The following is a 277,987-nucleotide window of genomic DNA, read 5'->3' as shown; positions in this document are numbered from 1 at the left end:
CATTTCTGGGATGCTCACATTATGGCGTTTGGGAACAGTATATTGAGAGCAATACTCCCACATAGCAGGCATGGCACAGGACAGTCAGATTTGAGTTGTAAGGTTCAATCATTCCACACAGTTGTTTCCACAAGTGGGCCCATGTTCAAATGGCAACTGATCACAGTTGTATATGGCACTGCAAGGCCCACCAACAATCCCTTTATAACAAGTACACTGGCTTTATGCAACTTCAATTTCCCAAAGCCATACAAGCAGTATAATGAGCAGTATATTCAGGGATGCCTATATGCAAATTTTGTTCACTAATGTACCATGGGAACTGTGGTGGTTATGGGGAAGTGGTGTTTGGGAGTTGGAGAATTTACTGAAGCATCTCTATGGAACTAGAACCTATCATGAAGACAGCTGTGAATATAATGGAATTAAATGGACTATAATGGGTGCCAGAATCATACCAGAACTTCAAGACAGTCAGGGAGGAGAGGTGAATGTAGTGGTCATCACTAAGGAGAAGGTGCTGGGAAGCTGAAAGGTCTATAGGTAGATAAGTCACCAGGACCAAAGGCATTTGGCACTCTTGCCTTCACTGGTCAGAGCACTGAGTGCAAGAGTTGGGATGTCATGTTGCGGCTGTACAGGCCACTTTTAGATTACTGCATAAAATTCTGCGTACTCTTCTTTCGGAAGGATGTGTTAAATTTGAGAGGGTGCAGAAGAAAAGTACAAGAATGTTGGCAGGACTGAAGGGTTTAGGCTGGAGGGAGATGCTGTCATAGGCTGGGGCTTTTTTCCCTCGAGCTTCAGAGGCTGAGGGGGTGACCTTATAGTGGTTTATAAAATCATGAGGGACGTGGATAGGGTGAATAGTCAAGAGCTTTTCCCTAGGGTGGGGGAGTCCAAAACTAGAGGGCATAGGTTTAAGGTGAGAGGGGAAAGATGTATAAAGGAGCTGAGGGGTCACTTTTTCACACAGAGGATAGTGTGATGTATGGAACAAACTGCAAGATTATATTTAAAAGGCATCTGGATGGGTATATGAATTGAAAGGGTTTAGTGAAATATGAACGAAAAGCTGGCAAATGGGACTAGGTCAGATTGGAATGCCTGGTCAATGCAGATGAGTTGGGCTGAAGGGTCTGTTTCTTTGCTGTATGACTCTGACTGCACCCCAGAGTTCTGAAGGAGATAGCTGAAGAGATTGTAGAGACGTTGGTGGGGATCTTTCAGGAATCACTGGAGTCGGGGATGACGCCAGAGGACTGGAAAATGGTTAATGTAACGCCCTTGTTTGAGAAGGGAGGGAGACAGAAGCCAGGAAACTATAACCTGGTTAGCCTCGCCTCAGTTATTGGTAAGAACTTAGAGTCTATTATTAAGGATGAGATTGCAGAGAACTTAGAAGTGCATGGTAAAATAAGGCTAAGACCACATGGCTTTGTGAAGGGGAGGTCATACCTGACAATCTTTTAGAATTGTTTGAGGAGGTAATGAACAAGTTAGACTCAAGATCGGAATTTGGACAGACTCTAACCTCAAACCTTTAATACATTGTCTGAGCTGAGATATCATTTTTTTACATAAAACCTTAAGTTATCTCAGGAATGTGACTTGAAAGATGTTCTGGGATTTACATTTAATAAATTGAAACCTGCAACTCATTCTAAGTGATTAAGACTAAACAGCAATCTAGGTTTGTCCTATATGTTGCATCAGTTGTATGACACTTTGAGTTTTTACTATAAATTCTGTGTTCTATGATCTTGCCCCACGAGCTACCTGATGAAGGAGCAGCGCTCCGAGAGCTTGTATTTCCAAATAAACCTGTTGGACTATAACCTGATGTTTTGTCATTTTTAACTTTAAATTAGACAAAGGAGAGCCAGTGGACATGATCTATTTGAATTTCCAGAAGTCCTGTGATAAGGTGCCACACAGAAAGCTGATGAATAAAACAAGAGCCCATGGGTGTTAGGGGTAAGGTATTGACATGGATAGTGGATTGAGTGACTGACAGAAGGCAGAGAATAGGGATAAAGGGATCTTTTTCAGGGTGGTAGCCAGTGACGAGTGGAGCTCTGCAAGAGTCTGCATTAGGACCATAACTATTCATATTCATTAATGATCCGGATGAAGGAATAAATTGCTAGGTTTGCAGATAACACAAAGATAGGTGGAGGGGCAGGTCATATTGAGGAAATGGGGAGGATGCAAAAGAACTCGGACAGCCTAGGAGTGCAAGGTAGAGTCATAGAGTCACAGAGATGTAAAGCATGGAAACAGACCCTTCGGTCCAACCCATCCATGCCGACCAGAAATTCCAACCCAATCTAGTCCCATCTGCCTGCACACGGCCCATATCCCTCCAAACCCTTCCTATTCATATACCCAGCCAAATACCTTTTAAATGTTACAATTGTACCGGCCTCCACCACTTCCTCTGGCAGCTCATTCCATACACGTACACCATCTGCGTGAAAAAGTTGCCCCCTAGGTCTCTTTAATATCTTTCCCTCTCATCCTAAACCTATGCCCTCTATCTCTGGACTCCCCGACCCCACCGAAAAGACTTTATCTCTTTACCTTATCCATGCCCCTCATAATTTTGTAAACCTCTATAAGGTCTCTCCTCAGCCTCCGACGCTCCAGGGAAAACAGCCCCAGCCTGTTCAGCCTCTCCCTATAGCTCAAATCCTCCAACCCTGGCAACATCCTTGTAAATCTTTTCTGAATCTTTTCAAGTTTCATAATGTCTTTCCGATAGGCAGGAGACCAAAATTGCTTGCCATATTCCAACAGTGGCCTAACCAATGTCTGCACAGCTGCAACATGTCTTCCCAACTCCTGTACTCAATACTCTGACCAGTAAAGGAAAGAACACCAAACACCTTCTTCACTATCCTATCTACCTGCGACTCCACTTTCAAGGAGCGATGAACCTGCACTCCAAGGTCTCTTTGTACAGCAACACTCCCTAGAACATAGAACATAGAACATAGAAGAATACAGCGCAGTACAGGCCCTTCGGCCCTCGATGTTGCGCTGATCCAAGCCCACCTAATCTACACTAGCCCACTATCCTCCATATGCCTATCCAATGCCCGTTTAAATGCCCATAAAGAGGGAGAGTCCACCACTGCTACTGGCAGGGCATTCCATGAACTCACGACTTGCTGAGTAAAGAATCTACCCCTAACATCTGTCCTATACCTACCACCCCTTAATTTAAAGCTATGCCCCCTCGTAATAGCTGACTCCATACGTGGAAAAAGGTTCTCATGGTCAACCCTATCTAAACCCCTAATCATCTTGTACACCTCTATCAAGTCACCCCTAAACCTTCTTTTCTCCAATGAAAACAGCCTTTCCTCATACGATCTTCCTACAATACCAGGCAACATCCTGGTAAACCTCCTCTGCACCCGTTCCAGTGCCTCCACATCCTTCCTATAGTATGGCGACCAAAAGGACCCTAGGACCTTACCATAAAGTGTATAAGTCCTGCTAAGATTTGCTTTCCCAATATGCAGCACCCCGCATTTATCTGAATTAAACTCTATCTACCACTTCTCAGCCCTTTGGCCTATCTGATCAAGATCCTGTTATAATCTGAGGTAACCTTCATCGATGTCCACCACACCTCCAATTTTAGTGTCATCTGCAAACTTACTAAGTATACCTCTTAGGCTCACATCCAAATCATTTATATAAATGACGAAAAGCAGAGGACCCAGCACCGATCCTTGTGGCATTCCACTGGTGACATGGAATACAATGTAAGAGAGTGTGATGTTATGCACTTAGTAGGAATAATAGAGGCATAGACTGTTTTCTTTACACCCAATGGTAAATATCTCAGGTGGTATCATTCTTATATTCTGTGATATATTTTACTATGTAAAGTATGTGCTATATTTAATATTATTTAGCTTTGAATTTTGAATTTTGAATTTTGAACTAGTGACATATGGGTTCTCTGTATGTCTGAAGGGTTTAATAAGTAGCTCTGTTAGCCATGGTAATTTCCTTTAAAACACAGTGTGAGAGAAGAGTTCCTGGAGGCTAATAGAGTGGTTTTATTTACATTAGGAGAGTTTTATGAGTAAACAAGCTAAACAGTGTACTGCATATGCTTTCAGATAGAAGATCCTAGAATTTTCTTTTCAGCATAATGACAACACACAGAGCTTAGAAATCAGCTTTTTTATTTTCAGTTTGAGTAATTCTTCAGGGTACGTGGCTGAAGATGAACATGTAAAGTAATTGCGGCTGAGAAATGGAGAATACAGTTCAATAATTGTTTAGGTTAACTCAATGGAAGGAGTTTAAAGTATGAAGTTCAGGACAGAAATGTTTGGTTAAAGAAGAGGTTATTTGAAACTGAGAAAATTTAAGCTCAGTTATATGATGAATCAAGGAAGAGTCTTTCAAATTTTTATGACCAGGAATTTAAACCACAGTTGTAACAGAGGCAATGTGAGATAGCAAAGGGAATTCTACCTGGTATTGTGGGATTCAGTTGGGAGTAATGTGATTGTATTTTTATCACATTTCATATATAAATAGTTTGTTGTATGCTATTCTAAAATTTGTTTTATATAAGAAACTTCTGTTTCATTGTTAAAACCAAATCTGCAATGTTGTGTGCTTATATTTCATCAAGACACTACCTCATTAAACCAAAAAGATAATCTATCAAACAGGACTTCAGTCTGCATTTCACTTATTCAGTAATAACATCAGCCAGGATCATATCATTTTACAAAATAAAAGTATTCATATGTACAGCATGGAATCCAATGTAATAAAGTGAAAGTTTAATCCAGTTTATATGATGTGCATATGAACACAAAGTTGATAAAAGTGGTCTATTAGATATTTAATGCTCCTTGTGAACTTGTGTCCTTCCATCAAACTGTGCAGAACTATTGGAACTCCAAAAGTATTCCTAGCTTCACCATTTTACAGCAAGAAAAACCATTTATAGAAAGTCTATTTTTAAAAGCCATATTGTGAAAAAAAACACATCCTTCAAAGCAAACAAAATACATGGAAGAAGAAAAATACAGCTGAACATCAAGTTAAGTTTAGTGCTGGTATGCTCCCCAAAGAAATATTCTGAGAATCTGAATTCATCATATGTCCCTTTTACATTGTCAAAGTGAACCTTGGGTTTAGAGCTCTCTGCAACACAATAACATTTGCTCAGGTTTAATTGATATTATTTATTGTTGAAGCTATAATGGAGATTCTATTGGGTGCCAATACAGTCTTTTGGCAACTGGCTAGCTTCTTCACTCCAAAAGGCAATATGTTATTAACTCACAATCCTGAGATTTCCCTTGTGATATTGTACATCACCAGCAAATCCACACAACTTTAGGGCTTAGAAATGTGTCCACAACTGAAGAATTAAGAATAGAGGAATTAAGGGCTACGGGGAGAACGCTGGCAAGTGGAGCTGAAATGCGCATCAGCCATGATTGAATGGCGGAGTGGACTCGATGGGCCGAATGGCCTTACTTCCACTCCTATGTCTTATGGTCTTATGAAGAACCAACTTATCATCTCTTGTCTTAATTACTTATTTATTAAACAATTACTAACCTATAGCCTTTGCTTTAATTCTCTTTTCCAATTTTATTCCAACTTATTTCAGTGTTCTGAGATTATACATCATCTGGTCCTAGCAAATTTTCTATTCAGCACAGATTTACAAAGTTGTAAGTTGCAGTGACTTACCTTCTAATTTTCCTTTCTTCCCTTTATGGGTTTATTCTCCAAATCAGTGGTTAAGATCATGAAAATTTCCCAAGTTTTAATGCAAACTCACATCCTACATTTGTTATGTCAGCGAACTACTGCAGGATAAGGTCTGGTCACCTAAAATTGAGTTGAGGAAATATTTCTCTTGAAGGTTGATGAACCTTTGGAATTTCCTACCCCAGAGACTAATGGATGCTCAGTCTTTGGGTACATTGGCTGAGATCAATGGTGGGTGGCACAGTGGCACAGTAGTTAGCACTGCTGTCTCACAGCGCCAGAGACCCGGGTTCAATTCCCACCTCAGGTGACTGACTGTGTGGAGTTTGCACATTCTCCCCGTGTCTGCGTGGGTTTCCTCCGGGTGCTCCGGTTTCCTCCCACAGTCCAAAGATGTGCAGGTCAGGTGAAATGGCCATGCTAAATTGCCCGTAGTGTTAGATTAGGGGTATGGGTGGGTTGCGCTTCGGCGGGTCGGTGTGGACTTGTTGGGCCGAAGGGCCTGTTTCCACACTGTATGGAATCTAATCTAATCTAGACATTGAAATTCAATGTGAATCAAGGAGTCTGGAGATTGGTGGGCAAATGAATTTGAGAATGAAAGGTAATCTGTGATCCTATTATAGGTGGAACAGGGTCAAGGTGTCATGTAGCTTTTATCTGCTCATATTTCTTAAGTTTCTTCTAACTATACTGATGGACAGTCATTTCCGTATAGCAGAGTAGAGGACTTTTAAGTTTTGTCTCACAATCTTAAATTATATTTGAAATTGTTATCCTCATTAAATGAATTCCCCAGGAGAGTATAATATGACAGCAGCGTACTTGGTGGAGTTTGATGACGCAGTTTTCCTTACCCACAATGGACTAATCTGAATTGATTTTAAAGAACATTAAGACAGTCTCTGGAGAAATAGATGAATCATCCTTGCTTTCATGTGAGAATAGAAAATATGAGTGCACAGTCACAGCAGCACCTGATACAGGGAAAACGTAATTTTTAAAAGTATTATAATTCCACAAGTGGAATTTTTATACCATCATGTTGTACAGATTAAAAGCAATAAAGGAAGGGAGGGAAAAAATGAAAAGCAAATTATAAAGCTGCAATTTGAGATGCATTGAGCAATTCGCCAATACTCCTTCAACAGTAATCCCAAATTCTGACTGCTACCATTTCAAAGAACAAGAGTAGCTGATGCTTCTTTATTTTTTCTGGATCAAAGTCCTGGAATTGCATCCATGAAGAATGATTTGGATTGCATTGCTGATGACTCACTTCCACGTTGTTGGCTATGGGAGATAGGGTATAAATGTCTCATGAACAAAACCTGCTCAATGAGAGAAAGAGTATGTTTATTTTTTTTTAGAAAAATGATACTGTATATATTTTAACTACAGCATCTGGTTAAAAACCAACATTTATTTTAATTAATGTAACTGTGCCCTAATATAAAACAGTATAGGACAATTAGCAAGGATCTAACTTTGCACACAATCATTAAACCAAATATTACTGTGAAAATAGGAGCTGAAAATTGCAATTTTCTGCAATCCCTTCCTGACAATGGCACTCACAGATTTTCAGTAGCAGTGGATAGAATCTTACAGGAGACTGAGCAACATGGTTATGGCAAGTTTTGTGGTAGATTCAGGTATAAGTCCAGCAAGACCTATATCAATGTCTAGACCATCTTGCTCCATCTTTTATCCATTTACTGAGCTAAGCGGTGATGATTTTCTAATTATGGGGATTATAATTTGTTAAAGTCTTGTTAATGTCTCAACTCATGACTTTACTATTCAGCTTGTTATCTTACTAAATTGGCCATATAAGCTCAATAACAAGAATTCTCAACATGTAAGAGTGGCTTATTACTTGCTTTGAAGAACCTCTATGTTGAACTCTGGCCACCAACATCTCAAAGCATGCTCCATGAGCACCAGCCAGATACAGGCGACATCCAAGAGGTTTTGGAGACAAGATGGTCTCACTTATTCTAGCGGTGTGAGGCAGGTCATTGACCTTCTTCCCACATTACTGGACATTGCTCCAGGTGGCTGAGACTGCTCTGACGTGGGTGACAACCTCAGGCCAGGTTGGCATTGATTTGCATCATGACCTCCAGAGCTGATCCTGGAGATAGTTGGCATTCTGCCTCTGCACAACTCCATCCAGAGGACTTCCAGGCTCCTGCCTTCATAGCAGTGCACCAATTGCTCCCTGTCTGCCATTCCCAGGGCAGGTATCAGGAACTGTGCAGGGATGTTCTGGACTGGCAGGACTTGCCTGGGTGTACAACCATCTTTTAAAGGTGACGTAGGCACAAGGGATGCTGGTCTTGGGGTAATTAACCAGTGAGTCGTTCTGGGAATAGAAAAGGACATGAGGGACAATGTAATGGTAGAGTAGCGAGTTGCGCATATTTGGTAAGATATTGTGAGATCTCTTGATAGGCCTCAAGGCATGAATCCCTCCAAATGACTTGACACAACTTTTATTTAACTGAAAAAAATGGAAGGTTCAGCTGAGAATTTCCTGCTTAAGTTATCTCAGGGGGATTCAAATTCAAATTCTTCAATTATATGAAGCCTTGTCATGCTCTACCTGAAATATTGAGTTCAGTTTTGGACATTTAATTGTAGGAAAGATAGATTAAGCAGAATGGCATCAGGCCATAATTGGTTAAATTATGACAGTTTGTATAAAATTGGTTTGCAATGCCTGGCTCTGGGAGACTGACAGTGATGTAAACAAGGTACTTTATTTGATTAAGGGAAGTGATGGGAGACATGACTTCCTCTGGTAGGGAAATCCAGAATTGGAGAATATGATCTTAAAATTGGAGCTAGGCAATATTCAAGTGAAACGAGAAAGCATTTTATCACATACATAGAATGCAAAGAACTGTGGATGCTGGAAATCTGAAATGAAAACAGAAATTGCTGGAGAAACTCAGCCGGTCTGGCAACATCTGCAGAGAGCAAGCAGAGTTAACGTTTCGAGTCCAGAGACCCTTTGTAGTGTTCGGCTCAAAAATGGTATCTCCACACCAGATCATTAAGGTTGAATTGGAGCTGGCAGTAAGCAATTGGAGGAAAATACATGACAAACAGGCTGAGTGTAAAAACAGTCTACTTTGGCTGGAAGGTAACTGCAATGACCTTGCCTTGATTTGGGAACAGGCTATTTTGCAGCAATGAATCAAGGGTGTGTTACTGGAAAAGCACAGCAGGCCAGGCAGCATCGGAGGAGCAGGAGAATTGACGTTTTGGGCATAAGCCCTTCAGTCAGGCTGTTTTGCAGCAACACCTGGATTTGTTTGTGTCCATAGAGTACAGAGCTTGTGATATCAGATTCAGAATTGTATTAATTTGGGCACCTTTCATCATCGGACCCGGATTCATGTAACCATTGCCACAGAAACTGAGATAGAGCTCCATGTGCCAGCTGTCACCAGGGAGTCCCTGATGGATAGAGGCAGTGACTCTTATTTGTTGAATATGTCTAACATAGCTTCAGTTAATAGATTCACTCATTAGCTTGCATACATCTAAATGAGATAAAGCTAATCAATTTTGCTTTATATCAAAGTGCGTGTGTGTTCTTGCATTCATTTTGATCAGACCTTAAAGAACCTGTTCAGCATTTTCAGCTTAACAATACACCATCTTCAGAATGATCCAGTTCAGTTAACCAGACAATTGCTGAGTTTCAGGTTAGTGCCAATGGCATAGGGTTTAATTTCCATGGGAGAGATCATGGTGCTATGGTTAGAAATGGGATCTTAAGAAGCAGAGATGAGCAGAGAGAAAAATAAACAAATTCAACATTTAAAAAAAAATCTTACAGTTTTTAAAATATAATTTGTTCATGGGTGTCAAACTTTGGGCCAGCATTTATTACTCATCCTTAATTGCCTTAGATCTGATTAGTTGGTTAGCAACTTCAGAAAGTGCTCAAACATATTGATATGGGTGTGGAGTCATGAGTAGGCCACACCAGTTAAGGACAGCAGATTCCCTTCCCTAAAAGACATCAGTGAACCAAATGTGTTTAGTTTTAACGTGACAGTTGACTTTGTTTACATAGAATATAGAATCGCTGCCGTGTGGAAGGACGCCATTGAGCCCATCGAGGTTACACCAACCCTCTAAAGAGCATCCCAACCAGATCCACCCCCCCCTAGTTAATCCCTGTAGCCCCACATATCCCTGTAACCTGCACACTTTTGGACTGGGGGAGGAAACTGGAGCATTCAGAGGAAACCCACATAGATTGGGGTGGGGGGGGAGGAGGGGGGGTGGCATATAACTTCACATAGAGACTCACCTGAGTGTGGAAGCCAGCCCACAATGCTGGCACTGTGAGGCAGCAGTTCTAACCACTGAGCCACCATACCGTCATCATCCAGCATTTGGAAGTTTTTTACTATCTTGCTATCTGCCATGCTGGATGGGAACCCACATCCCTAGAACATTCGGGCTTTACATTACTGCCTAAGTGACATTATCACAATGTCATCATCTGCCCTCCCAAAATATAACATCTACCAGAGTCCATACACTCGAGCTAGAAACTGGCCTATTTCTTATTCTCCAACAGTTTCCTGAATTTTTTTTCCAAAATACCACAAAATAAATTGAAGTCAGCACCTCACTGAGAATTACAAAATCACCCAACTTGGCCCAGATTTTTCTGTTTGCTGTAATTCTAACACCTGGATTAAAAATTCCACGGACTAAAAAACAATGAGGTTATGCCTGTTTTATTCCCTTATGAGTTGTCATTCCATCTGAATTCCAAACTTGAAATAGTTTGAAAGTTCTGTTGAAGGCTGCTTCTAAAATAAAACTTCATTAGAGCAGCTTAGTTTTTAGTTTTCTTTTTCAACTTTTTTGATACTTCAGTATATCCCCAATTAGACTGAGTGGGTGCAGATGGTATGGTGGCTTAGTGGTAAGCACTGCTGCCTCATCACGAGGGACCTGGGTTCAATTCTACCCTTTGATGACTGTGTATGGAGTTTGCACATTCTTCCTGTATCTATGTAGGTTTTCTCTCACAGCTTAAAGATATGCAGGTTAGTTGGATTGGCCATTGGTGATGGGGTGTGGCAGTGTGGAATGCTCTTTGAAGGGTCAGTGTGGACTTGATGAGCTGAATGGTCTTCTTCCACACTGTAGAGTTTCTACAATCCTGTTTTTTTTTAAATCTACCTGGTCTGATAACTGCATCAGGCTAAAAGGTTGCACAAGGAGTTTGGTGTATGGATGTTAACTTAAATTTTTAAATAGCAATGGCTTGTAAAGTCCTAAAGCCTTTTTAAGACTACACCAGAATCTTTTGCCACCTTGGGGCTACCTCAGCCCCTCACATCCCCCAACTCCCATGCCCAAAGCCCCCGACATTGAGGTGTTAGAATGGTGGTAAAAGCAATATTTTGCAGATGCTGGAAATCTGAAACAAAAGGCACTGGAGAATTTCAGCAGGTCTGGCAGCATCTACAGAGAAAGAAACACAGTTAACACTTTGAGTCTGGTATAGCTTTACTTCAGAACTGGTTTCCAATGAATTGTGGTTTACGTTTCACAAGAATTCTGGATTTTATAAACTGTTCACAACGTAGGTGACAAGGTCATCCAACCTTGTTCCGCCACTGAATTACACTGTGATTGATCTGTACTTTAATTCCAATTACACAACTTGATTTCATTTCCCTTAAATCCCCTGGAGTATTGTTAGTTTCATATCAGCAAAATTAGAATTGCCCTGTATAATCCCATTACCTTGCAAATTCAAAAACAAGTCAGCTGCCATGTTAAAGGGGTTACATTTAGCGGTGCAAAGGTCAGCAAATGCCTCAGGGCAATTTTACCAGAAGGAAAGGTCATGGATGCCCAAAGATTTCAGGTGATCAGATTTTCTTTTTGAATACCCCCTTGCAAATAGGGTCAGCAGGATGGTTCTGAATTTTCCTGGAGGACACCCAACAGACCCCACTGATAATTAACTTTCTACCACAGTAAATATTAACTTTAATGACGAAGTACCCAAATTGTATCTGGGATAATGCCTTGCACATAAAGGACCTCCCCACCCTTTTTCCCAGCACCACAAACATTGGCTGAGATCATGAGCTATAAAGCCCAATAATGTTTGAAGAGTCCAAACGTTGTATTTTATAAAGTGTTTTGTTACCAAAGATTACACCTACCCCTACTTCCTTCAAACTGTGAATCAGGTAATTTTTGACCACTGTTTAAAATACTTTTTTATCGTAGCATTAGCTTTACTTCCATTTTTTACTTCATTTGTGCATGACTTAATTTAAGAATTCTTCATATATCCAGACTTGCTGAAGGGTTGTCACTTTTGTATGCACATCTTCCAATGGACACAGCACAAGATACAGGTTGAATTAAATCTTGCTGTATTTTTGTACGCAAATCTCCTAACATCATGAAATACGATTTCAATCCAAACTATGCATAAAATCAAATAATTGATCTCTGTTAACTAATGAGGTCCACCCTCAGGAGAGCATTACAATGGTTTTTATCTCTTCATTTATTTATTCATTCATGGGACGTGTGTATAGCTGGCTGGACAGCATTTATTGTCCGTCTCTACTTGTCTTTAAGAAGATGGTGGTGAGCAGCCTTCTTGAACCGCTGCAGTCCATTAACTGTAGGTTCACCTACAGTGCTATTATGCAGGTAGTTTTAACCAAGATTTATAAATGTACTCTCAATAATTTTTAAATCATAGCATTATAAAGATTCATAAGAATCTGTAGTGTACTATAAAGTAATTCTCAAAAAGTCCATACTGTCACAAAGCTAGTCCTTTATTTTCTAAAAGCTGCTCCTTGGCTCAAGGATACCTTGTCCTTGATGTTTTTCAGAGAGGCAATAAAGCAGGCTGGGCTCCAATCAGTCTGGTTTGATACAGAGGTAAAAAAGATTTTGAGAGGACTTTTGTTTATATGTAAACATATGAGACATCAAGCCAGAGGGAGTTGAAGTGAAATGCTCCATGATTTGGTGTCCTGTCTCCCCGATGTGAAGGAGATCACATCTGTTAAGCAAGTTCTTGGTCCAATAGATCCTGTCATTGTTCGTGCTTTTTCACTTTTCTCATTTCTTCATGCAAACTGCCTGACAACATTTTCAATAAATGGACCCTGTTCTTTATAATCTGAAACACACACTTTGGTCTAGTCTCATGCTGAAACAGTGCAGCCTAGGTTCGAGAATGGCCAACTGCGCATTGCAACTAAAACAAGATTCAGCTGTCAATCCAAATGCTTGAAAATATAAAGAGCAAGATCGCCTTCATAGGTAAGCTCATTTGAACTGAGATGGTTTGCAAAAGCAATGAGGGTATCAAACAGAAGGCAGCATCAACAATGAAACATAATGCCAGAAAATGCTTTTCGTGGAAGGAACTATTCTCTTGAAATGCAATGGTCATGAAATTCTTGTGATTCATTTTACCAAGGAAAGTTGTGTCAGTCCGTGCTACAAGCCGTTGATCCTGCCGCAAGTTGCAGTGATGGTTACTTATTTGGCCATGATGGATGTTTCATGCCTGAACAGGGTGCGTCAGCATCTCAAGCCCCATTACACACGTGCTCTGGGGCCTTTCTGGCCCAAAGTCAGAAATGAAAAACAAATTTTTCAGCTCCAATTCATTAGTTCTGAAAATCCTGGAGCTGCATAGGACCACAATAAGGGATGAACCCATGCTGTGATTTATTTGGCTTGACTTTGAACTCTAGTCAGGTGTGGAGGAGAAGCAATGCGCTATCAATCCCTCTCATCATCAAAAATGTCTTGTCATTATGTCTGTCAATTTTATTTTGAATAAAAGGCAATACACAGTTTTAAAAACAGTCTTTCAGTCTTCAAGTTCAAGCAGTACTACAGGCTGCCTTCATTCACTGTCAAAGTAATTATGGATAGTCAGCCCATGGATTGCTTCTCAACATTTTACTGGATTTGATTCTAATCCGGACTATTGCACAAATATTTCCAAGAAATGTTGTTTCAGGTCTTGTTTCAAGGCTATAATATATTTGGCAGATTCCAATTCTAACAAGCTGTGAGATTATAAATATCATATAGGTTAGGACATTTTTTCATTGGAACTTAGGAGGTTGAGGGGTGACCTTATGGAGGCTTATAAAATCATGAGGGATGTAGATAGGGTGAATAGCAAATGTCTTTTTCCTAGGGTGGAGGATTTCAAGACTAGTGAGAAGAGAAAGAATTAACAAAGATATGAGGGACAATTTTCTTATACAGACAGTGATTCATGTATGGAATGAACTTCCAGAGGAAGTGATGGGTGCTGATACAGTTACTACATTTAAAATCCATTTAGATAAAGTGGGACTAGTTTAGTTTTGGGATTATGGTTGGCATGGACTGTTTGGACCAAAGGGTGTGTTTCCATGTTGTATGACTCTATGATTCCATCTAAATCTCAAAAGTCTATTCCCAAATTTAGCACAGTGTCAGACCTTCTTTCTTCTCTATAATAAATATCATAGATGTTTACAAACAAGTTTAACAAGCAATCATTTACCATTTTTAATGTACCTGTAATTGTACGTAAGCAATAAGTCAATTGCTCATGTTAATGTTCCCAGCTGATGTTACTTCTGGAAAAATCAGATCACAGAGTGAAATATGGCCTGATAGGTGTTTACTTTTATATAATTTAACATGCTAGTCTTTCACTGAAACACAAAAGCAAAAGCCTACAAATTTGGTTTTAACAATAAGACAGAAGTTTATTGCACAAAATAAATAAAAATATAATAAAACATACCAAGCTATTATATCAACGCTTTTAAAACACAAAGTTTCAACAACTCCCAACTCCAAGGCACACTTTTGACTAAGTACAGATAAATCACCAGTGTACCCTGGCCAATATTTATCCTTCAAACAACTTCATCTTGTCATTATCACATTGCTGTGATTGGGAGTTTGCTGCATGTACATTGACTGGTGCTGTTCCTACATTGCAATATAGTAATGGCTACTTTTCGAAATTATTCATTAGTTACAGAGTCCTTTAGGATATCTTGTGCTTGTGAAAGGCACTATTTGGATGCAAGCTTTTCTTTCTATGTTCCCATATTTTAGGACTTGATAGAAACATTATCCCCTGTTTCTCAAACCTTTATCACCCATTCTTTCTGAGTGTCATCTCATGCTAATGTATAGTTCAACATTACAAGTAGGCATTCAGCATCCAGTCTGTGAAGAGATTCTTCGTGTGCAAGTTTAGGCAGTGAATGTTAAAGGTCATAAAACCCTGGAGGCACCCTCAGGACAGTGTGCAAACATCTCTCCAACATTGCTCTCATTGCAGTTCAAAGAAATCCTTTCTTGTAATGTTGCCTGCAACTGTTTTTGACCTATTTATCAAGGATTTTCAGATAAAACCAACTTGACCTACTCCCACTAGATTATCATATGTTATTCGCGTAGTGCAGCCCTCCCAACTCCCTGTGGGATATACCTGATGAAGCCATGTATATAAAACACTCTGACTCCTGTCACTGACCAGAAGTGTGTCAGAGACAGTTGTCATCGGCAGTGTAATGGAATTTTTCCGTATCAGAATTACAACAGAGGTATCAAACACACCCACACAAAACACCAATTAACTCGACACAATCTGCAAAAAATCAGACCGTGAAAATAAACACAGTAAGTGAGTTTATTTAAATACCATTCTTCCCCCGCATGTTAAATCTTGGTGCAGGAAACCAAATTCTCAAAGCACAGATAGCTTAGCTAGATGATAGACATAAACTTTAATTGACTCAAAACATACCTGAGAAAACAAACTTCTTGAGTTTTCTGCTCCAAAAACATTTTATTGATTTTTACCAAGAGCTATTACAATCAATTCTGCATGATTCATGGTTTTACTACCCATCCCTGGGCCAGTTCCCAGTGCAGTTGGGTCAGGTGGTTAATTCACTGCCTCCCTGCCCAGCCCAACCCAATCTCTGTAAGATGCCAGGCATGGGGTGCTACAATGGGCAATCTGTCTCCATTTTTTAAAATAAAAATATCAAATAATGTACTTATTAAAAAGCAAATTGATACAAATGTAGCACTGGCCTTTGCATAACACATGGGATTTGGAAGGTCAATGCTTTAGACACAACTGGTTAAAAGGCAGGAAGGACAGGGTAGATAAATCCTTTTAGGAGGGGTGTCCTGTGTGCTTCATTAGCATCTCTGCCCCAAGATATGTTGCGCCCACTACATTATCACTTCCTGCTTGGCCATTAACACTTGTCAAACCTCCCATCTCTCTTGCAAACCTGAATAGGCTCCTCCAAACCCCTCACCCCCGACATTGTACAGGACATCACTTACCGATCTCATGAGGCTTCCATGGAGACCTCACGGTGCCCACTACTGTGGTCTGTGTGCTGGAGCTATTGGCAAATCAAATTACCCCGCTGCTTTCAAGAGCAGAACTTCCACTCACAGATGGGTGAACTCCGGTGTTCGTATCTTTATGACAACTCAGTGTGAATTATGGGTGTAGCATGGCCTTGTTTAATGTCAGTCCTTTTGTTTCTTCCAGGAAGGTGAATGGTATGCACCTTCTCTGCACCTCCATCTTCATAAAATTCAGCCCTATGAGTTAATTGGCATTTGGGAATCTCATTTACTAAACTTTCCTAAATATATTTCTTGCAATTGGTTAAAACCTGTACAATGTTAATTAATCTATGTTACAATAAGATGATCACTTCCACCTTTTTAATCCCCTCTTGGTTGGTTGCACCAAATATTTTAATTTACATCATTTAAAATGTATTAACAAGATGAAAATGAAACAACCAATTCCAAGGTTTCCTTGCATGCAAAAAATAGGAATTTTATTACTTACTATCCCAAGTTAATAATAAAAAGTCAACCTCAAACATGCGCACAAACACAGGTAATAAGAAAAATGGCAATGGCAAAAGATGTCAGTACTGACAGGAAGAAAAGAAATTTCGTCGAGGTCTGAAGCTGTGAGAGTGACCAGAGTCCTGACTGTTTGACAATTCACCAATGGCAAGTTTTATGGATATCTTAGAGCTTTTACTGAACAGTTGTTGCTTCAAGTTGCTTTTGGAGAACTGAATTCTGAGATTGATGAGAGAGATACATGAATATCTTCCAGTATCTACTTTCCTACAAATCCATTTTACCTTGTCTGTCCTTTGTGGCTCAAGCAGTTGTTGACATAACCCATTCATGCATTCCTGCGTGTGCTCATTGATTTTCTACCTGGTGAGCTGGGTGATGAGCCTCTCTTCATATTTGACATGGAGACTGACACTGCTTTTGAAGGAAGCTCCCTTACTGTTCCAGCACACAAACCCACAGCCTAAGTAAAATAACAATCATCCATTTCTTTTGGCCTTCAGTAACATAGTAATTTTCATCAGTTACATATTTATTGATTTTCACATTTTAATTCATACAATTTAAATTTATTCACCAATCTTTACTCCATTTTTTGATTTAATTTATTATTGATTTGATTTATTATTATCACAAGTACCTAGGTACAGTGCAAAGCTTTGTTTTGCGTGCAGTATAGGTAGATCATACCATATAAGGGTATGGTATGGTATACCATACACTTTAGGGTAATAGAACAGAGCAAGGAATACAATGTTACAGCTGCAGAGAAAATATACAAAGAGCAAGGTCAACATTAAATTTGAAATTTGAGAGGTCCATTCAGAAGTTTAATAACGGCAGGGAAGAAGCTGTTCTTGAATCTGTTAGTACACGTGTTTAAGCTTTTGTATCTTCTGCCTGGTGGAAAAAGTCACAGTCAAACAATCTGTTCCAGCACCAACATATCTTCTTCCTACCTTCCAACCAATTCATTCACAATTGCATTGCACAAGTTCCAAAGAAATGTTTTTCACTGTATAGTTAGATGTCTAATTTTAGATGTCTAATCCTATTACCTAGTCACTGCTTATTTGAAAGTCTGTATAACAAATTCAACTTGTTCTCCTTGTCTAACCACATTCTAAAAGCAACTATTTCAGTGAACATAAAACTGTTAAATGTCAACAGTAGTAAAACTCCTAAATATCTTCATATTTAAATTTCTACATTGAGTTGTCTGTTCTAAGCTCTTTACAACTCTTTTTGGGACATCCACTTGTATTGTGTGATCAAAGTTTATAATAAATTCTTATCATTGGGGGATTTGGTTTTAAAGTAGAAGTAAGGTAGATTTTTAGATTAGATTCAATTAGATTACTTAGAGTGTGGAAATAGGCCCTTCGGCCCAATAATCCACACCAACTCGCTGAAGCGTACCCACCCAGACCCATTCCCCTACGTTCACCCCTGCACTTAATACTACGGGCAATTTAGCGTGGCCAATTCACCTAACCTGCGCATTTTTGGATTGTGGGAGGAAACCAGAACACCCGGTGTTAGTATCAGTTCTGTGAAAGTGATTTTTTTACTTTGTACTTTGTACAGAAGTCTGAAAATCATTTGGAACAGTGAACTAAAAACATCATTTCCAAGAGAGCATGTGATTTAAGTTAAATGCCTCAAACAGATATCTGATGGGCTCGATTCTGAATGTTTACAATGTTGAGTTGTATTACTTACATAGAAAGACTAGAATCAGGTTTCAGTTCAGATAAAAAGTTTCACATCAGCAGAAGGGCAGGTTTGTTTATAGAAATTTCTGAGTTTTTTGGTTGGTAAAAACGTCTAGATTGTGGGGAATTTTGTACAAACCACCAGGTTGTGAGAATGGAAAATAAATTTAGACTGTCACCACTGGAAAGTAATCTCTAAACCATTAAAACTGGCAAGAACCATTGATCAAGAAATCTTAATGTTAAGGTAGGGGTGATACCAAATTGGGATTGAGTACTTGTAAAGGATATTCATGGGAAAGGGTTGAAATCATATTTATTTTGTAGTTTATGTTATGATCATTTTAAACTGTTTTGTATGTAAGAGAGGTTTCTTATTTAATAAAACTACACTATTTTGCTAAAAGAACAAGGGTAGCCTCACATAAATATGTCGAATGCCTAACTACCATAACAAACAAACTGCAAAAGTAAAACATTGGATCGATTAAGCCAGGTTTTATTCTGTGTTTGGCCTTGTCCAGTATTCCAAGCATCTGAGATTATAAAACTTGCCTATCACCAAAATAATTTAACTTAACTTGGAAGCCTACCTCAACTGTCTTTCAAACTCTAAAATATATGCATATTCCTGATGAAGGGCTTTTGCCCGAAACATCGATTTTCCTGCTCCTCAGATGCTGTCTGACCTGCTGTGTTTTCCAGCACCACCTTGACCTAGTCTCTGACTTCCAGCATCTGCAGTCCTCACTTTTGCCTACAAAATGCATATAATTTACCTTGCATCCAATACGGACCCTTCTGCGTGGTAGCTATGGAAATCTAGCGATATTTTAGAACAGATTTGAGGAGAATCTTTCCTTAAGAGATAATGAATTTGTGGAATTCTTTAGTACACAGAATTGTCGAGCTTGGGTCATTTTCAAGGATGAGGGAGACAATTTTTTAATCAGCAAGAGAATTGAGGTTAAAAAGTCAGGAAAGTGGAGTTGAGGATTATCAGATCTGTCATGATTTCATTGTGCAAACTCAATGGGCTGAATGGCCTACTGTTGCTGCTTCATCTTGAAGCTTACTACAATTAGGCGATTAATTAGATCCAAAATAACCAGTCAGCATGCCTGATAGAGTCTGCAACCCAGCTGAGAAACTTGAAGAACAATGCGAGATCTGAACAGCACACTATCCATATGAAGTCATTTCTCCCCACATTATATTAGTTATTTTTTCATCAGTAAAGTCTCTTCCTTGAATTTCCTTCTAGCCTACTCTGCCATAGAATATGATCATTACTGATCATTCTACCCTGTTTCTGCTTTCTCCTCAAATCTTTTGATCCCTCTGGTACCAAGAGTTACATCTAACTCCTTAAATATATTCACATGTTTTAGCCTCAACTGCTTTCCATGCCAGAGAATTCCACAGTCTCACCACTTACTGGGAGAAGAAATTTCTTCCCATCACAAACCTAAGCGGCTCTACATCCTTAGACTGTGACCTTTTAATTGCTTTTAAATAACCCAATTTTGAACATGACATGTGCAGCACATATTTCAACCTCAAATACCTTAGTTTAAGCATTAATAGTTGCAATTAATCTTCACTCCTAAAAATTGTATTTGCACCATTTAACATAGCATCTTCGTAACATAGTGACAAAAACATGGAATAACAAAAGTCCATTAAAAAAAATCAGAATTCTTCTAACTCTTTCAGATGGATTCAATCAGATCTTTCAAATAAATAAAAGAAATATATTGAAATTCCTATGGTGGATCAACCACTGCTGTCCTCTATAGCTCATAGTAGTTCTATTAGGTATTCAACCAGAAATGGCAACTCCTGAATCCTCCTTGCTTCAGTAAACCCTTTGGGAAAGCAGAACCCTTTCCAGTCAATTGCACCAGCTACACAAGGTCACCTCTTCTACAAGCATATTTTTGATGATGGTCTCTGATTTCTTTGAAAAATTTCAAATTTTTCCAATATCATATCTGCCCGACTAATAACAGCAGTCTTGGTGGCATGAGCTTGGTTCATGTAATTCGATATGGGTTCCAATAGCATAGCAGCTATTCATTTGAACAAGGGTTGAATTTGACCAAAAGTGACTATCAATTGCAGGGAATTTGATGAAGCTTTTCTCTCTGTGAGTTCTATCATACAATTCTCTGCTCACCTCATTATGAATGCATCACTTCTCAATGGCAATGTACATACATTATCTTGTGTTCACTAGCAATGGAAGTATTTGCCAAAGCCAGGCCTTTCTAAAATTTCAGACACCATCGCCATAATTAAAGCCCAGTTGTGCAAGAGGTTAATTGTTGTCAGTTATCAATAGCCTTTCACAGTGCAGTGAAATGAAAAGGGAAATGATAAAAGACAGCCGCGGTGCACACAGAGGTGACACCTCATTGGAAATCAAAGCTCATATTCTTCAATATTTTACAGCATCACTTGTCTGTCATTTTAACTGCAGCTGCAAGGATCAAGCTACACAGGTTACCTGTCCTTAGTGCTTTCCCATGTTAAAACCCAATCAATGTTGTGTCAGATTATTTTCCCTAATGTCCAGCATAACATTATGTCTTGTCATTGTTTAATGAGGGAATATTGCACGTGAAATGTTAACTTTTATGCCTTTCAAGCAACCAACAAATTTACCGTCAATGAATAATTATTTCACACAATTCATATCTATTGGAACTGGATGTTAATTAAATCCTGGATTGTTGCACCCTCGATGCACCACACTATCCTGGTGATAGAGTAATCTTCCTCCTGCTCAATGTCTTTATCTTCCTCTTCAGAAGACTGTTGCTGCTTTCCCAGCTCTTCAAGGTCCATCACATGCACACTTTGCCAGCTCTAATTGTGCAGGGCGTGGCATGCTAGGAAGATGTGGGACACTCTGTATGGACTGTACCACAAGATCCCTTCCAGATTGATCCAGCATTGAAACTTCATTTTCAGGGCACCTATCATCTGCTCTATCATGGCTCTCGATGAAGAACGGACAGCATCATATTTAGTCAAGGGGTTGCATAACAGACTCATCGGTCATGATTGCAGAGGCTAGCCCTTGCCTCCCAATAGTGATTCTTCTGAGGCATCTGGTCCTTGAAGTGAAGCAGGAACATGAGCATTCCAGAGATGAGGACGAATTTCTTCTCTTAGAGGATAGAGTATGCTTTTGGTACTCCTTGCCACAGAAAGCTGTGGGGCAGAGCTCTTGTGTATATTCAAGGCAGAGATAAATAGAGTTTTGATCAGTAGGGGGATCAAGGGTTATAATCAACGAGGTAAAAACAATGACTGCAGATGCTGGAAACCAGATTCTGGATTAGTGGTGCTGGAAGAGCACAGCAGTTCAGGCAACATCCAAGGAGCTTCGAAATCGACGTTTCGGGCAAAAGCCCTTCATCAGGAATAAAGGCAGTGAGCCTGAAGCGTGGAGAGATAAGCTAGAGGAGGGTGGGGTGGGGAGAAAGTAGCATAGAGTCCAATGGATGAGTGGGGGAGGGGATGAAGGTGATAGGTCAGGGAGGAGAGGGTGGAGTGGATAGGTGGAAAAGGAGATAGGCAGGTCGGACAAGTCTGGACAAGTCATGGGGACAGTGCTGAGCTGGAAGTTTAGAACTAGCGTGAGGTGGGGGAAGGGGAAATGAGGAAACTGTTGAAGTCCACATTGATGCCCTGGGGTTGAAGTGTTCCGAGGCGGAAGATGAGGCGTTCTTCCTCCAGGCGTCTGGTGGTGAGGGAGCGGCGGTGAAGGAGGTCCAGGACCTCCATGCCCTCGGCAGAGTGGGAAGGGGAGTTGAAATGTTGGGCCACGGGACGGTGTGGTTGATCGGTGCAGGTGTCCTGGAGATGTTCCCTAAAGCGCTCTGCTAGGAGGTGCCCAGTTTCCCCAATGTAGAGGAGACCGCATCGGGAGCAACGGATACAATAAATGAATGCACATCCACTAATATCATTTATTGTATCCGTTGCTCCCGATGCGGTCTCCTCTACATTGGGGAGACTGGGCGCCTCCTAGCAGAATGCATTAGGGAACATCTCCGGGACACCCGCAACAATTAACCACACTGCTCCGTGGCCCAACATTTCAACTCCCCCTCCCATTCTGCCGAGGACATGGAGGTCCTGGGCCTCCTTCACCGCCACTCCCTCACCACCAGACACCTGGAGGAAGAACGCCTAATCTTCCACCTCGGAACACTTCAACCCCAGGGCATCAATGTGGACTTCAACAGTTTCCTCATTTCCCCTTCACCCACCTCACCCTAGTTCTAAACTTCCAGCTCAGTAACTGTCCCCATGACTTGTCCAGACTTGTCCTACCTGCCTATCTCCTTTTCCACCTATCCACTCCACCCTCTCCTCCCTGACCTATCACCTTCATCCCCTCCCCCACTCACCCATTGTACTCTACACTACTTTCTCCCCACCCCCACCCTCCTCTAGCTTATCTCTCCACGCTTCAGGCTCACTGCCTTTATTCCTGATGAAGGGCTTTTGCCCGAAACGTCGATTTCGAAGCTCCTTGGATGCTGCCTGAACTGCTGTGCTCTTCCAGCACCACTAATCCAGGATCAAGGGTTATGGCAAAAGGGTGGGAATGTAGATATGAGGGTCAGATCTACAATGATCCTATTGAATGGCAGAGCAGGCTCATTGATCTAAACGGCCTACTCTTGTTCATATTTCTTATGTTCTTATGGAATACACATGGATCTTTAATATAGTGGTCCTTATTCATATGAATATAGGAGATAGAGATTATTAAAATGCCCCTCCATCCCCATATCCAATACACCCACATCACCTAAGAAAGGCAGCATTGCATATAAGAGCATGTTGGTGAGTCCTTACAGTGCAAGGTAAGACAAAATTAACATCATGCCATTGTTCTGTCAATAAGATTTTGGGTTGTCTTTGTGAATTGCAGCTCACAGGTGACAATTTTAAAGTCGCCTGTGGTTAGTTCTGCTTCATGGAGATCACAATGATCAATTTGTAACAAATAAGGATATTGTTTGTATCTGACACGGTTGGTCATTGCATGCATTTCACAAGCAGAGTACAATGATTAAAGATGCCTTTAACCTCTTCAGTGTAAGTGCCTAATTAATGCAATTGCCATTTGAAGGGCTTCTCATCAATCACAAATACAACTCACATTTTCAGACAGAAGCAAAACATGCCACCCACTCCAGGTGTGCAGTCATTTTTCATTTTCATCACTCACCTGTGATTTGGATGTGAGAGGAAGGTAACATAAGGCGAGGCAGGATCAATCAGGTAGTCTGGATCCTCTGAACCTTTATGTTTCTTTGTTCCTTGCACTCCCTGTCAACCCCATCAGTTTCCACATATTCCTACACAAAGTTTTGATTTACACCCTCATCTCCTAGCATTACCACCTGACCCCAACCCTGAAGCGTAGCCATGTGGACAATCATGATGCATTGTCCCCCTGTCAATGCCATGGTGTTGGTGACTGTTGATGATCTCCTCACTACCCCTGTAGCCAATGTCCTTGAATGCACTATCATCTCCCATGTTGAGTTGCCCCTTGTCACAATTATTGTCCCCTCCGTCGCCCAGACTCCAACTCCTATAATAGTGGTCCCTAATAACCTGCTTTGATTTTCACCTATAGGCCAACAGGACTGACAGTGGCACACTCTCCTAATCATCTCAGACATTCTGCCCCAAAAGATGAATGACCAGACCCCTGACAGATCTCTGTGCAATTCCCTGACTGACCTGCTGCTAATAAACAGACAGATTGCATTGGAGCTGCAGGACTGATCATGGCCTACTCTTCAGTCTGTAATAATATTCAAAGTTTGTGTGAAGATTTGTAGCTCGGGTGCTCGTTGTGGTTCTGTTCGCTGAGCTGGGAATTTGTGTTGCAGACATTTCGTCCCCTGTCTAGGTGACATCCTCAGTGCTTGGGAGCCTCCTGTGAAGCGCTTCTGTGATGTTTCCTCCGGCATTTATAGTGGTTTGAATCTGACGCTTCCGGTTGTCAGTTCCAGCTGTCCGTTGCAGTGGTCGGCATATTGGGTCCAGGTCGATGAGCTTATTGATTGAATCTGTGGATGAGTGCCATGCCTCTAGGAACTCCCTGGCTGTTCTCGGTTTGGCTTGTCCTATAATAGTAGTGTTGGGTAATACTATGTAATAATATGGAACTATGCCTAGGGGTGGCACAGTGGCTCAGTGATTAGCATTGCTGCCTCACAGCACCAGGAACCCGAGTTCAATTCCAGCCTCGGGTAACTGTCTGTGTGGAATTCGCATGTTCTCCCCATGTCTGCGTGGGTTTCCTTTGGGTGTTCTGGTTTCCTCCCACAGTCCAAAGATATGCAGGTTAGGTGAATTGGCCATGTTAAATTGCCCATTGTGTTCAGGGGTGTGTAGGATCGGTCTATTAGTCAGCGGTAAATTTAGGACAATAGAGTATGGGATTGGGCCTGACTCGGTTGCTCTTCAGGGGTCAGTGTGGACTTGTTGGGCCCAAAGGCCTGTTTCCACACTATAGGGATTCTATGATTCATGATAAACCCTTGGACTGAGACTGACTGTGATAGGACCCCATGACTCATGAAATCAATATCTTGGTAATAAAGGACAGGTAAAGAGTACAAAATGGCTGCAGGAAGCTGCACGTTACACTGATGCTTAAACTTAAAAATTTGATTACCTGTGCCTACAAGCATTAGATGGGATCTTACGTCCTATTGAGTGAAATTAACATGTGTAAACCATTTGGGTTAGACTGTTTATTTGTGATTTTCCAGTACTACATTTGTCTATTTCATAATTACTGAAGACTGTAGCCACTGAGGATATAATAAAGGAAATAGCTAACCAGTTTAATTATTATGTATATCATAGTTTCACTAATTACATAAACAAGATAGCTTGATTGGAATGATAAATTCAACAATGTTTTCAATTATGGAAGATTACTACATAATTGTAAGGAAGTGACTTAACGGTCTCAGATTACTGCATTTTGCTAGGGCCTAATACATACAAATCAACTCCCCAGTAAAAGATTTAAACATGCCCTTAGATAGCTTTTGAGACATAGTTGGTCCTGAAGGCTTTAGCAGAACAAGAATTATTTTTATATAATGCTCTTAATGTCGCAAAAGTTGGCACTGAACAGAAAAAGAAGACATTAGGACAGGTAACAAAAAGCTTGGTCAAACAACTTGGTTTTAAGTGTCTCAGAGGAGATGGGATATAGTAGCCTCAGAATTAAGAACAGATTATAGCATTGAGACCAGAAGGATTAAGTACAGCAATATTTTCATAAATGCAACATCACAAGCCAGCAAAGCAATTAAAATGCTAATAAGGGACTATGATTCACTTCTGGGGTATAAAATGAAGTCACATGGGATCTGCAGTGACCCGATAAGATGGATACAGAACTGTCTTTGTAATTCCTGATGAAGGGCTTATGCCCAAAACATCAATTCTCCTGCTTCTCGGCTGCTCCCCCACCTGCTGTGCTTTTCCAGCACCACACTCTCTGACTCTGATCTCCAGCATCTGCAATCCTCACTTTCTCCTAATCACAGAATTGTCTTAGTCATAGAAGTGGAGGTGCCAGTGTTGAACTGGGGTGGACAAAGTTAAAAATCACACAACACCAGGTTATAATCCAACAGCTTTATTTGGAAGCATGAGCATTTGGAGCTTTGCTCCTTCATTGGGTAGCTATGGAAGAGGATCATGAGATACATTGCTATTGTACGTGTATCCACCAACTCCTCTGGCACTTACCACCCTCTGTGTAAAAAAACTGCTTCTCACATGTCTTTTAAAATTACCCCCTTTTATGTTAAACCTATGTTTCCTAGTAATTGACATTTCTATGCTAGGGAAAAGACTCAGACCATCCATTCTATTTGTGCCTATCATAATTTTGTAAACTTATATCAGGTCACCCCTCATTCTTCAACATTTAAGTGAAAACATCAAGTTTACCCAATCTCTTGGCTAATACCCTCCAAACCTTAGTCATAGAAAACAGAATATCAGTGGGCAGGTGTTTTTCTGAATGGAGATGTGAGACCAGTGGTATTCTGCAGGAATCAGTGTTGGGACCCCTGTTGTTCCTTTGGAGGGGAAATTAGTAAATGGCTCATTAGTAAGTTTGTCAACAGCACATCGATTAGGGAGCTGAAGAGAGTGAGGAAGTTTGGCAGAGTTTACAGTAGGATATAGAATAAATGGCATAAACATACAGAGGGATCTAGGTATAGAGGTCCACAGTTCCATGAAAGTGGCAACAAAAGTGGTCAAAGAAGGCATCTCTTGCCTACATCTGTCAGGACAGAGATTATAAAAATTGACAAGTCGTGCTGTAGCTGTATAGAATTGTTACGACACAGCAGTGAACCCTTCTGTTAATTAAACCAAACACCCAGAAAAGCTCACCTTGCCTCATAATCTGTTAAAATATGAGTGACAGAGAACTCCCAAATTCCACTATTTAAAGAAAATAACATAAATTTATTCTTTAACTCTAAAAGTGAACATTAAACAATAATTATTCACAACTTTAAGTCCCCCTTTCTCTTAACTGCTTATTATCTGCCTCCAACACTATAACAGTATACTCTTCCAATAAAACACTTATTAAAATTACACCAATTTAATTTCAAAACCATACAGCGGCTGTCGTCTCCGGTGTCTGCCTTCTTCTTGCTGAAGATCTCCCTGGGTCATCTTCTTTCTTTTTACTGTGAAGATGTTTCATATGAAAAGGTACCTTTGATAGAGAATGTTTCAATATTTTGGGTCTCTCTCTCTCAATGGCAGTTACTCTGTCAATAGCAGTTACTCATCTTTCTAAACTTTCTTGACAAACTTGGGAATCATCTTCAAATCCCAGAGCCTCTTTAGCAATTTTAAGAGACATTTCTCTTACTTTTAATTTAACCAACGAAAGTAACCGAAATTAAACAAACTGCCTCACCTACCTTTTATTTAAAGGTCTAGGACACTAATTGGCAAGTCTTTAAACTTGCTGGGATCTTTCCTACCTCAAATCTGGTTAAATTTGTCCAAATCTCAGACAGGATTTGTATAAACCTGTCCAAATCATGGACCCGAGCCGCCATATTTGGAATATAGTTTACAGTTCCATATGACGAGAAGGCTTGGAGGCTTTGAAGACAGTACAAAAACAGGATGTTGCCTGGTTTGGAGGGTATTAGCCAAGAAGAGGTGGTGGATGCAGGTACAATAACAACACTTAAGAAGCTTTTTGACATATGTATGAATTGGTAGGGAATAGAGGGATACAGAGCATGTAGAGATGAAAGATTTTTAGCATCATGTGTGGGCACAGTCTTGGTGGGCTGAGGGGTGTTCCTGTGTTGTATTGGCCCTTGTTCTTAAATGTGTAAAAGGCTCTAATAGTTTGTTGTGGTTAAGAATTCATAGCCTTCAACATCATCGTCTGCCAGGTTTATGTCGCTATTACACAGATTTAACAATAAGATCTGACATATCCAAAACATTGCTGCTCATATTCCACCTCGCAATGTATACATGTGCATACTGGTTTCAAATTGTTTCTTCTTCCTCAATGTTGCCTTGAAAATGTTTCCAATGAAATTTCTCTACCGGCTTCTCTGTATTTCTAATTTTGGTACTGAGTACACAATCAATAGTATTGGAGTGTTTGACTATCATCGAGGGTAGGTGAAAGTGCGGACTGCAGATGCTGGAGATGAGAGTCAAGTGTGTGGTGCCGGAAAAGCACTGCAGGTCAGGCAGCATTCCAGGAGCAGGAAAATTGACATTTCGGGCATAAGCCTTTCATCAGGAATGAGGTTGGGAGCCTTGGGATAGCTGAGAGTGCAATAGGTGGATGGAGGTGGGGGTAAAGGTGATAGGTTGGAGGGGAAGGTGGATTGGATAGGTGGGAAGGAAGATTGACAGATGAGACAGGGCTTTAGGGTGGTGCTGAGCTGGAAGGTTGGAACTGGGGTAAGGTGTGGTGAGGGTAAATGAGGAAACTGGTGAAATCCACATTGTGGCCATGGGGTTGGAGGGTCCTGAGGCAGAAGGGGAGGGTATCCTAGAGGGTATTTTGGAATGCTCTCCCTAAACCACTGTGCCCAATTACAATAATCTGCATTTATACAGTGCCTTCAATGACATTTATTGCAAAGCCAGACAAATCTCTATTTGAGAAGGTGGCCAAAAGCTTAGTCAAAAATCATAGGTTTTAAGGAGCATCCTCAATGAGGAATGATGTGGAGTTGCTAGTGTTGGACTGGGGTGGACAAAGTTAAAGAGCACACAACACTAGGTTATAGTCCAACAGGTTTATTTGGAAGTACAAACTTTTGGTGCGCTGCTCCTCCATCAAGAAGTTAGCTGACATGTCTACAAAGGAAATTCCAGAGGTTCAAGCCCAGCCACTGGAAGGTACTCTCTCTGAGCAACTAACATTGAGATGGTTCAGAATTGGAGAAATGCAGAGACTTTAAAAAGTTATATGGCTGAAGGAAGTTATAAAGATGCACAGGGATGAGATCATTGAGTGAGTTGAAAACAAGCACAGATATTTTCATATTTTATTTTATTTTCAACTTCAGTTATTATTTTGAAAGTGTTTTTGGAGATCTCCACAAATCCTTCAGGAATCCTAAATTTCATCTGGATGTTTTATTTCAGGAATGGTATGATAAAGTGAAATCTGTTATTGATTAAGCTTGTGAAATCAGAACTGCATTACATTCTTGTAACAAATCAATTGACAATTAAACTGTTATTTTACAATTATTCCTGGAATTGGGACATCACTGGCAAGTTCACTATTTAATTCCCATTGAATTGTTTTTCAGAAGGTGGTGGTGAGCTGTCTTTTTGAACTGCTGTCCATTGTTGGCACACTCACTCTGCTGTGGGGAAGGGTGTTCCAAGATATTGAGCCCAACAGTGATGCAATAATGATATAGTTCCAGGTCAGATGGTTTCTGGTTTGGAGTGGAAATCACAAGTGGTGGTGCACCCACATTCCTGTCTTCCTGCTTGACTTGCTACAACTTGAAAGAGACATGACAAGCTCCTGCACTGTATCTTGTAGAAGGTACATATTTCTGCTCCAGTGCATAAGAGGGAGTGAATAACTAAGAGGGAGGTTGGGGACAATCAAGCAAATGTGATGAAGCAATTCCCACAATACTGTTCAAGAGGTCACGGGTCTGGGTGGTACCGTTAAAGAACTATACGCGAAAAGGATTTGTGGTTTTATTAAGTTTTATTTCTGAGAAAATGGGAGGTATGTAGTCTATTACTGGGAAGTATTGGACATTTTGTTTGATCATATCCCCATCTACTTTACAAGGTGGTTGCCTTACTAGTTATAAATGCTGACTAGGAAGCTTGGCTACATACCAAAGCTGCACATGAATAATATTAAGGAGTGTGAATTTGCGACAATGTTGCTCATTCAGGGGTAATATGCAATATGGCAAGTTATTCATTGATAAAGTATTTTGGCAAAGGTGTTAAATTGAAAGCGTACAGTGCTTAACCTCCTTTAATATTGACAAATGGAGGCTCTTCTGCATGCATTCAGCAGAAGTAGGATGCAAGAGGCAGACTTGATAAAAGTATAGTTCTGATGAGTGCAAGATGAAAGGTTTCGACTTCCAGTTTGCTTTTAGCAGTGTTGAAGTTCTGTTCTATCACATTAGTGTATATACCTGAGACAAAGGTACAAAAAAAAACAAACGGGTCATCAGCAATACAGTTGGTTAATGTTGTATAAAATGTGTCTCTTTTTCAAGTTTGCTTTTTGCATCCTTGTCCTGATGGATGCAAGGCAAAAACATTTTCCAAAGGCACAATGAAATAACTCAGGAAGCCTGACTGAAAAGGCACATAATTTATTGTTAAAGATCATAAGAGTGTCACTGCTCATGGTGACATAGGCTAGTCCCAGCACAGGACAGACAGTTCAACAGACCCATCCTGGGGTGGGACTTGAGCCTGGGTCCTCCTGCCACAAAGGTGGTACTATCACTGTACCAAAAAAACATAGAACATAGAACATAGAAGAATACAGCGCAGTACAGGCCCTTCGGCCCTTGATGTTGCGCCGATCAAAGCCCACCTAACCTACACTAACCCACTATCCTCCATATACCTATCCAATGCCCGCTTAAATACCCATAAAGAGGGAGAGTCCACCACTGCTACTGGCAGGGCATTCCATGAACTTACGACTCGCTGAGTGAAGAACCTACCCCTAACATCAGTCCTATATCTACCCCCCCCCCCTTAATTTAAAGCTATGCCCCCTTGTAATAGTTGACTCCATACGTGGAAAAAGGTTCTCACTGTCAACCCTATCTAACCCCCTAATCATCTTGTACACCTCTATCAAGTCACCCCTAAACCTTCTTTTCTCCAATGAAAACAACCCCAAGTGCCTCAGCCTTTCCTCATACGATCTTCCTACCATACCAGGCAACATCCTGGTAAACTTCCTCTGCACCCATTCCAGTGCCTCCACATCCTTCCTATAGTATGGCGACCAAAACTGCACACAATATTCCAGATGCGGCCGCACCAGAGTCTTATACAACTGCAGCATGACCTCAGGACTCCGGAACTCAATTCCTCTACCAATAAAAGCCAGTACGCCATATGCCTTCTTCACTGCACTATTTACCTGGGTGGCAACTTTCAGAGATCTGTGTACATGGACACCAAGATCCCTCTGCTCTTCCACACTACCAAGTATCCGACCATTAGCCCAGTACCCCATCTTTTTGTTACTCTTACCAAAGTGAATCACCTCACACTTAGCTACATTGAACTCCATTTGCCACCTTTCTGCCCAGCTCTGCAGCTTCTCTATATCCCACTGTAACCTGCCACATCCTTCCTCACTGTCTACAACTCCTCCGACTTTCGTATCATCCGCAAACTTGCTCACCCAACCTTCTAACCCTTCCTCCAGGTCATTTATAAAAATGACAAACAGCAATGGTCCCAAAACAGATCCTTGCGGAATACCGCTAGTGACGGCACTCCAAGATGAACCTTTGCCAACAACTACTACCCTCTGTCTTCTTCCAGCCAGCCAATTCCTAATCCAAACCTCCAACTCACCCTCAATGCCATATTTTCTGCAGTAGCCTACCATGGGGGACCTTATCAAACGCCTTACTAAAATCCATATATACCACATCTACTTTCCCCTCATCTACCTCCTTAGTCACCTTCTCAAAGAATTCAATAAGGTTTGTGAGGCACGACCTGCCCTTCACAAAACCATGCTGACTATCCTTGATCACATTATTCTTATCCAGATGTGCATAAATCCTATCCCTTACAATTCTCTCTAAGACTTTGCCCACAACAGAAGTGAGACTCACTGGCCTATAGTTACTAGGATTATCCCTACTCCCCTTCTTGAACAAGAGAACCACGTTTGCTAGCCTCCAGTCCTCTGGCACTACTCCTGTAGACAAAGAGGACACAAAAATCAAGGCCAATGGCTCTGCAATCTCCTCCCTTGCTTCACAGAGAATCCTAGGATAAATGCCATCAGGCCCAGGTGACTTATCTATTTTCACCCTTGCCAGAATTTCCAACACCTCTTCTCTACATATCTCAAAGCCATCCATTCTACTTATTCGTGCCTCAGTATTCATATCGACAACAATGTCCTGTTCCTGAGTGAATACTGACGAAAAGTATTCATTCAGTGCCTCCCCAATCTCTTCAGCCTCCACACGCAACTTCCCATTACTATCCTTGATTGGACCTATTCCTACCCTAGTCATTCTTTTATTCCTAACATACCTATAGAAAGCCTTAGAGTTTTCCCTAATCCTACCAACTAAGGACCTTTCATGTCCCCTCCTTGCTGCTCTTAGCTCTCTCTTCAGGTCCTTCCGGGCTACCTTATAACTCTCAATCGCCCCTATTGAACCTTCACGCCTCATCTTTACAAAGGCCGCCCTCTTCCATTTAACAAGGGATTCCAACTCCTTATTAAACCACAGCTCCCTCACACGACCCTTTCCTCCCTACCTGATAGGTACGTACTTATCAAGGACACTCAATAGTTGCTCCTTGAACAAGTTCCACATATCAATTACGCTCTTGCCTTGGAATCTACTTTTCCAATCCACACATCCTAAGTCATGCCTCACCGCATCATAATTTCCCTGCCCCCAGCTATAACTCTTGCCCTGTAGTACACACTTATCCCTCTCCATCACTAGACTAAAAATCACCGAATTGTGGTCACTGTCCCCAAAGTGCTCACCTACCTCTAGTTCTAATACCTGGCCTGGTTCGTTACCCAGAACCAAATCCAGTATGGCCTCACCTCTTGTTGGCTTATCTACATATTGTGTCAGGAAACTCTCCTGCACACATTGGACAAACACTGACCCATCTAACGAACTTGAGCTATAGCTTTCCCAATCAATATCAGGAAAGTTAAAGTTCCCTATAACAACCACCCTATTACTGTCACTCTTCTCCTGAATCATCTTCGCAATCCTTTCTTCAACGATTCTAGGACTATTAGGAGGCCTGTAAAAGACTCCTAACAGGGTGACCTCACCTCTCCTATTCCTAACCTCAACCCAAACTACCTCAGATGGCAAATCTTCGTCCATCTTCCTTTCCACCGCTGTAATACTATCTTTGACAAGCAAAGCCACCCCCCCCCCCCTCTTTTACCCCCACCTCTGACCCTACTAAAACATTTAAACCCTGGAACCTGCAACAGCCAATCCTGTCCCTGATCTAGCCATGTCTCCGTAATAGCCACAACATCGAAGTCCCAGATACCAACCCACGCTGCAAGTTCACCTACCTTATTTCATATACTTCTGGCATTAAAGTATACACACTTCAAGCCACTCTTCTGTTTACAGGCACCCTCCTTTAAGATTGATGCCATATTCCTAACCTCCCTATACTCCAGGTCCTGCACCCTAAAGCTACAGTCTGGGTTCCCATGCCCCTGCAGAGTTAGTTTAAACCCCCCCCCAAATTCAGCTCAGAAGTGCTATCACCCACAATGAATGGCCTTCCCACCACCAAAATCACCATGGCCTTTTTTGCTTTTTTAAAACTATTATCCACCAGCAGTAAGAACACCCATGCAACCACTTTAATATTTACATACAAAGCCTATTATAGTTAATGCAAACCATTAAAAGTCTGCGTCTATTTTATAATTTTTATTCAATTAATTTTTCACATCAACCTGTTCAAAGGTTATATCAAATACCTCCAAAGCTTGCATGTAGGCCCCGCTGGTGCAGTTATAGTGTCCCAATTCCTGGACCAGGAATTGGGACACCATAACTGCACCAGAAGGGCCTATGTGCAGGCATTGCTGGGATGCAAACCCAGGCTGTCCTGTTTATTAGGCAGGCACTTTACACAAACAGCTCAAGGGATGAGGTCCAACTGGGCATGCCATGGCTGATTGCCAAGGGAAATCACACTTATCAAGCTTCACAGGGAGATTAAACAATGATTCCCCATAGGCTTTGTAGGGATGGTCACACACAGAATACCACCCAACATCCGTGAACCTCGTGAAAATAAATGACAACCAAAACAGAAGCTTGACTCAAAATGAATTATAGTCAAAAAAAAACTACAAGACGTAAAGAAAAGACGAACACATCAAGTTTAATTCTGAGAATGTTATATGAGAAAGGAAGGATTAAGATTAGGTTCTTTTCGGATGCAAAATAATAAAATCGCGTGTATTTTTGATCAAAATTTATGTAAAGGATTTAGTAAATTTTTAATATTCACCGATGCATTATTAAGTAATCCATGGAATAGAGTAAAATGAGTGGTGTTATTTTAATTGAAAATGAGTGTGTTTGATAGAGGATGAATAAATGTTGAAGATTCAAGTTACAAAATTACTTCACGTAAATAAAGACTTAGTGCTGGACCTTCACTATGACAGAAAGTGGAGAAAACAGCAGACAAGCACAGAAACAAGAACTCATAGCCCTGAATGTGGGATTTCCCACTCTGTGCTGAAGTGGGAAGGAGACAGTTCATGTTTTGCACATTGCTTTTCACTGAGGCAGGTGGACATTTATATCATCAGTTAAATCAAGTCTTATTTGGTAGCCTGGGAGTGTGAAACCTGAAATGTGTAGGGTAGACCCTGGTAAGAGCAGGTTTGAACTTTCCGCTTTGAGTAGCCATGATGCCTGCGTGGAAAGGAAGGTACTCCTTTGGTTATAGTCGCTAGACACCTGTGGGACAGGTATGATGCCATTTGGAAAATGCAGCATGATGTTGGAATTACAAAAATTAGACATGAATGTGTTTAAGAAAAGCATAAACTCACTGATTATCAAGTCAATTGGAATTGTGAACAAACCTGTCAAAAAGAACTGTCAGACCTTCCATAATTACCAAGAGGGCCTGTCGAAGTGTTACATGGAATTATCAAAAGCAACTGTCAAAGGGATCTATTAAATTGCCAAGATATTTAAAAGTCTAGCCCCTTAAATCTTGAAAAAATGTATGGCATGTTTACAAAAATTTTTTTCTCTGTAACTCTTTCTGTTGACATAAACCTGCTGACTTCCTTAATGGGATCAGTGCTGCATAACTGGTTTCACAAACACTTATTATCACAGTAGGGTGCCTGCCAATTCACACAGTGATCAACAACTTCATGTACTCATAGACTCTTTGATGTAGCACACGTAATTCCAATGCCTGTTATTAAAAATGATTATGTACTTGAAGGAAATGTTTGTTTTTATAAGGCAATACTTAATTGAAGGAAATATAGTAACTGGGCTTTTAAGAATGGAAGTACTTTTCTCAATATATCAAAATCCGCAGAGATATATAGGGTAGCATTTAAAATGGTATTTCTAGTGGCATCTGAGATCTTAACCTATTGGCTGGAGAGCTGCTCCTTTTCAGGAATGCCTGTCAAACCATGGTGGGGGTGGTACGTTTGTGGGTATGAAGTACAGTACCATCTGCATAATTAAATGTCTCCTTGTCTCTACGTTCACCTGCACCGAAAACAGAAGGTTTTACCCCATAAATTTTATTTTTGTCCATCTCAACTCATGTTCTGAAGTCTAGGAGAAAGTGAGGACTGCAGATGCTGGAGATCAGAGCTGAAAAATGTGTTGCTGGAAAAGCGCAGTAGGTCAGGCAGCATCAAAGGAGGAGAATCGATGTTTTGGGCATAAGCCCTTCTTCAGGAATGAGGAGGGTGTGCCAAGCAGGCTAAGATAAAAGGTAGGGAGGAGGGACTTGGGGGAGGGGTGTTGGGAATGCGATAGGTAGAAGGAGGTTAAGGTGAGGGTGATAGGCCGGACAGGGGGTGGGGGGTGGAGAGGTCGGGAAGAAGATTGCAGGTCAAGAAGGCGATGCTGAGTCCGAGGGTTGGGACTGAGATAAGGTGGGGGGAGGGGAAATGAGAAAGCTGGAGAAATCTGCATTCATCCCTTGTGATTGGAGGGTTCCTAGGTGGAAGATGAGGCGCTCTTCCTCCAGGCGTCGTCTTGACATGGTCTGGCGATGGAGGAGACCAAGGGCTTAGCCTCCTCCATCGCCAGACCATGGCAACACGACGCCTGGAGGAAGAGCGCCTCATCTTCCACCTAGGAACCCTCCAACCACAAGCGATGAATGCAGATTTCTCCAACTTTCTCATTTCCCCTCCCCCCACCTTATCTCAGTCTCAACCCTCAGACTCAGCACCGCCTTCTTGACCTGCAATCTTCTTCCTGACCTCTCCGCCCCCGCCCCCTGTCCGGCCTATCACCCTCACCTTAACCACCTCCTACCTATCGCATTCCCAACACCCCTCCCCCAAGTCCCTCCTCCCTACCTTTTACCTTAGCCTGCTTGGCACACCCTCCTCATTCCTGAAGAAGGGCTTATGCCCGAAACGTCGATTCTCCTGCTCCTTTGATGCTGCCTAACCTACTGCGCTTTTCCAGCAATACATTTTTCATGTTCTGAAGTCTGTCCATGGTGAATACTGGATGAATTTGTATCATAAGAAAAAAGAATGGTAGGTGGGTGATTTGGTTGTCATGGCACTACATTTGCATTGGACTGTAAAGGACTATGAGGGTGTGGGTACAGAGATATAGATGGCATAGTGGGTATGGGGTTTATGGAGTTGGAAATAGGATCAGAGGTTCATATGGAAGTCATGAGCAGTTTTGGGTTAAATACAGGGCATAAGGTAACATGGGTTGGTATGGATTGGGCATGGGGATCTCTCCCTCAATGTCAGCAAAATGAAGGAGATGGTCATTGACTTCAGGCAGCAAAGTAAAGGACACACCCCTATCTATATCTATGGTGGAGGTGGTCAAGAACTTCCAGTTCCTAGGAGTCAATGTCACAAACAATCTCTCCTGGTTCACCCACAGTGACGATACAATCAAGGAAATACACCAGAGCCTCTACTTCCTCAGAAGGCTAAGGAAATTTGGTATGTCCGCAATAACTCATACCAGGATTTATAGATGTAACTTGGAAAGCATCCTATGTGGTTACTTCACAGCTTGGTATGGCAACTGCTTTGCCGGTCACTGTAAGAAATCACAGAGCGTTGTGAATGCAGCCCAGTCCATCACAAAAACCATCCATTGACTCCAGTTACACTTCACACTGCCTCAGGAAAGCAGCCAACATAATCAAAGACTCCTCCCATCACAGTTATACACTCTTACATCCTCTTCTGTCGGGAAGATACAAATGTTCAAACTCACATATCAACAGATTCAAGAACAGCTTCTTCGCCACTGTTACCAGAGTTTTGAACATATCTCTCATATATTAGAGTTAATCTTTCACTGCACCTTCTCTGTAGTAGTAACACTATGTTCTGCATTTTGTTCTGCCTGGTTAGCACGCAAAATAGTACTTTTCACTGTATCTCGGTACATGTGATGAAAATAAATCAAATCAAATCAAAGAGAGTATTGAAAGGGATGAGGGTTGGGGGATATTTTATTTTTCTTTCTCTTAAAAATTTGGACAGAGTATCAGAAGCCCCTGCCCATTCCCATCCAGCATTCTGCAGTCATCTGTTGCAACTTTTAATATAATCTATATCCCCAGACTGAAAGTCTGATCATTACCTTATTTTTAAAAGGTCAGATTCACAGATCCAGGAATTCTTCAAATTCTGCACGTGGAACTCTTGGATGAAATTTCAGGCCTTGGAACCTGGGGAGACTTCTTCCCCACAGAGACGGTGACAGTTTGACCTTAACTATAACCTGCTTAATGCACCCATTCTGAATCAGACCATTTAAAAATTGGCATTGCAATCCATTCCTCCAGCACAATCCATTACACACATGCTGTTGTCACTTTTAAGGTGTTGCACCATCTGGTGTTGTGAATTGAACAGCCCATATCTTACAAATGTTGTTACAGCTATAAGCAATATTTTTTAAAAAACCAGAAAGTAAGTCAATTACTGGAGACACTGGGGACAATTGCTGTTCTGCAAGTAGATGGGGGTTGTGGTGTCCACATTGTTAGCTTATACTTGTTTAACACAAATTTATTAATTTCACACCAGGACTGGCAAACTAAACACAGACACAAGTTATTTCAAGATATACTAAAGGATTGCAAGCAGATTGAGAACAAAGACTCAGCAGTTATTGTTAACAGAACAGCACAGCTGTGACTCCCTCACACTACAATGTTGCAGACTGGACTATATAACGGCTACTGGTCACATGCTCTACACCTTGATTACTTGATTATTAACATATTCTCTCTTAAAGTGATTTCATGATCCAAAACATGACAGCATGAAGGTTTCCTTAAGGGTGACAAAGAAGGATAGTTTAATTCATTTCGATGACATAGGAATGTTCAGAGATATTGTGTTGCAATTGTTTTTGTTCTAAAAAGTTCTGACCATTGATAGTTATTATAGATGATTAAACATCTAGATTTTGGAAATGCAAATAATCAAATTACAAATGTTCAATTGTTTGAAATATCATAATCAACAGCAGAATATACAATCTCAACTGTAATATGCAGTGAATGAATTCAAATTCAATTTTTACTTTATTGGAATAGGTTATCCTGGTTCAGAACTGATTTGGAGATGCTGGTGTTGGACCAGAGGCTGATAGCTAAGTTTGGTACCCATAGTGAGAGCCTCAACTGGGACCTTGGGTTCATGTCACACTACAGGTGACCACTATATATATATATATATATATATATATATATATATATATATATATATATATACACACACACACACACACACACACACACACACACCTATATACACTCACACACACACTTCTACAGACATACACACTCCCACACGCATACATGCACCCTCTCACAGACTTACACCCCTTTACACTCACTCTGTCTCTCTCTCTCACACACACACACACACACACTCTCTCTCACTGGCACTGACAACTCCCACCCCAGGCACACACACACACACACACACTCCTACAGACACACACACTCCTGCACTCACACATGCACCCTCTCCCTTTACAGTCTCACACACGCACATATACACTCTCTCACAGACACAAGCCCCATCTCAGACACACACACACACACACACACACACACACACAAACCACATACACATATATGTTTGTGGGGTGAATTTGTACTTGCAGAGTTACATTGTACTTTGCTCAAAAACTGCATGAATCCATGTAAGACTCTGTTAACTCATTTTTTAGATTAGAATCAGTCTAAACATTATGGCACAGACAACAGAACACAGGGGGCTAATGCCTTCGACATCTTATCTGGGCTGACACCAATTGTTACAGTTAAGCTGAGAATGTAAATTTTTAAAAAAGTTTTGTGATTTACATATGAAAAAAGTGAAACTATCATGGTCATTCTAACAGATGAGAGACAATCAAGGTATTTTTCAATGTATAATTTCAGTTACATCACACTCTAAACTTTTGCTATAAATTCTGTGTCTTACAATTGTGTCCTCCACAACCACCTGATGAAGGAGCAGCGCTCCAAAAGCTAGTGCTTCCGATAAAACCATTGGACGAGAACATGGTGGTGTGTGATTTTTTTTAAACCTGGTTCAGAACAATTATTTTTGTGGCTTTATGTGATTTGCAGTCATATCAGGCTCTAGTTATTTTAGAATATTTCTTAATATTATACATTCTGTACAATGTTCCATTCTCATTTTCATGTTGATCTCTTTCTGTGAATTGTCCTGCTGAACAGCTTATGAAAATATTCTTAGAGCAAGATTTAAATAAGCATTCAGATAGTGACACTAGCTTGACAGCTATTCCTGTGGTAAATGTATTTCTATATATTCAAGACTGGCAAACTGGAGAGACTTTTATTGAAGATTGTGAAACATCAATCACACCAGTTAAAAATTATTCTTGGTGGCCTTCACACATAAAATGGAATAAAATCAAGCTGACTCATACTGGCTAATTCACAGCTGCTAAAAAGCATTATCCACTGAAAGCCTTCTGTAGGAAACCTTTAAAATATTTACAATGCTAACCATGATGTGCACTATCAAATGTATTTCCAACAGCAAAAAGCCATTTCAACATAGATTTCTCATAACTGCAAAGGACACTTTGTCACAAGACCTTTTTACAAGGAAGCCTCATGGTCTCAGATGGAAGTAATGTCACCATCTTTACATCATCTGTTTTATTTTCCTTTATCCAACAATCACTTGTCAATGCTTGGCCAACTGAAGCCTAAAAATCATTAGAATGGTTCCTTTCTGTATTCATATGTAACAAAGTTGCGCATTTAATTCTGGAAAACATAATGCACATATTGATGAACATATACACCCTACTGTTTTATAGAAAAAAATCTTCCCTTCATAGTACAACTTATTTTCATCCTTTCTAGCAATGGAAGGATCAACAAATAAATTAGGTTGGCTGCTCTGTGAATTGAATTGCAAATGTGCTTTGGTGAGCAGATGGTAAGTTTAATTCCAGGATAATAAAAATCATTATGGATACTTGATCTATGATTTGCTAAACCTTTGACTTTGAGATGGTGATGGGTGCAGATTGCTTGGACTCAGTGCCCACAATGTTTTCTGGACTTTTTTCAAATGTTGTAGCATTCGCATTAGTGATAAAGAGGGCAGATTTCAGTATTGAGGCAGTAGGTTTGAATCAGGAAATTTTCAGGCTGGATTCAGGCCTCCACATCTGCTGGCGGTTTGGAGGTTGACAAGGATTGAGTGTAGTGGGTAGAAGGTTTTCTGAAACTTTGGCCCAGTTTTAAAATCATTTTTAAAGGACTGAGGATTTAAATAATTTCAGATTTTAACACTTAAGGTCAGATCAGATCAGATTCTCTACAGTGTGGAAGCAGGCCCTTAGGCCCAACCAGTCCATACCGACTCTCCGAAGAGTAACCTACCCAGACCCACTTCCCTCTGACTAACGTACCTGTCACTATGGGCAATTTAGCATGGCCAATTCACCTGACCTGCACATCTTTGGACTGTGGGAGGAAACCGGAGCATCTTGAGGAAGCCCACACAGACACGGGGAGAAAGTGCAAACTCCACACAGACAGTCGCCCGAATTGAACCTGGGACCTGGTGCTGTGAGGCAGCAGTGCTAACCACTGAGCCCTGTGCTACCCCTTTAAGCAAAGTTATTTATCATTCAGGATTGTTGACACATCCCCCAATCCATGACTTCCGCACTCTGGGTTAAAGCTATTGGAACAGAAAAAATGGTGTCTATGAGTCTAGTATTAATATCAATTAGCCCAGCTGAGTTCAGGTTTTCTGTCTGTGTGATCTAAGCTGCCACCCCACCCACACTTTACCCCACCTTCAAATGTTGCATTTGCTGGAAAGGACTGCGGGACTTCCACAGGTTCTGAAAAAATCCTGAATTAAGTAGAGTGAGGTACCATTAAGCATGCCATCATAAACTCCCTATCCCATTTTGGAAAATAACAACAGTTAGCCAACTGAGGGAAAATTTGGATGGCAAAAGGGCCAATGTAAGTTATTCAGTAAGAGATTAAATCCCTGGAGATTAGGCTTAATTGTGAGGAAGAGAAAAAGAGAACCAATAGCTTTTCCTTCATTTTGTTTTATCCATTCTTTAGAGGAATTTGGCTGCATCAAGAATTACCTTGGGTGAACTCTTTCCATCATGGCTCCTGAGGTGATTTGATGTTCAGAATGGAAGGTCAAAAGGGTGGTGAGGTTAATTGCCTAGAATTGACATGATGTTAGCATGCAGGTTAAAAGTGGTCATGGAAGCAATTATGGTCACTCTGTCCAATTGTAATGTTGAAAATAAAAATTGCATTTTTAATCGCATGTGCATTTATATTCTCTAAATTGTTAATGAGTTCTACCTTAATCTTGTTTCACTGGTGGCATGGTGGTTCAGTGGTTAGCACTGCTGCCTCACAGCACCAGGGTTTCATTCCTGCCTTGGGGTGACTATCTGTGCAGAGTTTGCACATTGTCTGCATGGGTTTCCTGTGGGTGCTCTGATTTCCTCCCACAGTTCAAAGACGTACAGGTTAGGTGCATTGGCCATGGGAAATGCAGGGATACAGAGATATGTGGGGCTGGGGGTGGGATGCTTTTCAGAGGGTCAGTATGAACTTGATGCATTGAATGACCTGCTTCCACACTGTAAAGATTCTATCAATTCCATGGAAACTACAGACCCTGGTTCTTAATGAGCCACCTTATTGTCATATGCTAATAGTTTGATTGTTTCAATTATTCTAATGATGGTGTAGCACTTTGGGTTGAGAGTGTGGTGCTGGAAAAGCACAGCAGGTCAGGCAGCTTCCAAGGAACAGGAGAATTGATGTTTTGGGCAAGTGCCCTTTATTAGGAGCCCTCCATTCCTGATGAAAGTTCTTGCCCAAAACATCGATTCTCCTGCTCCTTGGATGCTGCCTGACCTGCTGTGCTTTTCCAGCACCACATTCTCGACTCTGGATTTCCAGAATCTGCAGTCTTCACTTTCTCCTAGCATTTTGGGTTGTCCTGAAAGTATAAAAGGGCATCATATAAATGCAATCAACACAGGCAATGCTAGAGAAACTCAGCAGATCTGCCAGCAATGACTTATCCCATTATTGTAAATGCAAGCTCAATTAGATTTATGGACCCAAAGACATTTCAGCATATTTCAATTAATCATGCCTGTGACAATGCTAGGGACAATCAGCACAATCTACTCTAATTTAATTGCACTGGTCTCTCCCAGTATTCTATAATATTTTCCCTCTTCAGGTTAAATTCTCTTTTAATCATCATAAATGACTCAGCTTTATGACTCATTTACAGAATGCACTTTATAAGTGTCCCAAACTGTATTTTGACTCATTCTTTTGTGATATAATCAGAAAGGAAATTGGTGTAATAGCTCCTTTGTAGTTTATCATTTTCTAATAACTAGTCAGTGTTTAAAGATGGTAAGCAGAGAGAGACTATATTTACAACCTAATTGGAAAAGAAATATTCCCATATTCATTAAGCTTGGATGCAATTTGAAAATTCTGAATTATAGAGGTTAATTTCCATAAATTCTCCCAAATCTCAATATCCTGTCAACTGAGGAGTCATTGAATCCCAGGAATAAGGTTGGGATGCCCAATTTTGTTTAAGATGCTCAGAATTGTACTTCAGGATGCCAGCATTAGAAATGTTCCAGATAACATCTGCATGCAATAGACTTCTTATGCGTATTTTAATTATTTCCATACGAACAGCTTCTGACACTTGGAGTTGGATTTAATGCAGGCCATTGCAGAAGGAACCATGGCAGCTGGGTCCACTTAATCACTAGAGAGACCCTGCATCAGTCTCCCAATGTTGGTAAAAATGTTCCCCAATTGGGTTTGAAAACACATGAGGTTTGCAGCTACCATTGGCAATCTGCGTTCTACATCCTACACCATTCTCCTGTCCCACCTTCACCTTTGCTTGGGACCTCATGATGTTGAGATTCCATTGGGTGTCTTGCTGCCAGCTGCCGCTCCCTTTTTGGCACTGGCAATGATATGTTGCTGCCTGGCCTCTGCTCTTGCCACTGGGACCTCAATCATGGGGTGGCCTGCTTTTGGCCACTTATGGTCCTAACGGCCACTAAATTGGATTGGCCTTCCTCATAGAAGTGATTTGAGATTTCCCCCCCACCTCACTTAGGTTTTCCATGCAACCCCATTAACCCCATAAAATTCAGTTTCTGGTGTTAACACACACAGTCAAAGATTATTGAAGGATGTACCAAATTTATTGTACCTGATAATATAGTGCCTCATAACAAACAGGGGCTGTAATGATTGGAACAAGAATGACCAGATGAATCTCATTGTATTACCTGTTTGGGGCTGTTGACCTGGCCAATCAGGGAGCCCAGGCTGATTGGAAAAAACTGGAATCTCAAGGATTCTCCTCACTCTTAGGAATGGCTCTGAACCAGTTGGCCAGATTCCATACCCTGTGCACATGTAAATCAAGGGTGATGACTTGGTGATGGGATACTAGCCTCCGTGGAATTATTCCAAGAACTTTACAGTCATATTGTGTATTTCACATTATCAGGATATTTAGACTGCTTCAAAGCTGATGATTCCCTTCTTTAGTCCCTGATGTTATATAGAGTAATATGGACAGAGTTGGTAGCCAATTTGATCATAATAAATTTTCACAAGCTGTACATTTAGTAATGTTTTGGGAGTGACAATTCATGGACTGGGGGGCACGGTGGTACAGTGGTTAGCACTGCTGCCTCACAGCGCCAGACACCCGGGTTCAATTCCCGTCTCAGGCGACTGACTGTGTGGAGTTTGCATGTTCTCCCAGTGTCTGCGTGGGTTTCTTCCGGGTGCTCCGGTTTCCTCCCACAGTCCAAAAATGTGCAGGTTAGGTGAAGAGGTAATTGTATGGGAATGGGTCTGGGTGGGTTGCGCTTCGGCAGGTCGGTGTGGACTTGTTGGGCCAAAGGGCCTGTTTCCACACTGTAAGTAATCTAATCTAATCTAATCAAAAAAATTAGCTAGGGCACCAGGAAAATTCCCAGTTTTAAAATGCATCCAATTTACACACACATGGATGGGCAAAAATAGTATCAGATAATTATCTCATCCAATAAGCAGCAAGTCTGCCCTGGCTAATATTCATTTCTTGAGCAATATCTCAAACTGTTGATTCGTTATGTTCGCATTGCTTGCTTTGTGAAATTGGTTAGAGAACAAAAAAACTGCAGATGCTGGAATCCAAAATAGACAGGCAAGAGGCTGGAAGAACACAGCAAGCCAGGCAGCATCAGGAGGTGTAGAAGTCAACATGTTGGGTCTAACCCTTCTTCAGCTCTAGGGATGGGTGTGGGGGCAGCTGCAGATAAAGGGGTGGTGGGTCAGGGTGGTGAAGTTGGGATAGGTGAAGACAGGTAGAGTGTATGACTTGGGTCAATGGGAGGAATGAATCCAGCTGGTGGCTGGGAGGAAAGGAAGGGGAGGGGCTGGGAAGGGAGTCAGGGGATGGGAAGGGGGGGGTTATTTGAAATTGTAGAACTCAAATGTTGAATCCTCTGGGCTGAAGGCTGCTCAGACAGAAGAATGAGGTGTTGTTCTTCCAATTTGTGGTTCTGGCCATGTTGCCTCATTACAACAGCAACTACATGTCAAAGGTACTCCATTGGTGCAATGGGATGACTTTGGACTAATTAGGAATGGCATTAGATTTAATTCTGGTAACACTATTTACTCGACCTCCGCAACTCAAGTAGCACTGAAATGCCAATTTGCAGTGGGATTTCATGGCATTTTAAAGGAAAAGTGCAATTGCTGTGCCAAGCTGACAGTATTGAAAAGTATGCATTTACTTTTAAAAAGACAACGTAAATGTTTTCATTCTGGAGCATTGATAACTCCACATTCTGCAAAAAGATGAACAGCCATTATCACTTAACAGGTAAAACCATTGAAATACCTGATACATCATTAAAATGCAGTCAGTGAACACATTCAAATTATCACAATCAACAGGTACCTATTGTGAACATTGTTAAATGTTTTTTGAACGCCAACTTCTAAAGTGAAAGTGGTAACATATTAACAAGCTCTTCATTCATTTAAGTAATTTTGTTAGTTCCAACTTTGACACCCCAGTTAATTATTGACTTTCAGTTCTCCTAATTCATTTTAACTTTAATATAGCAACTGGATTTCGGGGGGAATGGCTATGCACAGTTTATCTAACATTATCCTTCAGGTACCTTGTGAGCACTTTTCAATATGAGTGAATTGTACACAAGGGCAATCCTTTGTAATATAATTTTAACTGTTAAATTTTATTCTCTAATAAGCTGTCCAAAGCATCTTTAATGTGTGTAAAATAACTATTGCAACTGTCTAAATGACAAGATGACATTAACAGTCCATCATAATCCATCTGAGAGATACGATAAAGTTATATCAGTTCATATATGTATCCAATAGGATACGGAGGTAACGAATGGCTCACTCTAGTACATAAATTAAATTAGATATTAATTTAACAAATAACATATGCTTTAATGTTTGAATTATTCCTCTAAATTAAATCCTTCTTTAGTAGGTTACCCTGTAGATAACCTATGATTCTTAGACATCTTCTTGAGTCTCTGTAAATGTCCATATATACCTACTCCTTTCCAACATATAGCCCTAGATCAACACCACCAAAACATATTTATTTCATTTTTCAAAAGGAGGAATCTTAAATTAATTGATTGTTTTAGGGAAAAAAAACACAAGATAATGTTTCAAAAAGTGGTTCATTGACAGTGAAGCTCTTTAGGACATCCTGACGTAATGTGAGCAGACAAATGAATGTTTGTTTGTTAGTTTTTGAATTGAATTTCAGAATGTTATTTCTATTTGATTTTTACAAAGAAGGGTTAATCAGCTGTTTGGATGGTTCAACCTGTCCCCTCAGAGTATTGGTATTGACCCTCAGATTAAAGCACCATCAGCCATCTCTACCTAATGAGAGAGAAACTTTATGGCCACTAAAACTATGGCAACTACTTTTACTCTCAAATTCTAAGTCCAAGCAGTACCCAGGTTGTGACTGGATTCTGTTCTGAAGGCGATTCCCAAGTCAATTTGTATGCAAGTTGGAACATAACGCAAGATAACAAAGGAGCAGTAAAGAAAATATCTGTATTGCAGCTTTTTGAAATTACACCCCTGTGTGAGATTGTGTTCGAAGGACAAATGTCCATAAGTCGCACATTTATAAATGGGGGGGGCCTCCTGTTTACAATTACAAAGAAGATGCAATTATTAAATCGTTTAAATAATATGCTATCATTAGGAAATGATATTGGTGAGTTTTACTTAATTTACAGGATCCTTGGGTAATATAACATTATTTATGTTGCATTACAGAACACTAGAAATTCACTGTACTAAAGGTGGTCATTTGGACCACTAAATGTGTACCAGCTCCTTGCTAGAAAAAAAATCAGAATTTATTTCATTCTCTTTCCTTAGATTTACCTCTGCATCAAAGTATCATATCTTTTCCTCAAAAGATAGCAAAGCACCCTACACTCATGCAGCTACAAGTTCTCCGAAACTCTCTGCATTTTCTCAGTGACACTTATAAATTGATGATTCCTGTTAATTACTGATACTCTCCTATTAAGTTTGCTGTTAGCGCCAGTGGAAACACTAACTGCCTTATGTACCTCAGTCAATGGCGTCATTCTAAAGAGGCAGTATTCTATATTTTCTCTACAATGGGTCACCCAAAACAGTGGACAGAGTTCCAACTCTGAGATAAACATTAATTTATACACATTTATCACGATTTCTTTGCTCTTGTACACTTTGCTGAAATTTATAAAATTCCAAATGCTGTTGGTCTTCCCTGTCAATTCAATTTCCTGTATTGGCACATTCAAGAAATCAAGTATGATCTCCCTGTTCCTCCCCATCTTTCAGTGTCTTTTCAATAAGGATATCCTCCAATTCTATTTCTCATATATCTTTAAGCATTCAAGCCAGACCATTTCAGTTTCTGAAACAGCTCCATAGACTCATTGATAAGTTCCTGCAGATAAATCAGCAATTCTGTTTTCCTGAGAAAATCGGCAGGAAGTGCCTATTAGAAGATTGGGATCTGACACTCAAAGCCACAGTTTTATCACATTTGACCTTAATATAAAATCCTTGAGTCCAACTTTTGTCCTTAGTTCTAATTTGGTTGAAGCAACTTTCAAGGAACTATGTACCTGCAACTCCTAGGTCTCTCAATTTGGCAGCACTCCCCAGTGCTTACCATTAACTGTGTAAGGCCTGCCCTGGTTTACCTTGCATTTTCCAAATTAAAATCGATCTGCCACTCCTTGGCTTATTGGCCCAAATGATAAAGCTCCTATTGTACTCTTAGGTAATCTTCTTCACTGTAAACTATACTACCAATTCTAGTATCACCTTACTAACCGTGCTTTCTACATTGTCATTTATGTAAGCGATTTGAATGAGAAACAGCAATGGATCCAGTACCGGTCACTGTGGAACACCACTGGTTAGAGGCCTCCAGTCCAAATAACAACCCTGCACCATCACACTCTCTCCTACCATCAATCCAATTTTGTATCCAATTTGCAAGCTCTCCCTGGATCCCATGTAACCTAACTTTACTAACCAGTCTACCATGCAGAACTTCAAATCTGATATCTCTCCACAGATGTTGCCAGAGCTGCTGAACTTTTCTAGCAATTCCTGTGCTTGTTTCTGATTTATAGCATCCATAGTTCTTTTGGTTTCTGTACTCTGTTATCTCTGTTCAAGTCTAAATCCTACATTTACTTAAAGTGCAAGTGAACCCTGCACTGACTAAATCTACATTAAAGTCCCAAATGTTTCTGGTGGGCACAATGTCAACGTGAATCACCTCAAATAGGCAGCAGTCAGTGTAACCAAGCACTAAGGGAATCTTCATCCTCCACACTCTGCTCCAGTACCATTACCCAAAGTGGGGAGTTGGTTAGCCTAGTTGGCAGGATGGTTAGTTTGTGGTGCAGAGTAACACCAATAATATGGATTCAATTCCTACACTAAGAACGTCCTCCTGCCTTCTCAACTTCACTCCTCGTCTGAATTATGATTGTTAGGTTAAACTTAACAGCTGTCATCTCTCTTGTATAAGAGAAAGAGCCTCTCAGGCAATAGCAACTACCACTACCCAGACCAGGCAATAGTTTCAATGTGGGCTATCAACCATTATCATAATACAGGGAGAAAAATGTCAGAAAGAAGCAAGCAGTCCAACTCTGGAGTGTTGGATGGGGCTGGAGTATATTGCGACTTTTTTGGTTTCATCTCTGGTTTATGAATGAAATGATTGCAATCATAGGAGACTTAGAAAATCATGAAGGAAGAAAGATGATGATGGATCTGCCTGTAACTACAGATAGCAAGAGCTGCTTCAACTGCCCCAAAATAGTTGGCATCATTGTAGACCATAGAGTCATAGAGCTGTACAGCATGGAAACACACCCTTTGGTCCAACTTGTCCATGCTGACCACATATCCTAACCTAATTTAGTCCCATTTGCCAGCTTTTGGCCCATAACCCTCTAAATCCTTCCTATTCATGCACTCATCCAGATACCTTTTAAGTGTTACAATTTTACTAGTCTCCACCACTTCCTCTGGCAGCTCATTCCATGCATACACCATCCTCTGCAAAAAAAGTTGCCCTTTTGGTCATTTTTAAATCTTCCCCTCTCACCTTAAACCAATGCTCTCTAGATTTGGAATCCCCAACCCTGGGGAAAAGACCTTGTCTATTTACACTATCTATACCCCTCATGATTTTGTAAACCTCTATAAGGTCACCCCTCAACTTCTGACACACTCAGGAAAACAGTCCCAGCCTATTCAGCTTCTCCCTATAACTCAAACCCTCCAACCCTGGCAGCACCCTTGTAAATCTTTTCTGAACCTTTTCAAGTTTCACAATATCCATCCTATGGAAACTAGAACTGATCATAGTCCTCTAAAAGTGGCCTAACCATTCATTATGTAGTTTCCATCTAAAATATTGGCAAATGGTTAGCAATAGTTGCCTAATCAATTAACTATGCAAGACAAGCAAAGACAGCTTAAGCCATGATACTGTGTTTCCAAGCTTTCCCAAATCAAATTTATTTTTGACCAACACTCTTTGTTTCTAGTCCATCACCCAATCCTTTAGCCAAGTGTGTAGTTTGGGGTCACGTTGCCTCATCTCTCTTTTTGATTTGCTTTTCTCTGGAGCCATTCACGATTATTGACTAGATTTGGAGCCTCATACTGTTATCTACACCATGTTATAGTAATGAAATCTGGTTTGAATGGGCCTCAAGGAAGATATTCAGAATAGTCCACTTCCAATAGATTGTCTCTGAATGCTCTGGGAATGCCTCTCCCCTTTAAAATGAGGCTATAAAATTTTTTAAATTTGCAGAAACATAAGAAGCAAAATGATCTGCATAATACTCCCCAGGACTTTACCATTAAGTGTATAAGCACTTGCCTGATTAACATTTCCAAAATGCAGCACTTCAAATTTATCTAAATTAAACTCCATCTGCCACTGCTCGGTCCATCTGAACAAGGTCCCGCTGTATTCGGAGGTAACCTTCTTGGCTATCCACATAACCAACTTTGAGGTCACCAGTAAACTTGCTAACTATACTTGCTATTATTCATGTCCAATTCATTTATATAAATGACAAGAAGCAGTGGACCCAACAATGATCATTGCAACACACCAATTTCATGATTTTGGTTATGTTATAAGTTCATTGTAGTAATTGGAGTCTATGCAACATTTTATGTTGCTGTTTAGCATGTTTTATGAACTTTACCTTCAAATTGTATACGATGTTAAAAATTGAGAAGACCTGAATCATTTATCAGATTCTAAATAGACCTCCTTTCCTTGTAGTGGAGCAAGACCAATTCCAACAGAACAAGAAAGGTTGAGAAACAAAATGAAACAAACACTTTTTTTCTGTTCACCCAATTCCTCTCTCACCAAGCTCCCAGATTCTTTAACTGTACTGGTTAAAAACTATTGGAATTCTGAGGAAAATAAGGTAGCGCAATAGATGTAGAACAATTTAAATGTTGTTATTTGACAAAATTTCTCTTTAGACGAATAAGAAGAGTTATTCTCAAAGTGGGTGACGTTATTTTGATATGAATTGTGGTAAATTTTCATCAACATTGTCTGGACATTAATCAGGTAAGGAGAACATGCCTTAAATCAATAGCATGAAAGTCAAGTGGGTTCTGTAAAGAGTGAATGATCCACCCCACCAGAGTGCATTCAGATGGCAAGGAAGAAAATTTGTTGTGGTATCTTTGGGCTTGTGACCAGTTTTACAGCTGGGCTGAAATGTCAGTGAATCTAAAGACACAGCTAACATTATGGCACAGTGGCTCAGTGGTTAGCAGTGCTGCCTCACAGCACCAGGGACCCTGATTCGATTCCTGCCACAGGTGACTGTGTGAGTGTAGTTTGCACATTCTCCCCATGTCTGCGTGGGTTGCCTCCCATAATCCAAAGATGTACAGAGCGAGTGAGTTGGCCATGTTAAATTGCCTATAGCGATAGGTACATTAGTCAGAGGCAAATATAGGGTAGGGGAATGGGTCTGGGTGGATTACTCTTTGGAGGGCGAGTGTGGACTTGTTGAGCCGAAGGACCTGTTTTCATACTGTAGGGAATCTAATTTTTTAAAATTACATTTTAATAGGCAGGAACTACATATTATAGTGGATGCAAAATTCAGTTCTACTAGAGTCAAATTATGGTTTGAACTCAGGACGTTTTGTTTATGAGATGCAACAGAAATGCTTACTCCAAAATTTGAATATGTATTGTGATTCTCTGATAAATTTCAGTTATAAGATTACCAAGTGTATTTGCAGCAGTTTCAATTATAAGAGTGTCATGGTTATTTGCAGCAATTCAATGAACTGTAAAGTAACCCCCCATTAATATAAATATTTTATATAAAATATGTAACAGCCATCATCTTCTGACACAACTTTTTCACGTGGTGGTGTGTGTATGGGATGAGCTGCTAGGGGATGTGGTGCAGGCTGGTACAATTGCAACATTTGGGAGGCATTCGGATGGGTATATGAATAGGAAGGGTTTGGAGAGATATGGGCCGGGTGCTGGCAGGTGGGACTAGTTTGGGTTGGGATATCTGGTCGGCATGGACAGGTTGGACCAAAGGGTCTGTTTCCATGCTGTACATCTCTATGACTCTATGACATGTCCTTTCATGACCAGTCTAACCTTTCAACGTGCAACTACATTAATATTTCAGATTTGAAGGCAGGAGTAGCAGTGAAGCTACAAGCTCTCTTCATTAATCTGACAGCAACTTCCAGCAGCCACAGAAAAACCCAGAAATCAGCAAGGTGCTGACCAATTTCCCCCACTTCTCCCAAAGCATCTCACTCAGCGATTTTGCATTGGAATACATGCAAAGTCATGAAGATATGATATTTACCCCTGAGATACCCAGTAAGCTTAGAAGGTTAGGTAATCTCCATTTCAGGGTAAATACATTTTTCATGGCATAACCAGTTTTAATCACTTCCACACAACCTCTTAGACCTTGAATGCTAACAATTTTGAATGTGGAGTCTCATTCCTTTAGCTTTCAATGATAGAAAGAAAAGGTTTTTTTTCATTCTTTTTCAATCACACTCAATACTATTTTATTTCCCCTTTTCACTTTTGAACATGAGTTGACATTGAATTAAATATTCTGACTTACTGTCCCTGTTTGAGACTCTGCATGTCTCAGTGAGGATTCTTCACTCTGACTGAGATGTATTGTTGCTTACCTGCATCAAATCTCCAATAGAGGGCACGATGCTGTTTCAGATGCACATTCAGTGTAGGTTGCGATGTGAAAGTTCACTAAATACCTTTTGGCAGCTGCAAGTGTGATGAACTGTGAACACCATTAGTTTGTCATGGATTGCAAAATCTGGGCCATCATGAAAACCAAGCTCAAATATTGTTTTACTTTCAGGATAATATGTACAGCGTAGTTATCAATGTGTGAATAGGTTGTGTTGCAGCACTGACCATTTTATGTCATTTCACTTACAATGTCCCACCCTTGCTGCTGAAAGTGATGCAATGTACCAATTCCAAGTACCATTCCTAGCCCCTTTCTCTTATCTAAACTGATCTGAGATTCTGCTCAGAATGCTGCCGAACAACACAGCCTATTGAGGCTAAAACCCTTCTCCACACTTTTGTTACCTCATGAGCAGATATTGCTAGTCTTAGAAGCTGTTTTTGTAGCTGTACCATAAAAGGAAATTGGAAGCTGTATCAAAATATGGTACAATGCCTATGTACTGCTTTGGAGTGTTTTGGAATATTATTGAGAGATTTTAATAACATGTCTGATTTTTGAGAAATTTCTTAACCATCTGGTGTTAACCTATTAAAAAAATACTAGACTGCATAATTTCAACCTGAGTTGAGATGTTTCAATGCAAACTGGCTGATTTGTCAGGAAAACACATTTGTATTTTCTCATGTCTCTATTAATCAGAACAAGAACTAAACTCTTGGCTTTGTTCTCTTATATCCACATTCAAATTTGGGTAACAACAGATCTAAACATAAACCAAGATTATGTCAGATACCTGCGCTGAAAATGTGTTGCTGGAAAAGCGCAGCAGGTCAGGCAACATCCAAGGAACAGGAGAATCGACGTTTCGGGCATCAGCCCTTCTTCAGGAATCAGATACCTACAGATAACAATTTTTTTTAAAACCCTAATTATTCAGTACCAATTCATTCTGGTCCAGTACTGGATTTAATAAACGATTGTACCAGCTGAATTTATTCTATCAGGTAGATTTATCAAACTGTTGCATTGTTTGATTTACTGACTCCAGGTGTGAGAAGGAAACACAAGTACCTATTGTCTATTTCCACTACAAAGAAATAAGATACAGGGTAAAGAATTCCACAGAGCCTTACTGTGATAATAATAATGGCAGCTACTTTAGTACAACAAGTAATGCTTTGGTTCCACTACAGTGTTTTGATAATTCACAAAAACAGCCAGTCTGCAATGTGTGCACTGGCTTCATCAAGAAATAACATGAAAAACAGCAGCTGCAAATGTATACAAGATGCATTCGTAAACCAGTGTGGGACAGCAGGCCATCCTGTTAGAGAGGATGCTAATAAGATATCCTGTCTTATCATCAACACAAAAAAAAATTGAATGCATTACTCTCCTCTTATCAGTATTTTACCATACAAATTATCAATCCAATATTGCAGCAGAAGGTCCATCTTACAATGCTGGCTGTAGAATCTTTTCTGGTTATCATGCGTCAAGTCTTCTATCTGTGACCCATGGAAATACATTTGCATCTACCGCATAAACATAACAATTATCCTTGAAACTGTAGCATCCACTTATATCTGTTTGTGAACAAGACCAGGTCTGTGTGTATAGTATTTTCATTTTTGTCTCTTAAAGCTCTTTTGGTATAGAATACTGTGGACAAAAAAATAAAACTGTGTCAAAAAGTTCATTGGCATACCATTAATGAAAGGAATGCATGTGTTGGTACGCCCAACAGGTGGGAACCTATCTGCAGATTGATTTGCTAAATGTAAATCATTTCTAACAGTGATGTGACTGTGGCTGTCAGAAAACAGTACCAGGAGGTAATACTTTTCATAATAGGCCTCTCAATAAGTTGGGGTGTTTCCTGCAGCTTATCTACCAATTCAAAACCTTGTCAAATAGTGAATAATACAATACTTAAACTGATCTTTTCATTGCTCCCAAAAACGGTAGCAAGACATTTTCATTTGACGTGTTGATTTTTCTTAATGAACCAGCTGCAGAGCAATACAGATTAACCCAGACAAAAGTACTAAACCTTTTGCCCTTTATAAATGTATATTCCCTTTCTCCAAGCCCTTTACAGCATGCATTTACACATCACAATGTGTACTATACTGTAGGTATAAACAGGAAACAAAGTAGTCTAAAACATAAAGTGCATCTAAATGGCTTTGCACAAAGTTCTAAACATCCATGGTTATACTTCTGTCAAACTCAGGATTGTTGTTATAAACTGTTGTCATTGGGTGGTAGGCTGGACAAACATGCTGTCTTCATTCTATAGAAGGCAGGAATTATTTTCTACTTATTCACCGCTTCTTTCTTCTTTTCTCCGTCGCTTGCCTCCAGTGCTGGTCCACACAGGCACAGAGGCAGCAGCAACACCATAATCCTCCAACTTCAGTTTGAGCTGCAACAAATTGTGAGAAATAAGCATTAATTAAAATCTGCACACCAGTAAAGGAGTGACATCGAAGAAGTTGTGCAATGAGCCATCGCAACTGGGTTCAAAGGGTTGTCGAAGAAAACAACATTCCTGAAAAAGATACTCAAACAAAGGAGCTAAAAAGTTCAAGAATATCAGCCATCTGCAGTCTTAAGTTTATCACATGCTATATTATTACAAAGCCATTTGAATTAACCAGACAGTATCATAGAACCAGAAAATTGTTAGAGGAGGCCAATTGGCATATTGCTGATTACAAGAGCAGATTGGATAAGTCTTATTCCCTACAGGTCCTGCATGATTTTCTTCTCTTTAGGTGCTTATCCAATTCATAGAGTCATAGAGATGTACAGCATGGAAACAGACCCTTCGTGCAACTTTGTGCAACTACTGACCAAATATCCCAATCCAACCTAGTCCCACCTGCCAGCACCCGGCCCATATCCCTCCAAACCCTTCCTATTCATATACCCATCCGGATGCCTTTTAAATGTTGCAAGTGTACCAGCCTCCACCACTTCCTCTGGCAGCTCAATCCATACATTTATCACTCTCTCGTGAAAAAGTTGCCTCTTAGGCCTCTTTCATATCTTTCCCCTCTCACTCTAAACCTATGCCCTCTAGTTCTGGACTCCCACACCCCAGGGAAAAGACTATGTCTATTTATCCTATCCAGGCCCCTCATGACTTTATAAACCTCTAAGGTCACCCCTCAGCCTCCGACGTTCCAGGGAAAACAGCCCTAGCCTATTCAGCACAGTGGCGCAGTGGTTAGCACTGCTGCCTCACAGCACCAGGGTCCCAGGTTCGATTCCAGCCTTGGGCAACTGTCTGTGTGGAGTTTGCACATCCTCCCAGTGTCTGTATGGGTTTCCTCCGGGTGCTCTGGTTTCCTCCCACAATCCAAAGATGTGCAGGCCAGGTAAACTGGCCATGCAAAATTGCCTCGTAGGTTACGTGCGGTAGTCAGAGGGAAATGAGTCTGGGTGGGTTACGCTTCGGAGAGTCGGTGTGGACTTGTTGGGCCGAAGGGCCTGTTTCCACACTGTAGGGAACATAATCTAAGGAGAAAGTGAGGACTGCAGATCAGAGCTGAAAAATGTGTTGCTGGAAAAGCGCAGCAGGTCAGGCAGCATCCAAGGAGCAGGAGAATCAATCTTTCGGAAGGGCTTATGCCCGAAACGTCGAAACTCCTGCTCCTTGGAATCTAATCTAATCTATTCAACTCAAATCCTCCAACCCTGGCAACATCCTCGTAAATCTTTTCTGAACCCTTTCAAGTTTCACAACATCTTTCAGATAGGAAGGAGACCAGAATTGCACGCAATATTCCAAAAGTGGCCGATCCAATGTCCAGTACAGCCGCAACATGACCTCCCAATTCCTGTACTCCGTACTCTGACCAATAAAAGAAATAAATGCCTTCTTCACTATCCTTTCAAGGAGCTATGAACCTGCACTCCAAGATCTCTTTGGTCAGCAACACTCCCTAGGACCTTACCATCAAGTGTATAAGTCCTGCTAAGACTTTCTTTCCGAAAATGCAGCACAGCACATTTATCTACATTAAACTCCATCTGCCACTTCTCAGCCCGTTGGCCCATCTGATCAAGATCCCGTTGTAACCTGAGGTAACCTTCTTCGCTGTCCACTTCACCTCCAATTTTGGTGTCATCAGCAAACTTACTAACTACACTTCTTATGCTCACATCCAAATGTATCTGCCTCCATCACTCTCTCAGAAAAGACATTCTAGCTCACAACTGCTGAGTGAATAGAAAAGCGTTTGCCTCTAAAAATCTGATCAAATCTCTAAAATTGTTAAGATCTGTTTGAAGTGCACCAATTTGAAATATTGTTTCTCCTTCCACAGATGCTATTATACCTGCTGAAGTTTTCCCAGAACTTATGTTTTTTTTTAAAATAGGCAGGTATTTGTGGCAATGTAATTTAATGCATGAGAGATCCGCCCTCATTTTCCAAAGCAAAATTAAGATCTAAATGAATGCTTGTGTAGATACAGTTTTGAAAGAGATTAATCTTTGAGTTCACTGTTATTTCAGGAAACTATGTTTTACCCATATTTATAGATGTCGTACTAATTTAATTTTGAGTTGATCTTCCTTATTATAGTTAAATAATTGTCTCAGGCATTGGAAGTTTTAACTTTACCATTCTTGTCTGTGTAAAATCAGCCAACTAATTAAAACCATTTAATCTTTTTTCCAAAATTCCATTAACATCTCCACTTCTCTTCCTTCTACAGTTGGGAATTACCAGCAACCTATTTCAGAGTTCATAATTTCAAATTAATAAGAATTAGAGTTGGGTTTGCCTTCCACATCATCTTAACTTGAGAACATCTTTTACAAATTCATGCATATAGTTTAAAATAAAAATTCATACTTTCCACACAGATTTAGATCAATTTCCTGGTTTTTCAACTTTCTGATACACTTTGACTGTTTCATTCTTCCCCACCACAAATACAGGCATCCTGCGAGGTGGGAAATTGGTACCAACAGAACAACCTGTATTTGTATAGTACTTCTAAGAGAGTACAACATCCCCAAGGTGCTTACCAGCATGACAAATCATAACTTGATAGTAAATCACATGAGAAAATACTAGGTCAGAGGACCAAAAAACTGGTCAGATAGGTTTTAAGGAACGTTTTAGAGGAGGAAAGAGGGGTTTTTAAAAGGAAGATATTCCAGAGCTTAGCATCCACCAGTTGAAGCAATAGCCAGCAATGGTGGAGTGATTATAACCAGGATGGCAAATGGCCAAAATGGGAGTGCAGATGTCCTGGAGGATTCTAGGGCTGGAGGAGAATACAGAAATAAGGGAAGCACTAGATCATGGAGGAATTTGAATAAAAGGATGATTATTTTAAAGCTGCTTAACTGAGACCTAATCAAGTCAGCAGGCACAGAGATGCTGTATGAACAGGACTTGGTTCAAGTTAAGACATGAACGCAGAGTTTTGGACAACCTCCAGTCTACAGAACGTAGAATGCGGGATGCTCAACAGCATGTACTGGAACAGTCAAGTCTAAAAATGACAAAACAGTTGAAGGCTTCAGTACCAGATGACATGAGGCAGAGCGTTGTTGGAGAAGTCGATATATAGGTGACCTTAGTGATGATATGCAGCTAGAAGCTCCTTTCTGGGTTAAATATGATACAGCGTGACAAACAACTTGATCCTGCCACAGCCTTCTGACAGAATGAGGTGGTGCTTGGCAGCTAGGGACCAGCAAAGCTCCCCCTGAGATGTGCTGCTCTGAGGGTTCAGGCATAACGAAGAGGGATCTACACAAGAAACATAATGAACGGGAACACAGGGGGACTAGAATTTGAGATCAGAAACAATGTTCTCTCTAAGCTTACTGAGAGTCGCACAGGTGCTTGATGTAAATACATGATCCCTTTTAATATTTTCTTGTGTAGCTTTGTAAGCACTGTTAACTTAAGCAACCAGACTGATTCTTTGGGAACTTTCTGGTTGCTATGTGGCCACTCAGCATGGAGAGATCTGAATGCCATCATTTTGGTCTTCCCAATATTTAGCTGGTGAAAATCTTTTGTCAATCATTCTGGCAAGTTAGTGAAAAAGTCAAAAGGGGTGATGGTTGGAAACAGCCTAGTGTTGTGAGAGTACATGTGTAAACAGAGGCTGCGTTTTCAGATGATGTAGGTTAGACTCTCAGAGAAAGTAAATAAGAGTTGCAGTGTGGGAGCAGCAGAGAAGTCACTGCCTGCCCCTTTTGCCCAGGGTGGGGGAGTCCAGAACAAGGGGGTATATGTGAGAGGGGAAAGATTTAAAAGGGACCTAAGGGCCAACTTTTTCCACACAGAAGGTGGCACATGTATGACATGAGCTGCCAGATGAAGTGGTGGAGGCTGGTACAATTACAAAATTTAAAAGGCATTTGGATGGGTATATGAATAGGAAGGGTTTAGACAGATATGGGGCAAATACTGGCCAATGGAACTAGTTTAATTTAGATTATCTGGTTGTCATGGATAAGTTGGACTGAAGGGTATGTTTCGGAGATGTATATTTCTATGATTATAAACAGAGTGGAACCAGGTGAAGGCACTCTCACCCAACTGGATATCAGGGATAAGGTGATTGAGGAGGATGGTGCAGTCAACAGTGTCAAAGCCTGAGGACAAATCAAGGCGGCTGAGGAGGGATAGCTTATTTTCATCATTGTCACAAAGGATGTCATCTGTGACTTTGATACAGAGCAGTTTGTGAAGTGTATTAGGAGAGGAGTCTCAGGAACACATTTGGCAGGTGACAGTACGTCACCCAGGAGGATGTTATAGAACCCGTCTCTTGTGTGACTTCAGAGTGGGAAATTTTCACAGAAAGCTACAAAAACCATTACAAATTCTGCAATTAGGCATAACTTTGAGAGTATAAAAAACAAGCTTGCCATGGAGAGATACTGAGAATTGAAACTTCTCTGCCTTAGCAAACCTAACCACATTTAAACTGGGAATAACAATATAATGTCACTGAGTTATGTCAATAATTACGTTTCCCTATAATGATGGACTTTAACATGAGCAGTCAGCAAGCTCTCCTTAGCATGGTGACAAATCCCATAAGTGTAAAAGCAAAGTGAAAAGACAGAACATGACACAACAAAACTGTTCATGTCACCCACATTTCAATATTTAACTGTGTTTTTAAGAAACTAAAACTAATCACCATTTTATTTGGAAAGACTGAAAATCAAGATAATATAAGAATCCACTTAATGTCAGTCAGTCCATTCATACTAGGGATATCTTCCTTCAACAAACTCCAACACAATCTACAAAAAAAGTGTTTAAACACACTTTTAAAACATGGCTATCACTGACTGGGCAAGCATTAATACCCACCCCATAATCATCATCAAGAAGGTGGTGATGAGTTGCCTTTTCAAGCCACTACAGTCCATGTAGTGCAAGTTCACCCACAATGTTGTTGGGGAGGGAGGTCCAGGAGTTTGACCCAGTGACACTAAAGGAACAGCGACATATTTTCACTTCTGTATGGTATGTGGCTTGGAAGGGAACTTGCAGGATGTCGTGTTCCCATGTATGCCTCTATGGAAGAGGGTATGGGTTTAGAGAGTGCAATCTAAGGCAATTTAGTGAGTAGTTAAAGTTCATTTTGCAGATGGTAAACACTGGTACCACGGTGCATCAATGGTGGAGGGATTGAATAATGAAGGTTTTAGATGAGTGCCAATCTAGTGTGCAGCTTTGTTCTGAATGAGCGATGTTGGGGCTACACATATCCATACTTGTGTGGTGTGCATATTACGTGCCATTTATCAGTTCAAACCCAAATATTATCTAGGTCTTGATGCATATGAACACAAATTGCTTTAATATCTGGAGAATCATGAATGCATCATGTTCCAAACTAATCATCAGTGAACATCCTGACCTCCTACCTTATGATCGAGGGAATGTAACTGATGAAGCTGCTGAAGATGACACTGCACATTACCTGAGTAATATAGCAATGTCCTAGTACTGAATTGATTGATTTATAACAAAAACAACCAGCATCCTTTGTGCTTGGTATGATTCCAAATGGTAGCCAGATTCTCCCTTGATCCCACAGGCTCCAGCTTTGAGGATTCCTTGATGACACACTCAAATAATGTCAAAGGTAGTCACCCACACTTCCCCTTGAGTTCAGTTATTTTGTCCACGCTTGGACCATGTCTGTAATGTGATTAGGGGCTGAGTGGGCCTGGTGGAAGCCAAATGAGCAACAGTTGGCAGGATACTGTTGAATTAATGCCACTTGATAGCACTGTCGATGATACCTTACAGCACTTTACTGATGTCTGCGAAGAGACGAATCAGGTTGAACTTGTCCTGCTTTTTGTGGACAGCACATACCTTGTCAATTTTCCACATTATTGGATTCCAATATTGTAATTGCAGCACAAAGCTTGGCTAAGGGCATGCGTAGTTCTGGATTCTCTTTAGCAGATTCTTGCTATCAAACCAGGTGTATGGAATTGCCAATAGACTGGTACCTGTGATGCTGGGGACCTCTAGAGGAGACAGAGTTGGATCATCCAGCTCCTTTTGTTTTTACATTTCTTTCTATTCTGTTTTGTTTAGTTCATAATCATGGAGGAGACCATAATCCAGAGGCCCAGGTTAATACCTTGGGAACACAAATTTAAATGCCACCTTTGCATCTGGTGGAATTTGAAATAAATTGATAAAGTCAGAATTTTTAAAAATACCCATCTCACCAATGGTAAACAAGAAACAACTATCGATTGCTGTTAACAAAAACCTACAGAGTTCATTAATACCCTTTACGGAAGAAAGGAAGTCTACCATACTTACCTGGACAAAGTGGCTGGTTCTTAAACACTGTTTCAACTGTTCCAGCAAGCTACTCAGTTCAGAGGCAATTAGGGACAGGTGTCAAATGATGGCCTTGCTAGTGACACACACCCATGAAAGAATAAACAAAAGGTTGGTATCAAAAACCTTGGTTCAAGAATGCATCTCCTGATATTGATGATTTGGAGGAGCTGGTGTTGAACTGGGGTGTACAAATTAAATCACACAACACCGGGTTATAGTCCAACAGGTTTATTTGGAAGCACTAACTTTCAGGGTACTGCTCCTTCAACTGGTAGCACAACCACCTAATGAAGGAGTAGTGCTCCGAAAGTTAGTGCTTCCAAATAAACCTGTTAGAATATAACCTGGTGTAATTTTTAACCTTCTCCTGAGTTTACATACAATTAAAAATAGAAAACCTACTTCAATAAGTGATTATTGATATTTATTACAGAACTTTGAATAGGGTATTCATGCTCACCTCAATTAATTGCTGTTGGCTAAACAAGGCTCATCCCTATATTTAGGGCCCATTCTTCTGACCCTGCTCAACAGGAAATTGATGATTTGGAAAAAAACATTGTCTAAAGATAATAAGACTGCAATTTTATTGCGAGTCTTTAATATATAAGGTTGCATTCTGGTGTGTAACGAACTGTCTGGATAACTCAGTTTAACTGTAATATTTATCTCTGGTCATGATTATAGGTCAACACCAATCATCATCCTATTACATGTGGAGATATTCATTATATAACACATTGCCATGCCAGCTGCACTCGAGAAAGATGAGAAATCATTGCCACTGCACAACATTATGCAGACAGTATTGGAGACAGAGCAATTGAAGATGAATGTGTACTTTACATATATTAATAGGTCTGACCCATATGATTGGCAGTGGCAGCTATAGCGCACAATGTGAACACATGGATACTGGCATTTCTTAAGTCTGTTAAGTGACAGTGAATTGTCAGTCATTATATAGGTTTCAGGAACAGAACAAATTCAGATAGAATAGAAACTCTGATCAATTTAGCTAGATCAAGACAAATAAAGGCAACAGTTATTTGGAACACAAGGGTGTTTATGTACATTATAATGAGGGTAGCAGTCAGCACTTATGGAAGATGACAAGAAACAGGAAGATTGGGTCACAATGTCAATCAGCAAAGGTGTTATCCTCAGCATGTGCTATTCTGAACTTCAAACTAATTACTTATTGTAAAACTGGACACAAAAATGTTGGGAAAGATGGCTGAAGGGTTACCTGACTTCTTTTCTGAATTAGAAAATGTCCCTCTCTTAAAAGGGAATAAAAGAATATTCCAAACTAATATGATTCAGTTCCTGAACCTATGGCTTCCTCAGCATGCGATTTTAAACAATTTCTAGTCCTTTTCCCAAGTAAGGTAGAGTGCTTATGTTGATTACACATTCTGAATTGTAGCTGAACACCTCTGAAGATTTGAGACAGTCAGTATCTTTGTTTTGGAATGACGCATTTAAATCAGATAACAACTTAAGAGTTCTGAGGAGGTGTCTCTGGACCCAAAACATTAATTCTGATTTGTCTCCACAGATGCTGCTAGACCTGTTGAGCTTTTCCAGCAATTTCTGTTTTTGTTAAAACCTTTTTGATTGGTTTCAGAGACAAGTTTGAATCACATCAGTCTGGAAAATTCTTTTGATTCAGAGTCTTTGTTGCCTTCATTGGTTTTCAAGATAAAAATCAGCCAACAATTGTTTGCAGGCAGTCCCACCAAAAGACATCAAACCATTAGGTCAGCCAGTCTGCAAACTCTGAATTTGCAAACAAATTCAGAAAAAGCAAAAAGACATCAGGTTGCCAGAGTATATAACTTATTTCAGTTTGAAGTTCACATGATAACCAACCTACCAGCTAGTCAATTGAATAAACCTAGTTACCGGTTACTTTCCAACTTACAAAACCTTTACTTCAACTTTAAGTTCTCAAAAAATCATCCAAGAAACCACAGGTTGCCACATGGGAGGCAGGACATTGTAAATCGGAGATGAAATAACTACAACCTGTAGCCGTATACCTTTGTCTTTATCTGCAACCAAACTTTAGGTATATGTGTATACGTACGAGACTGAGTGGGTAACATTGTGTTAATACAGGTTAAATGTGAGACAATAAATAACCTTCTTCATTTCAAAAACCACAAAGGCTTATAGCTGTAATAATCTGATTAGAATCTACACTTCAGAAGATAAGAAAACATACACTTCTTACCAGAAGAACAGGCAGTAGGAGAGGAAATGACACTGTTGTTCAAACCCCTATTAATGTACTTAGCCACTGGGTGTATCATGCTAGTAGTCTGGGATTGAATGAAAACCAAGTTGGTAGGAGTCTACATTATAGCAGAATTAGAATGGTAAATTCCAAAGTAGTTCTACTGGCTACAATACAGCTCCTTGCCAACACTGGAAATTTGAGGCAACTTCCAGTGGCTGCCACAGTCTCAACATACCTCAAATTTTAAGCATCAAGCTTCCACCTACATAACCAGCAAGACAGGACGGAAGGAGCATGAAGTGCCACAAAGTTTGCTGCTTTCAAATGTTGGTGGTTACTGGTGTTTTATTTAGAATCATTGAGTTGATCACTTTCACCATTAACAATGACAGCACAATATATTACACTCTGTCTTCTTTATTTGCTACCTGTGGGTCCAGGTACTCTCAAGATTGGACCCAGGCCCTCAGCTGATTTGAAATGTCTCCAAAAGAGCAGGAATGCATATATGGTAATCCTCAGTGTGCAAGTGGGTGTAGGAATACACCCATTATCTCTTAGGACATCTGGGTGCAAGCATCTGCATCTCATGGTCTAGTCTAGTTCCACAAGTGGTCTGTCTTGGTAATCTCTGCACAGGAGAGGGTATTAGTGGTCTCCACATTGTTACCTGCTGTTCACCTGTACCTCTATTCCTAGCAAATATCGAGGAGCGAGTGAACATTCTATCCCACTGCTGACTCTGAAGGATTATTATGAAGGATTGCGCACATTAACCAGTCAAGATAATACTGAGTCGTCACAGAATGAAAAAGATAGCTGCAGACTGGTGGGAAGGGGCATAGGAGATACTCTGGATGTTCAGATGATGGGAAGCTACTAGAACAGAGTGACACTGACTACGTAGCTTCCAACCATAAAACCGTAAGGAATAAGAACAATGGGCCATTCGGCCCTTCGAACCTACTGTGCCATTCAATAGGATAACAGCTGATCCAACATTCCTCATGTCCACTTTTCTGCCTTTTCCAGTAACCCTCGTTCCCTTACTGATCAGGAATCTATTTATCGCAGCTGTAAATATATACAAGGACTCTGCCTTCATAGGTCTTTGTGACACGGAGTTCCAACGACTCTTAACAGTCTGAGGGAAGAAATTCCTCCTCTTCGCAGTCTTAAACTGGTGTCCTTTTATGCTGAGTCTATATCCTCTGGTCCCACACTCTCCCAAGGGACGAAATATCCTGCGAGCATTTACCCTGTCATGCCCCATAAGAATCCTTTATGTTTCAGTGAGACCACCTCTCAGTCTTCTAAATTCCAATGAGCACAGTTCCAACCTGTTTAGCCTTTGCTCATAAGACAATTTTTCCTTACCAGAGACCATCCTAGTGAACTGTCTCTGAACTGCCTCCAATGAAACAATGCCCTTCCAAACGTGCACCTGTACTCCAGAAGTGATCTCACTAGCACCTCATACAGTTGCAGTCAGACTTCCTTACTCTTAGACCCTTGAAATAAGGGCCAAGATTCCATTAGCCTTCCTGATTATCTGCTGCAGCTGTATTCTAGCTTTCTGTGTTTAATGCACAAGTACATCCAAGTCCCTTTGATTCACAGCTTTCTTCTTATTTTTTTCTCAATAAAATAATATTATGTTCTTTTGTTCTTCCTTTCAAAATAATCAACGTTGCATTTTCCCACAATGAGGGCCTCTCCCAGTTTGCACTTAAACTCTTGAGTCTAATCACAAAAATTTACAGACAGGGGTGGAATAAAACTATAACATCTGTACAGAAAATCAGCTTGAAGCCTGCTCAACAGTCATAACACACTGTGGTGGGATAAACTGTCTAACTGTGCAATTCCAACCCTCACTGAGTAAGAATTCCTGCCCTCAGGAGCTACAGTGCCACAAGCTCTATAGTGGGCATCACACGTATTGCAGGCAGACCATGCTGGTGATCCCATAAAACCCCGCGTTTTGTTAATCAGGGTATTGAATCAGGGAAGGTTTGGAAAGCTTTGCACACACTAAATGTATTTGAGCATTGACAGTCTATTATCAGACTCAATCTGAGCCTTTTAACAATCTCAATAGCCCCAGAATTATTTATTTACAAATGGTGGTGGAAGAGGCATCGACTTTGCACACAGCTTCACTCTATAATTTGACTGAGGCGAGGGGTGGGTGTGTAGGTCGCTGGCTGGGCACTGTACCACTAAAAACACACACATATTATCTACGTTCAAGTATTGCTCCTGGCAGACATGTCTAGTGGCATCCAGATGCTAGCCTTCATCTGTCCATTGTGCAGAAGACAACATCCAATGTCCAAAGCTAATCTGTTCTATGCATAACCGGCAGAATCAAGTTCGCTCAGCAGTCACTGGCAATCCAGTATATGAGGCACATCAACTTCAATTTCCAGGGTTTTTAATAGTCCACAGACAATCGCAGCTAAATAGTTTTTAAAAACGCATTCATAAAAAATGGCAAGATTAGAAGCAATGGTAAAACTTCAATCGAAGGGTTGAACTGGATAGGGATAACAATGAACCTCAAATTTCCGCTTTGTTAACTTTTTACAATGAGGTATTTGTAATGCTACATGCAGGCAGTTTACAGTAAATACTTAACTAAAACAAAATAGTTTTAGTACAAATATTTGTTCGGATCCTATTGCTGTTTTGTGAGGTTTCCAACAGATATACACCTAATATCAATACAGCTTAATACATGCTGATTTGAAAGTAATTGATTATTGTTTAAATAAGCAGAGTTGTGTGATATGGAGTGACCCTGTACATGGCTCAGGAAACAAATTCAATCTTTATATACCACCACATTTTCTATTGGACCTTGGAATGATTAACATTGAAATAAACATTGAAAGCAAAAAGGTTGTTAACAGTTACGTGAAGATTTTAAGTCCAGATGAGTCCATTAGGTTAATTCTATGTAGTTGATTAAGCAGGCAAATCTTAAAAGGAAATAATGATGTGATCAATGATGTGGGCGGCACAGTGGTTAGCACTGCTGCCTCGCAGCGCCAGAGACCCGGGTTCAATTCCCGCCTCAGGCGACTGACTGTGTGGAGTTTGCACGTTCTCCCTGTGTCTGCGTGGGTTTCCTCCGGGTGCTCCGGTTTCCTCCCACAGTCCAAAGATGTGCAGGTCAGGTGAATTGGCCATGCTAAATTGCCCGTAGTGTTAGGTAAGGGGTAGATGTAGATGTAGGGGTATGGGTGGGTTGCGCTTTGGCGGGGCGGTGTGGACTTGTTGGGCCGAAGGGCCTGTTTCCACACTGTAAGTAATCTAATCTAAAAAGTAATCTAATCTAATCAATTGAAAGGGGAAGATTGAATTTTAAAGTTATTTCATAAGATCGGGGCATCACTGATAGGGCCAGTATTTGTTGCTCCTTTCCTAATTTGTCTTGAACTGAGTGGCTTCCCAGTTCATTACATATAGCAGTTTTGAGTCAAATGCAGGCCAGACGAAAGAAGAATGGCAGATCTCTTTCCTCAGATGTTAACAAACCAGATGGATTTTTACAACAATTGATGATAGTTTCATAGTTACCCTTACTGAGATTAGCTTTATACTCCAGATTGTATCATACCAATTTAAAGTTTACCAGCTGCCATGGAGAGATTTGTATCTATGCTTTTGAAGCATAAACCTGGGCCCCTGGATTACTAGTCCAATGATATTACTGCTATGCTATTGTCCACTTAGTTTTTTCCCCAATGCCATGGTCTGTCTGGGCCCTCTAGTCAAGTAATGCCAGTAAATTTCCACTAAAGTCAACAGCTAACAATGCTCACAAGCTTGGACCACTGATAGCTTTTCATCCAGCTTTCATTGCTACATGTTGAGAACCATCTGGACTTTTATAAAGCAGCAGGGCTGAAATCAAAAATTCAAAAGGCATAAGAGTGATCCAGTGCCCTCCCACTATTATAGTATCAAGTCTCCATAATTTTAAATAGGAAATGAATATTATTATTGAGATTCCCTGGTGTTCTTAGTCATGTTCCCCAGTCCAGCACTTGACAGAAGGCAAATTAGTGAAAACATCTTCAGGCACAAAGCCCATGCCTAAAAACCATTACATTGACATAGTGACGGTGCAGTGATATGAACAGCTTTTATATTGAACATTACCTTCTGAGGAAAGGCAATAAAGAACCTTGACATGAAATAGTGTTCAGGTCATTTCTCTCACTTTTCTCCCTATATCTGTTCATGAAATATTTTCCTCTGAAGAAAATCCATTTCTAACCAGAGTTTGAGGGATTTTACCCTCAACTGGAAACAGACAAATACACTAATCTCATATGTTTGTACTGTGCATATTGACTTTTATATACTTTAGAATGATATAAGGACATAAAACAGAGGAGCAGAAGGCAATTCAGCCCATCAAATTTGTTCTGCTAGTCAATGTCACCTGGGCTGATCTGATAATCCTAAACACTTCCCTGCCTTGTCCCATAAACCATCATTTCCTTCCCGATTAAAAATTTGTATGGCTTAGTCTCTACAATTGTCTGCAGTGAAGAATTGCACAAATTCATAACTCCATGGGAGAAGAAATTCCTCCTCATACCTGACTCAAATGGGCAACACTTTAATCTGAGATTACGCTCTCTGGTGTTAGGCTCTTCCACAAGGGAAAAACAAACGTTCCACATCTATCATGTCAAGTTTCCTAAGAACCTTATTTATTACAGGAAGGTCTCCTCCCGCACTTTTCTTAGAATTCGTTTCGAAGGACTGACAATATCACTGACATATCTTTCAATATAAGATTGCCTAGCCATACATTTTTTCAGTTTCTTTTGACATATAATATTGCTTTCATGAATGAAATTTTGGAATCACAATTATTTTGTGGAAAGGAAATATTAAAATATCTGGTGAGCACTGCAATTAAAAGGTACCTAGATTTCAAACTTAGGAAGTTACTGCAGTAACTGGCCTTCCACCCTTCAAGCCTGCAATAAAACAAAAGAGCTAAAGGGATAGCACGATTGTCACAAAATATCCTCAGTGTTCTACTAACCTGATAATAAATTCTCAAGTCATGTGACTTGAGCCAAAAGCTAACTCCACAGCCATTTGCGCCAAGTTCCATCAATAGATGAAGAATGTGCTGGAAGTGATTTCTTGGTGACAAAATAGTTTTACTTAACTTGATTCTTCTCCATCCTCCAAAATTCATAAGGTAGTTTGGTACTGTAAACTTCAAAACTTTTATAACTGTTCATGGATTGAAAGAATCAGCAATAATTTTGTCTAGAATAAACTTTTAAAGGGTATCGGGCAGCATAATGGCTCAGTGGTTAGCATGGATGCTTCACTGTGGGTTCGGTTCCACCCTCAGGTGACTGTATGTGTGGAGTTTGCACAATCACCCTGTGTCCGTGTGGGTTTTCTCTGAGTGCTTGGATTTCCACCCACAGTACAAAGATGTGCAGATTAGGTGTGTTAGCCATAGGAATTGCAGAGTTACAGGGATAAGGTGGATCGGGGTGAACTCGATGGGCTGGCCTAATTCCACACTGTAGGCATTCTATTGTACTTTGACAAGGACAAACCTATATACAAACTGAAAGCAATTAGCCATATCTGGGGGAAAGAGTCATCGAAGCTACATTAACTGTTTTGATTTCGGGCTAATAACTGGCTGCTTTACGCCATAAGGACAAATGATTGCCCTGAAGAATTTAAGGAATTAATCACAGGGAAGTTGCAACTTCAAACAGACCGTTAAGGCTGACTGTAACAAGGAACAAAGAAGTTACTTCTGAAAAGGAAGCTGCTGCCGACTCAAGGACTGCAAAAGAGTAATCAATATTTTGGATGAGATGATAGTACTATTTATGCGAATAAGATTCGAGCATAAACATCTGAGGTTTTCGTATATTTAACCTAAACTTTCAAGACTGCTCAAGTTAGAAATTGATGGTGATTCTTTATTACCTTTATCTGCTGTTGTAGGTAAATCACCGCAAGTTACCTCTAATTTGGTAAAATTAAGAAATCTCGCAATCAAGTACTAAAACAATGGTTTAAACTTTATTGTATGTAGCAGCCAAAATAAGACCCCTCATGTAAGCAAGTTAAGTCTCACAACCCAACCAGGCTATTAACCGATTAATGGTGGAATTCAGCTATGATTCCAAAGTGTCTGTCTCTGGAAATGTCTAGTGTTTGATCCTTGTACAGCGTTGCTCTTCAAAGTTCTGCTAATAAAAAGTTCTGGAGATGAATTCTTATACAGATTTTTTTTGTCACTTAGATTTCTTAATTTTGCCAAATTAGAGGTAACTTGCGGTGATTTACCTACAACAGTAGATAAAGGTAATAAAGAATCACCATCAATTTCTAACTTGAGCAGTCTTGAAAGTTTAGGTTAAATATACGAAAACCTCAGATGTTTATGCTCGAATCTTATTCGCATAAATAGTACTATTGGCTTAGTCTGAGCACTAGTTGCTTCCTCTTTCGTATGTACAAAAATTTCTTTATTTCTTAAAGACTGGGATAGCTCCATTTTGCAATCGCTTTAAATATTAAACCATAACCCATTAACCAGAAGTCTTTCTGGTATTTTTAGCTTTCCCCAAAGAAACTGACTTTAAACTTGTACATGCTAATTTCCAAGGAATGAAAAATTTCACCCATATAGGTACAATTATTTTCTTCCTTTTCAATATAGAAGTTCTTTTGCAAATCCCAATGCAGGAAGAGGAGGAAAAGGGAGACTGACTCATGGAATTTTATTAATATTGATTGCTGAAAAAAAAACACTAGGATGAGTCATTCCAACTGAACTAGTACCATGACATGAATGAACAAAGCCAGAGGAAAGTTCAAAGTAAAATTGCAATGTACAGCTTTTCACCCTCCTCCAGAATCCTACCCATATCCTCTAACGATCTTAAGGCTATAGAAGGCCCACATATTAACCCATAAAAGAGGTTTAGCAATATAACACAAACAGGTGCAACAAACTTCACTTGTATCAAAATTTGGCATGCTCCTGTGCAGTGCTGTAGTTCCACTTGGCTGGTGCAACGCAGAGATGTGAGCAAGAGCTGAGAATAACAGCATCACCTTGGTAGTAATGTTTCAGTCACTAAATTGCTTGGTGTGTTGCTGCCAGGTTTTCAGAGGATTCTTTGGGAATTTACTTGTTACGCTACCACTAATGTGCAGCCAATTGGAGGTCAATCTTCTCCTTCACAAGTACTTCTGCAGTCATATGATCATCAGAAGGCCATTGCAGTAATTTTCATCAATTTTTAAACTTAAACAAAAAACAACCAAGATGCTCATCTAATTCTCAGTCCTTTTGGTTTTATATTGATCCATTTTTCTCTCTGGCATGTGAATACACAGGATTGACTTGACAACTTAGGCGCTGCCGAGAAGTAACCTACTGTTTTCCTTTGTTAATAACTGGTGCCTCTCTCTCTCTTTCATTAGTTCCTGGCCCAACAGTAACAGCAGCAGATCCACAGAGTTGTCCAGAAAATCTCTTCCTCCTCACACTAAGACTTGCAATGCCCCCAGTTGGCAAAGTTAAGTATTACTCAAAGTTAGTGTTTCAGACTTTTCATTAGTCTTTGTCACAGGCTGTCTGTAACTCCTTTGTCACCGAACCAAATGGCTAAATTTCAACCGAAAACAACAAATGCTGGATATCACAGCGAGTCAAACAGCATCCACGGAGAGACAGCGAGCTAACGTTGAGTCTAGCTGACTCAATTCCAATCTGTGTCATTGTTAGCTGTATGTATTTTCATGCATTTGCAATCAAAAACTTATTTCTGTTCACTATGCTGTTATAGGAGTGACACACCCAAAATTGGGACTTACATTGAGGTGTCATCATCTTCTGCAGCTCTCAAAATAATATTCACATCCCTTGGCTACAATTTCAATACCATTGGTCATATAAAATTCACCCTTTCGTGCGAACTTGCTTGTCTAACATTGTGTGCTGAACACCTTCACTCAGTAAGTCACACAACAGACATTTTCCTTGGTTTCCATCGAAGCTAGCCTTTACGCTGCAAGAAATATGCAGTTACTTAACTCCATCAGAAACTGAAAGATTGTCTCATCCTCTGACTGCTTTTGTCAAAGTTTGAATCTGTAAATGATGACTTCTTGTCATGGTCTGAAGCAGCAGTGCAAGTTCTAAAGCTTTTACAAACAGTTTATCTGCATGCTGTTCTGGGGCCAAGAGATTTCTCAAAGGCTGATTTCTTTTAATTCCAATTGCAGTGCAGTGAACACACAGCATTATATTCCCTGCCTTGATCCCAGGAGACCAAAAAAAGACTCAGTATAAGCTGCAAGTTAAATTATAGAGGTTGCAGGGCACCAGAAAACCAAAGAAATAAAATCTCTTCCTTGCTCCCACCTGCAGTATTAAATTAAAAGAATTAAAAGACTGATGCAGGTCTTCAAAGGCTGTAAAGCAGACTCCTGAAATCACGAAAGGCATTAGCCAAATGTAAGCATTTATTTCCTTTCCAATATTTAATTCATAGTGCATATTTAATAAAATTCAATTTGGCCGTGGGATTTTATTGTGATATTGGCCAGTGATCATTTTAGGATAGCTTTCTTCAAGATTTTGATAGTTTATCACCATATGTCAAAATCACTAAAAGCGAAAAACTGGGGGCGATGTCTTGAGAGTTTCTTAAAATCATGCAAGAAGGCAAATTTTACAAAGAAATTTGGCAGGATATAATCACCAAACAAGTATGTGCAGTTCTGAGAATCAAACTGAATCATTATTAATGGATAGCAAAACTCTACAGTTTTTCAAACAATTTAACTGATGTTGGCATCAAAATTGTTCTGTAAGTACAATTGTTCTGTAACTGCAATGCATCAAACTCAGGCGAAGCTTAACTGCTATACTTTCACTAACTCTCCCTACAGATGCTGTCTGACCTGCCAAATTTCTCCAACACTTTGTTTTTATATTGTTACTTCATATAATATCACGTAGTGGAAACTTGCTCCACTTCCTTTTTCAGAAGTATTTCTCTCGGGCCTCATTCAGGATGAGGGGCTTTTGCTCGAAACGGCGACTCTCCTTCTTCGGATGCTGCCTGACCTGCTGTGCTTTTCGAGCACTACACTCTTGACTCTAATCTCCAGTATCTGCAGTCCTCACTTTAGCCCAGGATAGAAATACAGCTTGACCTTAATGGGAAAGCAATGAAGGAATTTAGAAATGGTCTAGAGGATTACTTCACTTGCTATATTTCTAACTGCTGCTGATTTTGTCAGAAGAAAGTCTAGAGGCAACAGTTTACAGCAGATATAAGATGTGAAAAGTTCTTTTCCTAAAAAAAAATCAAGCTGCCAATAACTACTCAACTGTAACTACAAGGTCTTTATGGTGAATGCTAGGAGGCCTCGAGACCCCAATAGCACAGAGAGCACGTCAGAATATAAATACCATCAGACTCATTATTGAATTCTGTTCTTCGCAAAATATTATGCAGAGTTGTTGAGGCATTCTTCAGAATAATTAAGGGTAGAATTAACTGGCTAGGAGGATAAAACAAAGTAATTGCCTGAATGCAGGATGCTTCTTGGTATTAGTCATTTACTAACAGAAGGAAGCCATTCAGTCATCAAATCAGTCTTATTTCCCCTGCTCTACCACTGAAGCTCTGCAAGTTTATTTCCTTCATATGTCCATCTTATTTCCTTTTGAAATAACTGATCACCTCCACTTCCACAACCCTTTGGAGAGAGTCACTACCATCCACTGTATTGAAAGCTTAACCCACCTCCCCCACACCGCTCATCTGTTGCCCAAAACCTTACAATTTTGCTCCCTAGCCCTTTTACTATCAGCTATTAGGAACAGATATTCCTAGTTTATCTTATCCATATTTGTTAGAATTGCACATTTCTAGCAAATCCTCTCTCAAACCTTGCCTCCAAAAAGAAACAATTTCAAGTTCTTGAAGTTAGCTTTGTAGGTAACGTCCTTCATTTCTCTGGAACTATTCTAGTTAATCTTGTCATCATCCTCTCGACATAGAAACAAAGTACGTCAATTTATTAATTTTGAAATGTAGTCAAACATTACTAACAATTTGTACACAGTAATGTCAAACAACAAGTGGAATAACTGATTCAGCAATCATTTTGATGTTAATTCAGGGAGGAATATTAGTCATAATACTGCAAAAAACTGCCTGCTGTCCTTGTGGTTCTGCAGGATCTTCTATGATCACTTGTACAAGTAGATGCAGCAGGTATATCTTATTTGCAATTCATCACGGAACATATTAACTAAATGCTATTGAAAGGAAACCAGCCATCCAGGGATGCCATAGTTTGATAGGTTAAGCTATAATTCATTTAATAAGTAAAGTCTGTTAAGAAAAATGCTGATTTTTCATTTCTAGATTATAACAACTTAAATTTCTGCTGGTACTTGAACTCTCTTGAGCCCTTGTCTCAATGGGTTTCTTAATAGTATCGAACCAAACAAAAGTATTTGAAAAAGAAGCAACTACCATGGAATGCCAGGCAGGAATGTATAGACAGGAAAGTAACATCTCTCCTTGGTAATATGATCATCAAAAAGTCCTCCCACTAAAAGTTACTGCAACAGCAGATTACAATAATATTAAAAAGATCAGAAATGCTTAAATAAGTTCATGGTTCTTCAGAAGAATTATGATAATAATGTGTCGTGCTTTACAAGGCTTTCATGATATAATGTATGCCAAGTTAACTATCAGCAAAAACCTTAAATGCACATCTGCCAATATGTCATAAGTCATATTGACAGGCACTGTCGTATCTATCAAGCAAGTGGAAAATTTTCAATCGCTGTTTAGAGAGAGCACAAATAGCTTCTGCAATTGGTTGTGATGGCTTAAAAGTATTGCGCTGTAAACTGTCTCACCAACATGCCAGCATGGCAACCTCTGTGTCAAGGGTGTAGGTTTGCTCGCTGAGCTGTAGGTTTGATATCCAAACGTTTCATTACCTGGCTAGGTAACATCAGTGGTGACCTCCAAGTGAAGCGAAGCTGTTGTCTCCTACTTTCTATTTATATCTTTCTCCTGGATGGGGTTCCTGGAGTTTCTGGTGATGTCATTTCCTGTTCGTTTTCTGAGGGGTTGATAGATGGCATCTAGATCGGTGTGCTTGTTTATGGTGTTGTGGTTGGAGTGCCAGGCCTCTAGGAATTCTCTGGCATGTCTTTGCTTAGCCTGTCCCAGGATAGATATGTTGTCCCAGTTGAAATGGTGGTTTTTTTCATCCATGTGTAGGGCTACAAGGGAGAGAGGGTCGTGTCTTTTTGTGGCTATCTGGTGTTCGTGTATCCTGGTGGCTAACTTGCGTCCTGTTTGTCCTACGTAGCGTTTGTTTGTGGCAGTCCTTGCATGGAATTTTGTAGATGACGTTGGTTTTGTCCATGGGTTGTACTGGGTCTTTTACGTTTGTTAGTTTTTGTTTGAGAGTGTTGGTAGGTTTGTGTACTACTAGGATTCCGAGGGGTCTTAGTAGTCTGGCTGTCCTTTCTGAAACTTCTTTGATGCATGGTAAGGTGGTTAAGGTTTCTGGCTGTGGTTTGTTCTTGAGGAATTTGTGCACTGTATTTTTTGAGTATTCGTTCTTGAATACGTTGTATAGGTGGTTCTCCTCTGTTTTCCGAAGTTCGACTTTGCTGCAGTGTGTGGTGGCTCGTTGGAATGGTGCTCTGATACAGCTTTGTTTGTGTGTGTTGGAATGGTTACTGGTGTAGTTAAGTATTTGGTCAGTGTTTGTTGGTTTTCTATATACACAGGTTTGTAGTTCTCCGTTGTCCTTTCTTTCGACTGTGACGTCCAGGAATGCGAGTTTGTTGTCGGTTTCTTCCTCCTTGGTGAACTTCATGCTTGTGAGGGTGTTGTTGATGATGTTAAATGTCTATCTTGTTTCGTTTTGTGATGACAAAGGTGTCATCTACGTAGCGGACCCAGATGTTTGGTTTGATGGTTGGTAGGACTTGTGTTTGCATTACCGCTTCTGCTATGAATCCTGATAGCGGAGATCCCACGGGTGTGCCGTTGGTTTGTTTGTAGACTATGTCGTTGAAAGTGAAGTGGGTGGTGAGGCACAGGTCCACTAGCTTCATGATGCTTTTGTTGGTAATGTGATTGATGGTGTTTAGTGTGTGAGAGATGGTCTCTTCTAAAAGTGTGGTAAGTGTTTCCTTTGCCAGGTCGATGTTGATGGAGGTGAACAGTGATGTTACGTCGAATGAGATCATTGCTTCGTCTTCCTCTACTTTGGTGTTTTTGATGATTTTTAGGAATTCCTGGGTGGAGTGGATGGAGTGCTGTGACTCTTCTAGATATTTCAGTCTTGCGTGTAGTTCTTTGATCAGTCTGTAAGTTGGTGTTCCGGGTAGTGAGACTATAGGTCTGAGGGGGGGCTCCTGGTTTATGGATTTTTGGTAGTCCGTAGAATTGTGGGGTGTTGGTCCCATCAGGTTTCATTTTTTGGAATTCAGTCTTGTTTAATTGTCCGGAATTGTGTAATTTTCTTAGGAGATATGTAAATTTTGTTTCCTAGTTGTGGGCTCGGGTCTAGCGCCACCTGTTGGTAGGGGTTGGTGTCTGCGAGTAGTGCATTGGCTTTCTCTGTGTACTCCCTTCTGTTCAGGATGACTGTGAGCCGACCTTTGTCTACAGGTAATATAATGATGTTTTTGTCTTTTTTGAGGTTTTCTAGGGCTTTCTTTTCTTGTGCGTTCAGTTTGTTTCCTTCCCTCTTTCGGCTCATAGTAGATGCAACTGTCTGTCTGATTGTTTGTTGCGTTTCTTCAGTGAGATTGTTGTCCTTTGATGTGGTTGCTAATGCCACTAGGAAATCCTTCATGTCAGCGTCTCGGTAATTGAAATTTAATCCTTTCATTAGTACCGCTTTTTCTGTGTCTGATAGGGTCTGGTCTGATAAGTTCTTTATCCATGCCAGTGTTATCGGTTTTGTCTTTTTTTGTGAGTTTGTCAAGATTTTTCTTTAGGTCCCGATTTTTCTTTATCTGTGTTTATCTCATTGTGTCTATTTGCAAGTTTCCAGTAAGTTTTTAAAAATTAGGCTGTTACTGTTTTAAGTGCAAGCAGTCTAGTTAGCAATTTTTAAAATCTTTTAATCTTAAAGAAAACTAAGAAACTGATAACTTAACTGCTCATATTCATCCATTACCAGTCTCTTCTTCCTGACTATTTTAAATCCCTTGCAATTTAATAATGACAACATGAAGAAAGTTTCATTTTCTGCTCAAGTAATTAATGTACTCCAAAAACAATGGGTCCATGCTGTGGCACAGCGATTGGCACTGCTCGCTCAGAGTACAAGAGACCTGGGTTCAATTCCAGCATTGACTGACTGCTTGTGTGGAGTTCGAACATTCTCCCCATGTTTACACGGGTTTCCTCTTGGTGTTCCGGTTTCCTCCCACAGTCCAAAAACATGCAAGGTTTGGTGGGTTGGCCATGTTAAAAATTGCCCTGTAGTCCAGGGAGGTGTAGGCTAGGTGGATTAGCTGCAATAAATGTAGGGTTACAGGGATAGGGAGGGACGCTCTCCGAAGGGTCAGTGCACACTCGCTAGGCCAAATGGCTTCTATCTGCACAGAAGGGATTCTATGAACTAACTTCTGAAGAAAAGTACTTTTTTCCAAATTGATTTTGCCTTTAACATTTGCTGTTTATATTCCCTTTGTAAATCATTTCAAATATTGTTGCTATTTTGTAACTTACTAATTTGCAATTTCCTCCAATAATTACCATATACTTCCTCTGCAAAATTTGCAAAGATTTGTAATATCATTTGTTTTAATGAGATCTGCACACTTATCCATTGCAACAAATGATTTGAGGCACAGAATTAACATTTATGTTAAATAGTAAATTGTTAAGTGTAATATTTTTGGTGAATGGAAAATAATTGGCAAATGAAGATCAAAATGGAAAAATGTGAACTTATTCACTTTCCCAGGTGAAACAGAAAGCTAGCACAATACTTAAATGTAGAGAGACTGCAGAACGATGTGGTTCATGGGGATCTGGGTGCCCTGGTACATGAATAAAAAAAAATTAGTAAATGGATAGGAAGGCAAATAGAAATTTGGTCCTTATTGTTAGAGGCACGAAGTACACAAGTAGGCAAGTTTGACTACATCATCTACTACATCAGAATATTCATTGGAGCAACGCTTCCTTTGTTTCGAATTTAAAGCTACAACAAATTCTGAACCTTAATCAAGAGTTTTATCGGTTTCTTTAGTCAATGCTGCTCCTTGTTCCACCTAGTGGTAATATTTAGCATCATCAGAAATTTCATGAATTGCTTCTACACAAGTTATAACTAAAATTGCATTCAAACTGCATTTCTAAATTGTTGCATGGTTGTAAAGTAGGAAATTTATTTTCTCCTCAAATCTCTTTTTTTTTCTCCTGTTTGCACTTAGAGATGGTGAGTCATTGTGGTGTGCAGTCGTCTACGGAAGGAAATCTAACAACCTCTCCACTGGAATTGAATGTAAGCAATTAAGTCATGCTCTGTTCAGTTACTTTGACAGAGTTTCAAAAAGCTATTAATTCATCCATGCAGTTAACATTGCTTTGGCTATGAATTGAAGCCTTGGTCAATACTTCTCCACTATCTCTGGGCACCAAAATCAACTTCAACATTTCCACTATAAGCCTGGCTGGAAATATATTAACTTGTTGATTGCATGATTTGAAATAAAATATTAAAGGTTATGGATAAATCTCTCAGCTTAACCGAACCTATGAACTGGACTAGAAATTTTAAATTCTAGCTGGGCATGCAAACTAGCTGGGCCAGAGTTTATGCCAGATATGATAAATTAATCAATAAAGTTACTTCATCAGGTTACAGATAAAATTTGCATTAATCCCTGCACTTTAAGTATTTGGTTTTAGGCTCAATTTCTGCAGGTGTCCAGGTTTTGTGGAAAATCAGCCAGGAATGCTGAGTCTAGAGGAAATTAAGACATGAATAAGGATCTTAGCAGCAGATGGGCTGCAACAGGGGTGAAGTTAGTTAATGTTACAAAGGCGTTGCTGGGAAGAGCAAAGGGAGTCGGTGGCTTGGAAATGAAGTTGGGAGTATGGACAATAAACAATGGTTTTAATCTTAATATTTAATTAGAAGATTTCTTTTTCTTATTTCGCATTGAATGCCAGTTAAGCAGTGAGATAACTTAGAGACAGTGGAGGAACCTTGAGAACTGCTGTGGTAACATTAGACTAACACTCTACATTTAGATGATACCAAAGGGTAGGACATAGATAGATGAAAAAGATGAGAGAGCCACTTGACTGGAAGAGATGATGTGGGGCCAGGAAAGGATGTCATTGTAAGAGTTTATCTGCGACAATTAGATATGAGTGGGACCAAGTGAGAATAGCATGCCACAGTTGGACAGCATGGAGAGGTGGAGGAGGATGGCATGGTCAATTGTGTCAAAAGTTGCAGACAGGTTAAAAATGACAAGGATAGTTCACTTTTACATAGATGCAATTTGTGACTTTGAGAGAAAAGGGAAGGACGATAACACACAAAGACTATGGGGTCAAGGGTTGGCTTTTGGAGGAAAGAAGTCATGACAGAATTAAACCACAAAAATTTTTTTCAAGTCAGTTTCCCTTGGATTCACAGAAGCAAAGATTAGGGTCACATTAGCAAAATCTGCCAGTGAAAAGTAATAATGGTTTTACTAGGGATGAGAGCAAAGGTGAAGGGGAGGAGCGAGCACAGTCCAGCAATATTCAAATTATAGATACACATATCTAATGAGGAAGGTTAGATCGCTTGAAATAAATCTAACATTCTTCCTCAGGATAAAAATAAGACCTGTATCAAAGTACTGAATTCACAGAAGGTTATATCTTAAAGAACTACACATACAGAAAAGCATGCAAATTACTCCAAGCAACAGTTTTTCAGGTAATGAGGTGAAGAAAGTCAGTGCAGTAGTTTATGAATTATTCATGACAAGTCCAATATTTCTGATATCTCATGAAGGATGCATCATAAGGAGATAGATTTCACTAATCAACTCTGAAGTGAATAGTGTGAAGCACTGGATGGAATATTAACATCCTGATTTTCTCAGATGAAATTATAGTATGATTTTAGCCAAGACAAAAAAAAAGTGTTCTTACAGAAGTTAACATCAACCTTTCAGCAAAGCACAAACTCCAAAAATGCTACCTGTTCAAAAAGGGGTTAGTTCAATGAAATGTAAATGCTACAAACCTCACCAATCATGCTCTGATAAAACAGTTCTGATTGTCAGTTTGTTCAAAATCAAATACTGCTCAGGAGTAAAATAACAGGTAAACAGCACCAACATGTATGACATTCCTCCATTATATTTGCTATGAAAGGCAAATAGATTTTCTTTATTCATAAAGATGTGGGGTGTCATTGGTAGGTACTTGTTATCGATATATTAATTATTTGGGAAGGGAGAACTGCTTCTTGAACCACTCTAGTCCTTGCAGTAAAAGTTATCAGAATATTTGTTTGGTAGATAATTCTAGGATTTTTGTCCAACAATGAAGAAATAGCAATTGCAGAATAATGTGGTGATCACTGTGTTCTCACCGTTCTTGCCCTGGGTCATGAGTTTGAAAGATGCTGTCATATAAGCCTTAGCAAGCTGCTCGAGTGCATCGCCTGGATCATACACTCTGCAATCACATGCTGTCAGTGAGTGGTTGGAGTGAATGGGATTCCACCGAAGTAGACTGTTTGATTTGAATAGTGTCAAGCTTCTGGCGTGTTGTTGGCGCTGTGCTCATCAAGGCTTATGCAGAGTATTCCATTACATTCCTGTGCCTTGTAAATGGTGGATAGGCTTTGAGGAGTCAGTTGGAGATATTTGCTGCAGAATACCCAGTCTCAGACCTGTTCTTGTAGTCACAATATTTACACCACTCTTCTAGTTGTCTGCTCAATGGTATCCCCAAGAATGTTGGTGGTGAGCAATCTCACAACGGTAGTAACATTCAATCTCACTGCCTTGTTGGAGTTGGTCATTGCTTGCATCCTTCAAGTGATGCAGGTATAACTGGTTACATTTTCGGCCAAACCCGAACATAATTAGATCTTGCTGCAAGTGGACACAAGCTGGAAAGTTCAACTTTGTTTCTTTCTACACAGTTATTGCCCAAACCACTGATTTTTTTTTCCTTATTAACTGAGTTTATTTTAAAGGACACTAAATCAAAGCTTAAACTGTTTATTCTGATTGATTTGGAACGTTTAAATACACTACTTAAAATGAGCAGATTTTCTTAGCATTCATCAAATTGCTGTTGTATGATCATTAGATGTAAAAAGTGGCAACCATGCATACCTATATAGGTCACTGCAATGCTCAACATTAAAAAGTAAGTAATTTTTCAGAAATTATTTAAAAGATTGACTGAAAAGTCTAGATCAATTAAGGCAGTTGGAATACCAGAAAGATAATTAATTGGCTGGTACTGATAATGAAAAAGATTTACGGGTGCAGTTCAGAACTGAGAGAGAAATAGAGGAGTAAGATCACCAGTTACAGAATGACTGCAAGCTCCCAAAGACAGAGTTTTTAAACTGCTATCTACCAACAGACATCAAATTGTATTTTATTTACTTTGAAAAACTAAGTTCAAGTTAGACATTTGACAATAGCCCTACCCACTGAATGAATTTTTAAAACTCCAACTGCACAGTAGTGGGAAGACATACAGCCAAAGCTGTTTTAAATATAAACAGGATTTTACACCATATAACAGAAACACAGCATAGACATAAAGTGGTAATGTTATATATGAATTCAAAGCAATCAGGTGAGTAAATGTCACGTTAATCTTTATGATGGTTGCGGGGGGGGGGGGGGGTAGCGGGAGAAGAGTAAAAAAAAGTCTGAACTGAAAGCATTATGAAATCTTACTGCAGTAGGGGATAAATTTAAAAATCACAACACCAGGTTTATTTGGAAGTACTAGCTTTCAGAGTGCTGCTCCTTCATCAGGTAGCTTGCTGGACGATAACCTGGTGTTATGTGATTTTTAAACTTTGTCTACCCCAGTCCTACCCCAGCACCTCCACATCATGCAATAGGGAAGGCATTGGCTTAATGGTATTATTGCTGCATGATTAATCCAGAGACCCATGTCATGTTCTGGGGACCCTAGCTTGAATTTCATCTACGACAGAGGGTGATGTTTCAATTCAGTACAAAAATCTGGAATTAAGAGTCTAATGACGATCATGAATAAATCATTGCCGATTGTCAGAAAAAAAAAACCGATCTGGTTCACTAATGTCCTTTAGGGAGAGAAACTGCCATCTTTACTTGGCCTGGCCTACATGTGACTCCAGACCCACAACAATGTGGTTGACTCTTAACTGCCCGTTAGGGATAGGCAATAAATACTGGCCTAGCCAGCAAAACCCACATCTCATGAATTTAAAAAAAAATTGGAAGCCCCTAGTAGATCTGAATAAATGCAGTATATAATTTTATTCTACTTATCAAAAGAATACATTCCTCTGATAGTCATACAGCATCAGTCCAACTAGTTCATGCCAATCATGTTCCCAAACCAAACTAATCCTACTTGCTGTGCTAGAGCCCTATCTAAACCTTTCCTATTCATATACTTATCCAAGTGTCTTTTAAATATTGTAACTATACCTGCACCCACCACTTCCTCTGGCCGTTCATTCCACACATTTATCATTCCCTGTATAAAAAAGCTGCCCATGTCCTTTTTAAAATCTTCCTGCTCTCACTTTAAAAATATGCCCCCTAGTTTTAAACTCCTTCAACCTAGGTAAAAGACCCTTGCTTGCATCTTTTTTACATCTTCATCTTATCTGTTGTGGACCTAATTCAGCCACTTAAGGTCAAGGGAGTGCAATAAAGACTCTCAAGACTGAGTACTGATAGGAGAGGATTGTCCTTTTAGAGGATTGAAAGGATGAGTTTTCTAGTTTCTGGAGTTTAAAAGAATGAGGGGTGATCACATAAAATCCTTAAAAGGCTTGACGGGGCAATTTTCCCTTCACTGGAGAGTCTAAGAATAGGAATCAGTTTGAGATTTATCCATTTAAGACTAAAGTTAGGAGAGATTTGTTCATAGGGTTGTAAATCTTAGAATTCCTAATCTCAAGTGTTGTGGAAACAAGTTATTGAGTATGTTCAAGGCATCAAGGGATATGGGAATAGTGCAGGAATATACAGTTGATGTAGCAGTTCAGCCAAGATTGCATTGAAGGACAGAATGGCCTTCTCCTGCTCCTATTACTTGTGTTTTATATACAACTCATTAGTAAAGGCAACAATTAGAATGCAGCAGTCTAGTTTTGAATGTATTCTTTTAAGGGAAAAATCAAGGAGAAGGAAATTGTGCAGACAAGTTTCACCAAAATGATATCTGAAATGACAGGCTTTAGTTGTAAGAGGAAATTTAATAATTTTTTTATTATATACACCAACAAAAAAAACTGATAAAAAGGTGTTTGAAGTTACAAGCAGCTTTGACAGGATAATTTGGGAAATCCATGACTTGCTGCATGAATCAGCAACTGGGATGTACAAATTAAAGAGCAACTCCAAAAGAATGACAGGAGAAGTTACCCAGATGGTTGTTAGGACATATAATATTCTACAAGCAACAGTACTGAAAGCAATTGGTTTCCCTCCTGTTCTGTTTCAATTAAAAATGGATATGCTTCAAAAGTTTAATTTGTGCTTTCAAAATTAAAAAAAAAGATTTAGAATGCCTTGCATTCTATTTGTGCATTTCTCTGTCTCATTGACCACACACAAGTGAAATTAGCTGTGGCCTGTTCTGTAACCTTCTGGAATACAGTTATGGTCACCTAACGTAAGAAAGGATGTTTTGCATTGGAAGTATCAATTGATTTGTTGGATAAAAGTTTACCTTATGAGGAAAGGTTGAACAGGTTAGGCCCAAATCCACTGGAATTTAGAAGGAGAAGTGATCTTATTGAAACATTTAAAATCCTGAGGGCACCTGAAAGGGTGGTTGTGGAGCAGGAGTGAAAATGCTTTTTTCCCTCCTCAAGGGTAGTATTCCGTTCTCACTCACATTTATTAGATGACACAAGTCATGTACTAATAATACCTACTGTATTGTGTTGACACAGGGTATTTAGGCTCAATGAATCAGAATTCACTATCTCAGCAATTCTACGTCTTCTTAGATCCTACATAGTGATTTAAACTGTTCTCTCTCCTTTGTAGCCTTCCTCTCAAGCATCCTACCCTCCCCAGGCCCCTTAGACCCTCTTGTGACCCTTATTCTACCAATCTTACCCCTTGCATGGGGTAAAGCTTGGTAAATAGAACATAATGTGGGAAAATGTGAAGTTATCCACTTTGACAGGATAACAGAAGATCTGAATATTATTTAAATTGGGTAAAAACTGCAGAAAGCTGTAGCATAGTGGGATTTGGGTATCTTCATGCACAAATCACAAAAACCTAGCATCCAAATTTCAGCACGCATTAAGAAAGAAAATGATCACTTGACCATTATTTCAAGGGAATGCAATATAAAAATAAAGATGTCTTGCTAAAACTATACAAGGCACTAGACAGACCATAACTGAAGTAATGCAGAGAGTTTTGGCCCACTTATCAAAGGAAAGAATATAGTGGCATTGGAGGTTGTCCAGAGCAGGTTCAACAGATTGATTCCAGGCATGTAGAGATTATCTTAAAGGAGAGGTTAAGTAGGTTTGGGTTGTACCAATTAGCATTTAGAAGAATAAGAGGACACCTTATTGAAACATAAGATTCTTAGGGGCCTTGATAGGGTAAACGTGGAGAGGTTGTTTCCCCTTGTGGGAAAGTCTAGACCAGAGACACAATCTTAGGGTAAGGAGTTTCCCATTTAAGACAGAGATGTGAAAGACTTTTCTCTCTCCAAGGGCAGTCAGTTTGTGAAACTCATTACCACAGAAGACTGGGTCATCAAGTATATTCAAGGCTAAGACAGACAGATTTCTAATCAGAATAGAACGTTATGAAGATAAGATAGAAAAGTGGAGTAGAGGATAATCAAATCAGCATGATCTCACTGAATGGCTCAATGGGTCAAATGGTCTACTTCTGCTCCTACATCTTATGTACATATTATTCATTATTTAATTCAATCAAATTGGAGGATCATGTGTCATGGAAATCACCATGCCACAACAAACTGGTGTAAGTTTCCTTCTTAAATAAATTATATTCGCCTGGCACGTACTGTATGGCAAGATAATACACTCTTGTGCCAATGAAGTTAATTCAAATGACAAGTGATAATTTCACAGTACATAATGATAACTTGTAACTGATAATTAAAAATGAAACATACTTCTGTACTCATTCTAACCATTCCTTTTGTAAATCCTTTACCAGGATGTTGCCTGGAATGGAGAATAGGTCGTACGAGGATAGGTTGAGAGTGCTAGGCCTTTTCTCATTGGAACAGAGAAGGTTGAGGGGTGACTTGATAGAGGTTTATAAGATGATCAGGGGAATAGATAGAGTAGACAGTCAGAGACTTTCCCCCCCCCTCCCCCCCGAGAACAACAGAGTGTTACAAGGGGACATAAATTTAAGGTGAAGGGTGGAAGGTATAGGGGGGATGTCAAGGGTAGGTTCTTTACCCAGAGAGTGGTGGGGGCATGGAATGTGCTGCCTGTGGGAGTGGCAGAGTCAGAATCATTGGTGACCTTTAAGCGGCAATTGGATAGGTGCTTAAGCTAGGACAAATGTTCGGCACAACATCGTGGGTCGAAGAGCCTGTTCTGTGCTGTATTGTTCTATGTTCCATGTTCTAAATGCTTAAGTTGCTACAATTCAATATAATTTTCTAGAAGTAATTTACACCATGTTTAAAAAGTTAACTGTTCACCACTGATTAGTTTACATGGGTTTTGTTTAAACTTAATAGGTTAAAGCACAGGACTAAGCAAAAATATTTTAAGTTTCATTCCAAATAAATGACAACTTAAACTAAAAATCAAATTTTGTGGCAAGAGTTTGTTCCACAGTGGGGTCTTTTCATTGAGTTATGAATTCCTAGGTACTAGTTAAGCATTTGCATTGGGAAATCTATATTCATCACTTCATACAAAGTCTTTTCTCTGATCTCTGCATATACTTATTTATTGAGCTAATCTTGTTCGTCCAATGAACTATAATTTATCTTAAATCATAACTTTTAAAATTGAAATGTTTTGTACACAAGCATTGGATAGAACTACATAAAAACCTTAGGATCACTTATATATCTCTAAGTTGGTAGAAAAATAACATTCAAACTTTATACAATAGAACTTTAGTGGCCTGAAGGACATCTCACTAGTTATTTTTAAAATATAACCAAACGGTGTTTGCTTATGCTCTGGTGTTAAATTTCGGTTAATAAAAATTCAAGCTGTTCTTTGACATGTTTATGGAAAACAGTAAGTTGTTCCTAGATGTTCTAAAAAGCAGGTGCATTGACAAGCAGAGCTGATTTGCAAGACAATGGTCACAGTCAATTCAATATAGAAGTAATGCCAACAACAAAACCTGAAATGCAACATGTTACTGGTGATGATCCCCATAAATAAACAATAATCTTTGGAAAGATCAACACCTCAGTATATTCTTTTTCCCTGAAAAGCCTACGAAGAGATGAAAGACCCATAATTGTACCACGAGAAGTTGAAGAGTACTTGGATAAAGAGAGGACAATATTTTGTTCAAGAATCATAAGCGCTGTACATTTCAATGCACTACACATATACATGTTCTAAATTGTTACAAGAGTGGTTCCTTTCAGAATGCAACAGGATACTTTCAAACCTTTTATTCAATTTAATACAACACCTGCAACAACAAAAATACTAAGAAAAATTGATTATTTAAAATGTTAACCAAAATTTCTACAAAATTGGAGTCAGTAGTACTTTTGGGATTTAGGCTATCTGAACATACACGATACTGTTGTCACAGCACATCACTAGCAAAAGTTGGGTAAAAGGTTAAAGTTTTCATATTTTTGTACACTAATCAGCAACTGTGACAACTCTTCAGGAGGCACAATATAAACACATTGGTTTCACTATGGTTAATAAATATAAAGAAAAATAAAATACAATGGCATTTCTGTATGAAATCATACAAAACCAAAAAGTATTCATTTACAAATATGTTCCATTTAATTTAGTCTTTAAATATGGTTTTCAAAGCAGCTGTGAACTTTCAATCACCAACTATTTTCTACCAAAACTGTGGTTTGCTATACATTTTTCAACATACAAAAGTAATCATTAAAAAACTTTTATTTGCCAACTTCAAGGAGCAGCACGTCCTGGGTCTAGACAGGTTAGAGGCAGAATGGCTAGTTATTATTCTACTGCTAACAAACAGTCAAGTGCACCTACACACATGAAATAATAATGGAAAATCAAAAATTATTTTGTTCAGGTAGCACCAGCGCTATTGATTTGGTTTGAAAATGGACACTACAGCTGCACATTTATAACCAGCTGTAGTATAGCAGAATGGTAGTTCTTCCTTGGAGAATTGCAGAGACTGGATTTAGAATATGATTTAATAATTGTACCAATTTATAAAAGAATATGTTAGGAGGGAGGAGAGCAAGTAATAATTTAATGTTAAAAACATAAAACATCTAACGTACTGCTCCTTTAACAGGTTCAATTTTTAAAATTACAATCCTGTTTCACAAAATTAGAATTCAAAGGACAAAAGCTATGTAACATGGCAGTGTAGAGTCATTCCCACCAAAATACTACGGTTACATTCTTCAAATCCCAAAACAAATCAGTCAAATCTACCAACCACATGTACAATACACTCAAGATTTCTGGGTGATTGATGCAAAGCCTACAGGAGCAGAAAAGGCTGACATCATCAGTCTCATCTTGCATGTTAAAAATTAGTCCTGGAAGCTGCGCAGGAAACACCACTGCTGTCTGAGCCACCTAAGTATTCCTTGCAGTTCATTTCCTCAGACAGAACCCGAAGCTGACTCAGACATAAACCACAAATAAGGCAGGAACAATTCTCAGCGTGTACATGACACTATTATTTGAGATTGGGAAAGAGTTTAGCTTTCACTACAAGGCATAAATCTAATGGGAGCAGGTTGACTACCCATTATATGCACTGCTGGTGTTTTCTTTTACATAAACAACAAGGAGAATCAGGTGGGGTGATCCTTAACCAGCAGTTTTCCATCAAGCAGCGAAAATTAAAATCTATTCAACAATATCACAATTCTTGCTTTAAAAAGCAGCTCAATGTTAGACTGGCTACCTGCTATTAGGAGCTTTGAGGGACCACCAACCTCAAATGCTCTGACAAATCATTCAAGCTCTTTCAATACTAAGAATACTCTTTTTGCAGAAGAGGTTCTCAAAAGTACAGCAACTCTAAAGTGTAGGAAATTGCAAAAACAAAAGAGGGTGGGATGGTTACAAATATAACTAAATATGTATTGTAAAATATATATTATACTCATTAGCTGAACTTCACCTTCAGTGACATGAATGGGATTGCTACCCTTTATAAAAATGAACTGAAAAAGAAGTATGTCCTTCTGTCACACAAGTCTAGTATGTTTACAGAAAAATAAATCACTTTCAAGTATATATAAAAAAACAGTAACAGAGGCTGTTTTCTAAATAACTGAACAAAGTTTATATGACAATAATCACCCAGCGCAAAATAGGAGTGACCTACCATATTTTTTTGGGAAGCTTTAATGTCTTGATCATATCATATCACAACATTAAGTCTGTAATACGAATATGGCATCTGGTGACTTCTTGTTGGGTTTCCATTCAACTACAGTTCAATTTTACCCAATTTTTATTATGTTTGAACTGGAAGAGTATAGTTTAAAGCAATCTGTCACACTATGAAGTGACAGTAAAGAAAGTCATGTTCACTAATATAGTCATATCTCACAGAGACTAATGACTGGCCCTATTCGATTGCTATGAATCAATGCAAAGTCTCTATTCCTTAACAAACTTATATACACAATTGGACTGTCACATTAAAGTGTGCACTTCGATAGTGTCCAGTTCAAATATAATTTAATGGAAGCTCCAGTACATACCACACAGAGTTTACAGATGGGTCATTGCTGTTTACATGCAGAGAGTTTCCGAATTTTGCTGCTACTGGTGGAGGCTTTGCGGGATGGATTGGAAGAAGAGCTTGACCTCCGTTCATTTTTGACCTTGCTGTTAAACTGTCCTGCCTCTGTGCCATTCATGCACACTGTTTTGTGGCTGCCTTTGCTCCTGTTTTGGCCGTTTTGCTCAATTTCTTCTTCAGGCACCTGCACCTGTCCTGTGGAAATAATAGATTTTTTTTTGAGAACTGAGAAGTAATTCCAGGTGGCTTTTTATTTCCCCATGGGCAGAAAATACCCGCCCCATTAAAAAAAACACTATTAGATGGATCAGCCTATTAGGCACAGCATTTGGGACCAAGGACCTTGAAAGGACCACCTACAGCAAAGCCATATTCTTGATAAGCAGCCCAGATGGGTGGAAATCTGAAAGCTTGCTCAATTAGGCAAATAGTTTTGAACTGCTAACTGGCTAGGCATTTTTCGAAAAAAATATTAAAACCTTGTAGTCAAAGTGAGTATCTAAAAAAAATTCATACAATTCTATGGTTGCTACCTAATAGCAGTTACAGCTATGCTAGGTATGAGCAGCTCAGCAAGTGTGGGGTCATTTTCTAGACATTTGTACTCTTGCATTTCGCAATCACTAAACAAAGCCACTGAGATAACTAATCTTCTTTAAAGTTACTTTCTCTCACCATTTGTTCTTAGAAGGAAGTAAATTTCACAACTAAACTAAAGCTATCATGCCAAAATTAACAAAGACAAGTTTATTTATAACTAAGGTGCTGTCAAAAGCTACAAGACATGGCAAGAGATGTGGAAGTGGATTTTCAACACGGCCCCAAGATATAAAATTATAATTAAGGATTTGTGCAGCCATCTATAGACATACAATAATACTAATTTCAAGTGAAAACAATGGAAATTGAATTGACTGGTTCTTGTAACAAATTTGGACAACAATTTAAAAATTTACCCTCACATATTCATAAGTCAGAATAGCCCTTTCCAAAACGTTTTCTTTACACTGCTTGACAAGACTGTCAGGTTTTGAATGTTTTTAGGGTTAAGTACAAATAGAATGATTCTAAGTCAACCTAAATTGTGGGAGATTTGGTTTTGCAAAATTGAATGAAAGTACTGAAAAGAGTGCAAACATATAAAAACAAAATCAATAGTATTACAGCTCTCAATCACTCGAGATCAAAGATACAACAATGTACCACTGCATAAGACATTTTTTAAAAAGCAACCATACTGGCAAGGCCATCCTTAGTTTATTCAGTTCTTGAGAACATTGAGATGTTCATAATGGGCATTCCAGAACAGTTTGTATACTTGCTGACAGTCTTCCACCGCACGTTATTCACATGTAGACTATTTACACAGGATCTAATAACATTTGGAAGAAACTGCCCTCATCAGCAAACATTGTTCCCCTTACTTAAAGACTGGCAGTATTCATAAAGCAGGTTAAATGGTCTTAAGTATGTAGATGGACCTGGACGGTTGTTTTTGGAAAGATGGTGATAGATTACATAAATACAACAGAAAAGCTAAGATCTTATAACGAACTGAGTACAATATTTGTCCAAAAGAAATGTGAAAATCAGTTTGGTGATGATATTTGTGCCATTCAGGATCCAGTGTCCATAGTATTACTTTTTTTCTAATTCACTTGCGGGATGTTGGCATTGCTGACTAGCCAATTTTTACTGCCTGTCCCTGGTTGCCCTCAACAAAGTGGTGGTGAGCTGCCCTCTTGAATCGCTGCAGTCCATGTGTTGTACGTCAACCCACAATTCTCTTAGGGAGGGAATTCCAAGTTTTGACCCAGTGACAGTGAAGGACCAGTGATACATTTCCAAGTCAGGATTAGAAGTGGCTTGGAGGGGAACTTGTAGGATCAGTGGTGTTCCTTGTCCTTCTTGATGGAAGTGGTCATGGATTTAGAAAGTACCGTCTAAAGATATTTGGTGAATTCCTGCAGTGCATCTTCTAGATAATACACAATGCTGCGACTGAGCATTGGTGGTAGAGTGTGGTTGCTTATGGATTTGATAGCAATCAACCACACCACTTTGTCCTGGATGGTTCCAAGCTTCTGGAGTGTTGTTGGAGCCAGAACCACCCATGCAACTGAAGTATACCATCACACTGCTGATTTATGTTTTATAGATCGTTGGACAGGCTTCAGGAAATAAGGTGGTGAGTTACTCACCACAGTATTCCTAGCCTCTGACTTGCTCTTGTAGCCACAGTGTTTATGTGGGAAGTCCAGTCAGGTTTCTGGTCAATGGTACCCCCAGGATGCTGATTGCTTGGGGAACTCAGTGATGGTATTGCCATTGAATGTCAAGGGTGGTGGATAGATTGTCTCTTATTGGTGATGGTCATAGCCTGGGATTTGTGTATTGCGACTTACTACTTGCCAGCCCAAGTCTAGATTTGGTCCAGATCTTGTTGCATTTGAACTTGAACTGTTTCAATATCTGAATAGTCACTGAACATTATGCTATCAGTGAACACCCCTACTTCTGACTTTATGATGAAGGGAAGGTCACTCATGAAGCAGCTGAAGATGGCTGGGCCTAGGACACTTCTTTGAGGAACTCCAGCAGAGGGGCCCTGGTGCTAAGATAACTGAACTCCAACAACCATGACAATGCCAGGTATGACTGCAACCAACGGAGAGTTCACCCTTAATATCTATTGATTCCAGCTTTGTTAGGGCTCCTTGATGCCATACTCAGTCAACTTGCTGCCTAGATATCAAGGGCTGTCACTCTCACCTCACCTCTGAAATTCAGCTCTTTTGTTCATGTTTGAGCCAAGGCTGTAACAAGGTCAGGAGCTGAATAGCCCTGGCGGAACTCACACTGTATTTTGGTGAACAGGTTATTGCTGAGTAGGTGCTGCGTGATAGCACTGCTAGCGACACTTCATCACTTTACCAATAACCAAGAGTAGACTGATGGGGCAGTATTTGACAGGGTTGGATTTGTCCTGCTTTGGTGTACAGAAATTTTCAACATGGTCAGGTAGATGCCAGTGTTATAAGTATACTGGAAGAGCACGACTAGAAGAGGGTCAAGTTCTGGAGCACAAGTCTTCAATACTATTGCCAGAATGCTGTCAGTGCCCACAACTTTAGCAGCATCCAGAACCTGCAATCAATTCATTATGTCATGCGAAGTGGATTGAATCGATTGAAGACTGGTATCTGTGATGCTGGGGACCATGACAGAAGGCTGAGATGGATCACCCACACAGCATTTCTGGATGAAAACTGTTACAACTGCTTCAACATTATCTTTTACAATCTTGTGTTGGGCTCTTCCATCATTGAGGATGGGCATATTTGTGGAGCCTTCTCTAGTACGTTATTTAATCGTCCACCATCATCCACAACTGGGTATGGCAGGACTGCAGAGCTTAGATACGATTGATCAATTATTGGATTGCTTAGGTCTGCATTTCACTTCTGTTTGGCATGTAAGTAATCCTGTTTGGTAGCTTCACCAGGTTGACATTCATTTTCAGGTATGCTCTCCTGTATACTCCATGGAACCAGGGTTGATCCCCTGTCTTGAAAAGTATGGTGCTGGAAAAGCACAGCAGGCCAGGCAACATCCGAGGAGCAGGAGGATCAACGTTTCAGGCATAAGCCCTTCTTCAGGAATGAAGCTGGTGTGCCAAGTGGGCTGAGATAAAAGGTGGGGGGTGAGGGAGGAATTTGGGGGAGAGGTGCTGGGAATACGATAGGTGGAAGGAGGTGAGGGGGAGGGTGAGATCCGAAGAGGGGGTGGGGGCGGAGAGATCGGGAAGAGGATTACAGGTCAAGAGGACGGTGCTGAATTGGGGGGTTGGGACTGAGATAAGGTGGGGGGAGGGGAAATGAAGAAGCTGGAGAAATCTACGTTCTTCGCGCGTGGTTGGAGGGTTCCCAGGTGGAAGTTGAGGGGCTCTTCCTCCAGGCATCGTGTGGCCAGGGTCTGGTGATGGAGAAGGCCAAGGACCTGCATGTCCTTGGCAGAATGGGAGGGGGAGTTAAAGTGTTCAGCCACGGGGCGGTTGGGTTGGTTGGTGCGGGTGTCCCAGAAACGTTCTGCAAGTAGGCGGCCTGTCTCCCCAATGTAGAGGAGACCATGTCGGGTGCAGTGGATACAGTAAATGATGTGTGTGGAGGTGCAAGTGAATTTGAGATGGATATGGAAGGATCCACTGGGGCCTTGGAGGGAGGTGTGGACGCAAGTTTTGCACTTCTTGCGGTTGCAGGGGAAGGTGCCGGGAGTGGAGATTGGGTTGGTGGGTGGGGGGTGGACCTGACGAGGGAGTCGTGGAGGGAGTGGTCTCTTCGGAACACTGATAGGGGTGGGGAGGGAAATATATCCCTGGTGGTGTGGTCTGTTTAGAGGTGGCAGAAATAACGGAGGATGATACGATGTATCCGGAGGTTGGTGGGGTGGAAGGTGAGGACCAGTGAGGTTCTGTCCTGGTGGCGATTAGAGGGGCGGGGATCAAGGGCGGAGGTGCAGGAAGTGGAGGGGAAGTGGAGGGGAAGTGGAGGAGATGCAGAGGAGAGCATCGTCAACCACGTCGGAGGAGAAATTGCGGTCTTTGAAGAAGGAGGCCATCTGGGTTGTTCAGTAGTAGAATTGGTCCTCCTGAGAGCAGATGCGGCGGAGGCGAAGGAATTGGGAATATGGGATGGCGTTTTTACACGGGGCAGGGTGGGAGGTGGTGTAATCTAGGTAGCTGTGGGAGTTGGTCAGTTTGTAGTAAAATGTCTGTGTTGAGTCGGTCGCCCGAGATAGAAATGGAGAGGTCTAGGAAGGGGAGGGAGAAGTCTTAGACGGTCCAGGTAAATTTGAGGTCGGGGTGGAAGGTGTTAGTAAAGTGGATGAACTGTTCAACCTCCTCGTGGGAGCACAAGGTAGCGATAATACAATCATCGATGTAGTGGAGGAAAAAGTGGGGGATGGTGCCAGTGTAGCTGTAGAAGATAGACTGTTCCACATATCCGATGAAGAGGCAGGCATAGCAGGGGCCCATGCGGGTGTCCATGGCTACTCCTTTGGTTTGGAGGAAGTGGGAGGATTGGAAAGAGAAGTTGTTAAGAGTGAGGATCAGTTCAGTCAGTCGAAGGAGGGTGTCAATGGAAGGGTACTGGTTGGGGTCAGCGGGAGAGGAAGAAGCAGAGGGCTTGGAGGCCTTCATGATGGCGGATGGAAGTGTATAGGGACTGGATGCCCATCATGAAGATAAGGCGTTGGGGGCCGGAGAAGTGAAAATCATGGAGGTGGAGGAGGGCGTGGGTGGTCTCCCGAACGTAGGTGGGGAGTTCTTCGACTGAGGGGGACAGGACGATGTCGAGGTATGCAGAGATGAGTTCGGTGGGGCAGGAGCAGGCTGAGATAATGGGTCAGCCGGGGCAGTCAGGTTTGTGGATTTTGGGCAGGAGGTAGAAACGGGCGGAACGGGGTTGTGGGACTATGAGGTTGGAGGCGGTGGATGGGAGATCCCCTGAGGTGATGAGGTTATGGATGGTCTGGGAGATGATGGTTTGGTGGTCGGAGGTCACGGTCAAGGGGGCAGTAGGAGGTGGTGTCCGCAAGTTGGTGTCTAGCTTCAGCGGTGTAAAAATCGGTGCGCCAAACTACCACTGCGCCTCCCTTGTCTGCCGGTTTGATGGTGAGGTTGGGGTTGGAGCGGAGGGAGAGGAGGGCTGCACGTTGTGAGGGTGAGAGGTTGGAGTGGGTGAGAGGGGTGGACAGATTGAGGTGGTCAATGTCGCGGCGGCAGTTGGATATGAAGAGACCCCCTAGTTGATCTCCTGTCTTGACAGCAATGCCAGGCCATGAGGTTGCAGATTGTACTGGACAACAGTTCTGCTGCTGTTGATGATGCACACTGCCCGATTGATGTCCAGTCTTGAATTGCTAGATCTGTTTGTAGTTTGTTCATTTAGGACAGTGATAGTACTGCACAACCCGATGAAGGGTATTCTCAATTTGAAGACAGGACTTTGTCTCCACAAGAACTGCGAGGTGGTCACTCTTACTGATACTGCCAAGGACAGGTGAATCTGCGACTGCCAGATTGGCAAGATGAGGTCAAGTATTTTTTTCCCTCTGGTTAGTTCTCTCACCACCTGATGCAGACCCAGTCTAGATCCTTTACTATCTGACTAGTTTAATCAATCGTATTGCTGCTGAGCCAATCTTGGTGGTGGACATTGAAGTCCTCCAACCAGAGCACATTTTGTGCCCTTGCCACCCTCAATGCTTCCTCTAAGTGCTGTTCAACATGGAGAAGTACTGATTCATCAGCTAAGGGAGGAAGGTACGGAATTAGAAAGAGGTTTCCTTGCCCATCTTTAACCTGGTGCCATGAGATTTTTTTTGGAGGCCCAGAGTCAATGTTGAGGACTCCCAGGGCAACTGCCTCCTAACTATATAACACTTGCTGCCACCTCTGCCAGGTCTGAATTACAAATGGGGCACGATGTATCCAGGAATGGTGCTCGTGGTCTCTGGGACATTGTTTGTATGGTATGATTCCATGAGCATGTTTGACTAGTCTGTGAAACAGCTCTCCCAATTTTGGCAAAGCTCCGGACGTTAGCAAGGAAAATTCTGCACTTTGTCATTTCCAGCGCCTAGATCAACGCCAGGTTGTTCATCCAGTTTAATTTTTTTGTTGAGACTTCAAAGCGATTGATACAACTGAGGGGTTTGCTAGACCATTTCAGAGGGCAGTTGAGAGTCAATCACATTGCTATGGATCTATAATCACACACGGCAGATGGTAGAATTTGAATTCCGGTTCCCCAGAACATTAGCTGAGTTTCTGGATTAACATTCTAGCAATAATACCACTCGGCCATCACCTTCACACTCACCTTGCAGAAACCGGCAGGTGAGTAGTAGTTTAAAATAAAATCATTCAGACGATTTAATCCCTAGATACAGAGGGACTGCGTCCCCTGGCTGAAGAGTCTCGAATTAGGGGTCATGACTTCAGGATAATATGCAATTATTTTGAAAATGTTAAAAGAAATTTCTTTACAGTCTTGCCAATCTTTGGAATTCTTTAGTGAAGAATGCTGTGGATGGTCAGTTACTAAGTGTATGCAGGATGTAAGTTAATAGATTCTTTGGCATTAAGAGAATCAAGGGACATATGGACACGGCAGGAAAGCAGAGCTGACGTTCAAAAGCTTGACCATGATTTTATGGAATAGCAAGGCAGGCTCAAGGGATGAAGACCAGATCACGTGCTTATTTAATAAATTCTAGCAGCTTTTGTCCCACACAGAACCAGCGTCTTTAATTATAACTTGCTGTAGTAAGCAGGTAGTAAGCATATTGACCTAAACACAGTCGGCTCCTTCATTAAGTATTGCTGATGAGAATCAGAGGAGGTAATCAGGGTCTGACTACAATTTTTTTCCACTTGTCAGAGTTAAATATCATTTTGCCTTTCCTGTCAGATGAACATCGAACAATACAGCGCAGAACAGGCCCTTCGGCCCTCAATGTTGCGGCGACCTGTGAACTATTCTCAGCTCGTCCCCCAACACTATCCCATCATTATCCATGTGCTTATCCAACGATTACTTAAATCTCCCTAAAGTGGCTGAGTTAACTACATTGGCAGGTAGGGCATTTCACACCCTTACCACCCTGAGTAAAGAACCTGCCTCTGACATCTATCTTAAATCTATCACCCCTCAATTTGTAGTTATGCCCCCTTGTACAAGCAACGTCATCATCCTAGGAAAAAGACTTTCACTGTCTACCCTATCTAATCCTCTGATCATCTTGTATGTCTCTATCAAATCCTCTCTCAGCCTTCTTCTTTTCAATGAGAACAGACCCAAGTCTCTCAGCCTTTCCTCATAAAGCCATCCCACCAGACCAGGCAACATCTTGGTAAATCTACTCTGCACCTTTTCCAATGCTTCCACATCCTTCCCGAAATATGGCAACTAGAACTGTACACAATATTCCAAGTGCGACCACACTAGCATTTTGTATAGTCACAGCATGATATTGCGGCTCCGGAACTCAATCCCTCTACCACTGAAACCTAACACACTGTATGCATTCTTAACAGCACTATCAACCTCGGTAGCAAGGATTCAAACCAAAAGGATGCCATTTCAGAAGAGTATAAAGGCTGTGGGAGTATACTTAAGAGGGAAATCAGGAGGGCAAAAAGGGGACATGGGATAGCTTTGGCAAACAGGGTTAAGGAGAATCCAAAGGGTTTTCACAAACACATTAAGGACAAAAGGGTAACTAGGGAGCGTATAGGGCCCCTCAAAGATCAGGAAGGCAGCCTTTGTGTGGAGCTGCAGGAGATGGGGGAAGATACTAAATGAGTATTTTGCATCAGTGTTTACTATGGAGAAGGACATGGAATATATAGAATGTGGGGAAATAGATGACGACATCTTGAAAAATGTCCTATATTACAAAGCAGGAACTACTGGATGTCTTGAAATGCATAAATCCCCAGGGCCTGATCAGGAGTACCCTAGAACTCTGTGGGAAGCTAGGTAAGTGATTGCTGGGTGCCTTGCTGAGATATTTGTATCATCGATAGTCACAGGTGAGGTGCCGGAAGACTGGAGGTTGGCTAATGCGGTACCATTATTTAAGAAAGGTGGTAAGGACAAGCAAAGGAACTATAGAGCCGTGAACCTGATGTTGGTGGTGGGCAGGTTGTTGGAGGAAATACAGACAGACAGGATTTACATGTATTTGGAAAGGCACGGAGTGATTAGGGATTGTCAACATGGCTTTGTGTGTGGGAAATCATCTCACGAAATTGAGTGTTTTGAAAAAGTAATAAAAAAGATTGTTGAGGGCAGAGCAGTGGACATGATCTATATGGACTTCAGTAATGTGTTTAACAAGGTTCCCTATGGGAGACTGGTTAGCAAGGTTAGATCTCATGGAATGCAGGGAGAACTAGCTATTTGAATACAGAACTGGCTTGCAGGTAGAAGACAGAGGGTGGTGGTGGAGGGTTGCTTTTCAGACTGGAGGCCTGTGACTAGTGGAGTGCCACAAGGATCGATACTGGGTCCACTACTTTTCATCATTTTTTTAATGATTTGGATAGAAACACAGGAGGTATAGTTAATAAGTTTGCAGATAACACCAAAATTGGAAGCGTAGTGTACAGCAAAGAAGGTTACCTCAGATTACAACAGGGTCTTGATCAGGTGAGCCAATGGACTGAGGAGTGGCAGATGGGGTTTAATTTAGATAAACGTGAGGTGCTGCATTTTGGGAAAGCAAATCTTAGCAGGATTTATACACTTAATAAGGTCCTAGGGAATGTTGCTGAACAAAGAGATCTGGGGTACAGATTCGTAGCTCCTTGAAAGTACAGTCATAGGTAGGTAGGATAGTAAAAGTAGCGTTTGGTCAGAACATCGAGTGTAGGAGATGGAAGGTCATGTTGCGATGTTGCTTAGTGGTTAGGCCACTCTTGGAATATTGTGTGCAATTCTGGTCTCCATCTTATCAGAAGGATGTTGTGAAACATGAAAGGGTTCAGAAAGATTTAAGAGGATGTTGCCAGAGTTAGAGGATTGAGCTATAGGGAGAGACTGAGTAGGCTGGGACTGTTTTCCCTGGAGCTTCGGAGGCTGAGGGGTGACCTCAGAAGTTTATAAAATCATGAGGGGCATGGATAGGATAAATAGACAAGTCTTTTGCCTAGGTGGCGGGTGGGGGGGGGGGGGAGGGAGGTGTTCAAAGCTGGAGGGCATAGGTTTAGGTGAGATGGGAAGGATATAAAGGGGACCTAACTTTTTCAGGCAGAGTGGTGCACGTATGGAATGAGCTGCCAGAGGAAGTGGTGGTAGCTGGTACAACTGCAACATTTAAACTGGATGGGTATATGAAAATGAAGGCTTTAGAAGGATACGGGCCAAGTGTTGGCAAATGGATCTAGATTAGGTTGGTATATCTGGTCAGCATGGACGAGTTGGACTGAAGAGTCTGTTTCCATGCTGTACCTCTCTATGACCTGTTCTGATCTTTCTAGTACCTTTGCCCCATGACTAGATTTGTAGCTTTGATTTCAGCCAGAAATAAAAAATGCATATGAAACAATTTTCAAAAATTGTGTGTATTTTAATTCAAGAAAAAGAAAGGCTAGTGATTTCAGTAAGCTAGTCTTTATATACTGTTGATAACCTTCAATTCTTATCACAAAAAAAGTATCACTCATTCAATCTGGTAAAGAAATACAATTACAATGTTTACTTCAGGGAAATAAGATTTAAATCCTAATATGCACATGGATAAATGTTATTAGTTAATTTAAAAAACACAAGTTTATAATGACGCATTCTTAGTCACCCAGTTGCTTGCCCAGCAATTTACTTTGCTATTTCCAATCAATAACTTGTGCAACATATGGGATTAAGAGAAATTGTTTAATTACACAGCAGCTTTCTTAAAATAAAAAAGTGTTCTATTTACTTGTGAACATCAGATTGTGAGAATTTCTAAACCAAAAAAATTCTAAAATTCATTAATAGAAAACAAGAGTAAATGAAATTGGTAACTAAGTTTCTTGCTCACATTCAAGTTAAACAATAGGGAACTTAATGAAGACTGTACTGTGATTAAGTTTCAAGCATCAACCACTGCAAATTGGATTCCATATTGTCAATATAAGTGAGAAAAAAGATAATCTAACTCTAGTCCTGAGCCTCTAAACATTTAATAAGTATTTATGGTGAAAAACAATGTAATGATTAACAATATAATAATTATCCAGTATCATTTAACTTTTAGCCATGCAATCTGCTGTAGAAGATCTTTGTTGGAGAAACAGCTTTACCCTATGCACAACTGTTTCAATCTTCTAAAGAAGAATAAAGTTGAATTTACTGTCAGGGAAACATATATAGCTTTAAAATATAGAGTACAAGACAAAAAAAAGACTTTGCTCTTTCTGGGTAGAACCTTAAGCCCTCTGAAAGATTTCAGGTCTCAAGGTACAGAAGTGCTCAAACACCAGGCCAGATCACAGTTTACCATCTTATTAAAGTTGGTAAATGGGCTATCAATACCGAGGGGCAAATTAGAGGGCCCCAGAGGGAGAGGTAAGTGCTGCTTGCTGTGTGATAGAAAACAGCAATATATATTCAAGTTTGTCCACATTTATTAATTCTTCAGCCAGAAAATACCGCTTTTTGATTAATGTAACATTGCTGGCAGCTAATACCAATACAATAACAAAAAGAAAACCTGTTTTCTTATCTTTCAACCTAAATTTTCAAGATGGCTAGAAATTAAGAGATATGACATTATCTATGCAATAGCATTTCAACTGAATGTTACTTTGCATTCAAAAGTTATAAACTTACCTTTGCTAGAGTTCAGGTTGAAAATGTAATGAACACAGTTGTTCATTTACGTAATGGTATGGTTAAACCACCTAGCTTGCTTCATATTTCTTAGTCTATGCAATATTCATTCTTACATCACTGAACCTATCCACTCTAAATATTCCACTAACAATTCATAAACATCTTGCAGATTTTATGCATCCTGTGCACAATCTTCATTTCTCCTACCACAAGGTTTAAACCATTAAGGGTAGATTTTCATCTGGGTATTTTCATAGGGAAATATATATCAAGTTGTTTTATCACTCAAAATTTTTTTTTTTTTTAAATGGCCATACTGTTTTTCCAAACAGCAAATGAAATTTTCTTAGATCCTGAGCACAGTTCTTGCCACTGTTTTATGCCCTTTTCAGCCAATCAGATCTTCATTAGCCTTTGTAATTGTATAACGCCTTTCGTTAATTTTATGCTCTCATTTCTTTTGTTGACTATAGTTCTTTGATTATACAACTATTTTTTTCTTTTAAAGGTTTGCTCAGGTCTTTTACCAAATACATTTTTCTAAACTACTACGCTCATCTACAGTTTTAAGCATAAGCAACTTATTGTGGTTAATTTATGTCTCCCTGCAAAGTCAGTTTTTACTCAGAATTCCATCGAGTTAATAGGGCACGAATGAACCACTCAATACAAATTACCTGTGCTCTACATGCCACTTCCCAACCTTCACATAAACTTAGGACATGGCCTTTCATTCCATTCTCTCTCCTGTAACTATTGAGTCAGAGTCAAGAGTTCCTTTAAATACATGTGCTGTTTACCTCAACCCCTTATGACAGCATATTCCACATTCATAGAACTCTCTGGGTGAGGAGGTTTCTACTGAAATTCTATAATTAAAATTACAAAAATCAGATCGTCCATCAGTCACCTCAGCCTTTCCTGGCAAATATTTCCTTGTCAACTACTTTTACACATTCTCTAGTACCTCTATATTCTTTTCTCATAATCTGAAGGCTTGATCTAATTTTAAAATCTTAAGTTTGCGTGTCATTTTTCTCCCTCAAACCTAATATCAATTCCAATCATATGATGGTCACTTAAAATTTATGACAAAAAAGAAAGCACTGCTTTTCAGTAGATTTAATATGCAATTGAGTACGGTGCAAAGGGTTTAACTAGCCATGTAAGGCATACTTATTTATTTTTAAAGAGAACAGTGAACCCAGGTAAGTTCCTTCCAAAAGGTAACAATAATTCCAATTTGCATAATAGTGTCAATTAAAGAATTCTTGAACATCTGCAAGTGATAGTTATTTCAGATAATTCAACAGTAAACCAGTGAAACTAGCCACCATAGATTAATTACATACTCAAAATTATGTACTCAAAATATAAGACAACAAAACAACTACAACGGCTAAAACTGCTAAATACAGAAACATAGAAAACAGAAACAGAAATACGTCATCCAGCTCTCTGAGCCTGCTTTATTGCTCAATGTGATCATGGATTAGATTAGATTACTTAGTGTGGAAACAGGCCCTTCGGCCCAACAAGTCCACACCGACCCGCCGAAGCGCAACCCACCCAGACTCATTCCCCTACATTTACCCCTACCCCTAACACTACTGGCAATTTAGCATGGCCAATTCACCTAACCTGCACATTTTTTGGACTGTGGGAGGAAACCGGAGCACCCGGAGGAAACCCACGCAGACACGGGGAGAATGTGCAAACTCCACACGGTCAGTCAGTCGCCTGAGGCAGGAATTGAACCCAGGTCTCTGGCACTGTGAGGCAGCAGTGCTAACCACTGTGCCACCGTGCCGCCCATGGCCAGTTTTGGCTTATCCCCAAAACCTTTGATCCCTTTGACCCCAAGAACTACATCTAACTCCTTCATGAAACATTCCATGTCTTGGCTTCAACTGCTCACCCAAGACTCACCATTTTCTGGGTGAGTACATTTCTCCTCCTAAAAGCCAATCCTGTATTCTTAAACTGTGACTCCAATTCTGCACTTCCATTGGTTGAAAATATCCTTTATGCTTACACTGACTAGTTTAATTAGAATTTCATAGGCTTCTATGAAATCCCTTTCGTTCTTCTAAACTCCAGTGAATATAGTCCTAAGTTATCCAATCACTCTTGGTATAAGAGTCCTCCTATTCCAGGAATTTTTTTTTTAAAAAACCCTTTGTTGCTCCCCCTCCATAGCCATAATATCTTTCCTTAACTAATGAGAGTGGGGTATGGTCTCACTATGGCCCTATAAAGCCGTGACAAGGGAAGCCTGCTCCTACATTCCAATCATCTTGCTATGAAAGTCAACATGTTACTTGTACAAGGACACTCCGGTCTCGTTGCATCGCCCCCCCCTTTCCCAATCTATTGCCATCCAGATAATAACCTGCCTTCTTGGTTTTGCTACCAAAGTGGATAACCACACGTTTAGCTTTATTATATTTCATCTGCTATGCATTTGCCCACTCAGTCAACTTGCCCAAATCAGTGAAGTATCTTTGCATCCTCCTCAAAGTTCGCCCTCCCATCCAGTTTTGTGTCATCTACAAACTTACGAGACATTACATTTAGTGCCCCAATCTCAATCATTAATATATGTTGTGAATAGCTCAGGTCCTAGAACCTATTTCCACGATAACCCACTAATGACTGCCTCCCATTTGGAAAAAAAGAGATGTTTATTCCAATCATGTGTTTCCTGCCAGTTCTCTATCTATGTCAATACTCTAATCTGAATCCCATGCGCTTTAATTTTACATGCGGATCTCTTATGAGGGGTCTTATAGAAAGCATTCTGAAAGTTCAAATACATTACATCCACTGGCTTCCCCTTATCAACTTTACAAGTTACAGCCTCAAAAAATTAAGGAGATTTGTCAAGCAGGATTTCCCTTTTGTAAAACCATGCTCTCTCCGATTCTGTACTGCTTTCCAAGTGCTTTGCTCTTAAATCCTTTATAATGGACTATAGCATTGTGTCACTGTTAGTGTAAGACTAACTAGGCTATAAAAGTACAGCAGGTCAGCAGCATTTGAGCAGCAGGAGAGTCGACGTTTTGAACATAAGCTCTAAAGAGCTTATGTTCAAAACATCGATTTGCCTGCTCCTTGGATGGTGCCTGACTGGCTGCGGTTTTCCAGCACCACAGTCTTCAACTCTGATCTCCAGCATCTGCAGTCCTCACTTTCTCCTAACGAGGCTATAATTCGGTTTGCTTTCAGCACCTTTTTCACAAAAAATAACGGGATTGCATTGACTTCCTTCCAATCCATAGGAACTGCTCTAGAAAGTATAGAATCTTAAATGATAACTAACGCATCCACTATTCCTGCGCTGACTTTAAGTATTTGGGGACATAGATTACCGGACCCTGGAAATTTAATCAATCTTTAATCCCATCAATATCCCCAGCACAATTTTCCAATTAATACAGATTTCCTTCAGTTCCTCCCTAGCTCTAGATGCCACACTCCTCAACATTTTTTGAGACATTGTTTGTCTCCTCCTTTGTGAAGGCAGAACCAAAATATACATTTAATTGGTCTGCCATCTCTCTCTGTTCTTCATTATAGCTTCCCCTGTTTCTGACTATCATGGACTTGTGACTTAAATAATATTTTTTCCTGCATGTACGTTTGAAGTTTGCGATAATTTTTTAATGTTCTCTGTAAGCTTACTCTTACATGCTATTTTCCCTTGTATTCCACTTCCTTGAATCTAATACTACCATTAATTTCCATTGTTAGCCATGGTTAGGCTACCTTTCCCATTTCACCTTTGTGCCAGACAGGAATGAACTATTTTTGCAATTTATTTATGCATTCTTTAAATCTTTACCATTGTTTATGTACCAATAGCACTTTAAGTAATGTTCTCCAATTTACCATAGCCAGCTTGTGCCTCATGCCGTCATTGTTTCCTTTATTTAAATTAAGAAAGCTGACAATAATAGCTATAAAGAAAGACATCCAATAAGACATCATTTTTTACAACTACCAAATATCTCAAACTGCTTTACACGAATTGTGATGTAGCCATTGTTGTGATATCAAAAATGTGGCAGCCAATTTGCGCTCAAACTTCTACAAACAGAAGTGCGAGCATTGGAAAACTTGTACCGTTTATGACAGTTCATGGAGACTTGTGCCCTCACACACCCCATGCCTGTGGAGTGGTACCTCTCAAGCTATTCCACCTCTCTGTCTCTTCCCCCACAGAGAAAGATGCCTATGATCTACCGTGGACTATCGTGGTTAACCAATACTTTTTTTTTGTAATGTTGGTTGAGGGACAAGAATAGGTCAGGAATTGCTACCCTGCTTTCGTCAAAATAGCTGTTCACATCTACTAGTCATTTCATACCCAGTTGAACATCTCTTCCAAAAGACAGAACTTCCAACAATACAGAACTGCCTTAAGTACTGCACCTTAGCACCAGCCTTTATTTTTGTGCTCACTGAATTCAGAATGTTGAGATTCACTTAGCATGAAAGGAACATTTAACCTTACACTGTTGTATTTTCTTTACAAAGCCAGCCATGCATTTAAGATAATTGAATATGTAGTTAGTAGTAAAGATCAACAAAATAGCAGTTAGTTTTTAATGCCTACATAAGTCAAAAGAGTCATAATTAGCAGTTAAAACTATCCACTTAATTATAGATTAAGCTTCAATCTGCCTAAGAGCATAGAAATATGCCTTCTATTTAAAGAGGGACTGTTCAAACCCCATTAATGATCCACAACAGCAAGAAAATATTTGGATAAAGTGCCTACTTGATGATATTGCAGCACAACATCTTAAAAATATTTACTGTGAAATGAGAAATCATCTCCATCTCTCATCTTGAAAAGAAAAGCAGTGCTAATTCTTTTTTAAATATAAAGTTATAATCAAAACATGAGGTACAAACAGATGTCACTACCAACTGGAGACCCACAGGTACCAGACTTCCTATGGACTTTGCTTAGGTTTTCCCAAGAATGTCTCCACTGTGACAAAAATATTCATGTTTTAATATCATTGTTGTAAAGTTTATGACATTTCAGCTCCACCTTAATCCCTCGTGCATGTCCCAATCATCTATTCATGCTGTATAAAATGTAATTGAAAGAAGAATAATTACAACGTGGTTTAACTGTCCCATGACCAGTTGCTACTTCTGCTTGATAACATCACTGTTGCTTGAAGCCTGAAGATCTTAACTTTGTGTCAGATTCTAATTGTTACCAGGAGAAATTCAAACCAGAGATCATGAGATGGGTTCCGAAGAGATTTACCAGCATGTTTCCTGGTATGGAAGATTTGAGTTATAAAGAAAGACTATCTGGGCTGGGACATTTTTTCACTGGAGTGTAGGAGGTTGAGGGGCAATCTGATAGAAGTTTATTAAACAATGAGAGGTATAGATAAAGTTAATGTTAGTTGTCTTTTCCAGAGGATAGGGGAATTTCAAGACTAGGGGGACACATTTTTAAGGTGACAGGAAAGACATTTAAAAAAGACATTAAAGGTTTTTTTTTACATAGAGGGTGGTTTGCTTGTGGAATGAACTTACTGAGAAAGCGGTGGACGTGGGTACAATGACAATGTTTAAAAGACACTTGGATAGATACATAAAAAGGAAAGGTTCGGGGGGATATGAGCCAGGAGCAGGCAAGTGAAACTAGTTCAGTTTGAGATTATGTTCAGCATGGACTGGTTGTACCGAAGGGTCTTTTTCCATGCTGTTTGACACTATGGACCATAGTTCAAGGTCAGGTGCTGAGCATCTTCACTGATTGCAAATCCAAGACCCTTGTGTATACTTAGTTTCCCTATTCCTTTCTTCCAATCAATTTATTCCCCAAGCCTCGGGGAAACAAGCAACTCAACAGTAAAAGATATTGGGAATGCTTACAAAGGAAACATTCATTCTGCACTATTTAATACTTCATAAGATCAGGAAGAAGTTATTCAGTCACTTGAGCCTATTTTGCATTCAATCGATCACTACTAATCTGGTTGCCAACTCCATTTGATCCTTTGATCTATATCATTTGCGTACCAAAAATCAGTCTGCGTTGAGTCTATTTTGAAATTTCAACCGAAATAAAGTGCATGGCCTTTTGGGGACTGCAGTCCCAGAGTTCCACTGGCTACTGTGAGATAAAGTGCTTCGTGATTTCGCCATTTGCCACAATTCTCTTCTAGAAGCATACTCAATTCAGTGATAGCTTTGATTGGTTTCAGAGCAAGGAAAGTATCTTCTTTTCTGCCACACAATTTCCCTTCATTAGGATTCAACATGAATATCTTCAAAGCTAAGACTGCATCAAAAACTAGGTGATAAAATAGTGACTTCCACCCCTGCAACTGACTCACTCAACCCACATATTATTGTGAATACTTGAAACAGAATATGTCCATAATTTCATATAAATATTTATTGGAAACTACATTTTCTTTAACATATTGAGCATATTCTGCTTTAATGATGAAATATTTGAGCACTATGAAAAATCGTGATAATATGATGAAAAACCTCCAAATCTCTCCACCACAAATTCCTCACACTATTTTGGGTCTCAAATTGTCACTGACTAATTTGCTAAGAATCTGGAAAGAATAGAAATGGTCCTGTGAAGTTGTTTATCGGTGTAGCTCAAATCATTAAAAAACTTCACAGGACCATTTCTATTCTTTTCGATCCTGGGTGAAGCATGAAACAATAATGTCTAGTCATTAACACTTCCAAAACAGGGAGCGCCGTGGAGATTTGCAGAAAATGAGGTATAACATCACTACGAAACACAGAAAAACACTAAGTAGGGAAGCAGGCTAACAGGATTGAAAGAAAACACCATAGCAGTAGATTCTACTTGCATGAACCTCATGCTATAGCAACGATACATAAAAGGCAAGTAAAAAAGGTAGTTTCCTTCTGTCAACCTGGTGTCTTCCATGCAAGAAAACTCAATGGCTGAATTTTAACATCCTGAAAATAGTAGTCAGGTGAGATGCTAACATTTTACACATCACAAACCTGGCCTCAACCCACCTACATCCAGGTTTAATGGAGGTAAGACAACCCAAGTTGCGGTTTAGCAGGTGAACTATTTTAATGAGGCTAGCAGCTCCTGATTCAATCTGCTTTACAGATTTCACCAAGTGCCTACACCTCAAGATTGGCAGGGCAGATTTGGAGGAGTTATGGACCTTTGCAGGATTCCCCTGAGCCAAATTGAGCATGAATGCTTCCCTGAGCACTTTGCCACTTCCTTGCTCAAAGGAGGAATGGATCTGCTAGCCAAGTTACAGAGAATTTCTTGTTTAGTGAAAAATGCCATTGGCCAGGGATGAAGGCAAGTTTCATTTAGACATCCTAATAAAACACTGATGACCTTGTTTTTAGCCACATTAAAATTGAATCTGACAGCCAAACACAAAACATCATTCGCTGTTAATGAGGCACCCAATCTAACAAAAGGTTGCTTTACTTGATTACTGGCTGAATATACCGAAACATAAGCTTGCAGTTTGTTACATAGATAAGCAACATTATCAATGGTTGTTAATTTCTTACTTATAAACACTAAATCTAGTACTTCTATACAAAGCTAAAGCGATTTCATGGACATGGAAATTATGATTTCAATATTAATTATCAAGCAGTGATTCCGCAAAGCGCCTAATATCTACTTCAAATCTTTCTGCAGAACATTCTCTGAATATAGCACAAAAACAAGCAAATTTCTTTGTAAAGTTTCATAGCATTATAATGTAGTTAGCCAAGAATGGAAATGTTTGTGGGTCCTAACATTTGATTAACATGACAAAGGTCTAATGTCACAGCAAATTACAGATATCGTATTACTTAAGTCATTCAAGTTGCTGCTTTTCAAAAAAAAATAAAATGCAGCTCATCCACAAATACATCCACAATGGGCACATTATCAGAACACAGAAACACTGGAAAAATCTGCTTGTATTATTTTAGTTGGTGGCAAATCTTTGCCTTTCTGATAAGGAAAGCTAAGTAAATGAGCAACAATACTTTGCGGCTCATAATAATTACTTAATTAGATTTGTTATATTGTAGAGAATGCATGTGGTGCCCATTTGAATCTATACATATCTGCAGGTTTCATTTGCTACTAGACTTTAAAATGCCAATTAAACAATCTGAAAATAAAAGAGCATCAGAAAACAAATCATTTTAATCACTTTCACCAAATCATTGATGAAAACAGCAAACCAAGCAAACGAAAGCTTCTCACAGAACTCTTAATCCTTTTATCATCAACAGATGGGTCAATCATCTAAAGATTTTCCAATACCTCGCCAGCTTTGCCATAAGAAATCAGTTTCTTAAAAAAGGCTAAATCTAGTTGAAGATTTCAGGGGGCTTCAAGAGATTATCTAAGAACTACTGCTCCAGTATCAAGTGCAAATTAGTTATTTCACTTTCTGAACTTCATGCCAACAGAAACAGGCTGTGAGATTAAGGTGTCATAGTCACTTACTAACTACATTCAAAAGGTTTCAAGACAACAAAAAACTTGAACTGTGAAACTGACCTTCTGATATGCATAATTCAGAGTTAAAAATCTTTGAAATTCCATAGAAGGTACAAATAAAGCCAAAGTACTATTTGAAACACTGTACTTTGAACAAAAGCATTAATATATTTCAATGTCTCAGATTTAGTACCAGCACATTAAGTAATCATACAAAGCACTCAAGAGTAGAAAAGACCCTGCATGACTCCAGAAAATTCCTTACCAAATTGTTCACAAGGTGTAAACTACAACTTAACTTAATCAGTAAATCATATCAATCTACAATAGCAAAATATTGCAGATACCAGAATCACAAAATAAAATGCTGCAAATGGTCAGCCCCTGTGGCAGCATATACAGAGAGAAATAAAAAAAGTGTTAACATTTCAGGTCAATGACCTCAAATATTAATTCATACTAAACTACTATTTCCTGAGAGATTACGTATTGATTAATTTGGATCAAAAGTAACAATTGTGAGATTAGTTACATACCTGGTACTGTAAAATCCTGAGTATAAATTATTTCATCTTCATTGAACAGATCTTCATCATCTTCATCATTATAACCATGCAAGTCTTCCAGGTAAGGCACCACTGTCATGCTTCTCCACTTGTCCTTGGTCTCTGGGCTTGGAGGAATAGGAACAAGATTTTCTGCCTGAGGGTGTTTTTTCCGAAACCAACTATATTTCAGAAAGAAAAAGGTCATTAGCTTAAAAAGGTGATATTAGAAAGATTCTGTACTTTCTTCTCCCCAATAATGTAATTTAAAAGTTTAATTTTTCTGGAAAATTCAAATTCACCTCACAAGAAGGATAGTTTTATGTAGACAATTAAGTCACATAACTGAGTGGTTCTAACTTCTGTACTAAAATCTGTTACATCTGGTTTGGGAGCCTAGTCATGTTGGAGAATAATCCCTCTTCCTAAGTAGATTTGCTTTTGGGAAAGTGGATGGGTAGATTTATAGAGAGACAAATAAGTTTTTTGAAAAATTTCTGAAAAGTCCTCTTGGCTTCTCCCAGTATTGTTCACAACAGTAAGTCCCGACTACAAATCCTGTCCGTTTCCACTACTGAAATTAATGTGAAGGTGTTTTCCTGTTTTTACGTTTGTTCACTGAGCTGGTAGATTTGTTCCCAGATGTTTTGTCACCATTGTAGGTAACATCATCAGTGAGCCTCCAATGAACCGCTGGTGTTCTGTCCCGCTTGCCATTTATTAGTCTTGGTCTGTTGTTGTGGGTGATATCATTCACGGTTCTTTTTCTGAGGGATTCGTAAATGGGGTCCAAATCAATGTATTTGTTCATGGTGATCGGTTCGAATGTCAGGCCTCTACAAATTCCCATGTGTGCTTTGTCTAGCCTGTCCCAGGATGGATGTATTGTCCCAGTCAAATTGGTGTCCCCTTACCTCTGTGTGTATGGATACTAGTGATAGTTGGTCATGTGTTTTGGTAGCTACTTGGTGCTGATGTATCCTGGTGGCTAGTTTCCTGCCCATCTGTCCAATGTAATGTTTTTTGCAGTCCTTGTAAGGTATTTTGTGTATGATGTTCATTCTGCTGGTTGTTGGTACAGGGTATTTTAAATTCATCAGGAGATGTTTCAGTGTGATGGCAGGTTTGTGGACTACCATGATGCCAAGGGGCCTATCATCTCTGTGATGTCTTTAATGTATGGCAGGGTGGCTAGTCTCTAGGCTTGTTGAGTTTTCTTGTTTAGGTCTGTTGTGCAGGAATCGGCAGACTGTGCTTATCGGGTATCCTTTGTTCCTGAATACATTGTATAGGTGTTTTTCCTCTGCTTCTTGCAGTTCCTGGGTGCTGCAGTGCATTGTGGCTTGTTTAAATAATGTCCTAATGCAGCTGTTTGTTGGTGTTGGGATGATTGCTTTAGTAGTTGAGTATCTGGTCAGTGCACGTGTCTTTGCTGTAGATGCTGATATGCAGCTCTCCATTGGCTTTTTGTCTTACTGTGACATCTAGGAAGGGGTGGCTGTTGTTGTTGTTCTCGTCCCCTTTGATGAACTTTATACCAGTAAGGATGTTATTTATGTGTTTGTGGGTTTCTTCTAATATGTTGCGTTCCGTGATGACAATAGCAGACCCAAAACTTGGGCTGGATCGGGAAGGACTGTTCGTTTTAACCACTGCATAACTGCTTCTGCTAAAAATCCTGATATTCACGATCTCATAAGCATCCCATTGATTTGTTTGTAGATCTTGCCATTGAAGGTGAAGTGGGTTGTGAGGTACAGGTCTACTAGTTTGGGGGGTGCTGTCCTTGCTGATAAAGTTGGTGCTGAACCAGGTGTGTGTCCTTGGTTTAGCCAGCAGTGAGGCCAGTGTTTCTTTGGCTAGGGTGATGTTTATTTATGTGATTAGGGCCCTCACGTCGAAGGAAACCACAACCTCATCGTTCTCTACCTTGGTGTCTTTCATGATGTTAGGGAATTTCAAGGTGGAGTGGATGGAGTGGCTTGAGTCTTCTACTGGGCATTTCCGTTCCTTTGCTAGTCTGTATGCCAGTATATCATGAAGTGAGACTATGGGTCTGAGGGGGGGGCCCTTGTTTATGTATCTTTGGTAATCTGTAGAAATGGGGTCTGTTGGATTCTTCAGGTTTCCTTCTTTGGAGGTCTGTCTTGTTAATTTGTGAAGTTTCCTCAGGGGTGCTATAATATGGTTTTCTAGCTGTGGAGTCTGGTCCATCGCCACCTGTTGGTAGGCATTCGTGTGTTTGCTTTTTCAATGTATTGTGTTCTGTTCAGGATGACGGTTATGCACCCTTTATCTGCCGGTAGGATTATTTCATTTCTGTCTTTTCTGTGTCCTTCCAGGGCTTTCCTTTCCAGTGTGTTGAGGGTGTTCCCATCTTTCTTTCTTTCTGCTTAATGTTGCTGCTACAGTCTGTCTGATGGACTGCTGGATTTCTTCTGTAAGTCCATTGTCTTTCAGGGTGGATTCCAGTGCTGCTAGGAAGTCCTTTTTGGCCACATTCCAGTCGCAGTGGTTGAAATTCACCACTCATACTAGGACAGCTTTTTCCATGTCTAAGGGTGATCAGTATACAGGTTCTTTATCCAAGTCTCTGAATTATACATGTGATTGCTATGTGTGAGCTTGGCCAGTTTTTCTCGTAGGGTTAGACATTTCTTTGACTTGGTCCGCTGCTATTTAGTGTTGATGGCTCGTTCTAGTGTACTTGTCCTTTCATGGTCAGTCACATTAGTGTACGGAGTTTTTTTGGTGCAAAATTTCTCATTCATATTTGTGGAGGAGTCGGTTGTGGGCATCATTTATCATTTCTTGTAGCATCCTGCAGCTGTTCTGTTCTGCTCTTCTTCTGGCCTGTGGGGTGTTGAGATATGGTTTGTATTTGACACGTCACTAGATCCCGAAACAGAGGAAGGAGGGACACCAGTTAAACTGGGACAGGCTAAACAAAAGACATGCATGGGTATGCCTACAGGCCTGGCATTCAAACTAGAACTCCATGATTTGGACTCCATTTACCAACCTCTCAAAAACAAAACCGTAAGTGATATCACTCACCACAACAAACCAAGATACACAAATAGCAAACAGGACCGAACACCAGCGCTTCATCAGAAGCTCACTAATGTTATCTAGCATAATGATGAAACATCTGAGAACAAATCTACCAGCTCAGTGAGCAAACTTACAACCTGATCCACAACGTACAAATCTTCTCTAAAATCGCAAGATGTTTTCCTGTTGGGGAGGAAGTGGAAAGAGAGAGAAAACAATAAATCAGAAGTCACATAACAGACATGCCAGCTTGAAGTTTACTTTCAGCGGCGCAGCAAGGACACTTGCTGCTGACCTCTAAATTTCTGGCAATTTCGCAGGCAGGAGGTTCACTTCTATTGTTTTCCAGTGGTATTGCAACTATTTGCAGTAGTTACGTCTCATTCCCAGCATGGAGCCAGAATGATATCATCAGACTATCCAAGCTGCCAATCACAAAAATATCAAAGCTATCAAAAACAGGAAGAGGGAACACTAAAAACTTTTGTTTATGCAATGAATAAACTAAAGATTATGACATATGTATGGATGAAGGCAGAAGCTAACATATCTTGAAGAAGCTTATCTTGGAATAACCATTTTAAAATAAGTTAAAAACAAAGTCAACTAATTAATCCACAATTGTAAAATTATCCTTTCAGAATCAGTTTTGTTGATCAAAATTTGGGGAATCACAGCAATATTAAAAATCCAGCTACACATGATTAAGCAAGATGCAACTTTTTATGGGTCAACTAATAATGTGGGAGTGAGCAAGCTTCTGTCCTCTGTGATTATGAGTTTAGGTTAAATGTGCGGATGAAGACGACAACAGAGTCTATTTGGAGCCCTGAGCAACAGACTACAGCTTTAAGCTTTTTCACAATTTGTGCACACATGACATCCCAAAAGTAGTCAGTTTTCAAAGGATTATGATTATGAATGCTGATAGTTTGATTCCTCCTAACACCCCCTCAATCAACATCTAGGCCAGAATATATGCTGAAGGAGTTAATTTGGGAATTCATGCAAGATAAATTTATAATTACATTGTGCAAGACATACTATCTATAGCCTATCCCCAATCTAAGAATTGGGAATTAAAAAACAAGCTGCAAACATAGGCACAATGCACAGCTTTGGAATGCATAAAAGCAGCTAGGAAGGAAATTAAAGATACAAACCTGTGGAGTACTGTAGTAAATAATGCAAACCAAAACAAGTATACACCAGACATTTTAGCCAGTTGAGGGGCATTGTTTGTTCACAATTAACATTTCAAACATTTTTTTTTGGCAGAGGCAAATTTCCCTGGAGGGTAAATTATAATGCTGTTAAAGTCTCTCTTTGACTGATCCATAATGTCAAAATTAATTTGACATCCTGTGTGCAAGGTGCCTTCATTTTCTAGTCTTTCACTAATCCGTCATCAATTAATTCAGTTACCCTTGGGCTGACAGCCTTCAAATAGGAAGTTACTGATTTTAAATGCCTTCTCTTAATGAGGGACCCGTGAGAAACAGCTGGCTTGTGAAGTACTGAAAGCACAGTAATTAATATTAAATGATTACAATTCAAGCAACTTCATCAGCTATTCTGCACAAGTATGACTTCAAAAGGATTGGGTCATCACGCAATATTTAACTAATTTAGTGTAACATTTAAGTATATAAAAAGAGAGGTCAAGTGCAACCATGTATTAAAGTACAAATGATATCTATAAAAACTCATGATTTTGACTTTCAGAAACCTCAAAGCATTGATATAGAAATAATGTATTAGTAATTGTATTTGGAAAGATAAGGAATAATTAGGAATAGTCAACATGGCTTTGTGCGTGGTAAATATTGTCTCATGAACTTGATTGAGCTTTTTTTGAGGAAGTGACAAAGAGGATTGATGAGTGGTGGACGTGATCTATATGGACTTCAGTACGGCATTCAACAAGGTTCCCCATGGGAGACTGGTTAGCAAGGTTAAATCTCATGGAATACAGGGAGAACTAGCCATTTGGATACAGAACTGGTTTAAAGGTAGAAGACAGATGGTGGTGGTGGAGGGTTGCTTTTCAGACTGGAGGCCTGAGACCAGTGGAATGTCACAAGGATCGGTGTTGGCTCCACTACTTTTTATCATTTATATAAAATGATTTGGATGGGAACATAGGCAGTATAGTTAGTAAGTTTGCAGATGACACCAAAATTGGAAGAGCAGTGTAAAGCGAAAAAGGTTACCTCAGATTACGACAGGGTCTTGATGAGATGAGCCAATGGGCTGAGGAGTGGCAGATGGAGTTTAATTTAGATAAAAGCGAGATGCTGCATTTTGGGAAAGCAAATCTTAGCAGGACTCACACACTTAATGGTAAGGTCCTAGGGAGTGTTGCTGAACAAAGACACCTTGGAGTGCAGGTTCATAGCTCCTTGAAGGTAGAGTCACAGCTAGATAGGACAGTGAAGGCGGCATTTGGTATGCTTTTCTTCAAGGGTCAGATTACTGAGTACAGGAGTTGGGAGGTCATGTTGCAGCTGTACAGGACATTGGCTCGGCCATTTTTGGAATATCGCGTGCAATTCTGGCCTGCTGCCTATTGGAAAGATGTTGTGAAACTTGAAAGGGTTCAGAAAAGATTTACAAGGATGTTGCCAGGGTTGGAGGATTTGAGCTTTCGGTAGAGGCTGAATAGGCTGGGGCTGTTTTCCTTGGAGCAGAGGCGGCCGAGGAATGACTTCAGAGATTTATAAAATCATGACAGGCACAAATAGGATAAGTAGACATAAATAGGGCGAGAGAGTCCAGAACTAGAGGGTGTAGGTTTACGGTGAGAGGGTAAAGATATAAAAAGGGGCAACCTTTTCCACACAGAGGGTGGTATGTGTATAGAATGAGCTGCCAGAGGAAGTGGTGGAGGCTGGTACAATTGCAACATTTAGAAAGCATCTGGATGGATACATGAATAGAAAAGGGTTTAAGAGGGATATGGGCTAGGTGCTGGCAAATGGGACTAGATTAGGTTGGATATCTGGTCGGCATGGACGAGTTGGATCGAAGGGTCTGTTTCCGTGCTGTACATCTCCATGACTGCATGACCATATCATGCAGCATGTTTCCAATGTTTTTTTGAAATTGTTCTGATCTATTACCACTTTGGTCTATATACAAAGCTTAACTCAAAATTTTACAAATTCAAAGTCTATTGTAAAAGTAGACCGCTTAAATCTTCCAATGAATTAAAACTTTCTGACATCATTCTGTTCACGTCACCTTGTACTCGCATGCATATTCCTTCAAAATACAATACCTTAAAATGGGAAGCTTTATTTTAAAGGGTTGTACAGCAGTTTTGAAATTTTTATGTAGAGAAATTTGGAAAACAATAACTTACCACAAACAAACATTTTATACTCCCATGTGTCATCCAATGATACAAAGACAACAATTTGCATATTTTAGTGCTCTATTTGTGCAGTTAGTTCCTCATAACCCTCTAATACCATAGGAAAGAAATACACAGGGGAATAAAAAAGCAAGAACACAAACACACATGAGAGATAACAAGGAGAGGGGGAGAAAAGGACAATTCTGTCCATCTACAGTCATATAGAAAACCATTTCCTCAAAGGAGACTTGGGATAAAGTTATAACACATAAAATACTGCTTAATGTAAGGCAAGAGAGAAAATGCTTTAAGAAACTCCCTCCCCATTGCTATTCCTCCACCCTACCAAACACGGAATTCAAACCCTTCAACACCTCTTGCTAGTGAGTGGCTTTAAGATTCTTAAGCACTTGTCACTGGTTTGTTGGCAATAAAGAATGGAGGAAAAGTAATGCATGCTCAATATGATATGGCAGTAAAGTTCAGAGCAAGTAACAATAGCGAACAATAAGAAAGGTATGGAAATGCTTGTCCCATCTTCCTGCCTTACACGAAAACAGAAAAGGAAGAAAGAGAGAAAATGAGGCATAGGAGGAGATAAGAATTAGTGAATGAGAAAGGAATGAAAGGTTTGGGGGTGGGGTGGGGGTGGGGGGGGGGGGCAGCAAAAGATAATGGCTTAGTGATATTTTCATTGCTCTCGGGTTCCAGAGACCTAGATAATGTTCTAGTAACTGGAGTTCAAAGCCTATCATGGCAAATGGTAAAATTTTAACTGAATAGTATCTAGAATTAAAAGTCTAATGATGATCGAGAAATTGTAATTGTCATAAAATCCCACCTGGTTCACTAATATACTTTAGGGAAGGAAAACTACTGACCTTACCTGATCTGGCCTAACTTGATTCTAGATCCACATGATGGTCAACTCTTAACTGCCTTCTAAAATGACTCACCAAGTTGGATCATAACAACTAAAAATCTCAAGAAAGGAAAGAAACTGAACAGAACACATGGCATCAACCTAGGCACCGTAAACACCAAATTCAACCCTGTTGGCGCGGCAAAATATTTCTTAGCATCTGGGAGCTAGTGCAAAAATTGAGAGAGCTGGCTCACTAATCAAGGAATAGCCTGATATTCATACCTCTCAGTATCATACCTCTCAAATATGATCCTCGACAATATCACCATCATCTACAAGCAGGACAGAGCCAGCAGAGATGCTGCACTGGTATAGTGAAGAGTGCATTGCCCTGGAAGTTCTCGACATTGACTCCTTACCCTTCAAGTCTCAATGCATCAGGATAAACATGAACAAGTAAATCTCCTGCGGATTATCACATTTGCTGATAAATCAGAACTACTCCATATTGAACACTTTAGAGGAAGTGTTGAGGGTGTCAACGGCACAGAATGCACTCTGGGATTTCAACATCTATCACCAATAGTGGCTCATTAGCACCACTACTTACTGAGATGGTTGAATTCTAAAGGATAAGGCTGCTAGACTGAGTCAGTGACAGATAGTGAGGAAAGTCAACAAGTGGGAAAAACATATGATCTCATCCTCACCAATACTCCTGCTGCAAATGCACTTGTCTATGACAATATCAGTAAGAATGAATACTGCACAGTCCTTATGTAGATGAAGTCCCATGCTTACATTGAGAATACCCACCACGTTGTCCAAATTAGAAAGACTTCAAACAGATCTAGCATCCGTGAGGTGCTTGGTCCATCAGCAACTGGAGAATTATATTCCAACCACAAGACAGGGAGAAAAATTACCACTGTGTGCAGTAAACACTATAATCTGGCAGTGTTTGTGGTGCAACACAATGTGGTGGGGTGTTTTCTATCAGGTTACAAAGCTGAAGGATATTATAATTCTAGTGTTCAAAATAAGAAAGAATTTAATAGATAAATTAATTTTATAACTACAGCCAGATCAGTTACGAATGAAATTAGGAAACGCATTTTCTTTTAACCCAAGCCTAATGAGAATTTGGATCAACACATGGGTTGCAGTTGGTAAGCCACTTGATATTTTCATTGTTGAGATTAAAAGTACCAAAGGACGTAGAGGTAGTTAATGGAGATTATGCAAATTTACCATGTTATGACAAGAGAGTCACAGGGTTGCAGGGCAAAATGACTATCCCAGATTCGCCATTCTGATACAGCCTTATGGTTTTGTAATATTATTATATCAATACTACTCATATTTGAGTAAATTGTTTAATAGTTTAATTTCTATCTAGTTTGCTTACTATTTATAGAGTCAGTCAGAGATGTATAGCAAGGAAAAAGACTATTTGGTCCAATTTATACATGGCGACCAGAATCCTAATCTAATCTAGTCCCACCTGCCAGCACGTGGCCCGTATCCCTCTAAAACCCTTCCTATACACATAACCATCCAGAGACTGTTTAAATGTTACAATTGTACCAGCCTCCACCACTACTTCTGGCAGCTCATTCCATAGAGGCACTACCCTGTGTGAAGAAGTTGCATTTGTCATTTTTCTCTCTCAGTTCCTCTGGATCGTATTCTGTGTTGTATTTTTTTGCATTCAGTTTAGCCCAGATGTTCAAATTTCACTAAATTACCCCACTATGAATGCAACTAAAGCAAATTGACAATAATTCCTATTGCTTTAAAATCCATGCTATCTACAAGGGCTTTTTTTGAAAAACACCCACACTATCTGGAAGCATGGCCCAAAATACAGCACTCATGACAGCAAAAATTGCTAAAGGTTATTAAGGCCAACTCACTGAGCAGCACTATTGACAGTGTAGTGCGAGCAACCCCCACTCAGATATGTCAGTTGTGAAACAAGGTTGACTGTGAAATTGTTCATTGGTAAATTAAGTGAATAGCTTCTATGATCTCATTTATAATTCAGGCACCATCAGCCAGTTTTCGTTTCATCCAAGCCCTCTCCAGTAACTCCTGAAACCCAAATAACCAAGGAGCAAAGCAGTGGGGAAGCCTTCTGAAACCATAGGAGAACGCAAAAATGATCTTTTTAATCTAAAAGAGCAATAGCATAAGATTAGCATCATAAGCATTCATGTTTCTTTGCCTTGAGCACCTTTTGATTAAAACATCACAACTTTCCCTGGGGGCGGGGGTGTTGCTTATTTTAGCACATAAATAACACTGCCTCAGAAAAGACTTGTGTTTCACTCTGTACAATTAGAAGAAAAGCTACAAAAATCCATTCAAATAGCATTTTTAGCCATACTTTCTAAAATATCAAATTTATATTAATTAGAATTTTTTTAAATAATGTGGGGATCAAGTGAAGAAAATAATTGTGTTCTTAACAATAGATGCTCAAATGACCTTGAGCTAAAGTATAGTAACTATTATTAAAAAGTACAGAGAGAAACCTCTCAAATAATAAGCTTAAACAGATGTATATGAATGATTTTGGTTGCAAATCTTATCTTAAATGGTTTGATGTTCTACATGGAGGAGAAAGTGAGGACTGCAGATGCTGGAGATCAGAGCTGAAAATGTGTTGCTGGAAAAGCGCAGCAGGTCAGGCAGCATCCAAGGAACAGGAGAATCAACGTTTCGGGCATAAGCCCTTCTTCAGGAATGAGGAAAGTGTGTCCAGCAGGCTAAGATAAAAAGGTAGGGAGGAGGGACTTGGGGGAGGGGTGTTGGAAATGCGATAGGTGGAAGGAGGTCAAGGTGAGGGTGATAGGTCGGAGTGGGGTGGGGGCGGAGAGGTCAGGAAGAAGATTGCAGGTTAGGAAGGCGGTGCTGAGTTGGAGGGATTTGACTGAGACAAGGTGGGGGGAGGGGAAATGAGGAAACTGGAGAAATCTGAGTTCATCCCTTGTGGTTGGAGGGTTCCTAGGCGGAAGATGAGGCACTCTTCCTCCAACCGTCGTGTTGCTATGGTCTGGCGATGGAGGAGTCCAAGGACCTGCATGTCCTTGGTGGAGTGGGAGGGGGAGTTGAAGTGTTGAGCTACGGGGTGGTTGGGTTGGTTGGTCCGGGTGTCCCAGAGGTGTTCTCTGAAACGTTCCGCAAGTAGGCAGCCTGTCTCCCCAATATAGAGGCGGCCACATCGGGTGCAACGGATGCAATAGATGATGTGTGTGGAGGTGCAGGTGAATTTGTGGCAGATATGGAAGTATCCCTTGGAGCCTTGGAGGGAAGTAAGAGGGGAGGTGTGGGCGCAAGTTTTGCATTTCTTGCGGTTGCAGGGGAAGGTGCCGGGAGTGCAGGTTGGGTTGGTGGGGGGTGTGGACCTGACGAGGGAGTCACGGAGGGAGTGGTCTTTTCGGAATGCTGATAGGGGAGGGAAGGGAAATAGATCCCTGGTGGTGGGGTCCTGAACAACTTCTCTTTCCAATCCTCCCAATTCCTCCAAACCAAAGGAGTAGTCATGGGCACCCGCATGGGCCCCAGCTATGCCTGCCTCTTCGTAGGATATGTGGAACAGTCCATCTTCCGCAGCTACACTGGCACTACCCCCCACCTTTTCCTCCGCTACATCGATGACTGTATCGGCGCTGCCTCGTGCTCCCACGAGGTGGTTGAACAGTTCATCCACTTTACCAACACCTTCCACCCCAACCTCAAATTCACCTGGACCGTCTCAGACTCCTCCCTCCCCTTCCTAGACCTTTCCATTTCTATCTCTGGCGACCGAATCAACACAGACATTTATTATAAACCGACTGACTCCCACAGCTACCTAGACTACACCTCCTCCTACCCTGCCCCCTGTAGAAACGCCAACCCATATTCCCAATTCCTTAGAAATGATGAAACAGTAGTTTGGTATGAAACAAGGCCTACAGGAGGAGCAGTGATGAGTGAAGTTGTGAGAATCAAATTTTAAAATGTATTCAAACTACAAATTAACACCAGCGCTGTCACTAAGTATGTACACATCCATTTTTCTGCCAACATACCTAATGTCTCCAAAAGAAGAGTATTATGAGGAATTGAGTTTTTTCTAATTCATGTGATTTTCTAACTCAATTTGACTTATGTAATAAAACTTACTTGTGCTGTCTGATCTGTTGTATTGAAAATCTTTTCACAGGATCATATTCAAGCATTCCTGTAGGGATAGATAAAGATTAATTAGCGAGTTTTGAGAAGATTTGTAGCTCAGGTTGAGGTTTTGGATGCAGATTTGCTCACTGAGCTGAAAGGTTCATTTCCAGACGTTTCGTTACCTTACTAGGTAACATCTTCAGTAGACCTCATACGAAGCAATGCTGAAAATTCCTGCTTTCTATCTATATGTTTGGGTTGGTGATGTAATTTCCTTTGGTGATGTTATTTCCTGTGGTGAAGTCACTTCCTGTTCCTTTTCTCAGGGGGTGGTAGATGGAGTCTAACTCGATGTGTTTGTTGATAGAGTTCCGGTTGGAATGGCATGCTTCTAGGAATTCTCGTGCGTGTCTTTGTTTGGCTTGTCATGCACGAGAATTCCTAGAAGCATGCCATTCCAACCGGAACTCTATCAACAAACACATCAAGTTAGATCCCATCTGCCACCCCCGAGAAAAGGAACAGGAAGTGACTTCACCAGAGGAAATAACATCACCACAGGAAATGACATCACCAACCCAAAGAACCCCAAACATATAATAGAAAGCAGGAATTTTCAGCATTTCTTTGCATGAGGTCCACTGAAGAGGTTACCTATTAAAGGTAACAAAACGTCTGGAAATGAACCTTTCAGCTCAGCCAGCAAACCTACATCCATAACGATTAATGTTAAATTAATGCAATGGCCACATGCTACAAAACTACAAAAAACAACTTCCTGTTTAGTGTTCTCTGTGTACTTGGCCAGAATTTGTTGGACTTGAGCCTTCTACGTGGTGCAGTCCACATTATAGCACAAAAGGAAGGAAATGATTTGCAAGTAACTTACACCACACCACAGTTACTTTATGCTTCAATGTTGTATCTTCAACAAAAAACTGGGACAATCAATATCAATGGCAACCACAAGTTTCCTGAATTTGTGTTACTTTTATTGGCGCTGTACTTTAAGCTATAAAATATTTGGCTGGAGTTTCTTGATCAGTTAGTATCATAATGGATGTATTTAAAGGATCCATCAGCAGTTCAAGTTACCATACTTTTCCACTTAAAACCACAGGAAATTCAGCTACCAACTCTGGGAGATTTAGAAGTAACTTCTTACCTTGTTAATTTAATCATACATTATTGTATAAAGAATTATTTAACATACTTAGAATGCTGTTTGTTGATGTAACATTTCAATCATGCAAAAAATTTGCCAAGTCTGTTTGTGGAGTAACAGGATCACCAATTGATTGAATAAAGGTTTTGCAGGTTCTGTTACTATTTACTTGTCTTGGTAATTGAACCAGGTAAAAAGGCTGTTTTATTACAACAATTTTTCACAATATCTCAACAGGCAAAGAACCTAATTTATGCATACAAAATTAACATGTGCTCGATCAACAGATGTTGTAGCTACTTATGAAAATATCTTGTAAAAATGAAATTACAACAGCCCATAAACATTAGCTTGAATTTTGCAATTATAGTGTCAATGAAACTGCGAGCATTTGACATTAATGTACATATGAAACTAAGCAGCATTTGGTATCCACATATGGACAATGAAACATGGAGATTTATTTGGTCCAGAGCATATAAGCAAACTCTGCAAAAGCAACTCAACTAGTTCTACTCCCCTGGCTCTGCAACTTTTTCTCAGTCATTTATTCGATTTACATGCAATATAGCTGTTCAACAACCCTAAAAAGTAACGACTCATTATTGAGGGGTCATTTGAGTTGTAATTGCACTCTAAATCATGAATATAGCTGAAAACTCTGGGATCCTGCAAAACTATTTTTATATTTGTGGAATATCAACTTTTTCCATTGTGATTAAAAAAACTTTTATTCTAGTTTTTTTGCGAAGTTTTAACACTTCAGCCTCAATTGGTTAATTTTACAAATAGAAGTTAAGAACATTTAGGTGGAGGGCATTAATTGGTATTTGAGCACATATATAGACAATAGACAATAGACAATAGATGCAGGAGTAGGCCATTCTGCCCTTCGAGCCTGCACCGCCATTCAATATGATCATGGCTGATCATTCCTAATTAGTATCCTGTTCCAGCCTTATCTCCATACCCCTTGACTCCACTATCTGTAAGAGCTCTATCCAATTCTTTCTTAAAATAATCCAGAGACTGGCCTCCACTGCCCTCTGGGGCAGAGCATTCCACACAGCCACCACTCTCTGGGTGAAGTAGTTTCTCCTTACAGAGATGAGGAGAAACTACTTCACCCATATATAGAAACTGTTACTGACAGAGGAATGGAGTCAAGAGATATACATCTGCAACATTTCACTCTATGATAAATCTATTCCAAGTGAAAACTGGCTTTGGTTTCACCCTTCTTCAAATCGCTATCAGAAATTTGTCTTTATTTTCTTCATGGGATCCATGTGTCGCTGACAATGTCAACATTTGTTGCCTATCCCTAATTATCTTGAGTTGAGATGCCCATTTCAGTAAAGAGTCAATCACGTTGCTTTGGGTCTGGAGCCATATGTAAGTCAGATCAGGTAAGGATGGCAGATTTTTCTTTCTAAAAGGACATTATTGAACTGTATGGGGTTTTATAACCCTATGCTAGTTCTCATGGTTGCCATGGAGATTAATTTTATAGTTCCAGGTATTATTAATTGAATTTTTAAATTCTACCCGTTACCAGGGTGGGATTTGAATTCATACTCTTACATTAATAGCTTGCTCTCCTGGATCATTAGTCTAGTACCATTACCATTCTGCCACGATCTTTCCCTGATATAACAATAATGTCCCAATCTTCATTGGACTTTGAAAAATAAAGGATAAGGATATTTCCCTTGCTGTGAGAATGCTACAATGTGATTTGCTTTTTGTTCTAGTGACATCAACTGCAGTTGGATACCTCAAGGTCCCTTTGAACTGACAAATTCAAATTAAGGGCAGAAAAGCAAAATCTATTCTAAAAACATGGACAGATGCATGGAAGGAACTTTGTTGAAGCGGCAAGTTCCATCACTTCCCTACTAACCTCAAAATCTGGATCATTATAACATACCATTCATCATCCATTGTTATAAATTCATCAATCACATTTTGTTCTCCCTGTACATTTTGCAAAACGGCTCCAAAGAAATTCAAAGTTCTACATATAGTGATAGGTAATATTGCTAAATGTGCAAAGCTATGAAAAAAAGCAATTAAAATCCAATAAAGCTGTTTATTAAAAGATGAAGATGATCATCACTGAAGCAAACTGCTACATAAATATGCACAAAGTACCAATAATAAATGAGAATTCTTGGAGGACAGATATAAAAGGAGTGAATTAAATTTCATCAATCCTTATACCCTTGCTGCTTCAAAGTTTTGCCAATTTTTTACATATTTAAGAATATGATAAAAGTTGTACAGTTTTATTAAAGTACTGGGAATTCTCAGTTTTAAGTTATTTTTGTAACTAAGAAATCAATTTAAAAGGTCCCATTTGATAAATGTCCTCAACTCTCAGTTTAATAGATTGAAATCAATTGTTGGAGGAAGCTGGATGACTATATGAGAGTAAAGGGAAAGAAGCATAACTACCAGTATAGATCGATTAGGCTGAATTCTGTGTCTCTAATGTACTAGTCTGTATAATTCATCAAATGATAGAAGTAAATGGGACAGACTGCGAACAGATCTATCAACTCAAGACTGGGCATCCATGAGGCTCTGAGAGCCATTCACTGCAGCAAAATTGTACTCCAACACAATCTGTAACCTCATGGCCTGGCATATCACCCATTCAACAATTATCATCAAGCCAGGGAATTAACCCTGGTTCAATGGAGAGTGCAGGAGAACATGCCAATAGCAGCACCAGGCATACTTGAAGATGAGGAATCAACCTGGTGAAGCCACCAAACATAACTACTTACATGCCAAACAGCATAAGTAGCAAGTGATAGACAGAGGTAAGCGATCCTACACCAATGGATCAGATCTAAGCTCTGTAGTCCTGCCACATTCGGTCATGAATGGTGGTGAATAATTAAACAACTCACTGGAGGCGGCTTCACAAATATCTCAATCCGCAATGGTGAAGAGCCCAGCACATCAGTGCAAAAGATAAGGCTGAAGTTCTCAAAGCAATCTTCAGCCAAAAGTGCCGAGTGGATGATCCACCACAGCCTCTTCCAGTGGTCCCAGGATTACAGATACCATTCTTTAGCCATTTCAATTCACATGATATCAAGAAACAGTTGGAGCCAATGGATACTGCAAAGGCTACAGGCCCTGACAATATTTGAGCAATAGTCCTTAAAGACTTGCGCTTCAGAACCTTCCACCCCCCCAGCCAAGCTGTTACAGTACAATTTCAACACTGGCATCTCTCTGACAATGTGGAAAATTACCCAAGTATGCCCTGTACATAAAAAGCAGCAGGACAAATCCAAATACCCAGCTAATGACCACCCCAACTGTCTACTGTCAATCAGTAAAGTGATGGAAGGTGTCATCAACAGTGTATCAGCAGCAAATGCTCAACAACAAACTGCTCAGTGATGCTCAGTTTGGACTCCACCAGTGCCACTCAGCTCCTAACCTCACTATAGCCTTGGTTCAAACATGGACAAAAGAGCTGACTTCCAGAAGTGAGATGAAGGTGACAGCCCTTGACATCAAAGCCACATTCGACTGATTATGGCATAAAAGAGCCCGAGCAAAACTGGAATCAACGGGTATTAGAGGGCAATCTCTCTGGTGGTTGGAGATATATCTGACACATAGAAAGATGGTCACAATTGTTGGAGGTCAGTTATCTCAGCTCCAGAACATCTCTGCAGGAGTTTCTCATGGTCCATTCATCTCCAGCTGCTTCATCAATGACCTCACCTCTATCATAAGGGCAGGAGTGGGAACATTCACTAATTATTCAACAACATTCAGCACCATTTGTAACTTTCAGTCACTGAAGCAGTCCATGTCCAAATGCAACAACATCCAGACAACATCCAGGTTTGGGCTGACAAGTAACATTCACACCACACAAATTGCAGGCTATGACCGCCACCAATAAGAGACAAACTAACCACCGCCCCTTGACATTCAATGGTGGTACCATCACTCAGTTCCCCATGATCAACATCCTGGGAGTGATCATTGATCAGAAACTCAACTGGACTCATCACATAAATGCAGTGGCTACAAGAGCAGGCCAGAAGCTAGGAATACTGCGGTGAGTAACTCATCTCTTGACTCCCGAAAGCCTGTCCACCATCTATAAGGCACAGGTCAGGTGTGCGATGGAATACTCCCCACGTGCCTGGATGAGTGCAGCCCCAACACTCAAAAAGCTTTACACCATCCAGTACAAAGCAGTCCATTTGATTGGCACATCGAGAAGTGTCCACACCACCTACACTGAGTAGCAGTAGTGAGTACTATTTTCAAGATGCCCTGCAGAAATTCACCAAAGATCCTCAGACAGCACCTTCTAAACCCACGACCACTTCCATCTGGAAGGACAAGGGCAGCAGATAAATGGGAACATCACCACCTTGGAGTTCCCCTCCAAACCACTCACCATCCTAACATGGAAAGAGATCACCATTCCTTCACTGTTCCTGGGTCAAGATCCTGGAATTCCCTATCTAATAGCAATGTGGGTCAACCCACAGCAGGTGGACTACAGCAGTTCAAGAAAGCCACTCACCACCACCTTCTCAAGGGCAACTAGGGATGGACATCAAATGCTGGCCAGCCAGCAGTGCCCACATCCCACTAAATGAACAAATAAACAAAACTCTCAGCCTATATGCACAGCGTTTTGCTGCTTCTGATTTGCTGCTTAGTAATTTTGTGAAATTGAGGTTGGAAACTTTCATGGCCTGTATCACCAATTCCAACTTGTCAAGAAATGGTTGGACATTTTTCCATACATTTAATTTTTAAAAAGTCACTACTTCTTATGAATTAAAGAGGAAGCTTCTGCATTAATAAATATTGGCGGATAAAAATGTTCATAAGGTTGACAAAGGATTTTCATACTGCAGGGACCATTAAATCACCCATGTAAAATACTCCTAATACATTAAGCATCAATCACTTTAATATTTTGTAAGTATATTAATTTACAGCAGTAGTATGTTATGATGTTCAGACAACAGGTGAACAGAAATGGGGATAATTGCATAAAAAGCTCTTTCAAAGATCTAGCATAGACACATAATGGGATAAATGACCAAACCAGTTAGTTGAATACTTTTGCCTTTTTGAAAAAGGTAGATCTTCCCAGATCTATAGAAGATTATAGAAACATTTCTCAACTGGCAAGAACCATATGATTAATTTGAATTAAGAACAGGAGCAACAAAGTGGAGGAAAAATACAAGCAGAAGAAGAAGCAGCAAGAGGACTAAGGCAACATCAAAACAGATCAGAAAACCTAAAGGCAACAAAACCTAGTTATGCAAATTTACTAAAGAGGAAAATAACGTTAGCTGCTTTCTTCACCGTATGATCTCTCTCAAAAGGGGGAGAAAAGGAAAAGACTACAGAAAGCAAAGGGGAACAAAAACAGATATAGGACAGAGAGACAGAGAGACAGAGAGAGAAATCAGTTAATGAACTTGAAAGACCCCATATAGACAACATGCAAGTCTACTGTCATTTACAAAATACCGTCCAAGAACTGTACCACACACTGTATTGGACAAACAGGCAGAAAACTAGCCACCAGGATACATGAGCATCAATTAGCCACAAAGTCATGACCCACTATCACTAGCATCCTTACATACAGACGAGGAAGGGCACCCACTTCGACTGGAACAACACATCCATCCCAGGCCAAGCCAAACAGAGACATGCATGAGAATTCCTAGAAGCATTGCATTCCAACCAAAACACTATCATATAAAAAATATCAACTTGGACTCTGAGAAAAAGAACGAGAAATGACATCACCAACCAAAATAAACATAAACACATAAATAGAAAGGGGTTGCTAACAGCAGTGCTTCACCAGAGGCTCACTGATGATGTTACCAGCATGGTGACGAAACATTTGAAAACGAACCCTCTAGCTCAGCGAGCAAACTTACATCCAGAAGCTCAACTTGAGTGACAAATCTTCTCAAAACACTCTAATACACTAAAATCAAATGTATTCTTCATTGATATATATTGAAATAAGGGAGGTTATTAATGGCATCTCCTTTCTACATTGGTGAGTTCCTCAAAAATATATTATTACGTTCAACTGATAATGAATGCCTTTTGTCCAGATTAGTAAGCAGAATGTCGTTTGTATAAAAGCAAACTGTGATTTTTTAAGTATTTCATAGGGTATTTGTAGTCTTATTACCTGTGCAGCATGCCATACATTAGCTTTAGGGTATAACTTGCAACCTTTTGGGTGCAAAATATCTGCTTGTAGTAAAACTTAACTGTTACTTAGCTTGACTGCAAATCTACAGGAAATTTTCACTCCAAGTTATACTTGAAGATGTTAGCTCATTCATTAAAAAATACTTTGAGTAAATACTTTAAGTTTTAATTTGAAGATTTGAACATCACTTCTACTGATTTCACGGCCACATTTACCCCAATTATACCATTTTGTTTTAATTTTTATTATTCTCTAATGTAATTTTTACGATTTTCCCTAAACAAAGTATTGTTACACATTTTACTCAACAATTTTGCTTCTTCCTATCGTCCAAAGAAAAAGTCCATGGCAGGTGATGCCCAGAAGTTTCAACAAAGATCAACATATTATTTCACATGTGTATCCGCTACAAAAGCGATGTAATCTTCAAGAAAACTTCAGCTAATGAAATTAGTACTTGGAACTACATCACCTGTGGTTGAAATTGTCCAGAAGCAAAGTCATCCAAAGTTTACCCATCCTTAAAATTTCACAATGATATGTTTTCCTGTGCTTACCTTGCAGTAAATCGGACAACAACAGTCCACATTCTTCCGGAATGGTGTATTCCCCTTTCCCTATGTTTTCAAACAATTTGTAGATGTTATCCCCCTCAAATGGGTAAAGTCCCGTTGTAATATTGTACCTACAAAAAAGTTCAACGTTTATCACATGATATCATTCCTCAAAAAAAGCATTTCATTTCAATATTTGTATCTAAATCTATAGCATTAATATTCAGCATACAGAGGAAGAACAGGAAACCTGGTTAATATAAAATAAAATGAGTATTTTCAATAGATGTGTCAAACATTACACCTCAGCAGACTCTCAGCATGAAATATTTTAGGTGAGAGGATGGAGTACTCATTTTCATCACAGTAACAGAGAATGTTTTTTATAAATCTGATTATGCATTTGCAAAATGTTGTACAACATTGCATTAAACATAAAATTTATAGTGTAGACACTACAAGGCCAAGGTTAGCTCGAAGTTTATTCTGTGTCGTTTTAGCATTCAGTTAACCAAGAACTTCTTTTGCATAACATCTCAATACAAACTTGTCGCTTTTCTTTTGCGTCAATAAATGATTATGCAATTATTACTTACAATGTCACCCCTGCAGACCAAATATCCACTTTGAACCCCGAAAACGTATCAAGACCATTTGCGATTTCTGGAGGTTGGAATGCTGGTGACCCTTGACTTGTCCTACATGTGTCATCCTCTGCAAAAGGGTGTAATGCCTGAAAAATTATAAGATAAACATTTTTTGATCTTATGGTCTTCATTAAAAAAAACGATAAAGAGGGAATAACTTAATGTCATTGATGCTATTCACAAAATGCAAAAAAAAACACAAGAACTTGGAAGAAGCCTCAAATCCAAACCTGCAAGCAAAAAAAAATTAAGGGTTCAGCTATTTTCCATTATTAGTAGTCAGAGATAATTTTGCTTCAAAAGGAAAAATCTACATCTAGGATTTGGCTGGCACACTAGTTAAGATATTTGTTCTAAGAACTTTTGAGTCTGGGTTCAAACTGAATTAAGGCTAGTGAGACAGAAATAGGATTTTAGCTACCCTATTTCACAGATGTCAAACTGGCAACTGTGGAACTGGAAAACTGCAGTAGCAAATACAATTCTAATGTAGGCTATTGCTGACAAAATGCATGAAGTAAAATTATTAATTCCCTAGAACTTACCTTGTCAAACATGAAATGCATTGTATACATTCTTTTAGCCCATTATTAAGATGAACAATCTACTTGCTAGTTATACCAATCCAGGAGCAGGGTGAAAGAAAGGGAATGGATATGTATTAGTGCCTTGTACTTTTTTTTCATGATTTAACTTGCGTAAACAATTACATTTCTGAGGAGTTTTTAAATTTTTGCTCGATGAAACAAGTTTCAAAATATTTTCAGCAGCATCCTGAATGCTAGTAACACTTTTTGGGGCTAAACTGAATCAATGAAAGAGAATGAACAGGATATATCATAAGTTTAGACCTCACACTTTGCAGTTGGTTAAAGCCTATTGACTATTTCTAATAAAAATAAATATACTGAAGAAATTACACAAACAGACATTGAAACTCTGATGTTATTTTAAAAGGCAGACAGACAAAAAAAGGGGCAGTCAAAAAGAGCCCAGTTAAAATACTCAGAATGCAATTTGCTGAGTGGGCTCTTATGGTGTAATGATAGGGTCCCTACTTCTGGGCCAGAGGCCTGGGTTCAAGTCCAGAGTTGTGTCATAATACAACTGAACAAGTTGGTTAAAACTATCTAAAACTTCGAGCCATTTGTTTAGATAAGTATCAATATTAAAAAAATTGCGATGGTGGATGTGATCCCAAAGGAAAATAACTTGTGAAGATCCACAGTCAAACACACAAATACAGTCAACAACTTTTTTAGTATGTTTTAGAGAGCATTTTAACTGAAAACATGAATAAGATCCTCAATCATCAGAAAAACTTAGACACCACGCTAAAGGAGGAGAAATGAGGATGCCAAGAGAATTCTTGTTTTAAGAATTGTGAAGGAAAAGAAAGACATGGGGATGCAGAGAGAGGGAATTAAAAAAGTAAAGAATGTAAACGACTGAAGGTACAAATGTTAGTGCTCAAGTCCCACCTGTCTTGGAGGTGTGTTATTAAATGTATGAAGAGACTGGTTGAAAATTACAAGTAGCTGAAATCAGAGGGACAGACAGTTCTGGTGGGGGAAGGATAATTGAAAGGCTGGTTGAGATTAAAGATATATTAAGATACGAGGATTAAAATATAAAAGATGTCAACTTTAAATTGGACTAATTGGTGAACTGGAAGCAGACACAGATGATCAGAGCAGGCATGATCGGTGAGAATGGGACAGGATGTGGTAAGTATTAAATGAACCAAGGATCAAAGTAAGGAAAACAGGAAGCTCTCAGCAATGTTGGAATACTTGACCCTGGTGTTGCCATTGACATGGATGAAAGCTTCAGTAACAAATGATTTGAAGGGAGCCAGAGAAAGGTTTTGTTTGACCTTTCATATTCAAAGATGACTCTGATATCAATATGCATTTGAAGATGACAAATCAGTCTATTCAAACAAAAAGATCTACTGTATGTTGGACACATATGAATCATTGGTGAGGAAGGGGTCCACACAGTCGTGGTCTCTTTCAAAACCTTTTGTTAATATACTCTCAGGATGTGGGCATCGCTGGCGAAACCAGCATTTATTGCTCATTCCTAACCACCCTTAAGGTGGTGATGGTGAATTGCCTTTTTAAACTCCTGCAACCCACATGGAGTAAGGACACTCACAGTGCTGTCAGGGAGTTCCTCAGCTGATACCAGGTGATGCATATGGGTTCATTCTTGTTGTCAGACTTTGTAGCTGCTCATACAGTTGAAGGCCTACTAGGACATCTCAGTAGGCAAATAAGAGTAAATCACATTCAGAACATGTGAAGATGGCAGATGTTTGTTTACCAAAGGATATTAGTGAACCAGATAACTTTTATATTAAATTAATGATTTCATGGTCACCATTAAGAGAACCAAACTGCAACTGATGTACTAATCATCATGCAAACAGTAAGCAAAGAATTTGCCCAACAGACAGAGAGACATGAATTAGTTAATCCTAATGAAAGATCAAGGTATATCCAGGAAGAGCAATATGATATTGGGATTCCAACTTGAGCATGTAGTTATGATTGGACAAATTTCAGTCAGAACCATATAAAATGAAAATGCATAACTGTTAAATGAGTTGTAAGCATGTTTAGCTACTTGACTGTGGCATGATATGGCCAAGTTGGTCATTATAATCAAAGGGGATTTTTAGATCATTAAAGCATTGATTTCAATTAGATAAAATTGAAAAACAAGAGACAAGAAGAAAAGAACAAAGTAAAAGCAGTTTGCGTTGAATAATAAATGGATTTGAAAAATAGGGAATACCTACCAGATGGAAATAAAGAAGGAAGGGAGGAGTTACAGGAGAGAGAGTAGAATGTGGAAATTCTGAATAAGCCAAATGAACATTTAAACAATTCTTGGAAGGAAATTATCTAGGGCTCTATTTACAAGTTTGGAGCTTACAAATCTAACCATGTGCACAAGGTGAATTAATTGTTACTAGGTTTTAAGGGAAGGCAAATAATCAGTCATTTTTGAGCCTCAAGATTGGAACTATAGGATTGATTTTTTTTTATAATTAATCACTTTCAGTTGATTAAACAAGTGAGGAATCGAACTATTATTTTGTTTAATTATGGCTAGCTATAAAAATATTTCAAAGGAAGAATAGCCATATGGCCACATCAAAAGTCAAAAAACTTGATTTATGGCATGTTTTTATAGTGCTATGTAAATATCTACTAATAAATATGAATACATTTTGATGTAAAAGGCTCTTACTCAAGAACACAGCCATGTTTAAAGTGGCTTAGTTCTGCAAGTTAAATATTTAACAGATCTGTGCATATATACACACACACTACTTTGAAATTATATTCAGTGTGGTCTCTTGTGGTTGTTTTGACCTTTTAAAATGAATTGATTGAACGTTTTCTAATTCATTTATGAGATGTGGATGTTGCTATTGGTGTAAGCATCTGTTGCCCATTCCTAAATTGCTCACATGTGACTTGCTTGGTTATTTCAGAGGGCAGTTAACAGTCAACCACACTGCAGTGGGTCTGGAGTCATACATAGACCAGAACAGGTTAAGGACAGCAGATCTCCTTTCTGAAAAGGGCACTGGTGAATCAGATACGCTTTACAACATTTGATAGTAGTAGCTACCGTTAGGCCATCTTTTAATTCCAAAATTTCATTAAATGTCACCATCTGCCAGAGCGGAGTTCAAACCCATGGAGAAAGTGAGGACTGCAGATGCTGGAGAGTCAGAGTTGAAAAGGGTGGCACTGAAAAAGCACAGCAGGTCAGGAAGTGTCAAAGGAGCAGGGGGTTGATGTTTTGGGCATAAGCCCTTCATGAGCAATTCAAACCCATGCCTCCACAGCATTATGCTGGGTATTACATAGTTCAGGCAATTGGAATTGATAATATGCTGTTCACGTATTGGAAAACCAATAGAGTTCAGGAGGTTTGATTATGCAAAGGGAAATATAGCCAGTAAGCATTAATAAGTGGTGATTTGGTGCACAAGAAAGGAAGATTGAAGAAGCAAATCTTCGGTCAAGCAGAAACAGCAAGAAATGTGCCCAAACAACCAGTGTCATGGTGTGACAGCTCAAAGTGTTTCAACTGAAAAAAATCACCATTTTCATCAATTATTTATTTTGTACTTGTTTTGATAAACTTATTAAATTGTGTGAAACATTTGAAAGATCTTGGAAAGGGTCTTGGAATAATCAAGACCAGTAAACCTTTTGACTATTTGTCTCAATTCAATCTATAATCCTAATTGACTTAGGTCTTACAACTAAAGTTAGTGAACCCCAATATGTTACACTAATAGCTCAGAACAACACTATCTACACACATGGCAGCTTTGCCGATGAGATGGTGCCTATAAAATTGATTTTGTACGAGGTTCTCCCGTATCTCAGCATTGTTGTTGGAACTTTTCAGTGAAACCTTCAGCTTATCCTTCAAGCATTTTCTCCAGCCTCTGAATATTTTGCTTCAATTAGCTCACCACAGAAGATCTTTTTTGCAAGCACTCATTAAACATTGTGGTAACACGTCCTTCCAACCTCATCTGAACTTTCTACAGCAGATTGACTGTTACGCTTAGCATCTACATCGAAAAAAATCTCAGCATTAGGAATCTTGTCTTATTATTTGATTTTGAGCAGCCTCCAAAAGCAGATCATGTGAAAGTCATGTAGCTCATTTCCATGCCTGGAATAAAGTGGCCACATCTCACAAACATGTGAGAGAGTAAGAAGTAGAACCAGTTTTTATACCTTCATTTTTGAATAAACTAACTCCTCTTCACTTCCAGCCAATTTTTTGTAGTTTGGTAAAGATAATGCTGGCATCACTATTTGGAGGTAATTTTGACATTAATGTGAACTAAGTGGAACAGAGTACTGCTAAGGTAAGGAAATGTGTAAATTGCTTCAAGCATTAGATGGTGAGACCAAAGTTATTATACATGGACGAGAAATATGTTTCCACACATTGCTTTCATTGAACAGGCATTTAGGACAGTCATCGGTGAAAAGGAAATCAAAGGTTATAGTTCTATATACTTTCATTTTGACTCTTTGTCTCAGCAACTTGAAGAGATTTGGCCATTTGTACAATATCTAATGTAGATGCAATTTTTCTTAACTCAAAATGCTGCTGAGGATATTGCAAAGAACATCATAATGAGAACGGTAGGAGCCAACACAAAGCCCAGCTTCATAACAGTCGTGACTGGAAGGCACCAAAAAATTCTCCATCAAGTGTGGTGATGCTGTTGCTTTTAAGAAGTTATTTTCTCCTTGTTTTTTCTCAAGAGAGGTCATAAAGACAGAGGTACCAAAAATGCCTGGGCAAGAGCAAGAGCCAAGTTGAACAATGGCAGGAGAGTTGCTAGTTCTCTCAGTTCAGGTTTTTACTAGTTTGGTTTTGTTGTAACAGTGAGGAGCTGAGTGTAGTGAAGAAAGGTTCCAAGCTTCAGCTTTCTATATGAAATCTCTTTGGAAGTTGTTTCCTCCTGCCTGTAAGAACCTATGTTTGAATTTATCTCTTTGTCAAGGGGTGTGTTTATTGGATGTGAGGGAATTAGAACTGCTGCTGAGTTGCTATATCGAGTTGATTGGATTGTCAAACTGTTGTTGTTCTAAATTCTGGTTTTTTTCTGCTAGTGTTTCAACTGTCGTGTTTAAATGAATTCTGTTTCGTTTAAAGCTGAGTTGTTTGACCAACTGCATCATTCTTGGAATGTCCACTTCACATCTCTCTTTAAAATAAGAAAAAAGGTTAGGGTCCAGGCTACCATCGTAAAATAGTTGCAGGGGATCTGGCCTGATCCATAACACAAGCAAGCAGGTCATCAGAGGCAGGTGAACTTTAAGTGAAGTACACAAATGGATGTTGGAAATATTCTATACTACAAAAAAAAAATCCAAGTATTTGGCACTGCAATGAAATGATGGCATCAAAAATAATAGAATGCCATTATTTATTTATTCTATAGCTTCTAGTGCTGAGTCACACTGAAGGATCAAATTCAAGGTATTCAACTTTCATCGATGGGGACTGATCTGAAAAGGACCAGCAGATTTTAAGTCAACCTCTCCTCATGTATGATTTACTAAAATCCTTTAGCTTACTTCACCTTTTGAAGAAATCAAAGTTAGCGATCTATTCCAATCAGAAAAAAAGTCTTCCAGGTTTCATTTTTAAGTATAAAACAATGCAAAAAATTAAAATTCTCTCCAGTGCTTTTCGGGAACCAGCAAAACACTGAATATCCTAGATTATACTTAAGCATTAGATAAGAAAAGGAACATGAAATTTATTTTTTGGAAAAATGTAACAGTAATGATATATATTAACAACAGGCAACGTTAAAATGAAAAATATGAGTGTTATATGCCAGAATAAAAACCAGGATACATACTTCAGCTACTCCTAGATCTGAGATTTTCAAAGTGCCATCCGTTGTTAGCAGTAAGTTGCCTGGTTTAATATCTTTGTGGACTATTCCTTGACTGTGCAAATATTCTAGACCGTCAATCAATTGGCAGAAATACCTGTCCAAATTATTGAGAAAGAAACAAACAGAAACATATTCAGTATGACAAATCTAATTAAATCAAGGCAAAATATTAAGAAATATAGTTTGACCTTCACAACATTAAAAAGTGAGAATACATCGAATTTACAAATATAAAACTGTACTAAAATGAATTCTTTTCTCATGATGGATAAGTGCATGCATAATATGTTCACTGATATAAATGCCCAATGCCCTGTTCAGTTTCTGTCTCAGCATTGGCTACTGTTAAAGCCCTTAATTTGGTACACCATCATATTGACAAAAGCAAACTTCCGCCAACCAGCAAGTCCTACATTCTCTAATATTTATCACACAGATGGAATACAATCTAGCAAAGCGTGAAGTTATGAATTTTGGTCAGAAGAATAGATGCATAGACTATTTTCTAAATGGGGAAAGGCTTTGGAAATTTGAAGCTCAAAGGGACTCAGGAGTCAGAGTTCAGGATTCCCTTAAGATTAACATGCAGGTTCAGTTGGCAGTTAAGAGGGCAATCACAATGTTAGCATTAATTTATGAGGGGGCTAGAATACAAAAGCAGGGATGTACTGCTGAGGCTGTATAAGGTCTGGTCAGACCACATTTGGAACATTGTCAGCAGTTTTAGCCCCTATCTCTAAGTAAGGATGAGCAAGTGTTGGAGGGGGTCCACAGGATGTTTGCAAAAATAATCCTGGAGATGAAGGGCTTGCCATATGAGGAATGGTTGATGACCCTGAGTCCGTGCTCAAAGTTTAGAAGGATGATAGAGGGATCTCATTGAAACTTACAGAATACAGAGAGGCCTGGGCAGAGTGGACATAGAGAAGATATTTCCATTACGAGACTAGGACCAGACGGCACAGCTTCAGAAGGACTGGTCTTTTAGAACTAAGATAAGGAGACATTTCTTCAGCCAAAGGGTGGTTAATCTGTGGAACTCATTACAGAAGACTATGGAGATAAAGGTATTGAAAGCATTTAAGACAATTCTTGATTATAAGGGGATCAAGGCTTATGGGAAGAAGGCAGGAGAATGAGGTTGAGAAACATATCGGCCATGATCGAATGGTGGAGCAGACTCGACGGGCTGAATGGTTTAATCCTGCTCCTTTATCTTAAGGTGTTAATTATATTTTTTTATATTACTTTATATCCATATAATGGTAAAGACAGTTTGGCTTGCATCAGCAAAAGTCAAAGGGTGAGACTAATGGTGGACTGGACCAAAATGCTCTAGAGGTCAACATATTTAAATTTTTAATTCTAGACATGGTTATAGTCTGATCCCAGCTCAATTCCCAATTAGACTTTATTCTTCATTGAAGAAAGCAAAATTGAAGGCAGATGCATTGCTACAGGTTGAAGAATATAGGAAGAATACCAAGTCCAGATGTTAGGCTACTCTTTTGCATGCTCTACAGCATATGGCCCAACAAACACAAACATCCAGTTGCCCCTTGTCCTTTCAGCATCAGAGAACCCCAACTGAAAAAGGTGACAAAACAGTGGCAAGGAGGAGACAGCATACAGTTAGGACAACAATACATTAAAATTATGGGAGAGGTTGCATTTTAACAGTTAGGTTTTGAATCACTTGAAAATCTCCCTTCTGAAATGTATATGATCACAAATGTAAATAATTAAGTACTCACTGAATTAACAAATACCCTTTTGAAGCAAAGAACCTCACATTCTAACAAGGAGGGGGCAATGCAGGGAGACATTTGACTCTCCATACCTGATCATAATAACACATTTTTTCAAAAAAGTGACTGGAAACGCTCTTCCAGTGGCCCCCACAGACCTCACCGATCCCACAGTATCCCTCCACCTCCGCCCTAATATTAAAATCCAGGTTTTTCTGGTAAACAATGCTCTCTGAGACACAAAAGAGAAGTGATTCATAGGGTGTGGAAATGAGAGTCTGAGATACTAAGGGTATGTAAAGCTGACTTATTTAAAGATTGAAAAAGCCTTTTCTATCATTTGGTAATGAAAGTAAGTTACTTACCCATGAGCTTGAAATACTGGGAATTTCTTGTCTGTGACACTGTCCAACATTTCTTGCATTCCACACACACAATATTCCATTACCATATACGTTAGCAATGTCAAGGAAATGCTATATATCAATTTAATACCAACACCTCTGTTGAGCATAATAGTATTTGAACAAATATAAACATAAAGGTCAGCAGGTATGGCAGCATCTGTGAAGAGAAATCAGAGTTAATGCTTCAGGTCCGTTCTGAGCAAGGATCACGAGACCTGAAACGTTAATTGATTTCTCTTCACAGATGCTGACAGACTTGCTGAGCTTTTCCAGCAATTTCTATTTTTGTTTCTGATTTCCAGCATCCACAGTCCTTTCAGATTTTATAATCACACAGGTACTGCATTTAACTGGCATCTGCAGCCAAGTACTCAACAAAAGCAGCTTTCTAAAATAACTTACAGAACTAGAGTCATAGAGATGGACAGCATGGAAACAGACCCTTCAGTCCAACCCGTCCATGCTGACAAGATATCCCAACCCAATTTAGCCCCACCTGCCAGCACCCTGCCCATATCCCTCCAGACCCTTCCTATTCATATACCCATCCAAATGCCTCTTAAATGTTGCAATTGTACCAGCCTCCACCACGTCCTCTGGCAGCTCATTCCATACACGTACCACCCTCTGTGTGAAAAGGTTGCCCCTTAGGTCTCTTTTATATCTTTCCCCTCTCACCCTAAACCTATGCCCTCTAGTTCTGGACTCCCCGACCCCAGGGAAAAGACTTTGCCTATTTATCCTATCCATGCCCCTCATAATTTTGTAAACCTCTTTAAGGTCACCCCTCAGCCTCCGACGCTCCAGGGAAAACAGCCCCAGCCTGTTCAGCCTTTCCCTGTAGCTCAGATCCTCCAACTCTGGCAACATCCTTGTAAATCTTTTCTGAACCCTTTCAAGTTTCACAACATCTTTCCAATAAGAAGGAGACCAGAATTGCACGCAATATTCCAACAGTGGCCTAACCAATGTCCTGTACAGCCGCAACATGACCTCCCAACTCCCGTACTCAATACTCTTGACCAATAAAGGAATGCATACCAAACGCCTTCTTCACTATCCTATCTACCTGCGACTCCACTTTCAAGGAGCTATGAAATTGCACTCCAAGGTCTCGTTGCTCAGCAACACTCCCTAGGACCTTACCATTAAGTGTATACATCCTGCTAAGATTTGCTTTCCCAAAATACAGCACCTCACATTTATCCGAATTAAACTCCATCTGCCACTTCTCAGCCCATTGGCCCATCTGGTCCAGATCCTGTTGTAATCTGAGGTAACCCTCTTCGCTGTCCACTACACCTCCAATTTTGGTGTCATCTGCAAACTTACTAACTGTACCTCTTATGCTCGCATCCAAATCATTTATGTAAATGACAAAAAGTAGAGGGCCCAGCACTGATCCTTGTGGCACTCCATTGGTCACAGGCCTCCAGTCTGAAAAACAACCCTCCACCACCGCCCTCTGTCTTCTACCTTTGAGCCAGTTCTGTATCCAAATGGCTAGTTCTCCCTGTATTCCATGGGATCTAACCTTGCTAATCAGTCTCCCAGGGGGAACCTTGTTGAACGCCTTACTGAAGTCCATATAGATCACATCTATTGCTCTGCCTTCAATCTTCTTTGTTACTTCATCAAAAAACTCAGTCTAGTTTGTGAGACATGATTTCCCACGCACAAAGCCATGTTGACTATCCCGAATCAGTCCTTGCCTTTCCAAGTACATGTACATCCTGTCCCTCAGGATTCCCTCCAACAACTTGCCCACCACCGAGGTCAGGCTCACTGGTCTATAATTCCCTGGCTTGTCCTTACCACCCTTCTTAAACAGTGGCACCACGTATGTGCTTTAAAAATAATTTTAAAATGTAATACATTCCAGAATTAATTTTGAAGTCACATCACATCAGTCCTGATTCTTTGAAGGTGTGGAATAATAACAAATTCTTGCACTTAATTTGGAAAACTGACCAAAACATTTCATCAATGGTTAAGATCGCATTCATTGAAATAAATATCAGCTATAAATTGAAACTTCCAATTAAACTGAAGGCCATTTTACAAATTCTATCCTTAAAAATGTTATTTAACTCTTGAAAAATGCTGTATGGAAATAATCTCAGATTTTCAATATTAAAGTATCTTCAATAAAACTAGAAGATAAGAGCAGAGATGCACTGCTGAGGTTATATAAAACTTTGATCAGGCCTCATTTGGAATACTGTAAGCAGTTTTGGCTCCATATGAAAGTGTTAGCATTGGATGGGGTCTAAAAAAAAGATTTACAAGAATTACCACAGGGATGAAGGGCTTGTCATATGAGGAGCGATTGAGGACTCTGCGTCTGTACTCTAAGATTAGCAGGATGAGGGGGACTGAAACTGACAGACTACTGAGCGGCCTGGACAGAGTGGACATGGAGAAAACGTTTCCACTAGTAAGAGAAAATGGGAACCAAAGGCACAACCTCGGAGTGAAGACTTGGAACGGAGATGAGGAGGAATTTCCTCATCAAGAGAGTGATTAATCTGTGGAACTCATTGCTGCAGAAGGCCATGGAGGCCATGTCACCGAATGTATTTAAGACAGAGATAGCTAGGTTCTGGATTAGTACGATAATCAAAAGTGATGGGAAGAAGGCAGGAGAATGAGGTTGAGAAAAACATCAGCCATAATCAAATGGTGGAGCAGACCTGATGGGGCCTAAAAGCCTAAATCTGCTCCTATCTTATGATCTTATAAAATATATAGTGCTGAAACAGGAGTAATTGGTTTTCCTTAGCATTATTAAACTAGGAGATCATTTTATGTTTGGATACAATTTCCATTTATATCCAGAGATCCAGTCACACAGCATGCTTAATTGACCATACTGCTTTACTTATGCAGTAAAGATAACCAAACTTCAATTTCCTAAATTCTATGGGATCAGACTGAATACACATTTTATGCATTGTATATGCTCAGTGATGCATAAACTTGCTTGTATCTTCTTTTCCCCATCTCAGTTGATAACTTTGCTCACTAGAATTCATGCTTAAATCTATTCCACCCACAATAAGTCAGTACTATTCACTGAGCCACATCCAATATGTGAACAAGAGAACCACATCGCAGAATTTTTTTACTGATTTATTTTCACGTTAGAAATATTTTAAATGTCATTGGTCTGAAAAATGGTGGTAACGTTTTGATATGAAGACAAACAATATGGAAAGATTTCCATCTAGTACTTAGAGCAGTAAATAGTCCATCACTATTAAGACCAGTGTTGGCTGGCAAGTTAATTTGCCGTGCGTTTTTTTGAAAAAAAAAGAGAGAACTGACTGTGCTGACTAATTTGTTCAGGTGTGTGCCAAGTCATCTTTCTGTAGTTGACAATATTCTTTTTCTCATTACAGAGTTGTGTGTTTGGAGTAAGTCATTCAAAGATGCGGATATTATTCATAGAGTTGATTTAGCATAATATTAAATTAGATATTTATTTATTTTGGAAGAGTCAGTCATTCTCAAAATCATTAAATGTTTATAGCACAGTAAGAGCCTGTTCAGCTTGTAGTAACCATTCCAACTCTAAGCAAAAAGAACTCAGTTGGTTCCAGTCCATGACACACACCCCTGCAATTCTTTTCATACTCCGACAATTATTCAATTCCCCTTTTAATGCAACAATTGAATCTGTCTCCATATTTACCTGAAAAAAATATCATTTTATTCAACCATGAAATTACCTTAGACCATAAATTATCCCTGATGGATTTTTTGCAAACTGAATAGTGGGGGTTATATCTATTATTGTTTTTTTACTTTCCCAATTTACAACGGAGTTAAATTTCAACATTTTGTGCAGAATGAATAGACAAAATAAAATTGAATTTCAGGTCATAATTTTAAATTTCAGCATTGATTATTAACCAAAAACATGGAACAAATTAACAGTGTTAGGTTTAAAAATAATAAGTTATTAATAAGTTCTTCAAATACAATGGATTATTAATATGAACAGAAAATTATATAAGACACATATATATATAAAGCGCGAGTTTAAAAAGCAATCATTGTACCTTAAACCAAAGGAGGCACTAGCTACAATCAATTTCATGATTCAAAATCATCACAACAGAAAATTCCAAAATAAAGATAGCTAACCCAATTTTCACCTCTCATACCCTAAAGAACTTCAACAAAACCTAATGATAATGCAACTCTCTTGCAGGACTTAGTATGGAATATTACACAGTCATGAAAAAAAAGGATATATTTTTTGCTTTTCTTCATTGTACAGCACATCTACCAATTGGATTACATTTTTGTGTCGTAGTCTCCTGAGCAACTGGATTTCCCTGAAAACAAAAGACAGATAGTTAAAATAACTAAGGACTTGAGAGCCGTCTTCGATTTCAATGTGATAATATCAATATTATAAAACAAAACCAGTCAAACAAAGTAGAAAAGGGAAAGAAATTTGTAAAAACACAAATTAAGCATATTGTACTTTTCCCCCCAAACAGGTTCTTATCACCATTAAGTATACAACACCACAAATGAAAAAAATTATTTCCACAGTATCTCGTGTTTTCTAGCTGTGTGTCCACTCTATCATGCCAGTAAAACATTTCATATTCATAGCATTAAGTGTGGCTGTATTCACTATAGCAGTTTCTGAAACTGCCATCTCTTTTACAAATGTACATCATAGGGCTGCTAAGATAGTTGCTGAGAGTCAGTGACTACAACTTTTGAATAGACTATCTCAAGTCTCCAGAAAGTTACTAATTGATTGATGCTGGGTGAGGTGCCCTTTGAATACTAAGACAAAAACAATATCTGGAATCATTTTCTATTAATCATGGGGGAAGATGGTGGCAGTAACCCAGAGCTTCAGACTAGTGCTCTGGAGACACAGGCTAGAAACTTAAGCTGGGCAAAATCTGTAATCAATTAAACAAGAACTTGGAGTTAATAGCTTGTCTTTTGAGACATCAGAGGAAGCATTTGATAATAATTTGGGTAAAGGCAATGTGCAAGGGTGTGGAGAAAAAGCGAGAGATTGACACTTGGTAATGATGCTCATTTAACAAGATTATGTAGCATGATGGGTCCAAATGCCTCCTTTTGTGCCTTAACACTTCTGTGATTCTATGTTCCTCAACACTCAATCTATAGACTCTTAAATTTACTGGCTGTGAACGAGACTTAACAGCAAGAGCAACTGAGAAACTTGTCAAATCATAAAAGTAGATGTGAATGATAACCATCCATTTTCTATTGTAAAGCAATGGCTTCCAACTTTAAATCATCTGATTGGCATGGATGGGTTGGACCATGCTATATATCTCTATGATTATGACTCTACTTTTAGCATCTAGCCAAAATATTGATCATGTAACAAAACTAACTACAAATAACTTTCTTCATTACCCCAAGAACTGCAAGGAAAAGCAGGCAGTCTGGAAAATAATAGAACAAGAGAAACCGACTATTCCTCCAGTCACAACAGAGCCCTGCCCAATAAGCAGTGCAAGAGAGTCCTTTCTTTTGGCCTTCAAAAATTCACAGATGCAGAAATTCAGCCGCAGGTTCATATGGAGACCCAAAAGCCTCTAACTTCCATTCATCCAAACAATGTATCCATTTTAATTAACTAAATTTTTAAAATTTCATTCATAAATGTGCGAATGTATTACATAGATCATTGAGTATATTAACGACTGAGATAGATAGGCTCTTGAGAATCAAGGGGATCATGGGTTAAGGAGAGAAAACGGGAGAATGGAGTTGAGAAACTGATCAGCCATGGTTGAATGGCACAGCAGACACAATGGCCTAATTTCTGGTCCTATGTCTTGTGGTCTTATAAAATACACAGACAAATACATGTATGAGGGAATGAGTGTGCTCCTTTACATCATTTTTTTTTGGAGCAATGCACAAATAAATGTTGCTTTATTCTGAGTTGAACTGTTTCATGCTAATTACCGAAAGTCACAACAACCAAACTGCTCCCTTACACACAACTGACAGGTTAGAAGCAAAGACAAAAGTCATGTCACCATTTCTCTTCCAGTCTATCATGATTGTGAAGGCGACAAATGTGGCACTAATTTTGTAAAGACAAAATTTATACCAGCAGCGAGAGAGATCCAACAATCAGTTTATCTGCTTTGTTGCTGTTAGTTGAAGGATCAGCACTAGCCAGGACCCAAAGTTGTTTTACAGATAATGAAATTTGAAAGATGTCATATTTAAAAATGCTGTGTTCCCTCCATGTTGAATGATCAGCTTAAACTTTGGGCTGGATGTAGGTTTGCTCACTGGGCTGGAAGGTTCGTTTTCAGACATTTCATCAAAATACTAGGTAGCGTCAGTGAGCCTCTGGTGGTGTAGCCTGCTTTTTATTTATGTGTTTGCGTTTCCTTGCATTGGTGATGTCATTTCCTGTAGTGACATAATTTCCTATGGTGATGTTATTTCCTGTTCTTTTTCTCGGGGAGGGGGTGTGGTAAATGGGATCCAAGTCAATGTGTTTGTTAATAAGTGTTCCAGTTGGAATGCCATGCTTCTAGGAATTCTTGTGCGTTTCTCTGTTTGGCTTATCCTAGGATGGATGTGTTGTCCCAGTTGAAGTGGTGTCCTTCCTCATCAGTATGTAAAGATACTAGTGAGAGAGTGGGTCATGTCGTTTTGTGGCTAGTTGATGTTCATGTATTGTTCATGTATCCTGATGGCTAGTTTTCTGCCTGTTTGTCCAATGCAGTGTTTGTTACAGTTCTTGCAAGGTATTTTGTAAATTACGTAAGTTTTACTTGTTGTCTGTTTAGGGTCTTTCAAGTTCATTAGATGCTGTTTAGGGCGTTGGTGGGTTTGTGGGCTACCATGATGCCAAGGGGTCTGAGTAGTCTGGCACTCATTTCCAAGATGTCTTTGATGTAGGGGAGTGTGGCTAGGGTTTCTGAACGTATTTTGTATGCTTGTTTGGTTTTGTTGCTGATAAAAATTGGTGAACTGTGTTCATTGGGTACCTGTTCTTTTTGAATACACTGTATACATGATTTTTCACTGCTCTTCATAGTTCCTCTGTGCTGCAGTGTGTGGCGGCTTATAATGTTCTAATGTAGCTTCACTTGTGGATGTTGGGACGATTGCTTCTGTAGTTCAATATTTGGTCTGTATGTGTTGTTTTCTGGTAGACGCTGGTTTGAAGTTCCCCATTTGCTGTTCACTCTACTGCAACATCTAGGAATGGCAGTTTGTTGTTATCTTCCTCCTCTTTAGTAAATTTTATGCCAGTAAGGGTATTATTGATATTCTTGAAGGTTTCCTCTAATTTGTTTTGTTTAGTGATGACAAAGGTATCATCCATGCAGCGGACCCAAAGTTTGGGTTGGATGGTTTGCAGAGCTGTTTGTTCAAGTCTCTGCATTACTGCCTCTGCTAAGAACCCATTGGTTTGTCTGCAGATATTGTTGTTGAAGGTGAAGTGGGTGGAAATGACATCACCATCGGAAATGACGTAACCACAGGAAATGACATCATCAACTCAAGGAAACCCAAACATGTAAAAAGAAAGCAGGCTACACCACCAGTGCTTCATCTGGAAGCTCACTGAAGATGTTACCTAGCATGGTGACAAAACATCTGGAAGTGAACCTTCCAGCTCAGCGAGCAAACCTACATCCAGAATCTCAACCTGATCTACAAATTGTCTCAAAACCCGCTAACACCTTGTGTTCAAAACTATGATATGACCTGAATGTCAGACCTTCTGACACAGACGATAATGTCACTATTGAATCAAGTTAGTCTTTCAGTTCATGCCCCATAAAATGGTAAATTAAAGTACCTGAAGTATATAATCACTTGTTGCACAAATATATAGCACAGTGCACTGAACTGTGAATTTGTAGTGTTGTAGGACTTGGTAACAAACTACAAACGATGGGTCACCAAACACTTATTCTGTTCACATCTACAATTAGGTCAACAGCATTCAGTGCTTAGTGCTCCATTTTAAAGATAGATTCTCAACTGAAATCTGACAAATCTGTTTAAGCTCCAAGTTCCAACATTTGGGTTCTCGAAAGCATACTTCCTGGGGCAACCAGTCTGACTAGCAAAGTACTGTAAATTAAATTGAAGCTATCATTTCTTCTTTTGAAACAGTTATGAATATTTGGAATTTTAAGTTTGCTGCACATTACTGAAGCTCTAAATATCTATATAAAACTTACATTATTGATTCAGGTTAAAGCAGAAAACAGATTACTTAAGATCCTCTTTTCAAATTTTGCTCGCAAAATGGTTTACTTTTTTTTTCTGCAGTAACATGAAAATCACATGCAAATTACACTTGAAAAATATATACAGTAGAATTAAATCTGCAGTTGAAAATCCTGACAGTTCCTTTTATGTGCCACAAGAGAGCAGTAAAAGGTTGTCTTATAACAAGTGTTTATAAAACTGCTGCTGAACTTTACAACAGAAGCAACACTAGAAACAGTTTTTATGTTATGATATACACACACACATATATGCAATGGCCCTTGGAATGAAGGGATAATTATTGAAATGCAATTTTAGTCCATAATTTCATTCACCGTAATTCTTGCACACTTTTTATCAGGTAGTCATTATAAAACACCAGTGCAAATCTAAGAGTCAAATAACAATCATGGGTTATTGATGGGACATATGCAGACTTCAAAAAGTCAAACAAAGTATTATTCAATGACTTCCTTAAACATCCTCATTATCAATTCTAAAAACTCAACATAGCCTTCTTGTCCAAAACAGTTGATCAACTGAAAAGTATAGAAAGGAACTGAAGTTAAATCTTTCTGAAGATTTCCTTCGTCCTCTCCATTAGCCATCCCCAACCCAAACAAAACCTCGGACCAGCTGAGATCGACAAATCACAATGGACTTTTGACCACAGTTTAAGCAGCATTTCATGGCTTAATAATGGCATAAGAACATAAGACACAGGGTTTGAAGTAGACTATTCAGCCCATTGAGTCAGCTCAGCTATTCAACGAGATCATGGCTAATTTGATCATCCTCAATTCCTACTTTCCTGCCTTTTAAGCATAACCCCAAATTCCCTTACTGATTAAAAATGTCTCTCTCAACCTTGAATATATTTACTGATGCAGCTTTGAAAGCCCTCTACAGTTAAGATGATCCTAACCCCAGAAGAAATTCTTCCTTACCTCTGTCATAAATATTTGACCCTTTACTCTGTGATTTAATGCCCTCTGGTTTTAGACTCCCACAAAAATGGCAAACAAACTTTCTGTATCTTCCCTGTCAAATTCCCCAAGAATCTTGCAATGTTTCAATAAAGTTAGCTCTCATTCTTCTAAATTCCAACAGGTACAGGCTAAATCTACTAAACCTCCATAACTTGTATTAGCCTAGCAAAACTTCTCTCAACTGTTTCTAATCCCTGTATATCTTTCTTTAGATGATGGGCCCAAAATTGTTCACAGTATTCCAGATGTGATAGGACAAGTGTCTTGTATAATTTTAGAAAAGTCTCAATACTTTTATATCTCTTTCCTTTGAAATAAAGGCTATCATCGAATTTATCTTCCTTATTACACACTGAACTTGGACACTAGCTTTTTGAGATTCACAAACAAGGAATCTCAACTGACAACTGTGTCGCCAAATGCCAGACTAATGCCACTTACACATTCGCTGATGACACCACCATAGTCAGTCGAATCACAGACAGCGACAACACAGTCTACAGATGGGAGGTGGAAGACCTGGAAAAATGGTGCACCGAGAACAACCTAGCTCTCAATGCTAGCAAAACCAAGAAACTAATTATTGACTTTTGGCTGGATGTTAATCATGCTCCTCCACACATTAACAGCACAGAGGTGGAACAAGTGGAGAGTGTCAAGCTCCTGGGAGTGGTCATCCACAACAGCTTTCCTGGACTCTTCATATGGATGCACTGGTTACAAAGGCCCAACAATGTTTCTTCTTCCTCAGGCAGCTGAGGAAATGTGGCACGACGGCGAATACCCTTGCGAACTTTTATAGGTGCACCATTGAGAACATTCTGTCTGGATGTATCACTACCTAGTATGGCAACTGTACCACTCAAGATCAGAGACGGTTACAGAGAGTGGTGAACTCGGCCCAGACAATCACAAAGGCCAAGCTCCCATCTATAGAATCCATCTACCAGGCCCGCTGTCAAGGAAAGGACGCCAGCATTCTCAAAGATCCATCCCACCCTGGCAATGTTTTTCTGCACCTCTACCATCAGGGAGAAGGTCCAAAAACCTGAACACACGCACCACCTGGTTTCAAAACAGTTTCTACCCTACTGTTATTAGAATACTGAAAGGACTCAAACTCTTAACATTCGCCTGTATCTCTGTTTTTGTATTTGCTGCTGTTTACCTATTATTTACTCATCTATGCTATTCAACTCTGTGATCTGCCTGTATTGCTCGCAAGACAAAGCTTTTCACTATGCCTCAGTACACGTGACAATAAATTCAGCTCAATTCATCTCAAATTTCTACATTCTGCAGCTTTCTGCAGTTTTTCTCCATTTAAATAATAAGTTCCTCTACTCTTCCTACCAAATTACAAAACCTTACATTATCCCACATTATATTTCATCTGCCAAGTTTTTTTGCCCACTTGCTCTACCTGTCTATATCCCTTTGTAGATTCTGTCATCCTCAATACTTACCTTCCCACCAATTTTTGTGTCATCCGCAATCTTAGCAACCCAACATTCATTTTCCTCATCAAAACTATTAAAATATTTTGCAAAGAACTGTGGCCCCAGCATGGATCCTTGTAGCACACTAAGTACAGGTTGTCATCCTGAAAACACACCCCACGTCAACTCTATTTATTAGCCAATCCTCTATCCATGCTAATATATTAGGTCCAACACTAAAGGCTCTTATTTCATTAAGAGGCCTAAAGAGTGGTACCTTGTCAAACTACTTTATTTTAGTAGAATATGGTCACAAAAGTATACAATGTGCTGATTTTTCTTAAAAGTTACCCAGACTCAGATGTACAAATTCAATGCTTATACACAAGACTCAAAAATTATTGATTTCTGATCAGCAGATATCATTAAAGTAGCAACAAATTTTCTAAATTTGGAATTTCAGCACTTAACACATATGTTTAATCTTCAAAAGGTGACACTAGGTAAAATGGATTCAAAATGTCAATTCAACTTTCTCTCTACAGGTGCTGCCAGATCTGAATTTTTCCAGCAATTTCTGTTTCTGTTTCACATTTCCACCATCCGCAGTTCTTTCATTTATTTTATTCCAGAGCCTAGTTCCATTGCTGAACCCCTCCCCCCAACACCAAGCTGGATGACTTGTAGCTAACTTTCATCCCAACTGCAAGAAAGATGTGTATTAACAAAGAGATACAGATTTTAGTTTCTTTGCCTTGAAAATGCTAGATAAAACTGATCTTTATTTCCTTACGGTTCATGAGCTTGCCCCAACCTGTTCAAGTGATCACAGTAGCTATCATAGGTCACTATTTGTCCTCTGTAAAATTCACTTTACTCCATGAAGGTCTCAATATTAAAGGGAGATGGAAGTTGAATATTGATAGTCCATGTGTATCTATCACAATATCTAAACTCCTTTACAAACTGACTGCAGAAACGGAATCAGCAATTTATCAAAGGTTTGGTAAGCTTTGTAAATTGTGTCTCGGGTTTATTTTTTGGAACAGAGTGAAATCAGAAAACAGAATCAGGCCATTTAGCCCAACTGTTTCTGTTTGTCACACAGAAACCTTCATCTATCCCACTTCATCTAACCCCATCAATACATTTGCTTTTCTAGGTAAAAGTGTCTTGGTTTCTCAGTCATTCCGAACTGCTACAACCTCGCAATTCTGGTGTTCTCAGTAAAACTCTTGAATATTAGCTCTAATTATCTAACTAAACACTTGATTCATTCAAATTTTAACAATTCTCCCTTGTGATAGAATTAAACAATTCTGAATGAAATTCCAAATAGTAAATTACAGGTGGCTCTAGGGTATTACAACTGCCCATCAATAGCTGGATCTTACCCCCAGAATTGTTAACATCTGTTGGAACTTCGACATGTCCTAAGTTCCAGGACAAACAGTCTTAACTATCTGGTTCTTTTTCTACTCGAAGTTCTATAAATGCGCATGTAGTAAAATAAAACCAAAACATGACTAATGAAACAAAACGTAGCAACAGTCAGTTATGCAAGTCACGACCTGACCAATAGGACTACAATAGTTTGTACAAACAGAAATATAATAATTAAAACTCTCACCTAATTTGAACATTATTTGGTTCTCCCTCAAAACCTGTCAAATTGAGGTAAAAGTTTCAGGTATCATATTCAAAATTAACTAAATGAGAAAAAATGTTGAGACCCTACAATAAAATTACAAATAACATGACAACCTTTATTTGCAAGTCAAGGCTGAACCAAAAACATCCCAGGGCTCTCAGAACAATTACATACAGTTCTAAACGTACACCAGCAAAATGAAGACAAGCATTTCAAAAATAATCCTTCTAGTCAGGAAGCCAAAATTCAATATTAAGGATGAGGATCATGGGTGGGAGGGATGTGATCAAGACAGAACAATCCACGGATTTCTGATTAAGCTGGAGTCTATTAAGAGTGGAGTAAAATACAGGGATGAGTAATAAAGGCTAACCTAGCTAGAGACACCCACATCCCATGAGTGAATAACAAAAAAAACTCAGAATAGAAATCAGGAAACAGAAGGTTTTTGACAAACTATGATTGAAGAAGGGTTAAAGCTAGAGGCACCCATTGTTGAACTGAGTGATCTTGGCAATATTTGAGCGTTAAAGCTCAAGATCAAATGGTCATGGCCAAAGGACATGAAAAGAAATCCCAAAAGAAAACTGCTCTCTTCGAAAACAAACACAGGGTTTGTAACATATGAATGAGTCATGGGTCAAGCCATGCTGAAGAATTCAATGGACTTTTATTATAGCACAAGTCATGCAGCATGTCATGCTGCAAGTGTTCTCAGTAAGATAAAGATATACCTTCATATCATCACATTACATGTTATGACGTCATGGTGATCTACGAGCATATCCCTTAAAAAGGCACATTACATACAAACGACATGATAACATCCCTCTTTTTCCAAGAATTTCCAAACAGATATACATAATTGTACACAGGCAAATGTCAACTCAACATGCAAAAATAAAGTTACTAAGATTATAAATTTAAATTTCAAGTTAAAGTTTGACAATTTATCCTAATCTGGTGATTGTGGACCAATCTGGAGAGGTATAACAATATTCTTAGTTACTCTTGGCTTATAAAGTAGTTGACTTGCAGCTGGTCACTGTCAGTCAGAAACATTGCACAATTATCTCAGTCTTCTTCCACACTCAGTATATGATTGGTGTACCATGCATTGGTCAGAGCTGGTTTCGTTCCTTTGCAATGCAGCATCATGACCATAACGACTTCACAAGAACTGGGCTGTTGGTGTCAAAGAAATGGCCATTTTTGGTGTGCAACAGATCCTTCCTGAAGGCTTTGATCAAAGTAGAGGGGATAAGCAATTTAATTAGCCATTCTACAAATCTTCTTCAAGGAAAGTCTTCTATGTACTAAATCACACCCATGCCCTTTGCTACAGCATCAATATAGTCTTGGGGTTTTTCTTTGCAAGTGAGTTGGGAGATCATTAATCTGGAAGTGGATTTATACCCTAAATTTATCAACTCATCAGGTTTTCTCTGGATCATTCTTATTGTTGAAGAGAAGATGAGTGGTAATTATCCAGCAGAATACATCTTGTTGATCGTAAGAAAGATTTTCAGAGATCTCTTTTCAGGAAGATTTGTTTTGTGAAGTAAAGCTGCATATGTTTTTGTTATATTGAAATAAAGTGTAGGGCTTATTTGTTCCTTTCTTTTGCTTGTTTTTCTGTTTCATCCTTTAAATTATTCCTTCTTTTGATTTTACTTTATTTTACACAGTTGCAGCCTCTTTACGATGTTTTGCAGAGTGCAGATGTGTCTTTAAGAGACAAAGTCCGGCAAGTTGCAGCTTTCTGCCACTACAGGATGTTCACACCAAATAAGGATAGATGGCATCACAACAGCTCTGGTGTCAAACTGAACTAAACAAAAATGGCAAAACAAACAAACTGACCTCTACATTTGGGTAAGTTTCTTTCGGTTGGAAAATCATGTGAGTGCTTAAAATATTTTTTTCAAACAAAAGGGCTCAGTTCAGTTGTTAAACAGACAGTATTGGGTGACTGTCAATGTTACTTTCAAGTCTGTAGAAAGCCTTTTGGCTGCCGAATTAAGTGCTGTATCTTATTTTGGGAAGCAGATTAACATGTAGTTCTTTATTTGTAGAAGAGATAAAGAGCTTCTAGTTTGATAGGTCTTCAAATTCAAGTTGAAGCCTCCTGCTATTTAAATTGGAGATGTATACTCATGTAAACTTATTGGTTGATTGTATCTGAACAATTTATAATCCAAGGATGTTGAAACTTAAATGAGGATTTTTTGAGAAGCAGTTTCTGGTGTCTGCTACTATGCTGGCACCATGATGTGAATGCTGATGATCGTCAGCTATCATGATTTTTTTATGTTAGCTCCTGTAACAATTAAGACCAAAGTCATGTAGTGCTGAATAATTCAATTAACTTTTATTACAGCTCCTGGTATGCACATATTACACTAAAAACAGGCACTTGTGTGTCTCATACAATTTCAATGTACTATAACATGCTTCTCTCATTATGTCATGCTGAAAAAGGACTCAGCAAGATGGAGTCTAAAACCTTTGCACCATTGGGTCAGCACGCCATGATACAACGATGACATTAGATTAGATTAGATTAGATTACTTACAGTGTGGAAACAAGTCCACACCGCCCCGCCGAAGCGTAACCCACCCATACCCCTACATCTACATCTACCCCTTACCTAACATTACGGGCAATTTAGCATGGCCAATTCACCTGACCTGCACATCTTTGGACTGTGGGAGGAAACCGGAGCACCCGGAGGAAACCCACGCAGACACGGGGAGAACGTGCAAACTCCACACAGTCAGTCGCCTGAGGCGGGAATTGAACCCGGGTCTCCGGCGCTGTGAGGCAGCAGTGCTAACCACTGTGCCACCGTGCCGCCCATCTTAAGCATATCCCTTAAAAATATGTTGTATACCTCAGACATAACCACAACAATAATGTGACTGAAGGGCAGCATGTAAGTAATAAAAATTGAGAAAGCAGCTCAATGACAGCAGGGAGGAGAGTATACCATTATCCATGAAGACTTCTAGTGTTATACATACAAATTGGTAACAACAACTTACCATACAGCACCTTTAACATTCAATTTCCCAAGGCACTTCGCAGGGACATTACAAAACAAAATATCTCCTATTTCATTCAGCATCATATTAGCAATGATGACCAAAAGTTTGAAATAAGTAGTAGGTGTTAAGGAGCAATGTAAGTGAGCAAAGCAAGGCACAGAGCTATAAGGTTTACTTTCAGAATTCCAGAACTTAGGAACTCAGCAGATAAAGGCATATCCACCAATGGTACAGACAACAAAATAGGGAATGTTCAAAAGGCCAGATTGGAGGAAGGGAGACATATTGGAGTTAGAAGAGATTGCAGAGATGGGAAGAGACCAGGCAACAGATAGATTTGAAAATAAGGATAAGAATTCTAAAATCTGAGACATTATTTAACCACAAGACACTACAGATCAATAATCAAGTAAATAGAATTTGGTGTGCACCAGGATAATGATAGCAGAGATTTGGATGACCACAAGTGTAAAGAGGGTCAAAATGGGAGGCTAGCAATTTTGTGAAACATAACTTTTATTTCAAGAATTTATATTCAATTCATATTTTATAAAGTGTAAGGTCTTGCCTGTATTCTGTTGTCAATGTTTGTCACAAAAAGGTACTAATTTGAAGTGATGTCCATTGTCCAAATATTTAAGATTAAATCACTTCTACATTGGGCACTGTTCCTTTTGAAAATGGTTCTCGGCCAATAGAACTTTTAATTTATTACACGGGTGGAATACTGGATTCAGAGATTTAGACAGAATCTAAACAATCAAATGAATGTTTTCCTACGGTTTTCTATTTACAGCCAAGTTAAGAAAATTGAAACTGGATGTGTGAATCAGAGAAGTAGAAAAAACAAACCTCTATCTTGTTGGACTGAAATAATGCCTTTGATCTTCAGTGAGAAAACCTTTTTTACTCATGCAAGAACAGCCTCTTAAAGTGACTTTGGTGGATTATTAAATGCCAGTGAAGTCAACATTTGGTCACATGTCCTTTCATCTTGAAATAGAACAGAAGACAGGCTAGGAATAATGCAGAAGACTGCAAGAAATTTATAAAATACTGAATTTCATAAGCCTGGAGTTCTGTGATAATTAACTATAATAATGATTCTATCAATAAGCAGAAAAAAAGTGTGTTTGAAATAAAACTGCAATTGGGAAGTTTTATTTAATGCTGTTGGTTATTCATGGTGAACTTAACCATAAATTGAGAAAGATCTGCCATTTCAGGACGATAGCCTAGTCTTATTAGAATGCCATTAAAGCTTGCAACCAGCTACTGGTTATGATTTGAGGTAAAGATTTAGTATAAGAAATTTTAGCATCGCTGCAAATTTGTTTCTCATTTTATCACTAAAATTTGCCAAGCTAACCACTAAGAAAAGCATTGTAAAAAAATTTCATCTTCCCAACAAAGCAATACCAGACAACTTATGTCCAACCCTCTACAGGTCAGAATGAAGTTTTCAGTCAACCAGCTGGACTTCCTGCGTACTGAACACTCTGAGCAGGGATAATGCCATAAGCACATTCAAATATTAAATTTTAACCATCAGGAGAGAAGTCTTGTCTTGGCTTGAAAAACATCTAGTTAGAGCCAGTCTGTTCTGAAGGATCACTGGACTCGAAATGTTAACTGTACTTTTTCTCCACAGACGCTGGCAGACCTGCTGAACTTCTTGAGCAATTTCGGTATTTCTTTCGGATTTCCAGCATCCAGAGTTGGTTTTCCACTTCATCAAGGGGGAGTTAGTCTCCAGATAGTCCCTCAAATTAAACATGACCTCCAAGAGTTAAATAAGCAGCCTTGTCACATCTCCTATCCATTCTTCTGGCTGCTGTAGCTTCTAAATGCAAGTCCTGGTGAAGCACTGCAAATTGTGCTGTGGTTCCTTTAGCTAGAATTGTACATGTCTCTCCCTTCCCTGATTAGTCAGTGAACGAAGCAGGAGAAAATATTTAATTTGCTCTGTGAAGTGAAATGGTAGGACACAAGACCAGTAAGTTGGGCTTCTAACCCAAAAATATTCCTCACCCTTCCCTCAATGACTGAGTGGAGAAGATTCCATCTTTTGTCTCAGTGGAAGAGGCAGCATGAGATCAGCAAAGCTTTGGTTTTATACCAGGACTCAGCCAAATTAATTTCTGAACCCTATTAATTGAAACCTAACCACTTTTGCAACAGACATTTTCTTAATTCACATTCAGTAATAATCATAGATTAGAAGGTCATTAGTTGTTGAAAACTTTTAACTAAACTTACATAGTGAGGAAATGACAACTTCTTAGCAATTTAATATTCATAAGATGTTTAAAACATCTAGAATATAAACTCAGGTTACAAAGCTCACTTGACACAGTGACCCAAAATTAGCAAAAATAAAAGCTATAACAAAAACACCAGTGCAAGTGGAATTTGTTTATATTAATTTCACTTCTAACATATCCTTGGGTCTACTAAGTTAACTAATTTTTTGTTTAAAGTTTAGTTTAGTTTTATACCAAAACTCAGCCAAAATCTTTTCTGAAATCTCACAAATTAAATCCTCTGAGGAAGAGTTAAAATTTCTCTTCACAGATGCTGCCAGACCTGCTGAAATTTTCCAGCAACTCTTGTTTTTGTTAAATATTCTTGGGTTGTTTAAAGTACAATTAGACATCATTTATGTGAGGCATGTAGCCATGTGCCCTGGGTTTGAGAATAACTGTCCAGTAATGGCAAGGTTATAGAAAAAAAAGGAAAGGCCTAGTCAACTGAAATGTGCATCTTGTTTTGAGTGTTGTAGACATAGACAAAGTTAGAACTTCATTCATTCACAATCAGCTCTATATTAGTGTATCAAATAGTATATTTAATTGCATATACACGGAATTTAACTAAACAAGAGTAGCAGGTTAGAAAAGAGGTAGAAAGTTACAAGGTGGGGGTCAGACAGCTTGGAAGAAAAGTTGGCGTACAGTTTACGAGCCAATTGGAATCAAAGCCATAAAGCACTTTGGACAGACTGAACGAGCTCCTAACGAAACTTCCACCCCTCCCCTCACTTGGGAAGAAGTCCTGCCCCAAGGAGCTGCTGGCCAATTAGACTGACCATCAGATTCAGCACTACTGGCAGCACTCCATAATGGGTTCCATGGATTCAGCTCCAGAAACACCCAAACGTCAATAGAGTCATAGAGATGTACAGCATGGAAACAGACCCTTCGGTCCAACCCGTCCATGCCGACCAGATATCCCAACCCAATCTAATCCCACCTGCCAGCACCCGGCCCATATCCCTCCAAACCCTTCCTATTCATATACCCATCCAAATGCCTCTTAAATGTTGCAATTGTACCAGCCTCCACCACTTCCTCTGGCAGCTCATTCCATACATGTACCACCCTCTGCGTGAAAAGGTTGCCCCTTAGGTCTCTTTTATATCTTTCCCCTCTCACCCTAAACCTATGCCGTCTAGTTCTGGACTCCCCAACCCCAGGGAAAAGACTTTTTCTATTTACCCTATCCATGCCCCTCAAAATTTTGTAAACCTCTATAAAGGTCACCACTCAGCCTCTGATGCTCCAGGGAAAACAGCCCCGGCCTGTTCAGCCTCTCCCTATAGCTCAAATCCTCCAACCCTGGCAACATCCTTGTAAATCTTTTCTGAACCCTTTCAAGTTTCACAACATCTTTCCCATAGGAAGGAGACCAGAATTGCACTCAACATTCCAACAGTAGCCTAACCAATGTCCTGTACAGCCGCAACATGACCTCCCAACTCCTGTACTCAATACTCTGACCAATAAAGGAAAGCATACCAAACGCCTTCTTCACTATCCTATCTACTTGTGACTCCACTTTCAAGGAGCTATAAACCTGCACTCCAAGGTCTCTTTGTTCAGCAACACTCCCTAGGACCATATCTTTAAGTGCATACATCCTGCTAAGATTTGCTTTCCCAAAATGCAGCACCTCGCATTTATCTGAATTAAACTCCACCGAGCACTTCTCTGCCCATTGGCCCATTTGGTCAAAATCCTGTTGTAATCGGAGGTAAACCTCTTCGCTGACCACTACACCTCCAATTTTGGTGTCATCTGCAAACTTACTAACTGTAAGTCTTATACTTGCATCCAAATCATTTATGTAAATGTCAAAAATTAGAGGACCCAGCACAGATTCTAGTGGCACTCCACTGGTCACAGGCCTCCAGTCTGAAAAACTACACTCCACCATCCTCTGTCGTCTACCTTTGAGCCAGCTCTGTATCCAAATGGCTAGTTCTCCCTGTATTCCATGAGATCTAACTTTGTTAATCAATCTCCCATGGGGAACCTTGTTGAACGCTTCACTCAAATCCATATAGATCACATCAACTGCTCTGCCCTCATCAATCCTCTTTGTTACTTCTTCAAAAAAACTCAATCAAGTTTGAGACATGATTTCCCACGCACAAAGCCATGTTGACTATCCCGAATCAGTCCTTGCCTTTCCAAGTACACGTACATCATGTCCCTCAGGATTCCCTCCAACAACCTGCCCACCACTGAGGGCAGGCTCACTGGTCTATAGTTCCCTGGTTTGCCCTTACCACCCTTCTTAAACAGTGGGACCACGTTAGCCAACCTCTAGTCTTCTGACACCTCACCTGTGACTATCGATGAGAGCTGAAAAATGTGTTGCTGGAAAAGCGCAGCAGGTCAAGCAGCACCCAAGGAGCAGGAAAATCGACGTTTCGGGCATAAGCCCTTCTTCAAGCTTTTCCAGCAACACATTTTTCAGCTCTGATCCCTGAAGAAGGGCTTATGCCCGAAACATCTATTCTCCTGCTCCTTGGATGCTGCCTGACCTGCTGCGCTTTTCCAGCAACACATTTTTCAGCTCTGATCTCCAGCATCTGCAGTCCTCATTTCTCCTTGTGATGATCGATGATACAAATATCTCAGTAAGAGGCCCAGCAATCACTTCTCTAGCTTCCCACAGAGTTCTTGGGTACATCTGATCAGGTCCTGGGGATTTATCCACCTTTATGAGTTTCAAGACATCCAGCACTTCCTCCTCTGTAATATGGACATTTTACAAGGTGTCACCATCTATTTCCCTACAGTCTATATCTTCCATATCTTTTTCCACAGTAAATACTGATGCAAAATAGTCATTTAGTATCTCCTTCATTTTCTGTGGCTCCACACAAAGGCAGCCTTGCTGATCTTTGAGGGGCCCTATTTTCTCCCTAGTTACCCTTTTGTTCTTAATGTATTTGTAAAAACCCTTGGGATTCTCCTTAATTTTATTTGTCAAAGATATCTCATGTTCCCCTTTTGCCCTCCTGATTTCCCTCTTAAGTACACTCCTACTTCCTTTATACTCTAAGGAGTCACTCGATCTATCCTGTCTAAACTTTACACATGCTTCCTTCTTTTTCTTAACCAAACCCTCAATTTCTTTAGTCATCCAGCATTCCCTGTACCTACCAGCCTTTCCTTTCACCCTGACAGGAATATACTTTCTCTGGATTCTCGTTATCTCATTTCTGAAGGCTTCCCATTTTCCAGCCGTCCCTTTACCTGCAAACATCTGCCTCCAATCAGCTTTCAAAAGTTCTTGCCTAATACTGTCAAAATTGGCCCTTCTCCAATTTAGAATTTCAACTTTTAGATCTGGTATGGGTGAGCAGCATGTTTGCCAATGGAGGGGGACAAGGGTTTGGATGGGCTCAAAACAATGTGTAAAGAGAAGAAGGAGTGTTGCCATCTTCAAGGGGAGGACTGCACCACCCCATTATTTCAGGCTATTTTAAGCACTTTTAAAAAGTTGTGAATTCTACTCCTGCCTAACTACCCACAAAAACTGTGGATGTATTAACCAACCTGTCCAGACAAGTCATGACACACCTCTGGAGCAGGAGTCTTGAACTTGGGTCATATGGATCAGAGGTAGAGATGCCATAATGGCATGAGCTACATAATATTAATAATTCCATATGGTGGGCAGACTGCAAATTTTGATATCTGTTCATCTTCTACATTGTGGGGTGAGCAAGAAGGGTGGTGAGCTATTCACTCTCCCCACATTACATTCATTCTCACTCCTGCACAAAACACAATTTATGGGACACATAATGTGCACCGTAGGTTTTTTTAAAAAAAACAGCTGATATCTTAGAAACCAGGTGTTTTCAGTCAACTGAATGTTCTAAGCAAACGTATGCATTTCATTTCCAATTGTATTTTACAAACATTTGACAGAAAGAAATGTCATGAATCGTTTTGACAAACAATATGCTGCACAAGTTGAATAAGGATGCATTTCTGAAAAGAAAGACGTTGCTGAAGTGTTTATTCTTATTCTGATGAGTGCAAGCAAAATAAATGTCTCTTATATCATGAAAACTATGATACCTTGAAAGTAAAACAAGAGTAATTGAAGCTTGATAACAATTCCATAATGTCTAATTCATATAATAAAATGGAATTATATTTTATTTTAATACTACTAGACATCAATGCACAGTTCTACAACAGTCCATCGTTTGTCATTTCACGACCAGAATCCGAAGTCTATAAAACCATACGTCCTATTTGTACCTATAGAGACAAGTCATAGTACACAAATCAATAAAGCTTTTCAACATTCTGCTTTAAAAAAAACATTTAAAATATTTTTCAAATGTACTCTCAATTAAAATTAACAAATATGATTTCATTGCACAATAAACCAAGAAAATGAACCCGTAATATAGGCTTATTAAACTCTTTGTACACATCATCTAAAATGAGAACTCATTTATTGGCACATGTCAGATCTCACTGGAATACAGTGCCTACATAAATAAGTCAAGCTGTAGGAAGCAAAATTGGGCACAATACAATCTGCTCAGTTCAGCTGTGTGCACAATACAAGGGAGCCTGACAAGTTAGCAAAGGTAGTATTCTCAGTAATAAAAAAAAAGTTTCAACCATATACACAGCTTAATAATATTAAACTATAATTTTTGACTCTGCCTTACCTAGATTAAGTTTTTAAAATTCTTTAATTTCCTATTGTTGTGAAAGAGACAACTCTGTTCAAAATAATCTAGGAATGACTCAGAGCATGAAAATTATTATTTTAAAAAAGAACTGTGTAATACAATATATTTAAATTTGAATTGAATACAGAGCAAAATAATGGTCCCCGTGAAAGGGAGAAGGTTCTCATTTGTTTCAAAATTACTGAGAGATAGTAGTGCATATATATATATTAATCCAGATGCAAAGGTGTGCAGTAGAAACTATGATTTTAGCTAGTGTATGACACACATCTATTTACAGTAAATGTATTGTAAGTAAAGCAAGCCAAACAAAGTGAGAAAGTTACACCAGCTACTGGTGTTTAAGGTATTAGAGAGAACTTTCTCCTACAATAACATCTTCCATGACCTCAGACCTAATCTCAAAAGACAGGATCAGTTGTCAAAGACAAACAGCAGTATTATTCCAGAAAATGTTTAAAGCTTATGTACAATAAGAAAACATCCAAAAAAGAAAACAATTAGGAAAGTACAAAAGTTTAACACAGCAAGGTAGACAGGGATGTAATAACTATGTAAACATTGACCATCAGCCACTAAAGTCTTCCATTAACCCAGTAAGTGCAGTTTGAAAACTGATGTTATAAAATTTGTCAGTGATCAAGTTTTACAGAAACAATTTTAAGAGAAATCATAAAACAGTAGAGAAAAGTGTACTAACCGATAGCCATCTCGGCTCAGTACTGACAACAAGCTTACATGTCTTGCTTCCTGTGGAAATCAACTGACTAAATAGCAAGAAAATTTTGTTCAAACATGTACTGAAATTTCAGATTCAGACATTGCATTCCAACTCATTAGAATGTCTTTGTCATATAATTTCACATGTTGCCTGTGGTAGAACTGGACAGTGCATTTGGCTGTGAACCAAAAGGTTGGTGGTTAGAGACCACCCAAGGAGGACTGCTTTGCTGTTTATGGGATGTGCTCTTGTGGCATTATGGCAGTATTGCTACCTTTGAGTCACAAGGCCTGGGTTCAATGCTTTCCTGCTCTAAAGGAGTGTTTCAACAGTTGATTAAAAAAATCTAAACAATTAAACTTGATGCCAATTTATAGTAGCACTTTAAAATGTCGCTTCAGTGACATTACAACTCAAGATGCAACAGGTCTAAACATCTCACAGCTGCAGAGCAAAAAGAAAAATGTGGTAAGAGACACATGTCCAACAGCCTGCATGCAATAAATCAGAAGTTGCAATAAGTACCAATTACTAAGCAGCACAAAGAAAATCAAATGCATTTTTTTAAACAAAGCCTCTCACTATAGTGACAAAATATGGACCACAGGTTTTAAAATTCCATCATCTCATTTTAATACTTGGAACTTTGATGAACCAAACAGCTTTAGAAAAGGGGAAAAAAAGACTTAAAATGCCCATACCAATCAACTGACCACCCAGGTTAGCCAAACTTTCTGAAATTAATACAGAATTTTTTAAAAATTGGCCTAACTGAAATTAACATTTTTATCAAAAACTACCAAAACATTAAACCAGTCAGGCATTAAGAAACACATATCCCATTTTGTTCTACATCTGTCTGATACATTTCACATATTGGAGATGAAAGAGATGATCTGCAATTATCAAGCTTGGAAACAATGAATGTAGATTTTAAAATACAGCAAACTTTGTTTTAACCAGCACCTTATGAACTGGCCCCCTTGACAAACTGGCAAAAAATATATACTTCAAATACCACGAAGCTTATTGGATTATTCCATCCAATTATTGCAGTTTTTAATTTATTTACATCCATGTAAATATACTTGATCACTCAAATGACCACAGGAAATGTCAACAATTGATTCACTTTTAAGTCAATTTCTCCTCAAAAAACACAAACTACCACAATTTAGAAGTAGTCAGTTGAGGTTGCGAGTGAGAAGGCTCTCTGTCAGTGAGTTTTATTTAAGTCAAAGTTACATCGTTACTTAAGCGATTTATGTTGTAAGTATAACAGTGATGTGTATACCCCTAGCATTATGCTTCTATGACTAACAGTGTGTTTTATATTGATTATGTGGACCTCTTGATCAACCAGAATATTTGATCAACTGGCACATTCCTGGTCCCATAGTTTAATAAAAAGTTAATAAAAAGTTTGCTGTACACAATCTAGTTTATATTTCAGGAACCTGTTTCTAGCAAAGCAAGGCAGACTTAAAATGGTCAGAATGGAAAAAGCTCTCTCTGTCTCTAAGAATAAAGCATGTGGTGACAATACAAACTGAAGTTAGATATCCAGAAACTGAAAACTTAGAGATCCAAAATATTTGCTACTGAGGATACAGGAAATCAAGCATACAACTATGTTCTCAGGTTAAAACCTTTAACTTCAAGGACACTCTAAGCTCTTTAAACTATTTAATTCTTTTCAGACTACACACTAGCAGTTTTTAACTTTGTGATATAAGTGTATGCTTGACATCTCACCTTTATTATTTTTGTCTGAATTAGCTGATAATAAAATTGCTCTCTTTCAAACAAGAAAACCTTATGATTGGTTTCTTACTGATACTTTGGAAATTAAGAAATTACATTTTCATTAAAATGAATTTGAGACAGGTGTAGCCTTGGGCATAAATATTTGTTGTGACTAAGCAATAAGACCGAAAATAAAGAAATTGATTCACTCTTCTCTACTTGATCATAGTGTTACCAAATATAAATTAGCAAGAACTTTAAAACCAAACTGTTTAAATAACTTATTTGTATTGTTTTCGACCACTACTCACTCACTAACGTCAATATAAAAGGAAAACTATAAACAAAATACATCTCAGGAAAACTTTACACCACTCCAAAGAGGTAAAAAAAAAAATTAAGATTATCCAAGTGTAGCACAGTCACTTGAATCTGGTGCGTGGAAGTCAGTGCCCTTGGGAAATTTGCCCAAGACTCAGGTATGGATCCCATAATGAGGATTATAAGCCATGTACTACAACAGAACCAGCATTTTTTGGTGGACATGGTGGAAAAGCTAGAACTTCAAGGGACCATGGCTGCTTACAGGCAGAGTGTCCCTTTGGGAAGAAGAGATGCATTTTCTTATCTTTATCCTCGTCATATTGTTCGCAGAGGGTGCCAATGAGGGGAGCTGGTTTTAGCCATTGTCAAGGAAAGAACAAACCACAAGATGTGGAGAAATTAATATAGGATCTGCACTTGGGTCATTAGGTTGGCCATTTAATGTTTAAATGCCTTCAAGAAGATTCCCCTATTCAAATCCACACCTGCAAAGTGGAGTTTACGGGTTTGAATGAGAAACTTCACCTGTACCTTGATTTAGAGTCATAGAGATGTACAACTCATCTGTGCTGACGGGATATCCTAACCTAATTTAGTCCCACCTGCCAGTATCTGACCCATATCCCTCCAAACCCTTCCTATTCACATACCCATCCAGATGCTTTTTAAATGTTGTAGCTGTGCTAGCCTCCATTTCCTCTGGCAGTCCATTCCACACATACACCACCCTCTGCGTGAAAAAGTTGCCCCTTAGGTCTCTTTTATATCTTTCCCCTCTCACCCTAAACCTATGCCCTCTCGTTCTGGACTCCCCCACCCCAGGGAAAAGACCTTGTTTATCTACCCTATCCATGCCCCTCATGATTATATAAACCTCTATAAAAGGTCAGCTCCAAGGAAAACAGCCCCAGCCATTCAACCTCTCCCTATAGCTCAAATCCTCCAACCCTGGCAACACCCTTGTAAATCTTTTCTGAACCCTTTCAAGTTTCACAACATCCTTCCAATATGAATGAGATCAGAATTTCTAAGATTTTCAGCAGCAATGACCCAAGGCCGTATGCACAAAGGAGCTCCATGATCGATACTGACTTTTCATCTTGCTTCGGTGAAACTGGGATAGTGAAAATCAAAAATCTAAAATGTTTATTTCTTTAGATTTTGTACAAATTTTACACAAATTGTTCAAATTCTAAGTGAACTGTGTTGCTTAGAATGAGGATTCATGTTTCACTGAATGCATTTTTTAGAAATCTGATAATGAGAATTTGTATAAGGCATTTTGCTGCTAATATTGGATACAGTAAACAGAAGATGTTAGCCAGCTAAACAGAGATGATGGCAACTGACCATCAATTTAAATGTTACCGGAAACTGAAATGGAAAAACATTCTGGCTATTGGTTCATCAACAGCAACTTTCTAAAGATTTATAATACAACACTGAAAGCAAGGCAAGCAAAAATCTTATTATAATCATAAAGAGCTGAATAAAAGGATCTGTGTTTCATAGTGAAAATAATTTACTTTCCTGCCCAAGTAAGTTTGTGAAATAATAGGCAAATAATATTACAAATAGCACTAGATCTATATTGTTCAATATCAAAATGTAGGTTAAGAGTTTTACATGCAGTCATGACTGTTTTAATAACGTCAACTTACTGAAGCAACAGGAAAAAAAAATTTCATTTTAGCTGCAGCAGGTTAATTAATCATCATGGAGAGTGTTCCTGTGTCAGACTATCCATGAGCATTAATAGAGATCATCTTCCAGTTTTGGTTTTAAATGGTTTCACACTGTTCAGTTCAACGGATCACAGAATAATAGGCTAATTACAGCAAAGGAGGTTGCTTGGATTCATATCAGCTACTTGCAAAATCAAACTGACCAGTCAAACTTCTCTGCCTAATTTCCACAAACTTATAAATATTTTCTCTCAGGTGTTTGTCTAATTTCTTTTTGAAAGCTATAATTAAACTTTCATTCCACTTTTTCACTTTTCATTTCACTGTAGTCATGGAGAACTGCAGAAGACTGGAACATAGCTGATGTAACAGTCCTTTTAAGAGAGAAGGCAGGAGACAAAAATTATAGACTGGTTAACCTGACTTCAGTCATTGTTAAGATCTTAAAAGTCCATTATTAAGGATGAAATTGCAGAGTACTTGGAAGTATATGGTAAAATAGGACTAGTCAGCACTGCTTCTTCAAGACAAAGTCATGCCTGATAAATCTGTTCAAATTCTTCGAGGAGATAATGAACAAGTTGGACAAATGAGAATCAGTGGACTTGATCTATTTGGATTTTCAGAAGGCCTCTGACAAGTTGTTGCACAGGAGACTGCTAAATAAGAGTCCATGGTGTTCGGGATAAGGTACAGGCATCGATAAAGCATTGGGTGACTGGCAGAAGACAGAGAATGGGGATTAAGAGGTCTTTTACAGGATGGCAGCTGGTGACTAGTAGAGTTCCTCATGGGTCAGTGTTGGGACAACTATTACCATTTGCATTAACTATGTAGACGTAGGATCTGAGGGACATGTTGCCAGGTTTGCAGGTGATACGAAGATAGGTGGAGACGGATTTAGACTGCTGGGGGAAAATAGGTAAAGAAGTGGCAGGTGGAATACAATCTGGGAAAGTGTGAGGTTATGCACTTTGGTAGGAAGAGTGGAGGCACATACTATTTTCTAAATGGGGAACGACTTCGGAAATTTGAAGCATAAAAGGACTAAAAGAATTCTGAACTAGGACTCCTAACATGCAGTTGACCGTTAAGGCAAATGTAACGCTACAATTCATTTTGAGGGCTAGAACACAAGAGCTTTAGTCAGACTGCATTTGGAATTGTGAGCAGTTTTGGGCCACGTATGTAAGGAACAATGTGCTGCCATCACAGGGAGACCAGAGGTGGTTTGTTAAAAATGATCCTGGAGATGAAGGGCTTGTCATATGTGAAGCGGTTGAAGACTCTAGGTTTGTACTCTATTAGTTTAGAAGGATGGGGAGGGATCTCATTGAAACTTACAGTATACGGAGGGGTCGGGACACAATGGACATTGAGAAGATAGTTCCATTAGTAGGAGAGACCAGGACCTTAAGGCACAGCCTCAGAGTGAAGGGCCAACCCTCTACAATTGAGATGAGGAAGAATTTCTTCAGCCAGAAAGTAGTGAATCTGTGGAACTCATTGCCACATAACGCTGTGGAGGCTAAGCTACTGAATGCAATTAGATAGATTCTTAATTAGTAGCAGAATCAAAGGTTACAGGGAGAAGGCAGGAGAATGGGGTTGACCATTGCAGCCATGATTAAGCTGTAGAGCAGACTGGATGGGCCAAATGGCCTAATTTGCACCTACATCTTATGGTCACTCTCAGACAGCACATTCCAAAAGCTAATAACTCAATACATTAATGTTCTTCAATGTCATCAGTAGCTATTTTGCCAATCACACTGCACAGTCTGGTCTGGCTCTCCAACTTTCCCCTAATCATAACAGTTTCTTCCTTTCCACTGTTTAGATCTCTCATGATTGTGATCACCACTTTCAAATTTCCTCTCCACCTTCGTCAAGGAGAACAACCCTAACTTCTCTATCCGGTTAACTTGGCTGAAATCCCTCATCCCTGGAATCACTCACAAAAATCCATCTTCTGACATTTTCAAATATTTCCTAAAATGTGGTGCCCAAAATCAGATAGAATTCGCTAGTTGAGGCTGAAACTTTTTGTTTTACAAAGGCTTATCATAACCTCCTTAACCTCTAGGCCTTTTGTTTATAAAATCCAGTTGCTTGTGTCTTGCCAACCACTTTCTCAAATTGCCCTGCTAATGTTAATTATTAGTACATATTTAACCCAAGGTTTCTTTTTAGAAAGTAATGCTCACTGCTATTTTACATTGCCTCTCCTTATTCTTCATACCAAAATGTTCTACCTTAAATCTCATCTGCCATGTATCTCCACCCCACATCATCTATGGCTTAACACGGTAGCTCAGTGGTTCGCACTTCTGCCCCACAGCGCCAGGGACCCAGGATGGATTCCAGCCTTGGGCGACTGTCCCCATGTCTGCATGGGTTTCCTCTGGGTGCTCTGGTTTCCTCCCACAAGTCAAAAGATATGAACGTTAGATGCTAAATTGCCCAATGTGTTCAGGGATGTGTGGGTTAGGTGCATTAGTCAGGGATAAATGTAGAGTAATATGGTAGAGGAATGGATCTGGGTGGGTTACTCTTCGGAGAGTTGGCGTGGACTTGTTGGACCAAATGGCCTGTTTCCACACTTGTAGGGAAGCTATGATCGACTTATGCTCTTTTCAGTCTCACCATTCTACTCATAGTTCACATCATTTTCAAACTTTGTGTCAATTGTTAATTTTTGCCAAAATCTAGGCCATTTATAAATATCAAAATGCCAACAGTGTGTAGTAGTACCAATGCTTAAAAAAAGCTTGTTACCAACTTCATATTCAAACTCTCTCCTTTATTCCATGAGTTAAAACTTGCTGATAAATTCACCATCACTGGAGGGTAGCAAATGTTGTGCCATTATTCAAGAAGAGTTGCAAAGAAAAACTTGGGAACTGGAGACCAGTAGGCTTAACATGGGTGGTGGATAAGTCCTTGAGAAGATTCTGAAGTATAAGATACACATGCATTTGGAATGGATGGTTTGATTAGGAATAGTCAGCATGGATTTGTGAGTGAGAGATCATGCCTCACAAATTTGTTGGAGTTCTTTGATGAAGTGAGCAGGAAGGTTGACAAGAGCATGGTGGTAGATGTAGTATTTTGGATTTCAGTAAGGACTTTGATAAGGTTCCACATGGTAGGTTGCTCTGGAAGGTTAGATTGCATGGAATCCAGGGTGAGCTGGCAAACTGGATACAAAATTGGCTTGATGGTAGGAAGCAGAGGGTAACAGTGGAAGGATGCTTTTTGAACTAGAGGCTTGTGACTAGTGGAGTACCTCAGGGGTCTGTGCTGGGCCCATTACTGTTTGTAATCTCTGTCAAGCATTTGGATGAGAATGTACAAGGCATGATTAGTAAGCTTTGCTGATGACACTAAAATAGGTGGATGAAGGGCTTTTGCCCGAAACGTCGATTTCGAAGCTACTTGGATGCTGCCTGAACTGCTGTGCTCTTCCAGCACCACTAATCCAGAATCTAAAATAGGTGGTGTCATGGACAGTGAGAAAGGTTATCAGAAATTGCAGCAGGACCTTGATCAGCTGGGGAAGTGGGCCAAGAAATGGCAAATGAAGTTTAATATAGATAAGTGAGAGGTCATGCATGTTGGAAAGTCAAATCAAGATAGGAGCTTCATGGTAAATGTAAGGACATAAGTAGTGTAGTAGAGCACAGGGATCTTGGAGTTCAGGTTCACAGTTCTCCGAAAGTGGAGTCACAGGTAGACAGGGCAGTGAAAGCGGCTTTTGGCACACTGACCGTCATCAGTCAGAGCACTTAGCATAGTTAGGAAGTTAGGTTGCAATAATACAAGACATTGGTGAGGCTGCACTTGGAATAGTGTGTTCAGTTTTTGTGAGAGGAAGGATGTTATTAAACAGGGAAGAGTACAAAATAAATTTACAAGGATGTTGTTTGGCCTCAATGGTCTGAGGTTGAACAAGCTAGGACATTTTTCTTTAAAGCGTAGGAGAATGGGGGGGGGGGGGGAACACCTTGTTGAGTTGTACAAGATCACAAGAGGCATGGATAGCGTGAAGGCATTCAGTCTTTTTCTCAGGGTTGGGGAATCGAGGACTAGAGGGTCTTACTTTATGGTTAGAGGGGAAAGAATAAAAAGAGACGCTGAGAGGCAACTTTTTTACATAGAGGGTGATACACATATGGAATGAGCTGCCAGTAGAAGTGGTTGAAATTTATGTTTTAAAAATGTTTAAATTAACAACATTTAAAAAGACATTTGAATAAGTACATGGATAGAAAAGGATCAGAAGAATATGGGCCAAGTGCAGAGAAATGGAGTTAGCGTGGATGGACATTTTGGTCGGCATGGAACTGTTTGGGCCAACAGGCCCGTCTCTGTGATTTGATGTTCAGAGTCAGAGTCCTACAGCACAGAATTGATACTGTGCAAAGACGACCGTCTAGCCCATCATATCTGCACTGACTCTCTGAATGAGCATTACGTCTTTTTCCTGTTTATTCCCCTGTAATCCTGCTGATTATTTAATTAGAAACAATCACTGTATTCTGTCCTAAATGCCTTGATAGAACCTGCCTCCATCACACTTCTGGGAATGTTACAAATCCTAACCCACTTGCTGTATGAAAAAAATTAACATGCATTAGTTCTCTTGCACATTACTTTAAGCCTGTTTCCCCTCATTCTTGATATTTTCACAAGTGGGAACAGTTTCTCCCTATCTACTCTGTCCAGACTCCTCACGATTTTAAAATCTTCCAACACGGCTACTCTTGACTTTCCCCTTCCCAAAGAAAGCAGTCCCGACTTCTCGAACAAATCTTCATAATTGAAGTTACTTATCCCTGAATACATTCCTGCAAACCTCTTCTGCATTCACTCCAAGGTTTTCACATCCTTCTGGAGGTGCCTAAGACTGTACACAACACTCCAGCTGAGGTCTAACTAGTGTCTTAGACAAGTTCAGTGTAAAGTCCTTGTTCTTTTACGCCATGTACCTTCTAATAAAACGTAGGATACAAAATGCTGTCTGAACTCCACCTGTCCAAACACCATTAATGACTAATGTACATGTACATTCAGGTCTCTCTTCCCTTACATACCCATAACAATAGAAGCCTACACTTTGGAGTGTCTCTCCACATTTGTTCGACCAAAATTTATCACCACACTTTTCCATACTGAGCTTCACCTTCAATCCATATTCCCATTCTGAAGTTCCACATACTCCTCTACACAGTTTGTAATGCTTCCAGGTTTTCTACAGGCTGCAAAGGTCTAGATTAATATGTTAATCACAAAAAGCAAAGGTCCTGTTACTGACCCCTGTGAACTTCAATTTCCATTCTGATCCAGCGTGAAAATTTTCCATTTTTAATAATCTATTTTCTGTTGCTTAACCATTGCTCTATTATCTCGAGCTCTAACTTTGCTCAAACATCTATTGCATCTCAAATTCTTTTTTTTAAGACATCCAAGTCTATCACATTAATAGCACAATCCTCATCAACCCTCTACATTACCTACTCAACAGCTAAGTATGTTGGTTAAACAATGTTCCCATATGAAATCCATGCTAGCTTTCCTTAATTAGCCCATATATATATATTATATATATAAAAAACTATTAATAATATCCTAAATTACTGTTTCTAAATGTTTCCCCAAGTTATGTGAAACTTCTTAATCGAATGCCTTTTGAAAGTCAACCACAATCCTCACAACAATGCTCCTCTCGATCTCTTAATTAATCAAAATGTCAATTAACTTAGGATATACCTTTAACACATCTGTGCTGGTTTTATTTAATTAATCTACATTTGTCCAAGTTACTGGTTAATTATTTTCATGTTTAACACTATAAAAGCTTCCCCGCCAGCTAGGTTAATTGCTAGGTTTATTTTTACGTCCATTTTTGAATAAATGTCGAACAGCTTTTTAATTCTCCAGTCCCCTTCCACTATCCCCCACATCTGATATGGTTTCTTCTTTCCCTCAGCATCCTCAGATGCACACCTGGTGACCTAAAGCCTCTAAATACAGCCACTCTTTCCAGAGCATCATAGAGACATACAGCAGAGAAACAGCACAAATGCACTGGTGAGAAACAATCCACCAACTACTCTAATCCCATTTTCCAGCACTTAACCACTTGTATACCTTGGCATTGCAAGTACTTAAATGTTATGAAGGTTTTTACTTCTGCCATCCTTACAACCAGCCAGTTCCAGATTCCAAGTACCCTCTGTTCCTCATTTCCTCTAAATGTTCGGCCCCTTACTCTTGATCTATTATCCCGGGTCATCGATCCCTTCAACAAGGGGAAAAGGTTCTATCAACTCCCCTCAACTTTATGCATCAATTATGTCCCCTCTCAATCTCCCCTGCTCTAAGAAAAATAACATCAATCTATCCAATCTCCCTTCGTAAATGAAACGCGCAAGCATCTCCTCTGCACATAACATTTGTCCTATAAAATGGATTCCAAAACACCACACAATACTCTAAGCATGGCTAACCAACATGTTAAATAATTCCACATTACCTCCCTGCTCTTAAACTTAAAATGCCTTTCTTTAGTTAAGGCGTTATGTGCCTTTTTAACTATTTTATCCACCTGTCCGGAGGGCTTAAAGCACCGATGCACATGCACACGACGGCCAGCTGATCCTCAATGCTTCTTAGGTATTGCCTTGCCTCTTTTGTCCTCCCCAAGCGCATTACCTCACATTTGTCCAGATCATATTCCATTTGCCACTTGCATCAGCTCAGCTGACCTACTCTCAAATAGTCATAAGCTATCCTACTCATTATTTACCACCCCACCAATTTTTGTATCTTCTGCAAACTGACTGGTTACTCTTCTGACATTCAAGACCAAATCATTTATATAAACAATAATGAGCAAGGATCCTATAGCACCTCATTGGCCACAGACTTTCAGTCAGAAAAACACCCAACTCACCCGCTGCTTCCTGCCACTCAGCCAATTGTGGATCAAATTTACAAAATGTCTTTGGATCCCAAAGGTTCTTACTTTTGCTATAAGTCTTTGATGTGGAAAGTTATGAAAAGCTTTGTCGGAAGTGAAAGTAGACCAAATGAAAAGTATTGTTCTGATGTACACACTTGGTCACCTCTTTGAAAAATTCAATCAAGTTGGTCAGACATGACCTCCTTTTAATGAAACCGTGCTGACTGTTCTTGATTAACTGCCTCTCCAAACAAATATTTTGCACTTCAGAATAGCTTCAAATAATTTCCCCATCACCAAGGTTAGTTAGATCAACCTGTAGTTTCTTGGTTTATCCCTTGCTCCTTTCTTGAGTAAATGTACCACATTGGCAACAGGAGAGGAGCCAAGGGGCTAGAGGATAACCAGAGAGGAATTGAATATTTTTGCAAGCATCCCAAATATTTACTTCCTTGCCTCATGCAACAACCTGGATACATTTCAACTGGCTTAGAGATTTGTCTACTTTTAAGCCTGACAGACTACTTAGAACCTCCTATGCTAAACCGTACAGGCCTTCTCCTTGATTTCTGTACCTGCATTGTCTCTCTCTTTAAAGGTACACCAACACAAAATATTCATTTAGAAACCTAACTATAGACTCTGGCTCCATGCACAAATTACCACTGTGGTCCTTAATAGGCTCTGCTGTTTGCTTCCTTATCCTTTAAAATAAACAAAAAAACCAAAACTATATTATGTGCCAATATTCTTTAAATCCTATTTTAGGCATCAATCTCCATTTTAAGTAACTCCATTTACCTTTTGATCCTTTTCTTTATCCCTTGATCTCCACAGTTCTCAGGATCTGATAGTACCACCCTTTTTCTCTATTGGAAAGATGTTGACCCTAACTCTCTCCATATGTCCTTCTTAAACTGTATCCCACAATGCTGAGACAGATTTACCTGAAAAGTATCTCCTCTGATCCCAGTCGATTCTGGCCAAATCATATTTGATCTTGTTAAAAATCAGCCTTCTCCCAGTTGAGAACCATCCATGTCCTCTTCCATAACAATCTTGAATTTAGCAGAGCCACTGTGCCACCCCTTTATAAGATTCCTTCATCAAACTTGCAACATCTCCTTTTTTAACCTCGTCCTGACTCGGCTAAAGACGGTATAGCCTTGAATATGGAGTTTTCAATCCAGTCCCTCTCGCAACCATGACTCAGTGATAGCAATGATATCAAATGCCCATGTTTTAATTTGTGCCCTCAACTCATCTTCCTTGTCTGTCAGGCTCTTAGCATTAAAATAAATACCATCTAACCTTGCCAAACTGCATTGAGCCTTAACTGGCCTACAATATCTATGCCTTCCTGACTCACTTCCCGTCATTTCTAATTTCATTCAGCTTCCCCTGCTGAACATTATCTCTAGATCCTGCCCCTGCCAAGTTAGTTTAAATCCTCCCCAATAGCACTAGCAAAAGGATGCTGGTCTCATTCTAATTCAGGTGCGATCCGTACATTTTCTACAGGTCCCAAAATCAGAAATCTAGAGTGCTCCCTCCTGCACGCTGTCTCTAGCCATGCATTCATCCAGACTGACCTCACATTCACATACACACACGCACATGGCACCAGATGTAATCCAGAGGTTACTAACTTTTGCGTTCTTTTTCTTTAATCTGCTTTCCAGCTCCCTAATTTCTGCTTTCAGGACTTCATCTCTTTTCCTACTGATGTCATTGCTACCAATACAGTTTAAGACAATCTGTCTGTTTTACTCTTCTGATTCAGAATGCCCTGCAGCCATTCAGTAACATTTTCACCTGGGCACCAGAGAGGCAGCATAGTATCTTGGAATCTCCTTTGCAAATGTAGAACTGCCTGTCTGTTGCCCTTGCAAATGAACTATTTACTGCTGTAGCTCTGCCATTCTTTTGCCTACCCTCTTGTGCAGCATGCACACCCATGGTGCATGAAATTGGCCACTAATGCTTTCCCCTGCGCAGTCATCTCCCCCCAAAAAATCCAAAATAGTGCATCTATTAGAAAGGGGGATGGCCACAGGGGACTTGAACTATTTGCTTTTCTCTACTCTAGCCAGTGGTCACCCATCCCCTTTCTGTCTGTTCAATCTGCAGCTGCAGCATGACCAGCTCACTGAACATGCTATCCTTGGCTTACTCAGCATTCTAGACGCTCCAATTGGATTTATCTGCAGCTCTAGCTCCAAAATGCAGCTGAACACATTTCCTATATCTGTATTCACCAGGGACAACCTCCTAAAGCTTTCATAATTTGCTACATAGCACAGGAGGAGCATATGAAGGGTGTGAGCTCTGTTGCCATATATTCTTTCAAGCCAAGGTTTTTTTCATATTAAACAAAAATCATGCTTATCTGAGAATACTGTTAACTTACTTCCCATATGCTAATTGTACTTCCCTTATCTTGCTTACTTATATTCCTTTATTTTATTGGCCCTGACTTTCACTTATTCCTGTTGTTTTTAAAATCACAAACCAATCAACTTACCACTTTCTTATGATGTCATTGGGAAAATGAATCAAAACAATCAGCAGACCCCTGACGTTGCAACTGGTAAACTAGGACTCCCTTTTCTCTGCTCAATTTAAACTGAAAAACATGGCCTTACAATTATAAACCCTGAACAAGGACTTACAAGCTATGAACAAAAAACAAACAAAAAATCTCTTCTTCCCCTGTGGACCAAATTCCCATATTGCAGTAAATTTCCAGTTTCCAGCCATCTTCACCCGTTTTCAGTCCATCAAAATTTGAATTTTTTCTTACTATGGCAAACATTTTCAGCCCTTTAAAGAAGAGCACAAAGTTTGTTGAAAGCAATGCCCGAAATCAAATTTATAATTGCCCAGTTTGCTGTATTCAATGTTTTTTTTGTACTATTCAACAAAAACAAGCTTTCTTTTCCAGTTCAAAACTGGGTTTCATGTTTTCCAAAAGCCCTTAATTCAAGGCTCTAGAACTTTAAAACTGCTTGTGATTCTGTCCAACAACACTGCATGATTAGTATTACCATTAGCAAATGACTTCAATAGTATTAACAGTGTCAAATCTGATTATGAACAGTATATCGTCATCATGCAAGTATTAAAAAATTATAATGAGACATGTCAAAAGATACAGATAGTTCCCCAAACAAGAACTAGATCTCAAAGGAATCAGGCAGAGAGCGGACTAGGAGGAATTCAAGTAGACAACTTTTGCCTCAAAGGATCAAAACATTATTCGTATCTTAGTCATAACACATTTGATACCTAAACTCCTACAGATCTATGCCTGATGACTAATATAGATCAAAACAGATGAATTCACATACTTCTGAACTTGTGCTCCACTAACAGGACAGTAAAATGAGCTTATTTCACTTTTTTAATGTAGGAGTTATCTTATATCCTATTTCCTTTTCCAGAACATATACCTTCTCAAGTAACAGGAACAACATAATGTGACCTTAAGTATGTACCTAGAAGAAAGAAATAGACACAGCCGCCTGTACACATATACAGATTTTAAAAAAAGGAGTGTCCTGGGTGGAGGGAAAGACTGAGAAGGCAATTCAAGGGTTCCTGCCCACGGAGTTTGCCGAGACAATCCTTAAGATTTGTCGGGACGTGCTGATCCTCAACCTTCATTCCTCAGATACTTTCACTTGCTTGCAGGAGGCATGAGGGTGACACCACATTCATACTTTTAAAAACTCTGACTGACTAGTTCAGAGGCACAGATTACAGCAACTGATATGGGAAAATAAACAGGTTTTATTCAGGCTCATTACTTTTTTTTAAAACTAGAACAGGAAAAACAGCTCCTTGCTTTGCAGAGGTCCAATGGCTTCTGACTAATCATTCATACCAACAAGTTATTCAGATGCCTTGATGGCAACCATGGTACAATTACAACATTTACAAGGTATCTGAATGGGTATATGAATAGTAAGGGTTTAAGAGAGATATGGGCCAAATACTGGCAAATGGGACTAGATTAATTTAGGATATCTGGTCAACATGGACAAATTGGACTAAGAATCTGTTTCCATGCTGTGTATCCCAAAGTCTCTATTATTCTAAATAATAGTTGTTGGCAGGCAGAAGGCCTATGCCATTGACAACTGTTTCAAATGGTCAGAACATGGAGTATAGGAGTTGGGACATCATGTTGCGTCTGTCCAAGACATTTGTGAGGCCACTTTTAGAATACTACATACAATTCTGGTTGCCTTTCTATAGAAAGGAGATTGTTAAACTTAAGAGGGTGCAGAAAAGATTTAAGAGGATGCTGCTGGTATTGGAGGGTTGGAGTTACAGGGAGAGGCTAGATAGGCTCGGGCTGTTTTTTCCCTAGCAAGTCAGAGGCTGAGGGGAAAGCATAGGAGGCTTATAAAATCATGAAGGACATGAATTAGGTGAATAGCTTGATCTTCTTCCTCGGATGGGGGGAGTCCAAAACTACAAGGTATAGGTTTAAGGTGAGAATGGAAAGATTTTAAAAAGAACCTGAGCGGTAACTGAATCACACAGACAGTGGTGCATGTGTTGAATGAGCTGCCAGCGGAAGTGGTGGAGATGGGTACAATTACAACATTTAAAAGGCAACTGGATAGGTATGTGAATAGAAAAAGTTTGGACAGATATGGGCTAAGTGCTAACAAATGGCGGCACGGTGGCACAGTGGTTAGCACTGCTGCCTCACAGCGCTGGAGACCCGGGTTCAATTCCCGCCTCAGGCGACTGACTGTGTGGTGTTTGCACGTTCTCCCCGTGTCTGCGTGGGTTTCCTCCGGGTGCTCCGGTTTCCTCCCACAGTCCAAAGATGTGCAGGTCAGGTGAACTGGCCATGCTAAATTGCCCATAGTGTTCGGTAAGGGGTCAATGTAGATGTAGGGATATGGGTGGGTACGCTTCGGCGGGGCGGTGTGGTGTGGACTTGTTGGGCCGAAGGGCCTGTTTCCACACTGTAAGTAATCTAATCTAATCTAAATAGGACAAAGTGGGATATCTGGTCAGCATGGAAGGGTTGGACCGAAGGGTCTGTTTCCATGCTGTACATCTCTGTGACTCTATGGTCAGTGCAGACAATTTGGACCAAAGGGTCCATTTCTGTGCTGTATGGCTCTATGGTCACCATTTCACTGACCAATCAGCTACTTGTTACCAACAAAATTTTCCAAATTCCCCATACTTTTATCCCAACTCCAGGTTGTCTGTAGTAACCTCCCTCACTGCTTGATCAAACAACCATGTAAACAGGTGTGTGTGTGTGTGTGTGTGTGTGTGTGTGTGTGTGTGTGTGTGTGTGTGTGTGTGTGTGTGTGTGTGTGTGTGTGTGTGTGTGTGTGTGAACTTGCTCTTTTTTAAAAAACAGTGCAGTTATCCTTTTCCCAACTATTTCCCCACTTTAAACACAATCAAATAGATACAGAAAAATAACCTTTGCACCTCTAGAATGTAGCCATTTTTCACTTACCAACTTTCTACAATCAGAAACTGAGCACACTGTGATAAAACAAACAAGCATTCTTCCACTTCAGGATCCTTAATATTTGAGTTATAAAATGCTCTTTTCTCTCCATGATTAACAGCCATGAATTATGTGCTTTGCACTTACTATTCATTACTAAGAGCGAACAGACAGAATGATAGATATTAGTGAGCTCTGTTGCATGGCTGCACAATGATGAGAAATGCTGTGAACAAACCATTTCGATGATCCATTCACATATGCCTGCAAAGGATTATGTATTCTGGGAAAATGTGGCCTAGACTTCTCTATTGTTTGTGCCTTACTGTTCTTGAGGCAGAAAGGGGAATTAAGATTGTTAAAATCCAAAATTACAAAAATACATCATAACTGTAAAATATTACCCATAAACTAAGAATGACCTATCCTGAATATGTTAGCTTCAGATCAAAAATGAAAGAAGCCAATCTAAGCAAAATCATTCATGATTTAGGCCAGATTTGCTCTCTACCGAGTGCAAACGTTTTCCTACACTGCCAATTGAAAAACTGCCAACATGTGAAAATGCACTAGCGGTAATTTAAATAACTGGTGAGTTCTAATTTGGGAAGCGACCCCCTTAAAGTCAAATATTTTCAATCTCCCTTACCCTTTACACTATCCATATTTCTCAACCTAAATGTACAGTCTGCCCATTCTTCGGTTTTGTTTTATTTGGCCTGGGTGTCCGCATAGCACAAAGTAGAAAGACGAGACTGTTATCTTGCTTCCCATAATGAGCTTGGGAACAGGTGGAGTAAAAAAAGCTACAGGAAGAAAAGATGAAAAAATAGTAATGCAGCAAGTTAATTTATTCTCAATTTGAAACTGGAGCTCAGTAAAAGGAAGCTTTGCTTTGTTTCATCTATGTATCTAGGACAGTTCCATGGTTTACACTTACCAAAATTCAAAAATGCTGCACTCTGAACACTCATCTTAAATCAGCAAAATTATTGCATCCCAGGCCTGATCAAACAACTAACATTCTTTTCATAAATCTACACGACCATAAAATAAATAGGAATAAGAATGAAGAGTTGGGTCCTGCAAGCCTGCTCTAAGATTCAATTGGATCATGGCTGATCCAACATTCCTCACATATACTTTCCTTGCCTTTTCCCATAATTCTGGATTCCCCTTCTGATCAAGAATCTATCTCAGACTGAACTAGAGACTAGGAATCTACCCACACAACTCTGTGACAGGGAGCTCTAAAGACTGTCAACCCTCAGAAAATATTCTTCCTCATAGAAACGTAGAAAATATGTGCAAGAGTAGGCCATTCAACCCTTTGAGCCTGCACCACCATTAAATTCTGATTGCTGATCATGCAATCTCAGTATCCCATTCCTGCCCTGTCCCCATATCCTTTGATCCTATAGCCAAAAGAACCATGTCCAGCTCCCTCCTGAATATATCAATAAACTGGCCCCACCAGCTTCTTGTGGCAGAGAATTCCACAGGTTCACAATGCTGAGTGAAGAAACTCTCCCTCATCTGAATGGCTTATCCCTTATTCTTAGACTGTGACCTCTTGATTTAGACTTCCCCAAAATTGGGAACATTCTTCCAGCATCTAGCTTATCCAATCCCATCAGGATTTTATATGTTTTCTATGAGATCCCCCCTCATTCTTCTAAATTCCAGCAAATACAAGCCCAGTCGATCCACTCTTTCCTCATATGTCAGTCCTGCCATCCTGGGACTCAGTCTAGTGAAACTTCGCTGGACTCCCTCAGTAGCAAGAATATCCTTCCTCAGATTAGGAGATGAAAACTGCACCCAACACTCAATGTGTGGCCTCACCAAAGCCCTGTATGACTGCAGCAGACATCCTTATTCTGATACTCAAATCCTCTCGCCATGAAGGCCAGCATGCCATTAGTTTTCCTCACTGCCTGTGTTAAGTTCTTTTGCCTGAGATCCTTACATACTTGATGCAATTGCAACACACCAACTTCTGTGAACAAGCAAAGTTTATTGAGCAAAACACAGTATAAGCTTAGGGCAAGTTAACTCTAATATCTGCATGCCAACCTTCAACGACTGTTCTACCATGACACCCAGGTCTCGTTGCACCCCACCTTTTCCTAAACTGCCACCAGATAATAATCTGCCTTCCTGTATTTGTGACCAAAGTGAATAACCTCACACTTATCTGCATTGCATTGCATTTGCAAAGTATTTGCCCCCTCAGCCAGTCCAAGTCACCATGCAGACTCTTAGCATCCTCTTCACAGCATACATTGTCACCTACAGATGTGGCATTCAAATCCTTCTTCCAAATCATTAATGTATATTGTGCACAGCTGTGGTCCTAGCACCGAACCCTGAGGCACTCTATTCATCACTTACCTGCCACTCTGAAAAGGAGCTTTGTATTCCAACTCTCTGCTCCTGTTTGATAACCAGTTCTCTATCTATCATCTTTGATACCATGAGCTTTAACTTTGCTTACTAATCTCGTGTGGAACCTTGTGCAAAGCCTTTTGCAAGTCCAGATTCACAACATCAACTGATTCACCATTGTCTACTCTACTGGTCACATCTTCAAAACATTCCAGAAGATTTGTCAAGTATGATTTCCCTTTAGTGAATCCATGCCTACTTGGACCAATTCTGTCACCGCTTTCCAAATGCTGTTACTACATCCTTAATGATTATTCCAGCATTTTCCCCACCTCCGATGTCAGGCTAACAGGCCTATAATTGTCCATTCTCCCCCTCCTTTTTTTTGAAAGAGGAGTGGAGTTACATGAGCTACTCTCCAGTCCATTGAAACTCTTCAAGAGTCTACAGAATGCTGGAAGATGTTCACCAATGCATCCGCTATATCTTGGGCAACTTCCTCAAGTACTCTGGGACATAGAGCATCAGGCCCTGGGGACTTACCGGGTTTTAATCTCAATTTCCCCAATGCCATTTCCTGATTAATACAGATTGCCTTCAGTTCTTCCTTCATGCTCGATCCTCTGACCCCGAGCATTTCCTGAAGATTGGATCTGTCTTCACCAAGGAGGACACAAACAAAGTATTTGTTCAACTGGTCTGCCATTTGTTGTCCATTATGAATTCACCTAATTTTAACTACTTGGGACCAACATTTATCTTCACCAGTCTTTATCTCTTCATATCTCTGTTAAGTTTTTGCACTCAGTTTTTATGTTTTCCACAAGCTTACTTTGATTTTCTATTTTTTCTTTTCAAATTAAACCCTTTGACCTCCACTGCTGAATTTTAAATTTCTCCTCAGGTTTGCTGCTTTTTCTGGCCAATTTATATGCCTCCTTTTTTACTTTAACAGTGTTCCTGATTTCCCTCATTAGCAATGGTTGAGCCACCTTCCCTGTTTCACCCCAATGCCAGACAGGGATGTACAATTATTGAAATTCATTCATGTGTTTTTAAACCTCTGCCATTGCCTATCCACTGTCATTTCCATCTTAAATTAGCAGACTTTTATTCAGAGATTATGCCTTCTGGTTCTAGGCTCCCCTACAAGGGGAAAACATTCTCTCAACATTAACCCTGTCAAATTCTTAAGAATCCTTAGTGTTTCAATATACTTTAATAATAACATACTTTCATAACACCAAATAATTGAAAGCACTCAACACAAAATGAAAAATGTCCAATATTTCAAGAGTTGAGCCATTTCCAAAAGTGATGAATCTGCTGTCAACAGTGAAATAAAGAAGCAGGAACATAAAGGAGGCCAGGGAGAAAAAAGCACCGAATGCATGTTGGAACATGGGACTGATTTGATATGCCCTATATGAAAGAAGAGATACACGTGAACACAACTTGTAATCAATACATCAAGGAATCTGAAACAAATAAAAAGGAGATCAGGACTGAGAAAACCGAACAGGATGAATTTGGTAGAGTTTTGGACCAGTTACAATTCATACAGAGTAAAACTCTGAAGTCTAAAACAAAAATGAACACACAAAGGTTTCTAAAACTGTGACGTCAGTTGGAGGCAATAATATGCAACACTGCAGAGATGGAAATGATCATTTGGTTGAGGCCCAAAACCCCAGCTCAGGGCCAAATAGGAACATAGCAGCATGAGTAGGCCTTTTATGTCAGAGTCTGTTCAGCCAATCAATTCAACAGCTGATTTGTGACTGAATCCATATAGAACACTAACATCTGCATCATCAGACGCTGCCAGCATGCAGAGTATGAGAGATGGACAGAGATAGAGGCAATTGTACAGTATTTTAGGTAGTAACTGAAAGTGTCGCTAATATCTAGTTCTGGAAACTCATACCAATGCAGATATAAACCTGCAACTGGACTGTATAATTATGCTGCAGGTGTCAGGAGTGATGGACAGAGACACAGAGACACAGACAGAGAGAGACACAGAGAGACATGCAGATAAATACATTGCAAGTTGACCTTGTATCTACAAATGTTAATAAGAGAAAATAAAACAAGAATAAAGATATTAAAGCACCATCACCACATAAAACACAACCACAATTAATTTTTTTTTGCACAGTCACCAACTCAACCTGTACCTAATGCTATTGTTATGAAGGTGTAGGTGTGTACTGTACCTTTGAGAGACAAAGGAAGCTGGCAAGGACTGAAAGCATAGAGGGTGCTGAACAATTTAAAACTGTAACATTTGGTTGACACAAGCAGCTGGTTCTGAGTGGCTATGGTACAAAAACAAATTCTAATTCAGACAATCAGTTTAAATTATGCCTCAGAGACCAAAGTCCAATTGAATTTGAATTTAGTGTTTTGATGACATCAAATCAACGAAATTACCCGAAAAAAAAAACTACAAAAGGAGAATTGACAAAGCTAACTGGTTTTGAATTTTTTTTTGTGTAGATCTTAATCATGGTTTTCTATTGGACCAGTATTGTAGAATGGGAGGTAAAAGATAGGTTTAAGAGAAAGGAGTTGTAAATAGTTGCTTAATGTTCTCTTCTGGGCTGAATAAATTTGTTAATTTTTACTTTAAATAGTGATCTCTGGGATAGTTCTTTGCCTCTCGAATTTTAACAGGTTAGGGCACGAGATGAGCTTCTTTGTGTATCAGGTTTAAGTTAGCAGAGGGGCTTACCCAGTGTCATAACTCTATACTAAAGCAAATCACAACCTTTAAATTTAAAAAATGCAATCATGTAAACCAACAGCACAAAACTAGCAGACAAACAAGCAAATTATGAATTACTTTCTCCTAACAAATATCAGTGTGTGGTTCATTCATAGCAAGTTAATTGTGAAACAGGAACAGAGTTCACTCAGTTCAAATACATTGACCCTTGTTTGAGCAAAATTGTGCAAAGAAGATCAGCTTTATGCCGACTTTAATACTGTTCCACAGCTAGTACAACAGATTAAAATATCCGATTTACAGCCTTGACACAGCAACCTTGTATTGATACACCAAGTTAACATTTCAGTTAATAAGGAAGGATAGACTGTTTCTTTTATGATTTGTCAGTGATATTTCAATAGGTTGCAAATAAGTAATTAACCAAGTCCACAAAGGACCATAGATAGCTCTCACCACTAGAGAAAGAGGCAATTGAACAGGTATAGCTTGGGCGGAATTTATCCTTAAGTGTGGGACAAGAAGAAGTGGCATACAGCAGTTATGAGGGTTGAACATGCATACTGGCATTCACTCTCACCATCGAGTCAACTGAGCTCATAACCCATACACATATTCATGAAAAATTCCATGTTTTGTATCATCCAAGTACAACAGTCATGCTAATCTTCCCAAAGTTGTTCCAATTTTACTATATGTGCAGCCAAAAACACAGTCAGCATTAACAAGGTAATCAAAACCTGATATGTTATGTAAAAATAATCCTCCACTGTTAAAGGTGGTGGCTAGTTTTGCTTTGACAAATAGTATGACCAGACGCATGGAGATATCCTATTCTAAAAGTGAAACATATTCTTGATTAAGAACCAGAATCCCAAACTTTTCTCTCTGCCAAGGTGATCATTTCTAATGATGTCAAAATGGAAATTATGCAAATGCAGCTCTGAACACAGCTGGAATTCCTTCAAATAGAAGCACTCATACTATCTTAAGTATCAGATATTCCTAAATAAGTCACAATCAGACATGATTTCTCGGCAGAATAGACTTTACTCAAACTGCGCTTGTCTCAACTCAAAGTCAGTAATATAGTCAAATAAGTTACTAGTTGCTGTCAAGTCAAGATGCTGTTACTTTTAATAAAACCTCAATGATTAATATTAATAAAATGTTTCATTAGGAAACCCTCAAATCAAGTGTTTAAATCACTGCTTACAGTGAACATAGATTAATTTACAGTCACCCTACAACTGAGAGTTGAGCAGCAGGAAGTTACATTTTATTTCTTACAAAAAAACTTAGCATGACTAAAACCATTCACAAATGTGTCAATATTATTTTATTGTTGTGTGTGAAGATAACTGTCTTGAACACCTTCACACGACTAATTGCTTGACAAAACGCGAAGTCAAATCTTGCCTTTTTTTTTGGCTAAGTATGAATCATGTTGAGTTCAGTGGAATGATTTTCGCTACAAAAGCTCAAACAAAAAAAGTGAGAAAACTAATTCAACCTCATAGCAAGAATTGTTTCATCAAACTCGATGTGACTCATACTCAGCCTCAAATGCAAGTCGCGAAGCATACACACGTGCCTCGACAGTCTCCGGTTGGGATGTGGCTGGGACTTCGGCCTGCCCCACTCCAACATTGAGAGTTGCAGCTGTGGATAGTCAACTTACCTCTAGCAAAATTGACCTTGGCATGTCTGGCCCACTCAGACTCAAACACCACTTGACCCAACCTCCAGGGCCAACATGTTCCACTATGGAGCAGGCTCCTACCACCCCATCTGCAGAGCAGAGGAACTCTCTGCAATTTTGCATGGAGAATAGGAAGCAAAAAATATACTGATGTCGTGTTGATGACAGCTAGCAAATTTGTACATAGTTTGTTGATCCATATATCTGATGTAAATAATTTGTCTACCACATTAGCACATCCAATGGTTAATTAGGAAAACACTTTAAAGTTTCTTTTACAACCAATGACATATAAATTGATTTAGTTTTTCATAAATCCTTGCATCTCACCATTCACGTGACTGTCCTGGTCTATGTTGTGGCTTTAGATGCTTCATAACACCCTGCAGAATCACTACCTGGCTATTAATGAGGTGCAGTGGTTGGGGATTGTGACAATCACCATGTGGAAGCTAGGGTAGCAATACAGGTACACGGCACTGACCAACCCAAATGCCTTAGGCCTGCCCCACCCCTCAGCTTTGCCTACTGTAGAGCTGACTGCATATTTCAGAGTTTCTCAGTAGTGACAGAGGGATGCAACCAAAACGGTCAATGCTGCACAACATCTGGGACAGGCACCCACACCATATGTTGGAGGGCAATTTTTTCTCTTGTGCACGTCCAGTGAATGGACGTAGATGCAACTCCTTCCTCACAAGTCAGCTCTCTCACACTGCCCACCAACAGTCCCTTTACAACCATTCTACTCAACAGTGCACACTGTCTACATGCTTCACAGTTAGCATGACAGCATGTGGTCCTCTCAAGTAGCTTTCAGCTTCAGTGTTCATACGCTGCTGAGACACTCATCATTAGGACCTCCTTTCGAGATGCACATTCTGTTAATCCCATGGGTTTTTTTTTACTACCTCTGATCATCACCCGAGCCCTTTACTGGTGACTGTCTAGCTGTCATTTTCTCCCCAATTACAATACATTTCCAACATAATAGAAATAAGTGAGAACAAATTCTTTATGTAAGCTGATGATCCAATTTTACTTTCAGGTCTCAGTCACCGCTTTATGCCAGAATGTTGCTCCAACATTAAATGCCAAACAACATAGAACCTTTCTCACTTGGGCAATAGAAAGACCAAAGGCATTGAATTTATACTCTTCTCAATATCATTCCGAGTTAAAATTTCTTATTTCTCTCTTTTGTCAGTGTGTCCTGCCTACTTCAGCGTTCAGCTTTAAACCCAACATTTTCTTCCAAAAGTAATGAACAAGTCCATGGGATGCATTAATATTTAAGAGATACACAGAAGTTCAAAAATAGTGAAGTAACATTAATGAAAGGGTGTCAGCTTTCCTCTTAATATTCTGTCATTTAATAATTAAAATTAACGAATTGCAGTATAAGACATTTGATTTGCAAACAACTCTGGTTTTCAGTTGGACAGATGTGAGTGTATGACAGTAGCAAAGACAGCTAACACAACATGGGTGTTTAAACAGAGATCTTATGGGACAATGGGCAGAATCTCCGCCTTTTAGAATCAAATCCAGGTTCCAAGGCCTCTCTAGGACTTACATGGAAGCAAAATATTGCTGATCCTGGAAATCTGAAACAACAAACAAAATGCTGCAGAAACTCTCAGATCTGGGAGCATCAATTAAAACAGAAAGAGTTAATATTTCAAAATAAGAGTCACATCGAACTCAAAATATTAATGCTGCCAGACCTGTTGCATTTCTCCAGTACTTTCTCTTTATGGTCCATTTCAGAACTTGACGGCCACAGAAGAGATGCATTTAAACAAATTCAAACATTTAGCCAAACAAATTCAACATCAATCTGCAAATCCTTCCAACAGTTTCAATACAGAATATTGGATTATCTTCCACTTTGAGTATCAGGTACAATTAAGGTCAACATAGTACTTAAGCACATCCTGACTTAAGAGAAGGACAGCTACTGTGACAGAGTCAGGAGGCTTATTCTCCCCCACCACAGCTTTTCCATTCATTCACTTTTCTGTCCCAGAGCCTTTTCCATCAATCACATTTCAGCTGATCTTTAAAAAGAATTCCATTCACCTGCCTCTGTTCCATATCCCTATACCTTAAAAAAAAATCTACTGATCTCTTGAAAATTTGAACTGTCACGCTCATGGTCTTTTTTTCTGTTTCCTCAAAAATGTCCATTATTATCCCTGAATTGACTTTTTCCCTGCATAAACATTTTGACCTTAATCTCTCATATGCTTGATCTCAGGTCTGTTTAGCTGTCCTTTTCTCAAGTCAGGATGTGCTTAAGTACTGTGTTGGCCTTAATTGTACTTGATACTCAAAGTGGAGGCTAACCCCAGTATTCCATATAGAGCTTTTGGTTGGATTTGCAAAATGATATTGAATTTGTTTGGCCAAGTTCTGAATGCATCTCTTCCATGGTCAAATCATGGGATGGATAAAAAATAGAAAATACTGGAGAAACTCAACAGGTCTGGCATTTGTGGAGACAGAAGCGGCATTAATATTTCGAGTTCAATGCAACTCCTTCTTTGAAGTATTAACTATGTAGATGCTATCAGATCTGCTGCGTTTCTTCAAAATTTTCTGTATTGCTTCAGATTTCCAGGATCTGCAATTTTTGCTTCTATGTAAGTCCTAGAATTGCCTCTGGAACCCAGAGCTTGATTCTAAAAGGCAGAGATTCTATGACTGTATCACTGTAAAATGAATCCAACTAAATTGCTTGACACAATCATAAACACATAACTCACAATAATAACAAATGGCAATCCCAGGAAAACTGAACTCAATAAACATCTTATAGTTAACTGTTTCACATAGCAGTTGGTAAATCTGCAGAAGCAGTGACTATCATAAGCAAATTATGTGCTGAATAATTTCTTTCATAAAAGAAAGCATTCATAAATAGCCATATGGCCCAAGTCAAGCCAGTAGTTTTTGTTCCAGTCTTACTCAAGCTCCCCTTATCAAATCTTTTTCTGGCACACTGATGACTGCATTAATGCCATGACCTACTCTGAAGGGCGACATCTTCAACATGGACCTGATGAATGTATTGCAAGATCTCAAAAACTATGTGAATGCATTGGTGGTAATCTTGCAAACATTTCCAGATTCTGAAAAGCCTCCTGAACACTAAGAAGAAAGGCAATACGTGCTCAAGAAAGAAGGAAGACAGAATGTAAAAACTATAGACGAATTAATCTTTCTATTTGAGAAAATGCTAGGATCCAATACTAAAGCAGTACATTCAGAACATTTAGGAAATCTTAATACTATCAAGCAGAATCAATATGTAGTTGTGAAAGGGAATTCATGTTTGATAAATCTATTGCCATTCTCCGAGGATGTGGAATGCAACATAGAAGAAGAGGAACCTGTGGATGCAGTGTATTTGAATTTTCAAAAAGGAGTTGATAAGGTGCCAGAAAAAAAAGTTACCACACAAGATGCGCATGGAACTGAGGGTGATAAATTAGCACTGGCTAACAGCCAAGAGAAATGGCTGGCAAACAGAATCTAGTGAAATGGCACAGGGATAAGTACTGGCACCTCATATACCTTGGACTAAAGAACAGTATACTGTCACAAGTTTGCAGATGATACAAAAGACAGTAGGAAAGCATCTCATGAAAAGGATTCAGAAAGTATCTAAAGTGATAGCGATGTATTAAATGAGAGGCAAAAATTGACAGATGGAGTATAAGGTGGAAAGGCATGAACTTGCCACTTTAACAGGAAACACAGAACAGTAGAGTTAAAAATTAAACAGAGGCCAAGAATGAATGCAAAGCCAACATCTGGGTAGAAGGAATTGTCTTTTGACGAAAGGTTAAATAGGTTGGGCCTATACACATGAGTTCGGACGAATGGAAGTTGATCTCATTAAAACATAAGGTTTGAGTGAGTTTGATAGGGTAGTTGCTAACAGGATTTTCTCCTCATGGAAAAATCTAGATCTACTGTGCAGTTTAAAAATAAGGAGTCTCTCATTTAAGATCGAGATGAGACGAAATTTATTTTCTGAGGATCACTAGCCCTTGAAATTCTTCCGGACAGCAGTGGAGGCTGGATCATTGAATACATAAAAAGCTGAGGTAGACAGAATTTTGACCAACAAGGGAATCAAAGGTTACAGGCAGCATTCAAAAGATCAGCCATGATCTTACTGAATGGCAAAGCATATCAGACAGGCTGAATGGCACAATAACACAACACAATTTTATGTTGTGTTACTAATTCCTTAAAAAGACCACATCAACAACTTGCACTTACTTTGCACCTTTAGCATATTAAAACATTCCAAAGTACTTCACAGGAGTGTTATCAAAAACATTTGATACTGAGTTACATAAACAAGAAGTCTATGAGAGATGACGAAACTGTGCAAATAGATTGGTTTTACAGTATAGAGAGCATTGAAAAGAAAAAATAAGATGGAGAAGTAGTGAGGTTTACAAAATCAATTCCAGGACTCAGGGCTTCGGCAAGGCAAGGGTACTCAGTGATGAGGCAACATGAATCAGAAACACATAAAAGGTCAAAATCTGAGCAGCAGAAATTTCTCAAAAGGACAGATTACTGTAATCATGAGAATTAAGGCCAAAGAATGATTTGAATACAAAGATGAGAATTTTAAATTCAAGATTTTATTGAGATCAGAGTCATGTACATCAGCGAGGGGTGATGGGTGAAAGGAAGTTTGTGCAAGTTAGGATATGGACAGCAGAGATTTGGATGAGCTAATATTTACAAAGGATAGAACATTGGTGGCCAGTCAAAAGGGTAGTAGTGCCAGGAGGCCTTCAGCAACCAATAGGTTGATGCATTATCCACACTTGATTTAGATCAGATGTTTTAGACCTATCACAGTCCAAACTCACTTGATCAAAACCAGTAATACTAACTTCTAAACACTATGAACCAACATAAATTAAGAAAATAATTACAAAGCCTATCCAAAAAGCTGACTACCAATTCAGAAAAAAAAACTGTACTTGTCTTTTTGATTCTTTGCAGCAGGCCAAGTTTCCATTACAGCAATCAATAAATATTGTTGAAACTTTAGCTTGTCAAGAATCTAAGTGAGTTTAGCCGTGCTGAAGCAAATCAGATGCCAGCTACTTGGAAGAGGAAGGCATACAACAAAAAAATTTAAGCTGGAAACTTATTTAGGATTTATTTACTATTTGCAATGTAAGTGATCTCCTTTACACATTTTATTTCAATAATTGAGGCAAAGGTATGAAGATTTATCTAGTGTTTGTAAAATTAAAGATTTCTAAGATTACTGAAGATATTAGCTATGTCACTAGCAGCATTCACAAAAATCACACCGCTTTCCCCAAACCCAAAAAGTCATGTAAGCTTTCCTCTTCAGTTCCAAAGTCACAAACTCACTTCCTTACCAACCTGACAAGATAGTCTTGTCCTGACTCTGAAAGAGAATAGCCCCAAATTCACATTCACACAATGACCCATTAAACACTGAAGTTTCACTGAGTCAGTTAAGGCAGAGCATGAGTATTAACTAAAATTGGGAACTCAGCCAAGGAATGTGCCTAATATTTTTGTTTTGCAAATTCAAAGCTCAAATTTTAATAGAACTATGATAAAAGGTCTTTAAATTTTAACCGAGGTATCATTTTCTATGAGAATTGTTTCCCTGTTTTACATTTCTAAACACATACAGTTACACCAAATCCAATACTTAAACAATGTAAGTCGCTGTTCAGTGGTTGAGTTTTTAAACCACAAAAAGAAATGGAGCGAGGAGGTTGCAGCATTCAACTGACTAAACCTCTCTTTTGGTTAAAAGTAAAATCAAACATAATTTTTAAATGTCATTGCTACATGTTGCAAAAAAAAAACACAATTACTGCAAACTATATAGTAAATCAGCTGGCAATCGTAATCTTTCCTCTTTCTCTGCCCTACATCACTAAAACTGGATTTTTAAATGGAAACGGCTGTCCAGTGCCAACTTAGTATGTTCAAAATGTTAAACTCTCAATATTGCTACAGTTGCGGGATTCAAGAATACTATGTCATTACCCAAACAGTTACTCCTCCCCTTTTCAAAAATATGTCAACTTAATAAATCGAGTACCAGAACTTATTTTTTTTTAAATCAGAGAGGGGGCTCGAAAGCACTGCCTTTGTTATGTTAAAAAATATATGATCATCAGAAATTCAAAGATTTCAAACCAACCATCCAGGTTGGTTGCAACAAGAGGGTCTACTAGTTCGCCTCTCAGCGTCCCTTTTGGGACCAAGAGCTGGGACGATGGGCTGACGGGTTGGCTGTCAAAAGTAATAAGTGGAGATAGGGAGGGGTGGGGTAGAGTCTGTCCAAATACCACTTCGAGGGATTCGGGTGCGAACTGTCAGTAAGCATTACCGGCGCTTCATGAGCCTCGATCGTGTGTGCAATATTTCTACTTCCATCCACTTACTTTTTCACATTCGCTTCCCCGTTCGGGATCCTCCTCAGCTTTTTCTTCTTGAGGATTTTCACGGCCCTCCTGCACAGTGTCTCAGAGTCCAGCATCTCCTTGACTTTGCCGTAGGAACCCTCTCCCAGGAGGTCGCCCATTAGGTACTTTCCGATGATTTTGGCCCTTTTCTTCCTCGGCTGGTAGATCACGTCGGTGGAGTCTATCCTGTGGATGAAAGTGTCCACTCCCATGAGGTCGTTGTCACTGATGTAGTCAATGACCTCGTCCATCTCGACATAGTCTCTGAAAGGCGCCAGGATCGACTCGGATTCCTCAGGCTCCTCTGGCTGCTGTTGTCGTTGTTCCGCTCCATGCAGCATCGCCTCTCCTCCCTCCTCCTGCAAGGAGTTCAGTTGTTAGGCAGCCGCCATTTTGTTTACCTGCTCCTGAACAACTCCAGAGTTGCCGTTGTGCGTCATCACCCCCAGCCCGCTGGATCCTATTCACTCTTCCGATTGGTCTGCCTCCATGTCCGTCAACGGCGTTACCAGGCGATGCCACAACAGGTCCCGCCTTGACACGCCATTCGTCGTTTCTATTGGTCCGGTGTCACGTCAAGTATCGCCGTTACCTCACAACCAGCGGGCAAAACCCGCCCCACAGCACAGTGTTCTAAGACTCTATTTGCAGCCGCTGGAGAGGAGTGGGGTGTTTCATTGGTTGATGTGTGTGTCAATCAGGAGCATCTCAGCAAATCAGAGAATGCCCTTCCAATGGTCTCCTGCTCACCTCACGTCCACTTCAATCTCCTGCATTAGGGAGGGTTGAGTTGGTTTGGTTCTAATCCAGGAGTTTAATATAGTTATGAAAGAGAGGGGAAGGGGAAGTTATTTTTAAATGCTACATTCTGTTAGACTTTGAACTTCGGGCCCTCGGATTTCTAATATTTTAGCAGGACAGTGAGACAAGAAAATCAAAAATGTTTCTTGCTACTGAAAAGTTTTAAACTCAATTCACATTTTTTTTAAAAAAGGTGACGATTTGCCAATTTTATGGCCGAGAGAGCATGGACTGTGTCTACAATCCGACGTAGCAAAGTAACCAATGCTTCTAATCAGAACTGAAATTTTGAATGAATGGTTTTTTGTCCCATGTATCTTGATGATACAATGAAAAGTGTTTTGTTGCCACAAAAGGGCACTGTTTTGAGTTACAGTAAGGATAAAAAGAAATTACTTAAATAACAGCTCATCTTCTGTTCAAATTGGGGTTTCATGCACGGCTCCAAGGCTTCTGCGAGGCCTCTGCAAGGTGTCCTGATCCTCAAGGAGTCCCGCTCTGGGAACAGCAACCAAAACGCCAATGCCATAGGAGATCCTGCTCTGCTGCCACTGCAAACTTTCCTACACTGCCAAGAGTCCAAGCACCAGGTCAACCACCACCAGGAGTCCCTGCTCCGCACACCACCACGGCCACCAGGAGTCCTGATCCATGGTGTCCAGTGCTGCAGCCACTGCCTCGCTGACACCTCTCCAGAAAAAAAGGATGAAGAAAAACAAAAAAAGATGAAAAGTACGCAGAGAAAATGATGCCTCTGGGCCTGAAGAAGATGGGTTTCAAAGAGCCTAAACACCACTTAGCATGTTGGTGCCATCTTCATCAACTTCATGTTCCTGGAATTTAGCTGAACCAAACTACTTTAACTGGAGATAAATTATTGCCAACTTTGGTAAAATCTTGGGAAACTCACTTTTCTGAAACAGCATATATGTGCTCAAAACCATGTCTCCCAAAAATCTTTTGAACTAAAGAAGAACTTTTCAGCCAATGTTTTGATAAGTGTATTCTTTTATTTATTGAAGGGGATTTTTTCAAAGACCTTTCAACCAGTGGCAAATTAACTGAATTCTTAAGAACTTTTTGTGATTGAGGAGCATGGATAGGATAAATGGACAAAATCTTTTCCCTGGGGTCGGGGAGTCCAGAACTAGAGGGCATAGGTTTAGGGTGAGAGGGGAAAGATATTAAAGTGACTTAAGGGGCAACTTTTTCACGCAGAGGGTGGTACGTGTATGGAATGAGCTGCCAGAGGAAGTGGTGGAGGCTGGTACAATTGCAACAGTTAAGAGGCATTTGGATGGGTATATAAATAGGAAGGGTTTGGAGGGATATGGGCCGGGTGCTGGCAGGTGGGACTAGATTGGGTTGGGATATCTGGTCGGCGTGGACAGGTTGGACTGAAGGGTCTGTTTCCGTGCTGTACATTTCTATGACTATGCTAATGTTTTGCACCAGATTTTAGAACTAGAATTAGCCTTTGTTGTCACATATTATCACCACTGTGAAAGATGCCTACTGCTCCATCCCCTGCCCTCATTTCAGGAACTCTGACCACAATGCCGTGTTTCTTCTCTGGCTTACAGGCAAAAGCTCAAGTGGGAGACTCCCCCGTCACAGATACAGGTCCAGTGCTGGTCAGCGGAGGCAGAGGACCAACTCTGGTGCTGTCTGAAATCGGCTGATTGGGCCATGTTCAAACAGTCCACAAGTACCTTGGACAAGTACACCACCACCATCACAGACTTTTATCAGCAATTGTGTGGAGGAGTGCATACCAAGGAAGTCAATCTGGGTGTTCCCCAACAGGAAACCCTGGTTGAATCAGACACACACAGAACCTGAACCTGCTAAAAACCAGGTGTGAGGCCTTCAGGTCAGGAGGCCCACTCGAATATAAGGAATCCAAGTATGACCTTCACAGAGCCATTAAGACAGCCAAGGACCAATACCGATCCAAACTAGAGACCCAGACATACACCCAGCAACTATGACAAGGACTGAATGACATCGCAGGTTCGAAAAAGAAACAGTGCAAGATAGCAAATGATAAAACATCCCTCTCAGATTGTCTCAACGCATTCTGTACTCGCTTTGAGCAGAATTTCAGTAGAGAGGTAACACCTAATACCGACAAGACCTGATGAACCTATCCCAACAGTCACTGCATCAGAGGTCAGATCAATTTTCCTTTGTGTGAATCCATCAAAAATGATGGGAATAGACAGAGTACCAGGCCATGCACTCAGAGCATGCACAGATCAACTGGCAGAGGTGTTCTCGGACATCTTCAACTTCTCCCTGCAGCAGGCCACTGTCCATGTCTGTTTTAAGAGGACTAACATCATCGCTGTGCCTAAAAAGTCTCATGAAGCATGTCTCAATGACTACCACCCAGTGGCCCTAACTTTGGTGGTCATGAAATGCTTTGAAAGGCTGGTCATGGCATTAATCAACTCCAGCCTCCCCACTACTCTTGACCCACTCCAATTTGCCTATCAACCAACAGAGCCACATCAGATACCATACCACTTGCCCTTCACTCCTCCCTTGAACATCTTGACACCAAGAACAGCTATGTAAGAATCCTACTCATTGACAACAGTTCAACCTTCAACACTATTATTCCCTCAAGACTGATTACTAAACTTAATGATCTCGAACTAAGCCCCAGTCTCTGCAACTGGATCCACAGTTTCCTGACCCACAAGCCACAATCAGTGAAGATTGGGGACAATATTTCATCCTCCTTAACACAACACTGGAGCACCCCACTGGTGCGTACTCAGCCCCCTACTGTACTCACTGTATACCCATGACTGTGTCGCCAAATACTAACTAATGCCATTTACAAGTTCAATGATGAGACCACAATAGTCAGTCGAATCTCAGATGGTGACAAAACAGACTACAGACGGGAGGTGGAAACCCTGGAAAAATGGTGCACTGAGAACAACCTAGCTCTCAATGCCGGTAAAACCAAGGAACTCATTATTGACTTTTGGCAGGATGTTCCTCATGCCCCACTACACGTTAACAACATAGAGGTGGAACGAGTGGAGAGCTTCAAGCTCCTGAGAGTAGTCATCAACAACAAGCTTTCTTGGACTCTTCATGTGATCGCACTGATTACAAAGGGCCAATAACATCTCTTCCTCAGGCAGCTAAGAAAATTTGGCATGACGGCGAAAACCCTTGCCAACTTTTAAAGGTGCACCATTGAGAGCATTCTGTCTGGATGTATCACTACATGGTATGGCAACTGTACCATTCAAGATCGGAGATAGTTACAGAGAGTGGTGAACTCAGCCCAGACAATCACAAAGGCCAACCTCCCATCTATAGAATCCATCTACCAGGCCCACTGTCAAGGAAAGGCTGCCAGCATTCTCAAAGATCCATCCCACCCTAGCAATATCTTTCTGTAACCTGTACCATCGGGGAGAAGGTACAGAAGCCTGGTTTGAAACATTTTCTACCCTCCTATTGTTAGAATACTGAATGGACTCACAAACTCTTAGCATTCGCTTGTACCTATGTTTTGGTTTTTGCTGCTGTTTACCTATTATTTACTTATCTATGCTACTTAACTATATGATCTGCCTTTATTGCTCGCAAGACAAAGCTTTTCACTGTGCCTCAGTACACGTGACAATAAATTCAATTCAAGTCACAAATACTTAATGAGTGCAGTGAAAATTTTATATGTCACCAATTACAGCCCTCACTTAAGTACAAAGATGCCTAGGGACAGCTCCTTTAGTTACAAGATCTTACGTAATAGAGAAATAAAATATCCAGCATTGCAGAAAAACAAGAACAACAAGCCATGCTGGCACCTAGTTTCCAGCCCGCAATGGGCCCTGTTTCCAGTCTGCGGCTGGCATCACCTTGAGGATCATGAGACTGGGAGATCACTTCAGACTGCCATGCTGGGCAGAGGACAGCACAATAGGTGGGGAGGTGGCTAAAATGCTTATTAAAAGCTTTACTCTGTTTACAGCTATTTTGACATTGAATTCATGCTCAACATCAAAGCAGCGCAAGAAGGAAACGAGAGACCTCACGTTTCCCTGATGCCTTTTTCTCTAAGGGAGACAGGGCGTTGCCAGCAAGCAACAACAGGAAGAAGCGACACAGAGGGCCCCCTTAGCTTTGTCTCTGGACACTTAAGAGACACCCAGCTCTTCCACCTCCCCTGTGATGCCAGAGACTGCAGAAATCAAACTGTGGAGAGTGAAACCTCATCTGCACAGGGTACCCTCAGTAGGCCTTCACTCTGTAGTCCAAAACATCCCCAGGGACAACAGGTCAAGACTTGCAAGCTCTTTCCACCCCAGTTCAGAAGTTAGAACTGCACATAGAAGTAGTAGGATGGGAGAGTAAATCTACTAAGGACACATATATAGAACAAGTGACATCATTGTAAATTAGCTTGCGCATTTGTAGATATGCATTTCCACCTTTAAAATGTCTTCTGCAATGTCTTTGCTGCTGCCAGACTTAATTGTCTTGCACTTTGGGAGATATTCTTTGCAGTCAATCTCCTCATCTTCATCTTTAGGGGCTTTGTGTCAATTCCCAACTTCCTCGGTGACCAAAACATCTGCCCTTTATTGGCTTCTTTCAGTTTCCAGAACTGACTTCTCAGTTCTAAAGGTCACAGCGTGCCCCAACGATGCAACATATGTTTTCTGGGTTAAACTGCAAGGTTATGCTGGAGTGATGTAGGCATCAAGACCTCATCTTAGGAAGCCTATGGTCTATTCCACAATGGCCCTGGTGAAAGCATCGGCAGTACTGTATCTTCACTCTGTATCAGTCTAAGGGTTTTGTAAAGGTATTATAAGTCATACTTGGAGGGAATATCTCTTATGTCTCATCAGCTGATCTTGTGTAACCCAAGCATCTTGTAAGGAAGCAGAAGGCTGTGACTTCTCTAAAATGTACACATTATGGCAGCTCCAGGACATCTGAAGCACACTTCCAAAATCTGCCCTTGATAGCCACATATAATTTATGCAGTGGGAGCATTTTCATTTGATGAATTCTGCAGATTGATGTTAGGGTGTTTACAAATCAACGAGTGCAGTCTAGAGCACCTTGCAATTGGGAGTAGCCAGTACTGGTGGAGAATTCCACTACACAATCTGTGTGACTCTCCTTGTGTTGGGGAAAAGATATGAACAGGTGTGACCTGGAGAAAATGAAATTTCCCATGGTAGGATTTGAACCCACATTTACCTGGAGTTCTGGATTATTAATCCAGTGACATTACCATAACACCTATGCCTCAGTCTGCTCTGTTATGGCACTGTACAAGGTGGAGCAGATTAATTTTAGTTCACTTTTTGAGCTGAGAAGTGACCTTATAGAAGTTTATAAAATCATAAGGGGCATGGATAGAGTGAATAGCCCAAGTCTTTTCCCCAGGGTAGGGGAGTCCAAAACTAGAGGGCATAGGTTTAAGGTGAGAGAGGAAAGATTTAAAAGGGACCTAAGGAGCAACATTTTCACGCAGAGGATGATGCATGTATGGAATGAACTGCCAGAGGATGTGGTGGAGACTGGTACAATTACAACATTTAAAAGGCATCTGGATGGGTATATAAATAGGAAAGGTTTAGAGTGATATTGGTCAAATGCTGGCATATGGGACTAGATTAAAGATATCTGGTCAGCATGGACGAGTTGCACCGAAGGATCTGTTTCTGTGCTGTACACCTCTATGACTCCATGACTCTATAACTGAACTTCAGATTCATCCCCTCTGTGTAGACAGGTTTCTGTAAAAGCAAAGCAGAGATTAATATACTATATGGAGAATCATAAGAGTAAAGTCAATCCAGTCAGTGTGTGCTTTACCACATTAGTACACCATCATGCAGTGTCATCACAGTATTGCACATGTTCTGTATTAAACAAAAATGCCTGACTGACTCAGTATTCAAGTGCAGAAAATTGACATTAGATAAACTCCAAAGGAAAAACAAATTCCACCAGCAATCAGCAGTGCATGAAGCTTTACACAGCAAACACCAAAGCATTGAGCCATAGAAACATGAGGGGAGGATATGCAGTTTCCATTCCCTTTTTCTGACCTGGACAGTCACGTTTTGGCCAGAGTGTAAGGATGCTGAGCAAAGGCCAAAGCACATTTTCCCAGACAGAGGAGTGAAGGCACAACTGCTGTTGCCTGCTATTTCTCACACTATTAGTGATGGCCAGTCCAGTAACATTCATATTTACGATAGACATGAGTGGAGTATGATCAACAATGGAAGGGTTTGAATGAATAGAAAGGTTTGATATGCGCAAAACAAATTAAATAAGATTTGTAAAGTTTACTAGAAGTACTATCAACCTAACTCATGCCTTCTTTCTAAATTACTTCCTGTTTACCAGTCTGTAAAGAGGAAATAAAACTGCTTCATCAGAGAGTAGAAATAGGGTGGAAATGTTATGTTTAAAAGCTGCACAATGCACATTCAGCAAAATGTTAATACATCTACAAAAACAGACTCTATTTCTTTTAACAGAGGATGTACACTATAAATTCAGACTGTGACAATATAATGTGGATTGTGAAAGTTTCTATGCTACGTTGTGAATGCTATCAAATAACACCAAAATGTTCTCCTTTTGTTAGAGGGACATCCTATTAATAAACTGAGGATCCATCAGCTATGAGGCGGCATTACATAGAGTTTTAGTGTAAGTCAAAAACAAACACCTAACTCTTTATAATCCTTGTGTATGATTTTAATGAAAGGTGAAGTTGTCATAGTCCTACTGGACACAGGGCTCTCATAAGAGAGAGATGACTAGTAGTGACCTAACCTGAGGGTCACCATGCTTCTGATACAGGAGAGATTGAAAAGGATAGTTCTTCGTGGTAATCTCAGCTAGTGTAGGAATTAATTTCTTCTTTTTGGCATCACTAACCAACCATCCAACCAACTGAGCTAACCCACTCGGGTGTATAAATCACAAAATACCAGCATCCAAGTTCAGCAGACAATAGGAAAGGCAAATGAAATGGTGGCCTTTATTTCAAAAGGAATGTCATATAAAAGTATGGAGGTATTGTTAAATGTTATACAAAATACTCGTCAGCTAAAATACTGGAAATAGTTAGTCCTCTTATTAAGGGGGTTCACTAGGTTGCTCCCGGTGGGGGGATTTTCTGATGAGAATGGTTGAGTAGGCTGGGCTTGTATCCATTGCACTTTAAAAGAATGAGAAGAGATCTAGGTTTATAAAATCATGTAGCTGAATAGACAAGACCTTTTCCCCAGGGGAATTGGAACTAGAGGGCATAGATTTAAGGTGAGAGGGGAAAAATTTAAAAGGGACCTGAGGGACAGCATTTTTGACATAGAGGGTGGTCCATGTATAGAATGAGCTACCAGAGGAAGTGGTCAAGGTGAGTACAATTGCAACATTTAAAAGAATGGGACTAGTAAGCTTAAGACACTTGGTCGGCATGGACAAGTTGGACCATAAAGTCAGTTTCTCTCTGTATAACATGACGACTATATGTAAAATGCCGAGGGGGCTTCACAGGGTAGATGTGGAAAGGTTGCTTCCCCTTCTGGAGGAGTCTAGGACCAAAGGTTATAGTCTTAGAATAACTCACATTTAAGACAGAGTTGAGGAGGTTTTTTTTCTGTCAGAGGGTAATGAATCTGTGAAATTCTTTCCTACAGTGGGCTGTCAAGGCTGATTTGTGAAGTACATTCAAGATGAGTTGGACAGACATCAAATCATAAAGGGTTGTGGGATAAAGTAGAAAAGTGGAGGTGTGGATTATCAAATCAGACATGGTCTCATTGAATGGCAGATCAGTCTCAATAGGCTAAGTGCATCTCCCTCTGAAAGTTATGGCCTAAGTCTTTCACCTGCCACAATCACAGGAGTAAAGTAACCAATTTTTAAAAAAGGTGTCACGTTAATGATGGTGATTAATTTACATGTATGCACATAGTTATATCTGACTCCATGTGTGATGATATATTATTTCATTTTATTACATTTAGCTATCCAAAGGTGTTTGTTTTGACCTGCTGACCGTTGGACATATTCTTTACTGTATATGTCAGTTACCAAGTGCAAAATAAGTTTCTGAAAACTTAAAAAGAAACAGGACTCAGAATTGAAAATTTCATTAGATAAGAGAATTTAACTTATGGTTTCAAAATATAGGCAATCCCAAGATTCTGGTCATTCTCTAAAATTTCACATTTATTTTCAATCAGATTTGGTTCATTTGGTAGCAGTCTCATCCCTGAGCGAGAATGGTGTAGATTCATTCCGTATTCCCAAGAACAAAAATCTAGGCTGATGATCCAAAACAGTACTGAGGGAATGCTGCTTTATCAGATGAACCAGCTTTTGGATGTAGGTGAGCTGAAACTCTGCTGTTTTCTCTCAGGTGAGCACAAAAGATCCCATTGCATGGAAGTTACTGTCTAATTTTAGGTTTGAGTTATAAAGAAAGGCTGTATAGGCTGGGACTTTTTCACTAGAATGTAGGAAGTTGAGAGACTGCCTTATAGAAGTTCATAAAATAATGAGGGGCATAGATAGAGTTGATAATAGTAGTCTTTTCCCTAGGATGGGGGATTTCAAGGTGAGGGGGCACATTTTTAAGCTGAGAGGAGAGAGATTTTAAAAAAGCCATGAGGGGCAAATGTTTTACATAAAGGGCGGTTCACGTATGGAGTGAACTTCCTGAGGAAGTGGTGGGTGTGGATACAGTCACAACATTTAAAAGACATTTGGATAGTGCATGAATAGGAAAGGTTTGGAGGGATATGGGCCAAGGGCAGGTAGGTGGGGCAAGTTTAGTTTGGGATTATGTTTGGCATGGATTGGTTAGACTGAACAGTCTGTTTTCTTGCTCTATGACTCTATAACATCACAAAACTGATTAGATGGTCATTATTATATTACTAATTTAAGAGCTTGCAAGCTAGTTGACTGCTAAGTTCCAGATCTACAAATTGTGTCAACTCCCTTTTCTCTCACAACGTGAACAGTCAGCACAATAGTTTACTTGTTGCAATACAGCAATTCCATACAGAGAACAACCTCATCATCTGTGATATTAATTAAACAGTCCACTTCATCAAGTTTAGAAAAGCCATGGCCAAGGAAACACTGGCTATACTATTAGAAGAACCAAAGATACATACACCAAACACCACCAACATCATCAGCAAGGATAATATTGTCAAGATAGTGGACCTATGCCTTACCATCCACTTTGCCTTCAACAACAAAACCTGCAGACAAACCAACGGAACACCCATGGGATCTCCAAAATCAGGGTTTTCAGCAGAAGCAGTAATGCAGAGACTTGAACAAACAGCTCTGCCAACCATCCAACCCAAACTTTCGGTCTGCTACATGGATGACACCTTTGTTATCATTAAGTGAAACAAATTAGAGGAAATCTTCAAGACCATCAATAATGCTCTTACTGGCATGAAATTCACTAAAGAGGAGGAAAACAACAACAAACTGCCATTCCTAGATGTTGCAGTAGAGTGAACAGCCAAAGGGGAACATCAAACCAGCATCTACAGGAAGACAACACATACGGACCAAATATTGAACTACAGAAACAATCATCACAACAGCCACAAATGAAGCTGCATTAGAACATTATTTCAATGAGCCACCACACACTGTAGCACAGAGGAACTACAAAAAGTAGAGGAAAATCACCGTGTATTCAAAAAGAACAGGTACCCAATGAACACAGTCCGCAGATTTCTCAGCAACAAATCCAAACAAGCAGACAAAACACGTCCAGAAACCCTAGCCACTCTCCCCTACATCAGAGACATCTCAAAAATGACTGCCAGATTACTCAGAGAAAGTGAGGACTGCAGATGCTGCAGATCAGAGCTGAAAATGTGTTGCTGGAAAAGCGCAGCAGGTCAGGCAGCATCTAAGGAGCAGAACAATAGACGTTTCGGGCATGAGCCCTTCTTCAGGAAACGTCGATTCTTCTGCTCCTTAGATGCTGCCTGACCTGCTGCGCTTTTCCAGCAACACATTTTCAGCTCTGATCTCCAGCATCTGCAGTCCTCACTTTCTCCTAGAAGATTTTAACCTACTGTGAATCCTCTTGCAAGGATGCCTTCCTTAAAGAAGCTCTCTTCCTCCCTCTACAAGGATTTCAGTGAGTCCCTCTTTCACTGCACACCCCAAAAATAAAATCATTCCTGAAGAAGGGCTCATGCCTGAAACGTTGATTCTTCTGTTCCTTAGATGCTGCCTGACCTCTGCCAGACTACTCAGACCCCTTGGCATCATGGTAGCCCACAAACCCACCAACACACTAAAACAGCAGCTAATGAACTTGAAAGACCCTATACAGACAACAAGCAAAACTAATGTAATTTACAAAATACCTTGCAAGAACTGTAACACACACTACATTGGACAAACAGGCAGAAAACTAGCCACCAGAATACATGAACAACAATTAGCCACAAAAAAAAATGACCCACTCTCACTAGTACCTTTACATAAAGATGAGGAAGGACACCACTTCAACTGGGACAACACATACATCCTAGGACAAGCCAAACATAGACACATGTGAGAATTCCTAGGAGCATGGCATTCCAACTGGAACTCTATCAACAAACAGATTGACTTGGATACCATTTACCACACCCTGAGAAAAAGAACAGGAAATATCATCACCACAGGAAATGACGCAGCAACACAAGGAAACCTAAACACTTAAATACCACCAGTGCTTCATCCGGAGGCTCACTGTTGATGTTACCTAGTATGGTGATGAAACGTCTGAAAATGAACTTTGCAGATCAGCGAGCAAACTTACGTTTAGATATGCGTCTTTGAAATTATATCAACACATTGTTGAAGAGCTACTGTTGATGATCCTGGAAAGACAACACTCCTAGAAACTAAAGAAACATTTAAGTTTCTCAATTCCATGAAGGAATATAAAAGAATCAGGGCAATTCTCTATCTTGAACAAATGGGAAACATGGCAGACTGTTTTGTGCTCTGTCTAATTTTTCTGTCCCAGTATATGCCTTTTCACCATTTTACAATTCACATTCTACCAATGTTGAATTTGAAGTTCAGTGGAAAATGAAATAGGATGGATCTCCTGCCTGTCATACAGATCTCAATGACAAAAGAAGCCCTGACAATTTTCTTTCAGATTTGTGTTACGTTAGCTGTCAGAGATTTGTATTGTTCCTGAAACATCTTCTGGCTTGTTGCTGCTCTTATTCAGCAAGATGTGCAGTCATATTGCAATGAAACCACAAACTATAATAATTCTATTAATTCTGTTAATACGTTACCTTAAGATACATCAAAGCTTAAACATTTTCACCATTAATTTGAGTGGAAGCCCCTATGTGTGCAAAGCCATCACCTAGCTTGGATAATTCCACTTTACATCTCTTGACCTACTTTAAAGAATGTATACAGTAGTGAAAATTTGTGGAAAATTTCTCAAATGACATCTTAACTGATTTGATAGTAGTGAACAATTTGGATATTTTTGGTGTAATTTGCATACCACAACATTGACGCCAGAACAAAGTTCAAGACATTGTCATCTTATCACCCAGATATTACATTCATTTTGGAATGTGCTGGTATTTGCCTAATCAAATATCAGAATTCTGTAAGCCAACACCACTGCAAAATCAAGAGATATTAATCAGTTCTGAAAAAGGTCACTGGACTTGAAACATTAACTCTGTTTTCTCTTCACAGATGCTGCCACAACTGCTAAGTTTCTCCAGCAATATCTGTTTTTGTTTGTTTCAGATGTCCAATATCTGCTGTTCTTTGTTTTATTCAACAGATATTAATGTCTGTGATGTAATTTTGTATGTTGTATCAGAACACAGTTTGGAATACCATTGTCAAAATAGTAAAATCCTGATTTTAAAATGCTCAGTTTTGCGGTATAATGCAGCCGTTCAGTGTGGGCAATTCATCAGTCAGGTAAATCAAGTTTGTTCAGGCTCATTCCTGCTTTCATGCATTTACTGTTCCTCAAACACTTGTGTATATGGCCATGATTTCACACTTGTTTGATATGTCCCTCTGCAAATCACAACAGACAGACTTCATAACATGAGGTAGAAAGCCATGAATCTGTTTTCTGAATTACAGACCATACAGCCACATTTGCAGTAGAAAATCAAAGACTGTGATGCCTTTGGCCTATGTATTTAGGAATATATTTTTATTGGTTCTTTCACAGGTCTCTGTGTGTGGAGACAAATTTCCACATTGACATCACAGGAAACTAGGATGCATCAATCAGAATCGTCTGCCGCTATATGACAGAAAATCTGCCTCCATTTCATGACTACAGCCTATAACCTTGCTAAAATTACCTGCTGTAATTTTAAGCATTTTCACAGACATCAGTGCATTATCATAAAATGCTCAAGTGTTCAAATGTGGAAGGAAACCTCCAGCTATTTTCTACCGAACATTCTCCCCTCTTGCAAAAGCAGCGAGAGGGGAAGGAAATTGATTACTGAACAAAAGCAGAAGAAACACAGTTAGGCAGAAATTGGTGAGGAAAATAAAATCAAAAAAGTAAGTAAACAAACTATAAACAGCATCAGGGAAGAGGGCAATTGTACACATATGGTGGTAAAGAGCAGGTCATGGCATCTGACGCAAGGCTTTAATATATTTTCACCATAAAATGTGTATTAAATTGCCTTCCAGTGATTAAGAATGATCACAATATTTCAAAGTGTCTTGTCATAACATAAACCATTAAAATTCATACCAGAAATAGTTAAATACTGAAAACTATTACCAATATGACATTAACTTTACAAAGATAACATTGGCACGAATAGCAATCCTATCAGATGCCAGGTGAGGTTCTTCAATTTGTTGCTATTCTGAATGGGGTACCTGGAATTGTTAAACTCCCTGGTGAGGAGGGCTGATCTGGCTCTCAATGGTTATTCAGCCATCCCTCACAATGAGTCATGAACTATAATACAAATTTAAAATAATTCTTTAATCTTTTGAAACAATCTCACAGTAAAATCCAAGTCTACATAATTAAGAGCTTTTTCTTAAATTTGGAGATGTCGGTGTTGGACTGGAGTGTACAAAGTTAAAAATCACACAACACCAGGTTATAACCCAACAGATTTAATTGTTTTAATTTATCACACTGTAAATTTTTGCTATAAATTCTGTGCCTTACAATTGAGCCCTCTACAACCACTTGATGAAGGATCAGCGCTCAAAAAGCTAGTGCTTCCAATTAAACCTGCTGGACTATAACCTGGTCTTGTGTGATTTTTAACTTGCTTTAAATTGAAAGAGATTCCTTTCCTTATGGATATCTTTCTCCCAGACCCAAATGAATGGATGTTTCAAACGCAATAAATTTAATGAAGTTTTCTTGAATTAACAAATAGACTGATTTTATTAATTGCTAAATGCAAGTCAAGATGGTAAAGCAACACATATGCACGCAGAGTAGAAATAAGGTGTGTCTAAAATGAAAAAAATGAAAAAATATATTCAGTTAAATATCTGAATTGTTTATAAAAAGCAGATACGGTAACATTATATCCATTATTGGATGACACCAGTAGCACTGATGTTGGCAATTAAGTAAATTCATTTGGGATTTTTTTGTCTTGCAAACTGTTGAAAATTCTCTTGTTCTGATTCCCTTTGACAGTGGCTGAATTCTAGCATTTAAAGTGAGAGAGAATTTTCCACTTTGTGTTACCTGAAATGCCAGAGAGTTTAAAATGGCCGTTCAAATAATTTGGCCCTCTTTGGATTCTAGTCCACATACGTGGATATCTAGTCAATAATATACACAGACTGATGTCACAGTCAATCTTTGACTAATTTTTTTTGCAAGAAAAAAACAGAAAAGGTTAATATTGGAAAATCTGATGGAGGCTATAATAGGAATGTTTGAGATTGAAGGGTTCTTTACAAGCATGGATTAGAAGTTGGCTAAAAGACAGGAAACTGAGTAGGTACAGAAAGGCATTTCTCAGACTAGAGACAAGTTGAGAGTCATGTTCCCCAGGGTTCAGTGTTAGAAATCTTGCTTATGCTGATTTGTATACACTGTTTGAAGATGGATGTTGAGGGCAAAAACTCTACATTTGTAGATGATACTAAGCTAGAGAGAGTAGTGAATTATGAGAATGATGCTTGGCAAATTCAGAGAGATATTGAAAGTTGGCCAAAGGGAGAGACACTTGGCAGATGAAATTCAATGCGGCGAAACGTCAGGTAATGCATTTTGGTTGAAGATACAAGAAGAGACATTACAGGCTCAATGATACAACTTTGATGGGAGTACAGGAGAGGAGGGACCTCAGGATTCATGTGTATAATTCGCTGAACGTGGCCAGGCAAGTTGAAACAATTGTTAAGAAGACATACAGGATTCTTGGGTTTATAAATAGAGGCATAGAGTATAAAAGCAAGGAGGTGATGCTTGAGCTTTACAAATAATTGGTAATGTTACATTTGGAGTATTGTGTTCAGTTCTGAGTGCCTTATTTAAGGAAGGATGTTAAAGCCCCAAAAAGAGTACAAAGGGGATTTACTAGAATGATACAAGGAGTGAAGGATTTTAGATAAAAGTGTTATGAAGTTGAAGGCATGTACTGCACCTGTAAAAGAGAGAGAATGCTGTTCTGAACTGAGAGATTACAAACAATTGTGTAAATGACATGATGGCAGAACCAAAGTATACTGGAAAATTGAAAATATGTAACATTTGTGAACTGGATACCTGAGTTTTGGTTGCTATTTTGACAACAATTCAAATTTAACCAATCAGTTTAAATTATGCCCCAGGATGATAAAACCCAAGTTTGAATTTATTGTTTTGTCAACATCGAACAAATAAACGATCCAGTGTTGGGGGTATAAAAATGTGGACATTTTGAAAAATGGTAAAAAAGCAATTGCTGTAGCGAGAGAGAGCTAATTGCCCATCTTGTTCTCCAAGAAATAAGAAAACACTCTCCATCAAAGATACATTTTCATGTGAAACCTACTCACAGTAAAAAGAAAGAAGCTGACCCAAGGAGATCCTCAGCCGGAAGAGTGAAGACACAGAAGAAGACAGCAATTGTGTGGTTTTGAAATTAAGTTGATATAATTTTAAGAAGAGTCTTATTGGAACACCATATTGTTATAGAGTTGGAGGCAGATAGTAAGCAGTTAAGAGAAAGGTCAAACTTGGATTTGTGAATAGTTATTGTTTAATGTTCACTTTTAGAGTTAAAAAAAGATGTTATTTTCTTTACATAGTGGAATTTGGGAGTTCTCTGTAGTTCATATTTTAAGAGATTACGAGGTGAGGCAAGCTTTTCTGGGTGTTTGATTTAATAAACAGAGATGTTCACCTCCATGATGTAACATCAGGATAGATTAGAAAAATTAGGTTATTCTCCTCGGAACAGAGAACGTTAAGAGGTTGCCTTATTGAGATGTTCAAAATGATGAACAATTTGACAAGCTAAAGAAGCTTCCACTAGTTTCTGTTTCCACTAGTCAGTAACGAACAGTCACAATTTCAAGATTGTCAGCAAGAGAGCTAGGAATGAAATGAAGAGAAACTTCTTTATGCAAACAGTTGGGATTTAGAATGTGCTCCCAAAGTGGTGGAGGTGGATTGTATATGAGGTTTCAAAAGAGAGCTGACGAGATATTTGAAAGAGGCGGTATTAAAGGGCTACAAAGATAAGGCTGGAGAATGGGACTAGCTCTTTCGGGACCCAGTATAAACATGATGGATCAAAAATCTATGAATCTCTAAAAGGTGGCTTTCTGCTGAGAAGGGGAATGATAGTCAACTCCCTCATTGTTAGACCTCTCTTTGGAGTTTCCCTGACACTTTATAGATACAACATTCCATGGGCTTTACTTAATACAGAAGAAAGACTGTGCATAATAACACAAAGATTTTCAGAAACAAAGTTTCATTTGAAAACTTGTGTAATTGAAATATGTTACTCCATTTTATAATTATATTTGTTTTAAAAATGTAATTTGATTCTAAATTCTGTTTCTTGTCTCGTCTTTGTCTTTTTAATATCTTGATATTTTAGTCAACTTTTTCTATCCCCTTTCCCATCTGTACACAATCCTACTTTCACCATTAGGACGCTAAGAGTATGAGAGAAGGTCTTCACTTGAGCAATCACAGGCCTCAAACCCCACACCTGGCCTGAGGCCTATCACAGTGGACTGGTTGAAATCAATATGGTCTTACGAAATTGATGACTGGAAGTCATAGGTGATGCAGGAGTAAGGCCTTCATCAACCTCTTAATTAGATCAATTCCAAGCTATTTATTCATCCACATCTTGCCAATGAACAGATAATCTGGCTCTGACTTGCTTCTTTGAAAATGGCCTAAGTTCAGGTCATGATGTGGGTATTGGCACAACCGTTGCTGACCAAACTAAGGGCCTGTCTACCTCCGGTCTGAATCCTCACCTCGATTGAAATTCCCAAGTTTAAAATCAGAACTATTCATCTCGATTTTAAACAAAACCACAAAAGAATTAACTATATTTTAAAAGTATTGTTGATGATAACAATGTTAAGTCAAGGTGGACGATGCAAAAGGAAAACATCTTCAAATGAAAATGAGTATAAGCTTTGTGTTGAGAATAATTTTAAAATGTAGCTAACCTTATGGATTTTCTTTAATCTCAAAGTTCTTGTCAGAACATGATTGAAATAAAACTGTCATGTAAGATCTACAGTAAGATTCTTACAAATTGGGTGCTAAGGTTGTTTCCATGACAAACAACCTGCAAGTTTCAGAGCAAAATGCATCAGACACAATTTAATTTTGAGCTGTGCAAGATCTCTGCTTCTTCATGAAGCTCTAGGGAAGCTTTCAGTACTACATTGGATTTAGTTTCTGATTTGAGGGTCATACAGAGAAGTAATTGATATTATATCCCATCAGTTGTAGTGCTACACAATGGATAAGCATAATTGGATAAAACTGAGAGTGATAATGGCTGCTATTTTAATCAGATGCTCAAACTGGAAGTGAAGTTAGTGAATATCCCAAGCCATTTTCAACAACCTGACCAGTGCTCAGTGTGGGCTAATGACCAATGAACTGAACCAGAAAATTGAAAAGCTGATGGTTCCATGGGAGATGGGCATCTGGTCAACATTAAAAGTGGGAGGACATACTCAAGGGATGGGGGTTCATTCAATAACTGAACAGCAGTGGATCGACCACATTTTTCTCAGTCCAGGGTCATGTTTGCTCCACCTGGCTCCATGAAAATTCCACAATGAAGATTCCAAGCCAATTTCAGAATGACCTCAAGAGACCCCTTAAAATATTATTGGCTAAGGGGAGTGTAGTGTGTAGGTTTGCTCGCTGAGCTGTAGGTTTGATATCCAGATATTTCATTACCTGGCTAGGTAACGTCATCAGTGGCGAGACATGCCAGAGAATTTCTAGAGGCCTGGCACTCCAACCACAACGCCATAAACAAACACATAGATCTAGATACCATCTATCAACCCCTCAGAAAATGAACAGGAAATGACATCACCACAAATCCCAGGAACCCCATCCAGGACAAACATATAAATAGAAAGCAGGAGACAACAGCTTCGCTTCACTTGGAGGTTGCCACTGATGATGTTACCTAGCCAGGTAATGAAACATCTGGATATCAAACTTATAGGTCAGCGAGCAAACCTACACCCTAAACCTCAACCTGAGCTACAAACCTTCACAAACCTTACAATTATTGGCTAAGCTGCTTGTAAACTGATTAACTGCTGGTTAGGCCATTCACTGCCTCATACAACTGGCAGCACTTCTCCAGTTCACACTCTGCCTATATTTGCTGTTGGAAATTGCAAACAAAGTCCAGTAACTCTGTTTATAAGAAGTCTTTCCTTAGACTCTAACCACAATTGCCCCTCGGACGTGATCAACAATGCCCTGCAGAGCATCTCTTCCACTTCCCACACCTCCACTCTTGAACCCCACCCCTCCAAGCGCACCAAGCATAGAAACACCTTGGTCCTCACCTTCCACCTTATTAATATCTGGATACAACACATTATCCTCATCCATTACTGCCACCTACATTCAGACCCCACCACCAGACACATATTTCCCTCCCCACCCCTATCTACATTCTGCAGAGACCATTCCTTCTGTGACTACCCTCGTTAGATTCACGTGCCACCCCCCCCCCCTCCCCCACTAACCCACCCTCCACACCTGGCACCTTCCCTTGACACTGCAAGAGGTGTAAAACCTGCACCCACACCTCACCCCACGCTTCTGGCCAAGGCCTCAAAGGATCTTTTCACATCTGGCAGAGATTTTCCTACACACCTATCTACTTCATCAACAATGTCTATTGCTGCAGATATGGTCTGCTCTATATTGGAGAGACAGAACGCCAACTCAGGGAGCATTTCAGGGAATATCTCTGGGACACATGCATCCAACAACCCCACTGCCCTGTGGGTGACCACATCAACTCCCCTTCCCACTCTACCAAGGACATACAAGTCTTGGACCTCCTCCACCGCCAAATTCAAGCCACCCAACAACTGGAGGAAGAACGCTTCATCTTCTGCCTTGGGACCCTTCAACCATATGGCAAACATTGACTTCACTAGTTTCCAAATCTCCCCTCCGCCCACCTCATCCCAGATCCAACCCTCCAATTCAGCACTGCCCTCTTGAACTGTCCTACCTGTCCATCTTTCTTCCCACCTATCCACTCCACCCTCCCCACCGACCTATCACAATCACTCCCCACCTGCATCCATCTAACGCTTTCCCAGCTACCTTCCCCCCAGCCCCACCCCTCCTTTTATTTACGTCTCAGCCCACATTTCTGATGAAGGGCTTATGCCCAAAACATCGACTCTCCTGCTCCTTGGATGCTGCCTGACCTGCTCTGCTTTTCCAGTGCAACACTTTTTGAGTTTGGTGAAGTGAGCAGACAAATCACAGCTCAAGTTCAATATAAAGATGTATGTTATGATATGTTTTGATAGAAAGAACATGGAGAAACAGTGTAAAATAAAAGATACAATTGCAAAGTGTGCAGTAACAGAGAGACTTGGGTGCATAAGCACATATATCCATACGTTTACATTATCATTGACTTCATGAATTGGAGCATAGACTACAAGATCTTAGAGTGAACGTTCATAGCTCCTTGAAAGTGGAGTCTCAGATAGAGTCATAGAGTCATAGAGACGTACAGCATGGAAACAGACCCTTCAGTCCAACCCGTCCACGCCGACCAGATATCCCAACCCAATCTAGTCCCACCTGCCAGCACCCGGCCCATATCCCTCTAAATCCTTCCTATTCATATACCCATCCAAATGCCTCTTAAATGTTGCAATTGTAACAGCCTCCACCACTTCCTCTGGCAGTTCATTCCATACACGTATCACCCTCTGCATGAAAACATTACCCCTTAGGTCTCTTTCCGATAGGAAGGAGACCAGAATTGCAAGCAATATTCCAACAGTGGCCTAACCAATGTCATGTACAGCCGCAACATGACCTCCCAACTCCTGTACTCAATACTCTGATCAATAAAGGAAAGCATACCAAACGCCTTCTTCACTATCCTATCTACCTGCGACTCCACTTTCAAGGAGCTATGAACCTGCACTCCAAGGTCTCTTTGTTCAGCAACACTCCCTAGGACCTTACCATTAAGTGTATAAGTCATGCGAAGATTTGCTTTCCCAAAATGCAGCACCTCACATTTATCTGAATTAAACTCCATCTGCCACTTCTCAGCCTATTTGTCCATCTGGTCCAGATCCTGTTGTAAGATAGATAAGATAGTGAAGAAGACATTTGGTCTGCTTTCCATTACTGGTCAGAGCATTTAGTATAGGAGTTGGAAGGTGATTTTGCAGCTGTGCAGGACATTGGTTAGGCCACTTTTGGAATATTGTTTGCAATTCTGATCTCCCTCCTATAGAAAGAATGTTGTAAAACTTGAAAGAGTTTACAAGGATCTTGCCAGGGTTGGAGGGTTTGAGGTATAGGGAGAGGCTGTACAGGCTGGGGCTGTGTTCCCTGGAGCGTCGGAGGCTGAAGTTTATAAAATCATGAGGGGCATGGAAAGGGTAAATAGGCATCCTTTTTCCTGGGATGAGGGAGTCCAGAATTAGAGGGCATTGGTTTTGAGTGAGAAAGGAACGGTTTAAAAGGGACCTAAGGGCAACCTTTTCATGCAAAGGGAGGTGCATGTATGGAATGAGCTGAAGGTGTGGCACAATCACACCATTTAAAAGGCATCTGGATGGGTAAATGATTAGGTAGGGTTTAGAGGAATATGGGCCAAGTGCTGGCAAATGGGGCTGGATTAATTTGGGATAACTGGTTGACATGGACAGGTTGTACCGAAGAGTCGGTTTCCATGCCGTACATCTCTATGACACTATGACTGTCTGAGCAAGGAAATTGTGTCACACTTGCATATGACACCAGTTAAGCAACAGTCAAGGTATTGAGCACAGTTTTGGGTGCCACAGTTCAGGAAGGATATGAACAAATCGAGAGAGTGCAGAAGATTAAAGAATGGTCCCAAGATTGAGAAACAGTTGTGACAAAGATAGATTAGAGAAATTGGAACTGTTTTTCTTGGTGGGGAGAAAACTCAGTGGAGGTTTGATAGATGTTTGCAAAATCCTGAAGGATGTGGACAGAACTGACAGAGATAAACTGGCGAGTTCTGGTCACCACATTACCAAAAGGATGTGGACACTTTGGAGAGGGTGCAGAGAAGGTTTACAAAGATGTTGCCTGGTATGGAAGGTGCTAGCTATGAAGAGAGGTTGAGTAGGTTAGGATTATTTTCTTTAGAAAAAAGGAGATGGGGGGGGGGGGATCCTGATTGAGGTTTACAAAATCATAATGGGTATAGACTGGGTGGATAAAGACAAACTTTTTCCCAGGGTGAAGGATTCAATAACAAGAGGTCACATTTTGAAGGTGAGAGGTGGAAAGTTTAAGGGGGATACATGCAGCAAGTACTTCACACAGAGGATGGTGGGCGTTTTGAACGCATTGCCAGCAGAGGTGGTCGAGGCAGGCACAGTAGATTCATTTAAGATGCGTCTGGACAGATGCTTGAGTAGGTGGGAAGCAGAGAGATGCAATTGCTCAGGAATTGACCGACAGGGTTAGACGGTACATTTGGATCGGCTCAGGCTTGGAGGGCCGAAGGGCCTGTTCCTGGGCTGTAAATTTTCTTTGTTCTTTGTTCTTGTTCTCTGTTTCTGCTAGTAAAAGGATCGAGAATGAAAGGACACAGATTTCAATTAGTTTGCAAAAGAACCAACTGCCAAATGCCTGTACCCACAGTGGTGGAAGCAAGTTCAACCTAGGCATTCAAGAGGACATTGGAAGATCATTTGAACTGAAATAAAATTACAGAGAAAAGACAAGAGAATTTCACAATCATAATGTTCATTAAGAAAACCAGTGCAGATGCATTGGACCGAATGGACTCCTTGAACATTATTGTGTTGGGCAGCAATTATATCAGTTGGGTCTTTTGGCGTCCAAGGAGCAGCCAAAAAACACACAAACCACTTTCAACTTTTGAATAATTTAAATAGATCAGGCAGTAGTTGAAAAGTTTCTGCAATATATCTTGGGTGCAGCTTGAGTGAACTATTACATAAAATGGAATAAATTTATAACCATCAGACCCTGAACCATATTCTTTTAACAAGGTTAAAACAACAGTTAAATCTCCCCCCCAGTAAACAATTTTGTACTTTGATTTCATAAAAGCCTTCTAAAGAGGTCAGTTAAATTTAAAAAAATGTTTAGTAATGGGCGGCACGGTGGCACAGTGGTTAGCACTGCTGCCTCACAGCGCCAGAGACCCGGGTTCAATTCCCGCCTCAGGTGACTCTCTGTGTGGAGTTTGCACATTCTCCCCGTGTCTGCGTGGGTTTCCTCCGGGTGCTCCGGTTTCCTCCCACAATCCAAAAATGTGCAGGCCAGGTGAATTGGCCATGCTAAATTGCCCGTAGTGTTAGGTGAAGGGGTAAATGTAGGGGAGTGGGTCTGGGTGGGTACGCTTCGGCGGGTCGGTGTGGACTTGTTGGGCCGAAGGGCCTGTTTCCACACTGTAAGTAATCTAATCTAATGTTAAGGTTTTGATAAGAACCGATTTCTTCACAAGCATGTTTACCTCTATAATGGTTTCAAATTCAGCTTTGCTTGATAAAAAATAAGCTGATGTTATCAGTTTTCTGGTGGTGATAATGCTTCATTGTGAATTGCTGCAACTGTATGTAAAATTCCTATAAGTGAATAATACCTTGTGGCTAAAGATAGTTCACCTTGTGCAGGTTGATTACTTTTTGTATAGTTGCTGTCGCAATTAAATAAGTTAAAGCATAAATTATGAATGGATTGTTGAACATAACTTTATAGGATGTCAAAGGTTAATAAACTGAAGCTTATTGTTATTGAATGAAGTTAAATAAAGCTGATAAAGTTTTACAAACCTCCTGATTAGCAACACTGGGTTTTAAAAGCTGTTGTATTGCCCTGCTATTTCAGTACAGGTTGCAGACTTAATGCTGCAGTAAATAATGTCAAGTATTTAAAGAGAAGCTGGAGCCACATTATGGTAGGTTCAGCTTTATTATATAAACCCCTATCTGGTAATACTGTGTATAGTATGGAAGTATTTCCATCCTAAGTCTTTCATTAATTATTGCTAGCAGTAATTTATACATTTAATTATCTTAATTCTTCAGATAATAAGTATAGAAAATTACACTTCTGAGAAATGCATACTACTTTTATGTTTCAGGGAGAAAGTGAGGACTGCAGATGCCGGAGATCAGAGCTGAAAATGTGTTGCTGGAAAAGCGCAGCAGGTCAGGCAGCATCCAAGGAGCAGGAGAATCGACGTTTCGGGCATGAGCCCTTCTTCAGGATTCCTGCAACACATTTTCAGCTCTACTTTTATGTTTCAGTCAAGTAATTAACAATCATAAATCCTTAATAAATGGTTCTATATATAATCTTAAAATATCACAAGCCCCAAAGTGCTTGCCACTTTCAAAACTTGTAGAATATAATACACAGTACAATTCTATCCATGATTTAAATATGAATGACTAAAAACTAGAATTTTGCTCCACTACACTACCCGATGCTAAATCTCTGCAAGTAGCTGTCGTAGTGTCTCTTACTCCAATAAGGAGAAGGCCTCATTAGACAAAGTCTGTGCTTGCATATTCAAACACACAATACTCTACTTCACAGTCTTCAAATTCTAAGGAGACAAGAATGACAAGATGTTCAACTGTTTCTGACCTGCAGTTATAAAAAAGTGATGGACTGGAACACTTATGGCTGAAGTTTTTTTTAAAATTGCTGTTCCCTATCCGTGATTAACTATGGGTCATTGAGCTTCACTGAAGTGCACTGGCTGAACTAGAATTTCATTGCTAGACAATATGAAATCTGTTGAATTTCAATAGTTGTAAATCCAAAGCAAACAAATAATGCAGAATCAATAGCTGCACTGACAGCATAATCAGTAAAGACATTCTTCATTGTAACACAGTAGCGAACTAGAATAAGATGTAGTTTTTTAAATACCTTTCAGTGCAGCAAGATGGAAGTTAGAAAGGAAAATAACCAAGATCTTAGAATGCCAGAGCAGCCTCGAAAGACCAAATAGCCAACTCCAGTTCCTACTTCTTATATTCTTACATTATAAACTGCGCACGCAAGGAAGATGCCTTGTTCAATCTTCGGTTGAGCCGAGTTAGCTGGTCTCATTTGAGGCAGCATTTTAGATGTTAAAGTTGGCCTTAGAGAACTACTTTAACATTAGGGAAGGGCAACTTAATCCCAGTTCTCGCAGCTAGTCACTATCTGTTGACCAAACTGGAGTGTGTCTGGATGTTAGCAGAACACATGATTGAGCTTGTTGTGATACCATCAGTCATAAAATAGGCAACCACCATTCACTAATTACAATAATCATAAAGAACTGCTGTCATATGTATTCCTTTAAAATAGTGCCAAAAAATAATTTACAATCACTTGAATCGGTCGAAGGGACATTAGTTCAATATGTTTTCCAAAAGACAGCATCTCCGATTGTGCAGCACACCTTCAGTGTTGTTCAAGTGTATCAGCCGCAATTTTGTGATTCACAAGAAGAGTGCTATCCACCACTGCCCGACACTTTATTAAAAGAAATATCTGCACATTGCTTTCTTTCGTTGAATGCACATTGTCCTGGACTGTTGTGAGTGGAGGACAACTCTTCATCTACTCACCTCCTACAACAACGTATTCAGTACTGCACCTGAGCACCTTGGAACATGTTTTTTTCCTGTAAGCTCCATTAATTGGTGTTCTTCATGCTCAGAATGTCTTCTCAGCCACTTCCAGTGTTAGCAGCAGCCAGCATGCCCTTCCCCTTTAGGAGATGCAGACTGGCTTTATCTAGTGCAAGCTAGTGACAGAATCACAAAGTTGTTACAATACAGAAGGAAGCCATTCAGCCCATCATGTCTCCTGGTTCTGTTACGTAGTGTTAATCTCCTGCCATTTTTCTATTTCACTGCACATGATTTCAATCTAAATGATCACTCAAAGACCTCTTGAATGCCTCAATTGAACCTGCCTCCACAACATTTCCAGGTGGTGCATTTCAGACCCTACTTGCTGAGTGAAAAAGTGTTTTCTCACTGCCTCTTTGCTTCTTTTGCACCTCACTTTGAATCTATTCCCTTTTATTCTTGTTCCTCATGTGTGTGGGAACAGCTTCTGCTGATACACTTTATGCAGCCTACTCATGATGTTGAAAATCTCTATCAAATCTCCTCTTAGCCTTCTTCTCTCCAAGAAGAACAGCCACAAATTCTTCAATGTATCTTCATAACTGAAATTTCTCATTCCTGGAACCATTTTTGTAAGTTGCTTCTGTACTCTCTCTGATGCATTCACATGGTTCCTATAATGTGGTGCTAACAATCCAGCTGATGTCTAACCAGTTTGGGCGGTATGGTGGCTCAATGGTCGGGTGGCACAGTGGCTCAGTGGTTAGCACTGCTGCACCACAGTACCAGGATCCTACGTTCAATTCCAGCCTTAGGCAATTGTCTGTGTGAAGTTTGCACATTCCCCATGTCTGTGTGGGTTTCCTCTGGGTGCTCTGGTTTCATCCCACAGTTCAAAGATGTGCAGGTTAAGTGAATTGGCCATGCTAAATTGCCCATAGTGTTAGGTGCATTAGTCAGAGGGAAATAGGTCTGGGTGGATTACCCTTCAGAGGATCGGTGTGGACTTGTTGGGCCGAAGGGCCTGTATCCACACTGTAGGGAATCTAATCAGTGTCTTGTACAAGTTCAACATCACCTTTTTTGCTCTTGTACTTGATGCTTCTAATAATTAAGTTGGATGCTTTATTAACTCTTCTCTTCCTGTCCAGTCACCCTAAATGATATGTGCATGCATACACCCACGTTCCTCTGCTTTGGCTCCTGCACCACTTTTAAATTGTATCCCCTATTTTATATTGTCTTTCAATGTTCTTCCAACTAATGTGCATCACCTCATACTTCTCTGCATTGAACTTTACCCGTTACCTACCCACCCACTTGTCAATGTCACATTAGAGTACCACATTGTCCTCGCAGTCTATAATACTTTTAACTTTTGTGTTGTCTGCAAATTTTGAAACTGTCCGCTGCACACCTAGGTCCAGATCATTAATATATATCAGGAAACTCATGTGAGCCTTGCATGAAATTAGGACCCCTGTCGAGACATTGGTACATTTAGTGTTGGGCTGCCTATTGCTATCATTTAAAGTAGTCGTGAAAGTTGCCTTAGTCCCAGAGGACATGAGACTGCTTCTCATTTGGGTGATGACTTGTAATGAGTTTAACTGAAGGTTCACCACACCTCAGTTGAGGGGTGAGATTGAGAAAACAGGATCTTCATGGTAACCTCAACAGATACAGGAATCGAACCCAAGCTGCTGGCATCACTCTGCCTCACAAAACAGCTGTTCAACCAACTGAACTAACCAACCTCCATGATTAACAGGCAGCACAAATTTTCCATAATTACCAAAGAATAGGACGTGGATTCATTGCAGTTGTATTTCAATTCCTCTGTCAGTTTTGGGGGGCTTTCAGTTTGGTTCCTTATGGCTTTAAAACACAAATTCAGCAAGTTTAATCTGTTCTATGATTTAATATATTTTTCCCCACACCTCTCAGTCAGTACAATTAACGATTAATTGATGGAACAGAACGTTTCTCTATTTGTACCAGACCTTTAAGAGCCCAATACGATACATTTACAATACATTTTACATGGATGAAAAAAGTTTACACTTTTAAAATTACTTTATTACATAACTCCCTTAATTCCTTAACAAAACATCTCCAGGTAACAGTTAAAGACTTAATTGCAGACAGGCCTTTCCTATGTCAGAACAATGGAATGAAATATTTCACAATGTCAGGATGTGCCAGTTAAGTCAGGGCAGTCGAGAAACATGCCAGTGATCACAGAACCATAAATTGCTTACTATGTAGAAGGACATAAGTTTAAAGGTCAAACTAAATTTACCTGTCATTGATGCTCACATAGATTTGTTTGCAATAGAGTTTCAGCTATCTTCAGTTGCAGCATTGATTTTATTTTGTTATAGTTTTCACCTAGATGATTTACATGGCTCGCAAGGAGCTGAAGCGAGACATTCTTTCTCAGTTTTCTATCCTTGTGTACTATATCATCAAAACATTAGTGCCATCTCAATGAGTCATCAAAAGAATCACAAATGTTGGCAACGTTGAAGTATGGCAGACATTATTGTGTGAATCGTGGAGAGTAGTAAGTGATCCAACTGGTTGTACATTGACTGTCGAAAACCATTTGCAAACATGGTAGACATAGTTGGGTTTAACACATCCTATTTTATGTTTCCTTTGTGTTCCACGTGGTAACCAAAAATTATGTACACTCTATAGATGCATCTCAGTAAAGAAGATGGTGGAATCACCCATCAAGAGTGTGGACAGAAGGCAGAATGTCAACTGTGTAACCAGCTGATTTGCTCTTTGGAGTATTTTATAGATCCATGCTCCAGCTGATATGCTCTTCAATCATTAGCTGAACGTTTGTTACGCAGCATAAAGGAAGTACTCCCTCACTGACTACCCCAATTACCAGTATTGTTGAAAGGAGTCAACAACTGTAGCTTGGTTCCTGCACTATTTCTTCAGGTTACTATTACAAATCTTTGAGTGTTTGGTGCCTTTAAGAGTTCATTTCAAGTGGTGCTTTTTGCTGATTTCAATCCTATAGCACAGACTCGTTGCTCTCCAGCACAGGTGCTCTAGCAGACATTATTCTTTGAATTGGAACTGACAGGGAGAATAAGCAGAGGCCATGGAGATCATGAAAAGCTGCCAGAAATGGGAAGAGGAGGAGACAGGCAGTCACCAAGACATCACATCCTCTTTGAGTATTAAGAGAGCCCAATCTAAACCTCAGTGAGAACCAATATTTTGAGATGTCTGTGCTTTATTGAGAAGGCTGTAACTGTAATCTGCCTTTTGCTGCAATGCATAGTCAAAACACAGTGGGCCAGTGGATACCTCCATCTCGAAAAGCCCCAAAATCACCCCTGAAAATTCACTAACTTGGACAACCAGTTAGAGGAAAGAAGGCACTTATACCTTATTATACCATAAAATACTTCAAATACCGTGAGGATAGTAAAGAAGGCATTTGGTATGCTTTCCTTTATTGGTCAGTGCATTGAGTATAGGATTTGGGATGTCCTGTTCCAGCAGTACAGAACATTGGTTAGGTCACTTTTGGAATACTATGTGCCATTCTGGTCTCCTTCCTTTAGGAAGGATGTTGTGAAATTTGAAAGGTTCAGAAAAGATTTACAGGAATATTACCAGAGTTGGAGGATTTGAGGTAGAGAGAGTGGCTGAATAGGCTGGGGTTGTTTTCCCTGGAGCATCAGAGGCTTTATAGAGGTTTATAAAATCATGTGGGACATGGATAGGGTAAATAAACAAGATCTTTTCCGTGAGGTAGGGGAGTCCAAAACTAGAGGGCATAGGTTTAGGGTGACAGAGGAAAGATTTTAAAAAGGACCTAAGGGGTAACTTTTTCACTCAGAGGGTGGTGCGTGTATGGAATGAGCTGCCAGAGGAAGTGGTACAATTATAACATTTAAAAGGCATCTGGATGGTATATGAATAAGAAGGGTTTAGAGGGGTCTGGGCCAAATGCTGGCAAATGAGACTAGATTAATTTAGCATATCTGGTCAGCATGGACAAGTTAGACTGAATGCTTTATTTCAGTTCTGTACATCTCTATGATTCTATGACTCTAAATGCAGTGATTGTGTTAGAGACAAACACATAACAACAACCTCTGCAGGAAGTGAGTGAGTATGAGAGTATGTGAATGGGTGATTGTGAGAATGTGTGTATGTTTGTCAATTATTTATTCAGAAAATAAATATAAATTCTTGCTAACTTATCCCTGTTACTTCATGCCAATATAAATACTGTGGTGTTTTGAAAGACATGTTTCACTTGGATACTGCAGCTTTATACTTAAAGGAGCAATGAAGATCATTGATGATCTTGTTCAATTCTACTAATTCTGCTTATGTGTGAGACTACAATGTGACAGTTCTGCTGCACAAGAATCAAATGAAGATTTCAATGAAACTAGCTTTGATTAGAGCTTTGGGTGAATGCAACAAAACATTTGGTACATTAAGAAGCCTTTCATAAAACATTCATTCAATGCCACAGGGCACAAAGAGTCAACAATAGCTTTATTTATCATTTCTAGAATATATGGCTGATACAGTAAAAATGAGTCAATGTTCTTCCAGGTGCTATATGAACAACAATAACAGTAACACAAACTACAGCGTAATTATGAATTGTTTTAGCAGTAACTTGAAAAGTCTTGCAACAAATTTCAGATGGAGTAATGTGTGATCGTACAGTGTTCGGGAGCCTGATGGCTTGGGGGAAGAAACTGTTGTACATTCTGGCCGTTAGAGACCGAGTGCTCCGGTATCTTCTGCCAGATGGCAGAAGGGAGAGGAGTTTGAGTGAGGGCTGTGTGGAGTACCAGCTTGGCCCTGCATTTTTTGAAGAACTTGGCCCTCCATCTTTCCAGTGTGGTCAACTCAATCGCTTGTGGATCCAACCATCTGATGGTTAATGCCTCATTGCAGCCGGGGGGTTTCTAACAAAGTGGTGAGTTCTACTTTTCATCTGCCGGTATGGAAATTGTAGATGCATTCATTGACCTTGACATGAGGTCATTAATATTTTGTATGGCTCAGGATCCAGATTTTCAGTGCTAAACTGCTGTCATTTAACTCTATGCTTATATGTTCCCACTGGCTTCTCACAGCATGTCTGGTGAATCTCTTGCATGCTCTCATCACTGCACTACCTTGCAGATCAGGGACATTTCTTCTTTTTTTCTCCTCCTCCACCAAGGCTTCTAATGCTGCTTCAGGAAACCATCTGTGCACACTTTCTCACATGGTCAGTCATTGTTTGTTTGCAGCTTCAATATGAAATGATTTCAGTATCTCCAACAACCAAAAATGTACCTTCCCCTTCAATGGTTCAGATAGATTTAAGCAACCCAAGTTCATAGTAAATATAGCTTGCAAATAACAATATTGGGACCCCTCTTATGCATTTGTTGACTGGGGGCTATCGAACTTGTTCCCCAAGTGGTTTGGTTGGAGAAAAGTGGTAGAAAGTTTGGAGTTCAGCTGATGTGAAATGTAGAAAAGAAGACTCACTTTACCAATTACTTACAATCTCTGGTATTTAAAGGTACCCTTTTCTTGGTACAAAAATGGAAATTGCTGGAAAAACTCAGCAAGTCTAGCAGCATCCGTGGAATGAAATCAAAGCTAACATTTTGGATCCAGTGACCCTTCTTCAGAACTGATGGTAGTAAGGAAAATGTTGCTATTTATTCAGAGGATGGGGTAGGGGAAGTGGGAAGAGTAAACGATAGGTAGAGATACAGCCCAAAGAGAGAGAAAAGTGGTTAAACAGATAAAGGAGTGGGTAAAGGTCAGTCTGGGAATGAATAGTTGCTAATTGGGATTATTAGTTGCCGACAATAGGTTTGATGTGTAGCGGCCTTTTCTTAATGATTTTTGTGATTTTTATTTCAACAATTTTCTTCATTGGTTGTGATGTATTCTGGAATGTCCTAAGGATATGAAAAATGCTATGTGAATTATTTCTTACTTATTACTTTTTCAGATAGTTTTTGGCCAATAGCTTAATCTGGAAGTTTGCTGAACTCAGCCCTACTGGGCCACATATTGCCGTAGTAGAATCATTCAACACAAAAGAGACCCTTTGGCTCATTGTGTCTTTGACTATCTAGCCTAATCCTACTTTGTAGCATTTGGCCCATAGCCTTGAATGGAATAACATTTCAAGCGCTCATCCACATACCTATGAAAGTTTGTGAGGTTTTCCACCACTATTTCTCTCCCAGACAGTGCATTCCAGATTCCCACCATCCACTGAGTGAAAGAAGTTTTTCTCAAATTCCCTCTAAACTTCCTGCCCTTTATTTTAATATTATGCCACTTGTTATTGACCCTTCAACTAAGGGGTGGAGCTGCTTCCTATCCATAACCCTCATAATCTTATTTACCTTTACCTTCTCTACTTTAAAGAAAATAATCTAAGCCTATCCGTGTTCTCTCCATCGTCCAACCCAGGTAACGTCCTGGTGAATCTCCTCTGTACCCCCTCCAGTGCAATTTCATTCTTCCTATCGTGTGGTGACCAGAACTACATACAGCACTCCCCTGTGGTTTACCCAGCATACCCTCCCTGCTCTTTTATTCTATGCCATAACCGATAAAGGCAAGAGTCCTTTATGCCTTCTCAACCATCCTATCAAAAATTATGCCCAGATTTAATGCAGTTTCAATTTATTACTTCAATTGTTGCATAGGTAATTGAAGATAATGATGATCCCATCTCTGCTTATAAACATCCCTAGCAATTCATTCCAAGTGCCGACAACTTGTAATTTGGTAAAAAAGCGCAGCACAGTAATAATAGACTGCAGAGTCAGCAAAGCAAAATGGAACCAATTATAACATTCAGCATCCACAGCTGCAGTTGGTTTGTAATTTTGGTAACTGTGCAACGCCACTGAATTGAATTGTGGGCATAAGGCAATGTAATATATCACAGTCAGGACAAGAAACATAATCCTGTCAGGACTTAAGCAAAATACTGTTGATATTGGACAAACGCAGCAGGTCTCTCATTTCTGTGGAGAGAGAAATCCTATCAGGTCATACGACTAACAATATGAGTATTCGAAACATAAGACCATGTTAGTCAACAGTTTTCAGATGCTTTTACATTTCACTGGTAGTGATTTTTAATCCTTCCAAAATTTCAGAAGGCTTTAATAGATGATAACTAATTAAGGTTTTTTTTACTTTCAATGATACCAATAGTTGGATTTGATTTTCTCAATATCGCTAAAACATAGTGTTCTGCTGCTCTTCAATAAAGTTATGGCAGAATAACAGCTAGGATCAATTTAAAGAAAGTTCCAAGCTCCTATGCTCTTGTCTGTATAGTTAATTTTTATTCCTTATCAGTTATTAAATTATGAATAACTATTGGCTATGTAAAGAAAATGAATACACAAACATTTTAGTGCATGTGCAAGGTATATTTTTATACCATTACAGTAATATTGGTACAAATTAAACTTACCTCACACTAATGCTGCACTAAGAGTGCATTTCAGCCTGGGTTTACAGTCAGCACCTGGCCTGATTAAGAAAAGCAGTGGGACTCCAAAGGAGCTAGACGCATTCCACTTCAACCCCAGCCTCCCAGCTAAGCTATACAGTACTCTAAAATTAGCATCAGTAAAAAAGTGGTTTTGACTTTGGATTGATATAAAACTTGTGGAGTGTGAACAAACTATTTAATTGAAAGTTCACTTGCCTCTGCACTGGGGGAAGATTTCACTACATTAGCTCAATGAGCACTTAATGAAAATGCTTGTGTGTCTGTGCTGCCGTCACATAATTGGCTATTTTTTCAACAGTGTTTTTGCTCTTTCCTGACTCTTCCCCTCCTCTCTCCTGCTCAGCTTCTTCTGCTGATGCCCAATGACAATGGAATACTGTCAAAAATTTTCCATTTGGAATCAGTGCTAGAGAAATACACATTTTAGTAAAAACTCTTGATATGCTTTTCTAATTTTAGAATCAAAATTTTGCAGTTATTATATTTCAAAGGAACATCTTTTGAGGATAAAATTCCAAGTCTGTGCTTCTTATGTGTTTTCTTCTCACAGTCATGACAGTGATTCAGGTGTTGATAACTCCAGGATGCTTGCAACAAGATCCTTTTCAAACTCCATGTATTTTAGTTTGAGTGTTTACATGCGTAATGAGAAAGTAAATCAAATTAATTTTGTGATATAGTGCTTGATCTGAATTGTTTGTTGTAACATTCCTTCATTTATGTCCGACACAAAGGCCAACATTTCTCTGATCATTTACATTCCAATTTAACACTGCAAGATAATGAACAAACTGAATGATTTCAAAGGCCATTTAATACAGGCCTTCAGGACCTTCTGGTCACAAAGAAAGAAACCAAACATCAGCAGAATTCTGATCTAGATGAAATGATATCCCTCTAAAAAGCAGGGAATAAATGGATTATTTTAATTGACATTTAATTATATTGCTTTTTCAATTTGCAGCTAACATACAAATGAGAAAAAGTGCATTCAATTATGTGCAATATTTCAGTGCAAAATTTTCTGTTGATTTATATTTTAGAACCAATCACCAGAGAATATAGGGTGCAGAATACTGGGGTCAAGTAACAGGACCGCCTCCCCCCCACCCCCACCCACCTTTAATATTTGCAAAATCTACCCAGAGGAATAGGAATGTCATTCATGCACAGAATTTAGAGGACACAAATGGACGATAGGCAGTCTTTGCTTAGAGGAAAACTGGAGGCTGACCACTGACTACAAGCATTCATTCACATCCCTACTTGCTAGTTCAAGAGAAGCAGCTGTAGATTTCACTGGATAAATGAAAGACCTGGAGATTTGCTGCTCCAAATGCCTCTGGGCTTTCATTTAGTTTCTCTATCTGATACCAGAGTTTGATTAGATTAGATTACATTACATTACAGTGTGGAAACAGGCCCTTCGGCCCAACAAGTCCACACCGACCCGCAACCCACCCATACCCATATATTTACCCCTTGCCTAACACTACGGGCAATTTAGCATGGCCAATTCACCTTACCTGCACACCTTTGGACTGTGGGAGGAAACCGGAGCACCCGGAGGAAACCCACGCAGACACGGGGAGAACGTGCAAACTCCACACAGTCAGTCACCTGAGGCGGGAATTGAACCCGGGTCTCTGGCGCTGTGAGGCAGCAGTGCTAACCACTGTGCCACCGTGCCGCCCAAAATTCTGCACCTTCTTGAATTAAGCAAATAAAAGAAATTGCATTATTGTGGGTGTCTTTTAAGATATCTCAAAATGCGCCACAGTATTTTTGAAATGTAATGTATGGGAACAAGACAGCTTTTCTTATTCATTCATATGACATATGCATCACTGGTTGAGCCAGCATCTATTACCCATCCCTAGTTGCCCATGAGAAGTTAGTGGATACATGATTTCTTAATAAACATGCAGTTCATTTGCTGCAGGCTCACTCACAGTGTGTTAGGGATGGAGTTCCAGGATTTTGACACTTAAGCAACAATGCTATATTTCCAAGTCAGAACAATGAGTGACTTGGGAGTGGATTTGCAGGTGGTGGTGCTGTCATACATCTGCTACCCAAGTCCTTCTAAATGCTAATAGTTTCAGGTTTGGAAGGTATACCATCAAACTTACATGTAGAGCTATTTCATTTCAGTTTCTGGTCAAAAGTGACCCCCGGATGTTGATAGTAGACAGTAGGATGACACCTTCCATCATTTTATTGATGTTTGAGGGTAGACTGATGGGGTACTAATTGGCTGGATAGAATTTGTACTACCTTTTTGTATACAGGACATATCTGGGCAATTTTCCACATTGTTGGATAGATGCCTATATTCTATCTCGACTGGAACAGCTTGGCAAGTTCTGGAATACAATACTTTGCTCAAATGCTGAAAGTGCCTTTGCAGTATTCAACGCCTTCACCAGTTTTTGGCATCACGTTGAATGAATTGTATTGCCTGAAAACATGCATCTATGAAGCTTTAGCGGTGTTGGCTGTCGGATCAACATTAGCCTGGACCCCTGGAACCCTCTCCCCTTCTTTAAATAGTCCCACGTCAAAAAGCAGGTGAAACCTGTGTTTAACATATCCATTATTTAAGTTGCAAAATTCCAGAATGGCAATATGATAATGACCAGATAATCTGTTTTAGTGATGTTCATTGAGAAATGTATATTGAGCAGGACACCTAGGCAAATATCTCTGCACTATAGTACCAATAAATGTTTTATTTACCTGAAAGTGAAGATAATTATCTTGATTTAAGCCCTTATCTGACAGATATCATCTGCAAAAATGCAACATTCCCTCAAATTTACACAGAAGTGTGAGCCTATTTTTTGGACTCAAATCATTGGAGTGGAATTTGAGTCCATGCCCTTTTGACAGAAAGACAAGAGTGGTACTGCTGAGCCACAACTACACATTTCCAAACAGAAGTCACCTGCTAATACGTGTTGCAAGATCACTCGCCCCTTCCTACTTCACTCACTGGACCAAAGTTGTCGATTAACTCTGGCTGTTCACTTTCCCCCAGAACAGCTGCTTGTGAGATCCTTAACCCTGGCATCCGGAAGGTGCCACACCATCCTAGAGTCATGTCTATGGCTGCAAAAATGCCAGTCTGTTCTTCTAACAAAGGAATCCTTTATCACAATTGTTTTTCCTTGCATCGTGTACAAACAAACCATATGTGGAGCCAAAAAATTGTCTCTGATTTTATATCCTTTGGGAACAAATGTCCCAGCGAATTTTGAGAAGATTTATAGTTCAGGTTGAGGTTCTGGATGTGGGTTTGCTGGAAGGTTCATTTCTAGACGTTTCGTCACCCTACTAGGTAACATCTTCAGTGGGCCTCTGGGCAAAGCACTGTACATGACCCCTGCTTTCTATTTATATGGTTGGGTTTCTTGGGTTGGTGATGTCCATTGGCTGTTCGCTCTATAAACCAGCGTCTACAGGAAAACAACACATACGGACCAAATATTGAACTTCAGAAGCAATCGTCCCAACATCCACAAATGAAGCTGAATCAGAACATTATTTCAATGACCCAACACACACTACAGCACAGAGGAACTATGCAGAGCAGAGGAAAATCACCAAACCGTGTATTCAAAAAGAATGGGTATGCAATGAACACAGTCTGTTGATTTCTCAGCAACAAACTCAAATAAGCAAACAAAATACATCCAGAAAGCCTAGCCACTCTATCCTACATCAACGACATCTTGGAAATGACTGCCAGACTACTCAGACCCCTTGGCATCATGGTAGCCCACAAACCCATTAACACACTAAAACAGCAGCTAATGAGCTTGAAAGACAACAATCAAAAGTAAATGTCATTTACAAAATATCTTGCAAGAACTGTAATAAACACTACATTGGACAAACAGACAGAAAACTAGCCACCAGGATACATGAACACCAACTAGCCACAAAACAACATGACCCTCTCTCACTAATATCCTTACATACAGATAAGGAAGGACACCACTGCGACTGGAATAACACATCCATCTTAGGACAAGCCAAACAGAGACACACATGAGAATTCCTAGAGGCATAGCATTCCAAACGGAACTCTATCAACAAGCACATCGAGTTAGACCCCATCTACCACCCCCTGAGAAAAACAGCCGGAAATGACATCACAATGGGCAATGGCATCATCACAGGAAATGACATCATAAACCCAAAGAAACCCAAGCATATAAATAGAAAGCAGGAATTATGTACAGTGCTTCGCCTGGAGGCCCACTGAAGATGTCACTTAGTAGGGTGACGAAACATCTGGAAATGAACCTTCCAGTTCAGTGTGCAAACTTACATCCAGAATAAATGTTCTCATCAGCTTCCAAAACTGAAAGCTAGTTCGTGAGCAGGACCCCATGCACTTCTTGTACAAGCTGCATGTTGCTGTTGAATTACTTGGTGGTCACTCATTCTGACTTCAACTCTTAGACTGCATGGTAACCACCTCTCTGAATGTGCTACTCATGCAAATTTGAGACTCGCAGACATGTAACAATGACTCCGGCTGCCACTCAAACTCTGAAACTCTGGAGCTCACTTCTTCAGCTGTAAACAATAAAGTTGTCCCGGACACTGCAGGGTCCATGATATCCCCATTTTACAGGCCACATATTCCACTCAACTGAATTGCACTGCCATATCTTAATTTTACTTCCCTAATGTTAATTTTATTCTGCTTTGGATTACTTTTATTACATTATTATATTGGGCCAAACTTGCCTTTATTCCTGTATTTTTAGTTAAATCCTTTAAAATACACTTTTCTAATTTACAGCATTTAAAATTCAGTCCCTAATACCTGTAGTTCCTTACTAACGAATGAACTTACTGAAAGAGAGTAGAAGAAAAAGGGACCTTCGGCCTGCACTTCACCATATTCCCCACTCAGCACACTTTACTCTTTGTGGTCAACTTACTTCATGCACCTTTGTCCCTGTTTGCACCGAAATCCTACTTTGAACATCATTCACAGACATTCGCAATAGACTTCTATCTCTGTCTCTCCCTCAGTCAGACAATATGCCCCTGCTGCTAACTATGCACCCTTACTGACTGTACACTTTAAAAATCCCTTTGCAATGTAGTCATAACTTGGAGATGCCAGTGCTGGACTGGGGTGTACAAAGTTAAAAATCACACAACACCAGGTTGTAGTCCAACAGGTTTAATTGGAAAGCACATGTGCTTCCAATTAAACCTGTTGGACTACAACCTGGTGTTGTGTGATTTTTAACTTTCTTATGTAGAGTTGTGACAAGTCACTTTCTAGTTTAACACCCTGCTCCAATAATCAACACCTTATTCAGGCAAGGGATTTCAAGCTTTTCTTTCTGCCAAGCATGCCCATGTCTCCTTACTTGTCATTTCCTCTCTCTCTGGGCTCTAGCTCCACTAATCTGCTCACTGCCCCCAGCCCCTATCTTGAGCATAACTATCAGTCCTCAAGAAGGATCACTGAACATGAAACATTAACTCTGCTTTCTCTCCACAGATGCTGCCAGCATTTCTCCAGCAATTTCTGTTTTGTTCAGGGATTTGATGTGATTGATGTCACTATCAGGCTGCTGCCTGCTTAATGAGATTATTGTAATTTACGTAAAACATTGTTAATTCTAGGTCAAATTTGAGTCTTACATCAAACTCGATCGTGAAAGGGATTTGCCAGCTGAATTTCTACTTTGAACCGAATTCTCAGTTACATGAGCTTAGCTTCTCTCCCACTCAGGCAAACTCTCCCACAGTTGATCATGTGCCCATCTTGTGCTCAATTTCCTGATAGAAAATTAAAATGAAAATGATCAATTTAGCCATGTATCCCAAGGACATCTGAAATATCTCGTGCAAATATTAGACTCACATAAGTTTCAAGCATTTTCAGTGGCCACCAAGAAGAAGTTATTGGAATCTTTGATGTGCCCACCCACTAGGCCTTTCTGAGATGAATGTATGAGTAAGCTGGATGTTTTTTATTTAAATTTTGACTCAAAGCTGGAAAGAAGGGATATTTGCCCCAGCACCAAAAGATCTCCTGAGGGCTGCAACATAACATTAATGAATGCCATCATACTGCAGCTACCCAACTCATACCCGGTCCCCTGAACCCTCCATAAGACCATCAGATATAGGAGCAAAATTAGGCCATTTGGCAATATTAAGTCTGCTTCACCTTTTGATCATGTTTCTCAATTTCATTCTCCTGCATTCTCCCCATAACCCTTGTTCCCTTTACCAATCAAGAATCTATCTATCTCTGTCTTAATTACACCCACTAACATGGCCTCCACAGCCTTCTGCAGCAATGAGTTTGACAGATTCATTACTCTCTCATTGAAGAAATTCCTCCTCATCTCATTTCTAAAGGGTAGAGGCTATTCTGAGGCATTTCTGAGGCTATTCCCTTGGCTGCTAGTGTCTCCTGCTAGTGAAAATGTCTTCTCCACGCCCATTCTATTCAGGTCTCTGAGTTTTCTGTAGGTTTCAGTGAAATCCCCCTTCATTCTTATAAATTACATTGGCACAGACCCAGAGTCCTCAACTGCTCTTCGTAAGAAAAGCCCTTCATTCGGGATCATTCTTATAAACCTCCTCTGGACTGACTCCAAGGCCAGCACATCCTTCATTAGATACAGGGCTCAAAACTGCTCACAATATTCTAAATGCAGTCCAACCAGAGCCGAATACTGTCTCAGCAATACATCTCTGCTCTTGTGTTCTAGCTCTCTTGAAATGAATGCTAACATTGTGTTTGCTTTCCTAACTGTCAATTAAACCTGCATGTTAACCTTAAGAGAATCCTGAACTATGGCTCCAAAGTCCCTTTGTGCTTCAGATTTATGAAGCCTTTCCCCATTTAGAAAATAGTCAATGCCTCTATTCTTCTACTCTATTCTTAACAATCTAGGACTGCTCAATGTATCATTGTATCACTGTAATCTTTTGCTATAAATTTTGTGTCTCATGGTCCTGCTTTGCAACCACCTGATGAAGTAGCAGTGCTTTGAAAGCTAGTGCTTCCAAATAAACCTGTTGGACCTGGTGTTGTGTGATTTTTCACTTTGTCCACCCCAGTCTAACACTGGCTCCTCCAAATCTATTGTTCCTGCCAAAGTGTGTAACCTCACAGTTTCCCACATTGTATTCCACCAGCCACTTCTTTGTTCACTCTCCTAGACTGTCCAAGTCCTTCTGCAGTTGAAAGTATGGTGCTGGAAAAGCACAGTATGTCAGGCAGCATCCGAGGAGCAGGAGAATCGATGTTTCAGGCATAAGCCCTTCATCAGGAATGAAGTCTCATTCATGATGAATGGCTTATGCCTGAAACATTAATTTTACTGCTCCTCAGATGCTGCCTGACCTGCTGTGCTTTTTCAGCACCATTGTCTCGATTCTGAATTCCAGCATCTGCAGTCCTCCTCACTTTCTCCAAGCCCTTCTGCAGCCTCCCCACATCCTCAACACTACCTGTCCCTTCGCCTATTTTTGTATTGTCTGCAAACTTAGCAACAATGTCCTCTGTACCTTGGAACAGATGAGTAATATATAACATGAATTGTTATGGTTCCAACACTGATCCATGTAGAACCCCACTAGTCACTGGCTGCCATCCTGGAAAAGACCTCTTTATTCCAATCGTCAGCCTCTGCCAGTCAGCCAACCTTCTATCCAAGTCAGTACCTTGCCCCTTGTCTTATCTAACAGCCTCCTGTGTGGCACCTTGCCAAAGGTCTTCTGGAAATCCAAATAGATCAGATCTACTGGCATTTCTTTGTCTAAATTGCCTGTTACCTCCTCAAAGTATTCTTACAGATTTGTCAGGCATGACCTCACCTTGAAGAAGCCATGCTGACTCAGCCCTATTTTTCTATGCAAATCCAAGTTTTCTGCAACCTCAGCCCAAATAATGGACTCTTAAAATCTTACCACCAACCGAGGTCAGATCTAACGGGCCCATAGTTTCCTATGTCAAAAACTGTAGGGAGAAAGTGAGGACTGCAGATGCCAGAGGTTAGAGTGAAAACGTGTGACACTGGAAAAGCACAGCCGTCCAGGCAGCATCCGAGGAGCAGGAGAGTCGACATTTCGAATATAAGCTCTTTATCATGAATGCTCAAAACGTTGATTCTCCTGCTCCTCAGATGCTGCCTGACCATCTGTGTTTTTCCAGCATCACACGTTTTCACTCTGATCTCCAGCATCTGCAATCCTCACTTTTTCCCTATAGTTTTCTATCTCCTATTTTCCTCCCTTCTGAAATAAGGGTGTTCCATTAGGCATTTTCCAATCCTCTGGGACTCTTCCTGACTTCAGTGATTCCTGAAAGATCACCATCAATGCCTTTACAATCTTCAGAGCTTTCAGCTTCCTCAGCACTTTTTCTGCATTGTTAGCCACTATACTCACCCCTGCTCCCAATTCTCTTGAAGTTCTAGTATGGGTGGAATTTACCAGGCAGCAGTTCTTAACAATGCAGTTGGTCCAAGATTGGATACAGTAGACAGATGAGTAGTATCTGGAGGCGTAACAGAAACCAACACGCAGTTCTTCTAATCAGCAACTGAGGCCTGAGGCCCAATTCTGGTCAAGCTTCAGGTGTCTTAGTTAACAGGCTATTTCTGACACTTATAAATCAACCTTGCACTGAAATTAAAGGAAGATTCAACAGTCTGCATTATGTAACCCTAATAACACAGCAAGTTGGGGATTTAGACAAATGATTCAGCATTTGTAATTAAATTATTTTAAATTACGAGGAGTAGGTCAATTTTTTTAATTGTATCATTGGGTTTGAATTTCCGTCTTCACTTGGTGCAGTTGTTTTGAACTTGCTGCTTCACTTGAATGCATGAGCCTAAAGGGAAATGACATTTCATCAGTTTCAAGGAGCTGCTGACATGCTGGCATTGAGAGACTAACAGAATAACCTTGACTCTCACACTAACTTTCTGCATTGTTGAATCAGCCTTTATGCTGTTCAGTTCTGACATAATGTTCGATCGGAATTATTTGACTTTCAAGTTGATGCATTTGGCTCTTTTGTATCTCAAGCTATATCCTCAAGCAAAGGCATTTAAGTCTGTTAAAGAAAACTGGATGAGAAGTTAAAGAAAAAAGTCTGTAACAATATGAATAGAGTCTGGAGTGCCTTTGGCTAATCAAAAGTTTTGTTACATTCAGTGATGCACATTGCTTTGTAATTGGGAACAAAGGAAAATATGATCTATATTAAATGTACTTTGATGAATTTCCTTCCCTTCAAATAGAAAACAACACTTCAGTGAAAGGTTCTTTTACAAATTCCAGCAAAATGTTTCTATCATGAGAGTAAGAGGAACGTGAAACAGGAAGATATAATGGTTTAAAAACTAAAAGTTCAACAATCTCTGGTGGTAGTCCAGAAAAGAAAGTGGGTCCTGGATGCCAAACAAAGTAATGAGGCAAAAAGTCCTTATTTTAGTGTCTCAGTTTTCTCAGGATCTCAGTCGAATGGAAACTCTGCCCACGCTAAATATAGCCCCGCATGTTAGGATGTGATTGGGAAGCAGGACTGTACAAAGGTATCTTCCACATCAGAAATAGCTTTGATTCCAGCCTGGGACCTGAAATCTACTTTGAATTTAATAGGCAGTTTGGCTCATTGAAGGAAGCGGGATCAATGAAGAATCTGACCTGAGACTCTTTGCCATCATTTGCCCAAGCAGAAAACCAGCAGCATTAGTTATATCAATGTTCATGGTCTATTAATTGTATTATGAAGGTTAAGGGTATACAAGTGAAGATCATTGATGAATTAAGTATCTTAATCACTTGGGTAACAAGGAGGGTAAGGGAGGTGAGGTTGTCTTGTGGTGTAATGTTAGTATCCCTACCTCTGGTCAGAATTTCCAGGTTCAAGTCTCACCTGTTACATAGATGTCCAAACAGTTTGAAATACTCAAGCCCATGGTGATGGCTAGGGACGAGAAAGACAAATGTTGTGTTCCATACTTTAAACAAATCTGGTGTTAATTAGTCAATTGGCTTCTGGTACAGAAGAAATTTACTTCCAAGACCAGTTTGGATCCTGTAAAACAGATCATTCAACACTATTTTCTTGTCTTTCAGTCCGTTTCCTAAAAAAGTGGTGTAGGAACTGTGTCAGCATGCTGTGGGTTTTCAGGGTCGACTTCTTCAACGCAGATTCACTCTATCATATATATTTCTTCAAGCCAGCTCCATGGACAGCAGTAGGACAGTTGTTTAGCTGAAATATAGAAAACAGTGTAGTGCTGAGTTTCAATAGTCATTCAGTGAAGTGGGGAACAAAGAATAAAAGCTTCCTTGCCAATAACAAGTGTTGTGAAAGGAATTCTGTGAAACGGAACAAAGCAGACAGCTTGCAGCACTACTGTAGAATTGCTCAGTAATGCAGACTGACACTGACTGTATAATTGAATGAGTTGAAAGGTGTTGGGTGTTGCTTTAAGATTTTCAAATTTGCATTCACCCAGCCTGTTGAAACTTTGCTGTTGGTTTCCTGAGGAAAGATATAACTTGGACTCATGGCTCTTGACAAAACATCAGGTAAAGCAAATTTATGTTGTCATTTGAAAACATTCATCTGAATCAGTCATAAAATTTGTTTTTTTATTTAATGTCAATAATAAAGAAATCTTTTAGTAGTTAACTAAAATGTTGAAAATCTCATAAAGGTGTGTTTTTCTTCACTATGGATATGAAAAGTACTGTGACCCCTGATTTTCTTTATGCACAAATTAATAATTTCACTACATTTATAAAAAGTAGCAATAATGTGTGTTGTGCAACAAAATTATTGTGTTGAGATAATACCATTTTCAGTAACATCAAAGTTATAAAAACATATGCTAATATAGCATGTAAGAAGAGTGTCTCTTTTGCAATATTTTCTTCAAAATAATGGCAATAATTTTCCAAACCTGTTATAAAGCATAACTGTGCTGCTTATTGAAATAGGGGTACTTGCATAAAGGGAGAGGAACTCATGCAGTAATGGCATTAACACCTTCATGCATTGCATGGCTGCTGGTTGTTCTTCAACAACATTACTAAATATTTCCAAAAATGTAACAATATCTGCTTGTTAGGCAGCAGAAGCTCCTTGCTTAGCATTTATTGTCTGTTTGTTTAACGCAGTACCTATGTACCAGCTAGCTTTCTGGCAGATCCAGAAAAGTGACTAACGACTCTCCTAGCCTGATAACTGTGGAGTATGTTGGATCAAAGCCACCTTCACAGAGAAAAATCACAATTGGAGCACTGTAATAGCACATGATTCACCAAATCAGCAGCGTCTGAACTCTCCGGCAATTTAAGTCCAGGTGAAGTGGCAAGTTTACAGTTTACTGAATAGCATGGTTCACATTTAGCAATCCTTTCTTCGGTAACAAATCAGTCACCGCTGAAATTGGCTTGTCATAAAATGTGGTGTTGATTCATTAGCAAATCGTTCATATAAAGAATAAAATGATTTCCACGCATACAGAGGTTTTACCAGCCAAAGGTCATCGAAAACGTACAGCATGGTGGCTCAGTGGTTAGCACTGCTGCCTCACAGCACCAGGGACCTGGATTTGATTCCTCTCTTGGACGACTGTCTGTGCGGAGTTTGCACATTCTTCCCGTGTCTGTGTGGGTTTCCTCTAGGTGCTCCGGTTTCCTCCCACAGTGCAAAGGTGTGCAGGTTACGTGGATTGGCCACGCTAAATTGCCCATAGTGTCCAGGAATGTGCAGGTTAGATGGATTAGCCATGGGAAATGCAGGGATAGGATAGGGAGTAGGGAGATGAGTCCGGGTAGGATGCTCTTCAGAGGGTCGGTGTGGTCTCAATGGGCCAGGCCTGTTTCCACCTGTCGGGATTCTATTATGAAAGAGTAGCTTTGAAATGTAGTTCTTGTTGTAATGTGAGAAAGTGCTCTAGCCAAGTTACACACAGTGCTAAGGTAATATCCAGGTAATCTCAAAAAGTAATATGGATTTAGAGATAATGTCCAGAACACTGGGGAGAACTCCTTTCATTAACTTTGGAAGTTGATCCGACCTTTGATTGAGCAGCTTAACATCTCATCAAACAGACAGCTCCTTTAACAATGGATTACTCACCGATATTGTCCTGAAGGCTCAGTCTCGATTATCTTCTCAATGTCAGGAATCAAATATGCATGTTTGTTTTGTCTTCATTCTTGCATAAAATAGAATTTGATGATGAATGTTTGATTTGCCTCTCTGAGCCAATTTACACATGACAATGGGATGACCTTGCTTTTATTTAAATGTAGTTTTGACCCAGTTGTAAACCTATTGAAAATGCCAGCAGTTGTTTTCAGTGTCCTTCGAACTTTTGGAGCTGTCAGTTAAGGTTCTCGGGGAACAGTGTAAGAGAGATATTAAACTTTTGGCAGAATACTTGGACATATATTCATGACATACTTAAGGACTCAGCCCAGCAGAGTATTCAGAGGATGAGCATCAGACAAAAAACAGTAAAGCAAGAATGAAGCTAGAGGGAAAAGAAATGCTAGTTTTCAGAAAGAGTAAATTATATAGAATATACAAACCAATATCTGATCTGACTATAAGTTTTATCTAATAATTTTGCAAGCTTTGCAATATTTTCCATCATTCATTTTCCTTTTGCCTCTTTCTGTCTTGAATATTCCTGAATGCTTGCAATCTAAGTCATCTTTTGGAGTTATTGATCTTGGACAGTAAGTTTTGGTAGGCGTTAGTTTATGAAGACCATTTTTACTTAGGATCAGTGGGTAGTGGGTTGACCCTAGAGGATCTTTTCCTTTTCTAGCCCAACATTGCCCAATGATTCCAACTCTGTAAGGTTTGTTAACTCAATGGAAACAGGCAAACTGCGCATGTGATCTTTTAGTCATTGTTCCACCTTAAGCAATGCCTTTCCCAACTTTAGGAGTAGTTGAATTTCCTAGATTAGAGAAAAAAAACTAAATCTATTTAAAAGAAAGATAGGCAAATATGTCCGTGGTTTGAGTGCATTTTTAATTCTCACAAGATGATTGGGAAGCCTTTAAAACCCAACAGAGACAACTAAAAGAGCATAGGTGGAGGAGATAAAATATGAGGGTAAACTAGCTAGTAATGGAAAAGAAGATTTCAAGATTTTTTTAGATATATGAAATGTAACAGACAGGCAAGAATGGATGTTGGATTATCGGAAAATGAGGCTGGAGAAGTAGTAATGGGGAATAAAGAAATGGTGGAGGAACTGAACAGAGCCTTATACTGACTCAGCAGTACATCCCTGTTCTTGCATTCTAGCCCACTTGAAATGAATGCTAACATTCTTCAGTGTAGAAGACAGCAGTGTCATACCAGAACATTATGAGAATTGGGGTGGAGGGTTCCAGAGGTGAGTGTAATGGCCATCACTGAGGAGAAGGTGTTGGGCAAGCTGAAAGGTCTTAAGGTGGATAAATCATCCAAACCAGATGGACTAAACCCCAGGTTTCTGAAGGAGATTGTGATGGCATTGGTAGTGACTGTTCAGGAATCACTGAAGTCAGGGAGTGTGCCAGAGGATGAGAAAATAGCTAATGCAATAACACTGTTTAAGAATGGAGTTAGGCAGAAGACAGGAAACTATAGGCCAGTTGGCATGACCTTGACCATTGGTAAGATCTTAGAGTCTATTAGTAAGGATACGACTGCAGAATGTTGGAAGTGCATGATAAAATATACTGAGTCTGTATGGCTTCATCGAGGGAGGGTCATGCCTGACAAATCCATTAAGATTCTCTGATGAGCTAATGAGTAAGTTAGACAAAGGAGAGTCAGTTGACATGATATATTTGGATTTCCAAAAGGCCTTTGACAAGGTGCCATACAGGCATTGAGGAGGTGGGAAGTTTGCAGAAGGACTTGGGCAGGCTAGGAGAATGGGCAAAGAATTGGCAGATGGAATACCATCTGGAAAAGAGTGATGTTATACACTTCACCAGAAAAATAGCGTTGTGGACTATTTTCTAACTGGGGAAAGGCTTTGGAAATCTGAAGCGCAAAGGGAGTTAGGATTCTAAGTTCAGGCTTACCTTTAGTTTAATATGCAGGTTCAGTATGTAGTTAGGAAAGTATGTGTATGTTAGCATTTATTTCAAGTGGGTTAGAATGCAAGAACAGGGATGTACTGCTGAGTCTGTATAAGGCTCTGGTCAGACCACATTGAGAATTTTGTGAGCAGTTTTGGACCCTGCATCTAAGGAAGGATGGGCTGGTATTGGAGGGTGTTAAGAGTAAGTTTACAAGAATGATCCTGGGGATGAAGAGCTTTTCATATGAGGAGAAGTCGAGGACTCTGGATCTGTACTCCATGGACTTTAGAAGGATGACGAGGATTCTCATTGAAATTTACAGAATACTGAGAGTGGAATTGGACAAGATATTTCCACTTAGTTGGAGAGACTAGGACCTGAGGGCACAGCCTCAGATTGAAGGGACGACTTTTTACAACTGGGATGAGGAGGGATTTCTTCAGCAGAGGGTGGTGAATCCATGGTATCGATCGCCACAGAAGTTTGTGGAGGCCGAGTCTCTGAGTGTATTTAAGACAGAGAAAGATAGGCTTTTTGATTACTAAGGGTATCAAAGATGACGGGGAGAAGGCTGGAGAATGGGGTTGAGAAACATGTTGGCCATTACCAAACGGTGGAGCAGATTCAATGGGCTGAATTACCTAATTCTGCCCTTATATCTTATGGTCCTGTGGAAAAAGGAAAATTGGATGCAGTATTGAAAAAATAATGCAATTGACCAAATTGTTTGGAATTTAATGGATTGCCGACACCATCCGGTTTCAGCAAACATGAGGTGAGCTCTATGTGAAGCCTTAGCTTCCTCCTGCCGTTTGTGTTGCTGACTCAAAATGAGACTTATCCGCAGCCACAGATTATTCCATTTAATGTTACAGCTTAGAGGCAGTGAACTTCTCTCTTCCAAATAACAATGTTCAGGAGCTGTAAATCAAATCACACCCTTAAGCGCCCTGCATTCCAGTATTTGTAGTATTAAGCTTTCTATCTGAAGCTTTATCAGTGCTGGATTTCAGAACCTAAAGCAGTGGTCAATGGGCATCTGGCTGGTGAGTGCCACAGTCTATAATTAACTGGTTTATCTTTTCCCTTCAGTTTTATTCCCGCTGGCCTGCATTATCTGCACTGAAAGCAATCTACTTATGTATGTGCATGTGATCACTTTGAACTGATTACAATTGCATCACAACAGCAGCCAATGGTAATGGCAGAAACAATAAACGGTCTCGCCTTAGTTACTTGACTGATCCGTTCTCTTAAAATAGATCCGCAGTCCCGTCACGATAAGCAGTCCAGTGATTGTTGACAGGAGCGTCATTGTTTTCTGTTGGATACAAAACCGGACAGATGAATGGGAGCAAGATGACATCAGAGTGGTAAAAATTGTGTTTTTGAAAGAACTCAACTAATGTCAACAACATAGCCTTTACACACATTCAATTCAGCATTTTTAATCTTGGCCAGCCATAACTCTGTGAGATTTTATTTGATTGATCAGATGGGCCAATGGGCTGAGAAGTGGCAGATGGAGTTTAATTCAGATAAATGCGAGGTGCTGCATTTTGGGAAAGCAAATCTTAGCACACCTGATACACTTAATGGTAAGGTCCTAGGGAGTATTGCTGAACAAAGAGACCTTGGAGTGTAGGTTCATAGTTCCTTGAAAGTGGAAACGAAGGTGAATAGGATAGTGAAGAAGGCGTTTGGTATGCTTTTCTTTATTGATCAGAGTACTGAGTACAGGAGTTGGGAAGTCATGTTGCAGCTGTACAAGATATTGTTTTTGGATTAGTGGTGCTGGAAGAGCACAGCAGTTCAGGCAGCATCCGAGGAGCAGCAAAATCGACGTTTCGGGCAAAGCCCTTCATCAGGAATAAAGACAGAGAGCCTGAAGTGTCGAGAGACAAGCTAGAGGAGGGTGGGGGTGTGGAGAAAGTAGCATAGAGTACAATAGGTGAGTGGGGGAGGGGATGAAGGTGATAGATCAGGGAGGAGGGTGGAGTGGATAGGTGGAAAAGAAGATAGGCAGGTAGGACAAGTCATGGGGACAGTGCTGAGCTGGAAGTTTGGAACTAGGGTGAGGTGGGGGAAGGGGAAATGAGGAAACTGTTGAAGTCCACATTGATGCCCTGGGGTTGAAGTGTTCCGAGGCAGAAGATGAGGCATTCTTCCTCCAGGTGTCTGGTGGTGAGGGAGTGGCAGTGAAGGAGGCCCAGGACCTCCATGTCCTCGGCAGAGTGGAAGGGAGAGTTGAAATGTTGGGCCACGGGGCGGTTTGGTTGATTGGTGTGGGTGTTCCAGAGATGTTCCCTAAAGCGCTCTGCTAGGAGGCGTCCAGTCTCCCAATGTAGAGGAGACCACATCGGAAGCAACAGATGCAATAAATGATATTAGTGGATGTGCAGGTAAAACTTTGGTGGATGTGGAAGGCTCCTTTAGGGCCTTGGATGGAGGTGAGGGAGGAGGTGTGGGCGCAGGTTTTACAGTTCCCAGACAAAAAAACTGTGACTACCTGGTCAGGTCCACGCCCTCCCACAACCCACCCTCCCATCCTGGCACCTTCCCCTGCCACCGCAGGAAATGCAAAACCTGCGCCCACACCTCCTCCCTCACCTCCATCCAAGGCCCTAAAGGAGACTTCTGCATCCTTCAAAGTTTCACCTGCACATCCACTAATACCATTTATTGCATCGGTTGCTCCCGATGCGGTCTCCTCTACATTGGGGAGACTGGACGCCTCCTAGCAGAGCGCTTTAGGGAACATCTCCGGGACACCCGCACCAATCAACCACACCGCCCCGTGGCCCAACATTTCAACTCCCCCTCCCACTCTGCCGAGGACATGGAGGTCCTGGGCCTCCTTCACCGCCGCTCCCTCACCACCAGACAAATCTGGTTTCCAGCATCTGCAGTCATTGTTTTTACCCTGTACAAGACATTGGTTAAACCACTGTTAGAATATTGTGTGCAACTCTGGTCTCCTTCCTATCGGAAAGATGTTGTGAAACTTGAAAGGATTCAGAAAAGATTTACAAGGATGTTGCCAGGGTTGGAGGATTTGAGCTACAGGGAGAGGCTGAACAGGCTGGGGCTGTTTTCTCTGGACCATCGGAGGCTGAGGGGTGACCTTATAGCGGTTTACAAAATTATGAGGGGCATGGATAGGGTAAATAGACAAAGTCTTTTTCCTGTGGTGGGTGAGTCCAGAACTAGAGGACATAGATTTAGGGCGAGAGGGGAAAGATATAAAAGAGACCTAAGGGGCAAATTTTTCACGCAGCGGGTGGTACATGTATGGAAATAGCTGTCAGAGGAAGTGGTGGAGGCTGGTACAATTCCAACATTTAAGTGGCATTTGAATGGGTATATGAATAGGAAGGGATTATACGGATATATCCTGATGCTGGCAGGTGGGACTAGATTAGGTTGGGATATCTGGTCAGCATGGACGGGTTGGACCGAAGGGTCTGTTTCTGTGCTGTACATGCCTATGACTCTATGACTATATAAAATGTGGTTAAAGTACATCTGAGTCATATTCTAAATCCCATATTAGGCCTGCCAAAAAGTTCCACAGACACAGTATCAACATTAACTACACAAAATGTGTAGCCAACAAAATTGAGTCCATACTGGCCAACTTTGGCATCTTAAAATGAATATCTTACTGACTGACATTTTGGACCATACTTTTTCTTTGACACAGTGAAGGCTGGAGGACCAAGATCCAGAGAAACATCCGATTCGCACCATTTATTTGTCTGTCATTATAAGTTTGACGCATGGCGGAAGTGAGTACTGCAGATGCTGGAGATTAGAGTCAAGATTAGAGTGGTGCTGGAAAAGCACAGCAGGTCAGGCAGCATCAGAGGAGCTGGAAAATCGATGTTTCGGGCAAAAGCCTTTCATCAGGAGGGCATCCTGATGAAGAGCTTTTGCCTGAAATGTCGATTTTCCTGCTCCTCCGATGCTGCCTGACCCACTGTGCTTTTCCAGCACCACTCTAATCTTGACATAAGTTCAACACATGTCATGGCCTTTAGGATCAGCTCCAATCCCATAGTCAATAAACTCATCAGAAATGTACAAATTGAGCTGGTTGACCACTCAGAATAACCTTGTACCAGATGAGCTAGAATTCCAGAAAAGTACCTGTGGTGTCCCAGCTTTATATTGCTCAAAATGTAAAATTAATTAAGTGCCATTAAGTCTGGCAGAGATAGGCTCAATTGAGGTATTTAAGAGGACATTAGATGTTTTTTTTAAAAAACATGAACAATGTACAGGGTTATGGGGAAAAGTCAGGACACTAGCACTAAATCAAAATGCTCAGAGAGCCAGTGTAGACATGATGGGCCTAATGGCTTGCTTCGGCACCATAACAGTTCTGTAATCCTGTGAGATGTTAAGTACAATAGCTGTGTATAAGGTTAATACATGAGCACTTCTGGGTTCATACAGCACCCTCAGACTCTTGCATGTACACAGTGCATCTTTTCCTGTTTATTATTCTCCAGCCATTTCACATAGTTGAAATAGAAAAATTGGCAACATTCATCTCTACTCCCTTATGACATAAAACATTATACATGATCCAACCATCACTCACCACTGATACTTTACACTTCTTTACCAGACACCGCTTAACGTTTTTGAAGTGTAGTCCCTGTTGTCACTATCTCACAAAGATTACTATTTCTAGCACAGATTATATTTAAAAATAAACTGGGAAGCCTGTAAAAGAGACTGCCCACCAACAAATGTAATTACAATGGAAGTTGAAAGGGGTGGGGAGCTGTCATTTGTGGTTTGACTTCAACTTCATTTGCATTTTGCTGCACAGGACAAAATATTTTTATCGTGTAAACTTTAGTTTTATCAAAGTTTAAGTGGTACTAAACATGGAGAGGTGCAATTAAATCACTCCTTTACATTTTCTAAGGGATAAGAAAAAAATATGTTTCTAACAGAAAGCTATTATTCTCTGGCTCATGGTAATCAAAACTCTGAACATAAAATATCTAAGGCTGTGTATATTGTTGATTTCTCCTGGCCCCAGAAATACAATTTTTTTCTTCACCTACAAAATATTTCGAAGAAAAAATATTCTACTTCATACTTAGTTGTCAAGCAAGTTGTAATATGTCAAAGTAACTTGTTGTCAATTAGGACCTCAGCAGGGTCCGAGATAGGGATCTTACTGCTTATAATCAGCCCCCATTTATTCTATTTCCTTTCTCTCTGAAAATGTACTTGTTTCAGAGAGGCAAATGGTGCAAATTTGAATCTATCGAAAGGACATGGAGACACAACGAACAGCAGAAACTCAGTTGGAATATGTAAATAAACGTAAAGACCAATTCTTGGTCCTGCCTCTTCAAACAGGGATTATTTCCAATTTATGTGTCACTCTAAAAATGTTTTAACAGAATTTCTAAGTTATTAATGTAAGGGGAAGCAGTGGCATCACTGGATTAGTAATCCAGAGACCTGGGTACTTTTATCAGAATGTGGGGTTGAATCCCATCACGATGGATGGTGACATTTTTAAAAAATTCTGGAATTAATTCTAATGATGACCTTTGTCGTGAAAACCCATTTGGTTCTCTATGTGGATTTCCTTCAGAGAAGGATATCTGCTGCACCTGCTTTGTCTGGCCTACATATGACTCCACCTCAGCAATGTGGTTGACTCATAACTGACCCCTAAATGGCCTGGCAAGTCAAAACTGTTAAAAGTCTCAAAAAAGAATGAAATCGGATAGGCCAACTGGCAATTAATCTAGACAGTGGAAATGGCAATAGCAAACATAGCCCTGTTGACCCTGCAAAGTCCTCCTTACTAACATCTGGAACTAGTACCAAAATTGAGAGTGCTATCTCACAAGTCAACCCACGGCCTGACGTAATCAAACTCACAGAATCATACCTTACACACAATGTCCTAGGCAACACAGCCACCTTTTGTGGAAGCATCCTATCCTGCCAGCAGGAGAAAACACTTCAGAGGTGGTGGCACCGTAGTATAAATTGAGAGAGATTGTGCCGGGGGTACTCAACATTGACTCTGAACCCTGCGAAGTCTCATGGCATCAGGTTAAACACACTCAAGAAAGATTCCTGCTGATTATCATGTACTGCACAGCCTCCCTGTCTCCTTTCAGCTGATGAATCTGTGCTCCTTCACACTGAACACCACTTGAAGAAAGAGTGTGGCAAAGGCACAGACTGTATTCCGGGTGGGGGACTTCAATATCCAGGAGAAAGTGAGGACTGCAGATGCTGGAGATCAGAGTCTAGAGTGTGGTGCTGGAAAAGCACAGCAGGTCAGGCAGCATCTGAGGAGCAGGAGAATTGATGTTTCAGGCATAAGCCCTTCATCAGGTGTTAGCCCATTCCTAATGAATGGCTTATATCAAAAACGTTGATTCTCCTGCTCCTCGGATGCTGCTTGACCTGCTGTGCTTTTCTAGCACCACACTCTCGACTTCAATGTCCACCACCACGACTGGACTAACAGCACCTGAGTCCTAAAGGACATTGCTGTTAGATTGGGTCTGCAGCAGGTGGTGAAGGAACCAACAACAGGGAAAAGTGTATTTGACCTCATCCTCACTAATCTGCCTCTCACAGATACATCTGTGCATGAAAGCATTGGTTAGAATGACCATTGCACAATTGTTGTGGAGACAATGGCCCATTGAGAATATTCTTCACTGTGTTTTGTGGCACAGTCACTGGGCTCAATAGGATAGGCTTCAAACAGATTGAGCACTCATGACTGGATGCCCTATCAACACCAGCTAAATTGTACTTCAACACAATCTACAATCTCATGGCCTGCCATAACCCCATTACTATCAACCCTGGTTCAATGGAAAATGCAGGAGGACATGGTAGGAAGGTGTCACCAACAGTACTATCAGGCTTAGCAATAAGCTGCTCACTGATGTTTTACTTAGGTTCCAGCAGGGCAATGAGCTCCTCACCTCATTACTGCAATGGTTCAAACATGATCCAAACATCTGAATTCCAGAGGTGAGATTACAACATTGCCCTTGACATCAATACTCATTTATCAGTGGTTAGACTCTGAAGCCCCTGCACAGCAGCAATTTCTAAATCTGGAAGTCAATGCACCATCTCACTGATCACGTTGATCGACATGCACAGAACATGTGGGCGGCACGGTGGCACAGTGGTTAGCACTGCTGCCTCACAGCACCAGAGACCCGGGTTCAATTCCCGCCTCAGGCGACTGACTGTGTGGAGTTTGCACGTTCTCCCAGTGTCTGCGTGGGTTTCCTCTGGGTGCTCCGGTTTCCTCCCACAGTCCAAAGATGTGCAGGTCAGGTGAATTGGCCATGTTAAGTTGCCCGTAGTGTTAGGTTAGGGGTATGGGTGGGTTGCGCTTCGGCGGGGCGGTGTGGACTTGTTGGGCCGAAGGGCCTGTAAGTAATCTAATCTAATCTAAAACCTTGGAGTGGCTGTGCAGGTTGACATTAAAGCAGTATATGACAGAGGGTGACATCAAGGAGTCTAGCAAAACTAGAGCCAATGGGAATCAGGTAGAAAACTTTCCCTGTTGGTTTGGAGGCATAACTAGCACAAAGGAAGATGGCTATATTTACGGAGATTAACCATCACAGTTCTGTGACATCTTTTCAGGAGCTCCTCAAAGTAGTGATTTAGACCCAATCATCTTTAGCTGCTTTAGCAATGGCCTTCCCTTCATCATAAGATCAAAACTGAGATTGTTCATTCCACAATGTTCAGCATCATTCACAGCTCCTCAGGTGCTGAGGCTAACTATGTCTAAGTGCAGCAAGACCTGGACAATATCTAAGTTCCTCCTGACATGTGGTAAGTAATATTTGTTCCATGCAAGCGGGAGGTAATGACCAACTCCAACTGGACAGAACCCAACCATCATCCTTTGATGTTTAACGATATTGCAATCACTGAATTCCCCACTATTAATATTCTGAGGGGGTCACTACTGACCAGAAAATGAACTGGCCCAGCCATATAAATACAGTGACTACAAGAGCAGGTCAGAAGCAAGGAATGTTGCAGCAGGTAACTCACCTCTTGACTCCCCAAAATCTGTCTACTATCTATCTACAAAGCACAAGTCAGGATTGAGATGGGATCTCCTCACTTGCCTAGACAAGGACAACTCCATCAACTCTTAAGAAGCTTGATGTAATCTTAACCATAGTTGTTTGGCATAACATCCACAGACATTTACTCACTCCACTACTGATGCTCAGTAGCAGCAGTGTGCACCATTTACAGTATGCACTGCAGAAATGCATCAAAGCTCCTTAGACATTACCTTCTAAGGCCATAACCATTTCCATCTCAGGACAAGGGCAGCAGATACATGGGTATTCCATCACCTGCAAGTTCCCTTCCAATCCACGCACCATTCTAACTTGGAAACATGTTGCTGTTCCTTTACTGTTGCTAGTTTATAATCCTAGAACTCCCTCCCTAACAGCATTAAAAGCACCTAGGCTACATGATTGCAGCAGTTCAAGAAGACAGCTCACTACCACCTTCTCCTGGACAACTAGGGATGGGCAATAAATGCTGGTCCAGCCAGCATCATCCACATTTCATGAACAAATTTTAAAAGAAGTTCGATGCCAAGACATATTTCATTTTGCAGCAATTTATCTAGAATAGATTGTCAGAATGTGCAGTGCATAAAGATTTGTTTTGTCCTTTGGAGATGAATGTATCTCAAGTAGGAGAATGTGATTGGCTTTGAGGACTAGAGTGACTTTTCCCGGATTTCTTTCGAATGCTGAAGATTCATCCTTTCATTTTGTGCCTCTTTGGAGTTTCCAATTCTGGGGAAGTGGGTTGATGGATACTCGCAGATTACACTATATCCAAATGGAAGGTATCAGGTGAATCATTTTAATTTTGAGTCTCTTTGATTCTTTTCTGTTCTTTGGCATGCTCCCTTTTCCCACTTCAACCCAGCAAAAGTACACACATGGTGCAAGCACTATTTTCTCAGCCTATGTTTCTGGATCAATATATCCCCTAAGTCATGTCCGGAATTATTTTTATAAGTTTTTATGATTCACAAAAGTCAAGAATTGGCTCATGTGATATGATATTTTTCACCTTTTGCCAGTTTTTGCCTGCTCAAGTAACTAGGCAAGAAAGCATCTGATGTAAGAAGGGTTTGAATTTCTGCAAGAATTCTACTGAAAAGCCATATAACTCCAGGAAACAAAAACAACGCTAATATTATTTTACTCAGATTTCCATGGTTCTTCCATTGATGCTGCAGCAATGGAATGAGGAAATCTCACAGAAATTCATCTCCAAAATTGTTATAGATGCTCATCTAATAATCAGATGTAGAACATAACGCACTCTTCCAGCAAGCTGCTGTAGTTCATTTCTCATGGTCCACAGTAATTGTTGCCTCAACATTTGTTGGTGAATTTCTTGTACTGGTCTGTGATGAAAACTTTAATCAATTCATTGGCACTTAAGTTGAGCTTCCAATTGTTCTTCCTGTTTTTTTCTTCACCCTTGTTGAGTTTGGTATCATGTTCCTGCTGAGTGTTGCAAAACAATGATGCTTGCGTCAATGGTAACTATGTGCTCAAGGAATAAAAGACTGACACAGTGATACAAAGGAAATTCCAGAAAGCAGATAATGATATAAACATATTCAAAGGTCAACAGTAATGAATTTCTACCAATTACGCTACAGATACCAAAATTCAGAGTGCATTAAATGTAGAAAACATTCTGCACCAATAAACTGTGATTTCATTTCTTCAGTGAACATTCTAGTAATGTTTTTTTCCTTCAACTTTGTCCGTATCATTCACATAATGGCATACACATTTTCGCCCATTTGGTTTATGCACTATCACTGGGGAGTTAAGGCCATTATTAAGTGCATCGCCTTTTGTAATCACATCCAAGAAAAGATATGTACTTCAGTTTTCCTTTTTGTTTCTGAGTAAGGGCAACATTTAAATTAGGTTCAGCTATTGGCTGTGCACACTGACCTTCCGCAGATTTCCACCAGTATAGACTTTGTGGTTACATTTGCAGCCTCCTCCGACTGTGTTTCCTGTCTTCTCACAGGTTTGATATTAGCAAATGCAATAAGAACCAATATATAACAATCCCTATTTATATTTCACATGCATCAACAGCATAAGATTATGCCTTTAGTGTTTTTTCAAATAATGTAAGTCACAGATATTTTGACCTGATTTTAATTCTTATGCCCCAAAGCTTTAAGTACATGACATTTCCGTTAAAATGCTTGTGTTATGTATGTATTCGCTCTTGTTACTACTGACAAAATAAACAGATTGGTGAAAAATGGCTTTTTATTATCGTCATTGAACATGCATCCCTGGAGATCTTGGAGTTTTTAATACAATCAGTGATTTGCACAAACTGGTTTCATCCTCACATTTGTACAGTTTTGTTTTACTTTACTGAGCAGAGGTTAGGACATTAATTTTCTTGTTTTTAGTCCCAGGAGCAAATTGCGTTTGGGGCTTTTTTTAGGCTCTGAATAGCCTCTTTAATTGTGAAACAAAGGTTGTTGCCCAGGTTCTCAAAGCCATGGAGCCAATCAGAGGTTTAGCAGCAACAGATAACTATCCAGCTGCAGTACAAAATAAGTAGCTCAGAGGACACAAAAACATGAAGGCATTCTGTCAAATACATTTTAAAACATTTCAATGAAAATAGCACAAGTAGCAGCCAGGCCATCATGTAAGGGTTGGGGTAGCCCCAGTAGAGTGTATTTTTTTGGTTATATCCAAATCCAGACAGCAAGGGAGGATTTATGTGTCTGCCTGAAGTGTTGACACCCCAGTTTGCTGCTCTCCTGCTCCAACTCCTTCCATCACATTCAGATACTGGAAGCCTCTGGAATACCGCAAATGCTGTCATTAGTCCCTGCTAAGCTTTTAACAAATCTAATTGCCTTCCAGTTTTATGGGAGTGGCTGCCTTCCCAAATCCAAAACCCATATTTATCAAAATAGTTAGGAATGGGATCAGGAAACTGGTCGATTGCAAGCCATCTATGTTCCCGACACTAAGGAAGCTAACTTCAGGCACAGCGGCTAAGGGGACAACTCTGAAAAGGGTTGTCAACACAGGACTGAGGGTGTTGTACTGAAATAAAAAACAAGGTAAATGGCAGATTGAAGTTTGTGGTTATAATATTGTGGGTATCACAGACACATGGCAGCAAGGGGACCAGGGCTGGGAAGTAAATAAGATATGCATTCTATCAAAAGGACAGGCAGATGGGCAGAGGGGTCAGAGTTGCCTTATTAGTAAGAAATGGAATTAAATCAATAGCAAGAAGTGATATAAAGTCAGAATGTGTAGAATCTGTATGGGTTGAGTTGAGGAACAGGAAAGGTAAAAAAGACACCCGATAGTAGTTATGTACAGGCTTCCTAGCAATCGTCAGGATGTGGGGAAGAAAATAAACCAGAAAATATAGAGAAGACATATAAGAAAGGCACTACTACAATAATCATGGGGGACTTCAAGATGCAGGTGGACTGGGAAAATCAAGTTGGAAGTGAATCTCGAGAAGGAATTTGAGGAATGTTTCCATGTTTTTTTTTGGAGAGGCTGGTTATAGAGCCCACTAGGGAACAGGTAATTCTGGATGTGGTGATGTGTTATGTGGCAGGCTTGATTAGGGATCTTAAGGTGAAGGAATCCCGAGGGGGCAGTGACCATAACCTGATAGAATTCATCCTGCAGTTTGAGAGGGAGACGCTGGAATCAGATGCAATGATATTTCAATTGAGTAAAGGTAACAACAAAGACATGAGGGAGGAGTTAGCCAGAGTTGATTGAAAGGGGAACCTAGCAAGGAAAACGGTGGAGCAGCAATGGCAGGAGTTTCTGGAGTAATTCAGGAGGTGCAGCAGAAATTGATTCCAAGTAAGAAGAAACATAGTATGGGCAGGACAAGGGAAGCTGGTTGACAAGGGAAATCAGGGACAGCATGAAAGCAAAAGGAAAAATGGGAAACCAGAGAACTGGGAAGTCTTTAAAAACTAGCAAGGTACAACTGAAAACGATTAGGTGGGAGAAGTGAAATACGAGGGGAAGCTCATTGGTAACTTAAAAGAAGATTTCAAGAGTTTTTTTTTAGATACGTAAAAGGTAAGAGAAAGGCAAGAGTGGATGTTGGATCACTGGAAAATGAAGCTGGAGACGTAATACTCGGGAAAAAATGGTGAAGGAACTGAATAGGTATTTTTGCTGCGGTTTTCACAGTGTAGGATCTCACTAGCATGCCACAACTTCAAAAAAGTCAGGGGCAGAGTTGAGTTTGGTGGCCATTACTAAGGAGAAGTTGCTGGGGAAGCTGAAATGTTTGAAGGTGAGTAAATCACCAAGACTCATGGACTATGCACCAGGGTTCTGAAGGAGACAGCAGAGAAGATTGTTAAGGCATTGCTAGAGTTCTTTCAGGAATCACTGGAGTCAGGGATGCTCCCAGATGATTGGAAAATGACTAACTAAGACCCTGTTTATGAAGGGACGGAGGCTGAAGACAGGAATTTACAAGCTGGTTAGTCTGACTTCGGTCCTTGGTAAGATTTTAGAGTCCATGATTAAGGATGAGATAAAGGAAGATAGGAGGAGGGATAGGTAGTATTGAAGAGGTGAGAAAGCTGCAGGAGGACTTGTACTTGCTGGGGTAGAAAAATAAAGGCATAAACTATTTTCTAAATGGAGAAAAGCTTCAGAAATCTGAAGCACAGAGAGATTGGAAGTCCTAGTTCAGAATTCTCTTAAAGTTATCATGCAGTTGGTTGCTAGGAAGGCAAATGCTAATGTGATCATTCATTTCAAGAGGTTAGAATACAAGAGCGGGGATGTCCTGCTGAAGCTATATAAGGCTCTGCTCACACCACATTTTGAGTATTATGAACAGTTTGGGGCCTTTATCCAAGGAAGGATATGTTGGCCTTAGAGGGAGTCCAGGGGAGGTTCACAACAATGATCCCAGGGTTGAAGGGCTTGTGAGGTGTGGTTGAGGACTCTGGGAGTTTAGAAGGATGATGAAAGAGCTGATTGAAATTTACAGAAAACTGAAAGGCATGAAGAAGATCTTCTCTCATGCTTCCTAAAACTATACTGCAGATTATTTTCTCTGAGGAAACTATAATAAAATTCTCCAAATTTATGTGACTGCCATAATTAATTAGATTTGGATTATTTTGGTCAATAGTTCCATTTAATTCCTGAAACAAAAATAAAATGCTGGAGAAACATAGCAAGCCTGGCTGAGACTGGAGAGAGAAACAAAATTAAGGTTTCAAGTACAAATAACTCTTAGTCATAGAGTCATAGAGATGTACAGCATGGAAACAGACCCTTCGGTCCAACCCGTCCACGCCGACCAGATATCCCAACCCAATCTAGTCCCACCTGTCAGCACCCGGCCCATATCCCTCCAAATCCTTCCTATTCATATACCCATCCAAATGGTAAGTGTTCTTAAGAGGTGTTATGATCCTGTTGAATGGTGCAGCAGGTTCAAAAGAGTGAATGGCATACTCTTGCTCCTGTTTTCTATGTTTCTATGTTTCCGCATTTAGACATTTTGTGAGTCCACTGTAAATATTTTATTATATTAATTTGAATGCATGTTGGCATAATCACTCGGCACTTCCTGGATATAGTGGAACAGAGAAGCATTCAGTAACATTTTTTTCCTACATATCTTTGTAAAGTTATTTTCAGAAATACACTATGTTTTTCATCCACAATTGTTTAGACTAGATCTTGCTTTAGTAATGAGATTTTACTAAAAATTTCAAATCTTTTTAAAGTTGCAGTCTGTCTGATTACAGATATTTATTTGCTTCTGTGCAAGTACAGAAACAAGTGTTTCTATTTATCTAAGATACACAGCTTTAGTTCTAAATATATTTCTGATCTGCAATACAAATTATATATAATTAGAATGTCTTACGATACATTTTAATTTAAAAGGCAGTTCGTTCCAGATGGCAAGCAACGCTGTTCCACAATTTGATTGAAGTTCGAGGTTTAGACTCAGATCAAAGGAATTGTCTGGTCATTTGTGTTGGCCTAATAGATAGGAACCCCAGCTCGCTTTTCGAGTTAATGTGGGAAGTAACAAATGATCTTCACAGTATGCGAGTACCTCAACACCATTCCTGGAGTTCAACGTTCATTTAAAGCAGATGCCACATGGATAATCACTTCAGTCATGTTGCTTTACACCAACGTAAAGCATCTGCATTTTGGTCTATTATCATCATTGACCATGAGTAATCTGCTAGAAATTTGCTGGTTTGGGAGAAAGAATACTTGGATCAGGTTGGGTGTTCACACTGTAAGCTGGCAAACTGTTTTTAATCCTAATGTGATTTACACTCTTGCCAAGTGAAATAGCCATTACAATATTCAGAACAGGAGAATAGTGACACCAATATTAGCATCAACAATGATTTGCCTGTATAATGTACTCTTTTATGTCGTAAAATATCCCCAACTACTTCACAGAAGCATCATAAACAAGATTTGACACTGTGTGACGTGAAGCTGACTCAAGCAAGAATAGATGAGGACTATATTCACAGCAAGAACACTACTTTGTGCAACCATTCGTAAATAAATCTAATGTCAGCTTTTATAAACCGCTGAGGTACCTGCAACATCCAATGTACTACAATCATTTGTACATACAACCAGCATGGCTGATAAAACAGGCAGCAACTTTGTCAGGGAGTGAGCAATGAAATTGCAGTACTTAAACAGAACCACTGTGGGGTGATCCAAAAGAAAGAACAGGAACATTCTTCTTCAGTTTTTTTTGTGGCATTCCTGCTAGCTCCACAAAGGTGTTGCTAGCCCATGCATCCAATTCCCTTTCCCAGGCAAAACATAACAAACAGCTGACTTCACCCCCACCTTCAAACCCCACTCTGACAATAAGCAAACTGAACCTTCGCATATGGCTATCAGCTACATTCAGATGAAAATTATTCAGACCCCCTGACAGCAGTTTAAGGAGGTAAAAACAATGACTACAGATGCTGGAAAGCAAATACTGGATTAGTGGTGCTGGAAGAGCACAGCAGTTCAGGCAGCATCCAACGAGCAGCCAACTTAGCTATTTGCTTTTTGTCTAATGTCTCACTCATGATGTGCAGAAACTGAAAATTAAATTAAAAATTCACGTTCTATTAACCACTTACACATTTATCATTGCTTCTAGTATTTCTACCTACATCACTCCATTTCTGCATTTTACAGCATAGAACCCTTACAACAAACAGGAAACCTTCTCTGACCTTATCTCTCAGAACAGATCCTTCAGTGCTATATCATAAATTGACACCTTCCGAAAGCTTGTTGTTATTGATTCTTCTTGTCATTGACAGTACAGTTTTATGAGAAACAGCAGACCTTTAATCGTGCTGGATCAAGATAATGTTATGGCATGAGATTTGTCATTAGAGTCATACAAGTGTGTTCTATACCCAAACACTAGCAGTCAAAGTTTAATTATGTCTAGTAAAATGTCAGTTTGGGTGTTGTATTAATTCTTGGAAAACCAGAATAGACTAGTTGTCCTCTTCTATAGGAACACACAGTAAATGCACGTGTAGGGTAATCATTGCAAATAGTCAACTAAATTAACGGGCAAATGGTGGCCAATTGATTTCAGTACAGACAATGTGAGGTCATCCATTTTGGGCATAAAAGGATAGAATGGGAAAATTTCTAAATGGTGATAAGCTGTAAATAGTGGTGGTCCAAAGAGACTGCGGGGGCCCAGATTCGTTGATCATTAAAATGTCAAGGAGAAGGCAAGAAAAAAGAAAATTGTAAAGGTGTGCTATCCTACACACACAAAAGGGTGGAGAAGTCATGCTTCAGCTCTGGTTAGAGTACACCCAGATAACTGTGAGCTGTTCTGGCATCATGCCTTAGGAAGGATATGGTGCTTTGCTGGCAGTGCAGGATACACTGGAATGATATGTAAACTCCAAAGGTTGAATTACAAGAGGAGATTATACAGTGTAGGATTGCATTCCCTGGAAAATAGAATATTAAGAGACAATTTGATTGAAGTTTTCAAAAGATACGAACAGGAAAAGAATAAGTAGTTTCGAAAGAAATTATTTCTACTGATGGGAATCCCAGGACCAAAAGGCATGATTCAAAGGTTAGGGGCAAAATTTCCATGAGTGTAATTAGAAAAAATTGATACAAACAAAGGACAATAGTGCTGGATTAATTATTAATTTTAGGTCTGTTTCTGAGGATTATTGAGTTTAATTTGATATTTAAGTATGATTGTTCACCAAAGGTATTACAAATATAGTGCAATGCCTGGTAAATAAAGTTAGATCATGGATCAGCCATAGTACTATAGAATCGTAGAAAAGACTTGAAGGCCAAAGTGATTTCCTCACATTCCTTTATTACTACAGTGAATGCACACACAAAAAAAAATCTATCTGGTATGACTTGCTTGACTCCTCTATATGTGCACAGAATGCAAAGTAGTTCTGCTGTATCAGAGCCATTTCCCCCACCCACCCAATTACCTTTATTGGCTCTGTAGCATTCGTACTTACTTAATGTATCTGGAAAATGCATTCTGTGATGACTCGGAATGATCAGAACATAAATGATTCATTCTGCAGTAATCTGAACTGCATATGTGGTAGATATTACCTACAGGCTAACCCAAAGGAGAAGGTATGACTCCAAACAGTTTCCATTGGAAATTAGAGGTAGCAAAGGTTGCTCCCTTATAATATGTCCAGCGATTCCTTGAGCACGGATATATTGTGAATGGAATACTTGAAGTTTTGTCACATCTACACTTGCAGTTCCTTAATGAAGTCAGTATTCTCATCAAAATTCTGGAATATTATAGAACACACCGAGCCCCAGGAATTCTCTTGCTTTGTTAATTACAGTTTCAAATGTAGCAGCCAGAAACATTTCAGGTTAGCGATGAGTCTTGCTAAAGTTAATGTCATGTTCCAGTATGTTATGAACATGCAGCCAATGCTATTAAAAATTGGGCACAAACAAACAATGAAAATGGACTATAAATCATTTGACCAATAACATTTAAATCTCCAGATAGGTTTGAGACATGAACTGATTAAAATAGCACCAAGTGAATGTTCAGAAATTTACTGAAATGTAAATGCCAGCTGAACAAGAAGCTTTAGCATGGAAATAAAGGTGACTCTTCACTAAGGTCGGACGGTAAAATAGCAGGGAACTGAACCTGTAATTTGGAGTCTGATGGGAACACCACTACCTGCAAGATCCCCTCCAAACCATCCTGACTTGGAAATATATCACCATTCCTTCATTGCCGCTCGGTTGAAATCCTGGAATTCCCTCTCCAATGGCATTGTGGGTCAACCCGCAGCAGACGGACTGCTGCAGTTCAAGAAGGCAGCTCACCACCATCTTCTCAAGAGCAACTAAGGACAGGCAATAAATGCTGGCCTTGCCAGCGATGCCCCATATCCCACAAAATGAATAAAACAACGATCAATTATTTTCCCATATTTTGAATGAGAATGATGAATGGAGGACTAACAGTGGGCGGAATGGCTCCCAATTGCAAAGTGGCAAGGAAGCTGGCAGATGGGGCAGATCATTGAGTACAATGGCACTGGGGAGATACCCTACCCCCTCCTGTCCCATCAGAAAATAAATTCTGTGGCTTAAGGCTCAGATCGACTTTGCAAATCTGCTAATTAAAGAATCTTAAGTGATCACTTGAGGGGCGCATTTCAACTGGACTACAATTATTTGAGCTCCAGGTCAGTCAAGAAAGCATTCGCTTACCTGGCTGCTGAACTAGAGTGCAGGCAATCAGTTCAGAGAGGGGGTGAGCAAGGTCCTTCGGTCTGCACTATCTGATGGATAGCCTCTGAAAGCCACATCGCTAGCCTTGCTTCCAAAACCAAGTTGCCCCTTTCCCTCCAGTCCCAACCTCAGAAAGTCCTCTTGATACCAGGGCCTTATCACTTCTGATCCCCCCACACACACTGCCCCCACCCGCTCCAGTGGAATTGTGGAATTGGTGACTCGTGCATGGCATTGCCAATTTCTGCTTATGGGGAAATTCCACCCAGTGAATAAAAAACGAAGGTTGAGCTTTCATATATTTTTTTCAAGGGACTTTAGCAGGGCTTTGTGTCAAAGCACAAAAGAAAGGCAGAGAAAATTGTCTTACCCCTGTCTTAGCCTGAGCTCTGTTTTCAAACACAGTACTGCAAATTAAACCATATTCAAAACTATAATATAATAAGAGTGCACAGACAAGGCCATAAGAAAAATGTCCCTGGGGAAATTATTTACCTGCCTGCTAACCACTACACATTAGACTCTAATTTTATTATATTCCATTGTTCAATCAGTGCTGTGTCAATTGCCTGTCTCTTGTAATTTCTTTGGCTCAGTACTTTTAATGCTATCTACAGCTCATTACTTTCCACTGCAACCTCCCAAGCGATGAATAGGTTTTTGATTTAATATTAAATTACTGAAGGTACAATTAACTACAGCAATTCAATTTAATTACTTTTGCATGCGATTCACGTAAGAGCCAATGAACAAGAATTATACTGACGTTGGTGGAATTGACGATCTGAAGTCAGCAGAATTTGATAATTTCTGTGACGATATTTGACTAGTATGCTTGATTTAAATTTTTGTTCCGCTCTCCTGTGCAGAAAGAAAAGTAATTGATTTAAGAGAATATTGTTGTCAGTATGCTTTGAAAACACACTGATGTTAGCATCCTTTGGTTATTGATCCCTTCATGGTTTATGTGCGGTTTTGGACATAGGACATCCTTTTGGGCATTATGAGGCTGTCCTCTTTCTGCCAGACTATCATCATTCTTAGTGCTTATTCATCTTTATTCTAGAGCAAGGCTCTAGAACTTTCTTCAGTACAATAGCACTCTTTTTTTCCTCTCATATCTATTCATTTTACTGAACACAGCTTTCTCTTTCAGTATCTCACTCCTGCTCCATTACATACTTTCCCCTACCCTCCCAGTTCTGTGTCATACAGTGATAGAGTCATACTGCATGGAACCAGACCTTTCAGTCCAATTAGTCCACACCTACCACGTTACCAAACTAAACTCGTCCGATCTGCCTGCATTTGGCCCATATCCTCCAAACCTTTCCTATTCATATACTGATCCAAATGTCTTTTAAATGTTGTAACTGTACCTGCATCCACCTTTTCCTCTGGTAGTTCATTCCGCACACTAACCAATCTCTGTGTAAAAAAGTTGTCATAGAGCCATAGAGAGGTACAACACAAAATGGACCCTTCTGTCCAACATACCCACACCGACCAAATATCCTAAATTAATGTAGTCCCATTTGCCAGCTCTTGGCCCATATCCCTCTAAACCCTTCCTATTCACATACCCATACAGATACCTTTTAAATGTTGTAATTGTACCAGCTTCCACCACTTCCTCTGGCAGCTCATTCAATACACCCTCTGCATGAAAGAGTTGCCCCTTAGGTCCCTTTTAAATTTTTCCCCTCTCACCCTAAACCTGTACCCTCTCGTTCTGGACTCCTCCACCCCAGGGAAAAGACCTTGTCTATTTACCCTATCCATGCCCCTCATGATTTTCTAAACCTCTATAAGATCACCACTTGGCCTCTGATGCTCCAAGAAAAACAACCCCAGTCTATTCAGCTTCTCCCTATAGCTCAAATCCTCCAGCCCAGGCAACATCCTTGTAAATCTTTTCTGAACCCTTTCAAGTTTCACAATGTCCTTCCGATAGGAAGGAGACCAGAATTGCGTGCAATATTCCAAAAATGGCCTAACTAACATCCTATATAGCCGCAACATGACCTCCCAACTCCTGTACTCAATATTCTGACCAATAAAGGAAAGCATACCAAACACCGTCTTCACTATCTTATCTATCTGTGAGTTACCTGTGACTCCACTTTCAAGGAACTATGAACCTATATTTCAAGGTCTCTTTGTTTCACAACACTCCCCAGGACCTTACCATTAAGTGTATAAGTCTTGCTCTGATTTGCCTTTCCAAAATGCATTACTTCACATTTAGCTAAACTAAACTCCAACTGCCACTCCTCAGCCCATTGGCCCATCTAATAAAAATTCTGTTGTACTCTGAGGTAACCTTCTTTACTGTCCACTACACCCCCAATTTTGGTGTAATCTGCAAATTTACTAACTATATTCACATCCAAATCATTGATGTAAATGTCCCCTCATGTCCTTTTTAAATCTTTCTCTTTTCACCTTAAAAATATGCCCCCTAGTTTTGAACTCTCCTTAGCTATCACTTTCAGGAAATCACCTTAGCTATTCACCTTATCTGTGCCCCTCATGATTTTATAAACCTCTAAAAGTTCATCCCTCAACTTCCTATGCTCCAGTGAAAGAAGTCCCAGCCTATCCAGCCTATTTTTATAATTTTTAAAAAGCCCTCCATTTCTGGCAACAACCTGGCAAGTCTTTTCTGAACCCTCTCAAGTTCAATAGTATCCTTCCTATAACAGGGCGACCAGAACTGCGCACAGCAGTCCAAAAGAGGTCTCACCAACATCCTATACAGCCTCAACATGATGTCACAATTCCTATATTCAAAGGTCTGAGTAATGAAGGAAGCGTGCTAAATACCTTCTTAACCGACTTGTCTACCTGTGACGCAAATGTCAAGGAATTATGTACCTGAACCCTTAGGACTCTCTGTTCTACAATACTATCCAAGGCCCTGATTTTAGTTGTATAAATCCTACCCTTTTCTATTTTACCAAACTGCAAACCTCACATTTATCCAAATTAAACCCCATTGACCCATTGACCCAATTGATCAAGATCTCTTTGTAACCTTAGATAACCTTCTTCACTGTCCACTATACTACCAATTTTGGTATCAGCCACAAGCTTATTAACTATGCCCCCTACATAAATGATAAACTAAAGTGCACCCAGTAACAATCCCTGCAGAACACCGTTGGTCACAGGCCTCCAGTCTGAAAAACAATCCTCTACCACCACCCTCTGTCACCTACTGCAAAACCAATTTTGAATCCAATTAGCAAGATCACCCTGAATCCCATGTGATCTAACTTTACTAATTAGTTTACCATGTGGAACCTGTTTAAAGGCTTTACTAAAGTCCACATATACCATGCCTACTGTTCTGTCCTCATCAATCTTTTTGGTTACATCCTCAAAAAACACAATCAAGTTTGTGAGATACAATTTCCCTTGCACAAATCCTTGCTGACTGTCCCAAATCATTCCTTGCCTTTCCAAATGCATGTAAATCCTATCTTTCAGAATCACCTCTAACAACTTACCCACCACCGATGCCAAACTCACAGGTCTGCAATTCCCAGGCTTCTCCTTGCAACCTTTCTTAACTAAAGTCACAACATTAGCCATCCTCCAGTATCTCATCCATGGTTATAGATGAAACAAATATTTTTGCTAGGGGCCCCACAATTTCCTCCTCTATGTTCCACAATATGCTGATCAAATTTGAAGATATTAAATTCAGTTATCTCATCTAAATCAATAACATATTATGATTAGCTGGAGTTCCAGCAGTGAATCTTGTATATCCCAACAGTCACTGGCCGCCATTTGGAGAAAAGAGTTGTTTATTCCGACACTTTGTTTCCAGTCTTCCAACCAGCTTTCAGTCCATTTTAATACACTACCCCCAGTCCCATGTGCTTTAAGTTTATATGCCAATCTCTTATGTGATACTTTGTTGAAAGCCTTCTGGAATTCCAAACATTTAACACATTTACTGGCAACTCTAAATAGTTACATCCTCAAAGAATTCTAGTGGACTCGTCAAGCATCATTTCCCTTTTGTAAATCCATGCTGTGTCTGTCCAATCCTGCTACTGTTTTCCAAACGCTTTGTAATTAAATCTTCTATAATGGATTCTAGCATTCTTTCCACTACTGAATCAGGGTATCTGTTCTATAATTCCTGGTTTTCTTTCCACCTCCCTTTTAAAGAAAGGGGTTATATTAGCTACCTTCCAATCTTGAGGAACTGTTCTAGAGCCTGTAGAATCTGGAAGATGACCACCAATCAAGTCACTCTTTCTAGGGCCACTTTCTTACATATGTGGGATATAGAGTATCAGACCGTAGGGACTTATCTGCTGTCTCCTGCTTTTTGTCTTAGTTCAGACCTGCTCTTTTCTTCTTTTCTCCGTTCTCCCCCTTTCACTTACTTAAAACTAATTACATTTCGACATTTCCCATTTCTGACAAAAGTTAATCAACCTAAAATCTTCTCTCTGTTTTCTCTATCTTTGCAAATACTGCCTGACCTGCTGAGTATGTCTCGCCTTTTGTGTTCTAGTTCCAATCTCTTGCATCAACAATGTTTTGGCTTTCACTGTTTTATAACAGGAAAGCAGCCACTGGCATGTACTTTCCATTCCCAACCTGAAGCATCCCTGAAATGTCTTTTTAAGTGTGGTTGTTTAGATTCTTTCCACAACCATTAAAGTTTGAGTTGAGATGGAATAAACCGAGGTTGAAAGTGTGTTGCTGGAAAAACACAGCAGGTCAGACAGCAATAGAGGAGCAGGAGAATCAACGGTTCAGGCCGGAGCCCTTCGTCATCATTCCTGATGAAGGACTCAAGCCTGAAACAACAATTCTCCTGCTCCTCAGATGCTGCCTGACCTGCTGTGCTTTTCCAGCACCACACTCTCAGCTCTGATCTCCAGCATCTGCAGACCTCACTGTCTCCATCGACTAAGCCTACTTTACACAAGCCCCATTCATATGGAAATAGGAGAACCTCTTTAAATCAACTGATTCATTTAAATTACTCTCAGGTCTCAGGTGTGTTGTGCTGAAAATTGCATTGTGCATTTGTACAATTAATGCTACCATAAACACAGACCAACAACGGGAATAAGCTAGGAACAGAATAGGATTTTTAAAAAATGCATTCATGTCTAACAGTTTGTGCTCTTACAATTTTAAACAGCTCTGGCTTAATATATTGCTGTTTCTGTCCCAAACAATTCACAGCAGAAGTGTCCAGCCTCCAGAACTAACCTTTTGACATAAAGTTATCCCTACATAGCATTAGCACAGTCAGGTAGCAATATTACATTTTCTGAATGGTATATTGATTTATAACTAATATTAACAGGTTTTATACTCTGAATGCACATGAGGAGTAAGCTAGTTACTCCAGTTTTCTGCTCCAAAGTCAATTCCTCTCCTATCCCGGATATGCCCATTTGCAAATATTAAAATGAGGACCAGTGCTTCTGTAATACTGAATTTCCTGCTCATACACTTGCAATGCACCCTGAATATGTTTATAAAAGATTAAAAGATGCTTATAAGGATCAAACTGGACAAGTAAATACAAGAAGTTGTGAGTATGAAGAGCTTGGAATAATGTTTTGCAGAATTCTTCAGGCCCCTGGTTCAGCCTGAAACCTGTTTCCATCTGCTTCTGAGAGAATGAGATCACTGAGATATGTTAACATCCTGCCCCATCGCAGTGCTTCTCAACAATGGGTGAGGAAATCCCTACTGGCTTAACCTTGTGCACTGATTTTGTGGAGGAGAAAGAGCAGTGGCACAGGATAATGCAAAAGAGAGTCAAGCAACACTTTCCAGGATTATTCCATCTCCATCGACTTTAAGGGAACTTTAATGAGAAGATGTGTTCAAAAATAGCAAGTTTAATCAAATAAGCAATAGGATCATACTGATACCTACTGCAAGAGGACTGTGAGCTATGGTCATCTCCTTAGACTCTGTAAGTATGAAAAACTTGACCACATTGAATACTTATGGTACATTTCAAGAAACTATGTGGAATCACTATAATATCAGAAAGGTGCAGTCCACCTATGGATCCAAAAATGTACTGAAATAGTTCACAGGGAACCTGTGGCACTTATAAATAAGCTTTAGCGGCAATGCAGGACATCCATGATATGAGGTCATTCAGTTTAATTGAGTTGCTGCCTTTGCCCAAGTAACAGGCTGCAACACACAGCACCCACATTGCTGTACTAGCTCAAACAGAAAAAACCTCAAGCACACCAACAGGTTGTACACTACATGTATTTCACATGCACAATGGCATGATTACAATTGGCTTCAGTCTATTTTCTACAACTGCATGATTGCACTCTGAAGAACCTCTCAATGCTCAGAAATGCAGCCTATGTTTTGGAACAGAAAGCACTGCTCTCACCCATTCCAGGTGTAGTCACAACTATTTTCCTATTGTAGGAATCAAGAGATCATGGAAATCAATGCAGGTCATGCTGGGCTCCATGGGTCCCTGCTCACACTCGTCTCAGGTTGCCAACACCCCACCCCAAACATGACCCTTTCTACCAGGCATTCTCTGGACAGCCCATCACTATTGAACTCCTACACAGTGCCAGCCATCACCTGAAATTACAAATTTAACTGTCTGCCTCGCCGCCTGAACACTGTCATTACAGTTAGCTCCTTCCTGCCATCATAATGAATGACCTTCCCTTACCCCCAGTCAAAGCCACGGTGGTGGTGATCGCAGTAACAAAGACCCTGCTGCATTCCATATCTTCCAATGCTGTCTCACATATTCCCCTTATATGTCCGATTTCCTGCTTTCACAATTGGATGCCAAGTCTTTGAACGTGGGGTGCATGTTATTGCCCATGGAGTATGCCCTGAGGTAATGGAGCTATGAGTCTAAGATGGAGATCCAGATGAGAAAGTGGCAACCTCAAGTCACCAGGTGCACTTTTCAACTTTCATGTCAGGAACTCCCGACATCTAGTTTCTAGCCAGTGGGTAGCAGATAGGAAACTGCACATTAATGAGGTAAAATTACGTAGTAATGAGGATCATATTGATACATGGTAATAGATGTCTTCTCACTCACTAGCTGCAATCTCCAGGATATCCAGGTCATAGTTGGAAAATGTGACTTATTGGTCTTGGTATCAAGAAGGCCTTTATTGAATAACTCACCCAATTTTCTCAAATGTTTTGCCATAGCCCATACCATTCGAGGCCTGAGAAGATTCCACCCTGTTTGTTTTGGTGTTGCTGTTGTTTTGGTGTGCATCCATTTAGAACAGGAACACGGGAAACTCTATAGGGTGAAGGATACCTTATACTGCTTTCAAATGTTACTTCTTTCAATATTAATAGCACCTTTTGAGAGCAGTGCATTTTTTATTGCACCTTTTTCCATCTTTCTAAAAGCCTCATTAATAAGTTAGTTTTGCAATGAATTGCGTGCTAAACTAAGTGAAACAAACTCATCTAAGATGAATATAAACATTTATTCATTGTACCCAGAAGTATCATGGCACATCTGGATATGAGTCTATAAGTATTTCAAATAAAATCTCAAAAGCAAAATGGGCAAACAATGTTGTCTAAACTTCTGATTACATTTAATTATATAGAAGATACATTCTATGATTATAGTACGCATCTATAGTGGTGTCATTACAGCATATAATAGCAAAATATTGCCCTCAAAATTATTTCTGATAGTTTTATTTTTTCCATATATAAAATATAATAAAAAAACAGAAGCTGTAATTATATCTGACAATGACGTGTTACATTAAACGCATAGAGAACATAGTGAGATCATGTCTCATTGAACATTCAAATACACATGGCATCCCCAAATTTGCTAGAATCTGAAGGAAGCTTATATCTTGCTGCTGGGAGAAACTAGTTCTCCAAAGGTAATATTGTGTTGCACACAAGTGGAACTTTGGTCTGTTGCACACAGATTCTAAAGCACATGCCTTAGCAGGTCCTTGAAATATGGGGACAAATCTTCATTCCTTCACACTTGGGGTATTAGGCCCCACTTGGATGGAGCACAGAGGAAAATAGAATGGGCGGATCTTAATGGTATAATACAGTTCTTCCAAAGATTTAAATGGAAAAAGTATTTAGCAAGTAGTTTCAAAGGTATGTGCTCTGGCACGTCCCCACTTACAACATCAGCTGTGCCCTGCTGAACCTGGATCAGAGATTCGGGAAAGAAATACCTTTAATATTAACTGCAAGATGTAACTTTTAAATTGAATTTTGCTTTACATAAAACTTTAATTTGTAATGAGTAATCCTTGTTTTTGTTTTGCTGTTGAATTTAATTATTAATTACGGGAAGATAGTACTTTGCTGCATTTGATTCACTGCCCATACGCAGTGAAACTCATATGGTTCCAAAAACACGTGCTGGGCAGGATAATTACTAAATGCAGTAAATAGAGTCATTTAGCCAGAGATCATCTTTAATGCTTTAGTAAATAATTTTCACTTTTACTAAACTTTGTCAAACCTATGTAACAAGACTTAAGTAATTACATTCAAACCTGGAGAAAAGGGTTTCTCATCAGGGAAGATAATGAAGAGAAAGGCCCTGAATTTCCTCAGATTATCTGCTGCTGTACACATAATGGAGTTTGCACCTCACTTTCACCAAAGTTACAGTAAATTAGTGACAGAAAGTTTGTCATCCTTTCGAACACCACTTACAATGGGCAGACATCATTAAATATACTGATGAATGATAGGTGAAGACCTTCTTCAAAAATAGTTTCACATGAAATAGCCTACTTTAACATTGCAATTGCAACTCTAACTTACTCAATTATAGGATACTAATTTGATTAAATTGACAAAGCTTTTGTAGATTATAGAAACCGATTATCGGTAACGACGAAGTATTTTAATTTAGGTTATGCTAGAAAGAGAGACCTTTTAGGAGAAAGTGTGGACAGCAGATGCTGGAGATCAGAGTTGAGAATGTGTTGGTGGAAAAGCACAGCAGGTCAGGCAGCACCGGAGGAGCAGGAGAATCGACGTTTCACGCAGAAGCCCTTTCCTGATAAAGAGAAACATTTTGCCAAATTTTTCATTTTACACTTATCAGAACAAACACAAAAATGCCAAATTTCAAACGATCTTCATAATTTATGCTGCAAGAGAAAAGGATGCTCAGAGGCTGGCAAATTGACCCTGGTTGATTTAGCAATAGGGGAATGTAGACTCCTTCAGCACCCAGATATTTAAAAAAGGCACATAGATTAAACATTCTATTTTAATTTGCAGAGAAGGCTTCCTGCATATGAATGTATGTTACTTTATAAAAAGTCTAAATGAACCATAGTGCACGATCCACCGATTGGTTAAACTAGTTATTAGTATAGCTACCCACATGGTCTGGGTTGTTTTACAAATACTGCCCAATTACAAAATCAAATTTAAAGGTAGACATTTTGTTTTAGCTTTTGCAAGTGTGGACTGGTTGATCATTATTCATAGTTAACCTATTACAAACAACTGAAGTACATGCTTTTTGATACAATCAGCCAATCAGGACATACAGCTGATGTACTTTCTATTATGTCTGATGCTTAAAGATATACACAACATTCCTCAATTGAATGGTAGGTAGAACATATTTTGGGACTGACTGTTACATCCTGTTTTTGGAAAATATTGCTGACATAGCCACTGCTTAGCAGCAGTGTGAAATGGATTGCTAAAACTGTTGTTCAAATTGTTCACGCACTTGGTCTTTCTAGAGGTAGACTAGGCATTTTTCAGATTTAAAAGTGACGTCAGTACTGTTGGAAGTTTGCCTGATACACAGTGAACAATAAGTTGATCAATTCCCTAATGCTTTCTCCCTGGCAACACCTCAGCCAATCATGATACCAGAAGATGATAAGACATAGAAACAGGAGTAAGCTTTGGTCCCTTTAACCCCCTCCACCACTCATTAGGATCAGAGCTGATCTGACATTCCTCACATCCACTTTCCTGCATTTCCCCGTAACCATTGATTCCTCCTACTGATCAAGAACTATTGATCTCAGCCTTAAATGTACACAAGGACTCTGCCCCCACAGCCCTCTGTGGCAAGGAGTTCCAAAGACTCAGTCTCTGAGAGAAGAAATTCCATCTCAACTCAGTTTTAATTTGATACCTCTTTTACCTCTACCCTCCAGACCTAGACTCTCAGCATCCTCTCAGCATTTATTCTGTCAAGCCCCTTAAGAGTCCAATATGTTTTAGTGAGATCAATTCCCATTCTTCTACAGTCCCAAACTGGTTCGCCTTTACTCATAAAACAATCCTTCCACATTAGGATCATCCGAATCAACCTCGTCTGAATTATCTCCCATTAAATGATAAACCACAAAGCAAAAAAAGTCAAAGAACTGCAGACACTGGAAATCAAAAATATAATTTAAAATTGCTTGAAAAACTCAGCAGGACTTAGTTATTTATATAAATGATTTGGAGGTGAACATGGGAGATATAGATAGTAAGTCAGCAGATGACACCAAAATTGGAGGTGCAGTGGACAGCAAAGAAGGTTACCTCAGATTACAATGGGATCTTGATCAGATGGGCCAATGGGCTGAGGAGTGGCAGATGGAGTTTAATTCAGATAAATGCGAGGTGCTGCATTTTGGGAAAGTAAATCTTAGCAGGACTTATACACTTAATGGTAAGGTCCTAGGGAGTGTTGCTGAACAAAGAGACCTTGGAGTGCAGGTTCATAGCTCCTTGAAAGTAAAGTCGCAGATAGATAGGATAGTGAAGAAGGCATTTGGTATGCTTTCCTTTATTGGTCAGAGTATTGAGTACAGTTGGGCAGTCATGTTGCAGCTGTGCAGGACATTGGTGAGGCCACTATTGGAGTATTATGTGCAATTCTGGTCTCTTTCCTATTAGAAGGATGTTGTGAAACTTGAAAAGGTTCAGAAAAGATTTACAAGGATGTTGCAAGTGTTGGAGGATTTGAGCTATAGGGAGAGGCTGAACAGGGTGGGGCTGTTTTCCCTGGAGCGTCAGAGGCTGAAGGGTGACCTTAAAGAGGTTTACAAAATTATGAGGGCCATGGATAGGGTAAATAGGCAAAGTCTTTTCCCTGGGTTCGGGGAGTCCAGAACTAGAGAGCATAGGTTTAGGGTGAGAGGGGAAAGATATAAAAGAGACCTAAGGGGCAACCTTTTCACACAGAGGGTGGGACGTGTATGGAATGAGCTGCCAGAGGATGTGGTGGAGGCTGGTACAATTGCAACATTTAAGAGGCATTTGGATGGGTATGTGAATGCGAAGGAAGTGGTGGAGGCTGGTATAACTGCAACATTTAAGAGGCATTTGGATGGGTATCTGAATGGGAAGGGTTTGGAGGGATATGGGCCGGGTGCTGGCAGGTGGGACTAGATTGGGTTGGGATATCTGGTCGGCATGGACAGGTTGGACCAAAGGGTCTGTTTCCGTGCTGTACATCTCTATGACTCTATGACTCTATGCCACTTGTTGCCCACTCTGTAAATTGTGTTCTCATTGCAGCTTGCTTTTCTATTTTTGTGTCAACTTGCCAACAATCAGCACCCTTTGCTCATCTATTGTAAACTGTTAGAATTAATTGTATTTATCATTCTTGCATGTGTCTTGATGAGTGCAGATTAAAAGCTCTAGTAATGTGTCTCTCTTTTCAGCAACATTGTCTGTTCTACCTTGCTATAATTTAGGTTGTTGTGCATTAAAATTCTCTTCTTCCAATGTATCAATTATCTTGAAATCATTTAAGAGCACACAGGGAGTATTATCCAATAAATCTATATTGTAATGCATGAACTATGATTTTTTTCCTAATCTTTCATTATAAAACTTCAATTGGAAAAACTTTCCTTTTCTGAAAAATCAATTCCCATCATTTTCCCAATGATATTTCCACAGAATTATTTCCACAGCAGAGAGCTGTTTCTTTTCTGTTCATTTGTCAGATTTGTGAACAAGAACTGAAGCTGCCCGTGTAATAGAAGCATAGAGCAACCAATTGCCGTTTGCTTCTGTCCTTCAAACTAGGCTTAAGCAACTAGATGGCTGGAAGTGCCATAATAATGGGGTAGTCCATCGAATGAAGAGATAGACGTATCACCTGCACTTCTTAAAACAAAAACTTGATGGATCTTTGTCAGTTCTCATTCCCCACTGTTTTAATCATTCTTTTGGCTCTGTGAGTGGGGCCATTGGAAGAAGATTATCTCCAATATCTTGCCCAAATGGCCATTATGTGTGGCATCCATAGAGAGAAAGCAGAATAAACATTTCAAGTCCAGTGACCATTCTTCAGAACTCTTCCAAGACATTAACTTAGTTTTCTCTCCACAAATGCTGCCAGACATGCTGAGTTTCTCCAGCAATTTCTGTTTCTGTTTTAGATCTTCGGCATTGGCAGCTCTTCGTTTTATATTATGGCCGTTAGTTATGTCCAGAAGCACTAGCACTGAGGACACATAGTTTTAAGATAAGTACCAAAACAACCAGGTAACATGAGAAAATTATGCTTTTACACAGCAAGTTGTTTTGATCTGAAATGCACTGCCTAAAAGAGCAGTGGAAGCAGATTCAATGAAAATATTCAAAACTAAATTGGTGCAGTGAGAGGGAAAAATAAGATGTGTTGGGCTATGGGAAACAACTGGGGAATGGGATTAATTGGATAACTGCTTCAAATGTATGACGGACCAAATGGTCCCTTCACTGCTCTGTTATTTTGTGATTCCTCAGTTTACCAGCAAGCATTTCCAGTGTAATAAACAGCTGGGGACCCAATTGCTAAGTGTATATTCACACATTGTCCACCTTGATGCCCACCAGGTGTAAACCCCATGATTCTAAACTATCTATCAAAGAAACAGTGAAGCCAGTGGCAGTAGCACAATTAGATGTATGGGACATTACAGTCCGGTAATCTGCAGCTGTTCCATGGATGTGCCACTGGGGAATTCATGGTAAATCTTTTATGACATGTTCATGAACTTTTGTAAAATTTTTCACATGAATTAACTTGGTGCACTGACCTAGAAAAGGCTGATGTCAGAATCTTTTTGCAGTGAGATCTTCTCTCCAACAATCATACTACAATCAATCTAGAATTCACTTTTCCCAGATTAACATAATTGCTTTCAAGCACAGGAGATTGTATTTATTACTGATTGAAGAACATTTAATCAATTCTCTCTTGACACTTTCCAATCTATTTTTCTTCATTTTTGTTTGTTACCTCATTTATGAATGTGCTAAAAGTAGTCTTCAGAGGAATATATTAGCATTATTCTCTTTAAAAATATATTCAAAAGCCTGAAATCTAAACAATACATATATGTGCATGCAATTCTATATCCAAACTAAAGCTGACAAAGTGTCTCTTCACATCTATCAGAAGTTAATCTCAGTAAGTAAAATCACGTAGAAAATCATTTTCACAATGTTTGTCCGATAAGGATATCAAGGGATATAGAGTCATGGAGTTATAGAGTCATATAGCATGGAAACAGACCCTTCAGTCCAACCAGTCCATGCTGAATATAACCTCAAACTGAATCAGTTCCACCTGCCTGCCCCTGGCCCATATCCTGCCAAACATTTCCTATGTACTTATCGAAATGCCTTTAAACATTGCAAATGCATCTGTGTCCATCACTTCCTCATGTGAATCACACACTAAAAAAAATGCCCCTCATGTCTTTTTTAAATCTCTCTCCCCTCACCTTAAAAATGTGCCTCCTTGTCTTGAACTCCCCCATCCTTGGGAAAATGATACTAAAGATAGGTAAATACAGCGAAGGTTCAGGTTAGCAATAATATAATTAAATGGCAAAGTGCACTTGAAAGGCAGAACGCCCAAATTTTGTTCATTTGTTTCTGCTCTGGGTTTGTCCAACAACAATTGTGAAACACTAAGATCTGTTAATATCCTCAGGTTTATTAATGACTTGCTCACTGCCACAGAACTCTAACATCTGTGTCAGTAATTCCAAATCCCACTCACGCTTCACCCTGATGCTAGCTGGACTTCACTGACTTCCAGTTTGAAAATGCCTCAACCTTTAAAGCCTAATTTTTGTGCGCAAATCCATCCATGGTTTTCTGCATCACAGAATTATTTTGGTCCCTCCTAATTGCTGTAGCTTCCTCCAGCTACAAGTATCCAAGATCTCGCATGCTTACAATTTGAACCTTTTGATCATTTCTGATCTTAATTGCTTCACTCAGCAGCCTTGCTTTCAAAAACCTTGTTAAAAATCACAGAACACCAAGTTATGGTCTACCAGGTTTATTTGGAAGGGCTAGCTTTCAGAGCACTGTTCCTTCATCAGGTGGTTGTCGAGTACGCTGAGCAGCACTCCAAAAGCTAGCGCTTCCAAATAAACCTGTTGGACTATAACCTGGTGTTGTGTGAATTTTAACTTTATCCACCCCAGTCCAACACCGGCTCCTCCACTTCAAAAACCTTGGCACAAAGCCCTGGAATTCTCTTCACTCATCATCTCTTCATTTTAAGCTGCTCCAAAAACCTACCTCTTTGATCAAACCTCTGGTCATCAGTCCTGCCATTTTCTTTATGGCATTCCTTAGGAGGTTTTACTCTGTTGAATGTGCCATATAACTCCAAGCTATTTTAGTCACGACAGAGCATTATTCACTGAGAAATTGATTAGTTTCTCAGTTTCTCCTTAATCTCATTCAAAAATCTAATACTGTTGCCTTAGTAATTAGTGTGGAAAAACTATTTGAATGCTAATGCATATTACATTTCACTAAATTCACGGGACACCACAATGTTATTGGCTCGGTCTGAGTGCATTGGATTATTCAAAAGGTTTCCTACTGCAAGGCCTAACCAGTTTTCTCTCCAAATCTTACCAAATTCAATTCATTAATTGCCTATAATGTCTGTATGGCATCTCTCACATCCAGTTTCTGCCCAATCTTTTTAAATGCAATCAGGAACAACTTTCCACTCATCAGACATACCAGCTTCCCATGTCCATGTGCCATCTTTAAAAGTCCGTTGTACATCCTTACAAGTACTGTTATTTGGGACCACTCTGCACAATTGCTTAAATTTGCCCCAAAACATGGCAGACAGTGGAATTCCACACCTCACTTTTGTACCTTGACCTACTCGGCTCAGAATGTTGAATGAAAACCAGCTGACAGCAACGACAGGCTTCCTCATTTTGTGTCTGCTCTAAACAACAAGGAAGAGAGCATCAATGTGAGCCTGATATCACTGGATGAGGGGTCAAAGTGCGAAAAGGTGAGGCAATATATCTCGGTTGGGTCAAAGTGTGTACTAGCACAGCAAGCGAAGAGCCCAGAGTTGCAGCCTGGTCCAGTTCATGAATTGGGTGCATGTATCTGAGTATGTCGTGTCCTTGCAGCAGCGTTTCAATGATAATTGCTAATGCAGCCTGAGGTGCAGCATTGAAATGTAGAAGTGTATATAGAATAGTAATTAGGGGAATGTTAGAGGCTGGGAAATACCGGACACTGACATCTGGACCGGCGATGGTGAGTGTGGCCTCAGATGTTGATGCCCAATTCCCAATATTAAAGTCATCCAGAGCAAGCATTAAGCTGAATCTGCTAAGTACATGCTCTGGTTCCCTTGCCACATTTTCCCGATGTCGAGTTTGTTTGGCAAGATCAGATGCTGAATATTATTGCAGCGAGTTGCGGATTTTAATGAACATTAATCTCCCATTAAATGGCATCTCACTGCTACCTAGGGAAAATCACATCATGCTGCTCGTGAAAAGCATAAAAAATAGAGTGTGATGATGTGGATGTTGAGATCACTTATCACCTGATTCTGTCACACATTTCGCCATGGATCTCATCACTCAGACCCCGATAACATTCTGTCTATATTTATTCTGGGAAGTTCTGCAGATGACAACAATCTTTTAATTTTAACTAACCTGCATGTTATTACAATTTAATACCATGGATTCATTTCCAAGTTCAGTCTCTTTATGACTCAATAAATCTGCAAAATGTTTATGTGAATTAGATCCGGACAGTTAGGGAACATTGTAAGTATCAATCTCTTAACGGTTTGCACTCAGATATTTGTACACTAGGATACGCTGATTTATAACAAGTAATTGTTTCTGATATCATTTGCATACTAATAAAAATTAGTTACTGCAACAAAAGCACTGATAAACAAATTATTGATTGCAACAGTACGGAAACAATTTTGAAAATATGAAAAAGGATTCCCTTTTGGGCCTAATTAGTAGACATGAATGACAAATTGCACTGAGCACCATCTTTAATATGCTACTGTAATCCGATGGTAATGAATGTGACAAGCTGGTCTCCCACATTGCAGCTATGTACATGGATGACACAACAGCATCACAGTGTTTGAGCGTGAGGGATTTTATAGTGTATCATTATTGTCAGTATTGTAGTAGCAATTAGACATTCCATGCTGGGTGTGGGCATTATAATGATGGATTTTGAAGTTGAAATTACCTTGTGTATATTTTCAGTATGGGTTTGACTCTAACTGTTAATGATGGAGTATCAAAAGACCGATCAACTTGTATTTTTATATCAATTAAAAAATTGCAAGTCGAGTACCATCTTTAGTTCTAAGCTCTGTAATTACTAATCATATTTATATTTCAGAGTTTTGACAGTTACTTTCTGCTGGTTTTTGGTGATAGATTCATAAAGGATATTAAACCATGCTTCCATGAACTTATAAGCAAATGTTGAGAACAGATTTCACGAGGTCCCAAGCCATAACTTGTCTGTTCCTCCTCCTCCTCCACAATGTACAACCTTTTTTATTCATTCACAGGCTGAGGGCATTGCTGGTTGGGATTGCCCATCCCTAATTGCCCAAAGGGCAGTTAAGAGTCAACCACATTGTTGTGGGTCTGGAGTCACATGGGGGCCAGACCAGATAAGGATGGCAGCTTCCTTCTGTAAAGGACATTAGTGAACCAAATGGGTTTTTCCAACAATTGGCAATGGTTTCATGGTTATCATTAGACTCTCAATTTCAGAATATTTTCTACCATTTGCCATAGCAATATTCGAACCTGGGACCCGAGAACATTACCTGGGTCTCTGGATTAACAGTCCAGCGATAATACCATGAGGCCATCATCTCCCAAAAGCCTTGGGATGGCCAGTAAGATGATGGTAGCTTCACTACAAAAGGAATGGAATTAAGCCCAGCTGGAATGTCAGGCACAGCTAACACATAGGGCCCAATTGAAGAAATTTAAAATTCTGATTTTCACTGCAAAGTCAGGTGAGGAAATTATCCATCACTGCAGGCACACCAACTTTAAGGGCTCTTTTACACCAGGTTTCCACACTGGAAAGATAGGAATGGGATTGATGAGGCCTACCAATTCCAGAAACAGGTTTTAGATAGCCAAGTGCTAAATGGGCTACTTAGAAAACCCATCTCAGTTCTTTGTGTCCCTGTAGTATTAGAAGCTGTTAGGTCCTCCTGCCCTTATCCCTCACTCCCCTCAACATTACCCATGCCAATTTTATATCCCATCCATGGCTTCCATGCATCCTCCAGGGCAGCTCCTACTCCCATGTGACTTCCATAGCTCCTCACCATGATTCATTATGAACAGATGTCAGGATCTATGTAAAGACTAAAAAGACAAACCTCCAGTCATCCATTAGATCTCTCACACATGACACTGTGACACATGACACTGAAAAGACTCTCATACGTGAAAAGCATTCAACACTTTTAAGCACCTCCAGTGTTCAAATAGTTAGAAAAGTAAACAAAGTTCTAGTCAGTTACCAGGACAGAGGCAGCTAATTTTTTAATAACCTTCTTAAAGTGTCCATTAAAGTGGGGACTCAGCCCCTCCGCTGAGTTAAATGCCTTTTCAGATTTGGAAACTCAGCCAAACATTCACCTTGGGAAATGACAACAAAAGCATCTATTGAAACTGAGGGGACAGGTGGTATTTTTTATTTGATCTACACCAAACAGCCCATTAATCAAAGTAATCCCTTAGAGTGTGTTTTTCTTTTTCCAGCCTCACCCCTTTCGTCATGTTTAAAGAATGAGGGAATTATCTTACTTACCCTTCACAAGTGTTTATATCCACTTCATAAATTTGAGAATCCCACACTATAGGTAAAAGTCCTTGGAATAGTGTTACTGCAGTTTGAGTGAATTTAGTATTTGCAGAGTCCAAGTTTCATGCTTGTCTGTTTTATGCTTCGCTCCCCTTTCCCACCAGTAAAAATGGGAACAGTCGGAAATAGGGGAAGGATTTCTGCATCTGGGCCATGCCTGCAATATTTAAGGATTTCCAGAGCTGATTGAGAAAATCTGGCTCTCTTTTGAAAATCTAGGTCATCAGATAGGTAGTAAACCAATAAATAGGCACTGAACTATATGCAAACAATTTTGGTAGCTTCTGGCAGCAATTTAGCCATTTAACAGAAGACATTCAACAATGGCCTTCAAACACAGTGATCATTCATAAATTAACCTCCATATAGAGTGCATTTGATGCTGAGAAGGCATCTTATAATGCAAGGTGATTGATATGTGGCTGTATTTCAGGAAATAAAGAACACATTAACAGCCTCATGGTTAGCTGTGTTTAGCATTAGAGTTGTTGGATTAAAGACGAATTCTCCTCACTATAAATTTAAATCCAATCTAATCCAAGAAAATAACAGAAATGTTACATACATTTTCAAGCAGATTTGTGTCAGATCAATGAAATATTGGCCCAGAAACTATGATCAGGATTGCAAACATTAATTCTGACCCTGATCAGATTTTAAAAATACTCACCTTTTGATGACTTCTGCATTGAATTCTGCCCAGGATTTCTCAAATCCAGCCTACTTTGTCAGCCCAAGTGCCTTACTCTGTCATTTAAATGTCCATCAAACACATTGAAATCTACCATGAAAGGATAAGTATGTAGGTTAAGTGAAGGGTAGGATGGAAGGTGGGTGGAGATGGGATAGTGGGAGGTGGGTGAGGTTGCAGGCAGGTGGCTGAGGGCTTTGGTGCCAGGTGGGGGAGAGGGTGATGTGCCAGGTGGGGGAGAGGGTGAAGTGCTGGGTGAGAAAGGAAGGGGTAGGGTGCCATTTGGCTGAGAGGCTAGGGTTCCAAGTTGTGATGGAAGAAATAATGCACCAAATCAGTGAGGGAAGGGACAGAATGCCAATAAAGTAAATGGGCTTTTTGGAGAGAGGGATCAATTAGATGTAGTGAGTAAAATAACTCCACACAAGTTGATATCCCGTCACCAAATTCCCCTTTGTTTACACATGGAGAGCCCTTGACTCTGGTACAGTCTTGTCAGAGTCAACTCCCAGAGTGTTAGGATGTCTGACACTTCTGTTTATATCCATCATCCAGGGCTTCCTGATTGGGCCAGAATGGCAGCCTCAATCAGGGAACTCATATTCTCGGTTCAGTTCTGAGGAAGGGTCATTTGACCTGAAAAATTAACTCTGATTTCTCTTTGCAGATGCTGCTAGACCTGTGGAGCTTTTCCAGCAATTTCTGCTTCTGACTTATAGCATCCACAGTTCTTTAGGTTCATATTCTAGGATGTCCATCTGGCTGGCCTCATAATAACCACTACAGTGAAATTGGGTCAGAGCGCAGGCCAGAGTTCAGGTCAGGGCAGTTTGTGGAGTAGGATACAGCAGGGTCACACTGAAATGGGTGTGGGACATTGTCAGGGACAGTGGTGTTAGAGTGAAGGGAGACTGGTACAAAGTCTGGTAGTCATGTTGAGCCAGGTTAGGCGGTTCTGGAGAGAGGGAGCGCGGTCACAGTGGGTGGGTACTGCGGCCAACCTGGTTGGGTTAGGGTGATCCCTTGGAGGTGGAGTCTGGTGGAGCAGGTCTGTTGCATCATAAGATTGGGGAGTCTAGTCAGCTGTGAGGTGTCAAGAAGAGTTCTTGGGGTCAGGTTATTGTTGGGAGAATCAGAGGTGAGTCAGAGTTTCACTTTAATAGTTACTCAGTAACTTTATTCTAGGCCTATAAAATCATGAGAGGCATGGATAAGATAAATAGACAAAGTATTTTTCTTGGTGCGGGGGAGTCCAGAACTACAGGGCATAGGTTTAGGGTGAGAGGGGAAAGATATAAAAGAAACCTTTTGGAATATTACATGCAATTCTGGTTTCCTTCCTACCAGAAAGATGTTGTGAAACTTGAAAGCTTTGAGAAAAGATTTACAAGAATGTTGTCTGGGCTGAAGGATTTGAGCTAAAGGGAGAGGCTGAATAGACTGGGGCTGTTTTCCTGGAGCATCAGAGGCTGAGGGATGACCTTGTGGAGGTTTATAAAATCATCAGGGGGCATGGATAGAATAAATAGACAAAGTCTTTTCCCTGGGGTGGAGGAGTCCAGAACTAGAAGGCATGGATTTAGGGTGAGAGGGGAAAGACAAAAATGACACCTAAGGGGCAACTTTTTCACTCAGAGGGTGGTCTGTGTTTGGAACGAGCTGCCAGAGGAAGTGGTGGAGGCTAGTACAATTGCAACATTTAAAAGGCATTTGGATGGGTATATGAATAGGAAGGGTTTGGAGGGATATGGGCCGGGTGGTGGCAGGTGGGACTAGATTGGGTTGGGATATCTGGTTGGCATGGACGGGTTGGACTGAATGATCTGTTTCCGTGCTGTACATCTCAATTACTCTATGACTATAGGCCGCTGCAGTGACTATCTGGCCATTGGAACATCTAGGCCATTAGTTGCAATAAAGATAAGAGATATTGCACACATGAAAATAATCATTACTGGGACATTTTAATAACTACTCACAAAGTCTTAATATAGAGCATTTTTTGTTCTACTGTATAAATGGTTAAGGCAAGATCACAGTCCTTCACCAAAAATGTAGTCATGGTCCTTAGTGAACAATCCAATACAAAGTTCTTAGGTTCGGACTTAGCAATAATTAAAGAGTGGAGATGTATGTTAAAATCAGAACAGGCGTGATTAGAAGGTGGCATGTCTCCAAAATATTGCGATGCATATTTGTCTTTACGGTTATGGTTTTAAGGGTGGAAGCTACTATTGAAGAAACCAGAACACATTTCTGCACGATGGATGCCCGAATCAAATTAATTGCTTTGCTTTGTCCTTGAGATATGGGGAGGGGGGGGGTGGGTGCAGGGTATCTTGATACATCCATTTAGACAGGAAGTGAATATTCTAAGAAACTCCTTCATGAGTATTATTGATGGCTTTAGCACTGAGGCAAAGTTCCTGCATCTGTGATATTCAATGTGCTCACATGCACGGACAAATTCTCATAAATGCACTTACACTCAAATTCAATTCTCACAAATAGCCAGCATCATTTGCCCTAGATAGACATCATTGGCCAATGATTCAGCAGATACCATATTATTAACAGTGTGATTGATGACATAATCACCAGCGGGAACAGGAAATTTAACATAGTATGTTATCAATCACACTACCAATACACAGCATGTCTAATAGTCAGTGAGGAAAGTCTTTGTACTGGTTAAAAATCTAAAGCAAAATGTAAGCTATCTTGTAATATTACAGCAGGTATGTTTTATTACTACTGCAAGGGTTCATTACTCTGGAATAACTCTGAGATAACTGCAATGAAAGGCATATCATTTATGTCAGTTTTCAAGGTTGGATTTTCAAATAGTGGCATACGGCTATTTTGCAAAAAGTTATTCTTTTAAAATAATATCAAGGCGTCTACCCAGAGCTGTGACCCAGTTCGGCATTTTTCGAGGAGCAGGTGCTGCAAAACCTTGAGCTGTTAATTGTAAGACATTTATACTGTTCAGTTTATGATTTGTAGAGAAATCGTGTAAGGCCATTAGCTTTGTTTTCAGTTTAGAAGAGGTTAGGTTGAACAAGGTTTCTTCAAATTCCACTCAGAAGCTATTCTTCTCTGTTCAGTTCAGAAGACAACAGTGTTGAATTTAGAAACACAGTTTCTCTCCTAGAAGAAGCCTAGGAAATGGTTGAAACGGTTACATCAGCAAAAAGATTTAGTTGGTGAAACAGTCAAACCAGGAGAGTTGCATGCTATTAGAACTGAGAATGTTTAGATGCTCAGATTTATGAAATGCTAATTAAGGTAGATTTGGAAAGGAATCATCAAACTACTTCCACAGTTCACAGCAAGAAAACTGGAAGATTAAGAAGCTGAGGGGTGCAGGTGCATAGTTTCTTGAAAGTGGAGTCACAGGTAGACAGGGTGGTAATGAAGGTCTTCATTGATCAGAACATTGAGTGTAAGAGTTAGGATGTCATGTTGTGGCTGTACAGGATATTGGTGAGGCCACTTTTAGAATACTGCGTATAGTTCTGGTCACCCTTCTATAGGAAAGATGTTGTTAAACTTGAGAAGGTGCAGAAAAGATTTACAAACATGTTGCTGGGATTGGAGGGTTTGAGCTTGGGATAGGGAGAGGCTGAATAGGCTGGGGCTTTAGTCCCTGGAGCATCAGAGGCTGTGGGGTGACATTATAAATGTTTATAAAATCATGAGGGGCATGGATAGGGCAAATAGCCAGGGTTGTTTTCTTAGGGTAGGGGAATCCAAAA

The 277,987-nt window shown here is 39.9% G+C and overlaps 1 protein-coding gene and 1 pseudogene across 2 annotated transcripts; both read right to left on the bottom strand.

Moving 5' to 3' along the window:
• Positions 1-53,558: 53,558 nt before the first annotated feature.
• stk11 (serine/threonine kinase 11) lies at positions 53,559-191,013 on the bottom strand. 2 transcript variants are annotated; one of them, XM_072594159.1, is made up of 10 exons: positions 190,565-191,012; positions 142,195-142,278; positions 137,894-137,983; positions 135,742-135,874; positions 129,264-129,400; positions 128,671-128,798; positions 120,708-120,765; positions 109,249-109,439; positions 88,782-89,017; positions 53,559-54,857 (listed from the first exon to the last, which is right to left on the bottom strand). In XM_072594159.1, exons 1-9 carry the CDS (start codon positions 190,924-190,926, stop codon positions 88,803-88,805), a joined length of 1,398 nt encoding a protein of 465 aa, XP_072450260.1. In that variant the 5' UTR covers positions 190,927-191,012; the 3' UTR covers positions 53,559-54,857; positions 88,782-88,802. The 2 variants fall into 2 exon arrangements, with proteins under 2 accessions (XP_072450260.1, XP_072450262.1); XM_072594161.1 differs by lacking the exon at positions 88,782-89,017 and having other exon boundaries at positions 190,565-191,013.
• Positions 183,002-183,102, bottom strand: LOC140494877 (U6 spliceosomal RNA; annotated as a pseudogene).
• Positions 191,014-277,987: the final 86,974 nt, after the last annotated feature.

This window comes from Chiloscyllium punctatum, chromosome 24, assembly GCF_047496795.1.
Source record: "Chiloscyllium punctatum isolate Juve2018m chromosome 24, sChiPun1.3, whole genome shotgun sequence".
Lineage (NCBI taxonomy): Eukaryota > Metazoa > Chordata > Chondrichthyes > Orectolobiformes > Hemiscylliidae > Chiloscyllium > Chiloscyllium punctatum.
This window is presented reverse-complemented; position numbering and strand designations above follow the sequence as displayed.

Excerpts from the sequence above, each read along its gene's own strand:
- stk11 (XM_072594159.1), bottom strand. The coding sequence starts at position 190,926 with ATGCTGCATGGAGCGGAACAACGACAACAGCAGCCAGAGGAGCCTGAG. Across the intron at positions 129,401-135,741 it reads CAGATCTAGGAGTAGCTGAA|GCATTACACCCTTTTGCAGA; the intron begins GTATGTATCCTG and ends ATAATTTTTCAG. Across the intron at positions 89,018-109,248 it reads TCAGGATTTTACAGTACCAG|GACAGGTGCAGGTGCCTGAA; the intron begins GTATGTAACTAA and ends TTATTTCCACAG.